Raw genomic sequence first — 223,300 nt, 5'->3', positions numbered from 1 at the left:
CACGCCCTCTCTCCCCAAATCTTTCTCCTCTCTCAACCAGGACCCCACCCCTTAAATAAATAAGCACCTGCTAGAGATAGCTTGCCCAGGCAGTGGGAATAGAAGGCTAAACAGGACATAGTCCCTGCCCTGGAGTAGGGGTGAGAGCTTCCTAGAACTCCCTAATTAATGAAGGAAAGCCAGGCAAGCCCAGGTACGTTGGCATGGGTCCAGGGCAGAGAGATGTTGCTGTTGGCACAGGAAGTCAGCCGCCAGCCAAGACAGAGCCTATGCTGACCACAGGCAGCAATCCATGCCTCAGGGCCCTCCCCATCACTTACACTTCCTGGCCTCATTCCCGTATAACAACCTGCCTCCCAGGGAGCCTCTGCTGACCCCGGGGCCCTGCACACTGCTACCTGGCCTGTGGCCACAGGGACACAGTCCAGGGCCTTGAAGAAGGCCCTGGGGAGGATCATTCCCTCACCCTTTTCCTCAGGGGTCCCAGAGAGGAAGCTGCCAGTCTGAGGACATCTATCTGTTCTGCCTCCTGTCCCAAGGGTGGATGTATGAACATAGCAGTTGCTGTCCCAGTGCTCTCTTGGAGAGAAAAGCCCTCCTCATCTTGATAAACACATGGGATGTTCCAGTATGGATAGGAAAATCTTGGTAATGCGGTTCTTCATGTATTGTTTTCTTGCTAATTCTCTTGCCCTCCAACCATGCCAGCTCATCATACTGTAATTGCTCTCTCCGCGTGGTTATCTCTGATACACACGCGGTAGCAACACAGGGGAGGGACTAGGTGTGTCTTGCTGATCCTTGAATTCTAAGTACCTAGGACCGTGTAGGTATATAATAGGCACAAGGTTGTAAAGAAATCTGCTCAGTCTAATCATCATTCCTTCGCAGATGATCTGGCTTTACTCCCTGCTTTTAAGGTATCATTGATGTTTTGTAGTTTTATTACAATGTGTCTAGATGTTGATTCCTTTCTATTTATTCTGCTTAATATGTTGTATTTCCTGCATCTGTGAATTCATGTCTTTCATCTTTTGGAAATTTCTCAGCCAATATCTCTCCCAAATATTCTTTTTCCTCCATCCTCTGTGCTCTCTCCTTTGCTGACTCTGATTAGAAGTATGCCAGACCTTTTCATTCTGTCCTCCATGTCCGTTAACCCGTCTTCGTATTTTTCATTCTTTGCGTCTTGGTGATACAATTCAGGTAATCTCTTCAGATCTATCTTCCAGTTTACCAATTCTCTCTTAGGTTATGTCTGATGTGCTGTTTAATCCATACACTGAGGGGTTTTTGTTGTTGTTACATTCATATGAACATCATTCTACTTTCATTACAGTGCATTATTGAGGTATAATCTATATTCCATAATATGTACACATTTAACAGTACAGCTTTATAAGTTTAAACAAATGTACACATCCATTAAGGTAGATAAGGATCCAGAACTTCTATGATCCCAGGAAATTCCCTTATGCCCATTTTTAGTCAATCCCATCCCTCAGAGGTGACTACTATTCTGATTTCTAAAAGCCATTGATCATTTTTGTCTGCTTTTACCTTCTTATAAATGGAGTCACACTGTTTCAATTTGGTTTTGGCTTAATTCACTCAGCATAAGATTTTTGAGATTTATCCATGATGGATTAGTAGTTATTTTTTATTGCAGGGTAGTATTCCATTATAGAAATATATTACTTTTTTTTTTTTTTTTTGAGACAGGCTCTCACTCTGTTGCCCAGGATAGAGTGCAGTGGTATCATCATAGCTGACTGCAACCTCAGACTCCTGGGCTCAAGTAATCTTCCTGCCTCAGCCTCCTGAATAGCCGGGAGTATAGGTCTGTACGACCATGCCCAGCTAATTTTTCTATTTTTTGTAAAGACTGAGTCTCCTGGGCCGGGCGCGGTGGCTCATGCCTGTAATCCTAGCACTCTGGGAGGCCGAGGCGGGTGGATCGCTCGAGGTCAGGAGTTCGAGACCAGCCTGAGCAAGAGTGAGACCCCGTCTCTACTAAAAATAGAAAGAAATTATCTGGCCAACTAAAAATATATATATACAAAAAATTAGCCGGGCATGGTGGCACATGCCTGTAGTCCCAGCTACTCGGGAGGCTGAGGCAGTAGGATCGCTTAAGCCCAGGAGTCTGAGGTTGCTGTGAGCTAGGCTGACGCCACAGCACTCACTCTAGCCCGGGCAACAGAGCGAGATTCTGTCTCAAAAAAAAAAAAAAAAAAAAAAAAGACTGAGTCTCCTGGGAGGCCAAGGCAGGAGGATTGCTTGAGCTCAGGATTTCGAGACCAGCCTTAGCAAGACTGAGACCCTTTCTCTACTAAAAATAACTAAAAATAGAAAAAATAGCCAGGTGTCATGGCATGTGCCTTTAGTCCTAGCTACTCGGGAGGCTGAGGCAGGAGATTACTTGAGCCCAGCAGTTTGAGGCTGCAGTGAGTTATGATGACACCACTATACTCTATCCAGGGTGACAGAGTGAGACTCTGTCTCAAAAAAAAAAAAAAAAAGGAAATTGAACCCCCCTCTTTACTCTCCCTGATCTGAAAAATAAAAAAGACTGAGTCTTGCTTCTTGCTCAGGCTGGTCTTGAACTCCTGGCCTCAAGCAATTCTCCCACCTCAGCCTCCCAAAATTCTAGGATTACAGGGTGTGAGCCACTATGCCTGGCCCTCTGATCACTTTTTATAGTCTCTTCTCGCTTTCTCATTTTTTTATTCCACATTTTCTTTGATATTTTATTCCTATTTTTCTTTCTTAGATTCCAAGTTTTAATATCCTTATAGATCTAAATTTGGAGTTGTTGTTTCTGCTGACTCTAACTCATGGCAAATTATTTCCTTGTGTGGCTATGATTGTGATTATGTTTCATTGACCTTGATCTGCAGGAATCCCAAGTGCCTAAATGTGAGATGTTTTACTCCAGAGAGTAAGTTCATTTGCTTCTGCCAGGAGCCAGAGATGGGAACCAGCCTAAGACAGCTTTAGCATCTTTCAGGAGTTCCAGATTAATTCAGAAATCTGAATTCAGCTTCCTCACCTTGCAGTGGGCTCACAAATTAGTATGCAATACCAGTACTATCAGAAGCAGGTTCTCAGTGCATGTGCTATTAAACGAATGAGTCAATGAATAAATGAATGAGTGAATGCAATAGCTCCCATATAAGGGAGAATTAATTGAAGGGGCCTTGGGAATGCAAAGAAATGAGTGAATGTTCTGACTGGACAAAACCCTGAAGGAAGACTTCATGAGAGTGGTAGCATTTGATCTGAGCCCTGAAGGACAAGTCATGTTGATAAGGCATTCCAGGCTGGAGGGATGGAGCAAACAATGTACAAGTTCTTGGTGGGAAACACAATGGTTCTATGAGTTTCTCAGAAAAGAGCATGGGAAACATGATTTTCCTCTGAACACTTAGTTGTCCTTACAGATCTGGGTGAACTAGAGGTCCTCTGGGAGTCGAGTGAACACATGAGGTAGGGACATAGGGAGATGTGAAGGCAACTGTAGCCAGAGAGGCAGAAGCCAGAGCAGGCTTCCATTCATCCCTCTAGCAAACTTCCACAGAGCTTCTACTCTTGGCCAGGTTCTGGGGACCCAGGTGAACAAGCAGACACAATCCCTGCCCTGGTAGAGCTTCATTCTACAGGATGTGCAGAACACAGCAAGGAGCTTGGCCCTTACCTGAGGGCTCTGGGAAGTGATCTTAGGCAGTGGAGTGACAGAATCAGCCTGCAACAGTGAGTCTGGGAAAGGGGGAACGAGAAGATGCAGGCAGCACAGTGAAGAGGCACTTACAGTTGGTTCAGGAAAGAGAGGCTGGCCCTCCCTAGGCCTTGCTTATGGAATGGTAAAAGGAAAAAAAAGTTTTTCTGTACTCTTACATCCCACTTCTGACACCAAATGTGTGGAGTTTTTTACCCCCATGCTAAGCAATTCTCCGCTTCTCTGCAGGCACCAACTGAATGTCCTACAATTTAATTCGATTTTAGCACTAACTACCCAGAATTAGTGCAGACCCCACTGGTTAAAGGTTCAGTCCCACAAACTGTCCCCTACTTCAGATGCCAATTGCAAGTCTGGGCCCCCATCCATCTTACTGACCAGCTACAATTCAGTGGTTCTCATGATCCCTACCTCAGGTTCAATAATTTGCTAGAATGACTCACAAAACTCAGGGAAACATTTACTTACATTTACCAGTTTGTTATAAAGGATATTTTTAATATAAAGGATACAAATGAGCAGCCAAATGGAAGAGATGCACAGGGCAAGGTATAAAGGAGGGGTGTGGAGCTTCCATGCCCTCTGTGGGTGGTGACATCCAGCACCTCCATGTGTTCACCTCTCTGAGCACCATTGTTTAGGGTTTTTATGGTGATTGCATTATGCAGGCATGATTGATTAAATCATTGGCCTTTGGTGATTGAATTCAATCTCTAGCTTCTCTCCTCCCCCTGGAGGTTGGGGAGTGGGGTTGAAAGTTCCAACCCTCTGATCACATGGTTGGTTCCTCTGGCAACCAGCCCCCATCCTCCAGGAGTCACCTCATTAGCATAAACTCAGGTATGGTTGAAAGGGGCTTATTATGAATAACAACAGATGCTCCTGGCACTGCTGTCACTCAGGAAATTCCAAGGGTTTTAGGAGCTCTGTGCCAGGAACTGGGAGGAAGACCAAATATATATTTCTTATTATATCACAACATCACACATGGAGGGGAGGCTGAGGAGAGGGGCACTACGGGTTGGACACCTGGCCTTGGTCCTGTACACTTTACACCAGGTCTCTACATCTTGCCCTAGCAGGAAACCAGAGGCAAAGCCTCAACCCCACTTTTGTTTTTGGCTTGGGAAAAAAAATCTAGAGAATTAGAAGCCTTTTTATCCCTCCCCGTCTCCCTAGTTTCTTACTTTTGGAGTTAACCTTCTCCCCTCCCCAAGTATGCCCTCAAAGGAGGGCGGGATGTGGGGGAGCACAGCCTGACCATCCTAACCACCCTTAGGGAGCACCTCCTCCAGGCTGGGATGGGGCATCCTGTTAATACTTAAACCTGGAAGCCCAGATTGGGCACTGCCCCCTCCACTGCCCTGCCCTGTAGGCTCTGTATCCCAGAAGGATGAGCACATTCATAGCAGCAGGGCCAAGCCTTACCCCACAGGGCAGAGAGCCAGGAAGATAAGCAGAGAGGGCACCTGGCTGCCTCCCCGCCGCCCACAGCCTTGGAGTGGGCTGAGGTGGTGAGGCGGTGCCAGCTGAGTGAGGCCCATCCCTGCGCAGAAGCTTCTCCACTCCTTTCAGGAGCCACATTAGCGCCTCCTTGGCTTCTTCTCTGCTCTGATCCTGAGCTCACTGAGCTCTCCCCCTCCCCCACATCAGCCTCTCAGCAGGGGCAAGTGCCTCAGCCTTCTAGCTTGCTCTCCTCTGAGCCTTTGCATCGCTGTTCCCTCTGCCTGGAAAAGTCTTCCCAACCTGGCCTACTCTTGTGCCACCTTGCTAATGCAAGAAGCCTATGCCTAACTGGTCAGGGCTCTTCCTCTGCACCCCAAGATCCCTGCACTTTCCTGTCATTGCACTCATCCCTCTGGTAGAATTTGCCAGTAACTCACCTCTGTCTCCCCTGCTAGACTCAAAGCTTCAGGCAAACAAGGACTTCATCTTGCCTGGGCATTACTCTGTCTCCCATATGCAGTCTAGTGCCTGACTCATGTGATGAGTGCTCAGTGACCTTTGTTGAACAAACGGATGAGCGAGAGAGTCATCTGGATTGGGTGAAGCAAAGGACAGTTTTGAAATCAAGAGCTCCTTTGCTGGAAGTGATGGGAATGGGAGTTTCCAAACCTCACTGATGAGCATTCTTCTTGTGAACTCATCCCTGCCCTGCTCCCAGTTTGGTACTCTCTGGCCACACGTGTTTGACTCTTCCCAGACCCTTGGGTAAAACCCTCCTATTCTGTCACCACTCTTCCATCTCCCAGGACCCTGAGGTCCCATCCTTTCCCAATTTGCATGTGCCTCGCTGGTTTTTACAGTCATCAGCCCACCCCCTTGTGTGTATCTGCTGTTTTGCTTCCCAAGTGTTCTCGCTCTTGTAGCCACCACACTCCTTCGGGCTCATGGTGGATCTGAGGGCCTTCACAGCACAGTACCTTAGCCCTCAGCTCTGCAGTTCGAATTCCAGCTTTACCACTTAAAAAGACTGTGAATCTGAGTATATTACTTCACACTTCTGTACCTCTGTTTCCTTATCTTCAAGATAAGCCCACTAGGAGTATCAACCTTATGGGTTGTTGGAGAATTACCTGTGTCTGTGTGTGTGGTAGCCAGCCTCCAAAGTGGCTGCCCATGAAACTCCCCTCCTGGTGTTTGTGCTGCTGTGTAGACCCTTTCCATGGTGACTAGGGCTCATGTGTGTAATCAATGGGATCGTGCACAAAGGGTGGTGTGTGACTTCTGAGATAGGCCACAAAAGACAGTGTGGCTTCTGCCTTGCTTTCTTGGATCACTCCCTCTGGAAGAAGCCAACCACCGTGTCACAAGGACACTTAAGCAGCTCCATAGAGAGCTCCACATGTCAAGGAACGGAGGCCTCTTGCCAACAGCCAACACCAACTTGCCAGGCATGCAAGGGAGCCATCTTGGAAGCTTGTCCTCCAGCCCCAAACTGTAGATTTCTGCAGCTTGACTGACATCTTGAATACAACCTCGTGAGAGACCCTGAGCCAAAACCACCCAGCAAAGCTGCTCCCGAACTTCTCATCCACAGAAACTGTGACATGATGCTTATTGCTTTAGGCCCTTGAGTTTTAGAGAAATTTGTTACATGGCTATAGATAATATAGTGCATAAAATGTTTAGAATGGTGTCTGACACCTTGTCTTCATCCATGTTAGCCATCGTTAACTCTGCTGGACAGGTAGGAGGACTGGGGCTCAGTCTGGTGAAGCACACAGCTAGGAAGAGACAGGGCCAGCCATGTCACAAACCTTGGACATTCCATGCCAAGTCCTAGGCTCCTTTTTCTGCCTCACTGTTCAGTTATCTGTTGTTGAGGAATACAAATGACCATATTAGTTAGCATGTCCCTGGTCTTCCAGGAATCAGGAGTCAGGCATTTCAACAGGATGCTGTGGGGATGGTTTATCTCTGCTCCACAATGTATAGAGCCTAGGTTGGAAAAATGAAAGTCTGAAGGTGACTGAGCAGCTAGGGCCTGCACTGTCATTCATATGTCTGGCAGGAGATGCTGGATTTTGGCTGGGACCCACCCATGTGGATTCTTCCTGAAGTCCGGGACTCCTCATAGATGGTGACTGGGTTCCAGAGCAAGCGTCCCAGGAGACACAAAGTGCAAGGTGCCAATTCCTTAAGGCCTGGGCCCAGAAAGTGGCACAGTGTCCCTTCTGCCATGTTCTATTGGTCAGCCAGTCATAGAGCCCAGAACCAAGGGGAGGATACATAGACCCTACATCTCTGTGGGAGACATGTCCAAGAATTTGGGAGCCATTTAAAAAATTGCCACAGCCACAGCAGCCTCCCTTGTTTGCCAAGGGGCTTAGAAAAACCAGGCCTGCCCTGGCAGGACACGCTTCTGTGGGTTGTCCTTATGTGCATGGAAAGAAACACTAACTCCGCCAGACTCCTGTCCCACATGCTCGCAAAGAGCTTCTAGGGCAGTGTATATCACGAGATTCAGAGAAGGGGCTAGAGTTGTCACAGACACATCCTAGTGTCTGCCATGTGCCAAGCACTCTTGAAACAAGGGTAACAAACCCTTAAGTGGTGGTTTTATAGGGCAATACGTGCTCTAGAGGGAAGATGGGTAACACACCACCAGGCCAGGCATGGTGGTTCATACCTGTAATCCTAGCACTCTGGGAGGCCAAGGTGGGAGGATTGCTTGAGGCCAAGAGTTCAAGACCAGCCTGAGCAACAGCGAGAGCCCATCTCTACAAAAAGTAGAAAAATTAGCTGGGCACAGTGGCACATGCCTGTAGTCCCAACCACTCAGGAGGCTGAGGCAGGAGGATCGCTTGAGCCCAGGACTTTGATGTTGCGGTGAGCTATGACTGTGCCACTGTACCCCAGCCTGGGTGAAAAAGTGAGATCCTGTCCCTAAAAAAAAAAAAAAGAAAGAAAGAAAGAAACAAACAAACACTACCACCTTGATGTAACAGGTGCCACAGTTGAGAGATGCCTTGAAAAGGGACACTCTTCTCTGCTCCAGGGGCTCAGAGAAGGATTCTCAGAAAAGGTCATGTCTGAGCCAAAGGAGAAGGGCCTCCCAGGTGTAGGGACAAGCCTGGGCAAAGGCACGGAGACATGAGAAGACAGGAAGTGTTTGGGCAACTACAAGTTGGCTGTGGAGGGTGCGTTGTTGGGGTTGGCAGTGCTGAAGTGATAAAGCTTCAGGGACACGTAGGGGGCCAGATTCCAAGAAGTGTTACAAAGGCAGATCACTTGGTTACTGATGAGAAGTGGGCATGTGGGCATTAGAGGAAGAGAGGAAGGAAGAGGATGTCCAGGACACAGTTGGTGCTGCCATTAAGCCTAAGAGAGGTCACAAGAGCGGGGTGGAGTCAGGGAGGAAGGTGAGTTTGGGCGCACAGAGTCGGAGATGCCTGTAGGGCATTCAAGTGGACATTTCAGTTACATCTGTGTTTGGACAGCTCTGATCTGAGAAGCAGATAAGACAGGCGGCAGCTGCTGATGGAGAGCCTCGAAGGACAGGGTAAATAGAGGCCAGGTCTATATTCTGCAGGTCAGAGGAGCTAGGGACGGCCTTTAAGCAAGAGGTTATAATGGCTAATACTTAATGAATACCCATAAAGCATAGTCCCAAGCATTTTGTATAAACCTATTTGGACTTCACAATAATTCTGTAAGGTAAGTACTACTGTATTTCATTGAATCTAAGATATCATCAATTGTAATCCATACTATTATATTATGTACTGCTAAGAAAAAAATACCATCAGTTAAGCCATGGCATGCCTTCAATTTAAGATGCATTCTGACTTCAGAGATGTTAAAATGTAAAAAGAAAAAAAAAAACCCATAGAGCCAGTAAAATTATTATTCACATTTAGAAGATGAAGAGGCAGAAGAGAGGTTAAATAACTTGCCCATAGTCCAGTGAGAGACAAAGCCAGATTTGAAATCAGGCAGACCAACTCCAAAGCCCCAGTTCTTAGTCATCGTTTGTTACTGGACAGGAGGCTGTGAGCAGTGTGGAGTTTTAGGAAGACCAGTGTGGCCAATGGGGGTGAAATGGGCACAAGGAGAGCAGGCAGGGTCACATGGTGCTCCTAGGAGGCTGGGGCCCGCTGTGAGAGGCTTCTGGGGTAGATGGGGGAGGGGCCGTGGGCAGGAGGAGAGGACAGACAGGATAGGTCCTTCAAGAATGGACAGGACTGACTGAATTTTGGTTGTGAAACAAGCATGACTCCAAAACATTCAGCCTGGAAAGAGGGCACAGCGTGGGAGGGTACAAGGCAGCTACAGCAGCCCGGAGGACAGCTGTGGAGCCTGGGCAGTCGGGAGGTGTGGCTTCTTATCCCATCTTGGGCAGTGAGGCTGCCTGGCACCTGCTGGGCACTCACTAAGTCTTTGTTGAATGAATAAATGAACGAGTCTTGTCTGAGTAATCTCAGACAAGTTATGCGATCTCTAGGTCTCATTTTCTTCACATGTAAAATGAAGGGATGGGGCTGGGCGCGGTGGTTCACACCTGTAATCCTAGCACTCTGGGAGGCTGAGGTGGGCAAATGGTTTGAGCTCAGGAGTTCGAGACCAGCCTGAGCAAGAGCCAGACCCCTTCTCTACTAAAAATAGAAAGAAATTCTATGGACAGCTAAAAAAATATATAGAAAAATTAGTCGGGCATGGTGCTGCATGTCTGTAGTCCCAGCTACTCGGGAGGCTGAGGCAGGAGGATCGCTTGAGCCCAGGAGTTTGAGGTTGCTGTGAGCTAGGATGACACCACGGCACTCTAGCCCGGGCAACAGAGTCTCTGTCTCAAAAAAAAAAAAAAAAAAAGAAAAATTAGCAGGGCATAGTGGCCCATGCCTGTAATCCCAGCTACTTGGGAGGCTGAGGCAGGAGGATCCCTTGAGCCCAAGAATTTGAAGTTGCAGTGAGCTATGATGATGCCATTTGCACTCTAGCCTGGGTGACAGAGCAAGACCCTGTCCCAAAAAACGAAAAATAAAGAAAGAAAAAAAAAAGAAAAGAAAAAAGATGGGACTAGAATATGTAACACAAAAATAAGAAAAAGAGATGAGATGGTCTCATGGAAGGGGTAGCAGTCCCTCTCCTCATCCCCAGGGCCTCTGTGGGCACCCTTGGAACAGTGGTTCTAAGCCTGCTTGTGGGTTACACTAGCCAAACGCCCCATATGAGACCACTTAATTCAGAATCTCTGGAGTGGGGCCCAAGCATGGGTACTTTTTTTTTTTTGAGACAGAGTCTGGCTTTGTTGCCCAGGCTAGAGTGAGTGCCATGGCATCAGCCTAGCTCACAGAAACCTCAAACTCCTGGGCTTAAGCGATCCTACTGCCTCAGCCTCCCGAGTAGCTGGGACTACAGGCATGTGCCACCATGCCCAGCTGATCTTTTTCTATATATATTTTTAGTTGTTCAGATAATTTCTTTCTATTTTTAGTAGAGACGGGGTCTGGCTCTTGCTCAGGCTGGTCTCGAACTCCTGAGCTCAAACCATTTGCCCACCTCAGCCTCCCAGAGTGCTAGGATTACAGGTGTGAACCACCGCGCCCAGCCTAAGCATGGGTACTTTTAAAGTGGCCCAGGGAACTCTGATGTACAGCTGGTTCTGAACCCTTGTCCTAGAGCCTCCAGGTACCCAGTTTGAAAACCACTGGGCTAGATGACAGCTGGGATCCCTTCCAGACCTAGGTGCTTGGACTGGGACTTGTGGGTGGTAACAGGCCCCTCTTTTCTGTCCTATGTCCCACGTCCCATTCCTGAACCCTAAACTCTTGATAGGCGGGGGACCATTTGGTTTCTCAAACCAGGATTTCTCAACTATGCGTTACCATTTTGGACAGGTTACTTCTTTGTTGTTGGGGACTTTACTGTGCATTGTAGGAGGTTGAGCAGAATCTCTGATCTCAACCTACTAGATGCCAGTAGCACATCCCCACTTAGACAAAACAATCAAAAACATCTCCAGATGTTGCTAAATGTCTGCTGGTGTGCAAAATCACCCCATCTGAGAATCATTGTGCCACACTGAGAGTCTCCCATCCTCCCTCTGCCCTCTCCAGTTGCAGACAAAGGCCAGGCAGGGCTGGAGGCCAGAGATAGCAGGTTTAATTAGGCCCAGAAGGAAAGAGGCCTCCAAAGGGGGTCAGGGCTTCAAGATGTTAGCACAATGGAGGGAGAGCATGCCAGCGGACTGACTGATGTGGTCTCACTCCAGAGGGATGGAGTTTTCCAGAACAGGCATTACCGGATTCCTAACCAGTCATAGGAGGGCCTGGAGTAGCTTCTGGGGCAGACAGCCCCCGCTTTCCGGGAACAGGCAGAGGGGGTATGGGAGGGGTGCTGTAGGGGATTCTTTCCTTCTGTAGCTATTTTCCTGGCATTGTTGATGGCCCTGTCTGATTGGTTGAGGGCTGAAGGGGAGGAACTTTCCAGCTGTGGGTGCCTGGGTTCCTGGCAGCCTTCTGATGCTAGGATTGTGGTGGGGATGTCTGGGTTTTAGGGTCTGGAAGACTGAGCCTTTTAGGCTGGGATTAAGGGGCTGGCTGGTTAGATGTTGTGGGTACACACCCCTTAGAGCTGGAGACTGGGAGGTTGTCAGCATCTTTACAAGTCACTTTTAGCCTGGAGGTGCCGGGACCTGAGGGAAGACAGAAGACGGGAGGCCTAAGAGGAGGGACGGAGGGAGGCCGGCGGTTGGAAGGTTGTTTCTCGCCCTCATCCCACAACTCACTCCACCAGGAGGCTCGGAACACCCAGAAGCAGGACGGCCCCGAAGACAGACAGGAGCAGAATCCTGGCTTCCCAAAGATCGTGACTTCCTGCAGAGACAGCGAATAATCCTGGGGATCACACCCACCGGCACTGGGGGAGCCAATGGGCTCAGGGATGGGGTGGGACGGGGGTGGGGACTAAGGACCTGGGAAGCAGCGCTTTCGGGGCCAGCAGGACGCCTCGGTTGCCGCGCAGGTAGAGCAGTTGTACAGGATGGTGCTGCCCCCTGCAGGAGACAGCCGGGGAGAGGGAAGCCCAGGCCTCCACCCTTCCAGGGCACCCGACTTCCGCCCCGCGCTGCCAGGCTCTCCCTCAGGCACCCCGGAGGCCCAGGTCCTCGCTACCCCTTTCCTTTTCTACTCACGGCAAGCGGGAGCACAGAGAGCTGGAATGAAAGGCAAGGAAGGGGTGGGAGTGGGTGAGCCACTGGCCCCTTTGTCTAAGATCCCAGGCACCCATGGACACCCTCCCCGTGTCCCGTGTCAGTACCTTCCCTGGTGTACTCCGGGAGCTTGGTCTTTCGAAGCCATTGCCAATATGCAGGCAGTGAGGAGAAAGCCTCTTTGATCTCTGGAGAAGCAGACAGCAGCTACACCGCCCTGGGCCTCACAGTGCCTGTTCACCCACCCCTGTACCTGCCCCTCCCCATCGGCCCTCCTGCCTCCCCTGCCCCCAGCCTTTCCCTGCCTCCCCGGCTCCTGCCTCCCGGCCCTCCTTTGTGTCCTCCCAGGCCCCAGGTCATGCCTTCCCCTTGGCCTCACCCATGACCCTCAGGACTCTGTGAGTCTTCTCTGTGACTTTGTTCAGGGACACCTCATCTGTAGAGATGGGCAAGGACCATTGATTCCCTCCCTAGCCCAGGAGGAGGTTTTGGGGTCTCTCCTGATCTTTCTGGGATCTGGAGCTCTCTCAGAGGGAGAGGGCTGTGAACCCCTGAGGGCACAGCTAGGAAGTCACATGCTGTCCCCCTTGGAGTACAGGGCTGACTGTTGCTGGGCCTGTCCCTGAATGTCTGGTCTTACCTAAGGCAAAGACCGAGAAATCCGGGGAGACTTCACATGCCTTCCTCTGGGCCTTCATCTGGCTACAGAGCCTAGCCAGGCGGCCTGACAAGTCGTGGGCTGGGAGGCGGCAGAAAACACAGGCCTTGGCGGCTGCCACAAAAACCCCACCTAGTGCCAGCAACCACATGAGGATCTTTAGGGGGTGGGGTGGGAGCTGGCTCCACTTGGGCTGGGAAGGCCTTAGAATGCTCTGTGACCCTGGCTCCAGCCCTTTGCCTGGAGGTTCTAGAGTGTTCCAGAATAATGCTACTGCTCCATCCTTGGCTGAGGTAAAGCTGGGGCCCAAGGAACTACAGCTCCAGCCCCATTTCTTTTTTTTTTTTCTTTTGGAGACAGAGTCTCACTCTGTTGCCCAGGCTAGAGTGTTGTGGCATCAGCCTAGCTCACAGCAACCTCAAACTCCTAGGCTTAAGTGATCCTACTGCCTCAGCCTCCTGAGTAGCTGGGACTACAGGCATGTGCCACCATGCCCGCCTAATTTTTTCTATATATTTTTAATTGTCCATATAATTTCTTTCTATTTTTAGTAGAGAAGGGGTCTCACTCTTGTTCAGGTTGGTCTAGAACTCCTGACCTCAAGCGATCCTCCCGCCTCAGCCTCTCAGAGTGCTAGGATTACAGGCGTGAGCCACCAAGCCCGGCCCCCAGCCCCATTTCTAATGGGGACTCACCAACTCCCTTATGCCAGCCTAGGATGGGGTGTGGCCTTTCTCTCTCCCTCATTATGTTGCTTGGGACACAGCAAAGAACCCCCCTGCCCTTGTTCCAGAGTGTTCTGGTCTTTCATTGGGCAGAACAGGCCAGCCCGCCCAGCTTCAGGAGGAGAAGCCATGGTCCCAGCAGCCAGATGAAGTCATCTCTAGTAGGAGATGGGCAGAGAAAGTGGGGCTTCTGTTGCACAGGGGACAGTATCCCCAACCTGGCCCTCAGCAGCCTTTACAAGTTTGTGGTTCCAAAAGCAATTTTATTTTTCTTCTTGTAAATCATGACCAGTGATGAACAATGAGTGATGCCCCAGTGCAGAAGCTGTGCATGAGTATCCCATCCCTTCCCATGTCCCCCTCACTCCCCCAAACTCTTCATCTCCTCCCTGCACTGGGCAGCGTTGGGCCTCCCCCAGCTGTCTCCTAGCAAGAGGCCTATGGTTGCCTCAGCAACCAGGAGTTCGTACAGGCCTCAGAGTCCTAGCTAAGCCCAGTGACTCCTCTTACCTCTCACCAGGAAGATCCCAGTGACTTAAACCCCAACAGGCCCCTCCTGCCTAGATGGTGATGTGTGTACATGCGTGCACATAAACACACATGCATATACACACCCTGTAATTAAACTATTAATTCTCAGTCTACTCACACATATACCACAGACACACCCTGTACCAGAACAGTTGTGGGGCAACCCCAAACAGGCCTGGACATGCAGAGACCACAGAACGACCAGCACATAGACACTGTAGCCAGCAACACAGATGGAGACAAGGATGCCAGGGAACCGCACATCAGGTAGACAAACTGGTACACACACACACACACACACACACACACGAAGTAAGTAAGGCCAGGACCAAAAAGATACCCCCCTCCTTCCCATGGCCAGCCCCACCCTCCATATGGGATCCTTCAAAATACTTGGAATTCCAGAGAGGTGCTCCAGCCCCATTGCTAATGGGGACTCTCCTAGCTCCCTTATGCCAACCTAGGATGGGGTGTGGCCTTTCTGTCTCCTTCAGTAGGTGGCTTGGGACACTGCAAAGAACCCCCCCTCCCATGTTCCACAGTGTTCTGGATTCTCATTGGCCAGGCCAGGCCAGGCCACTCAGCTTCAGGAGAAGCCATGGTCCAGGAGGCCATACTGGGGCAGTGCAAAGTCCCCCTTTTCCCTCAGACCCCAAGTCCCCCCAGTGTTCTGCTGGGTGTAGCATGGACAAAGAGATGGTCCCCACTTTTCTAGACCCCTAAATACTGAGCTCCAAGGAGAGACTGGCAGTCCCTAGCCTTAGGTGAGAACAGTCAAGAGAACCTTCCATGCCCACCCAGGGTCAGCACCAGTCCAGACCCTCTGGACTATTGTGATGCTCAGGTTTGGGAATTCCTGCCCACATCTGGGCTCCAGTCAGGTGCAGTGGGACCCCTGACTCTCATAGCTCCTGAGGCAGAGCTAGAAAGAGGCTTTAGGAGAACCTTTTCCCTGTTAGCTGCCCCATTCCCTTTCCTCCCCACAATCAAACTGAGGACAGCATTTTCAGTGGCGGATAAAGCGCAGAGACCGGGAGTTGAGCAGGTCTTCAGGATCAGGGAAGACGGAGTCTAGGCGGAAGCCGTGCTCCAGAGCCACACGCAGCACCTCTTCCAGGAAGCTCGGTGTGCCCACCACCTCCCGCGGCTCTCCTGGCCCCCCGGTCCACAGGGGCTGCAGCCCCAGTCTCCCATACTCCACCTCAGGGAGTTCCGCAGGGCGGGGCGCCCACTCCAGACGAAAATGTGGGCCTCCCTCTGCCCTGTCCCCACTGGCCACACCGAATCGGGCCCGCATAGCACCCAGACACTCGGAGTCCGTACAGAAGAGGTTTGCCCGGAAGATGTCCACCTGGACCGAGCTCAGCTCATAGTGGTGTGGGCCCCGGCGAGCAGAGAAATGCACCTGGCGGGGGCTGACATCTACATCTGCGTGGAGCAAGGCAGCTGTGGGTGCAGGGGTCCCCCGAGAGGCCTCCAGTTCCCGAAGGGCATCCAGGAGGGGCCGGATCTGGTAGAAGTCAGCTTCTGCTCTGAGAAGTGCTGTCTCTCCGTATCCACGGGGCAAGTCCAGGCGGCCCAGCCGCAGGAAATTGAGGATGTGTCGGAAGGCTTTGCCATCCCGGTCGATGAAATAGTGGCCGCCTCCTTGGGGATTGAGGTTGGGCGGCATGGGGGTGCCGGCCCTAAACATTGCCCCCAGCATGGAGTCTGGGAAGCGGGTCAGGGTCTCCAAAGTGGTGGAATATAGTGTGCCCCCCACATTCAGGGTCACAGGGCCCCCAAAGGAGGGGGGCGAAGAGGGCACAGGAGGAGGGGAAATTTTGGGAAGTACAGGAGACTCAAAAGAGAAGAAAAGGCAGAACTTCCTAGCAGTATGCAGAATTGGGTTGTAACTTTCAGACTTGCTGTGTTGGAGTTCAAGGCAGCAAGGTGTGGAGCTCACCCAGTTACTTTGGTGGTGGATGGGGGGCTGGTTTCAGGGCACAGAAATCCCTGAAAGGTTGAGAGAAGAGATCAAAACAGCAGAGGGCAGTAAGAAAGGGGAAGGGAGCTTTCGGTCCAGACGTATCCGATTCTGGATGGTCAGCGACTCTTCTCTGTGGTCTTCAGACAGTGGGTTTCCGGAACCCAACCAGCAGGTGACGGTGACGAGCACAGGGCTGACTCTGAAGGGCCCAGCTTCCGAGTTCCCTGGCAGATCGCTGTCGCAGTGGGCGAGTCCACGCAGGGTTCCGGGGGCCAGTCAGAGGCCTGGCCTGGCTCCCGGCGCGGGTCCCAGGGGATGAAGGCGGAGCTGACGGGAGCGGATGGCGGAGCCGCCCCGTATCGGCTCGGGGGTGACGGATGCGCACTCAGTCCGAGCTGGGAGTGTCCGAAGGCTCCGATGGAAGCAGCCGGAAATTTTGAGACCCAGCCGCCACCGCCTTCCCCGAGTGTCGCCGCAGCCGCTGAGGTCCTCTCCGCCCCCAGGAAGTGGCCTAAGGGCAGCGGCCCGGGGCCCTTTAAAAGGCAGCCCCGCCCCTTGGCGCCCCGCCCCCCGCCCTCGCGGGGCTCGCGCGGCTCGGGTGGAGGTGGGAGGTGGGAGGCGAGTCCCGGACCGGAGAGACGGGGCGGACAGGCTGGACTGGCGGGCGCAAGCGGGGGTGAGGTGACTCAGTCGCGTCGCCCCGGATGTGGCCACGACGGCCCCGCCGCTCCTCAGGTGTGCCAGACCTCACGTTTGCATCTCGGCGGGGGCCCGAGTCTCTACTCCCACCACTCCGAGGAAGCCGAGGCCCGGCAGTCCCGGGCCAGGGTACCAGTTCCCTCCCGGTGGCTCCCTTAGGGAATTCCCGAGGGGGCGGGTGCTGAGCCGCCGCATTCCGGGAATGCCTCGGGGCCGAGGTGGCCGGAGCGCGCTCTCTCCATCCCGGCGCGGTGCCAGCTCACCCTAAGGGAAGGCCGGTCCCCATCCCACGCCGGCGGCCTCTCTCCGGAGGTTCGGGTCTGGAGAGGTCTCCCGAGCTGAGCCCGAGAGCCCCGCTCCACTGTCGCCCAGCGCTAGGGCTGAGGCTGAAGCTGCCACCTCAATCCCCCGGGAGTCGCCTCTTGCCTGACTGGAGCTCGCAAATTGCAAACAGCTCCCCGCACCCCCGGAGCAGCAGGGCCCAACACCCTGCGGGCCCGAAGGTGGCGCCCAACAAATGAACTAGGAAGGGCGGCGCAAAGCACAGAGGCTTTAATGGCGGAGGGGCGGAAGGTGAGCAGGGAGGGGCCGGGGGCGCAGGGCCTGGGATCACAGTGTGTGGAGGTCATGACTACGCCGTCTCAGCTTTTCCGGATCGTCCGACGCCATGAGAGAGAAGTCGCGGAAGATGTCAAGATACGTCTCATCCCCTGTGGTGGAGGGAGGAAAGGCTGCGGAGGCCGGCGGCTGCGCCCTAGCGCGGAAGAGCCGAGCCAGCAGCTTAGGCCAGCTGGGTGACAGTGCACGCTTCGAGCGTGGGTGGGAACATGTGCGCCGTGAGCGCAGCGCCCGCGCCTATTCCTTGCTCCGAAGGCTTGGCACGTCGGATGCGCCCAATACATATTTCTTGAATAAATAATGGAATTAATGCAGTTGGGCACAAAGGGGACAGGTCACCAGGGGCTAGAAGCCCGAAGTTCCAGTATTGGGCCTGGGGTGGGTGGATACATTACCTGCCTGGCCCTGAGCAGCTTCAGCCTCCCTCATCTTTGCCAATCGTAGCCTGAAGGGGAGGAAATAAGAAATGAATGACATTATCCTCACTGCCCCCTAACTTCCCGTCCTCTGAGCTGGGTTGTTTCATTCATCTGCCTCCCCAAGGTCCAGTGCTTGAAAGATGCCTGACGTGACTGTTGATGCGTGAGTGATGCCTCTCAGGATGAACTCACCACCCTTGGATCGTGCCCCCCGCCTTCCTGCTCCACGCCCGATCCGTTCTTGGAGCATCCTTTCTCTGCCCGGCCAGGCGCTGGCCCCACCTTCCCCAGGCCCTACCTGGCACACTCCTGTTTCGTTGTGAGCCCCGCCCGAATGAATAGTCCAAGCGCGAGCCCCACCCCTTCAGGCATTCTCACAGGGTGACGATGTCAGCGTTGGCTGTTTCCACAGCGATGGTCAGAGGGTCCCTGCCTTCAGCGTCCCGAGCCTCTAGATCTGCCCCCCGTTTCAGGAACAGGCAGGCGAGCCTGGAGAGGATAGCCAGGCTCAGCCGCCGCTCACCTGCTCCGGAGCCTTTCTCCCCAGGGCCATCATATCATCCCTGCCGCCCCTACCCAGTGTGGCCAAGAATGGTTGCATGGTGCAGCGGGCCCCGGCCTGCACTGTCCACTTGGTTCACGTTCGCCCCGTTCTGGAGGAGAAACTCACAGGCCAGAAGAGAATTCTGCATGGAGAAGTCGAGAAGGAGGATTGAGGGTGGCATCTTTAGAGGTGGATTTCAAGATGTTTTAGGGTGGGGTGAGTGGGGGGGGGGGAGGGGGTATGGTAATCAGGAGTGTGTGTGGGCGTGCAGCTAAGTGTCAGGCTTGGCTCTAACTCTTCACATGTATTCATATATTAAATCTATAGTACAAGTTGGGGTTTTTAAAATTTTTTTTGACACAAGATCTTATTACTCTGTTGCCCAGGCTAGTGCAGTGGCACCATTATAGCTCACTGCAACCTCTAACTCCTGGGCTCAAGGGATCCTGCTGCCTCAACCTCCCCAGTAGTTAGGCCTACAGGCTTGTGCCACCACACCCAGCTAATTTTTCTATTTTTTGTAGACACAGGGTTTGGCTATGTTGCTTAGGCTGGTCTCAAACTCCTAGCCTCAAGCAATCCTGCCTCAGCCTCCTAAAGTACTGGGATTACAGGTGTGAGTCACCATACCCAGCCCATAGTACAAGTTTATGAGGTATGTTATCCCTATTTTACAGATGAGGAGACTGAGGCACAGAGAGGTTAATAACTTGTTTGAAGTCTCCTGTAAGTGGTGAAAGCCTGGATTCAAACTCAGTTCTCTGCCTCCAGATCACACATTCTTAGCAACCAGTCTATAGTGCTTATCCTCTCCCTATGGGGTGGGGGGCCCAGAGAGCTGGTGGGAGGGTGATGAGGTAAGGGCTGGGCCCAGAGTCAGAGAGGAGCCTTAGGGTGGGGTGGGGAGGTAGTGAGGCTCTCACAGCAGCTGTGGCCTGGATCAGCGGCGTGGCATTCTCCTGACTCCCATTGACCCAGTTGACATCAGCTCCATGAGCAAGGGCATCAGCCATGGTGGGAAGGGATGGAGGATGGCCAGCAGCTCGAAATAGCAGGGCCCCAGGGTGCAGGCTTCCCAGGTCATCAGAGGGAGGCTCTGTTAGGGGGAATCAGCTCTGAGTCTGGGAAGAAAACCCTCAGTACAGTCCCCTGATGCTATAATGAGACACGTCACTTCTAAATTGTGGGGCAGCCTTCCTGACCCAGGACTGTGATGGGAAATACAGGGACATGGGTGTGGGTATTGTATGTGTATATATGTGTATGGGGCCCTGGGATGTGGGAGAGAGACAGCATCATTCACCTCATCCTATCCAACCACCCTGGCTGGGACGTCACAGGTGACTGACTTTCCCTGACACTCGGTCTCAGCTCTCAACCCCCGCTGCCCTAGCCAAACCCACACCCTCCTTCTCAGGTCTTTGGAGAGCCCAAGCTCATCACCACTCCTGCTTTCCTCATGCTGTTGACACCCCTTAGCCCTCCCTGCCTACTCCAAGCCCCATGCTCTTCCCAGTCTTAGTGTCACACTCCACTGTAACCCCTGAAACTGTAGTCTTTTTTTTTTTTTTTTTGTGAGACAGAGTCTCACTCTGTTGCCCAGGCTAGAGTGCCGTGGCGTCAGCCTAGCTCACAGCAACCTCAAACTCCTGGGCTCAAGCAATCCTTCTGCCTCAGCCTCCCGAGTAGCTGGGACTACAGGCATGCGCCACCATGCCCGGCTAATTTTTTCTATATATATTTTAGTTGTCCAGCTAATTTCTTTCTATTTTTTTAGTAGAGATGGGGGTCTCACTCTTGCTCAGGCTGGTCTCAAACTCCTGAGCTCAAATGATCCTCTCGCCTCGGCCTCCCAGGGTGCTAGGATTACAGGCGTGAGCCACAGCATCTGGGCTGAAACTGTAGTCTTGTCCCCACAACATTCTCAAGGGGAAGGCCTGGGCCTCACAGCCTGCACCTCCCTATAGGGCTGGGCATGGTGCTGAGTACACAGCAGGTGCTCAATGAATGCCCAACCAATTCTATACCTGGCTTGGATCTGAAGCTCCCTGGCCGGGGCCTAAGGGAAGGCTTTGGGGGCACAGGAGGCTGTCCCCTTGGGGGCCCCCGGCCACCTCTTCGCCCTCGAATCTCAGGAAGCTTGGTCAGGAACTTCTTCTCCACGTATTTAGCGTGAATCCAGGCTTCCTTCTCCTGTCTGCGTGAGGGGGAGATGGGGATAGTCTTCCCTCTTCCCATTCCAGGTCCTCCTCCCTCTCCCCCCTTGGAGGGGAGCCCCAGGCAGCCCCACCCCAACCTCACCGGGAGCAGCTGGGCCCAGGCTTCTTCACGGCCAAGGCCTCCACACGGGCCTCATAGATCTGGTTGATGACAACATTTCCCAGCTGGCACATAAGCTTCAGGTGGCCCAGGCAGAGGCAGAGACACAGGGAGGGTAGTGGGTGAGTGTCTGAGTCCTCAGGGCTCTTCTGTCCTTTGTCCTTGATCCCCCAATCTTTACAATATCCCAAGTTACCTTCACTAGTTCTGGCTCCCATGAGTCGAGGGTCAGAGACCGGACTTTGGAGAAGTGAACACCGAGGCTCCTGGGGGGCCAGAGGGGGAGTCAGGCCCTCTGTGGGACAGTGGCCTGGGGAGGCTGCTGTTGCTCCTGGACGGACTAGGGGGCAAGGTCTGCACTGGGGCTGTGCAGAGGAGCTGGGCCAGGAAGCAGGGCAGGCAGGGCTGTGTCACCTTGGCCTGGCTCTGGAGGATCCTGCCTGTTCACCATTCCTTCTTCCCTATGTTTCATTTTAAGGACCTCATCCTCTCCAGCCACTCCTTCCTCTTAGGACACTTTGGCCCTGACAACTCTTCCCATGCTATCACCCTTCCCTCCTTCCACCACACTGCCTAGGAGTGAGGGCCTTGTAGATAGACTTGCTAAGGCCTCATGACCTCTTCTCTTCTCTATCTGGTCTTTTTTTTTTTTTTTCTTTCTCTTTTTTTTTTTTTTGAAATAGAGTCTCACTCTGTCACCCAGGCTTGAGTGTGGTGGCGCCATCATAGCTCACAGCAACCTCAAAGTCCTGGGCTCAAGTGAGCCTCCTGCCTCAGCCTCCCAAAGTGCTGGGATTATGGATGTGAGCCACCACACCCAGCCTCTATCTGCTGTTCGTTGGGCTCCCCTACCCTCAGCAGCCTTGACCCTACACTTCCTCCAACCAAGCCAATAAGCTCCTCTGGGTGTTCCCCAATTCTAGCCAGACTAGGACACTGAAGTCTGGGCCCACCTGGGTCTACCTTGCACTCTACAGGCTCAGGCCCAGGCCTGGTGCCCAGTGACAGCCAGAATCTAAGAGGGGAAGGCAGGGCGGAGTGGAAAAAGAGAGGCCTGTGTGATGGGCTCTATCTTGGGGGCTGCACCGCATCAGGAAGGAGCAAGGCTCATGCTTGGAGCCTTGGGGAGTGACCTGTGGATGCCGGAGCACTGAATGCAGAGGGTGACACCAAGGTTGATGCTGGCCCACTCTGGGGCTGGCTCCCGGCAGTCGCAGCACTGGGCATTGCCATCCACACTCTGTACCTGGGCCGCCACGTGCCCGACTCCCCCAGGCTCCCTTCCCCTGGCCATTCCGCCACAGCCCAGGGTGGCAGCAGAGCCCACGGCCAGGTGTCCTGAGCCCTGGAAGAGACAAGGGAAGAAAGAGTGGCTTAGGGTAAGGTGTGTCCCATCTCCAAGGGCAGCCTGGCCCTGACCCCCCACGTTAAGGTACCTGGCCTGGACCCCGGGGGCTGTCGTCAAGGCGAGCCTGGCTGAAGGCAGAAGCGATGCTGCTCTGCACAGCACTGACCCACAGCTGCAGGAGGCGCTCAGAGTCAGCCTGGAGGAGGCAGGACCTGGGGAGGAGAGTGAGGGAGATTTCGGAGGGGTCTGAGTCCTGGTGGCAGGATGGGCAAGCTGACATTCAGCCAGTATCCAACCAGTTCCAGCTGCACTGACATACTCTGGACCAACTGGCAATACCCTCCAAATATCCCCCATCACCTTGTACCCTCTCCCCTAGTAGCCCCCCAATCCAGCCACCAAAGGGTTAAAGCCTGGAGTTGCATGGGGATCCTCCCCTGTGGTTGGCCCTGGCTGTCAGGCTAATAAATGTTTAGACACATCAGAGTGTCACCCCTGAAGACTGCACTCACTTGCTCGTGGACACCACCTCAAAGCAGAACCGCCTTTCTGAGTCAGGGCAGAGCTTCACTGTGCAGAGGCGAAGGTCGTCCACCACCACGGTCACGGGGTCCTGGCAGCAGAAGGTGATAAGGGGCAGACCTCTAGCCATAGGCAAGGGCTGAGTCTCCCTGTGGCCCCCGGCATCCAGGACCCAGGCCTACTCACCTTGTACTTCTTTTGATAAACCAGTTGGTTGCTCTGAATGGTGAACCAGCGTCTGTAGGGGGTGGAAATAGTTAGGGACACAGGCAGCTTTGAGATGAGGTTCAGAACATGGACAGAAGAGAGGCTGTGCCCTTTGCCCCATAAAGATCTTGCAGAGAGGAGAGAGACCTGGGCTGACTGTCCCATGAGACATTCAGAGAAGGGTGGACAGTTGTGTAGGTTGGGACATCTAAGGAGAGCTATTCACATCTTAGACAACCCAGATTTGATATAGTTAATATTTATGAAGACAACTTTCCAGCAGATGGCAGTAAAATTCTTTTTCTAGTAAAACGTCTATTGCTACAATTTTTAACAATTGGAAGTATCTTGGGGAAGGGGCTCCATTTTCTAATTTGCACAAAGATCCCATCTGGGCTGGCAGTGGCCCTGGAAGGAGAAGGAGTCAAGTCAGAACACGTCACCATCCTGCTCCAGACCGTGTAGTGGCTCCTCACTGCCCGCAGAGTAGACCCCAAGACCTTACTGAAGTCTACAGGGCCCTTTAACGATTCCCACCCCTACTAGCTCCTAGCTCCAATTTCATCTCCTATCACCTCCTCCTCCTCTCTTACTCTATACAGACCCATAGCCTTCTCTCTGTTCTTCCAACACCTCAGCTATCTCAGGGCCTTGGCACTGGCTCTTCTTTCATCACCTAGATAGCCTTCAAGTCCTTTCTTTTTTTTTTTTTTTAAATCTCTTTTTTTGAGACAGAGTCTCACTCTGTTGCTTGGGCCAGAGTGCTATGGGATCAGCCTAGCTCACAGCAACCTCAAACTCCTGGGCTCAAGTGATCCTCCTGCCTCAGCCTCCCTCTTTCAAGTCTGTGGTCAAAAGTCACCTTCTTGTGGAGCCTACTCTGGGCCACTATTTAAAGTTGAAACCCCCTGCTCAGCTCTCCACATCTCTTTATTATTTTTTCGTCTAGGGCACTATTACCTTCTAACATAACACATAATTTACTTATTTATTATATTTATCATCTTTCTTTGCCGATGGAATGTGAACTCTACTGAGACAGGGGTTTTGTCTGTTTTCCTTGCTGTGCTTAGCATACTAGAACCACTCAAAAATATTTAACTGGGTGGGTTTGGCTAACTGGGGCATCCTCTCCTTACCTGCTCCAGGTCTTAAATGCGTTGCTGGCCCGTTTGAAGAGATGTCCTTCCATGACCAGGCCACCAGGCCCCTCCCTTAGGCTTGGCTCTGGCTCCTCCCCACCCAGCTCCTAGAGGCACAGAGGGGCAAGGGGCAACTGAGGCAGACAGAGACCAAAGCCACATGCCTGTCTACCTCCTGCCCATGGTCCCAGCCCTCACCTTCTGTTTCAGCAGCACATGTCTCTGCTCCATGTCCCTCTTCTCTCGTGCTGAATTCAGGACCAGCTGGTGCAACTGGGCATAGGAGGGGTATCTCAGATGGCCAAGCCCCTCCCCCCACCGACGAGGTCAAGGGAGTCATCTCAGAGTCCCCTAACTTCCCTCCACCGCCTGTTTCCTCCCTGGGGCCCCACCTGGGCACCCAGCTCCTTGCGATACTGGGCCAGCCGGCTCAGCTCCTCATGGCCCTGCTGGAAATGGGTAGCCTGGGCTTCCACCAAACACAGCACCTGGGCGACAAGGTGATAATATCTCTCTCTCTCTCTCTCCTCTCCCCTCATGCTGTCAGCAGGCTCCTCTCACTTTACCCTCCCCTAACACGACTCACAAACTCCATGATGTCAAACTTCCTCTTGTCCTCAATCACATTGATCTGAGGAGGAGAAAAGACCTCAGGTTAGTCTTGAAAACATAGTGCCTCCTCCCACTGCACAGAGGGGGCTCCCCAGCCTTAAGGTGGCACTTGAAGCCCTGGTACCCCGGGAGGACAGGTTGGGGCAGGCACCTGCAGGGCATAATCCAGTGTTCGTCCCCGGTATGCAGCTCGAGCAGTCCTCAAAGCAGCTCCTGCCTCTTCTGCCTCCTGGGCTCGGCGCCTGGGGACCTCTGCGTTGTGGGTAAGAGCAGCCTCCAGGCTCTCAGCCCCTCGCCAGAAATCCCGGCGAGCCTCTCGGAAACCCCGGAGACCTCTGGGGATGGGGAGATAACACAGAATCACAGATGACACCCACCTGCCCCTGGCAGAGACTTCCCAGGAAATGAACCACCCGTATCTGGTCAGTTAGCCTGTGCGGTCAGAAATCCCAGGGGATCCCTGGGACAGAGGGATAGAAGTTGGGCCACCAGAAACCCCAATCTACAACTCCTTCACTCAGGAATGCCCCATGGTACTGGGAAGAGGGCTGGAGGCAGGGTTCCGGGAAATAAGGCCCCCTTCCCTCCCATCTCACTCCTTGACCAGGGTCTGGATTTGCTGCTGCAGAGTGTGTTGGATGGCGTCTAGAAGCTCCTGAGGGAAGAAGTTGGCAGGTGAGGGTCAGGACCACAGATGACCTCATGCCCCTCCCACCCCCTCCCCTCCCTAACTCACTGCATGGCTGTCCAGCTTGTGGCTGAGGCTCACGGTGAATTTGTCCAGACACTCCTAAGCAAGAAGCAGCACAGAGAGAGCACCAGGCATGGGGCGGCAGGGCCCGCGCAGCTCTCGACCCAGCCCACTCTGTCTCGGATGGCAGCCCACCCCTGCTCTGACCTGGGACCTGCAGACCCCAGGCCCTTCCTCTTCTTCCACAGCATCTCTTCATCCCAGACCCCATCCCCTGGGCTCAGACCCTCCACATACCGCCATCATGGGCTCTGGAGGACCCAGGCGGGCCAGGTCACAAATGCCAACAATGAAGGCGCGGCTGGCAGCAAGGTAATGGCGCCCACTTTCCAGGAGGCCGGTGCCCAGCTTGAGGAGCTAGGAAGGGAGGGCAACAGGGAGCTGAGCTGCCGGCCACCACACCAGGTGATTCCCCCGCCCCTGCCCCACTTCCTCTCCCACCTCACCTATCCTTCCCTCCAGCCTACTCTAGCTCTCCCCCCGTACCCACCACCCCATTTCTAACACACCTGGTGTGTTCTCATCTCCGCTTTTCTGCTCCCACTGCCCTGTGACTGCAACAAAATTCCTGCCCATTCCCCCCAGCCCATGGCCAATGCCACTGTCATCTTTACCTCTAAAACATCTTTCCTTGTCCACTCCCACCTGTCTCTCCCTGCCCTGCCTACCTGCGTGGATCCAGAGCTCCTGGAAAACTCCATCCTCCTGCACTGCCTGGCTCATAGGATGAATTCTCTACATGGCTCGTATAAAATCCTATAGTATTTACTGTCCGGAGTTGTCTCATTCTGTGCTCACTGATATTCTCTTGTAAATATGAATTGGTCATCCAGGCCACAGAGTCAGGGCCAAGATAGGCCCCCTCCACTGACAAACAGGGAGACTTTATAAACCAGGGGGGGAGTGGCTGGCCTGAGAAGGGTCTCTCTTGGTGTCCAGAACCCCAAGTCAATCTCCTGACCCCTGCACTTGTCTCCTGCAGGACTACGACTACATTGCCTCTGAGGTGATACCACTTGGCTCTGGCTTGAGTCACCATATCTGGGATGGAGCAAGTGTCTGTGGAGCCCTTCAGCTTGTCAGGGTGGGGGAGAGGAGACCACTGTGGAGTTCTGTGGGGAAAGCTAGGGCAGCAGGAGCTCAGAAATCTTGGGCTACATGTGTTCAGTGCACGTTTGTTGAACTCAAAAACATTTTCTGGGGCTTTTGGAGGCTTCAGTGAAATACAGCTTTGACTTGAAGGTGTCTGCCAGGAGCTGTAATGCTTAGGAAACTGACCAAAATCAAATCTTTTTTGTTTTGTTTTGTTTTGTTTTTGAGACAGGGTCTCACTCTGTCACCCCAGCTACAGTGCAGTGGCGTCATCATAACTCACTGCAACCTCAAACTCCTGGGCTCAAGCGATCCTCCTGCCTCAGCCTCCTGAGTAGCTGGGACTACAGGCATGTGTCACCACACTTGGCTAATTTTTCTATTTTCTGTAGAGACTCACTCTTGCTCAGATTAGTCTTGAATTTCTGACCTTAAGTGATCCTCCCACCTCGGCCTCCTGAGGATTGCAGGTGTGAGCCACCATGCCTGGCCATGATCAAATCTTAGCAGACATCACCACCGGATGTCTGGGACATGGGACAAGGATGCGCACAACTTACTGTGTGGATCTAGGGGACTGAGCGTCTAGTATTTTCCTTACCCACCCCAGACCCTCCCCCTTATATGAATAAGAAGTTTTGATAAGACTGAACTAGTGAAAAACTGATATATCCATACAACAAACTAGTACTCAGCAACAAAAAGGAATGAACTATTGATATGTACAACAACTTGGATCAATGCCAAAGGCGTTATTCTGAGTGGCAAAAAAACCTAATCTGGAAAGGTCACATACTACATGATTCCATTTGTATAACATTCTAGAAATGATGAAATATAAACATGGAAAACAAATCAGTGGTTGCCATGGATCAGAGAAGGGGGTGGGGAGGACAGCACTATAAAGGCACAGCACAAAGGAGTTCCTTTGTGGTGAAAGAAGTTTTATATCTTGAATGTGGTGATGGCTATACTGTACATGTGATAAAGTGCCATAGAATTATATACAAAGACATATCAAAAACAAACAAAAAGAGTATACGTAAAATGTGAAACCAGAGTAGGATCTGTAGACTTTGTTGTTAATTGTGTTGCGATAATATTAAGTTCCTGGGCTGGCACAGTGGCTCATGCCTGTACTATGGCACTCTGGGAGGCAGAGGTGAGAAGATCACTTGAGGTCAGGAGTTTGAGACCAGCCTGAGCAAGAGCGAGACCCTGTCTCTACAAAAAATGGAAAAATTAGCTGGGCGGGGAGACACATGCCTGTACTCCCAGCTGCTTAAGAGGCTGAAGCAGGAGGATCACTTGAGCCCAGGAATTTGAGGTTGCAGTGAGTTATGATGATGCCACTGCACTGTAGCTGGGGTGACAGAGCAAGACTTTGTCTCAAAAAAAAAAAAAAGTTCCTGGTTTTGATAATGTACTAGAGTTATGTATGATGTCACCATTAGGGGAAGCTGGGTGATGGGTATATCACCTTGCCATTCTTTCAAGTCTATAATTAACTCAAAATAAAAAAGTTTAATTAAAAAAATATACGAATTTGTCATCTATTAGCTTTCAGGCCCTGGGGATTGAGCAAAAATAAAACTTAAAAGTCCCTCATGCTGGCCGGGTGTGGTGGCTCACGCCTGTAATCCTAGCTCTCTGGGAGGCTGAGGCGGGAGGATTGCTTGAGTTCAGGAGTTCGAGACCAGCCTCAGCAAGAGCGAGACCCCTGTCTCTACCAAAAACAGAAAAATTAGCTGGGTGTGGTGGCACATGTCTATAGTCTCAGCTACTTGGGAGACTGAGGCTGGAGGATCACTTGAGCCCAAGAGTTTGAGGTTGCTGTGAGCTTGGCTGATGCCACAGCATTTTAGCCTGGGCAATTAAGTGTCTGTCTGGGGTGGGTAAGGAAAATACTAGACGCTCAGTCCCCTAGATCCACACAGTAAGTTGTGCGCATCCTTGTCCCATGTCCCAGACATCCGGTGGTGATGTCTGCTAAGATTTGATCATGGCCAGGCATGGTGGCTCACACCTGGGCAATTAAGGCTATGTCTCAAAAAAAAAAAAAAAAGTCCCTCATGCCACTTACATTTCAGTGGGGAAAAATAGACAAGAAACAAACAGACAAGTGTGAAGACACATACTAAGGTGACTCCCAATTATATACATCCTTACATAATCCCTACCCCTTGAGTATGAGCAAGACCTGTGACTTTCTTCTATCCAACAGAATGAGAGGTCACCCCCATGATTAGGTTACACCATGGAACAGAGGCAATGGATGTTGCTCCTGTGATCACATAACCATATTGTTGCTAGCACACACAAGAGAGACTTTCCTGCTGGCCCTGAAGAAGGGGGCAAGAAGCATTCGCAGCTGCTACAACGTAACGTGCCCCTGGAGAGGGCCGCACGGCAGGGAACTGCGGGCGGCTTCTAGAAGAGGAGTGCCTCAGTCCCACAACAGCAAGCACTGAGTCTGCCCACCAGCACACGTGCTTGAAAGACAAGCCTGGGCTTCAGAGTGGACTGCCTGCCTCAGCCAAGACCCTCACTGCAGTCTAGGAGCCCTTGAGCAGAGGAGCAGCGAAGCCAGGCCCAGACTCCTCACCCACAGGAAACCAGGATAACAAATGCATATTGTTTTAAGTGGCTCAATCTGTGATAATGTGTTATGCAGCAATAGAAAACTAACATAGCAAGTAAATACACAACATATCAGACAGAGGTAAATATTATAAAGAAAAATAAAGCAGAGTATGGGAATGGGAGTATATGTGTGTGTGCAGTTGTGTGCACATGTTTTATAGAGTGGTCAGGGAAGACCTTACTATCTTGTGTTTAAATGTTTTACTAGTTTGCCTTCCATGGTCAGTCTCTGGGCTTCTTGGGGACAGAAATGATCTTGCTTTCTCTGAATGTTCAAGGCCTGGCACAATGTTGAACTGAACAAGGAAGTCCATGAGTGAGTCTTGTTTTCCAAGACCCTGAGCTCCCTGAGGGCAAAGAACCAGCCACCTTTTCTGCTGCTCTGTAGTTCCCAAAATATCCATCCTACACAATTAGCATTCAGTAATCCCTGGATTCATTCTGTCTCCAGCTTTCTCCCTGGCTCTTCCCCTCTCACCCTAACCCACTCCTGGGTCACCTCTCCATGTCAGGGTCACCTTTTCCAGACGGGTCTCCAATTCTGACACTTCAGCTTCCACCAGCTCGATAGAGGCTCTGGGAAAGAAGGGATGGGGTCATAAGCACAGAGCTTGGGTCCATCAATCTGTCTGCCTCATCAGGGTCAGGGTTGGAGTCACAGGGTGGTGGGTACAGACAGAGGAAGCTGCTGGGGTGAGTAGACCTGCCCACCCGCTCTCTCTTGCTCCGCTCACTCTGCACCGTCTGGGAGCTACTACAGCCAGGGCCAGAGCAGGAAGGGTAGAAGTAGGGTGGATGTGGCAAGGGCAGGAAGTTGCTAACCGCCCCAAAGCAGGTGCTGGGGGAGGGGCAGGGGTCCCAGTGAGAGGCAGGAGGGAATTCCAGCTCTGGGGGTGAGGGAAAGTCTGGAGAGGCCAAGCGGTGCATGCACTGGGTAGAGGGCACTGGAATACCCTGGTTTGATAGCAGAGGTGCCACTTTGGCCCACAAGCTCGCTCTTGTCCCCTTTGAGCCCTACTCCCTGGAAGGAGATCTGGCCCCGGGGAAAGTTGTGTGTGCTTGCAGTGTGTGTGTATTGGGAGATGTTAGACCTTCCTCTTCTCAGCCCCCCAGACCAGCACACACTTACCGGAAACGTGGCGAGTCCTTGAGACACTCCTCGAAATCCAGCTTGACGGTCATCTCAGCTTGATCACTGCAGGGCAGGTGGGGATGCAAGTGGAGCCACTCCCTGCCCCAGGAGGGGAGATGACAGGGAAGGAGGAGAGGGTCCTCCTCTGGGTAGGGCCCAGGGACACAATTGTTTCCCCAAGGGGAAGGGGTGTTCTAGCAGGAGCTCTCACCCCCACACTTCCAGGCAGCACTGGGAGGGGCAGGGGCGGGGCCTGGGCAGAGAAGGGGGGCCTGAGATCAGAGAAGCCACAGCCCCGCCCTGAGAGACTATTTGCTGTCACCTTCCTCCTAGGCGCCCTAGTCTCTGTCTGCTTCTTTGTCCTTTAGTGGTTGAGTTTTGGGGGCCTGGCAGATCTAGGTTCAAATCCTAGCTCTTTCACTTGGAGGTCGTGTGACCCTGGGCAAGCTCTCTGATTCCTAGTTTTCTCATCTGAAAGATAGGAATGATAACCCCCACCTCTAGGACTGTAAGAATTAAAGAAGATGACACTGGTAAATTTATGGTTCACTAAATTAATTGCATTAGTCATTGTCATCCTGCGGCAGCTTGGGCCTTCTCAGGATGCTATGTTCCTGTTGCATCCACGACTGCTCCCGCTTTCTTCTCTGGGCTCTGCCTTCATGGTTTCTTGCATGTGAACTCCTCCCACTCCCCACTCAATGACTGAGCAGGCCCATCCTGGGCACCGAATTCACAGCCCCCAGACTCCTGCTCTTCCTCTCTTTATTGTACACCCCTATGGTGGTGAGGGCAGGGAAGGGGCTGCCACCCCACCGCCAGCAGGCTACATTTCCCATTGTTCGGTTTCTTCTTCCTGAGTCAATTGAAGCCACAGAGTTTCATCTGGAGACAGAAGAGTTTGGGTTAGTGAGTTTTTCACATCAGGCATGAGATCTTTCTCATGTGACCCCCCCGATTCCCTAGAACCTTCCTACCCAGCCCCTCTGCCTCTGTGGCCACTGTAAGCACACCCTTGCCTCCACCCAGGCTCATGTCTGCATTCATTCTGGCTTGAGGGGTTTTGGTTGCTTCCATGTCCCCTCTCTGAACTCCCTGGGCTTTGCCAGCTCAGCCCCTTGCCCCCAGCTACTGACCACAGGTGGATATCACTTGAGACTCATTGTCTTTGGAGGACCGGGAAGTACCTGGAGTGGGTGGAGTGGCAGAGAGGAGTCAAGGAGGAGGCATGGAGCCAGTGGGTGGTGCCAAGCTGGATGGTGTCCTAACCCCTTCTGAGCCTCCCTGGTTCCTCTCCTTTGCAATGTGGGTCTTGGACTCCAGGATGTTTAGGACCTCTCTTACCACCTGTTGCTGATGTACTGGCCTGAAAGAATTGGGAGGTCAGGAGATGGGAGCTTGCTAAGAGGTAGGCCCAAGGAGATGGTGGCCTGGTGCCCTTACCAAGCTGCTATCGTGTCACTGTCATTGTCAGGGAGTTCTTAGTGGCCTTGTAATACCTAAAGGGGCTTCCCATATGGTCCAGTAGGCGGACCTCAGTGCTCATGGGCTTCTCAATCACCCAAGTCAAGCTGGCAGAGCCTGGCAGCATCGCGGGATCAGGGCTGGGGCACCCATCAGGCTGGTGGCTCTCAGGGCCCCTGCCCCCCAGGCTGGCCCACCATGGCTCTCACTGTCCTGCTGCTCATCTTCTGAGTCCTCCTTAAGCTCTGGGTGGGAGCAGGACCTGAGGTATCTTCCTTTGCTGTAATACTCCCTCCGTTGCAGACTAATCTCCTGCTCCAGTGCGATGATAGACAAAGCCAGGGAGGACTGACTTCTGTTGGTAGAGGAATCTGAGGAACCTCTAAATTAATCTGAGTCTTATGGCCACCTGGTGTATCCATGCCTCCCAGGTGTCCATTGTGGGCCCCCCACCACAGGGGAGAAGCTCAAGTCCCAGATCCTCATCTCATTTACTGCTCTCACACCATCCACCTGAGAAAACCTTCAGTGACCACTCCATGCCCTGTGATTCTCCTGAGCTTTCTGTTTCTCACCAGCCAACCATCTCTGGGGCTATCTTGAGTAGGGACCCTACTCCTTCCTGGGGCAACCTCCCAGCATTTCTTCCCTGTCAGGCAGCAAGACCTTGGGCTGATGCCCACCGAGGAAGACAGACTATGATGTAGACTTCTGAACTACCACTCCCTTGAGTCCCTGGTGCCCCACCACAGCTAACCTGTGACTTCAATGATAGGGCTCCTGGTCACCAGGTCAGTCTCATCTTTGACTTCTTTAGCCAGTCCTCCTGCCCAGCCTCTCTGCACAGGCCTGGGCTCTGGGTTCAGCATCACACCTTGACTGCCACTGCTGATACTGACACTACCCCCATTGCTGTCCTCGTCATCATCCAAGGGCTGGTTTTTCTGAGCCTTGAGGAACTTCCCTTCATCGTAGTGTGCCTTGCGGCGCTTGTGAAAATCACTGGAGTCTGTGGACCATTGTGAGAGCTTGGCTTTCCCATCAGGCTCCTGCTGAAAGTTCACTCCACCCCCCTTTCCATTCGACCCCCAAACCTCATCTCACATTTCCTGGGAACATTGTTTGGAGACCCTGAGCTTCTGTTATCACCATACTGGAGGACCTTGGGGCAGAAATCATCCATTGTTGCAAACCTGAAGGGGAGGGAAGCTAGTTGAGGACACCAAAGGGAGAGAACAACAATGGGGGCAGGTGGTAGATGGGGCCAAGCTGGACACCCCAACTTATCTCTGGAGGACTCTCACTTCTCTGCCAGTGCTTCAGGAGTCACCATGTGAGAGGACCCAGCGGTGAGGTCCTCAAAACTGTCCTCCAGCCTGCAGAGGAAGGGGAAGCAGCGGAGGGGCATCAGGCAGTATCCAGCCCCTAAGGCTTCTCTGCCTTCTCCACTTGTTTCCACCTTCCAATAGAGAAGAGTCCAGGCTGAAGGGTTAGGGCTGAGGGCTCCACCTGTGGTAGGGAGTGCTGGGCTCGTCCACCTTCATAAATCCGTAGTCCTTGTCAGGAGGGTGGTATGTGGCCAGGATATTCATCTCATCCCAGCGCTGAGACTTTTTCCTAGCATGGGAGGATGACACAGAAAAGGGGGAAGAGAACTTCTAGTAATCCCTTCCTCACAGCCCTCTCTCATTCTTCCAGTCATTCAAAAAACTTTTCTTACACCCCCTTGTAGAGACTGGGGATGGAGTCAGAGGCTGGGCCTGGAACCTTTGGGAGAGCAGCGATTGCACTCATTTACTCTAACTTCTAGTTCTCAGGACTTCTCCCCTTCCCTTCTGGCTCTGACCCACCAGGGTCCTGAACCCCTCCCTCCCAGCTTTGGGCCACCTGCTAGCAGAGCTGGGCTCCTTCTCCGCAGTGGGGGGTTTCTGCATGGAGATGGAGCTGTTCTTTTTTAGGATGCTCCGAGGCCGGTCCTCCTGGGAGGTGTTGGGGTGCAAGCAAGTTGAACCAGACTGCAGACCGCACCCTGAGCTGTTCACCCCAGGCCCCCCAGAGCCAGTGCTGTAAGCCTCGAAAACACTGATTCTAGGGTTGAGGGGGTTCACTCCACTATGGTATGTGCTGGACCCAAGGCTGTGGCCCATAACATCCCCAGGGTGCTGACTGGGCCCTCCTCCGGAGGGCCAGCTTGAACCAGAACTGCGAACTGTCATGCTCCCAGAGTGCAGAGGGACCCCAGAATCGTGAAACAAGACTGTTCCAGAGGGCTGTCCGGCGCCTGCTTCGACTCCTCTAACCCCTCCAGGCACTCCTCTGGTTGTCTCTCCAGGGGATTTCTGGTTGAGGCGGCCAGCAGCCCCTAGAGCCTCGGGCTGCTCCATGGCCCCACCAGGGGGCCACTCTCAGCTACCCCGCCCAGCCTCCTAGTTCCACGTAGCCCCACCCAAGGCCCCGCCCCCACCGCGGTGGGCGGGGACACTAGGACTCTGGCCAGGGTCCTCGCCCCTCTGCTCCGTGGAGCCGCAGTGGGCGGAATCAAGACTCCGTATAGGGACCTCAGGCTGGGAGGCCCCCCCACCCCCACCCCTTTTCTTTTTGTCCTACCCAAAGACTTTCTTTCTTTGTCTCTGCTATTTGTTCCCGCCCTTTTCCTTCATCACCGCCCGCATCCAAATCAACCAATCATAGCCAGGGGGCCTGGCCAGAGGGCGAGAAACCTTGATTGTGATGTCACAGAGCTTCAACTTAACGGCGAGCTTCTTAGAGTTGGGCCTAGAGCTTAACAGCCCTAGGGGAGTCTTTTGGGATCGTCGGGGTTTATTTGTACTCTTTATTTGTGGCTTTAAAAACTAATGGTTTGGTTGAATTGGAGTTCAGGCTGGGTTTGACTTGAAGTATCAGCTTTTCCCGCTCCTCCCGACAATCCACTCGCTCTGCCTCCCAGGAGAGGTGTGATACAAAGTGGAGGGATTGCGACACTGTCGCAGGACATTTCCGGTCTCAGTGGTGTGAACAGAGATTTTTCACTTATAAAGCTACCGCCTCTCTTCTCTGGGTACTCCAGACCTGGCTCATAGTGCTTGGAAGCCTATTTCGCAAAGGGAAGACACCCCGTCTCTTGATGTAAAGCGAGTACTTCAAGGTGTCACCTCCCCCGGCGAGGGCGGGGTCGTGGGTGCCACTGTCGCAAAGCTGAAAGTGTTTGGGTTCCAGCCGCCCTCCGTCGTAAAGATGCCTGCGGGAGGCGTTTCTTCCTTCCACTGTCGCAAAAGCTCCCTGCGCAACTCTTCACCCCTCTCGGAGCCACTCCGTCACTTCGCCGCGCCGTAAAGCAAGCCTCCCCGACCCCGTCGTCCTTCTGTTCCCACCGTAGTAGTCCTTAGTTTCCTAGCCCGGGCAGCTTCTTTGCCCGGCAGTGCCGTAAAGCATATCTGGCCCCAGCCCCCGGTCGTATTCCCTCAGGGTGTCTGTCCATCGCGGTTGCCACGGTGCCGCCAAGCGCGGCTGTCGCGCGGCCCCCGTGTCAGCGGCGATGGCGGCGGGGTCGGGTGGGAGTGGGGGGTCTGGGGGAGGCCCTGGGCCGGGGCCGGGCGGGGGTGGGGGCCCCGGCGGGGGCGGCCCAGGACCAGGGTCCAGCGGGGCTCTCGGCAGCGGCGGGGAGCTGCACCCGCGCACTGGGCGCTTGGTGAGTCTGTCGGCCTGTGGGCGGACAGCGCGGCGGCAGCAGCCGGGCCAGGAGTTTAACCACGGGCTGGTGTTGAGCCGGGAACCCTTGCGCGATGGACGCGTCTTCACCGTTCGCATCGACCGCAAGGTGCAGAGCTGGGGCCGCGGAACCGAGATGTGGAGGGTGGTGGGAGGGGACTAGGAGGGAGACGGGGTAGGCCGGTCAGAGTAACGCACATCACGGGGTGCCCAGGGGGAACCGACAGACTGTAAAGTACCAGGTGACGAGCGGGAACCGAGGATGAAGCAGACAGTCAGTCTGACGAGACATGGAGAACTTGAGTTTACTCAAGACCCAGAAGCTGGGAAGGGATATGGGGGCTCACCGATTAGAATGGCTGGGGAACAGACCTCCTGGAACAATTTCTTGGGGATGGAGGATGAAGAGATGTCAGAAATGTGATGGAAAGAGAAGAGAGATACCAAGGAAAGAACAAACCACTGAAGGACAAACTCACAGGTAGAGCCAGGAAGACATGTGAAGAGAAATACGTAGGGTGAGGGAGGTGTGTGTAATTCGGTGAAGCGGCCAGGCTCTCAAAGAAAGATTTTGGGAGGAGCGTGAATCTGGGTGGAGCCTGGGCCTAGGAGAGAATTAGACCCGGGGAAGAGTATGATATACAGGAGCAAGAGGTATGGGCAGAGGAAGCCTGTGAATTTGGGTGGTTGGAGAGCCATAGAGACCAGAGAAGTTAGAGAAGGCAAGAGGCTGGAACCAGGGAATTTAGCCTGCTTGGGCGGGAAAGGAGTGGTGTAGTGTAGAGTAGAGTTGTTAGGAGAAAACGTGCCCAAATCATTACTGAGACAGAGTCCAGAAAATTACTGCAGAACTGCATCTCTGGATTTGTGTCCCAAGAGGGATAGAAAGCCGGTTAGCTGTCTGAGAAGTTGAGACACAGTGGCCTGTGGAATGTGAAGTGGCCCATCCTGAGCCTCTGTTCTCCACCCCATCCCAGGTCAACTCCTGGAGTGGCTCCATCGAGATTGGGGTGACGGCGCTGGACCCTAGTGTGTTGGACTTCCCAAGCAGTGCCACGGGGCTGAAGGGGGGCTCGTGGGTAGTGTCGGGCTGCTCGGTGCTGAAAGATGGACGCTCTGTGCTGGAGGAGTATGGTCAGGACTTGGACCAGCTTGGCGAAGGGGACCGTGTGGGCGTGGAACGCACAGTTGCTGGGGAGCTGCGGCTCTGGGTGAATGGGCGGGATTGTGGTGTGGCTGCCACAGGCTTGCCTGCTCGTGTCTGGGCCGTCGTGGACCTTTATGGCAAGTGCACCCAGATCACCGTGCTACCCCCTGAGCCAGGCTTCAGCCCCCCTACTCCCATCCCCACACCTCCCCTCGAGCCCTCGGCTCCCCCTGAAGACTCTGGCTTGGCTGAACAGGGGACCTCTGGGGATGAAGGTGAGAACACAGCTAGGGCAGTGGTGGAGGGGTGGGGCAGAGGGCATGGCTGAAGGAATGGGGGAAATGCAGTGACAAGAGAGGCTGGGTGTGGGCAGGGCCATTCAGACTCCGGAGTCTGTTGAAGGGGAGAGCAGGAATAGGAGGATGGGGTCTCCTGGCTGTGGGCCCTGAAGCCAGGGCTGAACCCTTACTCCCCTCCCATCCCACCTGGTCCCCAGCCTTCATAGTGTCCCAAGCGCAGGCCCGGCCGGAGACGTTTCCTAACAGCCTTGAGTCACATAATGGTGAGGGCTTTGGGGAGGTCCTGGGAAGGGGAGTGGGAAATGAGGGTGGGACCTCAGGAGAGGGGTAGGAAGAGAAGCACCAAGTCTGAGGGCATAGAGCCTCATCCCAGCTTCCTTCCATTCTGCTGCTGTAGACTTTGCCAGCATGGAGCTGTCTGAGGTGGTGAGCAACGCCATCCTGTCTGCCTACAACGGGGGGCTCCTGAATGTGAACCTGAGCTCCCCACTGGGAGGGGATGGGCTGGCATCTAGTGGTGCTGCCACCTCACCCATCCTCACTTCCAATGACGCCCTGCTCTTTCACGAGAAGTGTGGGACCCTCATCAAACTAAGCAACAATAATAAGACAGCTGAGCGCCGTCGGCCCCTGGATGAATTCAACAATGGGGTTGTCATGACCAACCGCCCACTTCGGGACAATGAGATGTTTGAGGTGTGTAAGATCCTGGGGTCCAGCTGGTGCCTCGCCCCTAGGAGCTAAAGATGGGGCTCAACTCTTGATGCTGGGAAGGTGGGCTTGGGGAACAACCAAGGGCTGAGGGTCCTTCCTCTGCATGTATTAATATGTTCCCTGCTCTTCCCTTCTGCTGCCACTTAACACCAGATTCGTATCGACAAACTCGTAGATAAGTGGTCAGGCTCCATCGAGATTGGTGTCACCACCCATAACCCCAACAGTTTGGAGTACCCAGCCACCATGACCAACCTCCAGTCAGGTACCAGCCCTGGGTAGGGGTAGGGATGCAGGCTTGGGATTGCTGAGTGGAAGGAAGCCTGTTCCTAACCAGGGTGTCCACCTTCACCCAGGTACCATCATGATGAGTGGCTGTGGCATCCTGACCAACGGCAAGGGCACCCGACGGGAGTACTGTGAATTCAGTCTGGATGAGCTGCAGGTGAGGGTGAGGCTCAGTGCCTTAGGCTGCTCCCCAGGGGAGCCACAGGTACTCTGTGTCCCTGCCTGGGCACCACCAGTCATCGTCTCTAACCTAGAGCAAGCAAGTCTCTTTATGTTTTTTGAGAAGACGTGGTTTCCCAACAGTTAAGCACTCAGATTTTGGAGTCAGATGGTTCAATTCCTCTTACTGTTTGGCTGGTTATGTTTATGGTGAACTGAGGCCAGATGCTTACCCTCTTTGGTTGCTTTTTTCTCCCCCTAATCTCTAAAATGAGCTTACTAGCAGTACCTATTTTATAGACTTAGACTTAAGAAATCGATGCTTGTGAGATGGTTTAACTTAGTGCCTGACTTGCATTGAGCATTCAGGAAGTGTAGAAGTTGTCATGCCTGGAAAACAGGGATCCAAGACCTGTCCTACCTGTCCTCCAGGGTGGTCTGAGACTTACATGAACACCTTTTAGAGTTGTTCCCTTGTGGAATGAGGTGGTGGGAAGGCCCCAGGACTGCTCTGGACCCTGGCTGTGGATAGATTCCAAACTGAGCTATCTTTCTGCTTTAAGTAGGAGGGTGACCACATTGGCCTCACGAGGAAGTCCAACTCTGCCCTGCACTTCTTCATTAATGGCATTGATCAGGGTAAGGGGATGCACAGAGAGGGCTGCTGGGCCAGGGCTCTCAGTGGGGGTGGGGACAGGGGACTCTACCTCATCTTTCTGCCCCTTTTTGGTGCTTGGTCTGCCTGTGTTTGACTCTTTTCCCCTCATTATCCCCATCCCACCGAAACCCCTGCACCTTCCACTGCCACAGGAGTGGCTACCCCTTTGACACCCCCAGTGGTGTATGGTGTGGTGGACTTGTACGGGATGGCAGTGAAGGTGACCATCGTCCACAACAACAACCACAGCGACCGTCTCCGCCGGAACAATGCCATCCTGCGGGCGCTGTCCCCAGAGGGCGCTCTCCGACGTGCTGCTCCTGCTGCCCAGGCAGAACCTGAGCGCCTGCTCTTCCACCCTAACTGTGGGCAGAAGGCAGCCATCACCCACGAGGGACGCACTGCCCTGAGGCCCCAGTATGGCCCATGGGGTGGGGAGAAGCCTGCAGAAGGGGTTCTAATGGGATTGGGGGGGAAGGGTGGGGAAGCAGGAGGCAGAGGGTGGTCTGGGGAGCCCTGGACAGAAAAGCTGGGCACCTCCTGGAGTTTGAGGTTTAGTTTGTTGGGTTGGGCAGTGGGTGTTGGTGGGCATTGCTGGGCTAAGCCTTGGCATACTCAGAGTATTAGGGATCTGAATCCCCGCTTTTTGTGCCCTCAGCGCCACCGATGACTTCAATCACGGCGTGGTACTGAGCAGCAGAGCCCTGCGGGACGGAGAGGTGTTCCAGGTGCGCATTGACAAGATGGTGGACAAATGGGCTGGTTCCATTGAGATTGGTGTCACCACCCACAACCCTGCCTACCTCCAGTTGCCTTCTACCATGACCAACTTGCGCTCTGGTGAGTTGCCAAGAAGGACAAGGCCAGAACAGGGTTTTAAGGAGGACTGTCCCTGAAGCCCTGGCACTTGTTCTCCAGTCCCTTTTTCACTCGTCACACTTGTGATGACTCATTCAGTGGCTGGGGAGTGCCATGTGGGTAGGGCCTGTGGCTGGCTTGGGAACTACAGAGTTTTCTTATCCTGCTCAGGGAAGAAAGCCGGCTGTCAAAGAAAAGGCAAGGTGGGCTATGGGCTTAGGGAAGTAATGTGGGGACCGTATATAAAGGAGAGGAGCCCTGCATTCCCCCTCATGCCCTCTGCCACTCCTTGTCCCCCTAGGGACCTGGATGATGACCGGGAATGGGGTGATGCACAACGGGACAACCATCCTAGATGAATATGGGCACAACCTGGACCGCCTCAAGGTGGGAGAGTGGCTGTACCTCCTGCTCACAGCAGTAGGGGAGGCAAGCGAGGCGGGGCTGATGGAGGACCAACCCAGGCAGGAACTCTGCCTGACTCCTCACTCCAGCCCCGCCTTCTTCCAAGGCAGGGGACACGGTAGGTGTGGTGCGGCGGGAGGACGGAACTCTCCACTTCTTTGTCAATGGAATGACGCAGGGCCCTGCTGCCTGGAATGTGCCCCCGGGTGTCTATGCTGTTGTGGATCTTTACGGCCAGGCGGCCCAGGCCACCATTGTGGACGACGTGGGTGAGGGCCGGGCTGGGCTGGGGCAGGGGGGTTAGGGTGGCCTGGGAGGCCTTAGAAACACCTGGAGACCTAATGGGTGGTGTCTCTCTTGCAGAGGTGCCTCCAGTCCCTGAACCACTCCCAGAGGGGAACAACCAAATGTCTCCAAGCTCCCCTTCTTCAGGGGCTGGGGGCTCCGACCTGCGCTTCCACCAGCTGCATGGCAGTAATGCAGTCATCACTAATGGGGGCCGCACTGCACTTCGCCACAACTGCCGCAGCGAGTTCAATGATGCCATTGTCATCTCCAACCGGTCAGTCTCTGGACTTTCATGTCCCCACTTTATAACTGCCCAGCCTCAGCCACCCAAGTAGAGCCTCCCTGATCACCACTTTCCTTGGCAGGGCCCTGCGGGATGGAGAGCTGTTTGAAATTGTCATTCAGAAGATGGTGGACCGCTGGTCAGGCTCGATTGAGGCTGGTGAGGGAGCATCTGTGTGTGTGTTGGGGGGTATGGGATGCCTGTGGCCTAGGGGGTTAGCTCTGACTTAACCCCTGCCTCCTCCCAGGAGTGACTGCTATTCGGCCTGAAGACCTGGAATTCCCCAACACTATGACAGACATTGACTATGATACGTGGATGCTGAGGTTGGGCTACCTGCTTTTGGGGCCACCTTGGCAGGATTGGGTGGAGCTGGCTAGGATCAGGGAAGCAGGGTTTGGACTTGGGATGGCCATGGGTGGTGGCAGACTAAGGGGATCTGGCTGCCTCATTTCAATTCTGGAAAGCCACACCCAGCCTTGCAAAGGCTCAATCCTCCTTCCTCTTAGAGTAGTTCCTGCTTTTCCTTGGGGGGATCCCAGGGACAAAGGAGATAGGATTGGACCTCAGACCTAGATCAAGATCCCAGTCCAAGGCACTGAAGGTTCTTACAGGGCAGGGGCTAGTGTGACATATGAAGCTGGGAGGCTGATCCACCTCTTCTCCCATCCCCCCAGTGGCACAGCCATCATGCAAGATGGTAACACGATGCGCAACAACTATGGGTGTGACCTGGACGCACTGGGTACAGGTGCACGAATTGGCATGATGCGAACTGCCAAGGGCGATCTACACTACTTCATCAACGGCCAAGACCAAGGCGCCGCCTGCTCAGGCTTGCCTCCGGGTAAAGGTGACTACTCTGTGGCTTTCGACCTGCCACCCTCAGCTTAGGCCATCCAGGCTTCCAGCTTTCTGACTCCTTCCTTTCCTACCCAGAGGTGTATGCAGTAGTGGATCTCTATGGCCAGTGTGTCCAAGTGTCCATCACCAGTGCCACTGGCCCCATGGACAATAGCCTGGCGACCAGCAACACTGCCACTGAGAAGTCATTCCCCCTGCACTCCCCAGGTGTGACATCAGGGAGGGAAAGTGGGCTCTGCTTGTCTGATGTGGGCTGAGGGGTACAGCTTCCAGGTCAGGGAAGCCGTTCAAAGATGGCTGGCTGGGTAGCTGTAGGCTACAGGGAGGGAACAGCCCATGGTGGCAAGCAGTAAACCTGGGGGGTAGGGGAGGTTACACCTGCTACACAGAGTCTGGACACTTCCCTGCCACCAAGGGGCCAGGATGCCATAAGCTGGGCATACCAGGTTTGGGAATGAATCTTGCTGTGGTGAAAAGAGATGTCAGGAGGCGCTGAGGAGTAATGGCAGATGGGGCCTTTGTGTCCACTTCAGTTTCATCTGAAAGCCTTGCTTTGTGTCCTATCTGAAGCCTGCTGCTCCAATCGTAGCCCTTCCTCTGGTGCCATCTTTCCACAGCGGCTGGCGTGGCTCACCGATTCCATAGTACTTGTGGCAAGAATGTCACTCTGGAGGAGGATGGCACAAGGGCAGTACGTGCGGCTGGCTATGCTCATGGCCTTGTTTTCAGCACCAAGGAGCTCAAGGCTGAGGAAATCTTTGAGGTGGGTTGTTGAGATGTGACAGAGGGGGTTGCCAGGCCCATCACCACAGGGCCAGCTACTGTTTTTCTCTCTCACAGGTGAAAGTGGAGGAGCTGGATGAGAAGTGGGCAGGTTCCCTCCGGCTGGGGCTGACTACACTAGCGCCAGGGGAGATGGGCCCTGGAGCAGGCAGTGGCCCGGGGCTGCCTCCCTCCCTGCCAGAGCTCCGGACTAAGACCACTTGGATGGTGTCCAGCTGCGAAGTGAGGCGTGATGGGCAGCTCCAGAGGATGAACTATGGCCGGAACCTAGAGAGGCTGGGGGTGAAGCAGCTGGCTCCAGGGACAGGGGAGGGGTTGGGAGTGGAGGTGGCAGGGAGAGATGGGCTGACCATCTGTCCTTGTCCCACCTTGGTCCTAGGTGGGGAGCCGTGTGGGCATTCGTCGGGGGGCAGATGACACGATGCACATCCTGGTAGATGGAGAGGATATGGGGCCTGCAGCCACTGGCGTTGCCAAGGTAGACCTAAGTGCTTCCTTGGGTTCTGGGAGTGGGGTTGAGGTCTTTTGCTGATCTCTGACTTCCTGGGTCTTGTGTGCCTGCAGAATGTGTGGGCTGTGTTGGATCTCTACGGGCCAGTACGCAGTGTGTCTATTGTCAGTTCCACGAGGCTGGAGGAGCCAGAAGGCACCCATCCTCCTTCCCCCAGCTCGGACACTGGCAGTGAGGGCGAGGAGGAAGATGAGGGCGAGGAGCATGGCCTGGAAGTAAGAGGCTGCAGCAGGGCCTGCCGTGCACACGGATGGGCAGTTGGTGGGCCACCGGGTGCCAGGCCTGTTTTGGGTTCTCTAATTGTCCAGTGGAGGCGCAAGCTCTGTGTAAACCCCAGTGGGGTGGGGTGGACCTGGCATTGGCAACCCATGCAGCTCAACCTCTTCCTCCACAGCAGGGCCAGAATCAGGTGGGTATTATGCCCACAGCCCTTGAGTTCCTGGAGAACCACGGGAAGAATATCCTCCTGTCTAATGGGAACTGTACAGCCACGCGGGTGGCCAGCTACAATCAAGGCATTGTTGTCATCAGCCAGCCCCTGGTGCCCCAGCTGCTGGTCCAGGTGGGCTCTGCCTCCTTAGCTCCAGCTCCTCTTGCTCCAGGGTGGCCCAGAGCCAACCCTCTTGGAGAAAGGCTTTTTCAGGTGGAGAAAAAAGGCAGGAAGCCACTTGGATGAGCTTCCTCGGCTTTTGTTTGCACCCTGTAATGGGAGTTGTAAATCAGTTACCATGAAGTCCCCACCTGGTGACAGGTGAGGGCAGCCGTAGGGAGGAGCTGGAGGAGTCCCAGGGAGATGCCTGATCCTGTATGTGGGAACGGGGTGCTTTCCAGAGGAGGGGGCCTTTCCGTTGCAAACTGAAATATATGTCAAAGTTGGCCAGGGGAAGGAAACCCCTAGGGACCAGAATTCTTACAGAGGCAACAGTAAGATCAGGCTCAGAAAGGGAGGGAAACAACTGAATTTGCAGTTTCTATTCCTCCCAAGCATCAGAAAGGACAGCATCTCAAGCCACACTCTGGGAGATGCCACGTTCCCTGCCTGGCTGGGGTGAGGAGCCTGGCTCTTCCCAGGAGGCCATGATTGTGGAGTAATTTCTTCTCCCTTAGGTGCGAATAGATTTCCTGAACCGCCAGTGGACATCTTCCCTCGTCCTGGGAGTTATCACCTGCCCGCCTGAGAGGCTCAACTTCCCTGCCTCTGCCTGTGCCCTCAAACGGGCAGCCTGGCTGCTGCGGGGCCACGGGGTCTTCCACAACGGTCTCAAGGTGAGTAGGGAGCCAGACAGAAGGGGAGGGCCAGGCTTTTGAGTAGGGAGGGGCTGGCCAAAAGGGAGGAGTGGGATCCCTAGCCCTGGAGGTGGGGCCACAGGTCTAAAGGGGGACAGTAGTGGGCAGGTCAGGGTGTGAGTGCCATGTCCTGGTTGGCCTCAGGCTTGCAGCTGCCTCCTGTGTCCCTGCCATTGAGAATGTTACAGTCGGGAGAAAGGGGAGAGGGTTCTAGGAAACTGAAATGGGAGTAGGGCCTAGGCAGTAAGCGTGGAAGCAAAGCCCAGCGACTGGCAACCTGAAGCAGAGTAAAGGGTGGGATAGCTGCTGTGGTGGGAGACCGGCCTCTGGAAGACAGTAGGTCTCTCCTCTTAGATCTGTGAGAAATTTGGGCCAAATCTGGACACATGTCCTGAAGGCACCATCCTGGGACTGCGGCTGGACAGCTCTGGGGGGCTGCATCTCCACGTCAATGGGGTAGACCAGGGGGTGGCTGTTCCAGATGTGCCCCAGCCCTGCCATGCACTCGTGGACCTCTATGGGCAGTGTGAGCAGGTTAGTGGCAATGGGGGCAGGAAGGAGGGGTTGCCTGGGAGACAGGGCTATCTAGTAAGGGGATCAGCAGGCCCTGGGGGCTGACCAAGCTCTGGCTGACCACCCTTCTCTCCTGCAGGTGACAATCGTGAGCCCTGAACCAGGGGCTGCCAGTGGAAAGAGTGCTGGAACCCAAGGGGACATGGAGAAAGCAGACATGGTGGACGGTGCGCCAGCCCAAAGGGACCAGGCTCCTGCTCCCACCCTTGCTCCCATACTTCTAGCCCAGCTCCTGTGACCTGTACCCCTCTGCCCCCTTAGGTATCAAGGAGAGTGTGTGCTGGGGTCCACCGCCTGCTGCTAGCCCTCTAAAGAGCTGCGAGTACCATGCCCTTTGCTCCCGTTTCCAAGAACTGCTGCTGCTTCCTGGTGAGTCCCAGTCCCCCAGAACCCTCCTCATTCCCAGGGCCAGGTCAGGGCCATGCTCAGAGCCCTGGAGACCAGCTGGAGTGCAGCAGCGCGGTGGAGACCCAGGGCGGGAGCCATAGCACCAAGCCTGCTACTCACTCTCCCATAGAGGATTATTTCATGCCTCCACCGAAGCGTAGCTTGTGCTACTGTGAGTCTTGCCGGAAGCTGCGAGGAGACGAGGCCCATAGGCGCCGAGGGGAGCCTCCCCGGGAATATGCCTTGCCCTTTGGCTGGTGCAGGTTTAACCTCAGGTACGTATGGGCAGGGGTCATGCATTTCCCCTGCTGATCTTTGGTCCCTCGTGAAAGCAGGGGGTGCAGGGAGGGGTCCCAAGAAGGTACATGGAAGAAGCAATAGAATTTCTTGTCTAGGGTATGATCTTGGGGAGCCAGGGACCTCTGTCCTATCTGCCCTATCTGTCCACCTCCTAGGGTGAATCCCCGCCTGGAGGCAGGGACGCTAACCAAGAAGTGGCACATGGCGTATCATGGGAGTAATGTGGCAGCCGTACGGAGGGTGCTAGACCGAGGGGAGCTGGGAGCAGGTACTGTGGAGCGGGCAAAGGCAGGGTAGGCCCCCCTGCTGGGGGCCACTGGGAGGAATAAAAAGGCTGTCCTGACCCAGTTCTCCTCCCAGGCACCGCCTCCATCCTGAGCTGCCGGCCATTGAAGGGAGAGCCTGGGGTAGGGTTCGAGGAGCCCGGTGAGAACTGTGCACCTCCTCGGGAAGAGCAGCCCCCACCAGTGCTGCTCTCCCCCTCTCTTCAATATGCTGGGGCCGAGACCCTGGCCTCCAAAGTGCAGTGAGTACATGGGAGGGGTGGGGAGAGATCTCCAGAGGCTCAGATCAAGAGAAGGCCCCAAGGCCAGCCACTGGGGTCTTTGTGATTTGCCCCTCCCCTCTTCTCACCCTGTCATGCCAGTTGCTCAGTCTCCACCTCAGCCCTTTCTTCACTTATTCATTGAACAAATACCACTTATATGCTATCTTGGTGGGCAAAAGAAGGAACCTTGCTCCTGTGAAACTTACACCTTGTCTCTCTATAGTGTTTACACATAAGTATTAGCTGGGCATGGTGGCTCACACCTGTAATCCTAACACCCTGGGAAGCTGAGGCAGGATCACTTGAGGTCAGGAGTTCGAGACTGGCCTGAGCAAAGAGCAAGACCCCGTCTCTACTAAAAACAGAACAAATTAGCCAGGCGTGCGAGCCTGTAGTCCCAGCTACTCCGGAGGCTGAGACAGGGGGATCGCTTGAGCCCAGGAGTTTGAGGTTGTTGTGAGCTAGGCTGACACACGGCACTCTAGCCTGGGTGACAGAGCAAGACTGTCTCAAAAAGAAAAGCGTAGGTACTATGGAAACAAAGAAAAAGGAGATTGGGGTGAAAGAGAAGTGCATTGGAGCAGGTAGGTAGTCAGGGTAGGTAGGCATCATAAGAAGGTGTGATTTGAGGAAAGGCTTGAAGGAAGCAAGTAAAGGATGTAGATGAGCAGGCTTTGGGAGGAAGAGCATTTCAAGCAGAACAGCCAGAGCTAAGTTCCTATAAGGTGGGGAAGTATGTCCTAGTAACGGCAAGGTCTGTGTGGTTGGAACAGAGTTAGCAAAGGGGAAGAGCTGATGGGCCAGAGGCCTCACTCTCCTATTTCTGCTTCTTGTCTTACAGATTCCGGGACCCCAAATACCAGCGGACGCACCAGGCTCAGGTGGCGTTCCAGGTGTGCGTGCGCCCTGGCTCCTACACCCCTGGACCCCCTTCTGCTGCCCTTGGAGAACCTCCTGACCCTCACTTCAGTCCAGCCGAACTTGAATGGGTCACTAAGGAGAAGGGGGCCACACTCCTCTATGCCCTGCTGGTACGGGTGGAATGAGGGGTGAGACACCACTACTACAAGCACAGTTGGGCTTTAGGCCCATGGACTCTGAGTGAAGACTGCCTCCACCTCATTCCAGTAACTCATGGCATGCACAGGTGCTCGTCTTGGCAGATGCGCAGGAGCACATAGCAGGCTCTCAGATTTAGATGGGAAGTGGCACATCTCCACGTCCAGAGGCCCAGAACACTCCCTCTGATAGGAGGGAGCTTGGAGGAGCCCAGCTCTGGGCCCTGGGTGCCCCTCTTCATGCACTGATTTGGGGAACACGACTCCCTGTTACTCCCCTCCCCCTTATCACTTAATTTATTTCCGTTTTTGTTTCTGGTTACTGTGAATCCCAGAGGAGTCTCCCCCTGTGCCCACATGAAGCTGCTTTTTCCAGGGGGCCGTCGGGCGGGAGTGGGGAAGGGCGGGCGCAAGGAAGATGGGGCCCCTCTGTACAGTTGTTACTGACTCTGATTTCTAAGGAGCCAATAAACGCTGTCTCAGAGCATCCGCCTCGGTGTGTCTCGCGCGCCCCTCTCAGAGCCCGCCGTCCCCCGGGCCGTCCCCCGGCGCTGCCTGGCCAAGTTAGAGGCTGAGAGCGCCAGCCGACCCCGCGCGCCCTGCCGCGGGCACCTGTCCCAGCGCGCTTCCGCCTTCTCGCCCAACCCGCGAGGTCGGCGGCCGCCGCCGCGACTCCGGAAGAATTCGGGCCGGCCGCCGGATGTGACGCAGGGGCCGAGGCGCGCCGGAGGCCGCGGAGACAGCGCAGAGACCGCGGGTAGGGAGGGGCCGGCGCCGGGGCTGGCGAGGAAGGGGGCGGGGGCGCGGGGTCAGGGACCCCGGCGCCGCCCGCGCGCGCAGTGGAGCTGGGGCTGCGGGCCCGGCCGGGCGGCGGGCGCCCGGGACGCGTGACCGGGGCGGCGAGCGGGCCGGGCGCACGGGCTTCCGCCTCGGCCAGGCGCGGTCCTTCCCTGAGCGCCCGCCTCCCCACAGGCTCGGTCTGAGGTCTGGCAGTCAGTGACAGAGCCGGGCGCCCACGGCCCGAGCGCCCCCGGCAGCACCATGCCTGCACTCCTGGAGCGCCCCAAGCTTTCCAACGCCATGGCCAGGGCGCTGCACCGGCACATCATGATGGAGCGGGAGCGCAAGCGGCAGGGTGAGCTGAGGCCAAAGCGGGAGGACACACGGCCCAGAATGGCTCCACTATCCCAGGGTTGGCCTCCACCCACGGCAAGACCAGTGCGCCCGCGGCCCAGGCTGGAGGAGGGACTGAACAGCCCCGTTGTGGTGGGAGTTAAGAGGCATGGTCCAAGCTCCAGAACCCTTGAGTTGGGAAGGACCTTGGAGAGCACCTAAGAAAGCCTCCCTCTCCCTGCCCCCTGTAGCAGCGAGGGGAAGCCTATCCCCTATCCCCTCGAGGGAAAGAGTCATTACCAGGAGCACACAGGCATGTTGGGATAAGTAGTTTTTGATGGTCTTCAATCTGTAATATTTGAACCATTTTCACCACCCTGCCACTTCCCCATTCCGCCTGATTCTCCAGAGGAAGAAGAGGTGGACAAGATGATGGAACAGAAGATGAAAGAAGAACAAGAGAGAAGGAAGAAAAAGGAGATGGAAGAGAGAATGTCACTAGAGGAGACCAAGGAACAAGTAAGCAATCCCTTGATCTCTCCCAGCTCTAACTTCTTCCCTTGGCTCTCCCTGCCTTCATGTTCTCTTCCCTGCTCCGCCCCACCTCCCAGATTCTGAAGTTGCAGGAGAAGCTTTTGGCACTACAGGAAGAGAAACACCAGCTTTTCCTGCAGCTCAAGAAAGTTTTACACGAGGAAGAAAAACGGAGGCGAAAGGAGCAGAGGTGGGATCAGAGAGCTAAAGATTAAAATGGGGGCAAAGTGGAACTGGGATCAAGTGACAAAAAAAGAATTGCAGTTTAACGGTGGGAGAGGGCACCTGTCCTTGACTTTGATCTGCCTTCCTTTCACGCCAGTGACCTGACCACCCTGACATCAGCTGCATACCAGCAGAGCTTGACTGTCCACACAGGAACTCATCTCCTCAGTATGCAGGGTGAGGACTAAAGAAACCGCTTGACAGAATGGCATCTCCTGGAGGTTGCAGCCTCCCTTTTCAGCATCTTGAAGCCTCTCTCCCTTTCTAGGGAGCCCTGGAGGACACAATCGCCCAGGTACCCTCATGGCAGCTGACAGAGCTAAACAGATGTTTGGACCCCAAGTGCTTACGGTGAGAGGATTGGATGTCCAGCTCCAGTTACTTTTCTCTACTGCTTCCGCCCAAGCATTTACTGCATGGGGGAAAATGGGGCATACAGAGATATACACAAGTCACTGGGTTTCTGCTCTCAAGGGGTTTGCAGACAGTGAGTTCTCATTCTCCCTTCCTTAGACCCGGCACTACGTGGGCTCAGCAGCTGCTTTCACAGGGACCCCAGAGCATGGGCAATTCCAAGGCAGCCCAGGTGGCGCCTATGGGACTGCTCAGCCCCCACCTCACTATGGGCCCACACAGCCAGCCTACAGTCCTAGTCAGCAGCTCAGAGGTAAGTGATGGAATGGGGGGGGGGTGGTCCTGAAAGCCCAGAGGGAAAAATGTTATAGAGCAAAAGGAGGTTCTGACGTCTGTGCCTCCTGCCTTTCTCAGCACCTTCAGCGTTTCCTGCAGTGCAGTACCTATCTCAGCCACAGCCACAGCCCTATGCCGTGCATGGCCACTTTCAGCCCACCCAGACAGGTGACAATACCCCATGCAGGAGCCCTAGCTCCATGGGTCCTCCTTGTCTCATTCTCTACTGACTTCACATAACCTTTTCCATCTAGGGTTCCTCCAGCCTGGTGGTGCCTTGTCCTTGCAAAAGCAGATGGAACATGCTAACCAGCAGACTGGATTCTCTGACTCAGTGAGTATAGAGCCTTGGGAGGTCATGGTTAGGGCTATACTAGAGGGAATCCCCAGTATGCCTCAGGTCCTGACTCTGTTTTCTGCAGTCCTCCCTGCGCCCCATGCACCCGCAGGCTCTGCATCCAGCCCCTGGACTTCTTGCCTCCCCCCAGCTCCCTGTGCAGATGCAACCAGCAGGAAAGGTAAGGATAGTAATCTCTGTGCTACCAGGAAAACAGGATTAGGTAGGACAGGTGGCCCATACCATCTGGTTTTCCCTTCCTCCTTGGCCGTGGTTATCAATAAGGGTATTAAGTGGAAGGGAGAGTGTCTGCTGACAAAGCCCTTCTTTTGTCACCATCACCACCAGTCGGGCTTTGCAGCTACCAGCCAACCTGGCCCTCGGCTTCCCTTCATCCAACACAGCCAGAACCCGAGATTCTACCACAAGTGACCATCAGATTATATCCTCAACCTTACAACCCCCACCCCACCATGGGTTATGGTGCCCCCTCCTGTGTGTCCCAGGCCAATAAAATCTACCTGTCATTGCCCCTGGCTGCTGCTGTTTGTGTTGCCTCCAACCCTCCAACTGTTTGGAATAGGCCAAGGTTGCCTGGAGGGTGGGGGGATGGCTGGCAGGTCCACAGCAAATCAGAGTGAAACAGTGGGTTACAATGAATTCATTGGCAAACTTCAATCTGTTTCTGCTTTCCAAATGCAACTTCCACTCAGCAAATAACTAGTTGATTCGAATAAGCAGCTGAGTTAGGGGCTTCATATTAAACTTGTAGTTTTATTGAGGTTTGATTTTAACAAATTTGTCGGGGAGAGAGCCCGCAGGAAAGGGTAAAGCCCATGGGGGCAGGGCCCTCCCAGATGCCTGAGGAGGGGACAGGTCCCCTCCCTTCTCCTCCTCTTCCCTCCCCATCTAAGGGGGTTTGGGAGAGAAATAGGGGAGGGGGCTGGTCCCCAGTCTGTGGGGGTGGTACTTGGGGTAAAGGGCTATGGGAAATAAGGGACCAGACCAGCGATGAGTAGGGAAGGGCACAAGACCATTTACCAGAATCCACAGCTTTCTGATTCCAGATTGAATAAAAAAAAAAAAAAAAAAAAAAAAAAACTAAACCACAAGCAGCACCCACCTCCTCTCCCCCACCAGGGCTGTAGTGCGAGGGGAGAAGAGGCGGGCAGCTTCACCAAGGCCATGGCTTACTCACTCCTGGCCAAGGGAGCTGGGTGAAGGGCAGGGGCTCCCCGACAGATTGAGGGGGTGGGGGAAACCAAAATAAAACATCAAATAAATTGTGTATGAGTCCAGCCTAGGGCCAGGCCAGAGCCGGGCCAGGCTGGGGGAGGGGGCCTCTGCAGACTCGGAGGATCACTGCTGCTACCACCGCCACCCTAGGTAGGAGAGAGAAACCATGTAAGACAGGATATAATACCTTCAACAACAAGAAAATGGGAGGATAGGAGCAGGCTAGGGGCAGAAAGCCTGGAACAATTAAGAATAGAGCAACTCTTTAATGAGGACAACAAAGTGCCTGAAGGGAGATGGTGAGGAGTTGTCACTAACCTGGGAGCCAGTTATTTTGCCATGGCCTTGATTGCAACAGCTGCCTCCTCTGTCATGGCAGACAGCACCGTGATCTGGAGGAGCAAGGGGGACAGTCAGCAGATGTCTGGGCTCAGAGAAAGAAGCACAAAGAGCAGACTGAGCACAAAAGAGGGGGTGATAATGCTTTACAAGGTCTTCAGGTTAAAAAAAGAAAAAGACAGGGAAGCACCCTACCAGGATCTCTTCTCCACAGTCATACTTCTGCTCAATCTCCTTGCCAAGGTCTCCCTCAGGCAGACGGAGGTCCTCTCGCACCTCCCCACTGTCCTGGAGCAGTGATAGGTACCCATCCTGGATGCCAATCAGCTAGAAGCAGACAGGGAAGAAAGCTGAAGGTAGGCTGAGGGCAAAGGTTCTGACGGACAAACTGGGGTGACAGTGAACTACTAATACCAAATATCCTCTCCTGCCATTTCCTTCCTCTCTCCCAGCACAAGCTCTCCTGGTCAATTCATGTTTTCCCCACATAGACCACTAACCCATCCTCATCCAGACCATCTACATACCTGGAAGTCATTCCTTTTGATATTGGGGACATCCATATTATGAGTTGACGGGCAGATATCTTCATATTTCTTCCCAGTAAAGATGTCAATACCAACCAGGTGAACCTGTATGTATGCATCACAAAGAGAAACCCAACCAAACTCTAGGATGGAGGAGATAAAGACTTGTCCTTCGCTGGTGAGGGAAGTCAGACTACATTGTTGGGGTAAAGATCAGGAGAGTTGGAATTGAACCAGTCAACTCAGGAAAGAAACACTAAAACCTTTTTAAAAAAAATCAGAGGCTAAAAGACCACCACTGAAATTGGGTTTGACAGCACAAGGGAAAACTGTAGGGCAAGTTCAGAGAAGTAGTTACCTTGACAAAAAAACAATGACAAACAAGATGCCCAGGGGAACGGGAGGAGTCTTTAAAGTTTGGAAGACTTTTCCAAACACTGGGACAAGGGGCTGAAAACTTGGGAAATGAGAAAGGGAGAAGGGAAAAGGCAGAGAAAATAAGAAAAATGTTAAAGGAAGAGAGCTGAAAAGAAAAAAAGGACTGGGAGGGGGGAGAGTAGAAAGAACTATGCAGTTAGGAAATAAAGAAACCAAAAGAGCACAGACAAAGATCTCAACATTGAGGAATAAGCAAGATCAATGTCGAGTCAACAGAAGACAGAAAAACTGATTAGGGAACAAAACTGCAAGAAATTCAACGAGAATGGACCAGGCTGAAACCTGGGGGGAAAACAAGTCCGCAGTGACAAGGGAAGCACCAGCAAGAATGTTAAGACCCAAGAAACCATGGAGACTCAAGGAACCCAAGAAGAGTGGTCTGGGGCAAGCAGAGGCAGTCTGATTTTACATCAGAGTCAAAGGGAAAGCTAGAACTGGGGAATGAGACAGCAAGCTGATTTGAAAGCTCAGAGGTAACACTGGAGTCCTTCCAGGGGAAGGCTGCATTCTTTGTTAGAATTGGAGAAACCGTGGAGAGAGTGATGGAAACAAGGAGCAGCTACAGAGCCTCAAGGGAAGAGAGAGAAACAAAAAAAGCAAAAGCCAGGAAGGAATAGCTGAATAGCTGGGGCATAAAGGCCTATGAAGAGAAGAGACTGGCACAAAGCTGGAGAAATGGAGGGACTACCAGAGAATGATGAGGGGACAGAAGAGTAACCACAGAAGAAGCTGAAGACTGGGGAGCAGGTGTAGTAGTGTGAAAGGACTGAGTGCTGAACAAAAGGAATGAGACAGTAAAAGCAGAGCTAAAGGAAGGTAAAGGGCCAGGACTCATGGCAGCTCGCTGCCAGGAGCCCCAAGGATACTGGAGGTGTGCAGAAGGCAAGATGTGGAAGTGAAATTCTAACCTTGGCGTGGCCGTGCTTGCCAGTCTTCGAAGTAGACATCTCGACGATCTTACATGGCCGGCCTTTGAGCACCACAAAGCCATTCTTACGTAATGCTGAGCACTGCATTGGGAAGGTGGCTGAGGCCCCTGCATCTCCTGTCTCGAAGTCCAAATCATCTGCCATTTTAAGAGGCTTCGATTCCAACTAGAGCCAAGAAGAGAACTGGCGTAAGGATGGAGATTAAAAGGACCTCCAATCTATCCCATTTCTCTCTGGAAACACTGCTTCATTTTCCCCAACTCTTTTAATTCCATTACCCACGTAAAATAAAGTCACAGTTCCTGGATTAAATACTGACTGGACTCAAATATACTTAAGAACTGTGTGTGTATGGAAGGAGGGAATAGCTGTATCCTCTCCCCAAAATGAAAGCTAAAGTAGTGGCTTGGGAAAGGAAGGCTCCAGGGAGTTAGCATGCCAAATCTCAGAGATGAGGAAAGGCCTACTTCCTGGGAGGGGGGAGGACTCAGGTGTTACTTGCCACTGAAACCAACCACCCCTCTTCCCCACACATAGCCAAGGCTATAATTAGGTGAGCAGCTATGATCCAGCAAAAGGGTGTGGCTAATGGGGGGAGGGTGGAGACCGGAGGACAAGGCCCCACCCATCTGTTACACTCCCCCATCCACACACAAACCAGTCACTGATACAGGAAACCACAAGGCCTCTTTGGGGGATTCCCGCCTTGCCAACATGCACTTGCAGATGGAGTCAAGGGGAGAAAGTAAAGTTATTTCCTAAATGATTCCCGACCAAACACCTCGATCTCAGTTCCCAAAGGGAACCCAGGAACCCAGCCTCTCCCGGAGGGCCCTCCCACTTTTCCCAGGATGCATCTGTCCTGTCGGCTTTTCAGGCCGGGCCTGTACAGTCTGTAGAAAGTGGGGGAGTAGGGGGTAGTGAATGACAATAAAATGAAAGCAAAAGGTTGGTAGTAGTAAGTAGCAGAAATCATACAGGCTGGTAGAGTTAAGGACTCTAAAACCTAGCAACTCTCAAAGCAAATACCACAGGAAGACGGTGACAAGGTGAAGAGCCCATATCACGGTGGGAAACTCCTCTGCCCAGGACTTTTAAGGCGCTGTCGGTACCGGCTGGCAGAAGAGTTGGGCTGCTGTCAAATTGCCCTGTTTCCCCATTTCTACAGCCTCTCACTTCAAAGAGTGCCACTTACACCTGGCTGGCCGCCTCACTTCACAGGATAGGGGGAAAGCTTCAGAGCCCATGAAACTGGGGAGCGCTAACATATGCCTGCAGCAGGCCCTCTCAGGTGATCAAGATCTGGGCCTCGGGCTTCTCCCACTCCTCAAATTCCAGGATCCCTCAGACCCCCACAAGGATCAGGTCTCCCCGCGCTGGGGGCTGCCGGCTCCTGCCCACCATGTGGCCGTCGGGGTTTCCGGCGGCCGGGACCTGGGGGGAGGGGTCCCCGCGCTGCCATGCGGCCCCGGTCCACCTTCGGCCACGCGGCCTCCGACCCCGAGGGCAGCCTCCCGTGGGGGGCACTTCCGGTGCCGCGGCCGCCCCCTCCTCAAAGGCTCAGCCAAGCAGGAGCCACGCCGCCTCCCCTCCCCCACACCGGCCGCCAACACCCCCCCCCGTAACATGCCCTCTCACCGAACAGCCCCCTCCCCCACCTCACGTGGCTGCGCGGCACCCGGTCCTCAGCGGACCAGGTACACTTGTCCCGGCGGGCCGATCTGGCCCCTGGCCCTTGCCCCGGCGTGGCCGCCTGGCGGCCTCTCCCGCGTGGCGGCCTCGCGGCTCGCCGTCCCCCGCCCTGCGTCGCTCCAACGTCACCCGGCCGGCCCCAACCGTCACCCTGCGCGCCAACCGGGGCGCGCTCCCGCGGCTCTCCGCACCTCCCGCTGCTCCCGGACCGAACCCGTGCGGCGCTGGCCGCCGCTCCCCTCTGCCCCCTCCCCGACCCCCGCGCAGTTCCATCTCTCCTCCCAGGCCCAAGCCAAGGTTCCGCGCACGCGCGCCCTGCCAGCTCTCACCTCGCGCGAACGCACTGACTCGACCCCGTCCGCTCGCCGCGAGCCCAACCGCTACCTCCGAGCCCGCTGCCGCCGCCGCCGCCGCCGCCGCCTCTACCGCCGCCGCCGCTGCTGCACACGGGTCTTAGTACGCAGGCGCTGACTCCCCACTGACCAACCAAGCAGCCCTATGACAGCCGCGCAAGCGTGCTATCTATCTCCTCCGCCCTCCACCCCCGCACTGCGCAAGCGCATAGACCCTCCCCGCGCTCCACCCTCTCTCCCACCTACCCATCTAATGACGCGCATACGTGACCCCGCCCCTCACAAATCCTGAGCCCTTCCAACTAGTCGGCAACGCGCAGGCGCACCCGGTTTTTTAATCCCTTCAACCTCCTCTTCCCTCCCCTTGGTAGACCACTCGCCCTACCGGACAGTCATTGCGCCTGCGCAGTAAAGATCCCTGCACTCCACACCCTCTGAAGGAAACGCCTTGGTCTCAGAACGCATGCGTTTAGGGAATCCTAAACGCCCCTTCCACCTCAGACGTCGCTTGTACGCCGGGCGTTGAAAGACCACGCCACTGTCTCGTCTAGAACGCATGCGTCCTAGGAAACGCCCCACTTCGGCTTTAACTGGACTTAGATAACTCACACGTTTCAGAAAACTTGCGCTGCGGGGTGGGCCTCTTGTCTTGGAATCCTTCCCTCCAGTTCCACACATGCGCGAGAGATCTCTTTCCGCTCCTCTCTTCCTAGCGCGCTAGTGTGGTCGTGTTACCGCCCATTTCGGCTTCACGTCTCTAAACTGTACGCCTCTGCTCTGCCATAGAGTTTCACCCGGCGAGATAGAGCGGTCCTGTACCGGCCACCATCTTGTTTAGTCTTCGGTCCGTGTTGGTCCCTATGACTTCCATAGAGGCCTTTCCGCTCTTGAGCAACCCTCAATAAAGAGATTTAACATAGCATTTCTGTTTTTTTCCCAACTGTGCTCTACAATTTGCAAAAGAATTGTCTACCACCTCCCTTAGAAAAAATTCTCTGTAAAGAAGAGTGGTATGTTAAACTACATTAACATTGTCTAAATCATAGAAGATAACCATGAAGCTGGAAACAAGCTATCTCCCAGAGTTTATTTCCTTAGCCCTCATCTTACGGAAGAAAACTGCCGCTTTTCCTGAAACTTTGTAGTCTTCTCCCTCCAGTTCCTGGGTTTCTAGCACTAACTTCACAGCTACCTTGTTTGCTCCAGTAAGTTAGGTAGATAACAGGACAGTGAAACCAAGATAAGCGACTGAAGATCTCGGCTTGAAATCTCATTCTTGTTTTGTATCTTTGAGAATTTACTTCAAATCGCTCTGCCTTAATTTTCTTCCCATAAAATGAGGATAACAAGGATGTCTAAACAGCCCAATTCACCAGGGAGATGTAAGTCCTTTGACATGATATATGTGAACTACAAACACTAGCTTCAATTACTACATTTGTGTAGCGTGTTACACCGTCACCCCCAGCTTCTTTCCCTCAATTTTCTGAAATTCCTGTCCTTTCCTTTGTAAAAACCTTCCTGAATGCATTAAAAGTCCGACTCCTGCTCTTCTCAAAGATGTATTGTTCATATGACCCAGCAATTCCACTCCTATGTGTAGACCACCTAAACAATTAAAAAGAGGTTCTCAAAACAAATCTGTGCATGTGAATGTTCACAGCAGCACTCATTCACAATAGCCAAAAGGTGGAAACAACCTAAACGTCAGTCAGCAGATGAATGGATCACCAAAATGTGGTATATCTGTATAGTGGAATATTATTCAGCCATGAAAAGAAATGAAATATATGCTACAACTGGATGAACCTCAGAAAATATTATGCTAAGTGAAAGAAGCCCAGACACAAAAGGCCACATATTCTATGAGTCCACTAATGCAAAATATCCAGAATAGGTAAATCCCTAGAAACAGAAAGCCCATTGGTGGTTGCCAGGTGCTAGGGAAAGCAGGGAATGGGGAGTAAATGCTTAATGAGTATGGATTTTATTTTAGAGTGATGAAAATGTTTTGGAATTAGAAGTAGTGGTTGCACAACATTGTGAATGCACTAAATACCACTGAATTGTTCATTTTAAAATGGTTAATTTTGTACCCTGAAAAATGGTTAATTTTATGTTACATGAATATCAGTAAAAAAAGAAACCTGTACACACAGGATCCAAGCAGCACCATTTATTTTCCAAAAAGTGGGAACAACCCAAAGAGCCATCAACTGATGAAGGGGTAAATACAATATGGTATATCCATACAATGAAATATTATTCAGCAATAAAAAGAAATGAAGTACTGGGTACATGCTACAACATGGATGAGCCTTGAAAACATTATGCTAAGCGAAAGTCAGTCACAAAAGACCACATAATAGTCCATTTATATGAAATGTCTGGAATAGACAAATCCATAAAGCCAGAAAGCATATTAGTGGTTGCCTAATGCTGAGGGCTTTGAGAAGAAATGAAGAGTGACTGAAAATGGGTAAGGGGAAGGTGAGGATGCCTTTTTGGGGTGATGGAAATGTTCTAAAATTGACTGAAGTGATGGTTGCACAATTCTTCAGATATTAAAAACCATTGAATTTTACACTTTCAATTGGTGAATTGTACAGTATGTGAGTTATGTCTTGATAAAGCTGTTACTTAATGTATTGGCATCTTTGTATGGGGACAGTACCTACTATGCATAATGTGAGAGTCCTAATTGGTTCATTTCTCTGAGACCATACAAAGTGTCCAGCTGAGCTAAGGCTAAGGCACAAGCTCCATGATATCAAAAGGGGGCTGAGTGATCACAGCCCCCAAGAGCTTACTAGAAGAGGCATGGATAATCTTGACAGAAGACTGAGGCATAGAAAGACAAGGGCAAAGTATCCTAAAGTGTTGTAGAGTGATAAAATAGTCAGCACCTGGGAAGAACACAGGTGACATTGTATCTATGGGATCACCACAGTCCAGGATAGAGTCCTCAGCTTTGAAAGCCCCATCATTTTACTTTGCTGACTCAAGTCACTTCTTCAGGGAAGCCTTTCTTGACCTAGCAGACTAAGTCTGCTTCTTGTGTTATATATTCTCATAACAAACATTATAGCATTTATCATAGATTGTTGACCTTGATTTATTTGTGTAATTGTTTTATTAATGTCTGTCTTTCCTCACTAGAATGAACCTGTATAAGGGATGGAAACTTGTCTGTTTTGTTCACCACTGTGTCCCCACTTCCTAGAATTATGCCTGATAAATACTTGGTATAGCATAAATATCAATTTAATGTTGAATGAAGGTACATCTGACTTAAGCTAATCAGACTCACAAAAGATTGACAAAGAAATGGCAATATCAATGTATTTATAAATCAAATGGCCATGAGCAACAGAAATCTATGTTAGTTGGTCCATCTGTCCATTCTTTCTATAAGAAAATGTAAGTGGAAAGACTAAATTCAGTTAAGGAGGCTTGAAATCCAGGCAAGGTAATTGGCTGCACCTACTTCATGATTACCACCATATAACAACAAAAGCATAGCGCACCTGCGTTCAGTGTAAAACTGGCCTGTCTGCCTTCCCTTCAAGAAGAATCCTGGAATATTAGTAATCTTGGAACAAGTCTCCCCTGAAAACTATTGAAGAATCTCTCTCTCTCTTTTTTTTCTCTGAGATGGAGTCTTGCTCTGTCTCTTGGGCTAGAGTGCCATGGCATCAGCCTAGCTCACAGCAACCTCAAACTCCTGTGCTCAAGGGATCCTCCTGCCTCAGCCTCCTGAGTAGCTGGGATTACAGGCACGTGCCACCATGCCTGGCTAATTTTTCTATTTTTAGTAAAGATGGGGGTCTCGCTCTTGCTCAGGCTGGTCTTGAACTCCTGAGCTCAAGTAATCCTCCTGCTTCGGGCTCCCAAAGTGCTAGGATTACAGGTGTGATCCACTGCACCCTGCCTGTCTTTTCTAATTTATATATTGAGCATTCCTCTGCTGTTCACATCAAAGTCTCTTTCTTGAGAACTGATTCAAATATAATTGATAGGATTCTAGCTTGCCTTAATGACAGACATTCACATTCCTTCATCATTCCTTTCCTACATTCTTGTGGTTACAACCTCTCATCAAGATTAGAATTTAGGTCTTTTTTCGGTTTGTGTTTTAGAGACAGAAGTCTCACTATGTTGCCCAAGCTGGAGGGCAGTGGTTATTCACAGGCATTATGCGATCCCACTACTGATCAGCATGGGAGTTTTGACCTCCTACATTTCTCATTTGGACCGGTTCACTCCTTCTAAGGTAACCTGGTGGTCCCCCCTCCTGGGAGGTCACCATATTGATGCTGGACTTAGTGCAGACACCCAATTGGCATAATACTCTACAGCCTAGAACTCCTGCTCAAGCAATCCTCCCGCCTCAGCCTCCAGAGTAGCTGGGGCTACAGGTGCTCATCACTACACCCAGCTGAATTTAGATATTCTTGAAAGCTCTCCAGCTACCCTTCAATACATTGTCAATAGCTTTGGATTATGTATTTGTACTGGCAATTAATCTCACTCATTATGTCATCATTTCTTTCTGAGAGGGTAACAGTTTACAGGGCACTCATATTCTGCTGAGAATGAGGTTTGCCAAGTGAGTATACTTCTGTTCTGGTGGACTTTCCTGGTAGAGTTAGTTTTGTTTTTGTTTTAATGTATATTTCATTGTGTGTGTGTGTGTGTGTTTTGTTTGGTAGACTTTTAAAACTTTTTACTTTGAAATTTTAGATTTACACAGAGTTGCAACAATAGTACAGTGAGTTCTTTAGGAAGTATTGATGAAAAGGTTTTTTTTGGAATTTATTTTATTTATTTTTTATTTTAGAATATTATGGGGTGATGAAAAGTTTTGAATGAAATCCTACTTAAACTATTCAAAAAATCGAGGAGAAGGGAATACTCCCAAACTCATTCTACAAGGTCTGATATCAAAACCAGATAAAGACACAACAACAACAACAAAAAAAGAAAACTGTAGGCCAATATTTCTGATGAACAGATGCAAAAATCCTCAACAAAATACCATGATCAAGTGGGAAAATTATTCCATGCTCATGGATTCGAAGAATCAGTATTATTAAAATGTCCATACTACCCAAAGCAATCCACAGATTCAATGCAATCCCCATCAAAATACCAATGATGTTCTTCACAAAAATAGAAAAAATAATCCTAAAATTTACATGAAACCACAAAAGGCCCAGAATACCCAAAGCCATCCTGATCAAAAAGAACAAAACTGGAGGAATCACATTACTTGACTTCAAATTATACTACAGAGCTGTAGTAACCAAAATAGCATGGTACTGGCATAAAAACAGACACATAGACCAATGGAACAGAATAGAAAGCTCAGAAATAAATCCACACATCTGTAGTGAACTTATCTTCAACAAAGTTGCCAAGGACATACAGTGGGGAAAGAACAGTCTCTTCAATAAATGGTGCTGGGAAAACTGAGTATCCAAGAACGCAGGACTTAGGAAATTCTCTGAAGGTTCTGGGGTCCTGAGGGGTTTTTGCTTGTTTGTTTTTGAGACAGGGTCTCGCTGTATTGTTGGGCTAGAGTGCAGTGGCATCATCATGATAGCTCACTGCCGTTTCCAACTCCCGGGCTCAAGCCATCCTCCCGCCTCCCAAAGTGCTAGGATTGCAGGCTGAGCCACCAAACCCAGCAAGGGGGTCCTGAGATTCTTGGGACACCTGCTCAGAGTTGGGGGGCAAAGCCAGGGTTGGGAAGGATGGGTGGCACTGGGTCATACCAGTTCTTTTCTGTTCCTCTTGTTCCTCACCTGGAAGGGACAGGGCTCAAGTTGTATCAAGAGGAATGTTTTTACACTATTAAAAAGATTCTGTCGGCCGGGCACGGTGGCTCACGCCTGTAATCCTAGCACTCTCGGAGGCCTAGGAGGGAGGATCGCTCGAGGTCAGGAGTTCAAGACCAGCCTGAACAAGAGTGAGATCCCATCTCTACTAAAATAGAAAGAAATTAGCTGGACAACTAAAGATATATAGAAAAAATTAGCCAGGCATGGTACCGCATGCCTGTAGTCTCAGCTACTTGGGAGGCTGAGGCAGGAGGATCGCTTGAGCCCAGGAGTTTGAGGTTGCTGTGAGCTAGGCCGATGGCATGGCACTCTAGCCCGGGCAACAGAGCGAGACTCTGTCTCAAAAAAAAAAAAAAAAAAATTCTGTCAAATTTTCTTTATTGTAAAAATATGAGTCCATTATAGCAAAATTTTGGAAAATAATCAGAAAAAAATTAACCATAAACCCAATATCAAGTGGCAACTGCTATTATTAATGTTTTACCATATTTTCTTCCAATCTTTTTTCTTTTCTTTTTTTTTTAACATAATCCCCAATGTGGTAATAATTTTTCTATGCATTTTTAAAAAAAAATCTGAGATTATAGTGAACATATTCTATGTTACATGTGAAGGTAGATTAAGTCAACTGCTGGAAGGAACTTTCTGATGTAAAGAAAACAGGCAAGGACTGGGGTACATGTGGGGATTCCCTGTGGTGTAATATTTCCCCGCAAGAATTTATCTGTATCAGCAGCCTGGGTGGGGACTATTCTTTCCATCCTCAAGGGCTGTCATAAAAGTCAGACACACAAAATGAACCTTTAGGATGGGCAGAGAGGTAACCCTTGTGTGTTTCGGGGGGCTTCCCTAGACCTGGTCTCAGCACTGGCTGCTGGGATCACAGCAGAAACCTTCAATGCATTCGTTCATTCAATTCGTGGTCACTGAATCTATTAAGTGACAGCTACTTAGGATCCAAGTGTGGTGAGCTTAGTAAGCCTGCTCCTTGCCCCACAGTTGCGAGGGGGAGATGATCAGATAATAAACAAATACATACGTAACTGTGGTCTGTATGCTCAGGCCAGGGCCAGGGTATCCACCTTGAGTGATAGGTTTATGGATGGTAGTTGGTTCGAGAGTAGGAGGAGCACCCTGAGGAAATGCCTGAGGGATCTTTTGTGACTCTGACTTTGCCTCAAGAAGTTAAGGAGAAGAGGGTGAAAGTGGAAAAGAACAAGCCTGCTCTGGGCCTGGAGAAAAGCGCCTATCCAACAGTCTGCCTGTCCTCCGTTCCCAGAGGCCTTTGCAGAAGCTGGGTGCTAGGGAGTGAAGTGGAAAGTTTCTTAGAAACTGGACCAAGCTGGTAAGGAAAGGGCTGGGGACAGAATATAGACCCAGCTTGTGGAACGAAGCAGTACATGAAGGCAGCTGACTATGGAGTGTTCACTGTGATCATTCATTTGCTCATTCATGTGCCCTCCAGCAGGTGACTGAGGGTGCCAAGCCTTGTGACCAGCAGGGGAGATTAAGAGGTAGCCAGGTTAGCTGGGCAGGCATGATGGCATGCACCTGTAGCCCCAGCTACTCGGGAGGCTGAGGCAGGAGGATCACTAGAGCCCAGGAGTTTGAGGTTGCAGTAAGCTGTGATGACGCCACTGTACTCTGGCCTAGGTGACAGAGTGAGATCCTGTCTCAAAAAAAAGCAGTAGGTGGGCAACTGCAGAGCTGACTGATACTGCCCACTGCCAGGATTATCCAGCTAAGTGAGCCCATGGTGGGACCAAACCCAGTCTGAAAGCCTGTAAGGTCAGGGGAGACACCAGAATTGAGGACCCTGAAGAAGGATTGGCTCTCATCAGGGGGATGGAAGGTCTGGGAGTTATGTGAGGAAGGATAAAGATACATTAGCTGGATATCAATCCTTCTTGGCTGGTCCAGACCCATGAAAGGGCGATGACATTTGAATTCAGAGAGGAAAGAGGCAGAGGGCAGGTTGGGCCCTTGTTGTAAGGGCCAGATTCAGGACCTGACCCCAGTCCTCTCCAGCCTCTGGTGAACCCTCGCACCCACATACAGGGTACCCTGATTTCACCCTGGGTCCCAGACCCTAGCACCTGCACCAAATCACTTGGTCACTTCGAATCCCATTCCTGCCTACTCCCTTTTCACCTGGCCAACGCTCAGGTGCTTCCCAGAGCTGTGACTTTCAGAACTGGGATCTGGCTTCACCTCCTGCTGAGCCATCCCTGACTCTCTGCCCCGACGTGGATGGCATCTTCCCTGCCTCACAGCTCCTGTGCTCCCCCCAACAGCACCTGTCCGACAGAACAGCATCTGTCTGCCCCACCAGCCTGCAGCTCCACGGGTATCCCCAGCACCATCCCAGAGGCTGGCTCTGCTTGGCTGTCAGTGTCTATGGAATGGACAGAGTGGGCACTCCAAGCGGGAGAAACTGCCGGATGGTCAGTGGGAATCAAGAAGGAAAAGCGATGTGAAATAGGGAACTGCGGGTTTGAATTTAGAGATGGATACACTTTGGGGGCCACCTGGTCCTGACTGGCCTGAAGAAAGGGCCAAAACCTGCATGCCCTCCCCCCCCCAGCATTTGTCTCTTCTCTTCTTCAAGATGCTTCGTCCAGCTTAGAATATCTGATTCTTCTTGGCACTGGTGCCCGCAATTTGTCCTTGGAAGACAAAGGGGTCTGGACAGCTCAAAGATGAATGGGACTCACCAGATCCTACTGTCCACCAGGGGGAAACTGGCCTGGGAGATGGACCTCAGAGTAGAAGGAACATTTCCCCTGCATGCGGTTCCAGTCTCCTGTAGAGAGGAGGGAATGTCCCCACCTCCCAGCCCTGAAGGAAGAAGAAGTCCTCCAAGTTAGCCATGAGGTTCATCTGGGCAGTCCATCTTAGGGGCTATCTTGGCTCCCCAGACCAAGCTGAGAATATCAGTGTTTGATCCGAGAGGCCTCAAAGACCTGCCTGTCCAGGAAAACATCTTCCCACCCTCGCCACCTGCTGGAGCCTGCCAGGGAGGCCTAAATCCCCACCAATGGTTTCAGTCCTCTGCGATGATTCAGTTCAACCAAGAATAATCCAGTAAAGGGCTTTAGCCAACCATTCAGGGGCCATTCAAGTCAGACCAAGTTTCCACCTGGATTCAAGTCCTGCCAGAATTCAGCTCCATCATACCTATCCCCTGCAGGTGGCCTGCACTTCCCAAACACAGTCACACCTTTCCTACTCCTGGGCCATTCTCTATTTGTGTAACATTGACCCAGTCACTTAGCCTCTCTGGGACTCAGTCTTCTCATCTGTGAGTATAGAGAGAGCAACACTCACTTCATAGAGAGCTCCTCCAATCCTGGGGCTTGAAGCACCGTCTGTGTTCATGACTCCAAATGTGTGACTCCGGTCCTGGCTTCTCTCCTGAGCTGTAAACTCACACCTCCACCTGTCTGCTGGAGTTCTCGTCTTGGATACTTCAGCCCACAAGCCGCAAACCAAGACCCTGACAATGTTCCCCCTCGAGGGTTCTCCACTGAAATGAAGAGTATCATCAGCATCATCCACCCACGTGTGCTCAGGCTAAAAACCTACGTTCCTTCATTCCTTTTCCCCTCACTCCAATCCGGTCTGCCACTAAGACCTGCAGACACTATTTCCAAAACACATTTTAAACTGGTCCACTTCACAGCCCTCACTCTAATCCATGCCCCTGTCACCTCTGACCCCCTCTAATGTATCTCCCATCGACCAGCCAAGTGATGTTTTAAAAACATAAATCCAGTGGAGGAGGCTGTGTGTATGCAGGAACAAGGGGTATATGGAATCTCTGTATCCTCTACTCAGTTTTGCCGTGAGCCTAAAACTGCTCTAAAAAATAAAGTCTACTTTTTTAGAAAGCATAAATCAAGCCATATCACTCACTTCCCTTTTTAAAAACCTTCAAAGACTACCCACCACTCTTAAAATAAAATCCAGACCCCAAGGCTTTGGTTGATCTGGCCCTGCCTTCCTCCACCCTTCTTATTTATTTGACTTGTCAGTTTCAGAAAATTTTTCCTAGAATAGGCTTAAGTCTTTTCTGCCTCAGGGACTTTGCACTAGCTGTTGCATGGGTCTGGATATCTCTTTCCCTCATCTCTTCATTTGGCTGTCTTCTCCTCCTCCAAGTCACAGCATAAGTAGACCACCTCCTAGGACTGTCTTCCTGACAGTCTAATTCTAGATTAACCCTCCACATTCTCCTACTCTCCATCACATCAATCTGGGCATTTTCTTCATGGCTTTTATATGTGTAATTATCTTATACATCTATTTACTTATTTCCCTGTCTCCTTTATTGCGTGGTGAGCTCTGTAGTAGGGATCTAGTCTGTCTTATTCCCCACTACACCTCAGCACCCTTTACAGCACCTGGCACACAGTTGGTGCTCAATAAATGTTTGTTGAAGAAATAAAGGAATATGCATATTTTTTGTAAGATATGTGAAATATTTTTAGAAGACAAGCCACAGAGTTGCTAACCAACACTGGGATTATCATCACAGTTACTGTGCACTTGTCTCCCGGGCCAGATGGTCAGAGAAAAGTACTCAGGAAATCTCATTGAAATTAATTCAAGGCTAGGTGCGGTGGCTCAGGTGGGAGGATGGCTTGAGGCCAGAAGTTTGAGACCAGCCTAAGCAAGAGCAAGACTTTGTCTCTACAAAAAACAGAAAAATTGACTGGGTGTAGTGGTGCGTGCCAGTAGTCCTAGCTACTTGGAGGCCGAGGCAGGAGGATCACTTGAGCCCAGGAGTTGGAGGTTGCAGTGAGCTATGATTATGCCACTGCTCTCTAGCCTAGGCGACAGAGTGAGACTCTGTCTCAAAAAAAAAAAAAAAAAAAGTCAAATAGGAAATCCCTGGAACTTTGAGAGCAGAAGATTTAGTGTCATGGAAGTTGAGATTTCATGAGATGATTGTACAGTAGCACCGTCTGCTAGACCTTTCTGTGAGAATGGAAATGTTCTCTGTCTGTGTTGATACAGTATCCACCAGCCACATGTGGCTATTGAGCTGACCAAGGGACTGAATTTTGAATTGAATTTGATTTTAATTAAACTGAAATAGCCATATGTAGCTATGTCAGGTATACCTGTCAGGAGTTTTCTCTAGCCTGGGTGGGTAGAGTGGCAATGGGAAGAGAGAGGACGGGGTCTTGAGCCTTTAGAACTGAGCTAAAGGTTTAAGCTTTACTATAAGTCTTCCATGAGAAGTCACTGCCGAGTTTTAAGTAGAATAGAGCATTTCGTTCATTCATACATTTGCTTAATTGATTAGTTATTTTTTTCTTTTTTAACCCTAATACCATTTTCATCCTTTCCCCTCTGCAGGCAATTATGATGTGATATATCTTTTTGGTTTTTTAATTTTAAATTTTTTTTTGAGACAGAGTCTTGCTCTATCACCCAGGCTGGAGTGTAGTGGTGCAATCATAGCTCACTGCAGCCTCAAACTCCTGGGCTCAAGGGATCCTCCCACCTCAGCCTCCTGAGTAGCTAACACTACAGATATGCGACACCACACCTGGCTAATTTTTAATTTTTTTTTTAGAGACAGGGTCTCACTATGTTGCCCAGTCTAGTCTTAAATTCCTGGCTTCAAGTGATCCTCCCTCCTCAGCCTCCAAAGCTCTGGGATTACAGGCATGAGCCACTGCACCTGGCCTTGTCTCTATACTCTGATGAGATGTGGCTTATTGATTGTGGGAATGTATCTTTTCATGTAAGTAGTATGGTTGTATATATCTCATCCTGTTTCTTACCCTTTTTCTCTAAGCACTGTGTTTTCAAGATCCATCCATGTTGCCATAAGTACACCTAACCTGTCACTTCTGGTTGCTGCAGAATACTCCACAGTGTACACCCATCACTTTACCTGTCACCCTCCCAGTGATGTATGTCCAGGTTGCCTCCAGCTTCCTACCTTCATTCTCATGCATGTCTCCTGTAAAAGAATCTCTTTGGGTCATGTGCCCAGGAGATCAATTGCTGGATCACAAGAAATGCGTATATTTAATGTGCGTAAGTAGTGCCTGAAAAAAATGCATTTTAGATAGATCTTTCTGGCTGCCTTCATTCATTCAGCCACATATTCACCAGTCAATTACTAGGTGCCAGGTACAGTTTTAGGCGCTGAGAATACAGCAATGAACAACACAGACAAGATCCGAAACTTACAGACTATAAACAAGAAAATGCCAGGCAAATACTGATAAATACTATGGTGAAAATAAAGCAGGGTGGTAAGGCAGAATGATTTGTGAGGTAGTTCCCAGAAAATGGATTGGAGGGGGTACTGCTGAAGGCAGGAAACCAAGTAGGCAGGAGGCTGTCGCAGTGGTTCTTATGGTGTGGACCAGGTGGGCCAGTGGGGGTGGGGAGAAATAAACAGAGGTGAGAATGTAGAACTGACAGGACCAAGACACAGGAGGTGAGGGAGGAGAGGCAGGTGTCAAGGAAGATTCATGGGTCTCTGAACCCATGGATATGGCACTGACATGGCAGTGCCCTTTACCAAGATGGGAGACCCTGGAGATTTTCAGCTGGCAGTTGGCCATCATGGGTCTAAAGCTCCAGAAGCAAGCAACTGGGCTGGAGGAATATTAGAGAATCATCTGTACTTGGCTCATGTATTGGTGTCCTAAGGCTTCCATAACTAAGAACCACAAACACGGTATTTAAAATAACAGAAATTTAGTATCTCCCAGTTCTAGAGGATAAAAGTCTGAAATGAAGATGTTGGCAGGGGTATTCTCCCTCCAGAGCCTCTAGAGGAGGATACTTCCTTGCCGCTTCCAGCTTTGGTAGCCCCAGGCACTCCTGGCTTGTAGCTGCAACGCTTCTGCCTTGTCTCATGGAGTTCTCCCTGCGTGGAGGTTTCCTCTTATAAGGACCTCAGTCATATTGGATTAGGGCCCACCCCAATGACCTCATCTTAACTTGATTATATCTGCAAAGACACTATTTCCAAATGAGGTCACAGTCACACGTACCTGGGGTTAAGACTTCAACATACTTTTTGGCGGGACAAAATTCAATCAATAACAGGTCATATCTGAGGCAGTGGAAGTGGAGGAGGTGCCCAGGAGAGAGGGGATAGAGTTAGAAGAACAGCACTGGGGACTCTGGCCTTTAGGGGGTGCAAGTAAAAGACTGGGGAGTCTGAGATGGAAATGGTCTCCAGCTGCATTTGCCACATAGACAGGGGTGGAGGAACAAGGGCAAAAATGTGCCCACTGAACTAGAGGTAACATGGCAGCTGTCAGAGTCTTTCCTGAATGCTGGGGCCAATGAAAGCAGCAGAGTCTGGGTAAAGCACACAAGCTTTCAAGACATTTAGTTTGGAACCTAAAGCCTGACCTATGGAACAATCTAGAGGGAATGTGGGCTCTAGGGATTGTTGAGAAAGGTGAAAAATGTACAGTAGCCCTCCTTTATCCTTGGGGGGATGTGTCCCAAGACCCCTGTGGATGCCTGAAACAGCAAACAGTGCCAAACCCTATATATATTATGTTTTTTTCTATACATACATATTTATGATAAAGTTTAATTTATAGATTAGGCACAGTAGGAGATTAACAACAATAACTGACAACAAAACAGAACAATTAACAATATACTGTAATAAAAGTTATGTGGTCTCTCTCTCCCTCACAATATCTCATTGTATGTAATATCTTCAGACTGCAGTTCACTGTGGGTAACTGAAACTTTGGAAAATGAAACTATGGATAAGAGGGGACCCTGGTAGTTCCAGCATAGTGGAAGGAGACTGGTGGCTTAGGCTGTGGACTCTGAAGGTGGACTGATCTGCATTTGAATCCCAGTTTGGTTGTTGCCAGCTGTGTGACTTAGACCAGTTGCTTAACTTCACTATACCTCAGTTTACTTCTCTGTAAAATGGGGATGATTTTCATAGTATCCACCTCCCCAGACTGTTGTAGGGACTAAATGACCTACTGTATATAAAGTGCTTAGCAGAGTGTGTAGCACACAGTGAGTGCTCAGGAAATGTTAATTCTTTCTATTACTACTAGGTAAAAAGAAAACAACAAGAAGGCTTCCAGAAGGATGTGGTAAGTAATGATATCAGATATAACAGATGAGACAAGAAGGAAGAGGGTGCAGAAAGGTCAAGGGTTTGACAAAGTGCTAGCAGAGCCTGTAGAGAGGGAAGGACAGTGGTGAGAACAGCTAGGGAGTGCATGGGAGAGGAGAAGACAGAGGCTGTAGGTATGGGACACTCTGTGGCAGTTGAGAAATAAGAGAGCAGGTGTTAGAAGAGGGAAGAGGTAAACTCTGATTTGGGCTGCAACAAGAAAGTTGGAGGGAAAAGTTGCTGAGAGTTTATGGTACTAGGGGACAAAGGTGACACCATCTTTTCAGTCTTTCAAATTTTATCTCAATTTGATACTGCAAATCTTCACCTTGGCTGGGCTAAGCCTGGGCATCCAGGGAGAGAAAGGAGTAATAGGTACTAGAGGATGACTGTTTGTGGGTAAGTGGTGAGGACATAACTCAGTGAAGAGGGAGGAAGGGGGTGGGGGAAATAAGAGCTTAGATTTGGGCTTGTCAAGGTTCCAAAGTCTGAGGAGCAATTGGCTAGAGAATACTTGATTTGGAGTCCAGTAGAAGGTGGGAGGGACTCAGGGCTGGAGGCACAGGTTTGAGGGCCATCAGAAAGTGGTCACTGAAGCCAGTAGAAAGGATAAAATGACCTGCAGAAGACATGTGGCAGGAGAAATGGCCTGGGAAATACTGGGGTTGGTGGAGGAGAACAAGACACAAAGTAAGAAGATGAGGGGTACACAGGGGAAGGCTGGGTTGCGGAGGCTGTGGCAGGGACACTTCACTTGCTGAAGTCAAAAGAGAACCAAAGTCATCCACTGAACATCTCAATCAAGCAGGGGCAGGAGGCCACTGCTGAAGCAGTCTCAGGGGAGTGGTGGGGGCAGAATCCAGATTTGGGGTGGGTGTGAAAGGAAGTTGAGGAAGTAGAGGCAGCAAGGACTGCTTTCGGGAAGTTTGGTGTTCAGATAATGGAGATGTGTAGGGCAATAGTTAAGAAGGCAAGTTTTGTTTGTTTTTTAAATAGTGGACAAAATAGGTGAGAGACCACTTCAGGTGGGCAGGAGCAAATGGAAAGGATGGAAAGGAAGTGACAGAAAAAGGAGGAAACCGGCCAGGTGCCGTGGCTCACGCCTGTAATCTTAGCACTCTGGGAGGCTGAGGTGGAGGATCACTCAGGGTTAGGAGTTCAAGACCAGCCTGAGCGAGAGCAAGAGTCCGTCTCTACTAAAAAAAAAAAAAAAAAAAGAAAAGAAAAGAAAGAAATTAGCTGGACAACTAAAAACATATAGAAAAAATTAGCTGGGCATGGTGGCACATGCCTGTAGTCCCAGCTACTCGGGAGGCTGAAGCAGAAGCATTACTTGAGTCCCGGAGTTTGAGGTTGCTGTGAACTAGGCTGACGCCATGGCACTCTAGCCAGGGTAAGAGAGACTCTGTCAAAAAAAAAAAAAAAAAAAAAAGAAAAAAGAAAAGAAAAAGGAGGAAACCTTTTTACTAGGACGCCTGGAGTCCTTGTCGTCTATAATACTTGAAATATTTAAATAACCATAAAATTCCATGAACAAACCCTACATCTAAACAGGGCAATTAACTGCATCTCTCTGTGGCTTCTGCTAATTCTCCTCCTGGGGACAGAGAACGTGGCTGTTGTGTACAGGTGTGGTTTCATGCCTCCCGTGGTCTGCAGGGGTACTTTTCCTTGCAATGCCCCACCCCTTGACATTTTCTTAATCTTACTACAAAACGGGCTCATCCTCCCTTCCTTTGAGCTTCCTGTTATCTCACCCTCTAACCTATAGTTAACTAGCCCACACCTGAGCTCCCTCGGTACCTGCCGTAGGATTGTTCCGCCGCGCGGTCTCACGCTGAGACGTCTTGCTTGCTTTTGCCCAGCCTCGGTCTCTTCTCGCGTTCCTCGAGCTCGGGCCAGGCACAGGTACCTGGGTCCTTAACAGTCGAAGGGTGGTGATGGTGATTTCTGTATCCTTCATGGCTTCGTCTTTTCTCTTTTTCTGTCCTTGTGACCGATGCGCTGGAAATCAGAATCCTCAACTCCGAAAGGGCCGCAGGGTGGGGTGGGCGGGGTGGCTGGCGGAGGGACTGCGACCAAGCGCGACCGGGAGGCCTGGCCGGCAGAGGGCGCGCCGGGACCGGGAGAGGCGGCGCTGCGGTCGCGGGCTGCGGCGAGGACGTCGGGCTTGGCCTGGGACACTAGCCCGGGGGAAGCGCACGTGGGGAGCGCCGAGCAGCGCCTGGGGGCACGTGTGCTGTCTGGGGCGCTCTGTCCTGGCTAAAAATATGCGCTGTCCAGCGCCACGCGCGTCCTCCCGGGTGGGGGAAGCGGCCCTTTGGAGTAGAGGCTTCATTATTTTGGGAGGGACATTGCGCGTCCCGGGCTGGACGTCTGGACTCCGGAGAAACCTGGGACAAGCCTCGTACCTCGCCTCCGTCTTCTAATCTGTGTAATGGGGACCATTCATTTACTCAATATATTAATTTTGAGCGTCTACGTTGTGCCAGGCACTGCTCTGGGAGGCAGATATAAGTACTATTGCTGTGGAGTTTACAGCCTAGCGTGCCTGCGCGCGCCTGTGTGTTAATGGTATAAATAAGCAAATGGTCAGGATCATTTCCTATTTTCAAAAATGCCACGAGAAAAATAAGGGATGGTGTGGTATTGTAGTGGAGAGGAGTGATATGTAAGCTGGTACTTGAAGACGAGAGCCACCCTAGGACACACAAGGGCGCGTTCCGGGCGGAGGAAACTGCGTGTGCAAAGGCCTTGGGTCGGCTGGAGCCTGGCACCTGGCCGGACGCCACAGGGCCCGGCACGCACACGCGGGGGACTCTGACGCTGGTCTAGGGTGGCAGACATCAGAACTGCGGTGTTCTGTGGGGAGGCTGGGATTGCCTGAAAGCTCCAGGGACCTTCCCGGAGTAAGGAGAAATAGCTTGATTAGGGCGCTGGCCACGTGGGTAGACACATTTATCAAAACTCGGCGGGGAAGCTGTGCACCGTACCGCATGCAAACTTTGTTTCAAGAGCAAACATAATAAAAGTGAGGGGCCCGGCTTATGAGAGCACCTATGAGCTGGGAACATCGTTCCGCCGCGCTTTCCAGCTTGTCCCGGGGGTGTGCGGGGGCATCCCTTAGGGCGACGGTACGAAAGGTGTCGGTGGCGGGAGAAGGCGTCTACACCCGGCAGTGTACGCGCCAGGTCGGCCTCGAGGGCAGAGGTGAGCGGCGCGCTCACTGCCGGAATCTAGGCTGCTGACTCCCGCCCCCTACCCGGGTAGTCAGGAGTAACCTGCGAGCTGCGTCCCTGGCCCCGCCCTCCGCGCAGAGGCCAGGTGGCGGTTGGGGCGCCACCAGCCCGTTTGATTTCCCGCGGCCGGTGAAAAGGGGCGGAGGGGGAGGGGAAAGAGGCCGTCGGCCAATGGGTTGGGCTGGGATCAGTCACGTGGTGTCCCGGGGCGGGGCCCAGGTGTACTTACGGGGAGGCGGGCGGGGGCCTAGGCCTCCGCGCGAAGTCCGGGAGGCGGGGTCGGCGTGCGGGCCGGGGGACTGCTCGGCTAGGATTGGCCTGTGGCCGGGAGGCGGGGTCTGCGCGCGCCGCGGCAGCGGGCTGCGATTGGCCTCGGCTGCGGGTTCGCTGCCGGTGTGCGGGCGAGGCTCGGGGCGCGAGGACCGAGCGGGGCGGCGGGTTCGCGAGCCGGGGGAGGGGCCGGGGCGGTGGCGGCGGCGGTGGCGGAGGAGGAGGTGGCGGCGGGGGCCGGTACTGGACCCGGAGGGATGAGCGAGGCGGAGGTGGCAGCGGTGGCGACAGCGGCCCCCGCGGCGACTGTGCCTGCGACGGTGCCCGCGACGGCGGCAGGGGTGGTAGCGGTGGTAGTACCGGTGCCTGCAGGGGAGCCGCAGAAACCAGGCAGCGGGGCGGGCGGCGGCGGGGGCGGAGCCGCCTCGGGCCCCGCTGCTGGGACCCCCTCAGCGCCAGGCCCCCGCAACCCTGGCAACCCGGCGACGGCAGCCTCGGGGACCCCCGCACCCCCGGCCCGGAGTCAGGCGGACAAGCCGGTGCTGGGTGAGGGGGGGGGCGCGTGCCAGGGCGGCTCTAAGGGGTCGGCGGGCTGGGGGAGGGGCAGCGTGGAGCTTGGCAGGATCTGGGAAGCCAAAGGCAGCCTGGCCCAGAGGCCCAAAGCACTAACTGGGCTGGGAGCAGCGGACTAAAGTGGATTCCCCTGATGGGAAATCCTGCCAGTGCCTTCTTGGGGGGGAGGGCGGGGCCTCAGTTTCAGCTAGGGCTTTGGGGTGGAGAATGAAGTCTCAGGGTCTGGCCACGCCCCCGGGGCGGCACACTTGGCCTAGTTGACTGGGATTAGTACTAGTTAAACCTCTGAAGCAGGTGCGCTGGGAGGGGTAGAGAAGCCCTCAGGTATGAACCAGCTGAGTACCCAGTTTTAGGTGAAGGGCCTGGATTTGTAGGATATGAGGAACATTCCTTAGAGTTGGAAGGGTTTTGAAAGCCTGAGTCCCTGTGTGGGTGATTCCATTTGGTAGAACTGGGGTAAGAATACCTTGAAGCTATTAGTGAAACCTGGTTGGCTTGAAGGTAAGCTTAACAGGTAATAAGGAAGTAGGTTAGCTTTTGGAGTGTCTCAAAACAGTCCAACTCCATCCATCTTTCCCCCCCATCTAACTGTCCCCACTGCATCTCTGCATGGCAGCAATCCAAGTCCTGGGCACTGTCAAATGGTTCAACGTCCGGAATGGTTACGGATTCATCAACAGGTATCCAAGGAACCCAGGGCGGGGGTGGAATAGGTATCTTCCAAACTAGCCTGTGGGATTGGATGCCTTCACAACCTCATCTCTACCCCTGCCAAGGCACGTGGTTGCAATGTCCAGCTGGTGCTGGTTGAAAGTCTTTAACTGCACAACAAATGTGTGCTTAGTGGCAAGATGAAGCCGCCTCCACATCTTCAAGGGCAGCAGAGGATTAACCATCCCGGAACTTGGCAAACCTGGCTCTGACCCTCCCGGCTTCTCTGTCTCACCTTCTGGAATTGCCTCATTATTTTCAGTTTGTCGTGCCTTTGGGGCAGAATGTATAGGGTTCTCTGCTCCTCAGGGCTCCTGGCTGGAATCCTGACTGACTTCCTGTTATGGGCAGCACTCGTGGCACCCTCACCACTCATCTCCCTTAAAGAGCTGTGGCTCATCCGAATCCTCCACCTGTTGGGACTGAGGGTGGCAGTGGGGGAAGGAGAAAGGAGCTAGCCTAGCAAGAGGCTGCTGCTTTCCTTCAGTTGGCAGCCCCACCCTCCTGGCCCGGGGAGAGGTTGGAGTGGTGAATTCTGAGCAGAGCCAGGTCTCCCCAGTGGGCCCTTCCCCAGCCCGGGCACCCTGCCCAGCCCAGCCCTCCTGGGAGGCCCTACTTCCCTCTTAGCAGGCTGACCTTTGTGCAGATCCAAATGCTTTAGAACGTTTGTTCTGGGTAAGGGTCCCTGTCTAATTCTGGAAACGGTGGACTCCTGCAGGGAATCCCTCGAGGAAAACTTCTCCCTCGCCTCCCCTCCACACCCACTGGGGTTCTAGTATAAACCTGGGTACTAGGCAAGGTAGTGATAGAGAATGGGTGGGCTTTTCTTCTCTCTCACCCTTGGTCGCTGTGTGTGTTGAGAGGGCCTAACCATGGGGGATATCTTTAGGCTGAGGGTAAGAATAAGGTCTTGGTGGCTGTTTAGAGCAAGTTCTTGACATATCCTCTTCCCAAACTTGTTTTGCATCTCTGGCCACATCCCCACTCTCACTCCTTGCATGTAGAGAAGGAAGGAGACAGTGGAATTTTCCAACCCTAATGGGGGTTGAAGGAGAAGGGTGTTGGCTGGGGACGGTTACATCCAGCACCAGCAGGTTCTAAGGTGCCCCTGGGGTAGAAAGTGGAGCACTTAGATCCTTCAAGGTGCCTTTGCCTTCTCCGCCCTTTCTTCCTGAAGTCCAGGTTCACACTGAGGTTTTAGGTGTACTTCTGTCTACATCAGCTTCTGGGGTGCCCTGCCTACCTGTAACTGTGGAAGCTGCAGCAGATGGGCCCACCAACCTTAGGAATGGATATTTAGTGGGGGGCCTCAGTGGAACTGAGCACTTTACCAAAGTCACCCCCTTAACAAACCATCCTGTTTTGCAGGAATGACACCAAGGAGGATGTCTTTGTTCACCAGGTAAGAGCTAGGTTGGCTTTCTGGGAGGAAGAACCAGCCCTCTCTTTGAAGGCCTTTGCCATGATCCTTAGCGGCATGGTCAGTCATGTTTCTCCGGCTTTTCCTTCACCATGGCCTGCCCACCAGGAAATAGCTCCCCTCCCACCTGCTCGGGTGCCTGTATCAACCACCATTAACCCCACTTGTGTTGGGTTACTGAATGGCTGTCAGAGTTGTGCGTGTTTTGCCCTCTGGGCTTGGCATACTCACTACCTTCTGGGACCTGTTGACACTTCAGGAAGGGCTCAGGCACTTTTTGGAGGGAAAAGATACTTGGGTGCAGTGGTTCTCAAAGTGTGGTCCCTGCGCTGGCAGCAGCATCACCTGACATCCAAATTCTCAGGCCCCACCACAGACCTACTGAATCAATCAGATGTGGGGCTGGGGCCCAGCAATCTGTTTTAACAAGCTCTCCAGGTGATTCTGATGCATGCTGCAGTTTGAGAACCACTGCTTTGGTGAAAAGCGCTCTCAGTGGGATTGAGGTAAGAAGCACAGTATGTTTTGCCCACTTTGCGACTTAAGACTCTCTGGTGTTTGTTTTGCCTTTAAGTTCATAGTTCTTGCCTCCCTTTCTGAAATCCCTGAGGGGTAAAGGGGGAAGGGAGCGTGTCCTGGGGACAGTGGTAACTGCACAATCCCTGAGGCCTCTAGTTGCTGACCTTCCCCCTACTAAACTTTGACCACCCTCTCCTTGCTCCACCCTCTAGCCCCAGACCCCAAGTAAAAAGTTGCAAAGAATGAAATTGGGTGGTGGACCCAGCAGGGGCGAGAGAGACTGCTGTCTTGCTGTCAACCCTTTCTCACGGCCTTTCCCCCATTCAGACAGCTATTAAAAGAAACAACCCCAGGAAATTTCTGCGCAGCGTTGGAGATGGGGAGACTGTGGAGTTTGATGTCGTGGAAGGAGAGAAGGTTTGGGGGCTGCTGTGGGGTACTGAGTCGGCCAGGCTTGTGGGAGGGTGGCCTGGAGGTCATCGCAGGCTTTGACCCCCCTGGGGCCAGTTCTGTCTTGGCTGTGGAAATGGGACTGTGTTCTCTCACCCAGAGGTTGTCATCTTTAAGGTCATGGCTACTCTAAGGGATATCCTAAAGAATATGTCCCTGTCATCAGTCTGTAGTGTCTGGATTTCGTCTCCGTAGTTCTCCAAGCACTTCTTCGTCTGTTCTCCATGTGGGGCCTTGTCCCCGAAGGACCCTTCTCAGAGTCAGCGCTCTGGAGTAACAGACGCATGCCTGCTGCCGGGCCTTCTTCCACTCCTGCCCTTCCCCCAGCCTTAAATTTGGGAGGCTACAGTAGCAGTTCTTTCAGAAGGACAAGTTGCTACTTCCCAGATGGGTGTAAACACTGTATTGCCCGTTGGGAGGGTAGAAAAAAGTAAAAGTTAGAGGAGCTAAAGGAAAGCTGGAGAGGGGACTTCCCCTAGAAGAAGGGGAAGACACGAAGGAGTCAAGTTAGGGAGTGTCATGCGTTTGGAGCAGGTTCTGACTATTCCCTTTCCACCTTCCCAGGGCGCAGAAGCTGCCAATGTAACGGGGCCCGGGGGGGGTGCCAGTGAAGGGCAGCCGCTATGCCCCCAACCGACGCAGGTTCCGCCGATTCATCCCCCGGCCTCGCCCAGCTGCCCCACCACCCATGGTGGCAGAGGCTCCCTCAGGGGGGACAGAACCTGGAAGTGAAGGGGAGCGGGCTGAAGACTCTGGGCAGCGGCCCAGACGACGGCGCCCACCACCCTTCTTCTACCGAAGGCGGTTTGTGCGAGGCCCTCGGCCCCCCAACCAGCAGCAGTCTGTAGAGGTGAGGGGAAGCCAGTTACCGAGCTTTGGGGAGTTGGCAAGGACAAAGACCACGGTCCCCAAAGGAGGTGGGAAGAGCTGTGGATAGTCTGGCCCCAGGGCAGCTGGTGTCCCCACAGCTCACCTGGACCTTTATGTTTCTAGGGCACTGATGGGGTAGAACCCAAAGAGACAGCCCCACTGGAGGGGGACCAACAGCAGGGAGATGAACGAGTCCCCCCACCCAGATTCCGGCCCAGGTACCGAAGGTAAGACTCTCTTCTTGGGGCTCTGTTCTTCCTTCCTCTGCCAGTGTCCGTCCCCTGTGGAAGGGGCAGGAGGACAGGAAGGGAAAGAGCCTGAAGCCCCTGGTGAGAGGTGCCTAGAGGGAAGCTGGTGCTCATGGGCTGGAAGCCTGGCTCCTGGAGGTGGGGGCAGGGCAGCTGGGGAGACCTGGGAGGAAGGCGGTCTACCCTGGTTCCATGGTCCCTTCAGGGCCCCTGTCTCTCTCCTTAGGCCTTTCCGCCCCAGGCCACCCCAGCAGCCAACCACAGAAGGTGGGGATGGCGAGACCAAGCCCAGCCAAGGCCCTACTGATGGTTCCCGGCCTGAGCCCCAGCGCCCACGAAACCGTCCTTACTTCCAGAGGCGACGGCAGCAGCCCCCTGGCCCCCGGCAGCCCACAGTCCCGGAGGTGAGGACCCTGGGATGCCTAATCTGCCAGGATGGGATGAACGAAAAGGCTGGGACCAGCTCCCCTTCCCTCCCCTCCTTTCTGTCCTTTTCTTTTCCCTTCCCTTCCTACTCTACCCCTTTGCTCCTCTGTCCCCTGGCCCTGTTCCCACCAGGAAGCCCCAGCAGAGGCAATCTAGCCCATGCCATCCCTGCAGACTCCCCCTCAGCTCCACCTGGAGCCACAGCACCCAGCACTGGCTTGGGGACGTGAATTGGGGAACTGGTTGGGGGGGGAGGGGAAGAGAAATGGTGGGAGGTTGAAGTTGGGGACCCTAAAGAACAAGAGAATCTCAGCTGGTCACCGCTGTTCTCTAGACCTCAGCCCCCATCAACAGTGGGGACCCCACCACCACCATGCTGGAGTGATTCCAACTCAAAGGACACCCAGAGCTACCATCTGGTGAGTGGCTGCTCTGCTCAGGGCAGGTGGCCAAGAGGTGGGGGACTGGGTCGTGATGATAAGTTGCTCTTATTCATGGCTCGTGCATTTCTTTCTCTCTCAGGTATCTGCCAGTTTTTCCAACTGACCTGTACCCTACCCAGCACCCCCTCCCCCGTTTCCCATAATTCATGACATCAGAACACCAGCTTTTCCCCTTTTCCTTGAGACTCAGGAGCGCCAAAGCAACAGCCTTTTTGCTTTTTTTTTTTTTTTTCCACTTTCTGTCAAGGGTTGAAGGAAGGGATCCATCCTTCTTGTTCAGAGGCACCAGCTCCCTCCCCTAGATCAGGCTGCGAAGGAACCAGCCAGCTCTTACCTCCTCCTGGTTGTTTTTCTTTCCCACCCCAGTTTATTTTTTGTTTCCCTTCCACCTACCTCTGAAGCCATTTTATGAACTGTCACATGCCACCTGAGCCTCCAGTAAAAACAAAAACAGGCTTTCCTGTTGTCTAGTCTCTGCCTCTTTTCTGTTTTGAGAATTGCTGGTAACTCACTGTTGAGCCACAGTGGGAAGGGGGATTTGGGGCCATGGGCAGGGCCTGGTCTTGAACCCTTGCTCCAGTGTTTCTAGCTGGACAGGTCTGAACAAGTGCCTTCACCCATGAGATTCGCTGCCCCATCTGTAAAATGGGCTAACACTTCCCTTGCAGAGTGAGTGTTTTGCAGAGTGCCAAGAGCAGTGCCCAGCACTTGCAGCTACAATTTATTGAGCATTCACTATTAATAAAGCCACTCATAGAAATGTAAGTAGAGGCATGAGTAACTGCATCCACAGGATTCTGAGTCCTTGAGCTGAGGCAGGATGGAGAGAGAGGAAGAGGGAGGAGGGAAGTTATGGTCCCTGTTTCAGCCCATCCTTGAGTAGCCTCCATGACAGGACATTCATCTTCAAACAGTGACTTTATAGATGTATCTATATGTACACATTTAGTACAACAGACCTTTGGTTTCTTTTTTCTACCTCTTTTTCACGTATACAAAAATATCTGAAGGCTCCTCCCAGCCCAGTGTTTACAGACAGCCTTTCAATTCCCCTCTTTCCCTTAGTTGGTCAAAAGCCTGTGGGTATAGCACCCTCCCAGGCAGGGAGAGGAAGAAAGAGCTGGAGTCCCTGCTTGGCAGCCTTGGGGGATAATCGGGGTAGCCCTAAGTTTAGAGGTGGGAGTTTGTTGTCCCTTTCTCTTACCATACATGGGCACATACTTTTCCTGTTCCGTCTCGCCCTGGAAGGCTGAGCCTGCAGTGACAGAGGCTGAGTCCTTTGCACAGGAGGGGACAAGACAGAATCCCATTTGCCCAGAGTCCATGTGGCAAGAATTCAGTGAAGTCCCAGGTTGTAGGAGGAGTCCAAGGTGGTGGGAAAGTCACGTCCTGCTCTGTGCTTCAGTTTGTCCCACCGAAAAAGTCAATCTGGCCTCTCCTCCCTCCAATCCCTCTTCTCTAGCAGGGAAAGAACTTATTCTGGAGTGGAGTCTGGGTAGGGGTGGGGAGGAAAGGGCTGGACTATGTGGGAAGGGTGGGGAAGGGGACAATGGCCCACCATGATGGCCACAGCATAACCACAACACATAAATATCCAAGAGTCACACGAGGGGAGTGAGGGGGTGCTCAGACCACCCTTCCCTCCCGCTTCCCAATTCTACCAGGCTGCAGGGGTTTTCTCCACCCTGGCAGTGATGGGGAAGAGAGGGTTAAAGTGCTGCAGAGGAAAGGAGGGGGTCTCTCTGGGGGGTAGAGAAAGCTGGCTCTCCCACCCCGGCCTTGACCCCTCAGTCATTCTCATCTGGCCCTAAGTACTCAAGTTCCGTGCTGGGTTTCACTTCCTGCTCTAAAAGAGAGGGTGTCCGGTGGAAGGTGGCTGAGATCTGGTCAAACGTCCGGCCGCGGGTTTCAGGTACTCTTAGGAAGGTGAAGATGAAGAAGCCAAGGAGGAGGCCCGCAAACAGGAGGAAGACGTAGGGACCCATGGCATCCTGGGGTGGGTGGAGAAAGTGGTGTTGACAGCGTGGGGTGGGGAAGGAAGGGGAGTGACTCCAGGCAAACCAGGAACTAAAGGCTCTCACAAGGGGCTGAGGCTACTGCAGAAAGCAGCTGGCTCCTTTGAGGACAAGGGAAATCACCGGGAATGAGAAATTACACTGAAAAAAGGATTCTCTGAACCCCAATTCTCCTTTGGTTCTCTGCCCTCTTCCCCATCCTGAGTTATGGCACTCAGGAGATTCCCAGCCATTTGTAGTATGAAAGTCTATAATTTTATTCCTGTTCTAAGTTAGGTTATGCCCCTGGTTTGTTTTGAAGACAACAGTCACTATCCGACCTAGGTCTGTCTCATTCTTTCCTCTGATTCTGGTGGAGCAGGGGGTTCAACAAAGTGATCCAAAGACCAGTGGCCAGCAGCTGGGGGCGTCCCCGACTGGAAAGCAGTGGGCTGGCTGTGAGTCGCCCCCTCTGCCTGCGGTGTGGGAGAGGAGCCTGGGGGAGGGCTGGAGGACCTACCGCGACATACTGGAAACCCATGCCAATGATGAAGTTGCATGTCCAGTTGGAGAAACCAGCCACAGCCATGGCTGCTGGGCGGGGTCCCTGGCTGAAGAGCTCGGCCACGATGAACCAGGGGATGGGCCCAGGGCCAATCTCAAAGAATGCCACAAAGCCAAAGATGGCCACGATGGAGACGTAGCTCATGGCTGGAACCCGTTCCTAGGGCCAGGTAGGGAGGGTAGGGAATCCAATTCAGGCCTTTCTGGATCTTCTCTTGCCCTCAACCCAGAGGGAAACTAAAATCTACCCCTCCTAGCAGCTTGTGAGGGGCCTGCGCCCTGGGTTGGAACAGGCTCTTCGGCATTTCTGAGCATTGACATTCTGCCGGCTGCCTCAAGTGGGTTCAAGGCAAAGGAAACGTCATGGCCTTTCAGCTCTTATGATGGTTGACCCCCCGTTGGCTCTAAAGCTGGGTCATTAGAAATTATTGTTCCTGAGGCTTGACAGGGGCTCTCCCTCCTGGCTGCCAGAGGAGGCCACAGCCTCCCCCAGCAGGCCTCAGTGCAGCTCCTGGGTCCCTCAGGAGCACAGACCACAGTCCCAGCAGACTCTGGAGCCAACCACCCACAGTCGTGGCATAGAGGTGGCCCCAGGATTAAAGGAGCGGCCCTGGCTGGCCACAGAGCCTCTTGGGGCTGTTCCCATGGGTCGGGCTGCTGGCCCCCTCCCAGCCTCTCAGGCCTCACCAGCAGGAGCAGAGCCACAGTCATCAAGATGGCACAGGCACACATGCCCGCCAGGCCCAGGAGATGTAGCGTCCGGCGCCCAGCCCGCTCCACTAAGAACACCTGTGGGAAGAGTCAGAGCTTGGCAGAGGGCCTTCAGGACACAGGAAGTGGGTCCCCAAGAGTGGGACCTCGGGGACACCCAGGGATGTGAAGCCAGTGGAGTGGGCCATTCCAGAGGTGAGCAGTTACCGAGACCAAGGTGAAGACTGTGTTGACCACACCAGCTCCTATGGTGGCATAGGCTGGCTGGCCTACCCCTGCTGTCTCAAAGATGCTGGTCGAATAATAGAAAACCTAGAGGTGGTGGAGAAAAAAAGGTGATGGCAAGGATGTCCTTTCCTCCACTTCAGCCACAACAAGCCTGACCTTGAGTTTTAGTGGAGGGGGCTTGCTCCCTTCTCCCATCCCCTTGGGCTATTGCCCAGGCCCTGCCTAGGGGCTGCCCATACATACAGCATTGATGCCAGAGAGCTGCTGGCTCAGTTGCAGCACAACTGCAATGATCAGGGGTTGCCGGTGGGTACGGCTGCCCAGGAGCTGGGGTAGGGACAGTGGCCGCTCACGCTCCAGCTTCCGCTTCTCATCCTTCAGCTCAGCCAGAGCTCCAGACACATCGGCCCACCCTGTGAGGCGCTTCAGACCTGGGGGTGGGAGGTCGGGCCTGAGGGGTCAGGCCTAGGTGCTAGCAAGATGGGGTGGAGGCATGGGCTGGGCAAGACTGCAGGGTGAAAGCTCACTCTTTCTGGCAGGCCCTTCCAGGTTCCTGATGATGTAGAGGTAGCGAGGGCTCTCGGGGCAGAAGGGCAGCAGGGCCAGCTGCAGGAGGGCGGGTAGCACTGTGAGGCCCAGGAGCAGCGGCCATAGGGCAGCAGTGCCCAGCAGGGAATCCAAGCCCAGCACCTGCAGAAGAAGGTTAGGAAAGAGGTAAGGCCCTGCTGTCTTACCCTGGTGGTCCACCCCAACCCCTGCCCAGCCCCTCATGAGGCCAGGCCTGGTCACCTGTGCGATCAGAATGCCAGTGACGATGGCCAGTTGGTTGAGTGTCCCCAAGGCGCCCCGCAGGTGAGTGGGGGCGATCTCCCCCACGTACATGGGCACCAGCCCCGACGTCAGCCCTGGGCAGAGGGAAGAAGAGAGGGCTGAGGGCAGGTGCCCACTCCCATCTGAAAGCCCAAGCAGGGTGAAAGAAAACAGGGCACTGGGCAGGGCTGTGGTGCCTGTGGGTACCTGAGTAGGCGCCAATGATGAATCGTCCCAGAATGAGCATCTCATAGGAGGCAGCAGCATTGGCCAGGCCCATGAGGGCACCCCCCAGCACTGCCAGGACATTGTTGACCAGCATGGCCCTTTTCCTGGTAGGCAGGCAGAGTGGGGCTGTGAGGGTTAGGTCACCATGCTGTGGCTCCCTCTCCGTTCCCTCACCCGGGCCCTCCAGCTCCAAACCTTCCAAGCCACTGAGAGATGATGCCAATGAGGAAGGAGGAAATCATGCCGCCCACAGAAAAGATGGCCACGGAGAGAGCCCAGAGGGTAGTGAGGGTGCCCGGTGGGATGGAGCTAGGTCCCTCAGGCCCCTGCCTCCCCAGCCACGTCTCATTGTAGCTCTGTTCAATCACCTGGGGGTACAGCACAGGAGTGATTCCCTACACACCCTTCCCTTTCTGCCAAACCTGAAGCCCCCAGCCTCTTTGTTTGGGCACCCCACACCCTGCCAGCTGTAGGCCCCTCACCTTCTGCGGGGCATTGATGACCCCAATGTTGTAGCCAAACTGCAAGGAGCCAAGAACGGCAGTGAACACAGCAAGGGCCAGGGTCCCAGTTACTCGCTGCTGAGGGGGTTCTCCATCCTGGACAGGCAGAAGCACAGGGCATGTCATATGGAACCATGCTTTCCTGCCCCTAGGGGCCCAGGCCCAGCTGGAGCCTGAAGATACTGGGTTCCATCCAACATGTTGGGTGAGGGAAACTGGCCCATATTAGGAGTTGCACAAAGATCTCAATGTAAACAGGAGCACGCAGAGCTCAGAAGCAGCAGGGCAGGGGAAAAACTAGACATTTGAGTCCACAAGGCAGACGAATGTTTGAGGACTTAAATCTCAAAATCCCTCTGTGACCTTGGGACAGGCTTGTCCTTAAGAGCTCAGATTTGTGTGACCTTGGGCAAGTCACTTCCCCATTCTGAATCTAGCGTTCCTCTTCTGTGAAATGCAGGTGATGTTGCCTGCCTTGCCTACCTGTCAGTGAGTGTCGTGAAAATCAAAATCAAATGTTAACAGTATTCCTGACAGTGCTGGTTTTACAAACTAACAAGTGCATTATTATCATCAGCCACTGTCCTCTTTCCTGCCCTCTGGGGTTCTCTCAGCTAGCTCCAGGAGGCTCCCAACAGGCCCAAGAAGTGCAATTCCATGGCCATCTCGGGCAGCCTCCCACCCCGCTCTAAGCTCGACCAAAGACGGGGTACCATGCAGGGGTTCTGCCTGGGAGAGCTATGCCCAGGGGAGGAGGGCGGGAAGGTGGTGTGAGGGGCGGTGGCAGTGGTGGCCGCTCGCTGGCGGCACAGACTGTCTCCAAGCGGAAACCTGAGCTGGGGTAGGGGGGGCTGACGCTCCCCTCTGCCCCTCCACCAACCATGGGGCCAAGGGAAAGTTCAGCGTCCTGGAGGGCGTCCAGGAGTGGGGGTGGGGGCCCACGCATAGCCTCCAGTCCTCGAAACACTGCCCGCGAGCTGGGACAGACAGCTCCTGGAGGGCAAGACCTGCCTGGATCTGCTTTCCCAAGTTGGATCGAGGGCAAGGTGTCCCCGATTCCGGCGCAGCTAGGCAAGGGGACGAACCCTGGACTCGCAGAACCAAGTTGTCTGTGCCCCCGAAAGGTCTCCCAGACCCACTCTGTGTCCTGGTAGGACTGGAATCCGACAGTCACGGGTTGGCCAGGCAGGGTATAAATAGCCAGCCCCCCACCTCCACCCCCTGCGCCTGCGCAGGGAACGCCCCCAGCTGACCCCAACCACGACCCCAGCCCAGGAAAAATGGGACCCGTGTCCCCGTCTCGCCCCCGCGCGCTGAACCCTACTTCAGAGCCGATCTGTTGGAAGCCTGACGGCATCTTGTCTTAGAAGAGCTGGAGGCTCAGGGGCTGCGGTGATGAGAAAGGCGACTGGGGATCTGTGGCCCAGGCCTGGCGGACAGAGGCCGCGGGGGCCACGGGGGTCCCGGAGCGACGTGCAGAGGGCTGGCCTGGTAGGACTTACAGTCACAAGCCAAGGAGGCAGAAAGCAGCAGGGCTCCCAGGGATCTGTCGGAGCCCGGCTGGGAGAAAAGAGGCGAGGAGCCCCGGCCACCTCATCCCCGTCCTCCCCAAGAGCCACGCCCTCCACAGCACCCATTGGCCAGGAGCCCGCACACCCCAGAAGGCCACGCCCCCTCTCTAAGACTGGGGTTTAGAGCTTGGCTCGAGTTAGTGGGGGTGACCAGTGAAGCCACGCCTCCTCAGCGTGGCTGGCGACACACGCCCCTCCGGTTCCCGCCAGCCTGGAGCCGGGAAGTTTTGTGAAAAGGATCCTAAGAACAAAAGGCCCTGCCCACCCACGTGTCAGGACTCCGCCCACCAGCTAAAGTCCCGAGCTGCAGAAGAACCTTCAAGTCTGGCGCCACGGGTCTGGACAGTGGGGTCAGAGAGGAGGGGATGGGCCAGGTGTTCTCGGCCCGGGGGTAGGGGGGGCGGAATCCAGCCACGTGAGAGACCGCGCGAGCTGGCGCGCGGGGTGGATGAGGAGCAATGCCCCGAAGTAACCCGGAGCGGCTATTTTTAGCTCCCACGTTGGGAGCTGCCAAATGTCAGGTCCCGGGTGTCCCGGCCTGTTCCAGGCGGGGGAAGACAGGGATATGGAGCCTTAAAGGGTCCATGACACGCTTCCCACGCGAGGGTGGCCTTGGAAACCAGGAAATGCCGTTCATAGAGGGTCGGGTGGCTGGGCTCCGTGGTCTTGTCTTTCAATGTATATCCCCGCTCCAGGCACTGCCTATCCGGTCCTTCCCTTACACACATTTCCCGTGTTGGTTCCTGGAGGCGGCCCGAGGGACAGTTGGTCACGCGGACCGCACTACCAGCCCTGAGGATCCTGAACTGCCACCATGTGCTGCCCGCGTGGACGACACGCTCTCCAGAGGCCACTCGGGGTTTGGATTCTCAGCTAAATCCTGCCCAGTAGAGAGGGCGCGATCTAGGGTCGGCTGTGCAGAGACAGAGAAGCGGAGCACGCAGAGTGTGGAGAACGCGTGGATCAGAAAATGGGCCTCAGAATTGCAGGGCTGTACTGCCACCTGGAGGGAGAGCGAGGAACCTCAGCGGATTGGATCAGGGTAGTCTCCGACCCACTGTCTCTCGTCATGCTACCTCCCTAAGGCTGGTGACATCCAACCCAGGCCTCTCTCTAGAGCTCCAGATCCAGGTGTCCAGTTACAGCCTGAATGGGGCAGCTCACGTGATCAGCATGTCCAAACCTGCTCCTCCTCCTAACTTCCTTATCCCAGTGAATTACCCACCCAGTCGCTCCTATGGTGGAAATCATGCTTGGTTCCTCCTGTCCCACGCCGCTCCTTTCTTCCTTAGCCAGTTAGACCTCAACATTGGGGTTTTGACCTAAACCCTTTCACATTCGTCTGATTTTCTCCACTTGTACTGCTGCCACGTTAGTCCAGACCACCATCACCCTGACTGGTCTTCCTGCAACTCCTTTTCCCTTACAAGGATGGCACAGTACAGTTTTCAAGGGTGTGACCTCATCACTGTCACCTAAGACTTCACTGATTCTTTGTTGCCCCCATTGTCAAGTTCAAACCCTTTTTCAGAGTGAACAAAGCCTCCTGCCTCTCCTATCTCTGCATTACCAATCTCTCCTGCCTTACCTTCTCTCCTTTGCTCTCATGTTCTGGGCAATGCCTGACTACTTCTACCCAGAACACACTGCTCTTTCACCCCTTCTTGGTACCTTTGCTGCACTAATCCTCCCCACAGTCTGGAATGCCAAAGGACTCCTATTCATCCTTCAAAAAAAGCTCCCCCCACGCCCAACTCCTACTCTACAGGTCTATTTTGCTTCCAGCTTCTGGAGAGAGACCTTGACCTCTGAACTCCAGCAATACTGCCTCTTCTCATCTCTTCTCTATATTTTGTTTATATATTTGAGTCTCAGGTGCAGAAGATTGAATTAATGATACAGTTCTTGGCATATTGTCTTCGTTGATCTATGTCCTATATTTATTTTTTAGATTATTTATTTCCCAGCCCAGGCAACATAGTGAGACCCCGTCTCTACAAAAAATAAGAAAAATTAAGCAGGTGTGGTGTCACACACCTATAGTCCCTGCTATTTGGGAGACTAAGGCAGGAGAATTGCTTGAGCCCAGAAGTTTGTGGCCGCAGTAAGCAACGATCGTGCCATTGCTCTTCAGCCTGGGTGACAGAGTGAGAATCTAATTCTAAAATTAATAATAACAATAATAATAAATAAAATTATTTCTTTCCATATCCATTTTTTTCTTCCTTCAAAAGGCTACCATTCCATTCTCAGAAAAAGACATTAGGAAAAAAAGGCAACCATTTCAATGCATTTAGTGTTTACTTTTTTGTGCTCTTGCAAAATATGAACAATTTTGTGTGTAAATATTTTTAAGTTATGTAAATAGCATCTTGTATATTTCATTCTAATCTTACTTATTTTCAGTAAGCACTATGTTTTTAAAATCCACTCGTGCTCTATGATTATCAAAGGTATTGCTGCGTGACACTCTACAGTGTGAGTCACACCACATTTTACCTGCCAGCTATCCCATGTCACTTCCAATTCCCAGCTGCAACAAATAATATGGCAATGAATATTTTCATACAAGGTTCCTTATAGACCCTTGTGAGAACTTCTCTGGAAGATACATCTATGTCTATGTCTATGACTGTGTCTATATTTATATCTAACTGCAGGACCAGAATTGCTGAGTCATAGGGTGTTCTTATACCTAATGACTAAGTACTGCTAGCTTGCTCTTCAGAATGGCTGTCTCATTCTACTTCCATCAGCAGTGCAGGAGGTTTCTGCCACCACCCTAGCCTCTCAATGAGCATCCACCCAGAGGCAGCATAGTTAAGCGTATGGACCCTGGGCCCAAACTGCCTGACCTTGAGCCCCAGCTCTGTTACTTACTAACTTTGTGCCCTTTGAGGGTTACCTAAGCTCTTCATGCCATATGTGTCATCTGTAAAATGAGAAGGGAGATAATAATAGTATCTACATCTTAGGGTGTTAATGAAGGTGAATAATATTTATATAGTGCTTAGAATAGATTGAAAAGGTCTTTTGTTTTTGTTTTTAAACAGCTTAATTGAGGTATAATTCACATACAATAAACAACATATATATTTTTTGAGACAGAGTCTCACTCTGTTGCCCGGGCTAGGGTGCCGTGGTGTCAGCCTCGCTCATAGCAACCTCAAACTCCTGGGCTCAAGCCATCCTCCTGTCTCAGCCTCCCGAGTAGCTGGGACTACAGGCATGCACCACCATGCCCGGCTAATTTTTTAAAATATATTTTTAGTTGTCCAGCTAATTTCTTTCTATCTTTTTAGTAGAGACACGGTCTTGCTCTTGCTCACGCTGGTCTTGAACTCCTGAGCTCAAACAATCTGCCCGCCTTGGCCTCCCAGGGTGCTAGGATTACAGGCGTGAGCCACCGCACTCGGCCAACAGCATATATTTAAAGTGTACAATTTTCCCAGGAGCAGGGGGCCACCAGGTTGCCTAAGGAGGGGTGAACTGGCCCAGGTTGGAAACTGAGCAGGTGAAAACTCCTGCACTGATCAGTAGGAGAACTGCGCCTGGGAATAGCCACTGCACTCCAGCCTGGGCAACATAGTGAGACCCTATCTTTAAAAAAAAAATTTTTTTTTAATTAAAAATAGGCTGAGCGCAGTGGCTCCTGCTTGTAATCCTAGCACTCTCAGAGGCTGAGGCAGGAGGATAGCTTGAGCTCAGGAGTTTGAGACCAGCTTGAGCAAAAGCGAGACACCTTCTCTACTAGAAATAGAAAAAATTAGCTATGCATGGTGGCACACGCCTGTAGCCCCAGCTATGTGGGAGGTTGAGGCAGGAGGATTGCTTGAGCCCAGAAGTTTGAGGTTGCTGTGAGCTAGGCTGACGTCACAGCACTCTAGCCCAGGCAACAGAGTGAGACTGTCTCAAAATAAATAAAAAACTAAAAATAAATAAAAAATAAAGTGTACAATATGATGTTTTGACATAAGCATATACCCATGAAACTATCCCTACAATCAAGATAATTAATGTATCTTTCATTGCCCAAAGTTTCCTTGTACCCCTTGGTAATCCCTTCCTCCAGACCTTTCTCTTATCCCCTAGGCAAGCATAGGACTGATCTGCTTTCTGCCATTATAGACTAGTTTGCATTTTTTAGAATTTGATGTAAAGGGAATCATACAGGATGTACTTGTTTTGTCTGGCTTCTTTCACTTAACATAATGATTTTGAGATTCATGTATTATGTTGCATGTATCAACAGTTTACTCCAAGGCCGGGTGCGGTGGCTCACGCCTGTAAATCCTAGCACTCTGGGAGGCCGAGGCGGGCGGATCGCTCAAGGTCAGGAGTTCAAGACCAGCCTGAGCAAGAGCCAGACTCCGTCTCTACTAAAAATAGAAACAAATTATCTGGCCAATTAAAAATATATATAGAAAAAAATTAGCCAGGCATGGTGGCGCACGCCTGCAGTCCCAGCTACTCAGGAGGCTGAGGCAGTAAGGATCGCTGAAGCCCAGGAGTTTAGCTGTGAGCTAGGCTGACGCCACGCACTCACTCTAGCCCGGGCAACACAGTGAGACTCTGTCTCAAAAAAAAAAAAAAAAAAAAAGAGTTTACTCCTTTTTATTGCTGAGTAATATTCCATTGTAGGAATATACCACAATTTACTCACTCACCTGTTGATGGATATTTGGGTTGTTTCCACTTTGGGGCTATTACAAATAAAGCTGCAAGGAACATTCAATGTACAAGTCTTTGTAAGGACATATGATTTCATTTCTCTTGGAAAATAGCTAGGAGTAGAATGGCTGGATTATATGATAGGTGTATGTGTCACTTTTTATGAAACTGCCAAACTGTTTTCCAGAGTGGTTGTACCATTTTACATTCTCACCAGTAGTGTATAAGAGTTCCAGTTTATCCACATCTCCATCAACACTTATATGATCAGTCTTTTAAATTTTAGCCAGAATGGACTATATGAGATTTTAATCAAATAAATGAGAAACTTTTTGAATTTCTAATATTTGTAATTAAAATAAGTGAGATGATATCTTACTGCAGTTTTCTTTGATTACTTATGGTTTGGAACATCCCTTTAAACACTTGTCAGCACTTTGGCTTTCTTCTTTGGCAAATTTCCTCCATGCACACACACACACACACATGCATATTTTGGAGTGGGGGGTCTCACTATGTTGCTGAGGCTGGACTTGAACCCCTGGGCAGCATCCTGAAGCTGAGACTAAAAGCTCACGCCACTGTGCCTGCAGTTTCCTCCTTATATTCTTTGCCTCTTTTCTCTTGGAGTATTTTTCTTGTTTATTGATAAGACTTGTTAAAAAATGGTATCAGTTTCTTGTCAGATTGGACATTGCAAATATCTTCTCCCCTCCTATCATCTGCCTATTATTTTTCCTTGGTGAACTTCATTGAAGAGAAGTCCTTTATTTGAGTGAAATCAAAATGACCATTTTTTTCTCCCTTATGGTTTGTGATTTTGAAAATTTGCATATGATCTTTTCCATCTCTGCACCACAAAGATATTCTTTTACATCTTCTTCCAGTAACTTCACAGTTTTACTTTTCACATTTAAGTTTTTTTGATTCTTCTAGAGTTCATCCTTTTTTTAGGTGTTAGAGATCCAATTTATTTTTCTCTTTAGTGAGCCAACTTTTACCATATATCAAATTCTGACATACACAAGTGTCTATCTCTGAGTTTGTATTCTGTTCCATTGGTGTATTTGTCTATTCTTGCACAAATTGATTTTCGTGATACTTTGTAGCAAGTTTAAATTTCTGGAGGGGCAAGACACCCTCTTTTTACTCTTTCTTTTCATTGTGGACTTAACATTGGTGGTCTTTTATTGCTCCATACAAATTTGGGGGTAAACTTAACAAGATCTGTTGAAAAACAAAACACCAGTTGGATTTTTTTATTGGTAACGGTGAATTATAAATAATTCTGGGAACTTGATATCTTTATATTAGGTCATCACATTCAAGAGCATGGATCATTTCTCTATTCAGGTCAGCTTCTATGTCCTTTATTAGAATTAAAAATATTTTTCCACTGAAGTCTTAGGAATACTTGGCTAATTCTTAGATACATTATAATTTTTGTAACTGATGAAATTGAATTTTATTTTTATTACATTTTCTAATTGGTTATTTCTGGTCTAGTAAAATACTAGCGATTTTTTTTGTAGGTTGATTTTGTATACAGCAACCTTGCTGAACACTCGCTGGTTCTACTAGTCCTTCTGTTGATTCTATTGGTTTCCAAAGTAGATGATTATATCCTCTGTAAGTAACCAGTTTTATTTTGTCCCTTTCAATCTCTGTACTACTATTTCTTTTATTTCCTTGTAGTATTGGTCCAGACCTCCAGGATTTTGTCCAACAAGAGTGGTAAATGTAAACATCTTTGTCCTTTCTCCAATCATAAAAGATACGAGTCTAACATTTTTTTCATTAAGTATAAGAATTTCTAATCTTTGTTTGTTAAGAGTTGTTATGATAAGGAGGTGTTGAACCTTATGAATGCTTTTGAAAATTATCAGTTGAGGTAACCATATGATTTTTTTCTTTAGTCTATTATTGTAGTGAATAACATTAGTGAATTTTGTAATATTGAAACACTTGCACTCCTGGGATAAACTGTCCTTGTTTGTGATATATTACTCTTTAAGTACACTTTTACATTTAGTTAGATAATATTTTATTAAGGATTTTTGCATCTATATTTATAGATAAAATAGGCCTATAATATTTTTCTTGTATTATCCCTAATTTCAGAATCAAGATTACCCTAGCTATAAGGGTCACTTTTCCCTCGTTTTCCAGATCTGTATCCCAAATTCACACCAAAATCAACCATAGGCAATCACCTGGCCCAGCCTCTTGTTTCCTAAGCAGGTAGAAATATTATCACTCCTGTTTCATAGATGAGACAATTGAGGCCCAAGAATAAAGTCCTGAACGAAGTGGAATTAGAACCTAGACTATTCTATGTGCCTTGGGTCTATAACTTCTTGGTCTGACCAGTATAATAATCAGTGACCAATTACTTTATAAATAATACTACAAGTTTCCAAAGTTCATTCCTGTATCAGTTTTTCAGAACTCAGAACATTTTCCCATAGAAACAAACAAGTTGGTTGGGTTTCCATACCAATTGCTTAACTCATAATATCATCATCCATCATCCCCCTACTGTGGTGTATAACCTCTAATCTGACCCAATCTTCCAAAAAGACTTGATCTTTCAATCTCTTCCACTGTGACCTCTGGACCCAGTATGTGTCATCATCCTTATATGCCCAACCTCTTCTCTGAGTTTTCCTTTCGTAGACCTTACCAAGACTTGGCTGTCTGGAGGACCTAGTCTTAGTTCACATACCTCAGGGTCTGCATTTAGACCATTATTCTTCCTTTATCTTTCAAAATCTCCTCTTCCTTCGAAGTTCATGTTTCAAATTATATCATCCACCACCTTTTCTTGTTGCTAGGGCCTTTTAGCCTGGTCATCCACCCACATTCACTGATAACTTTAGCACCTGGGTATTTATCTTTCTCTTTACACTATTTTCCTAACATTATTGTTGATGTTTGTTAAAATCCATCAGGGTAATCCATCTAACTGCCACCTCTTAGCTCCTCAGTATTTTTTTTTTTTTGAGACAGAGACTCACTCTGTTGCCCAGGCTAGAGTGCTGTGGTGTCAGCCTAGCTCACAGCAACCTCAAACTCCTGGGCTCAAGTGATTCTCCTGTCTCAGCCTCCCAAGTAGCTGGGACTACAGGCATGCACCACCACACTCGGCTAATTTTTCTACTTTTAGTAGAGACAGGGTCTCGCTCTTGCTCAGGCTGGTCTCAAACTCCTGACCTCAAGTGATCCTCCCGCCCCGGCCTCCCAGAGTGTTAGGATTACAGGCCTGAGCCACCGCGCCTGGCCAGCTCCTCAGTCTTATGTTCAGTGATCTTTCTCTCCAGCCCATCCTTGGGCATCTCCCAAAACAACCTCTTCCAATTTATTGAATTCAAGCCACTCACCTCTTATATCACCTCTTAGCCTTCCAGTTCATTTATTCATGTATCTTCACTTCTTTCGCCTCATGGAGAACTCCAAACCCTACCAGTTTTTCACTATCCACCAAATCGTTTTTGTGTTTGCTCTCGTTCTTACCCAATTTATATTCATGATCTAACACATAATCACTCTCATGCAAATACCCTAAAATCCCTTCTCCCTCTTTTTAGCAAACCCGCAACCCTGATTAATTTCAACCATCAATCTGCTTGGGTCATTGAACCCAATTATTTATTTCGAGGCTACTAGAGGAAAAGAAATCCACAATAAAGCTCACTGGTCACACTTTAAATCAGTGATTCTTCACTGGGACCAATTGTGCCCCTTCCCTCCCTGGGAGAGCTGGCAATGTCTGGAGACATTTTTGTCACACTGGGGTGCAGGGGAGGGTTCTATTGGCATCCAATTGATAGAAGTCAGGGATGCTGCTAAATATACTATAAGGCACAGGACAACCAAGAATTATCTGCTCTAAAAATGGCAATAGTTGGAGGTAGCAACTCTTCTGGGGAAAAAAATGTCAATAATGTCAAGGCTAAGAAATTCTGCCTTAAATTAACAAGGGCAAGTCTCAAAGCGGCAATTGACACAGGGCCTTTGGACTTGCTGTTCCTTCTGCCTGTAAACACGATTTCCTCATGGTTGGCTTATTATTTAATAGTCACTTCCTCAGAAAGTTCTCCCTGACTTCACCCTAGAGCAGACTCAACCTCATCACATTACCCCGTTTTATTGCCTTCAAAACTTGTGCCATTTTGTTTTTGTCTTTTGTTGCCTGCTACCTCCATCTAGAAAGTAAGTTACAAGAGTGCAGTGTCCTTATCTGTTTTGTTCACTGCTGTATCTCCAGGGTCAACTATAGTGCCTGGCATATTAAACATATTTGTTGAACAGTGGACAAAAATATTGTTTACTTGCAATTCACTCATTCATCAACTATTCACTGGTGATAAAATCCTGACACATCTCTACTCTCTTGGAGCTTATAGTACAGTGACAAGACTAACATTGAATAAATAACGACACAAAATAAATACAGTCATTTCAAACTATGATAAGAGCTTTGAAAGAAAAGTACTGGTAGCTGTGAGAGCGCTCAGCGATGATCTGACTCAGTCTGGGGTGGGGTGGTCAGGCCAGGCTTCCTAGAAGAAGTGATATTTGAGTGATAGCTGAAGGATGAGTTGGTTAGCTGGATAGAGGAAGGTGGGTAGGGAAAATGGAGAAGAGCATCCAGGCATAGACAATGGAGTGTGCGAAGACATTTCAGTGGGAAGGAACATAGTATGTTTCAGGAACAGAGGGAAGGCAGTGTGGCCAGTGCCTCATCAGGCAAGCCATGGTGTGGCACTTACTTGCAGGAACATAAAAGTGCCACCAAAAGATCTTAAACAGGAAATGACAAGCTCTAAGTTTGTAAAAAGAAGTCACTCCAGAGAATAGACTTTAAAAGGACAAGAGTGGAAGCAGGGGGGTTGGTTTGGAGGCAGTTGCAGTTCAGCCTTGGCCTGGCTCGAGGTGGTGGCAGTGAGCTTGGAGAGAAGTTGGATATACTTAAGTAACAAGAAAAATGGAAATTTAGAGCTGGAAGGCACCTTTTAAAAAAGTCTCACCATTAAAAAGAAGAAGAAAAAAAGCCAGTGGCCAGCCTAGACAACATAGAGACCCTATCTCTTAAAAAAACAAAAACAAAAACTCACCATTAATCCAAAAGCACAACAATACAAATGAATAACAAACAGTTCATTAAAGTCTGCATTTTATACAAAAGCAGGTTAATTAGCTTAGCTTGAAAAGTCCTTTAACATGTTTATTGAATAAATGAAGGAGATTTACGAGAAATGTTTGAGAGAGAAGAACAAAGATGGGAAATGCGAGAGAGTGGAAGTAAAAAATGGAGAGAGGAGAATGAAATGAGAGACAGAGTAAGCAGAGTGTACGAGAGTCCGAGCGGTGCGAGGGGGTTGGAGGAAACTGGGCAAGAAGAAAGGGTGGAGGAGGCAGTGACATGCAGTTAGGAAGATGGAAGAAAGACTGATTTCGATGCTAGGCTCCAAGGGGGCTGGAGGTAGGCTACAAGGGTAAACTAAAAGAGAGAGAGAGAAACAGAAGCTACAAAGTAGAAAAGGCAGGAAGGGGAGATGATTAAAGATGAGGGAGGAATGAACAGATGCTTGGGAGAAAGAACAGGGCAATGGCTTGGGGAGAGACAGCAGGAATGCGAGGGTAAGATGGGAGGCAAAAATCACCTTGGAGAGCCAGACGTTAGGGAGAACAGAATGGAGAGGGGAGCAAGAGAGCTCACACCAACAGTCCGGTCCAGGCTCGGGAGGGAAAGAGAAATGGGTGAGTGGCTGGGGCAGGGAGTGGGGAAGGTGGAGGATAGATTTGAAAAGACTTCAAGGGAGGGGAAGGATGGGTGTGGCCAAGACTCTGACCTAGACCTTACTCTGCTCCCCACCCTCGGTGGCTTCTGGCCTCAGTGTAGTTTCTTCCTTCTGCTAGAAGGAGCCTTGATGCTGGAGGGGATATTGACAGGTGGGAGGTGGAAAGTGAAGGGCCCAGGCATTAAGTCATGACAGGGATTGGAATGGGGGGCCAGGAAGGTGGGGGCTGTTGGGGAGCCGTGCTCAGAAACCGGGTGTCTATGGGAGGGTAGAGCCGGAGGGCCAGGAGTAAGAGGGTGCAGTGCTGGGAGGTGTCGCCAGGAGTGGAAACTCCAAGAAGGCTGCTGAAGGGCGTGATTCTCAGGGATCTGGCCAGGGCTCCAGAAGGTGGGATCGGCCAGGGTAGGAGACAGAAGAAAATGGAGAAGAGCCAGAGGGTGGGGGCGAAAGCAGGGCTGGACAAAAAGCACTTACGGCAGAAACGGCAGGGGAAAGGGCGGCGCCAAGGCTGGCCAGGGAAGTCCCCCAGCTCAGGCTCAGCCGTGTCCCAGGCGCACCTGTTAGGAAGAGGGGAAGGGGCATCTTGTGCCCAAGGGAAGTCCAGTCCGAGGGGCTGACTCGGAGTTGGGACTCCGGAGCAGCCACTGCCTTCTCCCCACCAGAGGTCAAAGCCCGGCAAGTGAAGGGGTGTGACCCTGGAGCTCAGGTTTCTTCCTCCTCACCTGGGCAAGGAGGGGTGGGGGCAACGACTTCCGGTTCAGGTGAGTGTCCCTTCGGTGACGTCAGGTCACCTTCTGCCGCCCCTCCGGCCCCGCCCCCCCTCCTGCGCTCTTGGTGCCCGCGGGGCCGCGCCCCCGACGCCCTACATATACTCAGGTGCGTCGCACCTGCTCGCCCGCACCTGCCGGCTCACCTCGGAGCAACCTCTTCCGCGCACCGCAGCCTCGGGCTGACAGCCCAGGATACTCTCTGGGGCTTGCTGGCACCCAGGACCGCGCCCATACGTCCCCTCCACCTTTTGTTTGGGTAGGGTCGTCGAGAGCGCCGGAGGGAACCGCCTGGCCTTCGGGGACCGCTTTTGTTTGGAACCACTCCTCCCGGAGTAGCCTGTTCCCTGTGCTGCGAGACCATCGCTCCACCGGGAGGCCGATTTGTGTGTACTAAGGGTGACAAGAAGATTTGCAGTCACTTGGCCAAGAAGTTTTTTGTCTCTTTGGGTGACTTAAAAACTCCGCCCCAGGTTGTCTTTTGTGGGGCTGTCCCCCAAGTTTTGTTTGTTTTACTGTAGGGTCGCCCGCCCGGCGCCCCTAGTCTTTTTCTGAGGGCGGAAATGGCCAATTCGGGCCTACAGTTGCTGGGCTTTGCCATGGCTCTGGTGGGCTGGGTGGGCCTGGTGGCCTGCACCGCCATCCCGCAGTGGCAGATGAGCTCGTACGCGGGCGACAACATCATCACGGCCCAGGCCATGTACAAGGGGCTGTGGATGGACTGCGTCACGCAGAGCACGGGCATGATGAGCTGCAAAATGTACGACTCAGTGCTCGCCCTGTCGGGTAAGGCCGCGGGAGCGACGGGGCGGACGCGCCCGGGCAGAGGTGGCGGGTGGTGTGCGGGGCAGGGCCGAGGCCCGCGGGGGGCGCCCTGGGTTGCCCCGGAGCTGGAGGAAGCGGAAGTGGTCGGGCGGGCGGTGGGGCTGGCGGCAGCGGGCCGGGGTTCTGGCGGCGCCACGTGAGGCCGCACCCCGGCCCCCTGCGCTCTTCTTCCGCCCCCAACCGGTCTCCTCCTCCGCAGGGGAAGCCTGGGGAAACCGAGTCCGAGGCCGGGGTCATACCCTCCTCCACCGCCCGGGGCAGGCAGTGGCCTCTGACGTCTCCCGCCCTTTTCCCTCAGACAAAAGGGGGCGCGGGGCGAGGCCACGCCGAGGGCCGAGGAGCTGTGCGGTTTGCTAGACGTGGGCCGCCGCCTGCTGCTTCTAATCTTATCGGCCGATTAGCCGAAGCCACAAACCCCGTGTCCTCGATAGCGGGTCAGAGCTGGGACACAGGCTGGGATGTGCGGCCAACGCGGAGGCTCCAGCCACCGTCTCTGCTTCTCTCCGCTGCCCCCTTTCACCCTTCCCCCTACCCGGGGCAGTTTCATCGAAACCCTGGCGCCCCGGGCGGATCCTTGAGCAGAGGGCGGGGCAGGAGCAGGAAGGCCGGGTGTCGGGAGGGGCGGGAACCTGCAGGCTCTGGTCGGGGCCTTGGACACAGAGGACCTAGGCCGGCGGCAGAACCCAGCGCTCGGCTGGAGGGTCCAGTGTTAGTGGGCACCGGCTGGAGCCATCTGAGGGCTGCTTGCATTTCCAGCAATGAGGGCGTCCTTTCCCCTTACCCGCAGGGGCCCTGCAGGCCACTCGAGCCCTAATGGTGATATCCCTTGTGCTGGGTTTCCTGGCCATGTTTGTGGCCACCATGGGCATGAAGTGCACGCGCTGTGGGGGAGACGACAAAGTGAAGAAGGCCCGTATAGCCATGGGCGGAGGCATCATTTTCATCGTGGCAGGTGAGCCACAGGTCCAAGGTGGGCCATGGGCTCCCCTCTCTCCCATCTGGGAGGAGTAAGGGTGGGCAAGGTGCTGGTTTGGGAGCCTCTCAAAACCAGAATCCTCATTCTCTCTCCAGGTCTTGCTGCCTTGGTAGCTTGCTCCTGGTATGGCCATCAGATAGTCACAGACTTTTATAACGCTTTAATCCCCACGAATATTAAGTAAGTTTGGGAGCCCTGCCTCCTTAAGGGATAGGTCTGGGGTCCTGGGATATGGAGGAGGGCAAGGGAAAGCCAAGATTTCTGACCTCAACCCCTTCTCTCCACAGGTACGAGTTTGGCCCTGCCATCTTTATTGGCTGGGCAGGATCCTCTCTTGTCATCCTGGGAGGTGCACTGCTCTCATGCTCCTGTCCCAGGAGTGAGAGCAAAACTGGGTACCGTGCACCCCACTCCTACCCTAAGTCCAACTCTGCCAAGGAGTACGTGTGAGCCGGGACCCCCCCATGTCCCACCCTGACAGGCTATGGGTGTGCCCAGATGCTTGGAAGGACCTGGGGCAGAGCTCAGCCTGTGGGCAGGGTGTAGGACAAAGGCCTCCTGGTCACTTCATCCCTGCACACCATGTACAGTTCTCTAGGGGGTTGGGTAGGGGAGACAAAGAGAGGGGAGGGCGTGCTTTTTGTACCATAATAAAAAGTAAGTTTTGGAAAGCAGGCTTTTTTTCCCTTCAGGGCCTCTGTTTTCCTCCTGTTCAGACCTTTGCAGGGAACTTAGAATCTAAAGTACATCTACTTCAGTTCAAAAAATACTTAACAGAGCACCAGTGGGGTATCCAAGACTGCTCTTGGCCTCCATTTCATTGTTATTGTCATTCAGGCCCCAACACCTAACAACTGACTCTCAAAGGTGCTTGGCTCCCCTCACCCATTCCTACCCACCCCTCTTATTTAAATAGCTACCAAAGAGTTTCTTTTGTAATAAAATATAAAGATTTTATTACGCATGGGGGGGTGTTCTATTCTGTTACCTTACCCTATGCCCTCATCTTTCTGTCTGGTCTCTGGCTTACAGGGCAGAGCCTCCATAGACATAGGGAACAAAGGTGGGGAAGGGACAGAGTAAGGCCAATGCAAAAGAAGAATGGTTCTGGGCCCAAGGTCTTTCCCCTCCCCCACCAATTAGTTTAGACAAATCTGGCCAGTCAAATATCTAGATCATCATCTGGGTCTTCTTGGTCTAGGTCGTCGTAAGCATCTGGCTCATAGAAGATGTGGCTGGTAGCCTGGCCCGGCCCGGGGCGCAGTAGAGCCTGCTGTCTGAGGAGGGAAGAATTGGTGCTGGTGAGGGTGGGTAGAGTGTTTGGATACTGTCTTCCAGGTGACTGTAACTCTCCCTCAGGCAGCCCCTGTTAGGCCTCCTTGTCATTTTCTTGGTTCAAGGATACTCTTCTACTGCTCCTCACCTAACTAACCTTTGCCACACCCATATATTCCTATCTTCCTAGCACTGTTGACTGGAGATAGGGCCACCTCCCAAGGGTCTAGTCTGGCTCAGGCCAGGCCCAGATTGCTCTGAGGACAACCATGACGCTGGGACCCAGGGGTCTAATGGAGAGAAAAGAGACATAAAGGCGTCTGCTATTGTAAAGGGTGTGGGTGGGTGGAGAACCACTCCCAGGACTTGTCTCCAGAAGTGGACTTCAGCCCCTATAAAGTCTGAGAGGTTAATCAATAACCTGCTGTCGCCAGCTCTCTGTGACCCAGATGCTGGGCTCTACTCAGGGATCCATGCACCTAGGCCCCAACCTTACTTTTCAGAGCTGAACTGGAAGGGCAGGGTCAGACTATCTCTGGCTTCTCTCTCTTTCTTGGACAGATGAAGATTAAAGGTCAAATGAGTCGTGGGGTCCACCTGTAGGTACAAAGGATGCTGCCACTCTGCCCCATCCCTGGAATCCCTAACTCCACCCCGCAACCACTGCAGTTTTTATTTTTGTCTCTTCTTCTGCCAGACCCTAAGCTCCATTAGCATTCTTAGATACCGGGGATGTATGAGGATCTAGGTGGGGCTGGGACTCTACAGGGGGCCCCTCTTGGAGATCTACGCTGAAGTCTGGAAGGATGCAGAACCAATGAGTCTGGGGAGAAGAAAGAAGAGAGTTAAAAAGGTTTTTTCCATCTTGGTAACAAACCAGAGAGAATTTAGGACCTCACATCCTCAGCCCCAATCACCTCTCTCAGCCGTTGCCCTCAACTTTTAAATCCTCCTTTAAGTCCCTCCACGTGGACTTGTTCCTTCTTCCCTCTAGTAACCCTCCCCAGTCTTCTCAAAATCCTTTTCCATTTCTGGGAAGACAGAGTCTTTCATTGGTTAAGCTCACAGACTCTGAGTTAGGCAATTGTTAACATTCAAATCCTGTCTCTGCCACTCACTTTATAACCTGGGGTAAGTGATTTAAATTTAAACTTCTCTGGACTGGTTTCCCAGTCTACAACATGGGGATAATTAAACAATCTACCTCACAGGGTAGCTGTGAATAAATGAGAAAAACGATAGAAAACACAGAGAAGTACTCAATCACATCAGCTTTTTTATTGCTCTTCCCATCATGCCACCTCTCTCTCTGACCCCGATCTCCAGTTCTTCCCCGTTGCTTCTCCTGACCTGGTGAGTTGGGCGCTGTCGAGGCCTCCGACAGAGGATGTGGGCTGAGGCCTGGCCCACTGTACCGCCCAGGGTCACCTCAGTCTGAGCAAGGCTGCTCAGTGCTCCCACAGGGCCTGGGCCATGAAGCTCTTCATGTAGCAAGCCCAGCACACGTACCTGCCCCACTGGGGAGCTGTCACCTGGAGAGGGACAAGAAATACAGGGCACAAAGAACAGTAGGGAGCATTCAGGGTGGTGGCCTGGGAGCAAAGAGTGAAGAGGAGAAAAAGGAGAGGCCCACATTCCATCACAGTTTTACCATAATCCTGACTTACCTTGGCCAATCTCACTGCCCTGCTCTGAGCCTCTTCTAGCCCACACCTTAATACACCTTCTTATTCCAAAGTAAATTTGATCAAGGCACCACTCTGACTTCACTCCTTCAGCAGCTCCTCACAGCCTTCAGGATGGAATGAACACTTTTTGCGTCTGGCATCCGTTTAAGTTCGAGCCTCATATCTCACACACTAAACTACTTGCAGTTTTTGCAGCTTGCCAGGATCTCAATCAGTGCCTTTGATTCCCTTCCTTCCTTTTTGGGAGCATTTTCAGAGTGTCAGCCACTACACTAAACACATCACAACATTTTAATCGTACAAATATTCCCTCCCCCATTTAAAGAGGAAACAGAAACACTGAGAGACCAAGTACCTTAATACAACGCTAGGTGTGTTTTAACTCCAAAGCCCATTCAAGTGCCCATAGTGCACTCCAGGGCTAGTCCCAGTGCCCCTGCCTGGCCGACTTTGCCTGACTGACTCCTTGCTCTTCAAGATACTACCCTTCTGAAGATACCCTGTGCATATTGCTATATCATCATGGCCTGTATCAGACTATCTTATAACTGCCTGTTTACCTATCTATATCCTTTATGGAACTTTGAACTTCTGAAGGCAAGGACCCAATTATGAGGTTAGTCTTTATTCTTCTATTAGCTAGAATTATACCTGACACACTATGTATTCAATGTTTGTTGAATGAATGAATGAGGAAAAAAAGTACTTGAAAAGCTGGGCACATGTGTGTACCTGTAGTCCCAACTACCTGGGAGGCTGAGGCAGGAGGATCGCTTCAGCACAGGAGTTTGAGGCCAGCCTGGACAACATAGTAGAGTCTATCTCTTGGGCGGGGGAGGGGATTTGGAGGAAAAAAAAAAAAAGAATGGTAGATGGCATTACGGGGAAGTAAAAAACCAGAAAATAAAGAAATGGAAGAAGGTCTGACTGGAGATCCCTGATGTTTCTCCTTAGGGTGGAAAGGAAATGGGACCCATTTCTTGGCAGGAGCATATGTATGAGATGAAGCAATGAAGGAGGGGTCTCACCAGGGCAGGAGTCCTGATGGCTCAGGGCATGCAGGCTCTGGCAGAGTGTGGTGCAGGGAAGGTGAAGCAACAGCCAGCTGAGTGAATCGAGAGCAATGGTGACAGGACCAGGATCTGTCCTCTTGCACATGGCTGTCAAGGCTTCCAGCGGTCCCCCAGGAAGGGCCTCCCCAGTTTTTGACCAGTTAAGAGGATCTCTGAAGAAGTCATGGTAAACCAGACTACAAAGGGAAAATAGGAGAAAACATAATATTGCCCCTTTCCAATCAATCTCAAACTTCATTCTCTGATCTTTGTCGCTCTGTTTTCTTAATTTTCACTACTATCCTAAATATTAGTGAAGGATAATTGCTGAGAGAATATACTGATTGAGAACAGACAGCCTGAACTCCAGGCTTGGCTTTGCTACTTGCCCCAGGTCACCTGAGAAATTACTTAATCTCCCTAAGACTGTTTCTTTTCTTTTTTTTTTTGGAGACAGAGTCTCGCTCTGTTGCCCGGGCTAGAGTGAGTGCCGTGGCATCAGCCTGGCTCACAGCAACCTCAAACTCCTGGGCTTAAGCGATCCTACTGCCTCAGCCTCCCGAGTAGCTGGGACTACAGGCATGAGCCACCATGCCCGGCTAATTTTTTGTATATATATTTTTAGTTGGCCAGATAATTTCTTTCTATCTTTAGTAGAGACGGGGTCTCACTCTTGCTCAGGCTGGTCTCGAACTCCTGACCTTGAGCAATCCACCCGCCTCGGCCTCCCAGAGCTAGGATTACAGGCGTGAGCCACCGCGCCCGGCCAAGACTGTTTCTTCATTTGTGAAATGGAGATGCTAACCTCTAGGCATTTAGCATAGTGCTTGACACACACTAAATGCTTGAAAAATGTTAGCTTATCACCATTATCAAATATTTCCTGAGTAGTATGTAAAGTATATCATTCTTTGGATTAATAAAGAGAAAGCAGAAGACATAAGACATGATTCCTGCCTATAAAACAGCTTAGAGAAAGTCAAGGATTAAGTTATGGAGTACTAACTACAGGAAAACATAACTCAGCTCAGAAAAGGGAGAGTGACATGGGCTAGAAATCCTAGGAAAGCTCCATGGTAGCAGAACTTGTCATAAAGGACCACCTCTTGTCACAACAATGGCTAATATAAAATTAGAGCTCAACGGATACATGTTTGCTACTATTATCCTCTGAGCTGTCCAGACCAGGAAGCAGAAAAGCATTCTACTAATGGTTCTTTTCTTTTTGGAAATAGGATCTTGCTTTGTCACCCAGGCTGGAGTGCAGTGGTACGATCATAAGCTCACTGTAAACTTGTAACTCCTGGGCTCAAGTGATCCTACCACCTCAGCCTCCTGAGTAGCTGGGAGTACAGGTGTGCACCACCAGCAACTAATTTTTAAATTTTTTGTAGAGACAGGGTCTCCCTATGTTGCCCAGGCTGGTCTCGAACTCCTGGCCTCAAGCGATCCTCCTGCTTTGGCCTCCCAAAGTGCTGGGATTACAGGCATGAGCCACGGTGCCAGGCCTACTGATGGTTCTTAATCTCTCCTGACCAGGCATATCTGGATCCTTTCTTCTATCTCACATCAGTCAATAAGTCCTGGGAATTTTACCCACTGAGGTCTTTTGACATTAGTTCTAAACTCTCCACCCCTACTGCTACCGTGTTAAGCCAGGCCTCTGTCACTTCCTACCATTATTTTCTAAGACTCATTAGGGCAGAGAACAGGTCTGTCTCATTCACTGTTTCTCCAGTGTCTAGCACAGCACCTGGTTTACAACCGGTGCTCAGAATATATATACACCTAATGAGTGAACATGCATTAATGGATTGCTGCATTAGCCTTTCCCACATCGTGCCCCTGTCTCCAGGCTGCCATCTTCCAATCCAATCCAATACTGTGGTCAACGGATTAGTGTTTCTAATGGGTATGGTGTTATCACTCTCCTCCCAAATTTTCAAATGACTCCCCACTGCCTTTAGGACAACAATCTAAACTCCTTTTCATGCTCTGTAAGACCATTTACAATCAGGTACAACTTCTATGATCTCTGCTTTGGATTCCCCAAATACTTCTCCTCCATTCCTCTTACTAATTCTTGCCTTCTGAAAGATCCATATCCGTTTCTTCAATGAATATTTAAGTAGCCGCTACTACATAGCAGATTTTGCGCTTGTTGCTGTAAAGGAAGCGCCTTAGCAACAGAGGTCCCACATATAATGAAATATCTTCCAATCTGGACTTACCGGTTGTTGATATCGGAGTCGAAACCTTCACGAAACTCTTCTTCGCTCACTTCACAGCCCAGGATGTGGACTTGCTCCCCACTGAGGCAGAGACGAGAGGGGAGGGTCCAAGAGTGCGGCACAAGCTCCCTTTCCAGGGTAGAACCGGGAGACGCTGAGGGGTACTCACCTCAGTGCAGATTTCTTGATCAGCGCCTTCAAGAGACTGCGCCCCTCCCACTCTACGGAATCTGGAGAGAGCGAGGGAAAGATAGAGTGTTGAGAGCAGTGGGGTTTCCGCCTTCACGAACCCACCGCGACTTCCAACTCCAGCCTGTGACCCATGGCCCTTCCTCTCCTCTCCCGTCCCCTAAGCCAGGCCCAGAACCCCCTGTGCCGCCGGCTCTCACCCCGAAGCAGCATCAGGCCGCCTAGGCCCAAGAGCGAGTCCAACATCTCCGACTTGTGCCCGGTCTCCCGTCGGGCGCCCCCTGATGGCGTCATGGCCCACTGCCCTCCCCTTCCTGATAAAAGGGGCGGGGCTTTCATGATTCCTCCCACCACTAAGAGCTAACATAGCCTGGATAGAGAAGTGATTACGTTCAATAGTCCCAGGGGGACTTAACGGAGGGTACCCTCCCAAGCCCTAGCGCACATTCGTAGGCACCACACCCGCGGTCTACATAGTCATTGCGACTGGGGCGGGAAGAGCCGTTAGGGCAGTTGTCAATGGCGGGGGGGAGGAGGTCCCACGAGGCGCACCCCCGCCGAGTCTGTACCACTAGGGCAAATGACGTTTACCCAGCCCCCTCCACGCCGTTCGAGGCGGGACCTGCTTCGTCCCAGGCCCCGCCCCGCAGCCACCTTCAGCGCGTGCGCGATATTGCAGCCTTGTTCGGAGCCTTCTCCGCTTTGCTTATCCCTACCCCCATAGACCGAATAGGGGGAACATGAGTCCGGGTGAAGCGAATACACGTCACCACCGGAAGTAGTGTCAGAGAGGAAGAGGAGGGGGGAAGACAGGAGGAGGGAGCCCTCTGGGCAGTAAAATGGCGCCTGTCAGAGTGGGAAACCCAGCTGCAGAGGCTGCAGTCCCGCTCCCCAGCAGCTAAAGGACCCTCGAGCTCGGGGAGGGGGAGGCCGCTCCGGCCCAGCACTCCGCCCCCTCTGGCTCCCCCTCCCCCTTCTTCTCCGCTCCTTCGCTTAGCAGGCCCGTTCTCTGCCGAGGCCCTTCGCGCGCCGCTACCCCTGCCCGCCCCTTTCCCGCGAGCAGCCCCCTAGCGCGCCTGCGCAGCGAGCCACTCTCCGCTTTTCCCCTTCCCCTCCCCCTCCCTTCTCCCTTCTTCCCTTCTTCCCTTCTCCCTAACCCCCTCCCCCACAGCCCCCTCCCCCAATTATCCATCCCCTTCCCTCCCGCTCTCCGAGGACCCCTTCCTAGCCCGACCTATCTCGGCCGGCAACCTTCGCGAAGCCGTCGGTGCCACTCCCCGCCCATGTGGGCCCCCGCGGGCTGCCCACGCCTGCCCCCCAGCTCCCCGTTCCGCTGGGCTTTTCCCTCGTCAGGGGTGGCTTTCTGAGCCGCCCGCTCCGTGCCCCTTTCTGCAGCCTCTCCTGCCACTCGGGGCCCCCGTTCCCCCTCCCGGCGGCGGGGGGCTGCCCCCGGGGGGCTGGCGGAGCTGGGCCGCGGGGGCCCCGGGGCCGGCGGTGCCGGGGTCATCGGGATGATGCGGACGCAGTGTCTGCTGGGGCTGCGCACGTTCGTGGCCTTCGCCGCCAAGCTCTGGAGCTTCTTCATTTACCTTTTGCGGAGGCAGATCCGCACGGTGAGCCTGGGTGGGCGCTAGCGGTGATGGGGACCTCTGTCCGCGGTGCTCACGGGTTTTCATAAAGTGTCAAGCCTATGTTTGGGCCTAGGAAGGGAATCCGGGGGCTTTTCCTACTGGAGAATCAGGGCACCATAAGCTGGGCGTGGGGTGGGGAAGAAGGAGACCCTTGTAATAGAACCGAGACCTGAGGGGTTTTGATGGGCGTAGATGGGACAGGATTTGGCAACTCTTGGGGGCTAGGGTGGTGGGTGGGGCGCTCTTAAAGAAAGCTGGAGTTGTTGCTAAAGAAACCGAGACGCGGGGAACACCTGTTTGATGGCAGCCAGATCAGTTGATGTGAGCTTGTGAAAGACCCTTCTATTAGAACCTGTGTGTGTTTGGTCTCATAACCAGGGAGAGACAGGCTTTTATGTGTAAGGGCGGAGGTAGGTGGGAGGGTGTCTGTGACAAACAAGGATGGGAACTTAAAAGGCCTGGGTGAGGAGAAACCCCTGCAGTTTCCATTAAGGGTATTCCTCAAAAAAGGCTCCAAAAACTTACATCATAGTCTGAGTGTGGGTATCTGGATTTATTGAGACCCTGAGACTAAAGATGATGCTTTTATGATGGGCTTCTTTAGTTGTGGGAGGGATCACGTTAAAGTTTGGGTGTCCCTGTCAGAAGACAGCGCTGGTCAGTTGTAAGGCTTGAATCTGAGGGCACACTTGTTCTCCAGGAGACCCTAGCATTATATGGGATACTGAGGGGAGTGGAGACTTTGGATGTACCCAAGCATCTCTGGGTTCCCTCCACCATAGCTTTTCTCCAAGGTCAGAGCGTCTTAAGCTAACATCATTTTAATGAATGTGCCCTTGTGTTCTCATCACCACTGGGGAGAATCTTCTAAAGGAGTCTAGAGAGAATTTAGTGAGCTGGGGTACAGAGATTCTCAGTCTGTACTCTTTGGCATACCCCAGTAAAATTTGAAAGAATAAAACCAGGTAGGGGCAGCATAAGTCAAGGGAATTTCCAAAAAGCCCTGGGTGGTAGTAGTGGTTGACGTAACTGATTTGGGGGAATGGGCCTGGCCTCTTTTTTTTTTTTTAACCAATCTACTCCTTCCACTTCCTGATTTAGGGTTAGGACTGTTCAGGATGGTTGTGGTTGTAGGCAGGGCTATTCCCCTGTGACAAGAGCTAGGAGCCAAGAAAAATTTGGGGTCAGAGGTGCTGAGATATGTTTGGGGCTAGCTCCTTGGGTTTTCTTTATGAGTTGACTGCCATCTTCTCTGTCTGACCTTCTCTCCCTAACACATCAGTATTCTGGGTGGAGAGAGTAGTGCTCCAGCCCATCGAGAGGTTAGTTACCTCCAAAATTACTCTCCTTTGGGCAGCACTGACCACACAGCCTTTTTGTCCTCCCTTCCTTTCCAATCTGGTTTTTTCCCCCACCCCCTTTCTGGCAGATGGTTGGAGCATTCCCTACATGCCCAGCATATGCAACCTGAGATAGCAGGGCAGGACACCCGAGCTGTTTCGGCCCTCATCAGGGCCCAGGGAGAAAAGACTGGCGGATGCCTTGGGATTAGGGGGAGAAGGCCCCTTGATTTGCAAGCTGGGAGCCTGGTTCTTTTATGCTGTGGGGCCTAGGGATGGACTGAAGAACATTTGTCTGTGCCTTAGAAGGAAAGAGCAGAGGAGGGAATTGCCAGGCTTTGCATGGGGAGATCTGAGTATTAGGAAATAGGAGCCTCTAGAGAAAGGTTGGAGAAGCAGAGGGGAAGGCTGAGGTGATGACGTCCTTGTCCCTTCTTCACCTTTCACTCACAGCCCTTACTCACTCTGGCCCTCTGCATGCCATCAGTCACCTTGGGAGGTGGGGCTTTCCAGTATTCTCTGCCTTGCCCTAGGTACCAGGATAAGGAGGCTGTTCAGAGGACTGAGGTTCTCTGTAACTTGTGACTTGGCTAGGAGAGAGAGATGTGGACAGGTGGCTGGTTAAAATAGGTCTGGTGGCCCCCAGCCAGAGGAACTTAGCTGACCTGACAACCTTTGGATTCCCTCATTCTCTGTTCCCATGAGGAATCCAAGGACCTCCTCTCCTAACTCCTACCCAGTCTACTAAGGAATCTGAGGCTCTCAGTTCCCAATGTGAGATGATGGAATTTGCCACAAAGAATCCTTGGGGTGAAGGTGGGGGGGCTCATGTGTTTCTTTGTTCAGCATAGCAGGATCGTATCACGGTTAAGAGGGCAGGTTCTTAGGTTGGACTGCATGGATACAATCCTGGCGCCACCACTGCATCAATTCTACTAACGTTAATTGACTACCCTTGCTACAGTGTTCCAAGCACTGGGAATACAGCCATGATTGAGACAAAAATCTGTGTTTTCGTGGAGTTTTTATTCTAATTGGGGAGAAAAATAAGATAATTCGTAGCTGTGTGGCCTCAGGCAAAGTATTTAACCCCTCCAAGCCTTGGTTTCTTCATCCTTAAAACAGGGATAATATTATTAGGGTTGTTTTGAGGATTAAATAATCCTAAATCAGAAACACAGTGCATATGGTAAATGTTCAATATATGCTACCTCTTACTGTTATTGGGGAAGATATTCTTGTCAAGGGTTCTAATCATCTCTTTTGCTATTCTTAGGTAATTCAGTACCAAACTGTTCGATATGATATCCTTCCCTTATCTCCTGTGTCCCGGAATCGGCTAGGTGAGTATACTGGCTGGGAATACTCCTTTAAAGTGAGGTAGGGTTCCAGCTCTGGGCCGGAGGTCAGTCGGTGTTATCCCTTCCCATTGTGGTTCAGCCCAGGTGAAGAGGAAGATCTTGGTGCTGGATCTGGATGAGACACTTATTCACTCTCACCATGATGGGGTCCTGAGGCCCACAGTCCGGCCTGGAACGCCTCCTGACTTCATCCTCAAGGTGTGTGGGAGTGGGGAGTGATGATATAGTTACATCTGTTACTGTGCCCAGCCCTGGAATCCCTTTTCTGGTCCCAGAGCATCTGGTCCTCATCCCCTGGTACCAGTGTCAGCCTGAAGGAGGGAAGCAGGTGGTGGTGGTAGGGTTGGCTGGGGTGTCCTCTAGGCCTGTGTTGTGGTACTCAGGACTTCCCCTAGACGATCCTTGTTCCTTTATAGGTGGTAATAGACAAACATCCTGTCCGGTTTTTTGTACATAAGAGGCCCCATGTGGATTTCTTCTTAGAAGTGGTAAGTTTGCAGGAGCTAAAGGGAGCTCTGTGATGGTTTTAGGGCTCTGGGAATTTAGAGGATTTGGAGGAAGGGATAAGAAGAAATAGGTAAAAGCAGTTTTGGAGAGGGGAGGCTGTAGGGTGGTAGGGGAATGACTTTCAGTAATTGGGATTGATTTGTTGTGCTGATGTAAGCCATAGGCATCTTTCTCTTTTTTTCTTGCATCTCTGAATCTTAAGGGTATAGGATGCCTCAGAAACTGAGTTTGGAGGTTTTGGGGGGTGGGGGTGGTTCAGAATTTTGCATCTCCAGAGACACTGATGTTGATGGAAGGCTTGAAGGACTATGCTGGCATCCTAGTGAAAGAGAACTGTATGGTTAAATGAATGATCATGATATATGACATTTCCCGCTTCCCCAATCCATTTCAGGTGAGCCAGTGGTATGAGCTGGTTGTGTTTACAGCAAGCATGGAGATCTATGGCTCTGCTGTGGCAGATAAACTGGACAATAGCAGAAGCATTCTCAAGAGGAGATACTACAGACAGGTAAGGGGCTGGAATACAGGTCTAAGAGTGAAGCCCGGGAGGTAGACCACCGGGGAGGGATCTGGGTTTGGGGCAGTTGCCTTGGAGGGGGTATGGGCGAGGCATATTTGATTATCCCCTGCCTTCCAGCACTGCACTTTGGAGTTGGGCAGCTACATCAAGGACCTCTCTGTGGTCCACAGTGACCTCTCCAGCATTGTGATCCTGGATAACTCCCCTGGGGCTTACAGGAGCCATCCAGGTACGGGGTGGGGGAAGGTGGTAAGTCTGGCAGGACCAGAACATGGTTCTGAGAAGGTATTTTGACTGCAGGGAACTAGGAGGCAGATGGCCTGGGCCTTGGTCTTTGAGAGCTGGAATTTACTGGTTTATTATAGGTCCAAATGCAAGTTTTCTATTTCAAATGAGACACCCCCACATGTCCATTTCACAAATCAGATTTCTTACATCAAATTTTTTTCAATTGAGGCACAATGGCAATAGATTTGACTAGAAGCCTCACATTAATACTAGATCTGGTGGTTAAAATTTAATTTTATTTTGGAGGATAAATCAGGAAGGTTTTACTGAGGTTGACTTTGGGTAGGGGGAGGTATATAAAAACATTTAGTCTCTCTTAAATCCTTTGTTTCTTCTCACCTGCATTTTCACACACTCTAGACAATGCCATCCCCATCAAATCCTGGTTCAGTGACCCCAGTGACACAGCCCTTCTCAACCTGCTCCCGATGCTGGATGCCCTCAGGTAAGGGAAGTGGGCTCTAGACACTTGGCTTTCTGAGGAAAGGAGGAGATGGGGGATCCCAAAAGGGAATTAAACAAAGTTTGTCCTGTTTTATTTACTTACCTCTCTCCTTAAGAACTTAGCATTTGGACCCAGGTCTTTTTACTCCAGAGCTCATCATTGTTAGCTATTGGGTTTTGGGGACATTGAACCTTTCTCATCAATGTGAAAATGGAGATAGTATCAGCCCCACATCTCGCCTTGCACTAGTGTTGTGAGGATAGCAACTATGAGGTACTCTACCAATGCAAGTTATTGTCATTCCAGGTTCACCGCTGATGTTCGTTCTGTGCTGAGCCGAAACCTTCACCAACATAGGCTCTGGTGACAGCTGCTCCCCCTCCACCTGAGTTGGGGTGGGGGGGAAAGGGAGGGCGAGCCCTTGGGATGCCGTCTGATGCCCTGTCCAATGTGAGGACTGCCTGGGCAGGGTCTGCCCCTCCCACCCTCTCTTCCCTGGGAGCCTTGCACTCCATTTGGAGTCTGGATGGACACGTGGGCCGGACTCTGAAGCAGCCTCACTCTAACTTCGTGTTCACACTCCATGGAAACCCCAGACTGGGACACAGGCGGAGGTCTAGGAGAGCCGGAACAATGTCTGTGGTGGAGAGGCAGGACTGGCCAGAGAGAGAGACAGACGGACGATGATCCAGGAGGTTCAAAGAGAAGCCAAGTCAGCTTTGTTGTGATTTGATTTTTTAAAAACTGTTGTACAAAACTGATCCAATTCTTCACTCCTGCTCCAAGGTCTGGGCTGTGGGTGGGAGACTGGGATTTTGGGCCACTGGACTTTCCCCAAATTTGTCTCCCCTTACTTTCCCTCCTTTTTTTCTCTCCCTAGATTTTCTCAGACCTGTAACCAGCTTTCTCTCTTTTTTTCCTTTCCTCTCTTTTAAACCATGCATTATAACTTTGAAACCAAAGCTGCCCTAGATTTTTCTCTGGGGTTTTGGGAAATAAAGGGAGAGGACTTTGTTCGTATCCACCCTGTCCCCTAAGCAGAGGTGGACTGCTGTTGGATCCAAGGAGTAAGGGGAAAGGTGATGTTGAGTATGCGAATGGAAAGTCTACGCCAGATGCTTTGGCGGGAAGGGCTGAGTGATGGAATGGGCGCCCCGGTGGGAAGTGGAAGGACACCTTTAGAAAGCCATGAACTATAGAAACATGAAAAACCTGGACGCCCAAAGGGCATATAGTTGGAGAAAGACCGGGCTTGGCCTGCAGGACTGACGTGGACAGGTTAAGCGGGCGCTGCCCCCAGGCGGCTGGTGCCCACGACCGCCACTGTTCGGGCGGGGCAGGCCTCCCTCCGGGCTCTCGCCTCGCGGGCTCCACCTCCCCAGCGCGCTCCTCTTCCTCCTCGCAGCCGGCTCTACATCCTTGCACCCGCCACGTGACGCTCCGCCCTCCTCTGAGATCACATGATTCGGCTATACACATCCTGAAAGTGTTCCTCCGCGCTGGCGTAGTTCCTACCTTTCGGACCTCCTCTGCAGTTACTATTGGTCCACTCCTGGAACTTAGCGTTCCATACGTCTCTCCAAACATCTGTTTCCTTTTTGACCTCTTATTTCTGGAGACAGTCTCAGCCACTTGGGTACTATTTTGTTTTGGTGTCAACGGCCGCCTTCAGCGTAGCAACACGTTTCGTGAATAGCTAACCTTGTAATTGTCTCTACTCTTCGTTATTTCCGAAAGAACTTGGAGAACTAAGTCATATTATGATTACCATCTCTTACCTCTTTTCATTCCCACCTTCGTGGGTGTGGGGCCCAAGGTCGGAAAATCGGTTTTCAGTTACTTTCGACAATAGCAAAGGCCAGCCACTTTTGCTACGTCGCTTGCGTAGCTCACAAATTGATGCCAAAGCGATTACGCCGATGGCGTGAGAGGGGCGGTCAGTGGGTGGTGCTGCGCTAGCAGCGTTACTACCGCTGGGCTAGAGGCGTATCTTAACAGGTTGGGGTGCCCCCGATGGCCGGGGGCGGGGTTGGTGAATAGGGAAGTGGCGCAAATTCGTGGATCGCTCCGCTGAATCCGCCCGCGCGTCGCCGGCGTCGCCACCGCCCCCCGTCCCGGCCCCCCCTCCCCCCGCCGGGTTCCCGCAGCCCAGCCCGGTCCAGCCCGGTTCCCGGGAGGATGAAGTTCGTGTACAAAGAGGAGCATCCGTTCGAGAAGCGCCGCTCTGAGGGCGAGAAGATCCGAAAGAAATACCCGGACCGGGTCCCGGTAGGACAGTAGCCAGGGCCGAGGACTCGGGACGCTGACGCTGACGCCACAGCCTGGGTTTGGGTCCGGGACTGGCTGCGCGGGGATCAGGCTGCCGGCTGTGGTGGGCTTGGTAGCGAGCCTGAAACTGCTGTCCCTGGGACTGGGGGTGAAAGGAGTGGGGTAGCGATAGAGCGAAGGATGAGGGGATGTGGAGGGGAGAGAGAAACCTTGGCATTCGTGTGAGTGGAGGCCTTAGGGAGTTTGACAGCCTGAGGTTCACATGGTCATCCCCCCCAGTTAGCTAGGATTTCGAGGTTGAAGCTCTAGTTGGCCCAGACAAGTCATCTTTGATTAAGAGAGTCGTTTTTATGGCGCCCTATTCAGGGATTGATCCTGGGTATTTATTTAGGTAGCTACAGTCGGTGTGGTCAGGATCTCTGACACTCTGCTGTACCGCGTGTGCAGAGACAAAGAGAAATTAGTCTGGGGTAGATTTAGGTACTAGGAATATTTGTTGCTTGAATTCTTGACAGGTGGAGCTGCAGGGTTGTATTCCTTGTATTTCCTAATTTTGATTTTTCCTTTATCAGGTGATAGTAGAAAAGGCTCCCAAAGCCCGAATAGGAGACCTGGACAAAAAGAAATACCTGGTGCCTTCTGATCTCACAGGTGGGAACCTGACCCAAGACCCAGGTTTGCTTTCTGTGGGTGGGAATACAATCTCTGTGGGAGGAGGCTCCACTTAGCAGCTGTTCTTTTGAAGGTATTTATGATCTCTGTGACTTTCTTGTACCTTGTATCTTTGGCAGTTGGTCAGTTCTACTTCCTGATCCGGAAGCGAATTCATCTCCGAGCTGAGGATGCCTTGTTCTTCTTTGTCAACAATGTCATTCCACCTACCAGTGCCACGATGGGTCAGCTATACCAGGTATGGCAACTAGGAAGTAGTGGAGGCTTTGGAGAGGAGTCTTGGAAGATCTTGAGGAAAAGAAAGTGTTAGGTCAGCAATTCTTGGACTAGCTGGCTAGCTTGTCTTAAAATTTCATGATAGTTCTGGGTTGGGGGTTTAAATAGAACATTAGAGTAGAGAGAAGTGAACGGTGAACTGGAGGAACCGTTCTGATCAGTCAGTATTCCCCCTAGTCCTCCTCCCCTTTCCAAGGCAGCAGAGAACACTTTGAGATCTTTTGCTCAGGGTTGCTGTACGAATGATACTGTTTGATTGCTCGCACACAGAGTCAGTGAGGGAGAGAGTCAGACGTTGGTTTTGGGGGTCTTCAAAATTAGTTTTTGAAGAATGTGTCTGGCTGGTGGTTGGTTCAAGTAACTGAAGCCTGGTTGCCTGAACACCATTCTCTGCTTTCACCCCAGGAACACCATGAAGAAGACTTCTTTCTATACATTGCCTACAGTGATGAAAGTGTCTACGGTCTGTGAAGCTGCTGCCCCTGAGGTGTGGGGGGGGTTCTCATTCTACAAAGAGAGAGGTGGCTCCTCTTCCTTGACCTCCTCCTCCTCCTTCAGGCTGAAACACCACCTCTTTTCTTCAGGGCCTGCACTTTTTAATGTTTAAGGCCTTCTCTCCAGCTCCTCCTAGCAGGAGGGGTAATGGAGGAGATGGCCTCTTGTACCGCTCCTTTCTCCTTTCTTCCCCTTTCTCTGCCCACCTTTCCCATTCTGCTTTAGACTTCTTGATTGTCAATGTCAGTCACATCCAGTGATTGTTTTGGTTTCTGTTCCCTTTCTAACTGCCCTAGGGGCTCAGCAATCCCTTCCTTTCACTACCTTCTTTTATGGGGGTAGTTGGAAGGGACTGAAATTGTGGGGGGAAGGTAGGAGGCACATCAATAAAGAGGAAACCACCAAGCTGAACTGAATTTTGCCTTATGTTGCCCCCTCACCCTTTTTTTTTAAGTTTCGTGGAGGCGTCATGGGCTTCAGTGGTGGGGAAAGAGGAGGAATAGGTACAGGTTGAAGGGATAGAAGTATATTTTGGCTTATTCTATTTACGTTGGGCTTGTCCCCGTCTCTGTAAAAGGGGTGATTTTGTGATGGACTGGAACACTGTGAGTATCGTTTCATGAAATTTTATTTATTTCTCGATTTATTTATTTATTTTGAGTCAGAGTCTCACTGGTTTTTTTTTTTTTTTTGAGACAGAGTCTCACTCTGTTGCCTGCGCTAGAGTGCCGTGGCGTCAGCCTAGCTCACAGCAACCTCAAACTCCTGGGCTCAAGCGATCCTTCTGCCTCAGCCTCCCAAGTAGCTGGGACTACAGGCATGCGCCACCATGCCCAGCTAATTTTTTTCCTATATATTTTTAGTTGTCTGGTTAATTTCTTTTTATTTTTTAGTAGAGACGGGGTCTCACTGTTGCTCAGAGCTGGTCTCGAACTCCTGACCTCAAGCTTTCCTCCTGCCTAGGATTACAGGCGTGAGGCACCATGTCCGGCCAGGGTCTCACTCTTCTGCCCACGCTAGAGTGCAGTGGGGTCATAGCTCACTGCAACCTCAGACTTACGGGCTCAAGTGACCCTCCTGCCTCAGCCTCCTGAGTAGCTGGGACTACAGGTGTGCGCCACCATGCCTGGCTAATTTTTTGGTTTTTTGTAGAAACGGGGTCTCAACTATGTTGCTCAGGATGGTGTGGAACTCCTGGGCTCAAGCAATCCTCCCACCTCCCTTTCCCAAAGTGCTAAGATTACAGTGTCAGCCACCGCACCCAGCCTATATATGTGTATATAAAATACGTATATAGAACTAAATGTTAAAAATATTGATATAAAAAATTCTATTTTTTACTGTGGGTTCCTACAGAAGGATGTTTGAAAGTACCTGTTTTAGATAAAAACATCCAAATTCGTTTTTTATTTTTATTTTTTTAAAGGCCAGATTTGGCCATCCAAATTTGTTATAACGTTTTGGATTAAAGAGGAGGAGATTTTAGTGTGTGGGAGCTCGTAAAAGGACTGTTTGTTTTCAGTTGCATGTCACTTGGCCAGACTTTGTGCCGGCGTGTGCGATCCAGTGGAGTGGAATCTGAGGGAGGGAGAAAACTGGGAGGAGGGCGCCATTATCTCCAGGAGAACTTCATGTCCCGACGATCATTTCTCCGACTGGCCGGAAGTGGGGCGGTCCCCGGGAGGAGAAAGACTATGCAGAAAGAGGCAGTATGGTGGCCGAGAGTTCTAATCGCTTCTTCCTCTTCTTTCTTGGTCCCGCCCAGCCTACATTTCCCACGGGCCTGCGCGTGCTCTTCCGCTCTATCGTCTTGATCCCAGTCCCCCCGGCCGCTCCCCGGGGGGGCGGGAGCGGCGTAGTGCGCCTGCGCCAACATATGGCTTGCTGGGAACTGAAGTTCTAGAGCCTCATGCAGTCCTCTTTCCGCTGTCCCCAGACGAACTACAACCCCCTTGGTGCATTGCGCCTCGGCGCCGACGGAGGGAGGGGGATAGAAGAGGAGGGAGGGAAGAGAGAAGAGGAGGAGGGAGCAGGCGGCCGGCGGCGCGGGGGGAGGGGGGCCCCGGTCCGGGAGTGCGGGAGGCAGTGGTAGAGGGAGGTGGCGGCAGCGGCTAGCGGATTTGAGTCTCCACTAGGCTGAGGTGGATACTTCTGTGGAGCGAAGCAGTAGGAGCACCAGAGCACTAGAGGCGGCACTGGGATCCCCGGCTCAGGGGAGGGGGGCGCCGGACCGGGAGGAGGGGAGGGGGCGATGCTGGAAGCCATGGCGGAGCCCAGTCCCGAAGGTGAGCTCTCGACCGGCACCAAGCGCTGAGCCGGCGTGGGGGTGGGCGAGAAATCAATTGGCAAACTTGGAGGTCGAGCCCCGGAGCCCAGCAGGGGACTGTAGGGAGGGGGTCGGGGGCCTGGCCCTGGAGGTGGGAGAGCGACGAGTTGAGAGACCTTGGAGAAAGAGGAGTGGAAGACTGGGTTGAGGTAGTTGGCGATTAGACACTGTGTGTGGGGGGGAGGTGGGGGAGCGGAGGATAGGAGCTGGAAACCCGGAGCTTCGGGGGTTAGGGGCCGAAAGAGCCACCGGCAGGTTGGGGCCCTGGAGCTGGGGGAATCTGAGGGCCGGAGAGTTGTTGAGGAGGGAAGACGTATTAAAGGACTGAGTGAGGGGCCCGGTAGTTCGCCGAGGTGGGGGAGTTTGTGGCCGCGGAGCCGGAGCTCGGAGTAGTTGCCGCCGGAGGATAGCCCAGTGATTGTTGGAGGGGTGGGCAGGTAGTTGTGGGGAGAAGAGAGGGTCTGGGTATTGTCTGCAGTAGAGGGACCTGTAGTGGGGGTTAGTTGTGGGGAGAGAGAGTCGGGAAGCGAGGCGAGCTGGGTAGTTGAAGGGGGCGGTGGGGCGGTGGGGCGGGGTGGGGGGGTTGAGACCGGCGACTTGTGTGTGTGTGTGTGGGGGGGTGTTGGTTGGTGAGGGTTAGAGCCTGGGAGTTGCGGAGGATGAGGGGGGCAGCGGCGGCAGTAGCAGGGGCTGCTGTGGAGAAAGTAGCTTGTTGGGGGGAGGGGGCTAGAGTTTAGGGGTCCGTAGCCTGGTGACTTGGTGAGTACGGGGGCGGGGGGGGGGGGACGGCGGTCATAGAGAGCTCCGAACAGGGCCCGGGGGCCCGGTAGGGAGCCCGAGGAGCTCGAGACGGGGAGGGGCCAAAGCCCCGGATGGGGGCGGAGGGACGACGAAATTGTGGGGAGCGCGGTGCGGGGGGCAGGTGGGGCCGCGTCCGGGTTGGAGCTCTTTGGTCTGTCCCGGACGCGAAGTAGCGTTGGATGTGTGTGCCTGTGTGTGTTTGGGGTGGGGGTGAGGGGCGCGTCGGGCCTCGTGCTCGAGTAGAAGGGAAAGGGCCGGAGGGCGGGGAGCGGTTCAGCGTGGTCATCCTGGACCCTGGGGGCCGGCGGGCGGCGTGTGCGCTCTCGGAGGGCCTGAGGCGGTAGAGCGCGGTCGGGTAGGAACTCGGGGCTCTGAGCGCGTGTGAAGGACGGGGGTTGGGCGGGCGGCGGCCTGGGCTCGGTCCGGGAGCGGTATGGCGGGGTGGGGCGCCGAGAGATCCGAGTAGACTAGAGTCTATAGAGAAACCGTGTGTTGGGGGGGCGGGGCGCCGGGCCTCCGGGTGGGGGAAGGGGAGCGCTATAGCGAGGCCTGAGAGGGCGCCGCGCCCAGACTCCGCTCCTCATAGGGCGGAAGGGGGAGCAGGGGCAGGTCCAGCACAGCTGGGGGCCTGCTGGTCTGGCCCAGGGACCTGGGAGAGGAGGGGGTTCACTTGGGGCCAACAGGGTTTAGAGGTGAGGTTTTACACAGATTGCTTTTTAATGTCTTGAGTCAGCTTTTATTGCTTTTACAGATCCACCTCCGACCCTTAAACCAGAGACTCAGGTGAGTTTTCCTCTTACCTTTGCAGCATAGTATCACTGCCTGACAATCTCCCCTCCCCCCATCCCTCCTCCGCCCCTTCAACATTTCTCACTTAGGGCGCTTCTTAAACTCCTGTCTGGATTCCATGTTATCCATGTTTCCTTCCTTTCAGCCACCGGAGAAACGGCGGAGAACAATAGAGGATTTCAACAAATTCTGCAGTTTTGTTTTAGCCTACGCTGGTTACATCCCCCCTAGCAAAGAGGTAGGGACAGGAGGACGACTGACTTAAGGCTGGTATCCTAGGACTATAGAGGGGCTGTTGTGCAAATGGGACTGTATTACTTTATGGGAGGAGCCCCCCATAAATTATATGTAAGACGAGGGAAGTTGGAAACTCCTAGAGCTGTGGTAGGAAAGCTGGTATGGAGGGAGGGGATAACTAGCTTGAGCACCAGTGATAGGGAGAGGGGACTTGGAGGCTTTGGTCAAGATTTTGGCATGGTTTTGGAAGGTGTTTCTCACTAAATTTAGGAAGGTGAAAATAGTAACAAATAAGGCTGTACAGAAATACAGGGAAAGAAATATGGCTGTACCTTGGGGGATACAGTGTTCAAAGGCCCTGTGGGGGCTGTGGGGAGATGGTTAGAGCTTGAGGGCAGAGGGCACATGACAGAGGAGATGTTGATGGGAATTGGTATGTTAATAAGTTTTCTGAGTACTGTGAGATTTGGAGGTTGGGTAGGATATTTTAGGGTAGATCTAGTCCCTGGTTTTCAGACTGGGTTTGTGGAGGGGCTGAGATGACACCAGGCTCCTGCTAATTAATCCTGGTCTTTTACTCCTTTTAAGGAAAGTGACTGGCCAGCCTCTGGCTCCAGCTCTCCATTGCGAGGTGAGAGTGCAGCAGACAGTGATGGGTGGGACTCGGCCCCCTCAGATCTTCGAACCATCCAGACCTTTGTTAAGAAAGCAAAGTCATCTAAGAGGAGAGCTGCCCAAGCAGGTCCCACCCAGCCAGGACCCCCAAGGTCCACTTTCTCTCGTCTCCAGGCCCCTGACAGTGCCACCCTGCTTGAGAAGATGAAGCTCAAGGACTCTCTCTTTGATCTGGATGGGCCCAAAGTGGCATCTCCACTGTCTCCCACATCCCTGACACATCCCTCCCGGCCCCCTGCTGCTCTCACCCCAGTGCCCCTTTCCCAGGGAGACCTTTCCCAGCCTCCTCGAAAGAAGGACCGAAAGAACCGAAAGTTGGGGCCAGGATCAGGGGCTGGCTTTGGGGTGCTTCGGAGGCCTCGGCCAGCTCCTGGTGATGGGGAAAAGAGGTCTCGAATCAAAAAGAGCAAGAAACGGAAGTTAAAAAAGGCAGATCGAGGAGATAGACTCCCACCTCCTGGGCCTCCCCGGGCACCCCCCAGTGATACAGACTCTGAAGAGGAGGAGGAGGAGGAAGAAGAGGAGGAGGAGGAGGAGATGGCAGCAGTGGTAGGGGGTGAAGCCCCAGCCCCTGTGCTCCCAACACCCCCTGAGGCTCCTAGGCCCCCTGCCACAGTGCACCCTGAAGGAGCCCCTCCCACTGACAGTGAAAACAAGGAGGTGGGCAGCACTGAGACAAGCCAAGATGGAGATGCCAGCTCCAGTGAAGGTGAAATGCGGGTCATGGATGAGGACATCATGGTAGAATCAGGTGAGAGGTTTGGGGTTGCCCAGAGGCCGTTTGGATGAGGGGTTGGGGGTGTTTTGGATCCAAGCGGTCAGGCAGAACACCAAACAAACCTTCTTTTCCCTAGGTGATGACTCATGGGATCTGATCACGTGTTACTGCCGAAAGCCCTTTGCAGGGCGGCCCATGATTGAGTGCAGCCTGTGTGGGACGTGGATCCACCTCTCCTGTGCTAAGATTAAGAAGACCAATGTCCCTGACTTCTTTTATTGCCAGAAATGCAAGGAACTGCGGCCAGAGGCCCGGCGGTTAGTGGGGCCTCCAAAATCTGGAGAACCCTGATAGCGCCAACTTTAAGCTGGAACTTCCAAATGACAACATGACTTGGGAACTGAGCTTCTCAGGGTCCTCAGCCTATCCCCTGGAGCTTGGATACTGTCCCCTTTTCAAGGCAGGAATTCTCAAGGGAGACTTGTTTGAAAATAAGTCTCAAATTCCTACCCTGTCTTTCCTCCCCATTCTGTGAACTTGAAATCGGACCCATTACAGTTGGGGGTGGGAGGCTGTCTGGGTCTGTTAGACACATAATCTGTGTCTCTTGGCCCTGTCACCCCTCACTTTCTGGGCCTGGGTTGGAATTGGGATGGAATGGGACAGTTATCTATAAAACTCTAGTGTAAATATAGCACTCCCCTCCCTCATCTTTTCTTCTATTTCTCTCCCCATTTATTTTCTTCTCCACCAGTTGTATTTTTAATTTTGGACTTCCTCTTTTGGGCATGGCAGCTCAAAGGTGGAGTGCTAGAGCTTGGCCAAGCGAGGAAGGAAAGCAGAAAGGTGACGATTCTCACTCACCTCTTTTGTTTTTAATAATATTGGCCAGCTGTTTGTACAGACAGCCTGCGTGTTGTAAATAAAGCAGAGTGGGCTCTTTGGTGTTTTTAGCCCTCACTGACTGTCCTGCTTGGGAGGGAGGCTTTGGAAAAGCCGACTGAAGACTGGTTAGAGATGGGCCTGAAACCTAAAATGACACGCCTTTGGGCCACCCTTAAGGTATTCTGGAACAGCCAACCCTATGCCTCAATCTGATGTTTCTCCCCAACCCCAGTCTAGGCCCTTCCACAATCCGCACCCTCAGTCCCTGCACAAACACTCCCGTGGGTCAGAGTTGCTTCGCGCTCTTGCCTGAGTGGGGTAAACTGGGGTGCCAGCGGGTTGCCTGCTTCCTGAGGGCAGAGCCCAGCTTAATCTGGGTGCTCAGAGGACCCCGGGCAGGGGAGATGTTTGGGGGCGGGGCCGTTTAGGGTTGGGAGACCGTTGCCGAAGGCAGCGATCACGTGGCGGGGGCACTGGGGAGTCGTACGGTCACGTGACCCGATAGGAGTCACGTGACGGGGACGACGGAAGAGCGTGGAGCGGGCGAGCTTGTGTCACGTGACATGGGGAGAGGTGGGCGGGGACCTGGAGGGCGCTCGCGAGGTCGGCGGCAGTGGCTCGCGGCGGCGGCGGAGTCCGCGGCTTTGGGTTGCATCCCACGGCCCGCCCCCGCCCCTCGCCGCCACCGCGCTGACCCCCCCCCCACCTTCTCTTTGCATCTGTCGGGGTCTGGGTTGGTCCTGTTCGCGCTCGCGCCTAGGTTTGCGGGTGTGCGCAGGCGCCGCGGGGACGATTAGCCCCGTTGGGTGGGCGGTGGATCCCGGGAGCGCGCGGGCGAGACCATGGCGGGCAGCAGCACAGGGGGCGGTGGGGTCGGGGAGACGAAGGTGATTTACCACCTGGATGAGGAAGAGACGCCCTACCTGGTGAAGATCCCCGTCCCCGCCGAGCGCATCACCCTCGGCGATTTCAAGAGCGTTCTGCAGCGGCCCGCGGGCGCTAAGTACTTTTTCAAGTCTATGGATCAGGATTTCGGGTGAGCGCGAGGCCTAGATGGGACTGATGGGAGCAATGCTAGGGTGGATTGGACGACAAGGTGGGGCACACATCTACTCTGGGCCATACTGGCATTTTCTGGCTATGGTGGAGCGCGTTGTACTATGTATGCTGAGGTAGATTGGCCATCCCAGGATGGACAAGGTTGTGCTTGAACAGATCGAGACACGGAGCTACATAGGAGGGCAAACTGGGGTAATACCAAAGCAGGTTAGGGAAGATTAGGCTACACTGGAATAGATGGGGACACACTGGTTTATTTTGGGATATTCTGGACTGAGTAGATTGATCTATCTTCTGGAAGTTTAATACGTTCTGAACAGTCTTGTAGCACACAGGCTACGTATTCTGGAATTTCTTAATATAGATTGGGCTATATGGGAACAACTTGGTGACATTCTGGCCAATACTAGGGCAGACAGGATTGTTTTGGGTTATTCTAGTCTATGCTAATACAAAGATTGCTCTATTGGGATGTTCTAGGCTGCCCTGGAGAAACAGGCCATTCTGGACTGTATTGGATTTTATTGGTTAATCCTTGTTTCTCTTGGGGTCAGACATAGTTTTATTGGGGCACTCAGTATAGGGGCAGAGAAGACTGTTGGGGCCTGTGCTAGTATACACAGCTGTATTGGGATATTTTAGTCTATATTGGTGCAGGCAGCAGCATGTTGGTACATCGTGGGCTGTGCTGGAATAGATTGGGCTATCTTGGGGTAATTTGGGACATTCTGGGCTATCCTGGGCTAGACTGGGACTGTAAATAATGCAGAGTAAGCTCTTTTGTGTTTATGGCCTTTGGGACTGAGCCCTCTGGGTCCTCAACCTCCTGCTTTTTTGAAGGCAGGTTGGATTAAGTTGGGATATTGTGGGTTCTAGGAGAATGGAACAAACTGGACTGTACCTGGAAAAATTGTTCTGTATTAGGAGAGGGATACTATCTTGAAAGTTGTCTTGGGTTTAAATCAAGATTTTCTTATTTGTCAGCAGTGTAATCTTGAGTAATTTATTTACCTTTGTGCCTTGATTTCTTTATTTATGACACAGAAATAATCACAGAATAAAATGCATAGTTTAGGTGCGTGGTACATGGAAATTCTTGGTCAGTGCTGATTGTCAGTATTAGTACTGAGACTGACTAGTCCATAAACTAGGTTATGATGATACAGAATAATTTATCTTAGAGTCGGTTGAGCCATGTTGAGATTGGGTTATGCTGGGAAGAATACTACCTTATGCTGAGATAAATTGGTAGTGACTGGGCTGTCTTGTCACATTGATAGCAAATGGATTAAATTGGCATATGTCCAGGCTCCCACAACCATCTTAGGCTAAAGGGTTAATCAAACATGATGTCCTAATTTGGGGGTGAGGGTGTGTATGTGAAAGAGAGAGAAGGAACTAGGGTTTAGACTCTTGTGGTTTATATGTTTATTAATTTAGTCAACAAATAGCTGTTAATGTCTGGTAAATGTCAGATACTGTGCTGTGTGGCCAAGACATAGTGTTGAACAAAGTAAGTGTTAGTGATTTGATTTTGTGGTTGAGAAGAAGGGGCAAGTCAAGTCCACCTCAAGGAATCCATGGGAGATAAGACCTCCAATGCTGGGCTTTGGGATCTGTCAGGCCAAGCAGGTAGGTGCAGAGCTGCTCATGCCTGTAGTCCCATCTACTCGGGAGGCTGAGCTGGGAGGATCGCTTGAGCCCAGGAGTTCAAGGCTACAGTGAGCTATCATCACACCACTATACTCCAGCCTGGGCAACAGAACAAGACCGTGTCTCAAAAAATTAAAAAAAATTAGGCATGGTGGTGTAACCCTGTAGTTCCAGCTACTCAGGAGGCTACAGTGGGAGGATTGCTTGGGCTGTATTGTGCTATGCTAGTCGGGTGTCTGCACTAAGGTAGGCATCAGTATGCTGACCTCCTGGGAGCAGGGGACCACAAGGTTGCCTAAGGGAGGGGTGAATAGGTCCAGGTCAGAAGTGGAGCAGGTCAAAAGTCCCACGCTGATCAGTAGTGGGATCATGCCTGTGAATAGCCACTGCCCTCCAGCCTGGGCAACATAATGAGACCCCCATCTCTAAAAACAGAAAAGAAAAAAAAAAAACGAAACATTGCTTAGTGCAGAGTTTTGTGCCAGGTGAGGCTGAGGAGAATGGGAAGGCTGGCTTGGAAACTCAGCCTGATGAGGAGGTACTAGTGTTTGATCTAATGGGCGTTTTTACTTAGGCAAAGACAACAGCTTTGGATAGCTTTCTGGAAGTGAATTAGAGAAAACTAAAGGAAAGTGTAAGAGCAGAGACAAGATGAGGACCAAAGTTTTTTTTGGGAAAGGTGTGTAAGGAACAGGAACGGGATTGAGGGGAGGCTACCACCAAGACTCTTAAGTTAGATGTTTTGGGGAGCTTGGTAACCATAGAGGATTACCTTTGAAATTTGACTGACAGGTTTGAATCAGACTCAAGGATGTCTTTGTAGCAGTACTGTGCCCCTGAGGATGAGCTGAGGAGAGAAGAAGAAATAAGGAAAGGGAATTGAGTTTGGAGATTTCTTGGGTGTAGGAGTGAGTTGTTTCAGCATAAGAGAAGAGAACTTGGACACGGCAGAAGAAAGTCAACATCCTTAAGCTAGATAAAGATTTCAAAAACCTTCAAATGGGGTCGCAAGTCTAGCTCACTGACCTCTATTTGATCTCTCGGCAGGGTGGTGAAAGAGGAAATTTCAGACGACAGTGCCCGCCTCCCCTGCTTCAATGGAAGGGTGGTATCCTGGGTAAGGGACCCTGACTCTGAGGACCCAGTCCCCTCAGTACTGCCACGATCCTCCAAGCTTCAGTCTGTGTCTGTAGCCCTCCCCATCCCTGGTGTTGGAGGCCTTGGCTCTTTGCTGGGAGCCCCTCAGCCTTCTCCTTCTGGAGCCTCTAATACTTGCTACTGCTTTTTTGGGTTGTTCTCCAGGCTCTCTCAGACTCTGTCTCTTTTCGAATCCTTTCCCTTACTGCCATCTCTTATACCCCATCTTTCAATTGAGCTGCTTTTTATCACTTGCATCCTTCTAGCTAGTGTCATCAGATAATCCCCCACCGGAGATGGCTCCTCCAGCCCATGAGCCTCGCACAGAACTGGCACCTCCTCCCCCACCGTTACCCGCTCTGCCACCGGAGAGGACCAGCGGCATTGGGGACTCGAGGCCGCCATCCTTCCAGTGAGTCCTTTGGATTCTTGAGCCCAGGGGAGGGAGGTGACAAGGGAATCCAAACCCTTTGGGAGGAGAACCTGAGGATTTGGAGCCCTGTTCTCCTGACATGGATTGGAAACCATTTCTGCCCATCTAGCCCTAATATGTCCAGCAGCCATGAAAATCTGGAGCCTGAGACGGAAACCGAGTCAGTAGTTTCACTGAGGCGAGAGCGGCCTCGCAGGAGAGACAGCAGTGAGCATGGCGGTGAGGGGCAGGCCCTGGAGGCTGGTAGTCTGGGGGCCAGGGAGGGCTGGGCCAGACCCTGGCCTTGGTGGGGGTGAGGAGTGGGAGGCCTGGTTCCCAAACTTCCTGTTTATATGCAGCTGGGGGCCACAGGCCTGGCGGCCCCTCAAGACTGGAGCGCCACCTGGCTGGGTACGAGAGTTCCTCTACTCTTATGACCAGTGAGCTAGAGAGTACCAGCCTGGGGGACTCAGATGAGGACGATACCATGAGCAGGTATGGCTCCACTCATCTCCCTAGGGCTTCCAGCTCCCTCTCCTGCCTCCTTCCAGTCAATCCTGTCGTTCTTTCTCTTGGCCCCGTGACCACCTCATCCTATAAGTGCTCCCCTTCCCACCTCCTGACAGGTTCAGCAGTTCCACAGAGCAGAGCAGTGCCTCCCGCCTCCTTAAGCGCCACCGGCGGCGCAGGAAACAGCGGCCACCCCGTCTGGAGAGGGTGAGGGGGATCCCCTTGGGCAACTGGGATTTGGAGAAGGTGGGGGCGTGGACCTTGGTTTAGGTGGTCCTAGAACACAGACAGAACCCAGGGCTTATCCTGGGTTCTTGAAGGGCAGGCACTGTAGTTCCTTTCCCTTTTCCCACCACAGAGCTCATCCTTCAGCAGCGTCACGGATTCCACCATGTCTCTCAACATCATCACAGTCACACTCAACATGGGTACAGAGGGAGCCTGAGGCTGGGGGCATGGGGAGGACCTGGTCTCCAGGGTTCCCTGCAGTCACTGAGCTGGGGCTTCCCCTCCTCATATGGACTGTCTCCATAGAGAAGTACAACTTCCTGGGCATCTCCATTGTGGGCCAAAGCAACGAGCGGGGAGATGGAGGCATCTACATCGGCTCCATCATGAAGGGTGGGGCTGTGGCAGCTGATGGGCGCATCGAGCCAGGGGACATGCTTTTGCAGGTATGCTGGGGCAGGACCAGTGGGCAGGGGCTCTCTGTAGCCGGTCCCACCCTGCTTCTGACCAACCTCCCCTGATGTCTAGGTGAATGACATGAACTTTGAGAACATGAGCAATGATGATGCTGTGCGGGTGCTGAGGGACATTGTGCACAAGCCGGGGTGAGTCTCTGAGTTGGTCTCAGGTCCTCAGTCTGCTTGTTTTTTCTCTTTTACCTTTTGTTTTGTAGTTTTAGTAAGTGGTGAGACATAACACTCAGTACATGAAGTGAAAACGTGTAACGTAGTAAATGATTTTACAGTGAATACCCATGTTACCACCACCTAGATCATGAAATAGAAGACTGTCTATACCCCCCAATCCTCTACCTGCACTGTCCCTTCCTGTTGCCAACAATCGCACTCCCCCTAGGGTTAGTCACTCTCCTGGTTTCTTTGTCACCGTGACAAAGAAATGTTTGTTTCACTTGATAGTTTATCACCCATAGTTTACCATCCTTAAACAACACAGTTTAGTTTTACCTGTTCTTGAACTTTCTGTGAATAGAATTGTGCAGCGTGTACTCTTTTGTTTCACTCAGCTGTGTGTTTTTAAGAGTTATTCTTGTTGGTGAGTCATCCACATTGTGGAGCCTTCCCACCCTTACCTCTGGCCCAGCCACGTATGTGCTCTGTGCTCTTTTCTTGTTGCCCTCTTTCTGTCTCTCAGTTCATTCTTGTTCCAGGCCTCTGCCCTCCTGAGGCCTCCTCCCGCACTGCCCCCTGACTGGCCTCCTCTTCTCCACAGCCCCATTGTGCTGACTGTGGCCAAGTGCTGGGATCCCTCTCCCCAGGCCTATTTCACTCTCCCCCGAAGTGAGTGATGCTCAAGGAGGTGCCTGAGGCTGGGGCTGGTGGAGGAGGGGCCAGGTAGAGGTGGGGACCAGAGTCTGAGTTGGGGAGGGACAGGGCTGGTTTTCTGGGACTGAGAAGTGGTCATTTTGGTGGCCTTCTTTGTCCCAGATGAGCCCATCCAGCCAATTGACCCTGCTGCCTGGGTGTCACACTCTGCTGCACTGACTGGTACCTTCCCAGCCTATCCAGGCTCCTCGTCCATGAGCACCATCACGTCTGGATCCTCTTTGCCTGACGGTGAGCCCCCAGTCCACCCCGCCAAAGGCTGACCAGTGATGTCCTGACCCGCCACTCCTGTGTAAGTGGGTCCTACCTCTGACAACCCATTGTCTCCTCCGCCAGGCTGTGAGGGCCGGGGCCTCTCCATCCATACAGACATGGCATCTGTGACCAAGGCCATGGCAGCTCCAGAGTCTGGGCTGGAAGTCCGGGACCGCATGTGGCTCAAGATCACTATCCCTAATGCCTTTCTGGGTACAGCTGGGCCCTGGGCAGGTGGCATGGGGAGGGGAGGAAGAGGTGACCAAAGCTGGGAATGGGTGAGGGGCAAGGGGTGAGGGCAGAAATTGGGAGGAGACCCTGAGGCCTCTTTCCACTGTGACTGCTCTCAGGCTCAGATGTGGTCGACTGGCTCTACCATCACGTGGAGGGCTTTCCTGAGCGGCGGGAGGCCCGCAAGTACGCCAGCGGGCTGCTCAAGGCGGGCCTGATCCGACATACCGTAAACAAGATCACCTTCTCCGAGCAGTGTTATTATGTCTTCGGGGACCTCAGTGGTGGCTGTGAGAGTTGTGAGTGCCCCTGCCCCAAACCTGGGAGTTTAGCTCTGCCTGCCTTGTTCTGCCTCTCCAACCCCAGACCTAGCCTGGAAACCCAGCCAGGGCCACCAAGGATGGGTTGAGCAGTATGTGTCCTGTACTAGGTCCTTCACTGGCCCAGGTAGGGTTTGACGTCCACCCGTGTGCTGCTGGACAAGTCCTGCACCATGTGCAGGGCTGTGTCTGCTGTCGGGAGAGGCACCTCTTCCTGAGTCCCACAGAAGCATATGGGCTCGCGGTGGCCCTGGCTGTGCCCATGTCCTGATGGCAGCAGGAGGTGGGGAATTTCCTGTTGGAGGCCCTTGTGACCCCTCCCGTTTTAAACCCCATCATGGGTTGGTCTGGTCCCAGTTCCCCTCCATTCAGTATTTGAGGCCATGGCCTCTTGAAGCAGTGATGTCTTATTCTCTTCCCCTGCTTTCCAGACCTGGTCAACCTGTCTCTGAATGACAACGATGGCTCCAGTGGGGCTTCAGACCAGGACACCCTGGCTCCTCTGCCTGGGGCCACCCCCTGGCCCCTTCTGCCCACCTTCTCCTACCAATACCCAGCCCCACACCCCTACAGCCCCCAGCCCCCACCCTACCATGAGCTTTCATCTTACACCTATGGCGGGGGCAGTGCCAGCAGCCAGCACAGTGAGGGTAAGTCACCCCCAGCTACTGATATAGCCAGGGTCTGAGGGCGGAGCAGAGCTGAAGTGAGGGGGGGGAGGCTGGGATAGGGGAAGCCAGTGGAGCTGGGCTAGGGCTCAGTTGCCCCATCCCCACTCTCCCCACAGGCAGCCGGAGCAGTGAGTCGACACGAAGTGATGGGGGGGCAGGGCGCACAGGGAGGCCCGAGGAGCGGGCCCCCGAGTCCAAGTCTGGCAGTGGCAGTGAGTCTGAGCCATCCAGCCGAGGGGGCAGCATCCGGTGGGGTGGGGAACCTGGTGGGACTGGTGATGGGGGTCCTCTCCCCTCCAGAGGCTCAACTGGGGGTGCTCCGAATCTCCGAGCCCACCCAGGGCTCCATCCCTATGGACCACCCCCTGGCATGGCCCTCCCCTATAACCCCATGATGGTGGTCATGATGCCCCCACCCCCTGTACCCCCAGCAGTGCAGCCCCCTGGGGCTCCTCCAGTCAGAGACCTGGGCTCTGTGCCCCCAGAACTGACAGCCAGCCGCCAAAGCTTCCACATGGCCATGGGCAACCCCAGTGAGTTCTTTGTGGATGTTATGTAGAGCCCACTGTGGGGTCATGTTGGGTTTCTACCCTGGGCCCATCCAGTCTTAGCTTGGGGCTCCTGTTCTGTGATTAGGTGTCTTGTCAATCACACACTCCTTACTCCTCGCAGTGCCTGGGCTCAGCCTGCCGGCTGCTGTGGAGTTGTTGCCACTGTGACTCTCACCAGCAGTGCCTGGTTCCTCCCCCTTCTCTCAGGGGTAGACAAGGGACCTTCGGTTATTTTTAGCTTTACTGTTTTTTATAAGCCTTTTTGGGGGTTAAAATAGACTTTTTTACATTTTGGGGACTATTTTTTTAATAGACATTTCCTCTTTTATATGAAGAATCCCCATCTTCTGGGACCTGTTTTCTAACCCCAGAATGTGACCTCCTCCTCTAGTTGCCCAGTCAGCTCTGCCCTGCTGCAAAGGGTGGGCGGTGGTCAGTGGTACCCTGGGAGGAGGAAGGGGGTTGGTCACCCTAGACAGCAGTCCAAGAAAGCTGGGGTATTTGGCATTTGGGGCCATGTAGCTGCCTTTGTTACTCTATTTATTTTAGTCGCTTGTATAAAACACCGAATAAAGCAATAGAGGCAAACTCCCCACGCCTCTGGCTCCTTTCTTTGGGAGGGAAGCAGGCAGCTGAGGGAAAGAACTGAGACAGCAGCAAAGCATGACTTGTTAGAAACTTTATAATGTGTGAGGCAGTAAGTGCTCCTGAGAGCAGGCACAGTTCTGGGAGCAACAGGCCCTTCAGGGCAAACTGCTCCCAGGAAAGGGGCCTTGGCTTTGGCTTAAGAGAAGGCACATAAACAGGCCAGGCCCTGGCTGGGAGTACTCAGAAGCTGAGCGGGTTGCTGGTGACCATGCCACCTCGCTCCACCAAGGCCATGGAGATGGTTTTGAAGTTCCGGAATAGTTCTTGTTGCTGGGGGTCAGACTGCACAGCTGCCATGTTCTCCCGGATCCGGACTGCAGCCTGAGGAGAGAGGGAAGGAGAGGTTCAGGCTTGTGCCTTGAGACCCCACCTATGCTTGGCAGCCTGAGTCTCACCTCAGTACACCAGGTGTCACAGAGCATTTTCTCATGCCGGGCTGTGGGGTAGCCCTCACTCAGGGATCTTGAGGCCCTGGTGGGAAGCAGGAGGAGAAAATGAATCTGGACTGTGACCCTGGCCCATCCCCTCCTGTGGCACACGTCTCCCTCACTGCCGCCTCACCTGGAGAGAACCACCACCATAGCATAGAGGTCAATGGCCCCATCTGCCAGACGCTGCAGCAGGAACTGTTCATCTGTCAGGTAGATGGGAGGGGTGGGGGGCATTAATTTGAGGGAGAGGAAAGGAGGGGGGTGGGAACAGGCTGAGCTCACTCACTGACAATCCCCTTCTTGTGTTTTATCAGCTTGGCCTCCACCACAGTGGCAAACTGCTCCAGAGCTTGCACTGCCTGAGAAGATGGGGAAGGTGCGCAGGGCTCAGAACAGCCGCACCAGCAGCTCTGGGTACAGCCTCACCCCCGCCTTGACCACTCACCAGCTCGCCACTTCGGCTCAACTCTGGGTGGACGATTCCACTGAGACTCAGGCCACTGCCCAGTCCTGCCCGTCTTAGGAGAAGGGGGAGAATGGTCAGTTGCCATACATCATCCTGCCCTGCCCCGCCCCGCTGCACCCTCAAACCTACCTCCTCAGCTGCTTGCCTGCCTCTCCTAGCAGGAGGCCAGCATTCCCAAAAGGATTCTTAAGAGCACTGCCAAGCCCAGAGAGCTCCTTTCCTTTTTCCTATGAGGGAGGAGGGTCCAAGAATCAGGACTCATTGTCCTCCCCACCTCTTCCCCCTATTCTCCTTTCTTACCATACAGCCTTGCAGAGCCACAAACAACCGGAGAATGTCGTTCGTCCCTTCAAAGATGCGGAAGATGCGAATATCTCGGAGCACCCGCTCTACCCCAGACTCCTACCACCGGGGAAGACAGATCATAAGCTCCTGCTGAGATGTGCCTACCCATTCCCAGCCCAACTGAGGCTCCATGCAAAAAGGACCACCCTGTACCTTCATGAAGCCCATGCCCCCCATGATTTGGATGCAGTCGTCTGTCACCTTCCAGGCTGCTTCCTAGGGACAAAGAACCAGATGAGATCGGTTTTAGGGCTGAGATCCCAAACTGGACTTTCCCTCCCAGCATGCCTGGGTCCTCACCGAGGCAAAGATTTTGCTGATGGCGGCTTCTATCTGGAAGTCCGTGGATCCTTGGTCCATGTTGGCACTCACCATGTAAGCCATGGACTGAGGTTGCATGGTTGGAACATGGAAAGGAAAGTTGAAAAGGGCTGCACTGGACTCAACCTGATCACCAAATCTCTCAGACCAGGTCTGGCCTAGCTCCCCAGGCCCTTCTATTCACCTTTAACTCTGTGGTCAGGTCAGGCACATCTAAATATTTGGCCCCCTGAATCAGTTCATTGGTGCTTCCAGGCACTTGACTTCTTGAAAGGGGTGGGGTGGGGGTAGAGTTAACTTCTGGCACCTCTGGGAAGCACCTCAGCAGAACAGCATTGCTCTTGTCCTTCTGCAGAAGCTGAGCTGGCTATGCCTCCCCGCATCCCCTAGGGCATTGGTGTAAAGCTGGAGACCCACTGCCCCAGGTGCTGCTGGGGGTTGTAGTCTAACCGACTGAGAAGAAAGCTTCAGCGCTCCAGGGAAAGGGGCCCTCACCTCAGTCACATACTGCAGCGTAGCCATCCGGGCCAGCTTCTCCTGGATCAGCCCAAAGTTGTGAATTTTCTCCCCAAACTGGGTACGATTCGAAGCATGATCCACCTGGAAGAGGGTACATGCATCCCACTGTGGTTCACTGTTTCTGCAGTTTCCCTAGGAGAGGGGCTGGGGATGGGTCCAAGGTGGATGGAGACCTAAGCTAGCAGGTCTGGAGCTGCTAGGGGGCAGGGTCTGCTGTGGGGAACACCTGCATGGGAATAGGAACACATGGAAAGGAGGATAATCATGTTACTCACATTCAGGCTAACTAGTGACTTAGGTCGGGTACTCACCGCCTTGGCAATGATACTTCTCATGGTCCCTCCAAGGGCCGCGGCCATGCCAAACCTTCCATTATTGAGGATATGCATGGCAACCTTGAAGCCGCCCCCCACCTCACCCAGCACATTCTCTGCTGGCACCTGTACTCCATCAAAGAATACACTTGCTGTGTTGGAGGCCTTGATGCCCATCTTCTTCTCAGGGGGCCCACTGTGACAGGGCAGGACAAGAAAGCAGAGGTGTGTTTAACAGATTGCTACTGGGGTTCTGGGAACACTTGCTAAATGCACTGAGGACTAGGGAGGTTCATTATGTCCTGCTTCCACATGTTGGACAAGGTTGCTAGAGCCAATACTTTACATCAGTTCTATACATGTTAATCTCAAAGGGAACATGCTGTCTACTTGCTTTGGCTTTTGCACACCCTCCCAAGGTGACCTGTAACAACCGTCTCTCCCAAGCACTGTACTGCCTCCTTGGTCCTTCCTCCCCAAACCCACTCACTGGGTAACACCCCCAAAGCTTTTCTCCACCACAAAAGCTGTGATCTTCTCCTTCACGGTCCCTGTGGCTGCATCTGTAACTGGTGTCTTGGCAAAGACTGTGAAGATGTCTGCCAAGCCCCCGTTACTGTGGAAGAATGAGAGGGCGGTCAGGACATGGAGGACCCAGAGCAGTGGGGCCTGGAACTGGGCAGAGGTGGGAAAAGGGGAGAAATGGGAAGATTGCCTGATCCAAATCTTGGTTCCATTGAGGGTGTAATATTTTCCACAGGGGCTGGGCACAGCAGAGGTTCGGATGGAAGCTGCATCTGACCCACTTGAGGGCTCGGTTAGACAGAAAGCGGCCAGAGTTTCTCCTGTTGGGGAGAGTGCTCCTTTACCATGAGTCCTGTTGGGGATCAGAGTTCCCTCAGCTGGCTTCCTCCTCTCCCCAGGCAGTTCCCCCTTAATGCCTCTGGCAACATCCAGTTTATAACCCCCAACTAAAATGCCCAGCTATGCAGTGATCTAAGTGCCAACTGGCCTAATCAGTACCAAGCCCAGGACACCCCCAATCCCTGGGTCTCCTAGAATTATCTTACCAGATGCCAGTTTGGGGAGGTACTTTTCTTTCTGGGCCTTCGTGCCAAAGAGCAGGATGCCTTTGAAGCCGATGCTCTGATGGGCCCCCAGGGTAATGCCCACGGCAAGGTCATGCATGCCTACGATCTCCACCAAGCGGGTATACTGGAGGGGAAGTAGGCGTCTGGGGCTGTAACTAGCTTCATGGGGATCTGCCCTTAGCAGGAAAGTGTGGGCAACAGGGTAGGCCCTGATGTGGGCCATCCTCACAGAATGAGTGTGGAGTGAAGGAAGCCAGACCATGAAAGTCTGGTAGGAGGGAAACTACCTACTATCCTCTTGTTAGGCATTCCCCAACTTAGAGATTTATAAGGACTTGGGAACCAGAAGGAGGTGCGTGTAGATTGTCTTGTTACAGGGGTGAGTGTGTATGTTTCATAGGCCCCCAGGGCAGGTGTTTGAAAAAGACCTTAGCCCTACGGATGAAGAAAGAGGTGAATCTGCCAAGCTGGAGTATGGGGATATTGGGAAGTGGAGAGGGGAATCCCCTCACCTGGGTGTTGCAGAGGCCCACACCGCCCAGCTCACTGGGCACTTGCAGACCAAAGGCCCCGAGCTCCTTGAGGCCCTGCAAAGTGGTTTCTTCTACCATCTCCAGAGTGTCATTCTTAGCAGCATCATTCACCTCCTGGGGAAGGCACATGGATGCCACAGCCAGGCTCCATGTAAGCTCCTTAATATCTTCCCCCACCCCATCAGGGACCAAACCCAGTCATTGCTCACCTCAAAGAAACGGGACACAGGCCCAACTAGCTCTTTGAGAAATTGTGTCTGCTCCTCGTTGAGCACTGCAAGGTAGGGGGCCAGGCGGCCGGCCAGGCCGGTCAGGTGAGGCTGTCAGGGAAAACCATCCTGTCCCTCCCCAGCTCTGATGATCCTTTCCTTTCCTTACCAGACGGGTATGGGAACACCTGATCCGTGATGAGCTGGCCCTTGAACATCCCCACAGCAAAGGACTTAGATTCCTGGGCAGGGAGAAGGGAGCTTCAGGGAGCTGCCTGAGGTGGGTCTGCCCTGGGTTAGGTCCTCCCAGCGGCCTTGGGACTACATACCGCCTTGGCCCGTTTTTCCCTGGTCGATGCTTCAGAGGAGAGGGAATCTGACTTTTCCCGAACTGTCTGGGGAAAGAGATGATTCTCAAGACAGATGAAGGGCCTTCCGGTGTGCCAAGGAGAGCACAGAGCGGGGGGACTGGGCGGGTACGATTACCTTTCACCCAGTTTCATCCCAGGGCACCCTGGCTTGCCCTTTCACCTACTTTCGGTGCCAGAGCTGTCGGCAGGTGACTCGCACAAAGAGGGACACCTGCCGGCGGAAGGGACATGGGGGCCGAAGCGGTCCGGATTCCTACATCCCCCTACCAAGGCCACTGTCACTTACCTGGGCGGCCCCACTGGCATAGGGTCGCCGGGCAAGGCAAAGCCAGGGCTGCCCCAGGAGCGCACTGGGCCATGAGCTGTGGGGAGTAGGGGTTCAGTCTTGGCCGGGTCCCCAGACCCGCTGCCCCTCGTCCCTCATGTCATACACGGACCTTCCGCCCCTCAGCCTCAGCAGCAGCCGCCCCGCGCCCGAGACCGTTCGAACCGCCTCCATCTCCGAGCTCTCTGGCCGCCGCTGCCCTGGGCGTTGACCTAGCTCTCACGTCCCTCCTGCCCAAGTCTCGGTGCCCCTAGCCCTGACTCATTCTCCACAATGCACCGGGCTGTGGGGGCGGGGCTTCCGGGCAGCAGGGCATGCTGGGAGCTGTAGTTCTGGGTCTCCCGGCCCCTGCATTCTGGCTGACCTAGAGTGATCGCCAAGCGTCCCTTGTCTCCCTCAAACTCCTTCATCCTGCCTGTCCGAACTAGAGTCTAGTCCCTTGAAGGGGTGGTGGGATACGATGGGACGGAAGAGGGAGGAGCATAGGCTGCTGCAGCCAGAGGGATGGAGGTAGACCGAATGGAGGACTTCCCAGGGGGAGTTAGAAGGGAGAAGTGGGAAGAGAGAAGTGTAAGATAGAGATACCAGATGTAGAGGTAGGAAAAGACGACTCTTTGGGGTTCCTCATGAAATCTGTCTCCACTAACACAAAAGGGAGGGTATGGTGGTGGTGATGATTCAAGCTGGGGTGTGAATGTCCCAAGTGTGTTCTAAGACCGAGGAGGTGTCACTAACTCCTGGAACATCTAAAATTTCACGGTAGGAAGGACCCCCTAAGTTCATTGCCTCTCCCTTAAAGCCTCTGAGACCTCCCTGAACATCTTTCTTTCTGTCCTCTGTTCCTTCCAGAGACCAGGCTAGACCTTTGGGCAGGATTCTTCCAGGCCTGAGAGGAACTATAGGAATTTTCATGTGTCCCTCCTACACACACTTCTCTAGCCCTGGGTCAAGAGGTCCCAAGCAATTTATACCTCTCTTTGTGCAACTCCCACTAGGATCAGGCCCAGGAGGAGAAAGAGCTGGGCTCAGCTTCCTTTCTTTTTGAGTTGGGGGAGACACTCTTCCCTGGTCCCTCAGGAAGTTGTGGCTAAGTTATGCCTGGCTTTGGGGAGAGGGGGCCAAGGTGGTGGCGGTGCCTAGGGACCTGGGGAAGAATGGAACAGCTGGTCAGTTCGGAGATTGCCTACTTTATTAACAGCTAGAATTGGGTGGGGAGAAGGCAGCTCAAGTCCAATCCTGGCGGATTAGGGAGATTAAAGTGAGAGAAGAGAGAGATGTCCCAGAGACCAAGAGGTGAAAAACAAGGGTCCTTGTGGAGGGGAGGCCTGAGAGAGAAGCAGGGGGCTGGGATTCTGGGATCTTTCTCCCTGAATCTTTCCACAGGGCCTGGGGTGAAAGAGAAAAGGCTGGGGTAAATGAGGTGACAGTGTTTGTCTCTTCCTTGTCCCAATCCTCTGTCACTTGCAATTCACCAGCTCCCAGGTCAGCCCTCTGGCTCCTGGCCCCTCCACTATTGCGGTGGGCACCCCCCCTCCTCACGGTGCTGCACAGTGACCTCTTCCAGGCCTTGCTGGGTGAGTAGCCCCAGTTTTCTGGGGGACAATGGTGGAAAGGGCTGGCCTGGGCCTATGAGGGCAATTCCTGAACTTTGGAGCTGGTTGGGAGCCTGGAGATCATTTGGTCCAAGCTGGAGCCCCATGCAGGGTCATCCCCATGGTGTCCACCATTAGCATTAGTGTGGAGCAGTCTTGGCTAGAGGAGCTCCTCCCTTACCAGACAGACAGCAGCAGGGGTACTGTCAGGCAGGGGTGACCTGAGAGGAGAGGCCTGGGGTGGGGGAGGATAACTCAGTTTTCTTCCTGTGACAGACATCCTGGACTATTATGAGGCTTCCATCTCAGAGAGTCAGGTAAGGAGGTGGGGATGAGTCCAGACTTTCTGAGGGAGCAGGCAGGGCTGTAGGGGTGAGCAAAGTATTGCTAATATTAAACTGAGACTTGGGGCCCTGGTGACAAAATCCTGAGTCAGTGGCCCAGGGGCTTGGGGGCACTGAGAATGCACTCTCTTCCATCCTGCCTGCCCCAGTTTCAGGCACTAAAGAGTCCAGGGCATAATTACCTTTCAGGCTTCCTCCTGTGACTCCTGAGGGAGAACTAGGCCCCCAGGGACGCCCTCCTGCTAGCCCCTCCCTCATACCCTCCCCTCAACCATGGCCTTCCTCCAGTATTTGAACAACCATGGGTGCTCCCAGCCCAACTATGGGTGCTTCGTCCTCTAAGAAATGAAATCTAGCCTCATTGTCTTTGCTGTCATCGCTGGTGGCTGGCCAGATCTCCATGTTTGCTTCAAGGCCTCTCTGCTTCGGCTTCTATCTGCTTTCCCATTATCCGGGTTCCTGCCAGCACTGAAGGAGTTAACTCTGCCAAGGCACCCCCCCATTCTGGCTCCTAGCTCCCTCCCTCCCTCCCCCTGCTTCCTCTCTCCTCCTCTCTCCCCTTCCCTCCTCGGCTCCACGGCTCCCTCGGCCGCTGCCGTTTCCAACCCCCCCACCCCACTCCCCCGCCACGGCCCCTAGCCCCTGGCCGTTTGGCAAGACCCCCCCCTGCCCCGGGGCTCCCCGAAATCCAGTTCCCCTCCCCCACCCCAGCTCATGCCCCAGCCCCCGAACTCCGGGGCTGCCAGCCCCCGGTGCCCCCGCCCCTCCTGAGAATCGGGGTGTGCTCCCCAAGCCCCCTCCCCTCCACTGGGGAGCCCCTTGTAGGGCCCCCTTCCCCTCCCTCCCACGCTCCCCTACCCTTCCCTTCAACCCCCTCCTTCCCCTCTCACCCCTCCCCCCATCCTGGCCCCCCCTGCAAAAGTGGGGTGCGGAGGGGGGAGGGGTGAGAACCGACGGCGGGGAGGAACAAAACTCCGATGAAGTCAGAGCCCCTTACCCGCCGCCGCGGCCAGGCCCCCCAACATGGACTGTCTCTGTATAGTGACAACCAAGGTAAGCATGATGGGGGGCTAGAAACTGGGGGGAGGGTATGAGTTTGTGGGGAGCTTTATCTGGGACTGGGGGCCCTGGAGTGAGAGCATCAGAAGTAAGATGTATTTGGGGGGTCATAATTTAGTTTTGGGGTTCACATCTGAGAAAATGCTGGATTTGGCCACAGGTGCCCCCTGGAGTGATCCCTTTGTACCTGTAGAGAAATGGAAAAATTGGGGTGTTCTATGTTTGGGGGGCCTGGCGGGTTTGGGGATTCACCAGTGCTGTTAGAGGGAGACTTATTTAAGCAGAAGCCTGGCTCACATGGGAGTCCTGCTGGTATATGTGGGAAGGTGGGCTATGTGGGGGGGGAGCCTCTTCCCTCCCGAGGGAAAAGCTGGCTTCCAGGTGCCTTGTCCAATCTTGGGGGGCTCCTGGAATTGGGTAAAGGTTATTGGTTGTGAGTGCCTGACTGGTCTGGGGGTGTCAGCTGGCAGGGAAGGGGTGGGCCTTCAGACTATAGAACAAGCATCTCCTCGTAGATACATTTGGGGGTGCTTTCCCCATTTGAGGGAACTGTTAATTTGGGGTTGATCATATGGAATGGAGCTAGCTGGGAGTTGTCAGAGGGCTGGGGCCTGACACGGGCTCACCTGAGGGAATAGACCAGGTGGGGCTAGGATTTGGGGTACTCCCATGGGAGGTAGATGGTTGCAGCAGCTGAGGTTGCCAGGTCCTGAGGAGGAGGATGAGAGATTTTGGGAGACTGGGGATTTGAGGAGGGGGACCAGGTGGGTGATATAAAATTTAGGGATGGCCCAGGCAGGTGCCCAATGTCCCCATCTCTTCCCACACTGCATCCAGCCCTGGTCAAGAAAGAGGAGGAAGAGCAGATGGAGGGGACTGTTCAGTTACCCCTGACACTTGGCATCAAGGTGGGGGAGGACACCTGGATTTAAAGGGTCCCTGAGGACTTATGACCGAGGTTACTGGGGTGAAAAGGCGTAGGAGGGCAGGGCTGGCAGTGGTGGGGATGTGGGGGTGTGGGGATCTGTGCAAGGTTGTCCCTGTGGTTGGAGCCTGGAAAAGGCAGGAGATCTTGGATGGGGAGTGCAAGCAAGCTCCTGGTGGATGCAGAATACCTAGTCTTTGCTTCCAGACTCTGGGACTGGAAAGCTGGATGCCTGGTGTGTGGAGGGAGGTTTGGGCGGGTGGCAGGCAGCTGGGGGCTGGGGGGTGGGACAGGAAGTGGGGGCCGGGGGAGGCGGGGTCCGGGTGAGTCACAGGCTGGGGAGGGGGTTATATTTAGTGGGAACTGCAGCTTCTCATGGGAGGGAGCTGAGGACACACATGTTCCCTGCCACAAACTCACACATATGTGTACACATGCGTTGTGCACGTGTGAGCATGGTTGGAAGAGATTGGGGGTTGAGGACCTTTAGGTTCGAAGCTCTCACCCCCTCTCTATCAGGGCTACTTGCTTGTCCCTCATTTTATGGGCTTTGGGCTTTCTCCCAGGCTGTTTCTTCCCTTCATCTCCTGTAGTTTCAGTGGATTTTTGTGCCTCAGTTTCTCTGGCCCTATTTCCTTTCATGTCTGTGTGATCCCCTGTTCCTCCTGTCTGCTGCCCTTAGGCCTGCCCCTTGGCCTTAGGCTCCCTGGCTGCGGTCCCCTGTGTACAGGTGTATAATAGAAAGCTCGCTGAAATGTGTGGACTCTGCTTCCAACACGTGAACACAAGAATGTGAGCGAGGGAATGTGAGCGAGGGTTAGGGGCTTGCCTGCACTGGCAGCTATTCTGGATAGGTGGGTGGGCTTATTCATTCGCCCCTCCGGACTCCTACTTCTTCGATGGAGCCCAGGGTTGAGCATCCCTGAAAGGAGGTTGACAGAGAGGAACATGCATTTGTGGCTTTACAGAGGCGTGGAGACCCAGGCTTGCCATATTCCTTGGCCGGAAAACTTGTCAGCCTCAGGATGGCAGGGACTCCAACTCCCATAAGGCCGTGAGACACAAGATCCCTCAATGTTAGAGGGTTGCAGCCCATAGGACTGTTGGGAGTTGTGGTTCATTTCTATCCAGGGCAGCGGATGGTAGCCCAAGATGAGCCAGCAGGGGGCACATGGTTCCTGCCCCCCCAAAATGCTGGATGGGGTAGGGAGTGTTGAGGCTTCGCGGTCGTTGAGCTCCCCAGCTCCGTCTGAGAGTCCTCCATCTTTCACTGGCTATATTTAGACTCCTGCCGCAGTAATTTAAGGAACATTTTACTGAATTCCTACTATGTGCTAGGCCCTGTGCTTTGTGTAAACTCTGCTTTACAGCTATCACTTTGTCTTACTCGGTGCCTATATCTCTGCCAGTATCTCTCTGTCTCGGAGCATCTCTTTCTCCCACTCCGCCCCCGTCCCTCCCCCTTCTCCCCGCGCTGCTGCCGCCGTTACCATGGTAACCGGCGACGACTGAAGTTGCGTGGCAGACTTGAGGGCCTGGCGAGGGTGGCGGAGGGCGGAGCAGAACTAGTGGGGGTGGGGGGTAAAGCGGGGAAGACCGGAGGTATTTGCCGGAGCCTCGGAGGCGAAGCGGTTAAACCCTCCGGGTGGTCCTTATTGGGCAAAGCCAAAGTGCTGGGGGCGGGGCAGTGTGGCCAACGGCCTCATTCATTGGCCGACATGGGCGTGGCAGAGGGACTGTGTGGGCGAGGCCGGGGGAGCGAATGGGCGGGAAGTGAACGGAGGCGTGGTCTCCTCGAGGCAGGTGGGCGGAGTCTGGCTTACTCTATCTAGGGAGGCGGGCAACAACCCTCGGAAAGGGAGGGGCCTTGGGGCTGGGCAGACTTAAATAAGGGCGGTGCTGACCCGGGAGGGGCGTGGCGAGGTCCCCTTGTGCGGAAAAGAGACAGGGCTTGAGGGGCTGTTGTCCAAGTAACTGGGGGCTGTGGGGGTTTTTGGAAGCGTGAATCCGAGGATTGGGACATCTGACGTCTCAATTTTCCTAAGATGGAGGCCTGTTCAGATTTTATCAAAGCACCCCTCCTACTTTAGCTCTATGTTCCAGGGAGACGGTTGCTAGGCGACAGCAAAGTCCTTGATTGCTGCGTTGCCAGGCGACAGGGAAACGGAAAATGGAGGGAAAAAGGAAATGGGGGATGGGAGAGGGTCTTAATGGCCTTAGCGCCCACTGGTGGAGAAGCAGGGCCTGTGCATTTTCTGTTCTAGAAGGGATTTCGAGTCCGGCCCCTTCCGCACTGGCTCCTGAGGATCCAAGCATTCTATCCAGTTATGAAACTAGGACATTGGGGGTCATCTTAGGGGCGCGTGTAACAGATGCCGATCAACGGGGTCAATCTCGCATGGGCGAGATTTTAGGAAAGTCGTCCTTTCTGCCATGTGTGGGCATTGTATAGAAGTCAGACAGCCGATTTGAGGAGACCCCTCACTGGGCTTTTAAGAGCTGGAGTGGAGGGCGTTCAGTGGGAGAATCTTTGGAAGAGAGGCTTTCAGGTTCAGTTGTTTGGGAGAAAATGGAAGCCTCTGAAGAGACCTGAGGCAGTCGGTTTGGGGTGTTCTGGAAGATTTGTGGGTCATTGCAAATTGCTGGCCAGATCTTCCTTTGGTGAATATTTTTTGAGGCTTCGGTGTAGGGAAGATATATTTGGGAGCAATCTTTCAGCAAGGTTGGAATTCAGAATCATGGAGGGGATGTTGAGCTGTAGGGAGAGCAGCCAAAAAAGGGAGTAATCTATGAACACGAAGGGTAAAAAAAAGGATAGGAAAATATCTTTTAATATAAGGGCTTGGCAATAAATAGAAGAGGTTGCAATTGAATTTGGAGGGTCTGCTTTAAAGTAAATTAATATTCCCTGAAATTGGATTCTGGTATGGTACTGGAGACTGGTGGATTAGAAAGTCATGAGTATCTCATTAGATTGAGGGATTTGGGCTGGAGAGCCCAAACGAATTTGAGAACTCCTTATTTGTATGTTTATATCAGAGTGAGGGTAATATTTGCATTAATTTCAAGTTCTCTGTTAGTGGATTGGGAGATATGATTTAGAAAGATGATTAAGGGGTACATTAATTTGAGGGCACAACAAGGATCTGTGTTTTTTTAAACTCTTGAAGAAGCATTGTCTGGCTATCAGGTGGGCAGGACTGCAGGGGAGAACTGTGCTGGTTAGATGTCTTGGAATCCGAGGGGATGCTGTCCACAATAACTTAACAGTCTTGGGGGTGCTGATGGGAGAGGCAGTTTAGATCCCTTGGGGGTTTTTGTAAGTGAGGAAGAAGTGCTGCTTGCTTTCCTGTACCCTGGGAGTCCAGTAGTGATGAAATGTCCAGTGAGGTCTTGGAATGGTTGGCAGCCTGGTGATTTTGGGGGTGGAGGATTAGGTGGAATAAGGAGTCCTTGAGAACTGAAGAGATGAATTAGTAAATTTAAGATTGTCTATTTGTAGAGGGGTCAGAATAGGACTATGCTGTGGAAAGTGAAGTCCACAGAGAATGAGCTGGAACCAGGGAAGTTGGTGGCTAAGAGGGTCTCCCCTCACCCCTCTCTCCCATCGTGACGCTCTCCCGTACTGCGCAGGCGCCATCCCCCCCCCTCCGGCCGCAGCCTCGAGTCTCCGCGGCCGCCGCAGCCCCCGCCCCTCTGCCCCTCCCCCTCCCCAACCCCGGGACCCTTGATATCCCACCATCCCGTTCCCTCAGTCTCCCTCCCCTTCTCCATGTCGGCTCGGAACAGATTCGCCTCCATGTGTCTCTGCGTGGTACGTGCCGCGGTACGGGCTCCGGCCCCGTTCCCCTCCTCCCGGACCCCCCAAATCTCAGGGTGCAAGCTTCAAGTGCTGTCGCTCTTCCTTCTGCTTGGCGCGGGGTCTCTGGGTTGCAACTTCTCTCGCGGACAGGCGCAGTAGGTCTCCCCTCTTAATCACTTTGACTCACACCCCTCTGTTTTGGGGGTGTAAGCCTCGGTTCCAGGTCATTCTGTACAACTGGGGCTCCGGTGAGGAGGGGGCCAAGGGGGAAGGAACGACAGCGACTCTGTCTGTGTCCCCCTTCCCTCCGCCTTTTACTTGTCTTAATCCCTACTATATTGGGGGTGCAGACTTGTCCCAATAGCATCCATCCCTGTCATGGGTCAGGGCCCTGAGTCCCAATGGGGTAAAGGGGGGGTCCTCCTTTCCTGTCCTGCTTTAGATGTCTTGTAATCTGTGACTTACAGATGTTGATTACCCCAACCCCCGAGTTAGCAGTTTAAGAGTTACTCTCCCCCACCCCAACCGCTCCACATTTTTTTTTTTTTTTCGTTTTTTCCCTTCATTACATACACATCGAAAATTTCCAGGGACTGAACATAGGCCCTAACCTCTTCCAGGCACATTCTGGAAACTATGGTACCCATTCCTTGTTACCCACTTTACTACCCATGTTGTCTCCCAATCCTGAGGACCCTTTTCCTTGGTTCCAGACACCACTCCCCTCCATGGGGGTGAGGCAGGGAGAGGTGTTTGGGGTCTCACTGTGATAAAAGTTTATCTTCATTTCCTTTCTAGAATAAATGATGAAATGTCCCTCTTCACGATTTCATATTCTTTGGATGTACCCTGACATTTCCTCATCAGATTCAAGAATTTTCTCTGTGAGGTGGGGTGAAGATGTAGGGGCATTGGGCTCAAACCCTCCCCCAGACTCCAAAACTTGGAGCTGTGAGCTTTGGTCCTGTCTAATGTCCCTTGCAGGGAATTGGGGGCCTTGTGAAGTGAAAGAGGAAAGCTGCTTCCTCTCTTTTCCCCCCGGACCCCCTAATTCTGGGGCATCATCCCTCAGCTTGTGCACTTCCCTGGGTGAAAAGAACACTTTGTCAGGATGTGGAGTGAATAATCTATTTCAGTTCATAGAGCTCTTAAATCCAAGACAGTTCAGCCTTTGAGGAGGGCTATTTTGCCTATACTCACCTATTATTTTCTCTACTTTTTGTGCCCGTGGTATTAAAACCTGGAGTTTAAGATTCTCTCTCCAACCCTGTGACACACAGGATAGACTCAGTCTTGATGAGCCGCTATTTTCCTTCTCAATTCTAGTTGTCTCTGTGTCCTGGCTATCAGAGTCTTCATGTTGACAGCAAGGATTCCAGCCTCGCATTCTCGTACTGCACCCTTAGTCTACAGCCAAAGTTGGGTTACATCCTCAGCCTTGATTTATCATCCTTAAAAATTTCAGAACATAACTCTAGTATCAGGTATTGAACTTCATAAGCTTCCTCCTTCTTTTTTTTTTTTTTAAACAGGTTCTTGCTCTGTCACCCAGGCTGGAGTGCAGTTCAAGCCATCCTCCTGCCTCAGCCTTTGGAGTAGCTGGGGCTACAGGTTCTTCCCACCACAACCAGCTAATTTTTCTTTTTTTAGAGCGGGATCTTGCTCTTGCTCAGGCTGGTCTTGAACTCCTGACCTCAAGCGATCTTCCTGCCTCGGCCTCCCAAAGTGCTAGGATTTCAGGCATGAGCCACCACACCTGGATGAGCTTCCTCCCTTCTTTAAAAATTAAAAAAAATATATTTTATTTTAATTAATTAATTTTTTAGAGACAGGGTCTCCCTCTGTTGTCTAGAGTGAAGTGCAGTGATGTGATCATGGCTCACTGTAACTTCAAACTCTTGGGCTCAAGCTGTCCTCCTGCCTCAGCCTCCTGAGTAGCTGGTACTACAGGCGTGTGCCACCATGCCTGGCTAATTTTTTTTTTTTTTTTTTTGCAGAGATAGGGTCTTTGTGTTGCCCAGGCTGGTCTTGAACTCTTGGTGCTCAAGAGGCCTCCCAAAGTGCTGGAAGGGGATGGGATGGGACAAGCATGAGCCATTATGCCTGGCCCACCCTGCTTTTTTAAATAAAAAAACAAAAAACAAAAAAACCTCTCTTTTTAAAGACAGGGTCTCACTATGTTGCCCAGGCTGATCTTGAATTCCTGGTGTGAAGCGATCCTCCTGCCTCAGCCTCCCGAGCAGACTGGATTACAGGCGCATGCAACCGTGCCTAGCTTTAGCTTCCTCCCATTTGATCTTGCAACTATTGCCCTCCAAATGTTGGGTATTCAGCCTTTCAGAAACTTTTGCGAGGGAAATTCTGCCTTCTCTTTTTACCCATGTGTCCTGGGGGGTGCATTCTGTCTTCTCCAGTCCCTGAGGGTAGCCCTTCGCAGGGTACCCTCCTCCTCCTTCCTGAGCCTGGAGCTTGGGAGGGTCTGCTTCTGTGGAGGGCCGCTCTTGAGGAGAGGAGCACATGAGGGCAGAGGCAGGTGCAGACAGACCCAGGCAGAGTTGTTGCCCTTCGCTGCTGTCTCCATCTGCCCTTTTCCTCTCTCTCTCTGGCCCCTAGTTAATCTCATTTACTGGTGTCCCTATTAAGCTAGTACAAGAGGCCCTTGAGATGGCAGCTGGTTAACTGGTCAGGGAGTCAGGTCATGTTGGACTTTTTACCCCCTAAAGCTAGAAGGAAACCAGGAATTCACTCACAGGCTCAGCATGGTACCCTCTTTCCCCACCAGGTAACCCAGCACCCAGTCCTGCCCCAGCCCTACTGCCTCAGTTCTTCCCCTTCCTCCCCCATCACATCCCCTTCTAGTATATCCGGATTAGCTGGCTGGGCTGTGGACTGTTGTAGGGGTGGGGCGCCTTTGCTGACTGCTTGGGAACCATGGAGGCCACTGAAGGAAGAGCTGGCCAAGCTTAGCCTTGTCCTGCCTGGGGGCAAGTACCTTCCAGTTAAAGGGCCTGACTTTGGTCCTTGCCTGGGGTATGCAAGGTGCTGGAGAGCCAGTCGCTCACGGAATAGAGGCTGCAATGGGGAGACTGAAGCAATGAAGTGGGGTGGGAAGGAATGCAGAGCAGGAGCAGGAGGGGAGCATGGGAGAGGGAGGCTGGAACACGGGAGTAGGCCTGAGATGATGAGGGATATAAAGATGGGGAGGGGATGTAAAGAATGGGGATGTGAGTGTCGGGCTAGAGCTCTGAAAGGATGGAGGGACTTGAATATGAAGGCCTGGGAAGGGGGTGAAGCCACGGATGCCAAAGGCGGGGCTACGCCGGGTAGAAAGCCAGGGTCCCAGGATGTGAGGAGTAGGAGTTGGGGCTTGGACTTGGGACTTGGGAAGGGATGAGAGGTGCTAGAGGGGGCTGTTGGGAGAGTGGAGAGAGGGGAGCCAATGGGCTAGAGGAGAGGGAGGGGGAGGAGCTGGTCAGGCCCCAGGGCCTTCCGCACTGCACTGGCTGGGGGAAGAGGAGGCGGCCAGGGCGGCCAGCCTGGAGCCTGAGGCACTGGGCAGGCCCCAGTGACGCCTCTGTCCCCATCCCCAGAAATACCGCTACCAAGATGAAGACACGCCCCCTCTGGAGCACAGCCCGGCCCACCTCCCCAACCAGGTAAACGCCCCCGAGCTGGTGCACGTGGCGGAGAGGAACTTGTCCCACCTCGAGGCCGTCCACGGGGTCGTGGGCCACGCCCACCTCTCCCCCCTCAAGGTAGGAGACCCTGGCGGCCCCCTCCCCAGTGCAGCCCTCGGAGCCTCGGAGCTGCAGCAACCCCCAAGGGCCGGTAGGGTGAGAGAGAGAGCCGTGGGGGGAAGGCTGGGACTGGGCTGGGACTGTCTGGGGCTTGGGCTCCCGAGGCCTGGGGCAGGGGGTATTTGGGGGGCTGGAAACATCTTAATCCCACAGAGGAGAAACAGGCCAGGCAAGTGGGAGTAGGTGAAGAGCCTAAAGCCAGAATGTGTGTGTGTGTGTGTGTGTGTGTGTGTGTGTGCACACACCTGTGCTCTGGTGTTGTGTGCATCCCCCAGGAGGCCCCCCAACACTTGGGCCCTCTTCATTCCTTCATACCCCCAACCTCCATTTCTGTTGTCTGTGTCCAGAGCTCTGTTCCAAGTGCCTGCTGCCCTCATTTGCTCTTGTCCCTTCCCCTCCTCCCCCCACCTCTGCCTCTGGGCCTGGCTCACCCTGGCCCTGAGTCTCCAGCCCTTTCCATCTGTCTGGCCTGAGACTTCACATGGTGGGGCCTTTCTGCCTTGTCCCCTGCCCCAGCCTTTGCTCCCCTCCTGTGCTCTTTCCCCCTTCCCCAACCTTTCCTTCCCTGCTGGCTGGCTGGCTGGCTCTTGATGCTGTCTCTCTCTTCCTCCCACGCATTCTCCTCCCTCTCTCTGATCCCCAGCTCAGGCCTCTGCGGCCTGATCAGTCCTCTCCCTGTATCAGCCAGCTCCCCTTCCCCAATTTCCCCCTTCCCTATTCATCATCTTCCCTCCTCCCCTCCTCCCCTCACTCATCCTCTTGGGCTCTCATCCCTACCCATATCTTCTTTCAGTCCCCCTCTGTCCCCTCCTTATTATTCACCTCCACCTGTCTCCCCTTCTCTGCCTTTTCTGTACTAACAGTGTTCTCCCCTCTCCAGCCCTGGGGAGGCCTTGTTTCTGAGACCTTCCATTCTCCTGTCCACTTTCCATCTCCTTACCCCTCACTCTCCTCTTCTGGGGACACAGGATGGGGAGGAATGGAGAGCACCAGGCAAGCTGTGAGATTGAGGGGGGGACACTGTGGGGTCAGGGGTGGGGATTCTAGGATGCTATGGGATGCCCTGGGAGGTGGGGGGGGGCTGCTAACATTTTTCCAAGAAGATGCAAAGGAGTTTCTGAGCTTAGGCATGGCAGTGGGGGCAGCAGCAGGTTTTGGGGTGAGAAGTGGCAGGAGAGGGGCTAGGAGGGGTAAAAGGTTCTGGGGCAGGGGCCAGACGGGGAGGAGCCTGAGAGAGCAGAGAGTGGATGGAGCTGATTAGGAGGAAGGAAAGTAAGGCTCTGGAGATGCGGAGGGAGGGTGCAGAGTATGTGTGTGAAACTCTGGCTGCTGGTAATGAAGGAAGGGGCCATTACTAAGTCCCTGGGGAGGAGGAAGATGAGAGAAGGGAGGCTTGAGGGGTGGTAGTTAGTACAGTGCATGGGAGTGCTCGGGTCAGCTCAGGAAGCAGAGGGAAGTGGAGGGAGATGGTGCTGGCGGCCATAGGCATGGGAGGGAGGTCTCAGGACAAGGCTTTTCAGAGCAGATGAGGATGTGGGCTGGGAAGTGAAGGATTGTTACTTGAGGGTAATCTTGAGGGTTTGAAGATTAGGTAGGGGAGAATGGTGATGCACTTTCTGGGGAATCAGAAATTGGGATGGAGGAGGAGGACGGGAGATTGATAAGGAATGGGGCTGGAGGGTGGGATAGGGACAGGGAAGCAGCTGGAGAACTGAGGCTGGGTTTGGAAGATGGACATTAAGGGGTGGGGACAGGGACATAGATGGAGGGCGAGGACAGGGATATAGATGGAGGGCGGGGGATGGGGGTAGAGACAGGGATGGGAAGCAGATGAATGTAGTCCTGGTTGAAAGATGGGTCTCAGGGAAGGAGGCTCTAGGTTGAGAATGGGGATGAGGATTGAGGATGGAACATGGGATGGAGGATGAACATGTGCACGGGGTTTTGACAATCAGTGGGTATTGGTTGGACAACAGCGTTTGCTGAGATTTGAAGGACTGGAGGATGGTATGGGTATGAAATCTATTACAGAGCTTGAAAATGGTCAAGTTTGTAGGATTGAGAAATAGCAGTAAGAGAGAGGAGGGACCCCTTTGGAGGGGGAGAGCAGGAAGGAGACTAGGGAATCCTTGCACTTGGACGGCTCCAAATAAATATTTGTTTAAGGAGGAAATAGGTTGGGGACCCCCGGAAGGAGGCTCTTTGCGGCCTCCTTCCATTGCCATAGAGACATGGCTACGGTTGCCGTGGCAATTGGGGAAGCCCCTAGGACCGGCCTAAAGCTGGCCCCGCCTGGGAGTCTAAAGACCAGGCGACTGACGTCAGGGACCTGGGCACGCCCCACTTTAACCCTTTCCCGAAAGAAGTGGGGGTAGGGAGTAGATGAGCGGGATAGGACCCGGATGTCTTTCACCACTCCCCCTTCCTGACGTCCTTTGCACTGCGTGGGGTGAGGGGCGTAGGGGAGAGAGGAAGGCCCGTTATTCATGATGTGCTGCGCCCACAAACCTCTTCAGCCTGGCCTTCTCTCGGCTGGGCTATCGCAGGGCGGGGCCCAGGGCAGGAGAGGCGGGGCTCGCGGATCCCTTCTGCGTTTGTTCGGGAATCTTGTCGACCCTAGGCCACGCCCCACCCCCTGTCTGTTGTCCTGACGACAGGGCCTCCTGGAGGTGGGTCTCCCCAGGTCTTGGCTGGTCCTAGATACCGTTGCTAGGCAACATGGTCCTAGAGGAAGGGGTGGATTGGATGGCGGGTGGGTGAGACTGAGGGAGGGGCCTGCAGCTGGGGGAACCCCGGATTCCCTCAGCGGAGGGTTTAGGGCAAAAGTGTGTGAAGGTGAGGGACGAACCTGGGGGAGGGTTATGAAAATATCTGGGCATATGTGGGGTGATAGGGACAAGGATGGGGGCAGGAAGAGGGGAGCAGGACCCGGTGGACATGAGCCCTGGGGTTTACGTGTGTAGCACATAAGGCATGTAACACCCTGTGGTGTTACATCCGGTGAGAAGCTCCCCCCACCTGCCCCCCCTCTCCCCACTCTTTACCATCTGCTGCTCCCCTCTCCGTCTGGCTGTCTCCCTTCCCGCTTCTCATACACCTCCTTCCACACGCAGGGTGCCTGCACTGGGCAGAGCTAGATCCATGTGCGTGTGCATCTGTGCGCGCGTGCGTGCATGTGTGTGTGTATGTGTGTGTGTGTGTGTGTGTGTGTGTGTAATGTGGATTGAGGCTGGGTCCTTGAGGAGCTCCAAAGGAGGCGGAGTGGGCTTGGCTGAGAGGCTGAAAGGGTAGCCAGGCTGGTGGGACCCTTGGTTATGGGCTCCCTCTTGAGCCAAGGCTCAGGCAGCTTTGTGTCTCCTGTTTCCCCTACAGGCCAATTCTCCCCCCGTGATTGTCAACACAGACACCCTAGAAGCCCCAGGATATGTGAGTAGTTTAGATTTTGGGGCTGGGGCCACTGTAAAAGGAAGGAGGGGGAGAAGGAGAGGGCTGGGTTCCCAGCAGCAGGTGGGGGGCAGGTTCTCAGGCAGGAATGTCTGTCTCACTGTTGTTGTGTTTCTATCCCATGTTGGAGTTGCAGGTGAATGGGACCGAGGGGGAGATGGAATACGAGGAGATCACATTGGAAAGGGTAAGCAGCCTCCTCCATCTGAGGTCCCCTTGGCTCCCTGTCTGTGCTTCTCCCTGTGCCCATGTTGTCTAGATGGCTGTCCCCTTTACCCTGTCCCTTCCTGCTCTGGCAGCAGCTCGCCAACCCGTTCCCCTCCTCACCCACCTTGCCTGAATTGGACAGTGAGGGGAGCTGACCCTCTTCCCCTCCTTCTGCCCAGGGTAACTCAGGTCTGGGCTTCAGCATCGCAGGTGGTACTGATAATCCACACATCGGTGACGACCCATCCATTTTCATCACCAAGATCATTCCTGGCGGGGCTGCAGCCCAGGATGGCCGCCTCAGGTGGGGAGAGGAGACAGGGATTAAGATGCTGGTTCCCTGGAAAGGGAGGGCCAGGGCAGCAGGAAGCTCTTGGCTCAGGCCCACCTTGCTGCTCCCAGGGTCAACGACAGCATCCTGTTTGTAAATGAAGTGGACGTGCGGGAGGTTACCCATTCAGCGGCGGTGGAGGCCCTCAAAGAGGCAGGCTCCATCGTCCGCCTCTATGTCATGCGCCGGAAGCCCCCAGCTGAGAAGATCATGGAGATCAAGCTCATCAAGGGGCCTAAAGGTAGTGACTCATTTTGTCCCTCCCCCCATCCCTACGGTCCATGCCCCAAGGCCTGCTTCCTAGGCACCTGGGCACCCACCTCTGCCCTCCCCCCATCCAGGTCTTGGCTTCAGCATCGCAGGGGGCGTAGGGAACCAGCACATCCCGGGAGATAATAGCATCTATGTAACAAAGATCATCGAAGGGGGTGCTGCCCACAAGGATGGGAGGTTGCAGATTGGAGACAAGATCCTGGCGGTGAGGACCCCATCACTTTTCTGGCCCAGACACCTGCTGGCCCTAGACAGGCCCGGGTTCCTTATTACCTCACCTTAGCACATCTGCTTTGGGGCCATTTCTGGCTCTGTCTAAACTTTGCTTCCCTTGACCCCAGGTCAACAGTGTGGGCCTAGAGGACGTCATGCATGAGGATGCTGTGGCAGCCCTGAAGAACACGTATGATGTTGTCTACCTAAAGGTGGCCAAGCCCAGCAATGCCTACCTGAGTGACAGCTATGCTCCCCCAGACATCACAACCTGTGAGAGCCCTTCACATCCCAAAGCTCCCCATGACATGCAATCCCATGACATCCCTGTGGCCGTTTCTTTTTAGATGTTCCCCGTGAAACAGCCACAACCTCTGATACTTGCTGTGGTTGGAGAAGAGATGGAAAATCAGTCACCATAAAAGAACTAGAAAAGATTGTCAACACTGTCTCCCCCAGAAGGCATAAAGCCCAGTTGGTTTTATGGCTAATTTTATCAAATGCTCAAGGAATAGATAATTCTTATGCTCTTTCAGAGTATAGGAGAAGATAAAAGGTTTCACATTTCATTTTATGAGGTCAGTTCAAATGGTCACAAAGACAATGTAAAAGAAGGAACATATAGACGTATTTTCCTTCTGAATAGAGATGCAAAAGTTTATAATAATATAGTAGCAAACCAAACACAGCAGCGTACTAAGAGAATAACATTGCCATGAAGCAGGGTTTGTTTCACAAAACTAAAGGTGGTCCGATAGTAGGAAGTGTCTTAATATGATTCATTATATTAGAAAAGTAAGGGAGGAAAACTATAAGATCATTTCAGATAGATGTGGGAAAGGCATCTTTCATCAAAGATTTGATGAAATTCAATGTCTCTTTTTGGATGAAAACCTTTAGTAAACTAGGATCAGAGGAATTTTTCTTAACATGGTGAAGAGTAGTTACCAGAAAGCAACAAAGAACATCACATGATGATAAAATCCTATCAGTATGTTCATTAATTTAGGAAATAGGCAAGGATGCCTCTTATCACTGCTATTATTATTTTTTATTGCTATAGAGCAAGGTTTCTCAGTGTTGGTACTGTTGACAGTTTTGGACCCTATACGTTTTTTGTTGTGGGGGGTTGTCCTATGCATTGTGGGATGTTTAACAGTATCCTTGGTCTCTGTCAGATGACAGTGGTACTCCTTCCCTACCCCAGTCATAACAACAAAAAATGTAATTCTCTCAGCAAAATTACACTGGTTGAGAGTCACTGCTGTAGAGATTTTAGACAGGTTTAGCAAGACAAGAAGAATAAGTAGATATTACATTTGAAAAGGGAGAAACAAAGTTATCTTTATTTGTAAATTTTACTATTATCTATCTATATCAAAACCTAAGTGAACTAACTGAAAAATTTAGAAATAATATGGGAAGTTAAGAATGTGGCCATATAGCTGGGTACAGTGTCTCTCACCTATAATACTAGTACTCTGGGAGGCTGAGGTGGGAGGATTGCTTGAGGCCAGGAGTTTGAGACCAGCCTGGGCAACACAGCAAGACTTTATCTCTAGAAAAAATAGAAAAATTAGCTGGGCATGATGGTGCATGCCTGTAGTCCTAGCTACTTGGGAGGCTGAGGCAGGTGGATTGCTTGAGCCCAGGATTTCGAGGCTGCAGTGATCTGTGATCCCCCACTGCACGCCAGCCTGGGTGACAAAGTGAGACCCTATCTCTTAAAAAAAAAAAAAAGTGGCACGTGTAAGATAAATGCCAAGAATTAGTAACTTCCCAGCAATAAGAAGATGTAATAGGTAAAATGATCCCTTTCACTATAGAAAAAAACTCTATAAAATTCTTAGAAACACAAATTTGCCAAGAAATGTAAGATTTGTGTGATGAAAATGATGAAACTTTACTGAAGGACATAAAACAGGGCTGGAAGGAGTGGGGAGTCACACTGTGTTTCTGGATGGGAAGGCAATATGCTAAGGATCTCAACCTTCTTCACATTAATCTATACATTTTATGCAATCCTAATCAGAATTTTAATGTTGTTTTTTCCCCCTGGGAACTTACAAGGTTGATTCTAAAGTTCGACTGGAAGAATATGCGTGGGAGAATAGCTAAGACATTTTTGGAAAAGAATAATGAGATGTGACTGCCCCTACTAAATATGAAGTCATACTGGAAAACCATATGAAAATCACATGGTACTATTCCTAAATACCATCACCTACCGAAAGGAACCTGGGCTCCTTGGAAAAAGGGCCATTTCCAGATCTTGGGCAAGAAATGCATGTGATTAGCTTATAACATCTTTCATACTGGAAAGCAAGAAAGATTCTAAGACTACTAGGGTCATGTCAAAGACACAGGAGCCGAATTGAAGCGGCTCCTACTGGTCATTTCATACAAACTCATTAAATATCTTATAATCCATGAGGTCATAATAAAACTTAAAAATAATTTGGAGGACGCGAGGAAACCCATTCTGAAACTGGTAAATAAAGGGAGAGTGCCAAGCATTTTCCCTCCCTTTCCTGTACAAACTGCACCTCCGAGTAACCAAAAGGTTGACATTGGACAGTTCTTCACAGAAGAATTTCCACTAAGAAATGCTCCCCCTTCCAAAAAAAAAAAAAAAATTATCATCATTTTGCAGTCGCTGATGAGTATCAAATCAATCAGAATCAGGCAGTCATCATTAGTGGCTGCTAAACTTAGGTGAGAGGCCGACGGGGCACTTCATAAAGGATGGACAGGGCTGACAGCCTGATAATTGATCTTACCTAACAGCCAGCCAGGCACTCTCCTGCATCCTGGGGTCATGCAGTGGGAAATACACAGCGCCACCTATGAAGTGTACAGTACTTCAAAAAATTGAACTTCAATCTGATTGAACCTCTAGAATGGACTACTAGTTTGCAGGAGATAACAGGGTCAGAGGCATAGGTTCAACACCACCACAGGGAAGTAGGCAGTGATTTCCCTGTTAAATTTCCCTCACAGAATGTGGGAAATTCTTTTAGACAAATGACCCAGTTTTTTCAACAAATGAATGGCCAGGACGGGGGTGGGAGGGGTGGGATAAGGAGAAGAATTTTATGGATTAAGAGATTTGAGAGATACAGTAAGCAAAAGCAAGCTTCGTGGTGTTAACATTCCCCTTTGGCTTCCCCATCCCTGGCATACCAAGGACATATAACCTTGAAATCCTTTATCCCCTAGGAGAACCAGCCTTTGATGTCACCTATAAATTCCTGACCCCAACGTAGCTGTAGTCTGATGTCCCCTTTACCACCCCGCCCTAGTATCTCTGGCAGAATAACTTCCCTTCCACCTGAGTTTGGCTGTCTTCATTCCCTAGGGAGAAGGTGGGCTGGGGCTGCTGTTGCTCCATGCATTTCCATCTCATCCTTCCTTCTGTCTTCCCTCAGCTTATTCCCAGCACCTGGACAACGAGATTAGTCACAGCAGCTACCTGGGCACCGACTACCCCACAGCCATGACCCCCACTTCCCCTCGGCGCTACTCCCCAGTGGCCAAGGATCTGCTGGGGGAGGAAGACATTCCCCGAGAACCCAGGCGAATTGTGATCCACCGGGGATCCACGGGCCTGGGCTTCAACATTGTGGGTGGCGAGGACGGTGAAGGCATCTTCATCTCCTTCATCCTGGCTGGGGGCCCTGCAGACCTCAGTGGGGAGCTGCGGAAGGGGGACCAGATCCTGTCGGTGAGGGAAGGCCTGCCCCTGCCTGCACCGCCTGCACCCCCCACCCTGGGCAGAGCCCAGAGCTCTTGGGGAGGGGTGCGGGTGGGCTGAAACCTGGTCCTCTTGCTGGACCACTCCCTGCTCCACCTGGACCCTAGAAGTGCTGCATATCTCTCTCCCCTGACTCGGCCTCTCCTCTTCTCTCTAGGTCAATGGTGTTGACCTCCGCAATGCCAGCCATGAGCAAGCAGCCATTGCCCTGAAGAATGCGGGTCAGACGGTCACGATCATCGCTCAGTATAAACCAGAAGGTACCAGGCTGGAAGCTCCCCGTCTTGTGGGCTAAGATGATCCTCAGAACTGTCCCCTCAGCTGATGGCTTCAGTGGGGGTGGAGGGGACGGTAGGATTGGGGCAGAGCCCAGGAACCTTCTCATCCTTCCTCAGAGTACAGCCGATTCGAGGCCAAGATCCACGACCTTCGGGAGCAGCTCATGAACAGCAGCCTGGGCTCAGGGACTGCCTCCCTGCGGAGCAACCCAAAGAGGGGCTTCTACATCAGGTCCGAGGCCTCCCAGGCTGGGCTCTTTGGGCTGGGCTCCTCGGGCTGCTCCAGGTTCCTCTGTGCCCTGTGCCTGCCTATTCCTCTTTCCCCAAACCCTGCCGGCCCTAGCTTCCCCACCGAGGCCTGCCGCCCAGCTGGCGTTCACGTGCTGGCCTGCACAGGCTAGCATGGGAAATCCTCCATATCGATTGGAAAACAGCTTCTGCCCCAAGTGCCCCAGTTGCCTTCTAGCCCCTGGTCACCCTGGCCCTTCCCCAGGACTCTCAGACTGCCCCCTAATTTGGCACGCAGGAGCTTAATGCCCGGCATAGCAGGGGTTTCTAGGATATTTTAAATGTGTCCCCCCCGAGCCTTCACATCCCTGTGGCACTCCTGGGGAGATGGACCACAGCTCTCTTCCCCTGGCTTCTGTCCCTCCAGGGGCATTTTGCTCCCTTCTTAGGGCTCCTCTCCCCATTGACTCCTCTTGCCTGCCCTCCCAGGGCCAGCACTGTGGCTCAGGCTTCTGCTGGAACCCTCTTCTCTGCCTCCCTGATCCTGTCCCCCTCTGCCGCTCTGCTCTGGAGATGTCTCTAAGAGCTGTCAGCCCTGACCTGACCTCTTCCCGGAGGACCAGACCTGCACTTCTGGCCATCTGCTTTGCGGTCATCTCCACTGGGATGTCCCACAGGCATCTCACACTCAACACATCCCACACTGAGCTCATCATCTTTCTCCTTGTATTGTTTGGACTTGTGTTCTCTGTCTTGCCAAGTCAGCGTTTTCTCCCTTGCTGGATGGCAGCCCCAACTACCCAAATGCCTGGCTCAGGCCTGAGTCCTTGCTCGGCCCTTCCCTGCCTGCTGGGGTCTCTTCCCTTGTCCTGTGCCACAGCTTCTCTGCATCTTTGCAGAGTATGACCACTCAAAGAGAGAGTGGTCATTCCTTCTTTTGTCCTGACCCCAGGAGTTGTGACTTATTGACACAATAAGGAATTTGATAGTGATAAGTGTGACCAAAGTTTGCAAATGAGGGACTTTTTTTTCTTACAAATTTTCGCAGATTCAAGGTTACTGCTGTGGCTTTGTGATGTGCATGTGTATTGCAAACTGCTTTCTTGAGTGGGCGGAGTTCTGGCTCTCACTCTGGAAATTGCATTCAGTGTAGACTGAAAGACGGTTAATAGTTGTGGTGATTGAGAGTTATAGTGGAACTTTTGGTCCTCAAAATTTTTGGGTTCCTCAGAGTCCACAGCACCCACGGGAGTGCCATCAGCAGACCTCCAGGCTGGGACTCATGCTGTCTGGTGTGTCCTTCCTGGAGTCCTCAGCCAGCCTCTGACCGATGCCCGCTTGCCCTCTAGGGCCCTGTTTGATTACGACAAGACCAAGGACTGCGGCTTCCTGAGCCAGGCCCTGAGCTTCCGCTTTGGGGATGTGCTGCATGTAATTGATGCTAGTGATGAGGAATGGTGGCAGGCACGGCGGGTCCACTCTGACAGTGAGACCGACGATATTGGCTTCATTCCCAGCAAACGACGGTGAGGCCCCTGGCGTCTGTAGCCTTCCTGCCACAAGCGCTGAAGTTCCCAAGGTCCTCCAGGGTGGGCAGCCAATAGGGGATGGGTCTGCCCTCTGACCTCTTGGGGGTCCTCTGCTGGGCCCTCCTGGGGACCATGGGTCCCATGAGCCTTTGGGGCAGACAACTCCTCATTGAGGAGCACGGGGTCTGGGGCCTGCTGGGAGGTGGGGTTGTCAGGTGGTCCAGAGGGTGGGGGCCATAGGGCTTCTCACTGGGCATTTCCCTACCCCCCAATCCCTCCATGTATCCCACAGGGTTGAGCGACGAGAGTGGTCAAGGTTAAAGGCCAAGGTAGGTGGAGGAAGGGTGAGCTTGGGTGGAACAGCAGGGGCTCATGGTGCTGAACTCTTAACCAACTGCCTGACCTGCTTTTTATTCCTAGGACTGGGGCTCCAGCTCTGGATCACAGGGTAGGTAGGGCCAGTTTGGGAAGATGTGGGGTGAGAGGAGCACTCAGCTGCTCTTGACATCTTCAGGAAGGCGAGACAGGGGCTCAGGTCCCCTGCCTTGGAGCCCCTCGCAGACACCCTACCTCCCACCAGGTCGAGAAGACTCGGTTCTGAGCTACGAGACAGTGACGCAAATGGAAGGTGAGCCCTGGTCCCTGCCTCAGCCCCAGCCCCTGCTACTCCCCTTTTGTGCACAGCCTAATGCAGGCTCTCTCCGCAGTGCACTATGCTCGCCCCATCATTATCCTTGGGCCCACCAAGGACCGCGCCAATGATGATCTCCTCTCTGAGTTCCCCGACAAGTTTGGATCCTGTGTTCCCCGTGAGTGCTGGGGCCTTGGATGCGGGTGGGGGAGGGGTGGGGGTGGGGGCAGGCTGAGGAGCTCCACCCATGGGGGCCATAGGCAGAGCCACCTGTGGGCATCGGTGTGCAGGGGCACACAGGGTTTCTCAGAGAAGGGGTGCTTCTCAGCCACCCTCACATTCCGCTGTAGCCATTCCCTGGCCCTCTGAGACATGGGAGCCCCAAGGGTACTGGGGGAGGGAGTTCTGTCCCTCCTCAGTGTTGATCTTCCCAGCAGCCCCCTTCCACCAAAGGGCGAGCCGGGCTCTTTTGGGCTTGATTGATGTAGGCAGGTTTCAAGCAAGAGGGATGGTGGTTAGATCTTTGGGGGGTGGGGTGACTTCCTGGCAGATACGACACGGCCCAAGCGGGAGTATGAGATCGATGGCCGGGATTACCACTTTGTGTCATCCCGGGAGAAAATGGAGAAGGACATTCAGGCGCACAAGTTCATTGAGGCCGGCCAGTACAACAGCCACCTCTATGGGACCAGTGTCCAGTCCGTGCGAGAGGTGGCAGAGCAGGTAGGACCTGGCGGGCACCTGGTCCTCTTCCTCCTCCCCTCTCCCCACCCCACTGCCTCCCTCCAGCTCTCTCTAACTCTCTTTCTCTCTGTCTCTTTCCCTGCTGGGTCTCGGCTCCCGCTCCTCCACCTCCTTCGCCTCTTGGGCAACTCTGTCTGCCTGCTCTCTTGTGCCCGGCTCCCTGCACCTCACTTCCTGACCCCAAACTCCCCACCACCATCTGTCCCCTTTCTCTGCTCCCCTCCCTTCTTCTTGCCCCATTTCTCCTCTCTTCCTGTGGCTTTGTCTTTGGTGGCCTGGCCTTCCCACACTCGGTCCTTCCCCTTTTCCTGACCCCCCTCTGGCCCTCTCCCGGCTCCTCACCTTTTCTGGGGCCCCACTCCCCTCTCCCACTCCTGCTAACTCCTTTTCCCTGCTGCTCCCCACACTGCCCGCCCTCCCTCCACTGCTCCTTTCTCCATCTGCCTCTCCTCCCTCCCATCTGTCTCTCCTTGTTCCTTCCATCTGTCTGTCCTCTGTCCGTCCTCCCCTCCCTCCTCCCTCTATCCTACTTCCTTTCTCCTTTTCCTTTGCTTTCCTTCCCCACCTGTCCTGTTGCTGCCTTCTGCATCTCACCCCCCTTGCTGCTGCCCGTTACCCCGGCTCTGCCACTGTTACCCCTGCTCTGCCACCGTCTTTCGGGTCTGCCTGTTTCTCCTCCCTCCATTCTGTCCCATCCCTGCTCTCTTCCCTCGTTCTCCATCTTCCCCTTTCCTTTTTCTCTCTGTCCTTTACTCTGTCTGTTCATACCCCCTTCCTGCCCTGACTCTGTCTGCCCATGTGTCTTTTGACATCCATGTCCCTTCCCCTTTTGCCAACCTCCTGTTCCTCACCTTTTCATGTCCTGTGTCCCATCCTGGCACCTCTGTCTGTCCTTTCCCACCACCTGCTGGCCCCCCTCCACCCACCCTGCCTGCCCCCAGGGGAAGCACTGCATCCTTGATGTCTCGGCCAATGCCGTGCGGCGGCTGCAGGCGGCCCACCTGCACCCTATCGCCATCTTCATCCGCCCCCGCTCCCTGGAGAATGTGCTGTGAGTATGGTCCTGGGGGTCTCCCCTCCGCTCCCTCACACCTGTGGCCCTAGGCCTCACAAGGCCTCTGCGTTGAACTCTCCCCTCACAACTCTGGACACGGTTCCAGCAGCCCTTGATGGGGATCTGCACGGAGAGCTGAAACCCAGAGGATGCAGGGAGTCCTGGCCTTTCCCCTCCTCGCCTGCCTTGGGCGAGGCAGGACTACAACTCCCAGCAGCCCCTGGGACACATGCCCTCTGGGCGAGCCAGGGCCCGGGGACTGTCAGGAATTAGAGTCCAAATCCCTTCTGTGGGGCTGAAGGCTGGAAGGATGAAGCTCGGGAGAGCTCCCTGGAGTAGCCACACCCGTCTGGGGTGGGTTGTGGGTGGGGCTCACCTGTGGCCCCAGAAGATACTGGGAGTTGTATTATTTTGTTGTGTCCTCCAAATAAGAAAATACTGGTTGCAACTTAACATCCGTGGAAGGAGGAGGTGAAAGGCAGGGTGGGGCGCAACCTCAGGTCCGCGTCTCCCTCCCTTTCACAGAGAGATTAACAAGCGGATCACAGAGGAGCAAGCCCGCAAAGCCTTCGACAGAGCCACCAAGCTGGAGCAGGAGTTCACAGAGTGCTTCTCAGGTGAGGCTGCAGCGAGGCGTTGCCAGCACACAGAGCACCTCTGCTCAGCTTCACAAAAGCCGCCCCCACCATGTGGATGGCTTACAAAGAGGTGCCCCCTGTGGGGTGGGTGCAGCCCCATGGTTCTTTGGCTTGGAGAATTAGAAAGAGGTGCCCCTTCCTCTGGGCTGGTGCCACCCCCTTGGCCAGGTGTCCTCTGGACCTTGGCCTCACTCCCTGCTCTACCCCACTCCCAGCCATCGTGGAGGGTGACAGCTTTGAGGAGATCTACCACAAGGTGAAGCGTGTCATCGAGGACCTCTCAGGCCCCTACATCTGGGTCCCAGCCCGAGAGAGACTCTGATTCCTGCCCTGGCTTGGCCTGGACTCGCCCTGCCTCCATCACCCGGGCCCTTGGTCTGGACTGAATTGCCCAAGCCCTTCGCACCCCCCTGGCCTCCCTCCCACCCCTTCTTATTTATTTCCTTTCTAACTGGATCCAGCCCATTGGAGGGGGGACACTCCTCTGCATGTATCCCTGCACCCCAGAACTGGGCTCCTGAACCCCAGGAACCTGGGGTCTGGGGGAGAGCTGGGCTCCTGGTTCCGAGCCCTTGCTCCTTATGACCCCTACCCCCTCCCCGCCCCCAACGCACACACACACCCACCGGGGGCCACCTGCCCTCCCCCATCTTTTCCCACACACATTCCAGAAGTCAGGGCCCCCCTCAAGGAGCACCCGCTGCAGGGATGCAGGGCCTCAGGCTCCGCTCTCTCCTGAGGCAGGGTCTGGGGTCACCCCTGCCCTCATCATAGCTCCCCATGTCCCTTGATTTCTCATTTTTTTTCCACTTTTTTTCTTCTCAAAGGTGGTTTTTGGGGGGAGAAGTAGGGGACTCCACTGTGGGCCCCCTGCCTTCCACATGCCCCCCACCTTTTTTCTTTGCCGGTTTGCATGAGTGGAAGGTCTAACTGTGGCTTTTTTTTTTTTCCTGGGATTTTTTTTGGGGGAAAGGGGAGGGATGGGTTTAGGGACTGGGAAATGTGGGAGGGAGGGTGGGGGGCAGGGGTTGGGGGTTGGGTGTCCGGGAGCCAGGGAAGACTGGAAATGCTGCCGCCTTCTGCAATTTATTTATTTATTTTTTCTTTTGAGAGAGTGAAAGGAAGAGACAGATACTTGAAACTCAGTGTGTGGCCTGGTTATTTGGGACCTGGGTGTGGAGGGAGACAGGGTGGAGCCACAGGGGTGTACGGGTCACATAAAGTCAGATCCTTCTTCACCCCGACCCTGGCCTGGAAAGGGGTCTGTCTGAGGAACTGGCAAATCAAGGAACCACCGTTGGTGGAGAATGCGCCTGGGAAGGGCTGGCGCTCTCTCCAGAGTCACTACCAGACTCAGAAAGAGGAGGCTGGACTTGCATGGGGCCCTGCAAAAGTAGTCCAGTCCTGTTAGGTAGCCCAACAGTCCCTAAAGGAAAACAGGAAATTTTCTTCTTTTGTGTTTGTGGAGTTGTGAACAGAGCTGGGCTCTGGAGGTGATCTGTGCAGAGGTTTGCTGATAAATGCTGTGTGAATATTCATTAGATTTCTTTATGCCCCATCTCTATAGGAAAGATTTGAGGCAGCTTTGCAAATAATGAACGTTGGACAGTAGAACCTCAATGCCAAAGATAAAAATAGGAGAAACAGATGCACTAGCTATGAGGGTAAATGTGATCTGTGAGCTTCCTGGTAGCCAGGGCAAAAAGGGAAATGGTCTATTATCTAGTTCTTTATTATAAAGGAGAAAGAATTTTAGTTCTTTAAGGGAGTCAGATTTTCCTGGTCCTAAGTCCTAACTGAAGCTTCTCTATATAGAATGGTGCTTCTCAGCCTTCATTCTGCCACTGTTCGTGTGCTTGACAAGTTTCTACCAGGAAGACCTCAGCTGTGGCATAGATAAGATGTTGCTGGCACCAGCTGTGATACCATTCTCTTCTCCCTTTGATTCTCAGGGGCCCCAGTAGGGAAGGATGAAGCAGAGGGCCTCGTGGTGGTTCAATCATTAACAGTGCAAAAGGGCAGTTTTTGTAGCCACCGCTGACCAAAGTTGAGAGTTGGTTGTAATACGCAGACCCAGGGCAGCGATTTCTGGGGCAGTTGTGGCTGCCTCAGCCTAAACTGATCCAAGGATAGAGGCAGAGATCCCTGAAGGGGTGTCACACCACCGGCCCTCTCTGTGGATGAGCCTGCAGAGTTTCCTGGGCAACCGCTGGTCCAACAGGATCCCCCCCCACCACTGAATCCTGGCAGTGGGGCCAGGGGTCTGCATTTCCGGAAAGCTCCCGGGTGATTCTGGTGTCTTGCGGGTAGAGAAGCACTGCTTCAGAGGATGTTTTTCAAATAATCCTCTTAGCTTGGTTCTGTGTAAGAGCAGATGGTTTGAGGCTGTGCTGATGTTCTCTACCACAATGAGCTGAAGGAACAAATCTGGGAGCTGAGGAAGGTGTGTGCAGGTAACATGTCTGGATCTAAAGGAGTTAAGGATAGTTTATCCTAGAAAGGGTAGAATCACCTAATTTTGGATGCTTTATTTTTATTTATTTATTTAGAGACAGAGTCTCGCTCTGTTGCCTGGGCTAGAGTGCCGTGGTGTCAGCCTCGCTCACAGCAACCTCAAACTCCTGGGCTCAAGCAATCCTCCTGCTTCAGCTTCCCGAGTAGCTGGGACTACAGGCATGCGCCATCATGCCCGGCTAATTTTTTCTATATATTTTTAGTTGTCCGGCTGATTTCTTTCTATTTTTAGTAGAGACGGGGTCTCGCTCTTGCTCAGGCTGGTCTTGAACTCCTGAGCTCAAACGATCCACCCGCCTCGGCCTCCCAGAGTGCTAGGATTACAGGCGTGAGCCACCGCGCCCAGCCTTATTTTTAAAATTGTAATTAATACATGTACCTGAAAAAATTTTAAATAAATATAGAAGTACATATGGTTTTTAAGAAAGTTCCCTTCCCATTTCATTCCACATACTTCTCAGGGGGAAGCACGGTTGCACTTGGGATGTATTCTTCCAAGTCTGTAGCGAACCTTCCCTAGCTGCTTGAGGGGGCGGGCACTGTACTTTGCTGGACCAGAGCCCTGGGCCCCCAGACTTGGGTTCAGATCCTGCCTCCTCTTCTCCCCATCCCCTTTATTTCTTTCAACAAATATTTATTTGGATCTTCCTTGGCACCAGGCAGTGTTCTAAGTGCTGGGAAGGCAACATCCCTGTCCTTAGAGAACTTTGGGTCTATCCAGTGGGGATGACAGACTGTAGGAAGGAAACATGCGCATCATTTACAGTAACAGTGAGTGCTAGTAGGCAGATAAGGTGACTGCCGGGCACATGGCCTTGCCAGTTTTGACAGGGCTGTCAGGGAGACCTCTTCTTGGAGCAACATTTGGGTTGAGACATGAATGATGACAGAGACTGGGATGGGGAGAATGTACCAAGTGGAGAGAACAGCCTGGTAGGAGTGAGTTTGGAAGGTTGCAGGACAGAAGGAAGTCACTTGAGTGGAGCGGAGTAGGGGTGGGAGAGAAACAGGAAATGGGTCAGAGAAGTAAGCGAGGACTTACTGGACTTATTCAAAGTGCCACAACAAACTTGTAGGAGGGAGCGAGGGGGTTTCTACTTCTGCAGGTTACTCTGGGTGCGGTAGGGAATACACAGCAGCGGGCAATAGTGAGCCAGGTAGGTTGTTGCTGAGGTTAAGGTGAGAGATGATGGCGGTGTCGCTGGCACTGTGGGCCAAGAGCTTAACTTCTCTAAGCCTCAGTTTGCCTAGCTATAAAATGGGAATAACAACTACCTACCTTGAGGGATCCTTATGTGGAATCAAGGGGCCAGAACACGTAATGCTCTTAACACAGTGTCCAGCACACTGTAGGAAATGGTAACGAGCATTGTTAACAGCCTCTTGGTCTATTTTCAGTTACTGGGTAAACCTGAAAGTTAAATAAAGCCTGAAATCATTTGGAGTTTAAAAAAATTTTTACCTTCTAAAAGTAGGAAAGAGGCCGGGCGAGGTGGCTCAGGCCTGTAATCCTAGCACTCTGGGAGGCTGAGGCAGACGGATTGTTTGAGATCAGGAGTTTGAAACGAGCCTGAGCAAGAGTGAGACCCCGTCTCTACTAAAAAAATAGAAAGAAATTAGCTGAACAACTAAAAATATATATAGAAAAAATTAGCTGGGCATGGTGGCACATGCCTGTAGTCCCAGCTACTCAGGAGGCTGAGGCAGTAGGGTCGCTTAAGCCCAGGAGTTTGAGGTTGCTGTGAGTTAGGCTGATGCCATGGCACTCACTTTAGCCCAGGTAACAAAGCGAGACTGTCTCAAAAAATAAAAATAAAAATAAATAAATAAATAAATAAATAAAAGTAGGAAAGAGGCCTAGAGAGGTCCTGGGTTGTAGAATCCTGGCTGTCCCAAGGCTGAAAAGTTGGGTGTCCCTGGGGTGGACAGAGGGGAGTTGGGAGAAGGGGCCAGGAGGGAGAAAGGCCCCTGGAGATGGGGGGCTCCGACCCCACCCCCCAGGCCAGGTTTTTGTCCACTGCAGAGACATTTAAGCCCTGGGGGTGGCAGAGGGTCAGCTCTTCCTTCCAGACCCAGGGATCCCCCTCTTCCCTGCCTCTGCCCCTAGCGCTGAGCCCTCCAGCCTGAGTGCGTCTCCTCGAACCTCTCCTGCTTTATCTCAAGCCTGCTCAGCCTCTCGGAGATGTGGGACCTTCAGCCACCCTCTTTGCAAAGTCCAGCGCTCAGCCTCAGCTTTGCCCCTCCTGCCCGTTTGTTCAGTCACCTCCTCTTGAGATCTGCTGATGTCCCTTTGTGCAGACCTGGGGTGCCGAGAGGCACGAGGTGTAGTCCCAACCCTCTGGGTCTGGGGCAAGAGCAAGGGAGGCTCATCTCAAACCTGAGGCCGGAAGTGCTCTGAGAGGGGTGGGCGAGGGCTGAGTGAGCTCAGACCCCAGGTCTCCTTCTCCATAGAAGGGGAGGGGGCTGTCTTAACACCCCCGGGACCCCAGCTCTGTCTGAGCAAAGTTGCTAACCACCCTCCAGGGTGTGGAGACAGACGTTCTCTACCACCCTGATCCCAACCTCCCTCCTGTCCCCCTCTTCCCACTCTCGAGGTGGCCCTGGAGGTCTCTGATTCAGCTCTTGTCTGTGCTGCTAGAGAGGGTAATAAAAATAATAGCTGCATGTGCTGAGCACTTAGTGTGTGCCCACACTGTGCTATGTGCTTTTCCACTCATTATCTCATTGAACCGTGACAATAGCTCTCTGAGATGGGCATGAAACTCACTTTCCTGATGAGGGCAGGGTGGGCCACATCTGCCTGATAGTGGCTTCAGGCTCTCTCTGCTGCATTAGCCTTTCACCCCCTTAGCATCCTTCCAGGGACTGCAGACCCATCTCCAGCAGCCTTCTGGACCCTGGTCAGGTGCGTTGGTGTCCCCACCCTGTCCCCTCCCTCACTGCACAGTCAGCAGCCACCAGGTCCTCTTCATTCCTCTGCTAAAGTGCTGCCCATGTGGCCCTCCCTCTGTGGCCTCCAGCCTCACAGTTTCTAACTGGGACCAACGCAGCAGCCTCCTGGCCTCCCTGCCTCTGGGCCACCCACCTCTGACGCAGCACCCACACCGAGGCCAGGCCATTGTTCCACTTACAGATCTGCCCTCACCACTGCCCTGCCTGCAACTCTTCATGGGCCCCCCAAGTCTACAGTCATGGTCTTTAAACCTTGTTCATCACGTGCCCCTATCAGTAAAATGTTTCTGAGCGTGCGTTCCCCCAGTGTATATTCTCCCACCCTTTAATTCTATGCATGTGGTGGTAGTCAGCCTTCAAGACGGCCCCCGGTGAGTACCCTTCTGGTACTCACATCCTCGTGGCCTCTACCCTTCCACGTTGAGTAGGGCTGACCCGTGTGACCAATAGGATAGAGTGAAAATGGTGGACTGTTACATCTGAGACCAGGCCATAGAAGAAAGTGTGCTCTTGGATTCCTCGCTCTGGGGGAGCCAGCGGCCATGTTGTGAGGATGCTCAAACAGCCCTGTGGAGACCCACGTGGTAAGGAACTGAGGCCTCCTGCCAACTACCAGCAGTAACTTGCCAGCCGAGTGAACGAGTCACCTTGGCGGTTGATCTTCCAGCCTCGGCCAACTCTACAAATGAATGTAGCACTGACTAACATCTTGACTGCACCCTTGTGAGGGACCCTGAGCCAGAACCAATCAGCTAAGCTGCACCCTCCTGACCCTAAGAATCGGAGATGATCAACATTCATTGCTTTAAGTTGCTAAGTTTTGGGATGATTATTTTGCAGCAATAGATAACTCATACACATGTACTACTGTATGAATTTGTTATATACATTATAAAACATATCCCCAAATAGAAATCTAAAGAAAAGAGGTTAAAAATATATTTGTACATATTCTAATGTTTTCTTCCCACTCCAATGGATGAGCTTGTGACTCCCTGGGGTGCATGTCCCCCACTTTAGAGACCTCTGTGCTTCGGAATGACATTCAAAATGCCTCTCCCCTGGGATTCAAGGCCCTCCTCAGGGTGGCCCAAGCTACGTCTCTGGCCAAATTTCTGGCTTTCCGGTTTCTCTGCTGCTTCTATTCCCTCTACCCAGGCTCCCTTGCTTACTACCACTGATAAAATTCTACTTATTCTTCCAGGCCAGCATTATAGACCTCTTTTAGGGAGCCTTTCTCAATTGCCCTGGAGGTGGGATTCCCGGGTTCTGGGGCCAGCCTGCTCCACTTGAATTGCTCTCTGGACGTGCACTGCATTCCACAGGGAAGTGTGGGATGCATTCCACAGAGGGGACAGGGTGGTCACTTTGTATGAAGTGTGAGAGTGGTAGTCAGAGTTCTAAAAGCGGCCCCATAAGATCCCAGGCTCTAATCCCTGGAACCTGTGAGTATGATGAGCTGTCACTCTCATTATTATGTTATTTCTATATAGTTGACCTTATATATGACACTATACAAACATATATGTTATATACGCAGTTGACTTATTATAGGGTGATCATCCAGATAGGTGGGTCTAATTTAATCACACAGCCCCTTTAAAAGCACAGAAGCAGCTAGAGAGATTTGAAGCTTGAGAAAGATTGGACATGGTGTTGCTGACTTTGTAGATGGAAGGGGCCATGAGAAGAAGGAATGTGGGCGGCTCCTAGAAGCCGAGAGTGGCCCCTGGCTGACAGCCAGCAAGGAAATGCAGACCTCAGACCCACAGCTGTGGGAACTGGATTATGCCAACAACCTGAAATGAGTTTGGAAGTGGATTCTTCCTCTCCTCAGCCTCCAGAAAGGAATACACTCTTGCCAGCACCTTGATCTCAGCTTTGTGAGACCCTGAGCAGAGAACCCAGTTGGACTTCTGCCCCCCAGACGGTAAGCTAATGAATGGCTGTTGTTTTAAGCCACTAAGTTTGTGATACTTTGTTACTCAGCAGTACAATATACACAGGGCTTTATCCCTGAAGACTTTGCACAGTTCAAGGTGTATATTCTTTTTTGAAAGTTTTAAATTTTTATTTCTAATTTAAAATTTTTTTTTAATTTTTTTATGAAGGAACTTGAAATGTAGACTTTTTTTTATTTTTTAAAAAGGCACACAAATTTATTAACATGTGCAGGCGAGAACCACAGAGTGCTTACCCCAACCCTAAGGTATAAATATATATATTTTTTAGAGCCAGGGTCTCTCTCTGTCACCCAGGCTGGAGTGCAGTGGCACAGTCATAGCTTACTGCAGCCTTAAGCTCCTAGGCTCAAGTGACCCTCCTACCTTAGCCTCCCAAGTACTTGAGACTACAAGTGTGTGCCACCATGCTTGGCTAAGTTTTAATTTTTTTGTAGGGATAGGGTCTTGCTATGTTGTCCAGGGTGGTCTCAGACTCCTGCCTCAAGTGATCCTCCTACATTGGCCTCCCAAAATGCTGGGATTATAGCTGTGTACCATTGCACCCTGCCCCAAGGTATATATTCTTAAACAAATAAATGGAAGGGTGGACAAGTTCTCAGAAGACGTAAACCTACTACCATTGTGGCATAGTTTTGCTTTTAGCTACTTTTTTGGTTTTTCAGATCAGCTCTGCTATTTTGCAGAGGGCTTGCTTGCAAATTAGTGGCTTGGTATATCATACTATTTGTCTGCCTTGGGTTTTATCATCTCTGACTTCCATTCTAAAGTTAGTGGGTTTGGAGGGTGTTGTTCAGCACTGGTCCAAGCACTGTTCCTTTATCAATAAGTTTGGGGAACATGGTTATAGAGTAGAAACCAGATTTCAAAACATCTTATTCCAATATAACATGCACACAGAAAAATAGAGTCATACGTGTATGGCTTTGTGCAGCTTTAAAAGCTGAACACCTCGGGATAAGCAGCATGCAGAGCAAGAATCTGAACACTCCTGTCACCCCAAGTCCCCTCTGTGCTCCCTCCCAGCCACTATTTCTGCAAGGGTGACTATTCTTCTGACCTAAACTGTAGGTTTATTTGCCTAAATAAGTCAGATCGTAAGTGATGATATCAGGGAATGCTCAATCAACCCCCCAGTAGTCACCAAAATCACTAGCCATGGCCCCAGTGCATGTAAACGGCACTTTTTTTTTTTTTTGAGACAGAGTCTCACTCTGTCACCTGGGCTAGAGTGCCATGGCATTATCATAACTCACAGCAACCTCAAACTCCTGGGCTCAAGCAATCCCCCTTGCCTTGGCCTCCCGAGTAGCTGGGACTGCAGGCATGCACCAGCATGTCCAGCTAATGTTTTCTACTTTTAGTAGAGACAGGGTCTTGCTCTTGCTGAGGCTGGTCTTGAACTCCTGACCTCAAGTGATCCTCCCGCCTTGGCCTCCCAGAGTGCTAGGATTACAGGCATGAGCCACTGTGCCCAGCCAATGGTTTTCAGGACACAGACGAATGAGGGCACACACAGAGCTGTCACATTTTAGGCAAGGGATGTGTTCCTGAATATCTCACATAATCTAAAACTCTCATAATTCAAGACTAGTTTTCTCCCTGATATAACTGTAAAGTAGGATTTGCATAGCTTCACATTTGGGCCTAAAGTGAGACTTACTAGCATCTTTATTTTATTATTATTATGTTTTAGCATTTTTAATATTGCCTGATTTCCAAGTTAGCATAATTCAAATTCACACAGATCTCTCTGAAGCTTCCATGGGCCATGAGGGACCACGTTTTAGCATCTCTAGGACCCTGGGGCCCAGTTGTGTTGACCAGATGGATCCTGGTTCTGGGTGCCATTCTAGGGGCCGCACAGAAAGCTGCCCAAGTTCTAGTCCTCCCTCTGCTGTTTCTTTGCACAGTGACCTTGGGCAAGCTCTTGCCTTCCAGGGCCTCGGGTTTCTTATCTGTGAAATGGGATGTGCTCTGGGGATAATGAGAGAAATTAATGAATGAAAAGCCCTGGGACATACAGTAGGAGTCAGTGGAGGTTTGTTGACACCAGTCCCAACTGAGGCTCCCCTGTCGCTCCCTGCACTGCCCCCGTGCTGCTTAGAGGAGGACTTTACTCCCCAGGAGGGTAAACCAAGTCAGGCCAGGGCTGGGGAGCCCGGGGCTGAGCCCCACAGGAAGCTAGAGTCTGCGCTCAGATGCCAGGGTCACAGGCCTGGATTGGGCAAGACCAGAGAACCGGTCCCTCTGATCCTGGTCAGGGATATTTGGAGAAACCAACAGTTCTGGGAAATTCAGAGACGGGAAGTGAAAGGGGGGTGGGAGGGAGGGGAAACAGCCGCTCCCCCGGCCCCTCCTGGACTGGCTCCCCTCCAAATGGTGCAGTGAGGAGTGAGGTGACTGGTGTGTGTGTGTGGGGTCAGCCCAGGAGACCCCCCTCCCTGGGGAGGAGAGCAGAGGCAACCCATCCCCCGCTTCCACCCTCACACATCCCCCAAGTTCCAAATCCGCTTCCACCTCTGTTTACTGTCCAAAGTCCCAGGCACTAGAGATGCCAGGTTCTGCATGCTGGGACACACAGACACGCAGACACAGAGACACAGGGCTCAGGGCCCTCCTATGGACCCTGCCTCCTCCCGTGCTATTGTCCAGGGCTGTCCACCCACCCCAGTTCTCCAGGCATCAGCCCCCTCCTCAGCCCGGGACCTGTGTGGCACTGAGAGACCCAGGAGTCAGACCTTAAGACTTCAGCAAGTAAAACAGGGGAAAAAAGGCAGGGGGACAGGAGGGGGGCCTGGGGCATGGGGTCGGGGCTGGGTGGGAAAACATCAGAGGATGGATTCTGGATGTTAGACCTGGGAGGAGATGGAGGAAAGAAGAAGTGTCTCATGGAGCCACCAATCAGACCTAAAAAGGTATGGGACCCCCATTCCAGCTCCAGCTCTGGTCAGCCCCAAGTCTAGCCTTGACTCAAGCCTGAGCCCAGCGCCAGCCATATCATGACAAAGGAGTACCAAGATCTTCAGCATCTGGACAATGAGGAGAATGACCATCACCAGCTCAGAAAAGGTGAGGGCCACCTCTCTCTGCTTCTGCAGTGGGCGTCCGGCGGCTCTGGCCTGCCAGCTCCTGCTCCTGACCGTGACCCTGGCTCTGCCTCCGGGTCTGACCCCTCACACTGGGAGCAGTGTCCGGGCCACCCCTCAGGGGAGATCCAGGGTGTGGGCCTGGAGTCCCTTTCTCGGTGACAGGTGCCTGCTGGCCTTTGGGAGTGGACCCAGGGGTGTGGGAAGAGCTGGAAGCTGGAGAGATGAGGTCACTGTTTCCTATGAAGTTAGGCCCCCTCTTCCCTTCCTCTTCCAACACCTGGGGAGCCCTGGCTGTGTGCACGTGTGTGTGTGTGTGTGGGGGGGGGGTGTCTGTGATCAGTTTGGTCCATGGGGGCAGGTTTCCCTGAAGGGGTTGAGGATGTCTGTGAGCGGGGCTGAGGGGTCTCTGATCTGAAGGAGAACATGGCCCTCCTGCTTCAAAGCCAAGACTGGCTAAGTCCAATTCCTTGTCCTCTGAGGGGCATATGTTGTTTAGGCCTGTGGTCTCCAACCCCCGGGCCACAGACCAGTACTGGTCCATGGACTGCTGGGAACGGGGCTGCACAGCAGCTGAGCAGCGGGCAAAGGAGCGAAGCTTCATTGTATTTACAGCCGCTCCCCATCACTTGCATCACCGCATAAGCTCCGCCTCTGGTCAGATCAGTGGCGGTGTTAGAGTCTCGTAGGATCCTGAATCCTACTGTAAACTGTGCGTGCGAGGGATCTAGGCTGCACACTCCTTAAGAGAATCTGATGCCTGATGATCTGGGGTGGAGCTGAGGTGGTGATGCTAGCGCTGGGGAGCAGCTGCAAATACAGATTATCATTAGCAGAGAAGTTTGACTGCACAATAAATGTAATGCACTTGACTCATCCTGAAACTACCACCCCCGCCCCCCCCGCCGCCATGGAAAAATTATCTTCCATGAAACCAGTCCCTGGTGCCAAAAAGGTTATGGAGCTGGTTTAGGCTGAGCAAGGATGAAGTTCTTGGGGGCTGGGCTGGGCATTGTGCTTTGATGGGGGCAGGGGCCACAGGGGAGGGGCTCCAGCTCCCAGGGGACAGGGCTAAAGTATTTCTTCTCCTTGAGTGGCAGTGACTTGAGGGGCCTAAAGTCTGGCTATTCCACCCTCTCCTCCTGCACGCAGCCAACAATGGGTGAGATTCACAAAGAGAAAGAAACCTTCCCTTCTCTACCTTGGGGAAAGCAGCGACTCCCCAGGCAGCAGCCACTCCGTAGGTCAGATTCAAGTGGGGTCAGGGGAGCTCTGGGGTTTGTTGGCTGCGGTGATGCAGTCATGCCATTAGGTGTCAGCAAAGGCTGAGAGCCTCTACAGAGGCTCAACGATTTCCACCCCTCCCTTTTCTCCATCCCTAGTTGCCTCTGGCCCTGCAGGGTCTCCTACTGCCAAAATTTCTTTTTCCTTTTTTTAAATTTTGAGATAGGGTTTCACTGTGTCACCCGGGCTGGAGTGCAGTGGCATCATAGCTCACTGCAACCTCAAACTCCTGGGCTTGAGCAATCCTCCTGCCTCAGCCTCCTGAGTAGCTGGGACTACAGGCATGTGCACCACCACACATGGCTAATTTTTCTATCTTTGGTAGAGATGGGGTCTTGTTCTTGCTCAGGCTGGTCTCGAACTCCTGAGCTCAAGCAATCCTTCTGCCTTGGCCTTCCAGAGTGCTAGGATCACAAGTGTGAGCCACTACACCCGGCCACCAAATTTCTTAATCTGTATGGTTCTTCCTAGTCTACTAGAGGGGTGCATTAGCTTCTTCCCCTCCTAGTACCCCCCAGAGTAGGACCAGGCTCTTCCCCCATCAACCACCATGTCCTGTGCTCCTGACACCTTCTCCTCTTGCAGGACCACCTCCTCCCCGACCCCTCCTGCGGCGTCTCTGCTCTGGATTCCGCCTCGTCCTGCTGTCCCTGGGCCTCAGCGTCCTGTTGCTGGTGGTTGTCTGTGTGATTGGATCCCAAAGTGTGTGCCCCAGGGGTGGGCAGGGAAGGGAGCAATATTGCGGGTGTGGTGGGGGACACAGCTCCCTCATTGTGTCCTACCCATGCCCTCTCCTGTCCAGACTCCCAGCTGCAGGAGGAGCTGCGGGCCCTGAAAGAGACATTCAGCAACTTCACAGTGAGAGTGGAGGCCGAGGTCAAGGGCCTGAGCACCCAGGGTGAGGGGAGCCGAGGCTGGGCTGGGGGCTGTGGGATGGCAGGGACGCCGGGACGCTGAGCAAGTTTCTCCCCTAGGAGGCAGCGTGGGAAGAAAGATGAAGTCGCTGGAGTCCCAGCTGGAGAAACAGCAACAGGACTTGAAAGAAGGTGACGAGAGAGAGAGAGAGAGAGAGAGAGAGAGAGAGAGAGAGAGAGAGAGAGAGAGAGAGAGAGAGAGAGAGAGAAGAGAGAGAGAGAGAGAGAGAGAGAGAGAGAGAGAGAGGGAGAGGGAGAGAGGGAGGGAGGAGAGCATGGGGGTCTCAGTCCAAACCAACGCTTCTTGCGGCAGGGGCATCTGCAAGTGATCTTCAGGTCCCAGCATGAAGGTGACAGATCGCCTCCCCCTACTGTTCGGGGTGACCTCATTCCCCCCTCCTCTGTCCTCCCAGATCACTCCAGCTTGCTGCTCCACGTGAAGCAGTTTGTGTCCGACCTGCGAAGCCTGGGCTGTCAGATGGCGGCCCTCCAGGGCAATGGTGAGGAGGCCCCGCTGTCCTGCCCAGCCCCCTCCGCCGATCCCGCAGCGCCCCAGCCCTTCACCGCCTTTCCCCCACCTCAGGCTCCGAAAGGACCTGCTGCCCCGTCAACTGGGTGGAGCACGAGGGCAGCTGCTACTGGTTCTCTCGCTCCGGGAAGCCGTGGCCCGAGGCGGAGAAGTACTGCCAGCTGGAGAGCGCCTACCTGGTGGTGGTCACGTCCTGGGAGGAGCAGGTGAGGCCCCGGAGGGCCGATCTGGGAGGCTGGGGGGTCTAAGCGAGAGGCCACCACCTCCCTCCTCTCTCCCCAGAGGTTCGTCCAGCACCACATAGGCCCCGTGAACACCTGGATGGGCCTCTCGGACCAAAATGGGCCCTGGAAGTGGGTGGACGGGACAGACTACGAGACAGGCTTCAAGTGAGTGCGCGCGTCCCCCCGCGGCGCGGCTCCCGCCACCTGGGCGCGCCGCCCACAGCTGCCTCCCGTCCACAGGAACTGGAGGCCCGAGCAGCCGGACGACTGGTACGGGCACGGGCTGGGGGGAGGCGAGGACTGTGCCCACTTCACCGAGGACGGCCGCTGGAACGACGACGTCTGCCAGAGGCCCTACCGGTGGGTCTGCGAGACCCAGCTGGGCAAGGCCAGCCAGGAGCCGCCTCTCCCCTAATTTATTTCCCCAGTGCCTTGACCTGCCCAGGAATCCTCCTATCTGCGGGCCTCCTCTGCCTTCTGGGGGATTTTCATCCAGGATTTTAAGGGAAGGGGATAGCATGGTGTCTGAGGAAAGTGGGGTGACATTTGGAGGGGCGGGGAGATCGAAACCCTTGTCACTTTCTGCAGTTTGCCAGTTATCATTGTCAACTTTTTTTTTTTTTTTAGAGTAAAAACAAGAGAAATATACCGAAACATTCTGTGAGTTGTCTGGTTATTGAGGATTAGGAACCCTGCAGGAGTTGGCTGGCGTTAGGAGCCTTGGGCAGGCTCTGTGCTGTGCAGAGAATGGTGTGGGCTTCGGGCCAGATGGCCTGGGGTAGGAGCCGAACTTTGTTATTTACAAATATGTGTGTTTGGGCAAATTTTTCTGTTCTATGAGTCTCAGCTGTTACTGGAGACCATCCTACTTGCCGCTATACCCCCAGGAACAGAACCACCCAAATTTGTTGAGTGCTTCAAAAATTCTGAATGAAACTCATTGGTGTCTGTTGTATTCACTACAGCAAACAGAAGCAGCATTCACAGGTAACAGATGCAGTGAATACTTAACCAAGAATCACCAAACATATGAGGAAAACCAGCACCACGGAGCAGAAGCACCAAAATTAATAGAATCAATAACAAAGGATGAGAATTAAGACAAACCCATTCAGACTGTACAGACACTTATGGAATTATGAACAAAAATTGATGAAGTATTAACTAATGCCAAAAAGGAGAAATGCTTTGACCACAATAAAATAAAGCTAGAAATGAAGATGAAAGAAAGTATAGCTAAAAAAAGATCTATCAGCATATAATTTTCTCAAACTCTTTCTAAATAATTTCGAGTATAAGAGCAAATCAAGGCCAGGTACAGTGTGGCTCACACCTGTAATGCTAGCACTTTGGGAGGCTCAGGCGAGAGGATTGCTTGAGTCCAGGAGTTGGAGGCTGCAGTGAGCTTTCATGATGCCACTGCACTCTAGCACCCTGGCACAGAAGGAGACCCTGACTCAAAAACAAGCAAACAAACAAACAAACAAACAAATAAAAAACAAAAAACCCCCACAGAAAACCAAAAACAAATTAAAATGAAAAAGCTAAATGATTTAGAAATGAACAATGAAGGCCGGGTGTGGTGGCTCACGCCTGTAATCCTAGCACTCTGGGAGGCCGAGGCGGGCGGATCGCTCAAGGTCAGGAGTTCAAGACCAGCCTGAGCAAGAGCAAGACCCCGTCTCTACTAAAAATAGAAAGAAATTATATGGACAGCTAAAAATATATATAGAAAAAATTAGCCGGGCATGGTGGCGCATGCCTGTAGTCCCAGCTACTTGGGAGGCTGAGGCAGGAGGATCGCTTGAGCCCAGGAGTTTGAGGTTGCTGTGAGCTAGGCTGACACCACGGCACTCACTCTAGCCTGGGCAACAGAGTGAGACTCTGTCTCCAAAAAAAAAAAAAAAAAAAAAATGAACAATGAAAACACTACATACTGAAACCATGGGATGGTCTAAAGCAGTTCTCAGGAGGAAATGTATATAGCAATAAGCACATTTATTAAAAAACAAGGCTGACTTGAAATAAACTAAGTTTCAACTGAAGAAACATGAAAAAGAATAACAAAATAAATCTACCCAAACAGAAGGAAGGGATTTATAAAAATAGAAGCAAAAATTAATGAACTAGAAAATAAAAATGTAGATATCAATAAAAGGAAAATTTGATTCTTGGAAAAGATGAATAAAATAAACATCAAGGAGAAAAAAGGAGATAAACATAACTCTAAAAGAAGAAAGATTACATAAGTACATACATAGAGGATGTAACTATATAACCTCCAGATTTAAAACATCGAAGACAGTGTTTCCCCTGTAAATTTTAGGTCTCTTAGAAGCAGAAGTTATACCTTCCAAACTTGTAAACAGGAAAAATATTAATCGAAAGGACGAGTGGAAAGGAGAGAGAAAAACCCATAAGGGGTCAATAAGAAAAGCATAAAATGATAGGTTAGTTTTTTTTCTCTCTTTTTTTCCTTTTTCAAATTTTTTTGTTTGTTTCCTCCTCCTCCTCCTCCTCCTCCTCCTCCCAAAAGGTTAGTTAAGAATCCAAATACGTTGCTGATTTTATTAGATACAAAATACTAAATTATCTTGTTAAAAGGTAAAACTTCTAGGCAGAATAAACAATAAAATCCAACTACGAGCCCCAGAGACATATCAGAAACAGAGAGTGAAAAACAAAAGTATAAAAAAGATATATTGGGCAAATTCTAACCAAATAATTATCATACAAAGTACACTTTATATCAAAAAGTATTATTAGAAATAAAGAGAGTCACTTCATAATAATAAAAGGTTCAATTCAACAGGAAGATACACCAGTATTAAACACGTATATGTGCTGAATAACATAGCCACAAAACATATGAAACAAAAATTTCAGAAGTACAAGAAAAAATAGACAAATCTATATTCATAAGAGATTGTAAAACATCTCAGTAATTGACAGATCAGGAGACAAAAAAAATCAATAAGGATACAGATGTTTTGAACCCCAGATTAAACTATTATGACCTAATGGACATATTTCATACACTGAACTTATCAAATACCGAATACCCATTGTTTTCAAGTACATTGAGACAGTCTCAAAAAATTGAGCAAATACTGGGCTATCAGGTGAGCTTTAACAAATTTCAAATGGAGGATCTTCATTATAATGACCAGAAATGTAAAATTCCTGTATCAAATACTAGCTCATCAAATCAAATAGTGTATTAAAGGAGGTAACGTGTTCAAGTAGTACACAGGCCAAGAATTCAAAGTTGGTTTAATATCAGAAAAATCTATTAGTATAATAGATTTAGGGAGTACAGATGAATAGATTAAGGGAATACAAAAGAAAAAAATTACCTAATGCAGAAAAAACACTTGGCGAAAGTTCAACTCCTATTTATGGTAAAATCTTTGAGGACTTAGGCTGCTTCTGTCTCATTGCTCTGCTATTCTCAACTTAGGTTTCTATCAAACGCTCCAAGGCATCTGCCCGGCTCCTGTCACAACACATTCCAGACAAGAGAAAGTAGAAAAGAGAAGAAGAGTTGCACCATCTCCTCTCTGTTCATGAAGACACTTCTGGGAGGTATATGCACCACTTGAGCTCACATCTCTTTGACTAGTCTCAGTGAGGGCCACAGTTAGCTGCAAATTCCATGAGCTGCCAAAAGCTAGCTAAAAACCGGGGCGGGGCGGGGGCGGGGCGGCATCTATTACTATAGAGCTGGAGTAAGCAAACTTTGGCCCTCATGTAGTTTTGTAAATAAAGTTTTATTGGGACACAGCCAGGCTCATTTGTTGCACCATGAAGGCAGTATTGTTTATGACTGCAACAGCAGCATTGAGTACTTATGATAAAGACTGTATGGCCCAGGAAGCCTAAAATATTTGCTATCTGGCCCTTTATAAAAAATGTTTGCTGACCCCTGATGTAGAGAAAACGGGAGAGTTGCTATCAGGGGTCAATTAGAAGTTTCTGTCACACTGTTGTGATTGCTGCTGTTTAACACCATCCTGAGTAGAGTGGCCAAACTGCACAAGACAGAAAAAGGCATTAAAGTTGTCAGCATTAGAAGGAAGATATAAAACATGATCATCTATACAGGAAATTGACACCATTAACAAAAGATTTGACCCAATAAGAGGTTTCAGCAGGTGCAACAGTCAGCTATCATCACCATAATGTGTAGAGAATATAGAAGAAAAAATTTAAATTCTTTCCAAAGTAATGTATAAATTCAATGCAATGAAAATAAACATTTCAGCTGGATTTTTTCTTTTCTTTTTTTAAAAAACTGATCTGTACTCTGGTCAATCTTCTGGTTTTTTTTTTTGAGACAGAGTCTTGCTCTGTTGCCTGGGCTACAGTGCAGTGGCATCCTCATAGCTCACAGCATCCTGAAACTCCTGGGCTCAAAAGATCCTCCTGCCTCAGCCTCCCAGGTAGCTGGGACTACAGGTGCATACCTTCATACCCAGCTAAATTTTTCTATTTTTAGTAGAGACAGGGTCTTGCTCTGGCCAATCAGCTGGATTTTTAAAAGCAACTGAACAACTTTTTCAAAAGTATATCTATGGCAAGATAAAAGCCAATTTGGGGAAAAAAAGAGCAAAAATTAGGGGGAGGCATAATTAACCTTATTAGACATTAAAATATAGGCTGGGCACAGGTGGCTTACGCCTATAATCCTAGCACTCTGGGGGCCGAGGCTGGAGGATTGCTTGAGGTCAGGAGTTCGAGACCAGCCTGAGCAAGAGTGAGACCCTGTCTCTACTAAAAATAGAAAAATTAGCCAGGTGTCGTGGTATGTGCCTGTAGTCCCAGCTACTCAGGAGGCTGAGGCAGGAGGATGCTTGAGCCCAGGAGTTTGAGGCTGCAGTGAGCTATGATGACACCACTGCACTCTACCGGGGGTGAGAGAGTGAGACTCTGCCTCAAAAAAAAAAATCTATATATAACAAAGCCATAGAAATAAAAATAGTATGCTAATGATACAAGAACAGACAAATAGACGAATGTTATGGAACGAAGAGCTCAGAAACAGAAGTAGGTGTAAATGGGAACTTAATACACAATAAAGGGGGCATCTCAAATCGGTGGAGGAAAGACATTATTGGGAAAATTGGCTCTCTGTATGAAGAAAAATAAAATTGGATTCATACCTAACATCACAGACAAAGGTGGATCCTAGGTAGACTGAAGACCTAAATGTAAAAGGTAAAATTACAGAACTAATAGGAAAAAGAAAAAAAAAAGAAAAAGAGAGAGAAAGGAAAATCTATACTACTAGGAATACAGAGGGACTTCTTAAACAAGACTTCCAAAGCACATACCAGAAAGCTAAAAAAATTTAGTGAAATTGTGTGAAAATCTGGAATTTTAGTTCAATGTGACAATGTATCGGGCTCCTGGCAAGCAACAGATGGCACACTCAAAATGGGTAACTGGAGGGTGTTTTAATAAAGGGACTATCTACAAAGGTGTGGACAGGATTAGGGAAGCCGCAAGACATAGGTCAGGAACCCAGGTATCCCAGAGTTACCACCTACAGGAACCAGGGAGAGGGCCTCCAGCAGGAGCTGTGACTTTTGGCTGCAGGAGGCAGCTAGCCCACAGCATCCCTACAGGGAAGGGGCTGGGGGACCCAACATTCTCGCTTCTTCCTCTTCCTCCCTCTGAAGTCCTCCTAGGGCTGGAAGCCAGATGGCAAGGGAACAATTTGATGCAGTCACACAGCTCAGCCTCCCAGGCCACAGCACAACGTGGAGAAGGGTATAGAGTGGATCTGGAAGGACGAATGGAAGAAATTCAGCACAGGAGCCCAGAGATGAAGAAATAGATGGGAAACCTATTAATATTAGAAAAGTAGCAAAAGGTATAAACAGGCAGTTCACAGAACAGGGAGCCCAGGGGTCTAACGTGCATGTGAAGACATGCTTACAATCACTAGTAACTCGAGCATGCAATTTAAAGCATGAGCGAGCCATCTCTTTACACCCATCTCATTGACAAAAACTAGGAGGAAGTCAAGTGCTGCCAAGGATGTGGGGGAAATGAGAGAAGAAATTGGAATAGCCATTCTGCCAGTATGTGCTGGAGTTAGGAATGCATATATGCCAGGGGTGCCACGATCCTACTTACAGGTGTACATACCGGAGTGACAGGGGACACTGTGGTGGTGTTCTCTGCGGTGCTGGTTGGGCAGCAAGGAGCTGGAGGCGACCTAGGTGTGTACCGAGAGCACAGTGTGGTGGCTGTGTCTGAGGGGTTACTGTGCCATCCAGCACTCAGAAACAGTGACTAGACGGACACGCAGCAGCACGCATGGACCTAAAATCGGCCCTGGTGAGAAGAAAGCAGAATGCAGTCTAGAGCACAGTAACACGGATGAAAGTCAAAAGCCCCCCACACAAGTGCACTTCATACTTTTCAATGATCCATATATTTTCAAGGCCAAATGTCCAACTCACTCAAGTGGTTGTTTAAGGAAGTTGAGGAGAATGGGAGGGTGTGACGAGGACGAAGGGGAAACGTGAAAATGAGAGAAGGGCCTTGAACATACCGATGGGGGGAGCGTGTCTTGAACTGAGGAGTGGGAACAACTCGAATGTCACCGCTGGTCCAGCTGGAGCAACGTGGGAGCACATCAATCCCCACCCCTGACGTGACCCTGAATGGGGGTTAGTTGACAACATTTGCAGTAAAGACAGGGTCAAGATAAAGAGTGACCTGGACTAATTCTGGAGGTTGATCCAGAGAGAAGGAAATAAGAATAAAAACATTAGAAAGGAGGAGGTCAGTTTTCTAAATGTACTTGCTATTGGGATGCGGGAGGCACGACACGGAACTGCCTGTGCACTGCTTATGCCGGAGGACCTTGAACCAAATCTGATTCGCACTCACTGCCAGTTTATAGGAAATGCAGTGGGAGAGGAGCATCCACACAGGCACGCATTCCGTCAAAGCCAGAAGGTGGAAGATTTTACAGAGCCAATTTCTGGTTTCTTCAACAAAAAGTGGGAGGAGGAGGAATTATTATAGACTACAGGAGCCTTAAGAGATATATCTGTAAGGTTTTTTGGATTGGCCAGCACCAGAGAAAGACAGACGAGCAGAGTTGAAAGGGATAAGTAAAGAGGCTTTATTGGGGCACCCCTGGGTGAGGGTAACGGGTCCCAAGAGAGGGGCCCGGGCAAGATTCTTGGGTCCCGGGAGAGAGAGACCCGAGAAGTCGCATCGCCCAGAAGTCTGAGTGGGTTTATATATGTTTTTAGGGCAGGGGGTAGGGGTTTCTTTGGCAGGAAGATTTATGATGGGGAGAGCAAGGAATTTTCCCTTGGAGTTTTAGGGTGGGATTGAGAAATAGGAGGGGCCGGTGGTATGTGTGGACTCTAGGTACTGAGGCTCTTATTAGGGTAACCATCCAGGTGTGGTCGTACTTTAACTTAGCTGGGCCTTGCAGGCATTGTCCTTGGCAGGTCTCGTGGGCTTCTTCTTTTTCCATTAGGGAGGAGAGGGGTGCCTGCCATCAGCCTTACAATATCGACTATGTGCAATGCTTGGACTTTGGATCCTGATTTGAACAAACCAGTTATAAAAAGACATTATGGGAACATCAAGTAAATTTGAATATTAACTGGGTAAGGCATTCTTGCCCATTGTTTTTAGTATGATAATAGGATTATGGTTAAGTTACAAAGAAAAGATTCTGTATTTTGGAGACACATGCTGAAACATTTACAGGTGAGATGAAATGTCTGGTATTTGATCGTTGCACACTGTAACCTCGAACTCCTGGGCTCAAGCGATCCTCCCATCTCAGCCTCCTTAAGTAGCTAGGACTATAGGTGTGCACCAACACGCCTGGCTAATTTTTTAAAAAAACTTTTTGTAGAGACAGAGTCTTGCCATTAACACGGGAAAGTGACCCCCAAGGCTGAGAGCCACTTGAAGTCCAAATGGGTCCTTGGTTTCTCTCAAGAAAGAATTCAGGAGGGAGCTGATAGTATAAAGTGAGAGCGAGATTTATTCAAAAAGCATAGAAAGTCTACTCCACAGACAGGGTAAATGTTAGTTCTCCCTGCAGAAGAGAACAAGCCCCACAGTCCCTGTTGCCCCTCTATTTATGCAATAGCTTAATTATAAGTTAAACAAGGGGAGGAATATTCATATTATTTCTTGGAAAGAGGTGGTGTTTTCCCAGAATTAGGGTGACTAAACATGGTCAAACAGGAAGTGTTATGGCATCAGATACATGATGGGAGTGGGAGGTTTTCTTAGAAACTTTTATGGCAGTGAAGTGTATAATGAAGCTGTCAATTTCTCCACCATCTTGTTTCTAACCCTTTCCAACGTGTCCTGTCTCCATCTTATTTCGATGGAGGTAGTTTGAAACTTTGCTTTGAGACTTCCTGACTCAGTTAAACAATGTTTGCATAATTAAGCAATGCCTGTAGCAATGCCCGTAGCACTGCCTAAGGCAGCGCCTGGCAGTTCCCTGTCTCACTATGTTGCCCCAGCTGGTCTCGAACTCTTGGCCTCAAGCGATCCTGCTGCCTCGCCTCCCAGATTGCTGGCATTACAGACGTGAGTCACTGTGCCTGGTCCATGTTTATGATCTGTAAGAAATTAAGTAAAAACTGCAAGCTGCAAAATGATCCCATCTATGCAGCACTCCCCAAAAATCCCACAATGGCTGTATATTTTCTTAGCCGACACCAATGGTTGTTGCTTTTCCCCTGTGTACTCACCCACTCCCCCTCAATGAATTCTTTCCATTTCAAAGATTTTTCCATCAAAAAACCCTCACTTGTTCCCCTGGCCCCTCTCCAGACACTGTCCAATCTCCCTCTTTATTGCCTCAAGTTAACTGTGCTTGAGGTATAAAGGGAGGGGCCGTGGCTGGGATTTGGGGTGAGGCAGGTCAGAGGGCTGCGGTCCTATGGAGTTACAGGTCTCTCAGAGGTATTAAAGAGAGGGGCAAGACCCCTGAGGCTGAAGAATGCAGGAATATTTGGGTTATAGGAAGACCTGCATGTGCATGTGTGTGCACTTATGTGTGCACGTGAGTATGTGTGCTGGGAAGGAGGTCAGAGGAAAGAAAACCACAGCCATCAGGGGTTTTTGATTCCCCCACCCCTGATTCTCTAGAGGGCTAATTTAGCTATTCCTGTCTGTCCTCGTACCGTCTGCGTGGAGGACTATCCTGCAGTGGCTCACTCTCCCCTACCTGAGGCCGCACAGGGCAGGGGCTCCCGACTCCAGGTCAGACTGTACCAGCTCCGCTCAACAGCTCTGTAGAGGTGGGTGTGATGCTTTTTGGCAGTCGGGGTCAGGAAACCAATTGGTTCAGGTGATTCTCTTATGAAACTCCATTGTCTCAATATCAGTCAGAATCCCATAGAAGGTCTATCTTAGTTTGAGTGTTTCCCAAAAGCAGAGCCTGAGAGAAGGACTTGAGGGAGGTAGTTTCTTGGGAGCCGATCGCAGAACGCAGGAGTGAGGAGAGGAGGGAGCGAGGTGGGGAAGGAGGAGAGACCGACAGGGTGCGTTATCTAGGTTGCTGCACACTTTGGGTGACGGGGGCTCAGCAGCATCTCCCATGCATACGGATGGTTGACCTAAAGGAGGGGTACGGAGAATTTACCCACCGGCTCCCTCCGCATGGCCGTGAACTCCCCAGCAGTTCTGGGCTGCACTTGCCTTGGTGGGGCATGCCAGGTTCGTGCTGGGGAAAGCTCTGGGGCAGAACGCATGGCTCGTGCTTGAGGGGGGACATTGTCAGCACAGGAGCTGTGTGAGCTCTCCTGGAGCTGTCCACTCGGGGATGTGGCTGAAATCAGTGGGTCAAGGAGATGTGACGAGGGGCACCAGAGATGTCTCCTACAAGGCTCCATGCCCAAAATCCAGCAAGAATGATGAGGATGCAGAACAGCAACCAAAACATAAAATGCCTAAGAATGAACTTAAGAGATGTGCAAGATGAGTGTGAAAACAGCCGTGAAGTGCTAGTGAAGCTCATAGACATCCTTGCATATCGCCAACTTATTCTTGACTAGGGTGGCTCAGTATTGCTATGACATCAGTTTTACCCAGAGTAATCTGTAAGTTCAGGGTTATCCAAATCAAAATTCTTGTGCGATGTCTTTTTGGGATTTGAGAAAATGAGTGTAAAGTTATCTTGAATCGTAAACATGTCAGAATAGCCGGTAGGAAAATTTGAAAAGAACAATAAGGAGGGGACTTGTCCCACCAGATATTAAAATATATTATGAATCTACATAATTAAAACCCACTTGGCGCAGGCATAGGGATGGGCTGAGGAGTCAGTGATGTGAAATAGGGTCCAGAAAGGGATCCCGAGAATTAGCAGGGGCTGTTTTGGTTGTAAGTGACAAAATCAATGGGAACCAGCTTATGTAGAGAAGGCACGTTGTCAGAAGGATAGTGGGGTATCTCACGGGGTCTCTGGGGGGGGGTGCAGCTGGGCCTTGTGTCAGAATGGGGACTGGTGCTGTGTAGGGGACCCAGGAAGTTCTCTTTGCGTATGAGCTCTGCTTCTTTCAGAGCATCTGCCTCATTCTTTTCTCTTATTGCAGATGGGCTTCTCTGCTCTTCAGTTCAAATCTTTACAACACTCCCGAGTTTTACAGTTTAAAGATCCTCTCCCCTGTCTGTCTGTCTGTCTCTCTCTCTGTCTTTCCCCCTCAAACTACTGGGGACCACACTGATTGGCTCTTTCTGGGTCAGCTGACTAGCACTGGCCTAATAACCTGGAGCCAAGGGTCATGTCACATCAGTGACATGGAAAGTAGGGGGAGAGTTCACAGAAATGTGGAGGTGGTGACTGGGGGGTTGGACATGGGGGAGGGCAAACCAAACAGTCTGTATCTCCTATATCCAAGCACACATAGCAATCTAGGAGCTCACCAGGGACTAGTTTCAAATCCGAGAAAAGATGCAGCACATGGCGGGGGGACAGTTACTATCCAATCCATTGATCTCATCACTTTTTTTTTAACACTTAATGATGATAATTTTTTTTTTTTTTTTTGTGACAGGGTTTCATTCTGTTGCCCTGGCTAGAGTGCAGTGGTGTCATCACAGCTTACTACAGCCTCAAACTCCTGGGCTCAAGTGTTCCTCCTGCCTCAGCCTCCTGTGTAGCTGGGACTACAGACACGTACCACCATGCCTAGCTAATTTTTCTATTTTTTGTAGAGATGGGGTCTTGCTCTGTTGCTCAGGCTGGTCTTGAACTCCTGGCCTCAAGTGATCCTCCTGCCTCTGCCTCCCAAAGTGCTAGAATTACAGGCATGAGCCACCACACCTGGCCAGATGATAATAATTCAATTCTGAAGGCCTGGAATGATAGTTCTCAAAATTCTGGTTCAAATGCTACATTTCATACTAACTGGTACAAAGGAGCTATGATTCCTTTTCTAGGAAATAAGAACCCAAGGACTTCTTCCCTCCCCACCTAAAGTCACTTGTTTTACCATAAAAAAAAAAAACAAACCCTTTGAAACAGCTACTGAATGCATTACCTGCATGGAAAACATCCCTCAGAATTATCTTAATGGCCCTAAGTGCTTTGCCAAATCTGGCCATTCCATGATGTATTTCTATCCGTCGGTTCCCTAGGGCCCTTCCCACCAAATACAATACCTTCAGCACAACACATACCTTTAACATTTAAACTCATTCTATATTCAGATCTTTCAATTATAGTGTTTATGCTGTCATTTCTGCAGAATAATCATAGCAGGTATAAATATCTCTCTTTCTGTAATCTAAAACCAATGGAAAAAGAAAGTAGACACCGAGATACCAAAAGCATTTCATACTTAAAGCCAAATGCATTTAGTTCTTTTCCATGCAGCACATAATAACAAGGTATATAGATGCACTTGCTATTTCTTTTCCAAATTGACAATTTGGGACAATCTTTGAAGATGTACTTGTTGTCCATGGTGAGTCATCTTGCAACATGTTCTTGGGTGGGGGGAAAAGATATTCCACTGACCCACAGATGAGCCTGGTGAGGAGCTGGTGGGACAGAAGCAGTAAGTCCAGCAGCTGTTCCATGTCATCAAGTTCACGTCGGGGCCACGTTAGTTAACTTGTACCTGCAGATGCCTAGACAGAGCCATTCAGAGTTGCCATGCAGGGAGGAAGGCACGAGAGAAGAGGAGTTGGGGGGACTCAGCGTCTTGTCATGGAGTGGAGAGATGGCTGGTTGGAAAAAAAGAATTGGCACGTTCTGATGAGCGATGGAAGGGGGGAAAAGAAAACCAAAACAAACAAACCAGGAATAATAACCAGGAAGTGAACTCGTCCTGTGCCAAGCAGGAAACCTCCAAAAAAATTCGTCCTATCACTGGAACATTCTCACAAATGATACCACCTCCTCAGTTTTGTTTTTGATGTCAGCAGGTATCTGGTTGTGCATGGGGCTGTTCAGCAGTTCCTGGACTCTCTTCACCTCTTCTCTACACACTGCCAGCCAACTTTGCCGTACCCAGCAGGGTTTGCAAACCGAAGGAGAAAAACTATGTACCTTCCACAGCTGTTGCAGGCAACTTTCCAGCCTCCTGGAGCATGAAACCCATGAGCCATCAGGGATGCCTCCGATTGATTGACAGCGGGGTGTCCATGCCAGACTTTTTGTCCCAGGTTCCTGCCTGAACATGGCAGATTTTTATCTAGTTCTGAAGGTCCAGTGACTCTGAACTTACCTTAGAGTTTCCTTGACTGGACACGGCCGTTCTGTTGAGCTTGTCTCTCGAGGACACGCAGGGACTCTGCATGGCCTTCGGCTGTCCTGCCTGCCTCGTTGTGTTCTCACTGCTGCACAGTCATCACTCCTTTCGTGCCCTTAATCCACTTCCTCCTCTTTCCCTCTGTCTTCCTTGCCAGATAGAAGCCCACATCTGGTTAAATTCTTCCTTCCTCTTTCTCTCTTCCTGCACCTGAGTGGCTGAACGTGGCTCTAGGAAACAAAAAAAAAACCCACTACGTGGCCACCTGTCTGACTTTAAAATTGTGACTAATTTCAAGTGAATCTTTGGCACTGCCGGAAATTCCTACAGACTCTATTAACCAATCCACTCTCCATCTCTCTAAAATCATTGTTTCGTACTTTCTCCTCGATTTGATCGTTTCTCACTCTCAGTTGATGACTTTGCTTCTTATTTTGCTGAGAAAATGGCAGCAACCAGCTGAAGACGTCCCTTCAAGCCCTGTGGTGGAGACTGCTGAGAGTCACTAATCCGTCTCTTAGGGCACGTGGGGCACACCATTTCCCGGGCTCCCTTGCAGCTAGGTTGCGGCAGCATGACTGGATTCTGGCCTGCACCCTGAAGTGCTGCGCACCCGGGCCCGGCTGAAATGTGCTGTGCCCTTATTCTTCTCTGTGCCCCAGCTGGCCAGATGGAAGGGATCCCAAGGAAGCCTCTGAGGAGGCCCTAGTGGACAGCAGAGCCAAGAATGGGGAGCCTGGATCCCTGAGTCACTCCAGGGAGGAACCCTGATCCGCATTGGACTGCGAAGTGAATGAGAAACAAACTTTTGTGGTGCTAAACCACGGAGGTTTGTTACTGTTGTCACAGCAGCTAAATAGACTCAGTCACTTTCCCACCTTCAAGTCTATCAAAGCACCATGCTTGCACCGTCCTTGTACACCTCTTCTTCCCTCCTGCTAGGTGGCTGTGTTCTCCCTGCTCCTGTCAGAGGCCACAGAACCCACACCCACTGCCTCATTCCAGGGCTTCACCCTCCTCTGCATTCACAAGTTTTCTCTCCCTTCTGCATCATTCCCGTGAGCTTACAAACAGGCTCCTGTCACTCCCATCTTAGACACCCACTCTGTTGACAGCATGTACTATGTCGGCAGCTGCCTTATTTCTTTGTTTCCTTTTAGAGCAAAACTATTTTGTTTTGCTTTTTTTTTTTTTTTTTTTTTTAGGAGCCAGGTCTTGCTTTGTCACCCAGGCTGGAGTGCAGTGGTGCAATCACAGCTCACTGCAGCCTTGAACTCCTGGGCTCAATCAATCCTCTCGCCTCAGCCTCCTGAGTAGCTGGGACTACAGAGGTGTGCCACCACACCAGGCTTATTTTTCTTGTTTTTTTGTAGAGATGGGGTCTCACTATATTGCCCAGGCTGGTCTTGAACTCCTGGCCTTACGCGATCCTCCTGCCTTGGCTTCCCAAAGTGCTGGGATTACAGGTGTGAGCCACTGCGCCCAGCCCCAAAACTCTTTGTAATAGTTACCCTTTTCACTGTTTTCACTCCCCTGCCTCCTATTTTTATTTTAATTAAAAATTAATATTATGAGATACTTCAAACCTACAGAAAATGTAGAGAAAAAGATTTAAACAAATCAACAACCATATGCCCAGCATCTGGCTTTCATAGGTCTTTATGTTTGGTCATATGCGTTCCTGATATATTTAAAAAAGAGACATACACTTAAAGCCACCAGGGGCTCCTTCTCCAATCCTACCCCCGCTTTTCTCTCACTAGGTAACCACCACCCTGAAGTAGCTGTGCATGATTCTCAAATTTTTGTATTTTAATTTTTTATATATGTGCCCATTACCAATGAATAGTATTTTTGCATGTGTTTCTAAACTTTAAGTAAATGATAATCTACTTATAAATTATTCTACAAATTGCTTTTATTCACTCAGCATTTTGTTGTTGGATTTATCCATGTTAACATATGTAGATATATTTTCACTTTAGTATGAGACAAGAAAACTGTCCCATTGTTTGACTATACAGTACACCCCACCATTTCAATTTTCCTTTTGATGGCTCATTTAGGTTGTTTTCAATGTGTTCCTACTACAACTTATTCTGGATTTCTATTTCTTATTAAGTAATCTTTGGAAAGTTATATTTTTTTTCAGTAATTTGCCCATTTTGTTTACAGTGTCAAATATATTGGCTCAATGTTGTTTACTGTATTCTATTTTCTTTTTATCTCTGCTGTATTTGGACATATGTCCCTTTTAATCCCATTTTTTTTTCTGGATCAATGTTTTCAGATTATGTCAATTTTAAAGAAACAACTTTTGCTGATTTTCTTCTATTGTGCCTTTGTTTTCTAACTAATTTTAGTTCTCAGCTTCCTTCTTTCCTTTCTACTTCTCTTGGGTTATTCTGTTCTTTTTCTAATTTTTAAGAAGGATATTTAGTCTTTATACTTTTCTAATGTAAACATGGAAGAATATAAATTTTCTCCTGTGTTCTGCTTTTGCTGCATCCCACAAGTTTTGATGCATAATATTTGCAATATTGTTCAATTCTAAATATTTTGCTATCATTGTTTTCTTTGATCTGTGAGATGTTCGAAGGGGGAGTTTAAATTTCCAACTGTACAGGAATGTTTAAATTTATCTGTTGATGGCTTCTTACTAATTGCTTTTTAGTGAGAGATCTATATGATATATCTTCCTTGAAATTTGTCAAGACTTGCTTTATAGCTTATTACTTGGTCAATTTAGTATATGTTCCAGGTGTTCTTGAGTAGAATGTATAATCTTTAATTATTTGGAGCAGGGTTTTATACATGTCATTAAATTAAGTTTTTAAATTGTGTTTTTCAAATCTTTGTTATATATATGTTTTTGTTTGTTTGATCTTTCAATAATTGCAAGAGTCATGTTGAAATCTCCCACTCTGATGGTGGACTTGTCAATTTCTCTTTGGAGTTCTGTCAAGATTTTCCTTTATATTTGTTGAGGTTATTTCATTGAATTCATATAATTTTACCATTATTATACCTTCTGGGTGAACTGAATCTTTTATCATTATGTAACAAACCCCTTTATCCTCAAAATGCCTTTCTGTGGGCGCAGCACCACCAGCCCCTGTATCACTCCGGGAGCTTGGCCGTTGCCTTGGGAGCAGCAGCCAGGCCTGGAAGTGGTGTCCCAGGCGCGATCGGAATGCAGAGCCCAGAGAAGATGGTGCAGAGGAAGAGAACATGGAATGGAGAGTGGATGTTGACATGTTGGATGAGGTGGCAGGAAGTAAGGGTTCAAAAGGGTTGACCAGTTCTAAAATCATTGCATCTGTGAGGCCAGTCCATAGTTGGTGACCTATCTTCTGCTCCTAATGTGGGACACCAGCCATGTTGTGTTACGTGCCAGGCTGGGGCAGCTGGACTGTGGCGTTGGCTGGAGAAACCAAGCACAGGAGGCAGGATCACCAGAGAGCACGGCCACTTCCTGTATTAGTCAGAACTCCCAGTTTGGAAGGGACAGGAGCAGAAAGGATTTATTGACTCATAAAAGCAAACCTTGTAAAGGACAGAGGCAGAGCGGATCTTTGAGATTCCTGGAAGGAACCCAAGTGCTGTTAGGACCCTCTCTTTCCCTGCGCATTGGCACCACTCTCCCAGACCCGCTTCTCTAGCAGGCTGTGACCATGGCTGCTGGCAATTCGTTTTTAATACCCTCGAATCTCCAAAAGGGACTCCCTATATGAGCATGTTTGCATAAATGAGCATTAAGCTCTCTGCTTGAAAATCATATAAAAGAAATAAGGAGAGTGAAAAAACCAAGGAAAATTTCATTTTCAGAGAGCCTAGAAAATACACATGTCCACTGACGTGCAGAAAGTGTGATTAGGAGGAAGGGAAGTAGGGAATGCGGCAAGAGGGCAAAGGGACTGCAGCTTTCCGAAAGCCTGAGAAAAAGTACATTTCCTGAGGGTGAGACGCTCGCTCTGGTGTATCCTCGGGGTATAGCACGTAGCAGCAGCTGGAGGAAGCAAGGCTGGGGAATTATCCTGTTCACCGACTGTCCAGTGAAGTACAGGAATTGGAGCCACACGAAGAACCCCAGAGTAGAGCCTCATTTAGAGAAAGCATCCATCCCTTTCACAGCCGAGGAGAGAGCCTTTGAGCTGTGATGCCAGGAAGGCCACCATGCAAACAGTCCTTCCCTCTAAATCCAACCCATTCAATGATGAGTCTAAAAAAGTAACTAGCACAACATCGATGAGATATATACCAAAGAGAAAAATGTGGAAAACAGCAATACAATTCACCAAGGAATGAAGATGTAAGGTTGGTGGGGGGCTGTGTAGCCCCCTCCCCTGCTACAAACCCCTCTGCCCTAAGCAGTGAGTCAGCTCCACAAGCACCTGGCCCAGCCACATCCTGCGACTGGCAGCACACCCAGCCCCCACGCTATCTACTCCACCCTGGAGACACCTGTTGCAGCCCGAGACATCCTGCTTACTGAGAACTTAATAATCCACTTAAACAGGCACTTAAAAAGCAAGCCCCTCTCCACTTAGGCCCCTCACCGCATATCAATACCCTCGCCTCAGTCCCAGACAACGGTGACTTCTCGAGTCCTTGAATCTCTCCGCTTTCTCCCAGGGCCCGGGAACCTCGCCAGGGTCTCTCCCCTGGGACCCGTTACAGTCACCCTAGAACACTCCAATAAAACCTCTTTACTTAACCCTTTCAACTCTGATCGTCTTTCTTTCTCTGGTGCCGACCATCCAAAAACCTTACATTTGGTGCCGAAACCCGGGAGGGGTGTCTTGGTCGCTCCAGGCCAGTCTGGCCCGTGGCCGCGTCGGCCCCTACGCTTGAATCGGGGGTGCAGCCGACGGCCAGAGGGTCCTTTTTCAGTTCCTCATCAACGGTGAGTCCTCCCTGTGTTCGCCTGACTGAGACTCTGTCCTGGAGACCTCTGTCTTTCTTGGGCCGTGCCCCGGAAAGTCGCTGCGCAGCGTCAGAGGTCCTCGGCACCGTGGAGGGACTGAGGAATCGAGGGACGCCTGACTCCTCTCTCGCCTTACCGCACCGTGGCATTGGGGTCTGAGTGGAGACGTCCCTCCGTTCACTCTCGCCGGCCCGGGATTCACTATCGCTTCCTTGGGTGTTGGGATCCGGGATCCCATTTTCTCCTTCTGTTTGAGTCCGGCACCATGGGAAGCCAAACTTCTAAAACTCCTCATGAGACTCCCCTGGGGTGTCTCCTGGCCAGTCTGAAGGGTCTGGGTTTAGACATCGGCCAAAGCCACTAGTCTTTTACTACAACACGGCCTGGCCGATGTACAAATTGGACAATGACTCCCGTCGGCCTGAGAACAGGACCTTCAACTTTAAAATCCTCCAAGATTTAGACAATTTCTGTCACAGAAACGGCAAATGGTTGGAAATCCCTCACGTTCAGACTTTCTTTTTACTTCGCTCCCACCCTTCTCTCTGTTCAACTTGACATCCAGCGCGCGGCAGGGGACCTGTGCCTTCTGTCTCCACTTCCTCTCCTCCAACGCCCCGCCAGGGCCTCCTTTGGAGCCTCCCTCTTCCTTCTCCGACTCCCGAGTCTCTCACCCACCATCTCACCCTTCCGCGCCACCCCCTTACTCACGGCCCACAGCCCCTGTCGGTCAGCACACTCGCTCTCATGCAAACCCTTCCGGCCAGTCTCTGTCCCTTGCGAGAGGTGGCGGGCGCTGAGGGAGTCGTACATGTTCATGTTCCCTTTTCTCTTTCCGACCTCTCTCAGATTGAAAAGCGAATGGGGTCCTTTTCCAACAACCCAACGACTTACACCAAAGAGTTTCGCTTCCTGACACAGGCTTATAATCTCCCTTGGCATGATATTTTCGTCATCCTCTCTTCTACCCTGACAGTAGATGAAAAAGAACGTGTCTGGACGGCAGCCCAGGCACAAGCTGATCAGCTCCATCTCACGGACCGCTCTGTGCCAGTGGGGACTGAGGCTGTCCCTCGCTGAGAGCCGGCCTGGGAGTACCAACCCGACCCCCCGGCCGGCCAAGAGGGTAGGGAGCAGCGAGACCGCATGTTGCAGTGTGTTCTTGCCGGCCTCCAGGCCGCTGCTCACTGTGTTAACTTTGAAAAACTGAGAGAAATTACTCAAAGGCCTGATGAAAACCCAGCAGCTTTCTTGAGCCGCCTCACAGATACTCTGGTCCAATATACGTGCTTAGATCCAGCTTCCCCTGCAGGAACTATTGTCCTTACAACCCATTTTATTACCCAATCATCCTCTGATATCAGAAAGAAACTCAAAAAGCTAGAGGAAGGCCCTCGGACCCCTGTCCAGGACCTGGTGAATATGGCATTTAAAGTCTTTAATTCCCGAGATAAGCAGGCAAAGGCCCAAAGGGAGGCCCGTGTTCGCCAAAACGCACATCTGCAAGCCCAAGCCTTGGTTGCAGCCCTGAGGCCAGCGAGGCCCACGCAGCTATCAACCTCGTCCAAGGCAACCAGCCGTACTCCACTGGGCACCTGCCTCAAGGGCGGTAAGGAAGGACACTGGGCCAAGTGGTTCCCGCAGCCGCAGCCACGTCCACCCCCAGGACCTTGTCCGGCCTGCAGTCAAGAGGGACACTGGAAGATTGACTGCCCCTTGGGACGAAAGTCCAGAGGGTCAGTCCTTCCACCCCCAGACTTGCCATTGATGGTCTTGGGTTTGGCTGCCGAAGATTGAAGAAGCCCTGAGTTGGTAACCCCAATCACCCTCTCCGAGCTCAGGGTAACAATCAAGGTAACGGGTAAGTCAGTGTCCTTTTTGGTTGACACAGGGTCTACCTACTCTGTCCTGCCTTCCTTTCCAGGTCCCACTTATCCTTCCCAGGTGTCGGTCACGGGTTTTGACGGCTAACGTCGCCAGTCCCTTACCACTGGTCCGGTCACCTGTCTTATAGATGACCATCCCATCACCCATTCCTTCCTTATCATGCCCTCCTGTCCCACTCCACTACTGGGAAGAAACTTGCTAACCAAACTGGGTTGCACCCTCCACTACCCACTTTTCTGTCCTAGATCTTAAGGATGCCTTCCTTACCATTCCTTTTGGACCCAGCGTGCTACAATCTCTTTGCCTTTACGTGGGAGAACCCTGACACAAACACATCTCAACAGCTCACCTGCACTGTCCTGCCCCAAGGGTTCAAGGACAGCCCCCACCTTTTTGGTCAGGCTCTTGCCCAAGATCTTCTCCAATGTCCCTTACAACCAAGCTCTGTCTTCCAGTATGTGAATGACTTACTACTCTGTAGCCCCTCATACCCTGATAGTTATACACAGACTGCCTCCCTCCTCAACTTTCTTGCCTCAAAGGGTTACCAGGTGTCGCCAGCTAAAGTTCAATTATCTGAACACACTGTTACCTTTCTCAGACTCTCTCTCACTCCCTCCTCTCATCATCTAACTGTTAATTGCCAACAAGCCCTCCACGGTCTCCAGCCTCCCACTACTGCTAAACAAATTCTCCCCTCCCTAGGCTTCACTGGTTTCTTCTGACACTAGATCCCCAGCTTTTCTCTCCTTGCCAAACCCCTCTATGAGGCAGCACATGATGCCTCCGCTGGCCCTCTGTTAAACCCTCAGGCTGTCTGCTGCGTTCCTAAAACTTCGTGACACTCTCTTACAAACACCCCCTTTAAACCTCCCTCATCCTGAAAAACCGTTTTAGCTCTACACAGATGAATGCCAGGGCCTGGCCCTCGGCGTCCTCACCCAACCTCTAGGACCTACTCCCATTTCCACCCCAATGGCCTAGTTATCCAAACAGCTAGATACGACAGTCTGTGCCTGGCCGTCCCGTCTCCGTCCCTTAGCTGCGGCCGCTACTCTCACCAGGGAGGCCCTGAAACTCTCCCTGGGACAGGACTTGCATGTCTTCTCCACCCACCGTTTACAGGACCTTCTAACATACCGCTCTTTAGCCCTCCTCACTCTGTCTAGACTACAGGAATTCCATCTCTTATTTATAAAAAATCCCACCATTACTCTATCTCAATCCCCAACTCTAAATCCTGCCGCTCTGCTCCGTACTCCCTGTCTAACTCTGTCCTCACACTTCTGCTCAGAGATGGTTAAAGCCTCCACTACCCCTAAACCCGATCTGTTAAACAAGCCACTTCCTACAGCAGACTTCACTTTCTTGGTGAATGGCAGCTCAGTCACAGGTAAGCACAACAAACATCGGGCAGCCTATGCCATTGTCTCTGCCTCTCAGGTAATAAAAGCCCACCACCTTCCAGCTCAACCCCCACCTCTGGCCTCCTATCTCCCATATCTGTCTCTGCCTCTCAGGCAGCTCCTCCGGGCCCACACAGACAGATATCTGCCTCAGCCACCGGAGACGAACTCTGACATCTCTCACATGGGTATATAGCCCGCTGACTCAGTACTTCTAAAAACTCTTCATCCAAAGCCCTTAGAGCCACGATGGTCAGGACCCCATGCAGTCATTCTAACAACACCCACGACTGTTAAGCTCCTAGACAGCTCCACTAGTTCCTGGCATCACATCTCCCACGTCAAACAGTCCCTACCGCAGGATGCTTCACCACCCTACCCCTGCCACCAGGTCAACATTGACACGCTACATCAACACATCTACACCAGGTCCCCTGGTCATGGTGGTTCCTCAACTTACCCTGTACGGTGAGTCTGGATTCAGGTGGCTCCTCCCCTGGTCCCGGCCAAGGTGCGCCGTCTTCTTACCGGTCATGGTGAGATTAACCTTAACCTCCTCCATTGCAGCCTCTGGCCTCGCTGGGGGCGCCCTGGGTCATAGTGTCCTTTCCACTCAGGATTTTGCCCGTCTCCTACAGCTTGCCTTCAAAACCACTTCCACCTCTTTGGCCTCATTACAGAGACAGCTGACCTTCTTGGCCCAAGTGGCCCTCCAAAACCGGAAGGCCTTAAACCTACTCACGGCTGAAACAGGAGACACCTGCATCTTCCTCCGTGAAGAGTGCTGCTACTATGCCAACGAATCAGTTCCTCCAACGTCACATGCAAAAACTCTCTCGCGGTGGCTCACACCTGTAATCCTAGCACTCTGGGAGGCCAAGGCGGGTGGATCGCTCGAGGTCAGGAGTTCGAGACCAGGCTCAGCAAGAGCGAGACCCTGTCTCTACTAAAAATAGAAACAAATTAGCTGGCCAACTAAAATATATATAGAAAAAATTAGCCGGGCATAGTGGCACATGCCTGTAGTCCCAGCTACTCGGGAGGCTGAGGCAGTAGGATCGCTTAAGCCCAGGAGTTTGAGGTTGCTGTGAGCTAGGCTGACGCCACGGCACTCACTCTAGCCAGGCAACAAAGCGACACTCTGTCTCAAAAAAAAAAAAAAAACAAAAAGAAAAGAAAAACTCTCTTGGATCACAGTAAGCCAGCTACTGTTACACCCCTACTCCTCCCTACCAAACTCCCTTCCACCTGACCATTCCAGCCTCACCCCTTAACTACAACCCCATTTAGCAGGAAGTAGCCAGAAGACTCGGCATCCCCTATCACCAAAAAGGCTGGAATGTAAGGTTGGTGGGGGGGCTATGTAGCCCCCTCCCCTGCTACAAACCCCTCTGCCCTAAGCAGTGAGTCAGCTCCACAAGCACCTGGCCCAGCCACATCCTGTGACTGGCAGCACACCCAGTCCCCACGCTATCTACTCGACCCTGGAGACATCCTGTTGCAGCCCCAGAGACATCCTGCTTACTGAGAACTTAATAATCCACTTAAACAAGCACCTACAAAGCAAGCCCCCCTCCACGTAGGCCCCTCACCGCATATCAATACCCTTGCCTCAGTCCCAGACAACGGTGACTTCTCGAGTCCCTGGAGCTCTCCACTTTCTCCCAGGGCCCTGGGAACCTCGCCAGGGTCTCTCCCTTGGGACCCATTACTGTCACCCTAGAACACTCCAATAAAACCTCTTTACTTAACCCTTTCAACTCTGCTCATCTTTCTTTCTCTGGTGCCAACCATCCAAAAACCTTACAGAAGAATACTCACCAGAAAAAATTTTGCCATTCAATTCATTTGCAACTGAATTGCAATTCCATTTTGCAATTGAAAACTGTGGCTACACATTTTACTGTGAATTAAAAAATAAGTAATCATCTTGATTAAAGGAAGGATAATACAGCAGAAATACAAGAGCTCAGAAAAGAGATTATGGGACAATAGGAGCAGATGAAATGGGGGCCGAATTTCAAAAAGAAATTGAAGAAAAACCTCACACTAGAGAAATGAAAAGGAAATTGGAGGAAGCATAGGAGAGAACAGACAGCATGAAAAACACTGTAAAGGACATAGAGGACAGAAATGAGAAAAGTGAACAGATGAAGTAGAAATAAAGGTAGAGTTAAAAAAAATATGAGTCTCAAATGCATTATCAAATGCAGCCTGGCCGGATCATGAATGTAGAATCTTGACCTTGATCAGACCTTGATCAACTTCACAGTCGGAGCTGCTTTGGCTGTGGTTACACCAGAATTCCTCAAGGTGGCTTGGGGAGAGATGCCCTAGGCAGTTCTCCACAGTGGGAGGGACATGCCATGATGCCAAGAGAGGCCTGGGCAGGGGCAAAGCCTGAGGAAGGGTGGGGAGGACATGGTGGATTGCAGAGTTCTCCTATCCCGCTCTGAACACTTATTACAGGAGACATTAGGACTGGCCTCCCTGGACTGCAAGGTGCTACGTCATTCAAGGGCTCAAAAGCCAAATGTCAGTATTATAACAATCAGTGAGAGTGCAATCACTTTTTTAGGGGGGTTCTTGGGGGTGAAAGTCACAGAAAGAACACTGTATTCACAGAGGCCAGCCCATGCCTGCGTACAGATACTGCAGCAGATTCATGATGGCGGGCTTTGCTTGTCCAGGAAGCAGATCTTTCTGTTGGTCACCAGAATCTATGCTCATAAACTGTGCAGCCCTTCCTGTATGGGTGCACATAAAGCACATGGTCATCTTTAAAAATTTGTCCTGACACATGGCCGGCCGTGGTGGCTCACGCCTATAATCCTAGCACTCTGGGAGGCCAAGGCGGGTGGATCGTTTGAGCTCAGGAGTTTGAGACCAGCCTGAGTGAGACCCCGTCTCTACTAAAAAAATGGAAGGAAATTAGCTGGACAACTAAAAATATACATAGAAAAAATTAGCCGGGCGTGGTGGCACATGCCTGTAGTCCCAGCTACTCGGGAGGCTGACGCAGGAGGATCACTGGAGCCCAGGAGTTTGAGGCTGCTGTGAGCTAGACTGATGCCAGGTCACTCTAGCCTGGGCAACAGAGTAAGACTCTGTCTCAAAAAAAAAAAAAAAAAAATTTGTACTGACACAAAATAACCAAATCCTACCCATAAACATTTCTCTCCCTACAAGTTAGGATTATTATGTAATAAAATTCCACAGGTGAGAAATGCATCCAGCAAAGTTGTATTAAATGAATTCCTATTTTGGAATCCATATTTGGCTGATTAAAATCCTCATTTGCAGGATTTTAGAGCTGGAAAGGAAGGCTAGTGTAAGATGGCATTGCTGCTTTCAACAGCTACACCCGTTTGGAGAATCAGCCATGAAGTTTGTCCCCTTTCTCAGTTTAGGACTGCCTCTCCCCCCACTTTTGGCTACTTTGAACTGACTTCACCCTGCCCCCCTTAATTTTTTCCTTGCAGTTTCTAGGCCACACAGTGAAGGAAATTCCCTTGTTCCTCTGGATAAATTTAAGCTCCCATTGTCATAGCAATCTGCATTCCATCATTCAGAAGGCAAAGGAGCCTTTGCTGTCAAACCCGCTTTCGTTGTATTTTCTGTGGTTAGCTTTTCTGTAGGCAGCACTGAGCTTGGTGTGGGTGTCTGGGTGACTGAGGGCTTTATTGCCCTCTATTGCCAGGTGTGACCATGTTTGTCTCCCTGCGCTCCTGCTCCAGGCCAGGGTTGCACTTCCTGCTTTTGTGAGCGGTGGAAGTGAACAACTTGCACCCCCAAGATCCAAAAATGGTTCTTTAAAACTCAGCTCAATTGACAATAACACTTTCTGATCTAACAACTGGAGTTCTCTTTCTTGGATACTGTTTAGAAACAAAATAAAAATATTCTAATGTCCCTGAACAAGAGCACATTCCTCAGTTGAGCAATATAGTTTGTTGTTCAAGGGAGGTGCTAAATCTTTCAACAAACAGATCATTTAGGTACACTGAGTGATTAATTGTATTTTTATTGCAAACATTTAATGACCTTGAAACACAGAGGGTCATACTCTCACTGGTGAAATAAAAACTTAGATTTGTTTTAGGAAGAAATTAACTTTTATCAGCAGTTTCTGGGCTTGGGCGGTGCAGGGAGCATGTTTAAAAACAAACAAGCCTATTATAAACAATTAAAACATAACCGCATGTCAGAGGTACAGCCTATACAGACAGACATTAAAAACAAATCTCCCAGGGGAGGCTGCACGTGTGTGGGGTCGGGGTATAGGGGAAATCTCTGCACCTTTGCTCAAGTTTGCTGTGGATCTAAAACTGCTCCAAAAAATAAAGTCCATTGAAAACAAACAAAAAAATACCAACACCCCAAATCTATCATGGTTTCCAAGGTGGAAATTTGTATTTCCAATTAGGTAATTTTGTTGTAGGTTTAAGGAGAAAGTCTTTGCCTCAAATAGACCAAGACTTCTAAGAGTCTGGACACTTCAACGGTGGTGAGGAGGACGGGGCAAGGACAGCAAACCGGGGACCCCCAGGGAGGACCCGGGGCTGGAGCAGGACACCCTGGGGGTGAGTGTAGTGTTCCGGGCAGAGGAGACACAGCCCCCTACCTGTCACAGGTGTTAGGAGAAGCAGTGAAGATGGAGCAAGAAGCAACAGAGCAGCCCTGCCAGAGGCCGCCACATAGCGACATGTTGTCCAGGACGGGAAGTATGAGGGTGTGTGGCCTCCAGGCCAAGAAAAGGGCACTGTCCAGAGGAAACATCCGCCCTGCAAATGCGGAGCAACCTGTGGGCCTATTGGGAGATGTGGCTCGGCTCCGAGGGTGGGCTAATGGGGGGAGTTCAGGTATCAAATCAATCGCCCTTGCTGAGGCCTTACTCCGTGCTGAATTCTGTGTTGGATCCTGTTGAGGCTCTAAAACAACATGGTGGGAGGCAGGGGAAGGCTCACTCACTGAGGGTCTGTTAGGTGCCCAGTATTTTATATACACTGGGCTCCTTCCTCGCAGTGACCGTGCTGGGTGGGTGAGATGATTATGACTTTATAGATGAAGAAACTGAGTCTGAAAGGTTACATGACTTGACCAAGGTCATTGAGCGGCAGCATGGGGGAGGCCCCGCCGGAAGCCTGTTCTTTCCTGCTGCAGCACTTACGGGGAGACGTCTCATCGCGGCTCAAGGAAGGGAAACAAGACCTGTTTGTTGTCCCCCACACGGCCGGCTTCACCAGCTTGGGGTACAGCTGAGGTTACTCTGCTTTCTGTTATAATATTCAAAGTTATTGCACAAGTCCCCACAAGCCCAGATTAATGGCAAGTCCCCTGCCTGAATTCCCGTAGAACCCATGGGGACTTGTGCGGTTTGAACGGGCCAGGCTGCCTCCAGTGCCTCGCAGGGAGGCAGACCCCAGGAGCCCACTAGCCAGCTCTGTTTCCTACTGCCTTGTTGTTTCTGCCATTGCCACCAGACACTGCTGCTGAAAACAGGGCCTGCGTGGCCTGAGGCCACCCCTGCCACTGCTGTGCTGGGGTCACTGTGGGTCTGGCTATAGCTTCTCCAAGCTTAATGGGAAGAGGAAGAGGCCATCAATCCCCTCATGACCTGCTCAACTCTAGCCCCTCTAAGCCACCTGACGTCTGGGCTGTGAGAGTGTCAGCTCTCTAACCTTCAGTGGCGGCTTGCTCAGGGTGTACCGACTCCCTCATGGGCACTGTTGGTGGACCATGCCATGTCCTTGCGTTATCAAGGCACAGCACTTCAGCTCGCAGCCCTGCTCAGCGACAGTCCACAAAGCATGTCTTCCAAGCATCTATCTGGTCAGGCGGCACCTTCAACTTGTGTCAGACCTGGCTTCCCCCGAGGATGATTCCGGGCCCTGGCATGGATGCAGGGCCCTATGGACTGAATGCTTGTGTTCCCCTCAAATTCCTATGCAGAAGCCCTACTCCCCAGGTGATGGCATTTGGAGGTGGGGCCTTTAGGAAATAGTTGGGTTGAGATGAAGTCATGGGGGTGGAGCCCCCACCATGGGATTAGTGCCCTTGTAAGAGGAGAAAGAGACCAGAGTGCGCTGTCTCTTTCCACCATGTGAGGACACAGCATGACGGTGGCCTTCTGCCTACCAGGGAGTGGGCCCTCACCAGACACTGGATCTGCCAGCCCTTGACCTTGGACTCCCAGCCTCCAGAACTGTGAGAAATAAATGTTTGTTGCTTAAGCCACCCAGTACATGGCATTTTGTCACGGCAGCCTGAGCTGGATGCTGGGTCACTAGTTCTGTTTTCTCACTCAGTTATGATGGGGTCCCCTTGAGCCATTGGGTGCTCTTTGCTGTCAGTAGACCTTAGCTAGAGCCATCTCTGTCCATCAGGGAGGTTCTAATGATATTAAACTTCCAAAGGAAAGGGATTGGGGTCCCAAATTTCTTTGTTCCAAAGAAGTTCTTTGGCCCCGGTGAAAAGTGCCTGCCTCCTCTTTAGTGGCCAGTCTGCACACCAAAACCACGGAGAAGGGCAGTCTCGCCCAAGCCACCAGACAGATCCTGGCTGCCCTCCCTTGGGGCAGTGGCTGGATTCCCACTTAAACGGCTAAGGGAGAAGCTAGGGCTTCTAGCAGAACACAGACATCTTATGAGGTCACTTGCTGGCTTCCCTAGACAAAGAAGTTCTTAGCAACTTTTAAATGTCAGCTTGGGTAAATAAAACAAGTTTAAGTTCCTGTAATTAAGTACCATGTTTTATCATTACAAGTTCATGGGAAGAAAAGCTATTGCCAGCAAGGGTCACAGGCAGGCCAGGTGGCTATTAGGCGCCCTAGGGAGGATGTGTGGAGGGTGGATCACATTCGGGCTGACTCATGCTTACAGGGCAGATCCGAGTCTAGAGAGGGCTCAGCTTCCACGAGGCTGGGGGCCCCTGGAGCAGGCCCCCTGGAGGCCGTGGCAGATGTAGCCCGGCCCCTCCCCACACTTTCTGGGCTGCCAGGGCCAGTGCAGAGTGGGCAAGGACAGCGCTCCCCGCTGCAGCAGACTCTGAGAAAGAGAGGTGGCAGCTGCTCTGTCCCCCCACCCCCCTCACCAATCCTCAGCAAAACCAGTTTGAGCCTCTGTCTCAAAAACTTGCAAAGTGAGGCTCGAACATCCTGATGGGTGAAGAGCTTGCATGTGACCTTTAAAGAAACAGTTCTGAGGGTTCGTGGAAGCAGTTGTCAAGCACGCAGGCGCCAAGACACCTGTGGGGTGCTGCCGGGGGAAGCACCCTCGCTGGTGACCAAGACCCAGCGGTGGCGGTGCCTGATGGGAGGGGCTGTCTTCCTGAGCAGGAGCCAAGTGAGACGCTCCGTCTTTCTGGGTGGGAGAACCCAGTGGGGTGAGATGGGGGCAGCTCTGTCTGTGTAGACACCCTTACTTGCGAGTCTTCCCTCCTTGTTTCCTAATTTTACTACGAGAGAGAAGGGACGCGAAGGTCTGTCGGAGCAGAGAAGATGTGGATTGCATTAGGTGCGTTCATGGAGAGGAAAACTGAAGATGCCCTTTTCCACTGAGCTGTTATAAACCTGGGGCTCGTAAACACAATCATCCCCGTTTCTGAACTGCAGTTCAGTAGATCTGGGGACGAAACAGAGAAACGGCCACTTTCTGATGCCAGGCTGCCTTGGCACCTTCAGGGGCTTTGCAAGCCTTTTTCGACTCTAAGATATGAGTTAGAGTAACCAGGAAGTGTATATGATTCGGGCTACAATGAGTTAATAAAAAGTAAAAGAAAAATGATCAGAGGAAAAAGTTGCCAAATTGTTCGCAGGAATGGAATTATTGAACACTTTTAGCTACACGAATGATCTCTTTACTGTCTACTGTTTCACTTCAGCGATTTGGAGAGAGGCACAGTGCAGGTCGACTCTCCGTTATCTGAAATGCTTGGGACCAGAAGTGTTTTAGATTTTGGATTTTTTTTGATTTTGGAATATTTGCATACACATAATGAGATATCTTGGGGATGGGGCCCAAGTTTAAACATGAAATCTATTTATGTTTCATGTACATCTTATTTTATTTTATTTTTATTTTTTGAGACAGAGTCTGTCTCCGTTGCCTGGGCTAGAGTGCTGTGGCATCACCCTAGCTCACAGCAACCTCAAACTCCTGGACTCAAGTGATCCTCCTGCCTCAGCCTCCCAAGTAGCTGGAACTGCAGGCATGCACCACCACACTTGGCTAAGTTTTCTATTTTTAGTAGAGACGGGGTCTTGCTCTTGCTCAGGGTGGTCTCAAACTCCTGACCTCAGGTGATTCCCCCCGCCTCGGCCTCTCAGAGTGCTAAGATTACAAGCGTGAGCCACCTCACCTGGCCCATATACATCTTACATACAGAGACTGAAGGTAATTTTATACAACATTTTTATAATAATTTTGTGCATGAAACAGTTTTGACTACATTTTGACTGAAACCTGTCACATGAGGTCAGGTGTAGAATATTCCACTTGTGGCATCACATTGGGGTCCAAAAAATTTTTGATTTTGGATCTTTTCAGATTTTGGATTTTTGGATTAGGGAATGCTCAAACTGTGTTAAAAAAAAGTTGGGGGGCAGGAGTCTCTCTCTTTGCAGTCTGACACCTGCAGCTGTGACCACACGGTGGCGCTGCCATCCTTTTATTTTTATTTATTTTTTTAAGAAACAGGGTCTCACTCTGTTGCCCAGGCTGGAGTGCAGTGGTGAGATCATAGCTCACTGTAGCTTCGAACTCTTGGGCTCATGCCATCCTCCCACCCCAGCCTCCAGAGTAGCAGAGACTACAGGTGTGTGCCACCTTTGGCTAATTTATTTTATGTTATTTTTTTGAGAGATGGGGGTCTTGCTGTGCTGTCCAGGCTGGTCTTGAACTTCTCCCATCTCGGCCTCTGAAAGTGTTGGGTTTACAGGTGTGAGTCCCTGTGCCTGACTGGTGCTGCCATCCTGAATGTTGAGCACATAAGAGAAAAAATGAAAAAACCCAACTTCTTAAGTGGTGAAAGAGTAAACTCCTAAAACATGAAGTGACATTTAATACTCATTGCAGTAATTAAAAAAAAAAACTTTTTAAATTTTTATTTTTTTAATTAAAATATTGTGTGGTAAAATACACATAAGATAAAATTAACAATTCTTTTTTATTTTTTATTTTATTTTATTTTATTTTTTGAGACAGTCTCACTCTGTTACCGGGGCTAGAGTGCCGTGGCGTCAGCCTAGCTCACAGCTTGAGCCCGCTCCTGGGCTCAAGTGATCCTTCTGCCTCAGCCTCCCAAGTAGCTGGGACTACAGGCATGCGCCACCATGCCTGGCTAATTATTTTTTCTATATATTTTTAGTTGTCCATATAATTTCTTTCTATTTTTAGTAGAGATGGGGTCTCACTCTTGCTCAGGCTGGTCTGGAACTCCTGAGCTCAAACAATCTGCCTGCCTCAGCCTCCCAGAGTGCTAGGATTACAGGCGTGAGCCACCGTCCCCGGCCCAACTATTCTTTTTTTTTTTTTTTTTTTTTTTGAGACAGAGTCTCGCTTTGTTGCCCGGGCTAGAGTGAGTGCTGTGGCGTCAGCCTAGCTCACAGCAACCTCAAACTCCTGGGCTTAAGCGATCCTACTGCCTCAGCCTCCCCAGTAGCTGGGACTACAGGCATGCGCCACCATGCCTGGCTAATTTTTTTCTGCATATATATTTTAGTTGGCCAGATAATTTCTTTCTATTTTTTAGCAGAGATGGGGTCTCGCTCTTGCTGAGGCTGGTCTCGAACTCCTGACCTCGAGCAATCCACCCGCCTCGGCCTCCCAGAGTGCTAGGATTACAGGTGTGAGCCACCGCGCCCGGCCCCAACTATTTTTAAGTATACATTTCGGTGGCATTAAGTACATTCATGTTGCTGTGCAACCACCCACAGAACTCTTTTCATCTTGCAAAATCGAAACTCTCAATCCATTAAACAAGTACCCCCATTACCCACTGCCCCAGCCCCTGGCAACTGCGTTCCACTTTCTGTCCCTGAATTTGACTAGGTAGTGGAATTATGCAATATTTGTCCTTTTGTGACGGGCTTATTTCACTTAGCATAATGTCTTCAAGGTTCATCTGTGGTGTAGCATGTGTCAGAATTTCTTTGTTTTTAAAGGCTGAATAATATTCCATTGCATGCCTACCACATTTTGTTTACTCATCTGTTGGTGGACACTTGGGTTGCTTCTACCTTTGACTGTTGTGGATAATACTGCTAAGAATGTGGTTCCACAAACTTCTCTTAGAGTTCCTGCTTTTAATTCCTTTGGGTATATATTTAATACCTAGAAGTGGAGTTTCTGGATCATATAGTGGTTCTTTTTTAAATTTTTTGAGGAACTACCATACTGTAGCAATTTTTAAAACCTTAATTGAGATATCATATACATACAGAAGCATGCATAGGCCAAATTTCACAAATCGAACATACGTGCATCAGAAACCCCATCACAAAATGACACTGTCGGCACCCAAGAGCCCCGCTGTGGCTTGTTCAACATCACTCCCCACGACTTCTGGCAGCATCGGTCAGTTTTGCCTGTTTTTGTTCGTAAGTGAGTGCGGCCATGTCCTATGGACTCTCCCGAGTCAGGCTTCTTTCGCTCGTTATTGAGAGAGTCGTCTGCACGGCTGCATGTGGCTGTAGACGGCTCGTGCTCACTGCTGCACAGCCAAACAGGTTTCCAAAGTAATTTTTACCATTTTACATTCCCATCAGCAGTGTATGAGAGTTCTGGTTGCTCGATATCCTTGCCAACATTTTTTCCTACCACAATCATTTAAAAACATTATTTTTTCAAACAATAGTCATTAAATCAACTAACATTTCTTGAGAGCGTACTGTTGCTAGGTGCTCTTGTTCATTGTGTGGACACAGCGCTAAGCAAGTCCTGCTTCTCTGTGGCCTGTGATCTGGAGGATTCTATGGGGTCATCCAATAAGTACAACATGTTGGACAGGTGCTGAGGGCAAGTGGGGAGCAGTGGAGATGGGGCTTGAGGTTGCTCTTGGGGGTCTCTGCTTGACCTTCTGCCACCCTGTTCTCCAACCAGCGACTTCTACTTAGTCCTAGCAGGGACAGTGAGTTACAAAATGCAACCGATGATAAAGCTGGTAGATGAATCTCTTTGTTCCATACTTTTTGACAAGCTGTTTCTTGAGACTTTTTCGATGTTTGTACCAAAACACTAGCCTTCCTTTGTCTTGGCTCTAAAAGCAAAATGGAGGCAGAGAATGTGAGCAAGCTGTGTGCTGGGTTCTGTGCAGGGTGTTAGGGACACAGAGATGAAAAAGCCACAGGGCCTGCCTGTCATGTGCAGCAGAGGAGCCGGACAGTGCTCCAAAGCAACGATGACAGAATGTGCCCAGCATGGAGGTGGTGCCGAGGAGGGCCTGGTGAGCTCTGCGCGGTGGGTCAGGGAAGGCTTCCCAGGGGACAGGGCTCTGAAGTGTATCATGGGCAATGAACTGGAGGTCACCAGATGGATGCCTGGACAGGGATTCCAGGAAGAGAAAAGCTTGTGCACAGGAACAAAGAAATGAAGCAGCTTGTTACGTTCTGGTGGCTCCAAGTAGCTCGTGTGCTGGAGTCCAGCACATGTAAGAGGTCAGCCTCCCACCTGGGAAGGCTGGAGACGATCACGTGAGAGCCCGAAGGCAGGTGTGAGGGGTTTGGACCATTCTTATCTTGTGCTTCCCAAATGCAGGCAAGTCTGTGACACAAGGGACGCACCCCAGGGGTGCATAATAGCAAGAGCCTGAGCTCTGGAGTCCGATGGACTGGGGTCTGTGTCTTAGTCCGTTTGTGCGGCTGTAACAAAATACCTTAGACTGGCTAATTTGTAAACAACAGACATTTATTGGTCACAATTCCAGAAGGTGGGAAGTGCAAGACTAAACTCCAGCAGATTTGGTACTTGGAGAGGGTCCACTCCTCACAGACGGCACCTTCCACGGGCCAAGGGAGCTCCCTGGAGCATCTTTTATAAGGCCACGAATCCCACCCATGAGGGTGGAGCCCTCATGACATAATTACTTCCCAAAGGCCCTACCTCTTAATACTATCACATCGGGTATTAGGTTCCAGTATATGAATTTGGGGGACACCCTCATTCAGACCATAGCAGTCTGCCTCCTGGCTCCAGCCACTTATTTATGAATGACTTTAGGGAAGTTACTGAACTTCTCTGATCCTTAGTTTGCCCATCTATAAAATGGGGATGATGGTGAACTGGGGCTCTGTCGACAAAGCCACAAACATTTCAGATGTCGATAAATGCAGAACACGGTAGATTAAGGGAGACACGATATCAGCAAGGGGCTTCCAGGGGAAGACAGAACACTGCTTTCCAGAACAAGAAGAAAAAGCAGAGTTTAAAAACTTGCTTGCCCCTCAACACAGGTCCCTCTAGTGGAGGTGAGGCAGGGGCGTCACTACTGGGAGGGAATGCCAGCGCATATGAGCTGTTGAAACAACTGGGGACTTTCTGGCCTTTGAGTTGCTGTTTTGGTGGTGTTTTGTTTCTTTGTTTTCTCGGTAGAGGTGGGGTTTTGCTATATTGCCCAAGCTGACCTCGAACTCCTTGCCTCAAGAGATCCTTCTACCTTGGCCTCCCAAGTCGCTGGGGTTGCAGGTGTGAGCTACCGCATCTGGCGTGTTTTGGTGGTTTTAACAAGGCTTCCTGTCCCCCACCCTTCCTTTCCCTATGCACCCACTGGAGACCCAGGGACAATGGCCTCAGGGGTCAATGACTGGGGAAGGAGACACAGACCCGAGGCCAGCGTGGTCAGCGGTCGGAGACCAGCTGGGCAGGAGCAGAGATATCTCTTCAGGACAACAGGGCATGTGGGATTGGGGTCAATGTGTGTGAGTGTGCATGTCCCTGTCTGGATTGTATATTCAACTTCCTACCTGGCATCTCACCTCGAGGTCTAACAGAGACCTCAAACTCAACCTGTCCCACATGGAGCACTTTCTGGCTCCTCTTTCCACCATGCGCGGCAAACCCTTCCTGGCTCAGTTACACCTGCTCACTGTCTCAGCCATGTCCTGGCGATTCTTCACGAAGCCAAATCGCATCCCCACCCACCGAAAACAGAGGCCCCTCGGCTACCCCACGCTGGGGGAGGACCCACCTGGCAAAGACAACTGTGCAGGTCCTGAATGCGGCAGGGCTCTCTGGGCGGGGAGTTCTGAGGTCCCGGAGCTGGTTGAGAGGGCTCAGGTGGACCTGCCCTGACCCGCTGGACTCCTGGGGGAAGGTGGCTTGAAGAAGGGGACAAGAGAGTGGGCTTGATAGCCTAGGGCTAAGGGCAGAGCTGCCTAAAACACCACCTGCCAGAGAGAAGGCACTAAGGGAATATTCTTGGATAAAGTCATTGCCACGAATGGAAGAGCAGGTGGCCCCTTCCACCTGGGCCTGGGGCTGGGCTGAGCTGGATTTGGGGAGAGCAGCTCTCCTCCAACCCCTCCTTCCCCAACACATGTGACACACACATGTGAACACACATACACATACAGTTCCAGATAAGAGTTCTCTGTTCCACACTGCTATGGGATGAATTTACACGTTGAAATCCTAACACTCGGTCCATCAGAGTTTGACAGTATTTGGAGACAGGGTCTTGAGAGAGGTAATTGAGGTTAAATGAGGTCACTGGGGTGGGGTCTAATCCAAGATGACTGGTGTCCTCAGGAAATGAGGATGCAGACACAGAGGGAAGGCCCCGTGAGCACACAGCGAGAAGGTGGCCATCTGCAAGCCAAGGGGAGAGGCCTCAGGAGAAACCAAATCTGCTGACACCTTGATCTCAGACTTCCCACCTCCAGAATCATGAGAAGGTACATTTCTGTCGTTTAGGCCAGCTGGCTGGTGGGACTTCACCATGGCAGCCCCCAGAAGCTCATCTACACGTTCATTCTTAGTACTACGTCCAGCTCAGTGGTCTAGCATGGGCTCTGGGACCATGGGCTGGGACCCCTGGACATACCCTCTCCTCTTTGGGCATCATTTCCCCTCCATGAACGGAAGCAGATGGCCTGGGGGTGGCCTAAGGTCCTTGCCAGCTGGGATCCTGTACAATCCCACAACTCAATTCTCTGGTCTCCCCTCAGAAGACCTAAGAGGGCTCAGGGCCTCCCCCCAGATCAATGCTTAGCAAATGTCTGCTGTGCAATGCAGGAGTGACGGAGCCAGACAGAGGCAGAAAGGAGCCTGAGGAATACAGGAAGGGGAAGGCAAGGGACAAGGCAGACACAGAGGAAGACAGAGACCGGAGAAGTGGAAGCCGAAGCAGAGACACCAGGGGATTCTCTTGTGATTTGATGGCGCTAAATCCCTCTGGGACCCCAGCTCCTCTCTTGGCTGAAATTGGGCCTGGGACTAGGCTTCCGGTGGGCGTGGAGTGGGGGCTGCTGGTGGCGTTGGGCCGGGAGCTGGTCTTGTGATCAGTTCTGGGACTGAGGTCTAGATCAGGATGGAGGTTGGGCCCAGGGTGGGAGTCGGGGATGGAGCCATCTTGACTCTCTCCTCTGGGGCACCTCTTGTCCCCTTGCCCTTCCCTGCTGGCTCTCCGGACTTCCTCATTCTCATGACTTGGCAGTGGGTGGGCTGTTGAGAAGGGACCAGGGTGCAGGTTGCTTCTTCCCCCTCTCTCCCCCACATCTTTTTTCACTTCCTGCCCTGAAAGTTCCCCAAATTGTTGGTGCTTCCAAATCCCCAACCAGGACCTCATTCTTCTGCCTGAGCTGGGCCTTCCTCTGGGGTTCATGCCCCTGCCACGCCCCAGGGGAGTAAACATGAGTCAGATACCTGAAGCTCAGAGAGAGAGGAGGAGAGATTTCTCGGCCACAATTGGAGGAGTTGAAAAGCAGTAAATGAGTTCCCTTGCATTAACCCATTTAACTCGCACAAGGACAGAGCGAGGTAGGTGTCATTATACCCATTTCCAGCTGAAGAAAGTGAAGGTCAGAGATCTTGTGTAACACGTCTAAGGTTCACTTATGGCTGGTAAGTGGCAGAACCAGAATTCAAATTTATGTTGGTTTGATTCCCGAGGCCCTGCCTGCCTTCCCACAGGGAGTTCCTTTTACACAGATTGGACCCTAGCTTTTTTTTGGAGGGCATGGCACCGGGCACAGAGGTTGAGTAGTGAGTAGGACAGTTCCTGAGCTCAAGGAGCTGGCAGTCCAGATGGAGAGAGGGAATATAAAAAGACCACGAGAAACAAAGTCCTCCATTCATTCATGCAACTCGTGTTTACTGGGAGCAGACCAGGTATGTGTGCCAATCTGAGTGCTGGGGGGTTGGGACTGCAGGAGATGAAGCCCTGCTCTCTCAGCGCCTGCCTTCAAACGTGTGCAGAAGGATGTTAATGAAATACATAAAATGCCTAATATACTGAATGGTGACAAGTGCTATGGAGAAAAAGAGAGCAGAGAAGAGGAGAGGGGCATGGTGGAGTGGAAACAGCCTCCTAATGTGGGGTCGTGGGTGGCCTGGGCAGGAAGCCCACCCTCTTGGCCTCTTGGTCCCTCAGGCTGGCGCTGGGGTGGGGTGGGGGAGCTGTGGACGTTCTGCCCGGTCCATTTGCTTGGCAAGAGGGGAGTCCAGGGTGGCTCTCCTGTGGGTGGTCTTGGCGTGAGTCTCGCACTGTCTCAGGGGGCTTGCCCTGAACCCCAGTCCTTTGGCATGTGGACCCTAATGTCAAGGTGAGTTTCTGATGTTTGATGTTTCAGGTGGTGTTAGGGTGGGAACTCATAGTGTGGGGTGAGAAACAATTCTCAAAACAAAGATTAGGACAGGTTTGGAGCAAAAGTTCATTTTGCTTTCCAAAGGAGGAAAGGGCACCGCACAAAAGAAGGAAAAGAAGAAGTGCCGGCCTTGGGGGTAAGGGGGTTTGGGGTTTCTACTGGGGTAAAGGGAAAAGAAAAAAAGAACAGTTATTGCTGCCAGCTGATAGTTTTTCCTTTTTGTTCCTCTTCTCTGCCAGGCTGGCTTATCAGTTTCCTCGGAATGTGGTCTGGCAGGAACCGGGGGAAGGTCAAGTTCCTTCTATCTGCTCAGTTCTTTTCAAGTGCTGTAAAAACACAACTCTTAAAGACCGAAAGTTAAGGCACAGGTGGTTAATCAAACAAACAGGCAGTTGTGCTTTGTGATCTTTGTCTTCAAAGGGGCAGTTATGTGCTGTGAGTTTTCTTCTTTGTTAGATAGTTTATTAGCAATGCTGGCCTTTCAGGTGGCATTTGTGTATAGAAAGGACTATGTACTATCACTCTGTTTTTATAAAATTAAGTCTATTTGTTAAAGTGCATTTTAAAACTAGTTGTCCCTAAGTGTCTTATAGGTTCAACTTATAAACATGATTATTCTTTTTATAAATTGTGCTAAATAAGAGCCACCAACTTCACTTTCTCACTGATTATTGCATAATAACAAAAATTGAAGACAGAAAACTTAAATAATCAGTTTCATTCACAAAGCAGTTAAATGCCTGGAAACATTTTAAACTGAATTTATGCATTCAGTGTATTCTAAGTATTTTAAAATGCTTGGCTCAAGAATAAAAAATGAAGCAAGGGCCAGATGTGGGGGCTCATGCTTGTGATCCTACCACTCTGGGAGGCTGAGGTGGGGGGATCCCTTGAGGTCAGGAGTTCAAAACCAGCCTGGGCAAGAGTGAGACCCCATCTCTACTAAAAATAGAAAAATTAGCCAGGCGTGTAGAGTGCTTGTAGTCCTAGCTACTCAGGAGGCTGAGGCAAGAGGATCACTTAAGCCCAGGAGTTTGAGGTTGCAGTGAGCTACAATGATGCCACTGCACTCTACCCAGTGTGACAGAATGAGACTGTGTCTCAAGAAAAAAAAAATGAAACAAGTAAGTTAAATTAATATTCATAATGAATCTTCAAGGTCTCTTAAACGTTCCAATACTGTTAACAAACATAATCAAATTATTTCATACCTTTCAATTGAAACCACAAGTCTAAAATCAAGTACTTGATTTTATGTTTTAATTTGCTATCACAAGGCTAATTTCAAATTTTTTAGTATGCTAAATTTTCTTACACATTATAATACCAAATATAGATTGCTTTTAAATTTAGCACAAAAGTATTAATGCTGCACATTTGATTTAATTTGTCATCTATATATTTAGTTTCAAACCTTCCTAGTTTGGAATACACTTCCCTGAAGGAAAAGCATTAACATCCTCTGTCCCCTGGGGTTGCTGGGGTTGCTGGGGTTGCCTGAGGCTGCTGGTTGGACAGAGTTCTGACACTGGATATGGGGTCTGGCGCTGCTTATGACTAGTATGATTTTCCTGGAGGCACAGGGAGAAAAGTTCTGTGTCCTTTTCCAGTTGCTACATCCATACTCTCCAAATGGGATTGAACTCAGCCTACATTTCCTGGGTTTTGTATTTTTCCATATTCCATCTCTTTTTGGTTGGACTTGAATAGATAGAATTATGTATAACCACTAAGGTTGCAACTACCTTCCTTTGCTTTACTGCTGGGGTGAATACAGAATTCTTTAAAAAAAAAATTTTTTTTTTGGAGATGGGGTCTCTCCATGTTGCCCAGGCTGGTCTCAAACTCCTGGGCTCAAGCAATCCTCCTGCCTCAGCCTCCCGAGCAGCTGGGATCCCAGGCACGCGTCACTGCAGCCGGCTAAATATAGGGATTCTTTACCATTTGTTCAGAGCAGGATCCAACTCTACCAGTCATTTATGTGATGTCTCATTGGCTTGTCAAGTCAATGACTGTATGGGGAATAATGCGCCTCTTCTCAGCCCCCATGGTGGTCTACACTGTGTCCCATTCTGGGTGGATTCCTTTTGCTCAACCAGATGACTTCTTTTTTTTTTTTTTTTTTTTTGCGTGACAGAGTCTCACTCTGCTGCCTGGGGCTAGAGTGCCATGGCGTCAGCCTAGCTCACAGCAACCTCAAACTCCTGGGCTCAAGCAATCCTTCTGCCTCAGCCTCCCGAGTAGCTGGGACTACAGGCATGTGCCACCACGCCCGGCTAATTTTTTCTATATATTTTTAGTTGTCCAGCTAATTTCTTTCTATTTTTTTTTTGTGCCAGTTTTCCCACCACCATTTATTGAAGAGACTGTCCTTTCCCCACTGTATGTTCTTTTTTTAAAATTATTATTTCAGCATATTGTGGGGGTACTCTTTCTATTTTTAACAGAGACAGGTCTTGCTCTTGCTCAGGCTGGTCTCAAACTCCCAAGCTCAAACAATCCTCCCGCCTCGGCCTCCCAGGGTGCTAGGATTACAGGCTCAACCAGATGACTTCTGGCGTAGCCCACTGACTTTCCCCCTGGGCATCGCCCGTGCTTTGCTTTACACCACGGGGCTATAGGAATGCTTGAAGATCTCTTCTAGTCTCCCAAGAGCCACAGGTCGCCAAGGGAAGACTCCCTTCATCTTAGCTAGGGATGGTTCTTTCAGGCTTCGTTTGAGCAAGATGATGCTGAGGTTCTGGGCCCTCAGCAAACTCCCGTTGGTCAGCAACAGCCCCATTGCTCTGTTTGTGAAACCATCCCTAGACTTCCGAGGGCGGTCTCTTAGAGGCCCTCACATCACCGGAGCCATGTGGGCTCCAACCCTCTGTAGGGGAGAGGGGAGGACTAAGTGCCTCTCACCTATAGAAACTCTCCAAATGCCTCCTCCTCTTCCTTCTAGTCCTCTTTTTGTTTTTCTTTAGAATCCCATCCGCTGTTATAAAGAACATCCATATCCGCTCTTTCTGGATCACAAACCGTACTTGTTTCCATGTGCACTTGGCCCTCCTTGAGCCTAGCAGTTTTTCATCCAATCCTTTGTTCTTGCCTGTGTGGGGGGTGGGGTGGGTGGGAGGAGGTACGTGGCACTAGGGGAAAATGAATAGAACTCTTTTTCCATGTCTCAAGTTGTTATTATATGTATACACACACCCCTTTTCCTGTTCTAATAACACTTCTGTTATAAAGCAGAAAGAGGGCTTGAGGTATTATTTAAATCCAGTTATGAGAAAATAAAGTGACACTTCTGCACCTTGAGCTGCGACCGCTGTAGCACGTGTTGCAGAGATATTTAGGGGGTTGGACGTGTAATTCACCAGTGTGGCAGGAGGGAGGAGGGTCAAGGTTGTGTCCTGGGGCTTTCCACGAACAGTGCAGGAGGAGCGTAGGTCTGCAGGTGGCGGTGGTAGGGGCACGTATGTTCCAGAAGTATTTGAAGGATTTACCCCACCCCCGCAAAAAAAAGAAAGAAAGAAAACTGAAACAACAATAAAAAAAAACATAACAGAATGATGGTAAAATATATCTGAGAATAAAGAATATGGACCAGGGGAAGCTAAAACAAAAGTAGAAGGTCAAAATGGGGAGAAAAAGATGGTCATAAGGACATACACAGTTCTTAATGTTTGGTCTCTGGTTTTACTCTGAGGCTCCTGGAAGCCAACGTGAGAAGGGAGACGCAGTTATGGAATGCTAATTGTCAGAGGAAAAGAAAGGCTGCAGGCTTTATTTGGGGCACTCAGAGAGTGTGGAGTGCAAGTGTCTGAGCCTTTGGGAGTGCTTGAAGTATAGTAGGCTGCTGATGCTTGCTGACTGAATCCATGAGCAAATGAATAAATGAATGGGCTTGTGTTTACTGCAGAAACTAGGGATCAATTTCTAGAGGAAGCCATTGGAACAGGAGACTAAGGCTTTATACAGTTTGGGGAAATGTTTTCTATTATTTCTTCTCCATTGTTTCTTATTCTTTTTCTGTAGTTCTTTTTTCTTTTTTTTTGAGACAGAGTCTTGCTCTGTTGCCCGGGCTAGAGTGAGTGCCGTGGCGTCAGCCTGGCTCACAGCAACCTCAAACTCCTGGGCGTAAGCAATCCTACTGCCTCAGCCTCCCGAGTAGCTGGGACTACAGGCATGCGCCACCATGCCCGGCTAATTTTTTGTATATATATTTTTAGTTGTCCAGATAATTTTTATTTCTATTTTTTTTAGTAGAGACGGGGTCTCGCTCAGGCTGGTCTCGAACTCCTGACCTCGAGCAATCCACCCGCCTCAGCCTCCCAGAGTGCTAGGATTACAGGCGTGAGCCACCGCGCCCGGCCTCTTTTTCTGTAGTTCTTGTGTGCATTTTGGATGTGCTGATTCTATCTTACCATCTCTCATCATTTTTCTTATGCTGTATTTTCACTGTTTCTGTGATGTACATTTTTTCACATCAACATCTCTGAAGTTGGGATGTTTCACAGTCAATGGCATCTCGCAACTGCTTCCATCAGGAGATAGCTGTGACACGGAGGTCACCACTGTGCGTGCTTGCGCTTGCCAAAGGCTCCACCAACCCAACCATTGCGATTCCTTTAGTTTCAGGCAACTGACCATTTAAGGATCATTTATGGAAAGAATATGTGTCCCCAATCTTGTCTGAAAACCTTCCATTGACAATTCCTGGAAAGATAAAGAAAGCTTGCAGAGAGGATGTCAGCTGCTTGGGAGAAAATCCCAGAGACGAGAATGGAGGACTCTTCAGAAATGCCATGTTAGCAACGCTCTTGATAGCGTAGAGGACAACATTGGCATTGACAATTTGGGGTCTCAAATGAATCAGAAGAATTAGACTCTGAAGATGAAGTGTGAGGAATATTTTAACCAATTTATTTTACTTGCATTTATTCTATATTATAGAATTATCGTTTTATTTACATATATATTTGGGAATATTCTAACCAATTTATTTTATTTATGTTTACACATGAGTGATGTAGGATAAAATACATGTCTAAATAAGTCTACAAAAGCACTTTTAATAAGTACACAATAGAAATTCTTTTAAGTGATAAAAAATAATTTTGTCATTATTTTCCTTAGTGGCCCATAAACAATGTGTATCTTACAATTGACAGGATTTTCCATTTGATGAAATATAGTAACTTACATCTCTTTTGTTTTCTCCATCCCTCCTCTCCTTTTTTGTTGTGGTAAAATACACATAACATTAAGTTTAAACCATTTGTAAATGTACAGTCTGGTGGCATTAAATACATTCATATTGTTGTGCAGTCATCATCAACTTCCATCCCCAGAAATTTTCATCTTCCCCAACTGAAACTGTGTCCCCATTAAACAGAAACTCCCCATTCTCCACCTACCCCAACCTCTGGCAACCAGCATTCTTTCTGTCTCTGTGAATTTTACTACTCTAGGGACCTCATCTAAGTGGAATCACACCATATTTGTCCTTTTGCTACGGGCTTATTTCACTTAGTGTAATGACTTCATGGCCTATCCATGTGGTAGCCTGTGTCAGGATTTCCTCCTTTTTCACAGCTGAATAATATTCCAGTGTTTGGATAGACCACACTTTGTTTATCTATTCACCTGTTGATGGACACTTGTGCTATTTCCACCTTTTGGCTACTGTGAATAGCGCTGTTATGAACATGGGGGCAGAGATCTCTTTTCCTTGGCTCTGAGTTGCACTTGCCAAAGGCTCCACCGACCCAACCATTGCGATTCCTTTAGTTTCAGGCAACTGACCATTTAAGGATCATTTATGGAAAGAATATGTGTCCCGAATCTTGTCTGAAAACCTTCCATTGACAACTCCTGGAAAGAGTTTACCGTTTCTGTTCTGTAAATCACTGACTCAGCTTACTGCTATTACCAGTTGGCTCTTCACATCCTCCACTGTGTTCCACAATTATCAATCGTTGCGCTACTCCTCCCAAATTATTTTTCTATTATCAATTGTTCCTTTCTTATGACTTCCTGCTCTTGTTTGATGGAAGCAAGATTAATTTATTTAGCATGTAAACTGTAGATTAAAAAAAAAAACCTTTTCCCTGTTTATAGCTAAGTCTATTTTAAAAGGATCATTTGTCTGATTTATTTCCATCTTTTGACTCACTGAACTCTCGTATGTCCAGTTCCCTTTGTCTCTGTGCCCACTGCATTAGACTGCTGGGGGTGCCGTGACAGGACACCACACACTGGGCGGCTTAAACAACAGGAATTTATGTTTTCGCAGGTCTGGAGGCTGGGAGTTCAGGATCAAAGTGTCAGCAGAGTCGGTTTCTGGTCTCTTCCTGGCTCGTAGGCAGCTGCCTTTTCTCTGGGTCCTCACATGGCCTTTTCTCTGCGTTTCCACGGTGTCTCTTCTTTCTGGGAGGACACCGGTCCTGTTGGACTAGGGCCCACCCTTATGACTTCTTTGAACCTAAATCACTTCCTTAAAGGTCTCACATCCCAATATAGTGTCAAAGTCAAATAAAATAGAGAGACAAATCTCCAAACAAAGCATTTTATTTGGGAAAACAGAACCACAGGGGCACACACACAGACCAGGGTGGTCTTAGGGATGTCCAAAGAACAAAGAAAAGGTTGGGGTTTTATTAGAAAGGGAGATGTTACGTATTGTTTTGAAGGCAAACTCGTCGCACTGGCAGGGGTTTTGGGAGTGGACAAGGTCCCGACATGAGTGGTGGCAGTGGTGGTGGGTGGGGGGAAAACCAGTCTGAGAGTCACGGTAATTGATTCGTTTCTGCAGCTACTAGGTAAGACCAGTTTTAAGGATATAGCAGCTCATTTCGGCAGCTGGCTTTCGAGATAACCCCTGGGCCCCTGTGCCCCCAGTGCTTTTATTTTCTTCCCCCTGGTTTCTCAACTCTAACTTAATTGGTACGACAAGATAACTCCAATTCATACTATCAGTTTTCACAAGTCACGTGGGGGTTAGGGGTTCATCATATAGATTCCGGACGGGGGAGAATCATTCAGTCCATGACACCCCTCCATTCAAAGGAAGGTCTGTTCAGTACTGGAGTTGAGAGGGGTGGGTCTCCTGACAGCGGTAGAGGTTTTTGGGGGGTTTCTTCACGTTCCAGTTCGTTCTCTTGATTTGCGTGGCAATGTAGGGGGAGCTTGGGCAGTGTCGTGTTCTCTAGGACGCGCTGCTGCAGGGGTTAGCAGCCGAGCTGGGCGGCACTTCTGCCATCCTTAGCGCCAGCCTGGCCTGTCAAGGGAAAGCTGCAAGTACCGCGGGGGCCACGCCTCACTGTGGACCTTGGTATCCAGGGCACTTCTTGCAGATGGCAGTATCATTGAACACGGCACTGCAACTGTCCTTGTCCCCAGCTCCTGCCACCTGAGGAGGGCGGGGATGTTTGTGGCATTTCCCGGATGTCCTCTGTTCGCTCCCCAGATGGAGTTCTCTTCCGCCTCCCTCCACACCAGAGTCCTGGGCAGCTCTGCCCTTGGCTCGCGCTTAGCCACACTGCATCTTGCAGAAATTCCTCGGGGTTTGTGGCATGTGAGTGAAATCCTTTTTTAATTCCCAACAGTGATATGGATATTTTCTCTATAGAATTATTACTCTTGTAATTTCAATAGAGAAAATATTTAGAAGTGGCATAGCAGGAAATACACAGGCTCAGACGGTCATCTTGGACTGGGTGACACGTCTTCACTGGCTTCTGGGTTCCCTCAGTGTTTTCCTGCCACCTCTCTGCTGCAAGCTCTCTTTCTCTGTCCATCTGTTGCATGTGGGTGTTTTTCAGGCCTCCATCCTAGACCCTCCTCTCCACTTCCCTGGCTTTGGCGATTCTAGGCTCCAGCCTGACAGCCCCCACCCCGCCCCCCAGGTGGCAGATTCATCTGTGTCCGACTGCCTCCTGGCAGGCTCTCCACAGGGGACCACAAGCATGATAAACCCAAGTCCCAGCCGGAACTCAGTGACTCCTCACCCCTGCCACCAAAGTGCATCTCCCATGGGCTCCCTGGCTGGTGGGTGGTGCCACCAGCCACCGCTTGTCTCAGCCAGAAACCTGGCCCTCCCGAGCTGTCCCTCTCCTCTGCTCCCCACATCCGACAGTTACAATGGTTATGGCTAACTCCATGTCCCTCCTATAGCTGTGGTTTCTAGAGTTCTTGCTCACGTGCTTTAGAGTACAGAGGGCAGAGACTTGGGCCCACAAAGTGTTAGGATATTCGGTTCTCCCAGTGGCTTCCCGACAGTGCACAAGTCATGCCAAGTCCGAGGGCCAGACCGTTCCGTGATGCCAAGTACAGTTACTCGTCAGTCTCCCCTGGCTGGATCTGTTGTCCTCTCAGTGCAAGGTGACCACCAGACAAAGGAGATTTATGTTCGACTACTTATTCAGTTATGTGAGATGAAAATTAGCTCTCTTATGCCAATGCCATTTTCCAAATGCAGTGATGCCACCATCTTCAGTTAAAAAAGAAGTGTTCACATTATATGTCTACGTCAGTGTTATGTCCTGCAGAACTTAGTACTCTACTGTCATAACATTTTCTTTCTAGCATAGTTTCTTTTGGTTTCACTGGAGACATACTAGTTATTCTCACCTTGCAATGTTTTCCTTACAAAGAAGTTTCTTTTTTTAATCTTTTTTTTCTTTTTTTTTGAGCCAAGGTCTCACTCTGTTGCCAAGGCTGGAGTGCAGTGGTGCAATCATAGCTCACTGCAGCCTCAAACTCCTGGGCCAGGCAATGCCTCCACCTCAGCCTCCCGAGTAGCTGGGACTACAGGTGCCTGCCACCACCCCTAGCTAATTCTTTTATTTTTGTAGAGATGGGGTCTTGCTCTGTCACCCAGGTGGGTCTTGAACTCCTGGATATTTTTTTGCACTTTGAATCTCTAAGCAAGGATAGGATTCTTATTTCAGATCCAAAGAGGCTCACTGGCCCCTTCCTATCCTCTGGGCATGAGGGAATAACTCGGAGTTACGACTCTGCTAGGTTAACACTTAGTAAATAATTTTAGTTAAGTTACCACTCAAGACATAGGCTGTGGCTAAGAACTCCACAAAGGAAGTCCTCCTGAGAAAAGAGAATGTGATTTTAGGGAGTTTTTATTTTAAGAAATAGAAAAGTGTTATAAGGAGGCTGGGCACGGAGGCTTACCCCTGTAATCCCACCAATCTGGGAAGCTGATGTGGGAGAATGACTTGAGGCCAGGAGTTTGAGACCAGCCTGGGCAACATAGTGAGACCCTGGACCCTATTTTTACAAAAAATAAAAAATAATTAGCAGGCGTGGTGGCATGCGTCTGTAGTCCCAGCTACTCAGGAGGCTAAGGGGGGAGGATTGCTTGAGCCCAGGAGTTGGAGGCTGCAGTGAGCTATGATGAAAGCACTGCACTCCAGCCTGAGAGACAGAGTGAGACTTTGTCTCTGTTAACTTTTGGTAAGTTGAAATGATGACTTTCGCATAGGGAGAAAGAGAAAGACGCAGAGGATGTCTCTTGTTTTCTCTGTCCCATCCCTCTCCTGTCAAGTGCCAGGAGAGGGGGATTATAAGTGCATATCCTGAAATGTAGACTCAGTTTACTCAAGACGGATGGCCAGTGAGAATCCCCCCATCCCTGGCTGGTGGCTGGTGAACCTTGACATGCAGTAGGCAATCCACTTATTAAGCTCTTGCCTGTATCTCAGGACGAAAGTCACACATCTGTCAAGATTGGGGCTTTGCAGCAGACTTTTTCAAACTTTGAGTTGTGACCCATTAGTGAGTCCAATTTAGTCCGTCATGAAATAGAAAGCAAATAGTAAGGTAAGCATGTTTTGTGAAACTTTTGTGTCCATAGCACGTCTCCAAGTTCATTCTTCTGTTCACTCACTCATTCAGTAAATACTTGTTGAGCACCTACTGTGTGCCAGGCACTGGGGATGCAGAACACAGTGACACATACACACATGCATGTGTGTGCAGGGGCTTGTCTGTTCTGGATCACGCTGTGAAATGCACCTCCCACTGTGAGTTACGGCCAAGCTGCGGGGGGAATGACAGGATATTGGGGTGCACGGCTACTTCCAGTGTGGGTGAGAAAGTTACAAGGAAAGGACAGGATCCATTTTCAACATGGGGTGAAGCATGGGCAGCTTTATAAGGGAAACAAGGTCTGTCCCCAGCAGCCTGGGTTTGGTGAGGGTCAAAAAAGCCTGGACAAATCTGTGTTTTCTTTCCCAAGCTGTTACCAGGGCAAGTGTAGAAGTTAATCCTGTTCTTCAGTTCACAGAACACAGTCTTCCTCGTAGGACAGCGAAGACCCTTTCCTATGGTGTCATGTTCCCCGTTTACCCTGTTTCGCATTCTCAGTCTCTACCTTCCTGCCCCTCTGCCTGGAACAGGTCCTCAATCTCCCTGAGGCGCCCTTCCACCCCTGTGAAATGGGATCACAAACGTACCTGCCCCGTGGGGTGTTGTGCTGTGAGGGTTCCCTGAGAAGCTTCTGTGGGGGATTTGGGACAGTGGCTGGCATGAGGACAGCGTGTGAGCTCCTAGGGCCGGTTCAGGGCCTGGGCCTGAGGGCCCACTGAGATGGAATCCTTCCTACCTCCTGCTTTCTGCACAGCTCTCTCCGACCCCTGCGGCTTCTGGGTTTGAGTGACTTTACTCCCCGGGAGAGACAAGCGTCAGGCAGGAGCTGAGAGCCCGGCGGCCTGGCCCATAGGGGGCTGGGCCGGCGCTCGGATGCCGGATTGGGCAAGAGCAGAGGACCGATCCCTGTGATCCTGATTAGGGATATTTGGAGACACCAACAGTTCTGGGAAATTCAGAGGCAGGAAGTGAAAGGGAGGAGGGACGACGGAGGGGAACAGCAAGCAGCTCCCCGGCCCCACTGGCCTGGCTCCTCCTCCCAAATGGTGCGATGAGGAGTGAGGTGGCTGGTGTGTGGGGTGGGGACAGCCCGGGAGGCCCCCTCTTCCTGGGAGTCTCCAGGGGGAGGAGAGATGGTTCCATCCCCCACCCCCAGCATTCACTGCGTGAGTTCCAGCTCTGTTTCCACTTCTGTTTACTGTCCAAAGTCCCAGGGACAGGAGATGCCAGGTGAGAATCACTTGGACACTGAGACACACAGGCTCAGGGTGCTTGCGGGACCAGCCCCTTCTCCCCTTTCCCCTGCTCAACTTGTGCCACCCGCCCCAGTTTTCCTGGCTTTAACCCCTCTTTGCCCCAGGACTGGGCTGCCCGTGGAGCCAGGAGCCAGCTCCACACCTTCAGCAGGTAACCGAGGTGGGGGAGGCAGCTGGGATGGGGATGTTTGGGGTTAAGGACGCCCTGGTTCAGGGACCATGGGGGCTCAGTGGGAAGATGTGGGGTGGTCTGGTCCACGACAGTATGGACAGAAGGCTTCTGGCTGTGTTAAGCCCTAAGCAATCTCTTGAGAAGGGACAGGACCCAGCAGTATTTCAAACCTTGGCCCCAAACTCAGCTCCAACCTCATGCCCAACCAAACCCACCATCTCCACCCACTCAGGTTCTACATTCAATCCCACCACCAGCCTCCACGTGAATTTGCATCTTAGCACAAGCCCAGCCCTCAGCTCAGCCCCAGCCCTCAGAGCAACCTCAGCCCAGCCCCAGGTCCAGCTCCAGCCTGGGCTTGCTATGGCCAAGGACTCTCAAGACATCCAGCAGCTGGACTTGGAGGAAAATGACCACCAGCTCAGTAGAGGTGAGGGACCCTGCACTTGCAGGCAGAATCCCAGGGGAGAAGATCTGTTTTGGAAAGGCAAGTGTCCAGTTTCTGGGGCTTCACTCCACCTCTGTCTCAGCTCCCGATCCCCCTCTGTCTCCCTAAGGTCTCTGTCACATTCACTCTGCAAATGGGGACTGGGCCCTTCTGGGTGTGAGGTGCCCAGCACCTCTGCCTGCCCCTGACCTCACAGGGCCCTAGGCAAGGGTGTGTGCCCAGAGGTGTGGGGACACCTGGAAGCTGGAGACAACTTCCTCCCCTCCTCCTCCCATCCTGAGAACATGCGTGCCTTGCATGTATGTGTGCACACACGTATGTGCTTGCAAGGAACACACATTCAGCCAGGACTGTTGAGGGGGGGAGGTGAGTTGGGGTGGGTGGGGAAAGGGGAACAGAGAGATCCTGGAAGATTCCTGCTCCTCCCCCAGCCCCCAGTTCCTCTGCCTGGATCCTACTAATCTTGACGGAAGGCCCCCAGTGTCTGGGGAAAGATTTTAAGGCAAGAGAGAGATCTGAGCTGTTCTAGGCAGAAGGGCAGGAGCCAGGGATGGAGGAGGGTATCAGGTGTGTGGGTGCTGGTGGTGGAGCGGGTTCCGTGCAGGCAGGAGGGGCTGGGACTTGGAACTCAGGGAGGGGGATCAGTTAGCTGGGCTGGGAGGAGGGACCCCGTGTTCCTGAGGCTGGCAGACTGAGGGAGGGCTGGTGCTGTCCAGGGCAGGGCAGAGGGGCAGGCAGGATAGGCCTTCCCACCAGGCGGTGGGCTCCATGGGGCAGAGGCCATGCCCACTTCACTCTTCCCTGCAACTCCAGTGCCCAGACGGTGCCGGGTGCATAGTGAACACACAAAAGGATTTAGGAAATTGTTGAATCTTCTGAGAATGAGAGGATTTAGAGTTTGTGCAGGAGGCTTGGAGAAAGTCTGGACGTTTTGAAATTAATGGGAGAGGGAGCTCACCCAAATGGACTGACGGACACCACCGGAGATGCAACCGAGTCAGCACATTTCTGCCTAGCAGCCTCTGCTGCCCCAGACGGGGAGTCATTGTGTGAGCTGACGTTGATCTGCTGCTCACCGGGGCCCGTCTGCCACTCTTGCTAGCACTGTATGTGTCTACAGTTTTCAGCAAATTTAGAAATGTTTTGGCCATTGTTTCATAAAATATTTTTTTGTTTCTTCTTCCTTTCCTTTAAGGAATCCAATTACCCAGATGTCAGTGGTCCCGCAGCTCACTGGTGCTCTTGCCATTTTGTTTTTGATTCTTTTTTCTCCTGGTGTTTCATTTTATATAGTTATTGCTAGTGTTTAAATTAACTAAATTTTTCTTGTGCATGTCTAATCTTCCACTAATCCCATCTAGTGTATTTTTCATTTCAGACATTGTAGTTTTCATCTCTAGAAGTTCAACTTGGGACTTTCAAATATCCCCCATGGTTCTACTTAATTTTGTGAACATATGGGATAGAGATATAATATGTTTTAATGTCCTTGTCTGCTAATTCTAACATCTGTGCCAGTTCTGGATCTGTTTCAATAGATTTATTAATAGTAAAATCCTCATATGAGTTGTGTTCTCCTGTTTGGTTGTATGCCTTGTAATCTTTGGATGCCAGACATTGTGAATTTTACCTTGTTGGGTGCTGGGTATTTTTGTATTTGAGCTTTGTTCTGGGACACAGTTAAGTAACTTGAAGTCAGTTTGATCCTTTGAAGTCTAACTCTCTGGTCTCCTCAGC

General features: G+C 51.4%; 18 protein-coding genes across 57 annotated transcripts in view; 11 read left to right on the top strand and 7 right to left on the bottom strand.

Annotated features, from left to right (window-relative positions):
- Positions 1 to 11,333: 11,333 nt before the first annotated feature.
- On the bottom strand, positions 11,334 to 13,219 carry TMEM95 (transmembrane protein 95). 2 transcript variants are annotated; one of them, XM_045570089.1, is made up of 7 exons: positions 13,033 to 13,219; positions 12,772 to 12,828; positions 12,500 to 12,580; positions 12,375 to 12,395; positions 12,156 to 12,236; positions 11,970 to 12,057; positions 11,334 to 11,876 (listed from the first exon to the last, which is right to left on the bottom strand). In XM_045570089.1, exons 1-7 carry the CDS (start codon positions 13,199 to 13,201, stop codon positions 11,843 to 11,845), a joined length of 531 nt encoding a protein of 176 aa, XP_045426045.1. In that variant the 5' UTR covers positions 13,202 to 13,219; the 3' UTR covers positions 11,334 to 11,842. The 2 variants fall into 2 exon arrangements, with proteins under 2 accessions (XP_045426045.1, XP_045426044.1); XM_045570088.1 differs by having other exon boundaries at positions 12,156 to 12,271; positions 12,371 to 12,395; positions 13,033 to 13,201.
- Positions 13,220 to 14,023: 804 nt separating this feature from the next.
- Positions 14,024 to 16,277, bottom strand: KCTD11 (potassium channel tetramerization domain containing 11). The gene has a single exon (XM_045570087.1). It carries the CDS (start codon positions 16,009 to 16,011, stop codon positions 15,313 to 15,315), a length of 699 nt encoding a protein of 232 aa, XP_045426043.1. The 5' UTR covers positions 16,012 to 16,277; the 3' UTR covers positions 14,024 to 15,312.
- A 1,227-nt stretch (positions 16,278 to 17,504) lies between these two features.
- Positions 17,505 to 30,577, bottom strand: ACAP1 (ArfGAP with coiled-coil, ankyrin repeat and PH domains 1). Of its 3 annotated transcripts, none has more exons than XM_045570084.1 (22): positions 30,321 to 30,576; positions 29,710 to 29,767; positions 25,694 to 25,813; positions 25,442 to 25,495; positions 25,302 to 25,360; positions 24,857 to 25,040; positions 24,680 to 24,724; positions 24,486 to 24,581; positions 24,292 to 24,366; positions 24,091 to 24,200; positions 22,931 to 22,982; positions 22,735 to 22,835; positions 22,311 to 22,434; positions 22,008 to 22,219; positions 21,071 to 21,140; positions 20,857 to 20,951; positions 20,583 to 20,752; positions 19,479 to 19,651; positions 18,588 to 18,697; positions 18,390 to 18,500; positions 17,988 to 18,037; positions 17,505 to 17,684 (listed from the first exon to the last, which is right to left on the bottom strand). In XM_045570084.1, the coding sequence occupies exons 1-22, from the start codon at positions 30,371 to 30,373 to the stop codon at positions 17,584 to 17,586; spliced, it is 2,223 nt and encodes a 740-aa protein (XP_045426040.1). In that variant the 5' UTR covers positions 30,374 to 30,576; the 3' UTR covers positions 17,505 to 17,583. The 3 variants fall into 3 exon arrangements, 2 of the variants coding, with proteins under 2 accessions (XP_045426040.1, XP_045426041.1); XR_006739506.1 differs by having other exon boundaries at positions 17,655 to 17,684; positions 18,310 to 18,500; positions 30,321 to 30,577; XM_045570085.1 differs by lacking the exon at positions 30,321 to 30,576 and having other exon boundaries at positions 29,691 to 29,771.
- Positions 30,578 to 35,307: 4,730 nt separating this feature from the next.
- On the top strand, positions 35,308 to 47,393 carry NEURL4 (neuralized E3 ubiquitin protein ligase 4). Of its 8 annotated transcripts, none has more exons than XM_045570078.1 (29): positions 35,308 to 35,604; positions 36,473 to 36,917; positions 37,139 to 37,204; positions 37,339 to 37,637; positions 37,809 to 37,920; positions 38,012 to 38,100; positions 38,669 to 38,741; positions 38,913 to 39,177; positions 39,419 to 39,600; positions 39,920 to 40,005; positions 40,130 to 40,292; positions 40,387 to 40,585; positions 40,677 to 40,753; positions 40,842 to 40,920; positions 41,272 to 41,447; positions 41,534 to 41,665; positions 42,076 to 42,221; positions 42,299 to 42,523; positions 42,621 to 42,719; positions 42,806 to 42,967; positions 43,147 to 43,314; positions 43,860 to 44,018; positions 44,394 to 44,573; positions 44,692 to 44,779; positions 44,874 to 44,981; positions 45,130 to 45,274; positions 45,455 to 45,567; positions 45,660 to 45,825; positions 46,688 to 47,393. In XM_045570078.1, the coding sequence occupies exons 1-29, from the start codon at positions 35,323 to 35,325 to the stop codon at positions 46,890 to 46,892; spliced, it is 4,689 nt and encodes a 1,562-aa protein (XP_045426034.1). In that variant the 5' UTR covers positions 35,308 to 35,322; the 3' UTR covers positions 46,893 to 47,393. The 8 variants fall into 8 exon arrangements, with proteins under 8 accessions (XP_045426034.1, XP_045426030.1, XP_045426029.1 ...); XM_045570074.1 differs by having other exon boundaries at positions 35,311 to 35,604; positions 41,272 to 41,441; positions 43,150 to 43,314; XM_045570073.1 differs by having other exon boundaries at positions 35,311 to 35,604; positions 41,272 to 41,441.
- Positions 47,394 to 47,510: 117 nt separating this feature from the next.
- Positions 47,511 to 50,339, top strand: GPS2 (G protein pathway suppressor 2). The gene is made up of 11 exons (XM_045570080.1): positions 47,511 to 47,661; positions 47,877 to 48,039; positions 48,427 to 48,536; positions 48,629 to 48,741; positions 48,874 to 48,953; positions 49,045 to 49,127; positions 49,290 to 49,443; positions 49,545 to 49,634; positions 49,721 to 49,800; positions 49,889 to 49,984; positions 50,152 to 50,339. Exons 2-11 carry the CDS (start codon positions 47,946 to 47,948, stop codon positions 50,233 to 50,235), a joined length of 984 nt encoding a protein of 327 aa, XP_045426036.1. The 5' UTR covers positions 47,511 to 47,661; positions 47,877 to 47,945; the 3' UTR covers positions 50,236 to 50,339.
- A 218-nt stretch (positions 50,340 to 50,557) lies between these two features.
- EIF5A (eukaryotic translation initiation factor 5A) lies at positions 50,558 to 56,044 on the bottom strand. Of its 3 annotated transcripts, none has more exons than XM_045570081.1 (6): positions 55,927 to 56,044; positions 53,252 to 53,437; positions 51,906 to 52,010; positions 51,574 to 51,705; positions 51,358 to 51,431; positions 50,558 to 51,185 (listed from the first exon to the last, which is right to left on the bottom strand). In XM_045570081.1, the coding sequence occupies exons 1-5, from the start codon at positions 55,993 to 55,995 to the stop codon at positions 51,369 to 51,371; spliced, it is 555 nt and encodes a 184-aa protein (XP_045426037.1). In that variant the 5' UTR covers positions 55,996 to 56,044; the 3' UTR covers positions 50,558 to 51,185; positions 51,358 to 51,368. The 3 variants fall into 3 exon arrangements, with proteins under 3 accessions (XP_045426037.1, XP_045426039.1, XP_045426038.1); XM_045570083.1 differs by lacking the exon at positions 55,927 to 56,044 and adding an exon at positions 55,294 to 55,340; XM_045570082.1 differs by lacking the exon at positions 55,927 to 56,044 and adding an exon at positions 54,931 to 55,043.
- Positions 56,045 to 73,057: 17,013 nt separating this feature from the next.
- YBX2 (Y-box binding protein 2) lies at positions 73,058 to 78,925 on the top strand. Its single transcript, XM_045570071.1, is given in 10 exon segments — positions 73,058 to 73,346; positions 73,990 to 74,053; positions 75,453 to 75,486; positions 76,351 to 76,440; positions 77,038 to 77,061; positions 77,063 to 77,323; positions 77,467 to 77,570; positions 77,818 to 77,995; positions 78,352 to 78,436; positions 78,540 to 78,925. Coding segments are annotated over 9 exon segments (1,095 nt in total). The 3' UTR covers positions 78,403 to 78,436; positions 78,540 to 78,925.
- Positions 78,926 to 79,122: 197 nt separating this feature from the next.
- Positions 79,123 to 85,158, bottom strand: SLC2A4 (solute carrier family 2 member 4). 3 transcript variants are annotated; one of them, XM_045570069.1, is made up of 12 exons: positions 85,001 to 85,158; positions 84,823 to 84,885; positions 83,478 to 83,594; positions 83,191 to 83,363; positions 82,975 to 83,099; positions 82,747 to 82,862; positions 82,485 to 82,647; positions 82,201 to 82,388; positions 81,937 to 82,041; positions 81,706 to 81,807; positions 80,975 to 81,178; positions 79,123 to 80,451 (listed from the first exon to the last, which is right to left on the bottom strand). In XM_045570069.1, the coding sequence occupies exons 2-12, from the start codon at positions 84,853 to 84,855 to the stop codon at positions 80,248 to 80,250; spliced, it is 1,530 nt and encodes a 509-aa protein (XP_045426025.1). In that variant the 5' UTR covers positions 84,856 to 84,885; positions 85,001 to 85,158; the 3' UTR covers positions 79,123 to 80,247. The 3 variants fall into 3 exon arrangements, with proteins under 3 accessions (XP_045426025.1, XP_045426024.1, XP_045426026.1); XM_045570068.1 differs by having other exon boundaries at positions 84,823 to 85,157; XM_045570070.1 differs by lacking the exons at positions 83,191 to 83,363; positions 84,823 to 84,885; positions 85,001 to 85,158 and having other exon boundaries at positions 83,478 to 83,576.
- Positions 85,159 to 96,158: 11,000 nt separating this feature from the next.
- CLDN7 (claudin 7) lies at positions 96,159 to 98,788 on the top strand. Its single transcript, XM_045570066.1, has 4 exons — positions 96,159 to 97,097; positions 97,924 to 98,088; positions 98,208 to 98,292; positions 98,400 to 98,788. Exons 1-4 carry the CDS (start codon positions 96,875 to 96,877, stop codon positions 98,560 to 98,562), a joined length of 636 nt encoding a protein of 211 aa, XP_045426022.1. The 5' UTR covers positions 96,159 to 96,874; the 3' UTR covers positions 98,563 to 98,788.
- A 251-nt stretch (positions 98,789 to 99,039) lies between these two features.
- On the bottom strand, positions 99,040 to 105,106 carry ELP5 (elongator acetyltransferase complex subunit 5). Of its 2 annotated transcripts, XM_045570062.1 has the most exons (8): positions 104,748 to 105,106; positions 104,528 to 104,588; positions 104,359 to 104,439; positions 102,104 to 102,324; positions 100,738 to 100,919; positions 100,115 to 100,210; positions 99,884 to 99,984; positions 99,040 to 99,389 (listed from the first exon to the last, which is right to left on the bottom strand). In XM_045570062.1, exons 1-8 carry the CDS (start codon positions 104,884 to 104,886, stop codon positions 99,275 to 99,277), a joined length of 996 nt encoding a protein of 331 aa, XP_045426018.1. In that variant the 5' UTR covers positions 104,887 to 105,106; the 3' UTR covers positions 99,040 to 99,274. The 2 variants fall into 2 exon arrangements, with proteins under 2 accessions (XP_045426018.1, XP_045426019.1); XM_045570063.1 differs by lacking the exon at positions 99,884 to 99,984.
- A 121-nt stretch (positions 105,107 to 105,227) lies between these two features.
- CTDNEP1 (CTD nuclear envelope phosphatase 1) lies at positions 105,228 to 111,604 on the top strand. 2 transcript variants are annotated; one of them, XM_045570065.1, is made up of 9 exons: positions 105,228 to 106,160; positions 108,795 to 108,861; positions 108,959 to 109,077; positions 109,296 to 109,367; positions 109,781 to 109,897; positions 110,027 to 110,138; positions 110,558 to 110,642; positions 110,949 to 111,005; positions 111,239 to 111,604. In XM_045570065.1, coding segments are annotated over exons 1-9 (732 nt in total). In that variant the 5' UTR covers positions 105,228 to 106,058; the 3' UTR covers positions 111,240 to 111,604. The 2 variants fall into 2 exon arrangements, with proteins under 2 accessions (XP_045426021.1, XP_045426020.1); XM_045570064.1 differs by having other exon boundaries at positions 110,949 to 111,604.
- An 870-nt stretch (positions 111,605 to 112,474) lies between these two features.
- Positions 112,475 to 114,764, top strand: LOC123650859 (GABA type A receptor-associated protein). The gene is made up of 4 exons (XM_045570067.1): positions 112,475 to 112,910; positions 113,483 to 113,561; positions 113,702 to 113,820; positions 114,264 to 114,764. Exons 1-4 carry the CDS (start codon positions 112,821 to 112,823, stop codon positions 114,327 to 114,329), a joined length of 354 nt encoding a protein of 117 aa, XP_045426023.1. The 5' UTR covers positions 112,475 to 112,820; the 3' UTR covers positions 114,330 to 114,764.
- A 1,615-nt stretch (positions 114,765 to 116,379) lies between these two features.
- On the top strand, positions 116,380 to 120,852 carry PHF23 (PHD finger protein 23). Its single transcript, XM_045570060.1, has 5 exons — positions 116,380 to 116,638; positions 118,232 to 118,263; positions 118,415 to 118,507; positions 119,095 to 119,932; positions 120,036 to 120,852. The coding sequence occupies exons 1-5, from the start codon at positions 116,605 to 116,607 to the stop codon at positions 120,248 to 120,250; spliced, it is 1,212 nt and encodes a 403-aa protein (XP_045426016.1). The 5' UTR covers positions 116,380 to 116,604; the 3' UTR covers positions 120,251 to 120,852.
- Positions 120,853 to 121,337: 485 nt separating this feature from the next.
- DVL2 (dishevelled segment polarity protein 2) lies at positions 121,338 to 129,745 on the top strand. Of its 3 annotated transcripts, none has more exons than XM_045570049.1 (15): positions 121,338 to 121,820; positions 124,544 to 124,613; positions 124,900 to 125,045; positions 125,176 to 125,273; positions 125,405 to 125,540; positions 125,672 to 125,762; positions 125,914 to 125,983; positions 126,090 to 126,229; positions 126,312 to 126,388; positions 127,014 to 127,081; positions 127,229 to 127,357; positions 127,463 to 127,594; positions 127,732 to 127,911; positions 128,364 to 128,582; positions 128,720 to 129,745. In XM_045570049.1, the coding sequence occupies exons 1-15, from the start codon at positions 121,627 to 121,629 to the stop codon at positions 129,160 to 129,162; spliced, it is 2,193 nt and encodes a 730-aa protein (XP_045426005.1). In that variant the 5' UTR covers positions 121,338 to 121,626; the 3' UTR covers positions 129,163 to 129,745. The 3 variants fall into 3 exon arrangements, with proteins under 3 accessions (XP_045426005.1, XP_045426004.1, XP_045426006.1); XM_045570048.1 differs by having other exon boundaries at positions 125,176 to 125,285; XM_045570050.1 differs by lacking the exon at positions 124,544 to 124,613 and having other exon boundaries at positions 121,752 to 121,820; positions 125,176 to 125,285.
- Positions 129,746 to 129,818: 73 nt separating this feature from the next.
- ACADVL (acyl-CoA dehydrogenase very long chain) lies at positions 129,819 to 194,793 on the bottom strand. 7 transcript variants are annotated; one of them, XM_045570055.1, is made up of 20 exons: positions 134,840 to 135,004; positions 134,689 to 134,764; positions 134,361 to 134,426; positions 134,201 to 134,273; positions 134,032 to 134,096; positions 133,802 to 133,936; positions 133,269 to 133,413; positions 132,914 to 133,043; positions 132,689 to 132,814; positions 132,196 to 132,394; positions 131,861 to 131,965; positions 131,345 to 131,431; positions 131,198 to 131,260; positions 131,000 to 131,101; positions 130,829 to 130,926; positions 130,679 to 130,751; positions 130,520 to 130,592; positions 130,364 to 130,436; positions 130,198 to 130,273; positions 129,819 to 130,123 (listed from the first exon to the last, which is right to left on the bottom strand). In XM_045570055.1, the coding sequence occupies exons 1-20, from the start codon at positions 134,899 to 134,901 to the stop codon at positions 129,983 to 129,985; spliced, it is 1,968 nt and encodes a 655-aa protein (XP_045426011.1). In that variant the 5' UTR covers positions 134,902 to 135,004; the 3' UTR covers positions 129,819 to 129,982. The 7 variants fall into 7 exon arrangements, with proteins under 7 accessions (XP_045426011.1, XP_045426008.1, XP_045426010.1 ...); XM_045570052.1 differs by having other exon boundaries at positions 132,689 to 133,043; positions 134,840 to 135,000; XM_045570054.1 differs by having other exon boundaries at positions 132,689 to 133,043; positions 134,361 to 134,422; positions 134,840 to 134,950.
- DLG4 (discs large MAGUK scaffold protein 4) lies at positions 135,920 to 160,711 on the top strand. 13 transcript variants are annotated; one of them, XM_045570047.1, is made up of 22 exons: positions 135,920 to 136,020; positions 136,203 to 136,301; positions 136,596 to 136,636; positions 146,040 to 146,105; positions 149,619 to 149,672; positions 149,827 to 149,877; positions 150,077 to 150,201; positions 150,300 to 150,469; positions 150,570 to 150,706; positions 150,843 to 150,987; positions 154,143 to 154,438; positions 154,626 to 154,728; positions 154,864 to 154,978; positions 156,324 to 156,500; positions 156,796 to 156,832; positions 156,924 to 156,951; positions 157,084 to 157,131; positions 157,211 to 157,312; positions 157,685 to 157,857; positions 158,820 to 158,929; positions 159,458 to 159,549; positions 159,786 to 160,711. In XM_045570047.1, the coding sequence occupies exons 1-22, from the start codon at positions 136,002 to 136,004 to the stop codon at positions 159,890 to 159,892; spliced, it is 2,295 nt and encodes a 764-aa protein (XP_045426003.1). In that variant the 5' UTR covers positions 135,920 to 136,001; the 3' UTR covers positions 159,893 to 160,711. The 13 variants fall into 13 exon arrangements, 12 of the variants coding, with proteins under 12 accessions (XP_045426003.1, XP_045425993.1, XP_045425994.1 ...); XM_045570038.1 differs by lacking the exons at positions 135,920 to 136,020; positions 136,203 to 136,301; positions 136,596 to 136,636 and adding an exon at positions 137,534 to 137,716; XM_045570035.1 differs by lacking the exons at positions 135,920 to 136,020; positions 136,203 to 136,301; positions 136,596 to 136,636 and adding an exon at positions 137,534 to 137,716 and having other exon boundaries at positions 146,040 to 146,204.
- On the top strand, positions 169,526 to 173,691 carry ASGR1 (asialoglycoprotein receptor 1). Its single transcript, XM_045570059.1, has 9 exons — positions 169,526 to 169,754; positions 169,936 to 170,069; positions 171,956 to 172,072; positions 172,173 to 172,268; positions 172,345 to 172,416; positions 172,698 to 172,784; positions 172,868 to 173,019; positions 173,096 to 173,202; positions 173,278 to 173,691. The coding sequence occupies exons 2-9, from the start codon at positions 170,000 to 170,002 to the stop codon at positions 173,450 to 173,452; spliced, it is 876 nt and encodes a 291-aa protein (XP_045426015.1). The 5' UTR covers positions 169,526 to 169,754; positions 169,936 to 169,999; the 3' UTR covers positions 173,453 to 173,691.
- A 14,133-nt stretch (positions 194,794 to 208,926) lies between the features above and the next one.
- The window catches only part of ASGR2 (asialoglycoprotein receptor 2), a 22,874-nt gene continuing 8,500 nt past the window's right edge, over positions 208,927 to 223,300 (top strand). The window contains exons 1-3 of one of the 4 annotated variants that reach the window (XM_045570029.1): positions 220,758 to 220,917; positions 221,048 to 221,094; positions 221,348 to 221,545. In XM_045570029.1, the coding sequence (XP_045425985.1) occupies positions 221,479 to 221,545 (67 nt within the window). In that variant the 5' untranslated portion in view covers positions 220,758 to 220,917; positions 221,048 to 221,094; positions 221,348 to 221,478. Of the gene's footprint in view, positions 208,991 to 209,050; positions 209,075 to 220,757; positions 220,918 to 221,047; positions 221,095 to 221,347; positions 221,546 to 223,300 lie in introns of those variants that run through there. The other 3 variants (XM_045570031.1, XM_045570032.1, XM_045570033.1) reach the window with 3 other exon arrangements.

This window comes from Lemur catta, chromosome 15, assembly GCF_020740605.2.
Source record: "Lemur catta isolate mLemCat1 chromosome 15, mLemCat1.pri, whole genome shotgun sequence".
In the NCBI taxonomy this organism is placed as follows: domain Eukaryota; kingdom Metazoa; phylum Chordata; class Mammalia; order Primates; family Lemuridae; genus Lemur; species Lemur catta.
The sequence above is the reverse complement of the archived record's forward strand: the minus strand, read 5'-3'. Positions and strand labels throughout refer to the sequence as shown.

Excerpts from the sequence above, each read along its gene's own strand:
- TMEM95 (XM_045570088.1), bottom strand. The coding sequence starts at position 13,201 with ATGTGGTTGCTGGCACTAGGTGGGGTTTTTGTGGCAGCCGCCAAGGCC. Across the intron at positions 12,829-13,032 it reads TTTCTCGGTCTTTGCCTTAG|ATGAGGTGTCCCTGAACAAA; the intron begins GTAAGACCAGAC and ends CCATCTCTACAG. Across the intron at positions 12,581-12,771 it reads CAGAGTCCTGAGGGTCATGG|AGATCAAAGAGGCTTTCTCC; the intron begins GTGAGGCCAAGG and ends CTGCTTCTCCAG.
- KCTD11 (XM_045570087.1), bottom strand. The coding sequence starts at position 16,011 with ATGCTGGGGGCAATGTTTAGGGCCGGCACCCCCATGCCGCCCAACCTC.
- ACAP1 (XM_045570084.1), bottom strand. The coding sequence starts at position 30,373 with ATGACCGTCAAGCTGGATTTCGAGGAGTGTCTCAAGGACTCGCCACGT. Across the intron at positions 25,496-25,693 it reads CTCCAGAGCCCATGATGGCG|GAGTGTCTGGACAAATTCAC; the intron begins GTATGTGGAGGG and ends CTTCTTGCTTAG. Across the intron at positions 22,836-22,930 it reads TTTATCAAAAGAAGTACAAG|GACCCCGTGACCGTGGTGGT; the intron begins GTGAGTAGGCCT and ends TTCTGCTGCCAG.
- NEURL4 (XM_045570078.1), top strand. The coding sequence starts at position 35,323 with ATGGCGGCGGGGTCGGGTGGGAGTGGGGGGTCTGGGGGAGGCCCTGGG. Across the intron at positions 40,586-40,676 it reads GCCATTGTCATCTCCAACCG|GGCCCTGCGGGATGGAGAGC; the intron begins GTCAGTCTCTGG and ends TTTCCTTGGCAG. Across the intron at positions 41,448-41,533 it reads AGGCTTGCCTCCGGGTAAAG|AGGTGTATGCAGTAGTGGAT; the intron begins GTGACTACTCTG and ends TTTCCTACCCAG.
- GPS2 (XM_045570080.1), top strand. The coding sequence starts at position 47,946 with ATGCCTGCACTCCTGGAGCGCCCCAAGCTTTCCAACGCCATGGCCAGG. Across the intron at positions 48,040-48,426 it reads GCGGGAGCGCAAGCGGCAGG|AGGAAGAAGAGGTGGACAAG; the intron begins GTGAGCTGAGGC and ends CTGATTCTCCAG. Across the intron at positions 49,128-49,289 it reads TTGGACCCCAAGTGCTTACG|ACCCGGCACTACGTGGGCTC; the intron begins GTGAGAGGATTG and ends TCCCTTCCTTAG.
- EIF5A (XM_045570081.1), bottom strand. The coding sequence starts at position 55,995 with ATGTGTGGAACTGGAGGGAAGGATTCCAAGACAAGAGGCCCACCCCGC. Across the intron at positions 53,438-55,926 it reads GCGCAAGTTTTCTGAAACGT|TTGGAATCGAAGCCTCTTAA; the intron begins GTGAGTTATCTA and ends TCTTGGCTCTAG. Across the intron at positions 51,432-51,573 it reads ACTGTGGAGAAGAGATCCTG|ATCACGGTGCTGTCTGCCAT; the intron begins GTAGGGTGCTTC and ends TTGCTCCTCCAG.
- SLC2A4 (XM_045570069.1), bottom strand. The coding sequence starts at position 84,855 with ATGCCGTCAGGCTTCCAACAGATCGGCTCTGAA. Across the intron at positions 81,179-81,705 it reads CTGTGGCTCTGCTCCTGCTG|GAACGGGTTCCAGCCATGAG; the intron begins GTGAGGCCTGAG and ends ACCTGGCCCTAG. Across the intron at positions 80,452-80,974 it reads TGGGTTTCCAGTATGTCGCG|GATGCCATGGGTCCCTACGT; the intron begins GTAGGTCCTCCA and ends CACCCACCCCAG.
- CLDN7 (XM_045570066.1), top strand. The coding sequence starts at position 96,875 with ATGGCCAATTCGGGCCTACAGTTGCTGGGCTTTGCCATGGCTCTGGTG. Across the intron at positions 97,098-97,923 it reads CTCAGTGCTCGCCCTGTCGG|GGGCCCTGCAGGCCACTCGA; the intron begins GTAAGGCCGCGG and ends CCTTACCCGCAG. Across the intron at positions 98,089-98,207 it reads CATCATTTTCATCGTGGCAG|GTCTTGCTGCCTTGGTAGCT; the intron begins GTGAGCCACAGG and ends TTCTCTCTCCAG.
- ELP5 (XM_045570062.1), bottom strand. The coding sequence starts at position 104,886 with ATGAAAGCCCCGCCCCTTTTATCAGGAAGGGGAGGGCAGTGGGCCATG. Across the intron at positions 104,589-104,747 it reads CGGCCTGATGCTGCTTCGGG|ATTCCGTAGAGTGGGAGGGG; the intron begins GTGAGAGCCGGC and ends CGCTCTCTCCAG. Across the intron at positions 99,390-99,883 it reads TTCCAGTTCAGCTCTGAAAA|ACAGCAGGCTCTACTGCGCC; the intron begins GTAAGGTTGGGG and ends TTCCCTCCTCAG.
- CTDNEP1 (XM_045570064.1), top strand. The coding sequence starts at position 106,059 with ATGATGCGGACGCAGTGTCTGCTGGGGCTGCGCACGTTCGTGGCCTTC. Across the intron at positions 106,161-108,794 it reads TGCGGAGGCAGATCCGCACG|GTAATTCAGTACCAAACTGT; the intron begins GTGAGCCTGGGT and ends TGCTATTCTTAG. Across the intron at positions 109,078-109,295 it reads CTCCTGACTTCATCCTCAAG|GTGGTAATAGACAAACATCC; the intron begins GTGTGTGGGAGT and ends GTTCCTTTATAG.
- LOC123650859 (XM_045570067.1), top strand. The coding sequence starts at position 112,821 with ATGAAGTTCGTGTACAAAGAGGAGCATCCGTTCGAGAAGCGCCGCTCT. Across the intron at positions 113,562-113,701 it reads GGTGCCTTCTGATCTCACAG|TTGGTCAGTTCTACTTCCTG; the intron begins GTGGGAACCTGA and ends TATCTTTGGCAG. Across the intron at positions 113,821-114,263 it reads CGATGGGTCAGCTATACCAG|GAACACCATGAAGAAGACTT; the intron begins GTATGGCAACTA and ends CTTTCACCCCAG.
- PHF23 (XM_045570060.1), top strand. The coding sequence starts at position 116,605 with ATGCTGGAAGCCATGGCGGAGCCCAGTCCCGAAG. Across the intron at positions 116,639-118,231 it reads GGCGGAGCCCAGTCCCGAAG|ATCCACCTCCGACCCTTAAA; the intron begins GTGAGCTCTCGA and ends TTGCTTTTACAG. Across the intron at positions 119,933-120,035 it reads GGACATCATGGTAGAATCAG|GTGATGACTCATGGGATCTG; the intron begins GTGAGAGGTTTG and ends TCTTTTCCCTAG.
- DVL2 (XM_045570048.1), top strand. The coding sequence starts at position 121,627 with ATGGCGGGCAGCAGCACAGGGGGCGGTGGGGTCGGGGAGACGAAGGTG. Across the intron at positions 125,763-125,913 it reads GGCCACCCCGTCTGGAGAGG|AGCTCATCCTTCAGCAGCGT; the intron begins GTGAGGGGGATC and ends TTCCCACCACAG. Across the intron at positions 126,230-126,311 it reads CAGGGGACATGCTTTTGCAG|GTGAATGACATGAACTTTGA; the intron begins GTATGCTGGGGC and ends CCTGATGTCTAG.
- ACADVL (XM_045570052.1), bottom strand. The coding sequence starts at position 134,901 with ATGGAGGCGGTTCGAACGGTCTCGGGCGCGGGGCGGCTGCTGCTGAGG. Across the intron at positions 130,752-130,828 it reads GCAGGCAAGCAGCTGAGGAG|ACGGGCAGGACTGGGCAGTG; the intron begins GTAGGTTTGAGG and ends CCTTCTCCTAAG. Across the intron at positions 130,437-130,519 it reads ACACAAGAAGGGGATTGTCA|ATGAACAGTTCCTGCTGCAG; the intron begins GTGAGTGAGCTC and ends TCTACCTGACAG.
- DLG4 (XM_045570047.1), top strand. Across the intron at positions 150,470-150,569 it reads GCTCATCAAGGGGCCTAAAG|GTCTTGGCTTCAGCATCGCA; the intron begins GTAGTGACTCAT and ends CCCCCCATCCAG. Across the intron at positions 157,858-158,819 it reads TGCGAGAGGTGGCAGAGCAG|GGGAAGCACTGCATCCTTGA; the intron begins GTAGGACCTGGC and ends GCCTGCCCCCAG.
- ASGR1 (XM_045570059.1), top strand. The coding sequence starts at position 170,000 with ATGACAAAGGAGTACCAAGATCTTCAGCATCTGGACAATGAGGAGAAT. Across the intron at positions 172,269-172,344 it reads CAAGGGCCTGAGCACCCAGG|GAGGCAGCGTGGGAAGAAAG; the intron begins GTGAGGGGAGCC and ends TTTCTCCCCTAG. Across the intron at positions 172,417-172,697 it reads GCAACAGGACTTGAAAGAAG|ATCACTCCAGCTTGCTGCTC; the intron begins GTGACGAGAGAG and ends CTGTCCTCCCAG.